Source organism: Bos javanicus, chromosome 9 (genome assembly GCF_032452875.1).
Source record: "Bos javanicus breed banteng chromosome 9, ARS-OSU_banteng_1.0, whole genome shotgun sequence".
Lineage (NCBI taxonomy): Eukaryota > Metazoa > Chordata > Mammalia > Artiodactyla > Bovidae > Bos > Bos javanicus.
In genome coordinates this window covers 55684274-55972631 of record NC_083876.1, presented here as the reverse complement: position 1 = coordinate 55972631, position 288358 = coordinate 55684274, and the positions used below count along the sequence as shown (strand labels likewise).

The window sequence follows — 288358 nt, the reverse complement described above, 5'->3', positions numbered from 1 at the left end:
ATCAACTGTTATTGTCTTTTACATTTGATACATGAGATTATTGGTTTTGTTTCAAAGTATGCTTTAATTTGGAAGAACTTTTAATAATATCTCGCTTCCCCTCTAAGTAGCTCTATACCTTAAGCAGATATCTTCATCACTCTGTGTCTAAATTCCCTCACACGATAAATGGAAATTATAGTAAATAATAATATTTAACTCACAGGAATTTTGTGAGAATTAAATGGATTAATATATGTAAAGTCCTTAGAATAAAATGTATACTCATTCGAGTCACTTTTTAGATTATTGTCATTATTCCATTTGGTAAAAGAAGTATTTCTGACCAGACCAAAATGCTTTCCATGCACTATTAAGCTTTTCTGCTTCAAAGAAATCAATGTATTTGACTACAGAAAGGATAGATAAGCTTAGCCTATGATTCAAATATGGCAGGCGAGGACAGAGAGGTGAAAAATAACAAGAACTAGATTTCAGCTATGTTAAACAAACAAACAAACTCTGGTAGAGCCTTCGGTTAGTGAAACTACTTGCTTCACGAATCAAGGAGCTTTGTGTTTGAACAACTGTCTAGATGGTAGCTAAATGGTTTCCATAGTTGGTAAGAGGCTATCTTAGAGGGCTCTAACCATCCTTAGAAAAGAGTTGGTGTTATTTGAAAGCAGAATAGTATCAGCCTTCACGGGGTAACCTGAGAGGTGGCTACGTAAGCACTCCTTGACATGATGTCTGAAACACCACATGTCTCTTTCTTCGATTCTTGATTCCATAGCTAAAATACACCTAAAAGAATCTCTTCCTTAGTGTGGATTATACAACAACCATGGACAGAGGAGCCTGGTGGGCTACAGTCCATGGGGTCACAAAGAGTTGGACATGACTGAACGACTAAGCACACATTAATTACTTAGGACAAAAGGCAGGGTAAAGTCTAAAAGATGCAAAATCTCACAACAAAGTGAGTTGGTGGAGCAGTAAAGGCAAATTGTGTCTACTTCTTAATTTGAACCAGTTAAAGCTGTTATTAAAAGTCACCACTTCTCACAGTTCTGTCACAGAGGAACACCTGTGTCTCCAGGTGTCTTCCTGTGAGAGGAAGTCACTCTCAGCAGAGGTCATTACTGTTAAATCAGATGAATGAGTTACAGGACAGTGAACGAAAACCTCATAAAGATTTCTTCCTGGGAGCGACTACATAAAGCAGCTACTAATGGAACCACTGTGCTTCTGAAAAGTTTAGGTTTGACCTTAGCATCTTGGAATGCAATTATATGCAATAAGAATGTTCACAGAGCTTCACTGTATAATTTTGAGAAACCTAGTCAAGAAAATTGTAGGTGAAGTAGCCTGATTAATTTTATTAATAAAATGTCAAGGCTATTCTCAACCTGGCTTTCACCTTGCAAACATATTGTTCGCCTTGTGGGTTCTTTCAGTCTTGATTATTCATTCAGTCATTGTCATCCCCTGCATTTATCTCTCCCCCCCATTTTGGAAGTCTCACATGCGCAAACATTGGCATGATACAGCATGCGGCCCAGGTCTTGCCGTGCTCTGGACTGGAGCTCCATCAGTAATGAGTTTTTGTTGCTGCTCCTACCAGTCCTTCAGCAGGCTTCTGTGGATACCAATCTAGAGCAGCCTAGCATAAACTAGCATGGATCCAAATATTCTCACACTTTGAATCCTCACTGACCTCACTAAGACTTCCATGAAATAGATGCACCAAGTAAATACAGGGAAATGATTTTAAAAACAAACAAATGAACAATCCTCTAAATGTATAACTTTTGTTTTTTCCCTCCATATTTGCATATGTAATGCTATAAAAGGGAGTAGCAGAAGAACAGTCAGAGCAGAGTCCTACACCGTGACTCAGAATTACAAGGTTATAAGAATAGCCAAATAGTCATCCATAGTCATTTAAGTTTTTAAAGGTATAATTAAAAAAGAAATAGAAGAAAGATGACTAGATTGATAAGCTGTAAATTTCAGAGATGAGTATACGTGTTCACTGGTCTGTAAAAATATATAAGTGTGGAGCCTAGCTAAAGTATATCTGGAGCCTAAATAAGAAACTCAAAGTGAAGACAAAAATATCCTATGTAAATTTTCTAAACAGCTTTTGCTGATGATAAATAGATTTTAAAATAATAATACAGTATCTTAATTCTGTAGAATTTAATTGTAATTTTATTCTGATAAACACATAGGATCACAAAGGCATCAAATTTTTAAATTTGTAAAATTTTATGAAAATATAATTTTATACATCATTTGGAGATTTTTCAATACTGCAAAATAGGTACATTTGAATACAAATAGAAGCATTGACTTCATACTACTCTTTGTCATAGAAGAAAGACCTGATTGAGTGAGTATTTTTATGTATCAGTTGTATTTACAAAGTATGAAGCTTTGTTTCATCCAAACAAAGAGAACTTACATTATCATTCAACAATTTCCCTCAAATTACTTTCCAAGGAAAATCAGTTAAATAATGAAGCCAAGACAGAACTTTAGTATAATACTGATTTTTGTTTTGATTTCAAAGTGAGGCTCTTAGCATAGCTATGTTCTTATTTACAAGTCTTTGCTATGTTTGAATTTCCTATATTTTTCAAATCAAGACTTTTTTTTTAGAGCATGCATCATTAAGCACAGTAACCTAACTGAAAGCACCATTACTTAGATATATAATTGTATATCTTTAGTTTTGAAAAATTACATTATTTTCCAATATTCCCAAATCATCATTCCTCTTGCATACTGGGTATTTTCTTTAGAAACTGGAATAAAGCTGATTTTTTTTTAATTTCAGAAAGCACTTCTAAATATGTAAAATGTTGCATTTTGTTATAAATATAATGTGCTTCTATTTAAGTGTTGAGTATATTTTATACTTATAGTATATTTGGTTCTTATTTTATTTATAAAAATACATTTGAATGTAATATTATAGTATCACCATTGTGCAGAATTATGTATTGAATTGTTTCCCCAAAATTTAACTGTTGATGCCCCAAGCTCCAAAGTGACTGTATTTAGAATAGAAGTGTTAGGTAGGTAAATAATGTTACATGAGTCAGAAAGTTCGTGTCCTAATCAGACAGTACGGGTGTCTTTATAAAGAGAGAAAGAGACATCTGAGGGCTTCTCTGCTCACACAGAGAAGACATCATTTGATGACACAGAAAGAAGACAGACCTGCTACAAATAGAATTTGCTGACTCTTTTATCATGGACTTCTAAGCCTCTAGAATCTTGAGAACATAAATATCTGTTGTTTAAGGTCTGTGGAATTTTTTTTACGGCAGCCCAAGCTTACTAATACATGCAGTCATTGTTATTCCCTCTTATTGAGGATTTAAAGTACACAGGATAGCCTGATCATAATTTCTGGTTCTTAAACACTATTATCAATTGTCCTTTGCCAGGCCATATTTTATGCTATTTATTTAACTAAAGAACTGTAATATTGCCAATAATTTATATCTTCCTGTATGTTCTTCACCTCTATTGTCTCCCAAAATTCTGACACCTGTGTTTAAACTTCATTTCTATTTTCTTTTTAGTTTTCTCCCTAAGTAATATATATTTAGTTGTACTTTATTGAATATTGATTCCTTAAACTTACTTTTTTTTTTAAGTCAGTAATATGCTTCCAAGCTTCATTCATGTTATTGCTTGAAGCTGTGGTTCATTTTCACTATTGTGTAATATTCTACTTTGTAAACATACTATAATTTATTAATGTATTATCCTGAAAGTGAAAATTTACCATATCCTCAGTGTTTTGCCATACAGACAATGGGGCTATGAATATTTTTGTACCATTTGCTGGGACATTTGTGTCAACATTCTCTTGGATATACTGCATTTTTTGCTCTGCTGTAAGGTTTGCAAAACTTCAGTTTTTCATGATAATGTTAATTTTTTCAAGGAAAATGTGTTTGTATTATAATTGTATGTTTTGTATATATTTAAGTCAAACCATAAAATTCATGTTGTTGGGATAACATACTTTTAGAAATGTAAGAATTATTATGCTAGGTACTTGGTGTACTTTGCATTATGTTATAGGAAATAACTAGCTATTCCATCATTCCATATATGAAGTATGGTATGGTAGAGTGGTTACACAATGAATACAACCAAAGTACTTTTAAATATATCTTTAAAAATTTATTTTATCTCTCTTATTAAAATAAATTATATTCATTCTGCCCCTGTTATGAACATGCATATTTCAAATTATATTTAATAATTAAAAGACAAGGAAAAAGATGTTATAGAAGAAAATTATCACTTGACCACAGAAACAAAGATATTATAACATTTAGATGTTAACTTCATAGTTGCCTCAACTAGTCAAATCAGTGGGTAAAATGACCAAACAAAAATGTTTTTATTTCTTTGACTTTTCTTTTATCCAAGGTCCCTTCACAATTATTGAAGTTAATAACTCATTTACTTGCCAGTCTTATAGCATTAACATAGCACTTCTTACCATTTTTATTCACTAATTCAGTTTCTTTCTGAGTCTGTAACTAAAATATTTTATAGCATATATTTTGTGTCTATCAGGTTATTTTGTTTGCTTTATAGTTTGACATGAGTCTCTCTATTACTCTGCAATTATAATATCTTAAATGTTTAAGTAGTAATAATATTTTAAAATATTATTACTACTAATTCAAAACTGAGTTATTTTATACAAATAATAAAATCAACAATGGGTATGGTATTTGAAAAAACAGAATACCTTATATGTTTATATTATGTCATAGAGAAAAAGTGAGTTAGAAAGTGAGTACAATTATTTGATTGTATTTCTGCACATCTATATTCTTATTGAAGCAAATTTTGCTCTTAGATTTTCCATCATTGCTTCTCAGAGATTTAGTGTAAAGAAGTTATATAGAGCTGTGGGCAGAATTCACTCCGAGATTAATAACAGAACTCATGTGTGAAAGATGGGAGGTATCCTGCAATAACTGTGTATTGCACTTTCCTCCTGGACATGCTTGTACAAAATTCCTATTTAGATAAATAGAAAGGCTCTTTTTCAGTTTTCAAGATATTTAAAAACTAATTAAAATTGATAAAGACAACTAGATGCAATAGGACTTTGAATGAAATCATTTAAACTAACAAATTGCACTTATGTTGAGATGGTTCAAGTGAATGTACAATTTTTATTTAAAACATAAATCAGTATGGACAGATGTTTCTATTTTATCTCTAATTGCTGAATTTTCTGTTCTTGGATGTCTGTATTTATTCCTTCCCCAACACTTAAAAATGCTAAGAATCTGGAAGGCTTTATGTAACCCAAGTTGTCAGAACATAAAACAGGAAGCTATCTCAAATGCTCTTAGTTGATCCATCTTTGTGCTCCAAGCACAATGCCTCAAAAATCCACCTGCTGGAAGTCGGGTGGTGTATGCAAAGGGATGTCATGGTAATTTGAAAACTGTTGAATACAAAACAGAGGCTTTTCCTGCCCTCAGGCTCACCACACTGGTTTGTCTGGCTCACTACATGCCAAAACTTTTGATTGATGTGCTCACTTCAGTCACGGGCAATTTTAACTCATATATTAAGTAGCTGCTGCTTCCACTCCATTATAGTTCCTTGTATGGGGCAAATCAGAGTTCAGGTTTTGTCTGTATTGGGCTGACCTAGAGCCATAGTGTGCTTTTGTTTGGATTTAAGTAGGAGGCAAGCTAATATTTCAAAACTAGCAAACTTTTACAATCTCTGCTTTTCTTAATTGTAGGAATCCCTGTGGTAAAGAGCTTTTTATTGCTACCACATAGCTCTTTAGAACCTCCAAGGAAGCCAGAAATGTTGTTAAAGGCTTTCTAAATGCATAGAAATTCTTTTGAAATGTAGGAGCTTTAGGTGGATTAATTCAATATAACTGACTATGGGAGCATTTTTTTTTCTCCTTCTTATCTGTTTCTATGTGAAAGACATTGTGTCTTAGCAGTAATTTTTGTTTGTGTATCTCAGTATCTAAGTAGATCTGGAGAATGAGCATGCTTTTATTCATTACCATTTTAGAGTCAACCAATTATACAAATACTGATGTTAATAAAAATAATGATAGAAATGGTAGATTATGATGTAGATTTCCATTAGATTTCAGATTTAACTTTAAATCATATTAATCTGCAAGGAAAATCATATAACTGTAATTCATTCATATCAGTAACCCTTGCCTTTCCTCAAAATGTTATGTACTAATTAAAATAACAGAATTAAAATTGAAAGTTAAAATAGTCTAGTACTACTACTACTAAAAACATACTTTACATTGGGATACATCCCTTGCCCCCAAAAGAGATTGAAGATTCTTTCTGGAATGAAATACGATTTCCTGAAATGTTCAGAGTGTGTGTGTGTGTGTGTGTGTGTGTATGCATACATATATATATATATATATATATATATATATATATATATAAATATGTATATATTTGGCTTTTCTTTTTGGTATATCTTAGAGAATGTGAGATTTGTTAAATATACCAGTACAGACAGCAGAAACATTGTAATCTAACATTGTAACCAACAAATACCTAATATGTATGCAAAGAAATCTAGTCTGAAAGAGCTAAAAATAGTTAATATTTTACAAATTGCTGAGAGGAAAGACAAAAATTAAAGTGAAAATATTATTCCAGAGATATGTAGGAAGTCTCTTTCAATAGTCTTTCTTTAGAACTAGTTGGTATAAGAGTGCATGTCAAGCCCAACAACCTCCCAATCAAATCCCCTTCCATCTGAACCAAATAAAATGAAATTGCCCACGGAATGAAAAGTTGTAAATATTGCCTTATTTAAACTCATGAGACACTTAAGTCTAAGCTGCACAATCCAGGTTATGGGAGGCTTGAAAATTATCTAGTTTTATTTAAATGCTAGCCTGAAAAAAACGGCAGCTTCCCATTGTAGCTCAGTTGGTAAAGAGTTTGCCTGCAGTTCAGGACACCGGGGTTCAATTCCTGGGTTGGGAAGATTCCCTGGAGATGGAAATGTCAACCCGCTCCAGTATTCTTGCCTGGAGAATCCCATGGACAGAAAACCCTGGAGGGCTATAGTCAACGGGGCACAAAAGTTGGACACGACTTAGCGTCTAAACCACCACCACCACTGAAGAAACTAGGAATAATGAGTATTTTCCCTGAAAGTTGGACAAATATACATTATTTTCTTTTTAAGCCTGTTTTGCATAGGAAAGTACTAATTCAGAACTTTGAATAAGCTTATTTACTTTACAATTTTTATTTGTAAATAAAAATAGAAAGGGCATTAGCATGGGCCAAATCAAACTTTCTGTTTCATTTTGTAAATAAAGTTTTATTCAAAGAGAGTCATGCCCATTTATTTTCATATTGTCCATAGTTCTTTTCCTGCAGCAGAGATAGCATATGGATCTGAAGTAAGAATATAATAAAATAATTTAAAATTTGTTCTTGTTATAATTGCCATCTTATACTTAAAATAATACACTCAATGTTATATAATAAAAGGGCACTCAAGGGAAAAAAGATAATATTTAAAACATAAATTCTAGGAACTATATGTGTTTATTCATGTATTTCTTCATACATATTATGGTGTAGAAAATAAAAAGATAAACAAAGTTCTCATTTCCTCCGAAGCATTAGTTTCTCTTTATTCAAGTACAGCAGCTCAACCATTTTTTCTTTCTTTTTTTAAATTCCTGGTTAGTTTTTATGATAAATTCAAATTTCCCAGTGAAGGAGAAAAAGTCATAAAAAAGTCACAGCTTTCTTTCCCATGAAGCAGGGCATCCTTATGATTATAGCTCAATTAAAAAACCAGAAAAACTCAAATGAGGTACTCAAGTTTAACACTATGGGTGGCTGTCAGAGGCATTGCAGGAGGAAGGTGACTCCATTAGTGCTCTTTAAAGAAGCCACCAAATAAGCAGCCACTGCCTTTTTTGTGTGTTTTAAAGTCCAAGGGGTGATTTGTCCATTCTTTAAATACTCTTCATTGTGTAATGACTTCTTACTGAGAATTTCATATTTATACATTATACTTTTGATTATAACAGGGGTTGGAGATTCTGGAGATAAACGAGGAGAACCTTAAGAGAAAAGACAGTATACTGGCATTGAACATAAATAAAGCCAGATGACCCAAGAGAAAAAAATAAAAAAAGGTAAGGGTTAGTAACATTTTACTGGGTTCCTTCATTCTATCCTGGCCTTTTCTGGTTATCACTTCTAAATTTTATTCCAAGACTTCATTATCCTTTACTAGTGCTTCTAAAAATGAAGCATAGAGATAATCTAGGGATTCTTAAAAATGCAGATTCTGAAGGTCTGAAACAAGCCTAATGGTTTTTATTTCTAGCAAGATCCCAGGAGACTCTGATGTTTTTGGTTCCAAAGTACACTCTGAATAGATGACACCAACAAGAGCTAAAAATTAGCATATTAGAAAAAAAAGCAAATAAAATGTACTGGAGGAGACTTTGGCTGTTATTTGATTACTTGTGTATAAACAATTCAAAAAAAAAAAACTAACAAAATTTAGTTCAAAAAGGATTTTTCTACAGATATTCTTAGCAGGGATGATTGTTTTTTCTATACATAAAAATATCCTTCCAAATCCACAAATAGCCATTCTACTTCGCTCTTAAAATGTTTCTGGATTGCCACAAATCTAAGTATATTTTGGGAAATGCTCTTAATAAATATAGATGAGCAAAATGTTTTCAGTTAACTCTGTAAGTAAATTTTAGAATTTCCATACAGTCTTCATAAAAATATTTTGATATTGAATACTTTTCTTACTCAAGGTTACAAAGTATTAAATTAAGCTAATTCATATATCAATATTGTATTTTACTGATGTATGCATTCATGTATATGTGAATATTATATGACAATTTTATTCTTTACACTAACTCAATGTATAATTATCAAAAGAAAATCTAATCCTTGAAAAAAACATATCCAAATAAGTAGATAAGTATATTCTTTATAGTTTAATTTTTTAAAAATAATAAAAACTTATAGAAAATATTATAGTTCTCCAGTTTAAAAAAATAAAACTATAAACTTTAATATGGGGGGAAAATGCTTATTTAATTAAAACCTGGAGGGTCAAAAAGATATTCAAAAAAGATGGTATAGTATATTGTTTACTATGAAATGAAACCATATTCTAGAGAATATACATGTACTCTGTGATATAGAAACTCCTTAGTAGTGTTTGCCTCTAAAGTTATGAGACATTATCAGATATTCCACTGATAAAGTGAATAGCAGAAAGTGAAAAGCAGAGCAAAATTATGACTGTGATTTCTGAAATATTAACAATTTCCACTGAAGATCACAAAATCTATACTGTAGCCATCATTCTATATGCTTAACCACTAGTTTTATTTTACGGAAGTTCATGAAAAAAAAAATCATGTTACATTTTTCATGATGAGCATACCTATGTGGAAAGGAAATGGCAAAGAGTTTCAAGAAATTCTTTTATGAATTTTGTTGAACTTCATCAAAGTCATAAACAGGAGATAAAGAATATTATTAAATTTCACAGGAGGAAGTAAGAAATCCACTTAGCCTGTTGCTAATCTCTTAAAATTCTTCCTATGAGCACTGATAAAGATATAAAATCTAGGATTATCTGATATTCTTTCTTCTACTCTTAATTCTCCCCATTGATTTAAGCCCTAAGAGAATAAGAATGCTTGGAAATACAGCTAGCTAGAAAAAAACTATTCTGAAACTCTAAACTCATTTGACATTCAAAAACAATGCATTTTGAGAGCCTCACATGTTCTTAAATATCGTTATAGGAAATAATTTTCCCCATAATTGCATTAATACAGAATTGAAAAAAGAAAGCAATTCACTTGATGTACCAATGATTCAAAAAAATGTAGGCTTAAAATTAAGTAAAGATAGCTACTTGCATAAATTTTTAGCATTTAATTAAAGATATAATCAGGAACTGACTAAAATCTTTAATTTATTCACCATTTCTATTCTAGTAAAGAAGCCCAGCTACAATTTTTCTTAGATCTGTTCACTTTTTTCTTAACAAAACTGTTAGATATTCACTCTCATATGTCTTATGTATGTGATGATAGCTAAATATTTGTTAAATGCATATTATTTGCCTATTTCTACTCTTTGTACTATCACACCAACACAGAGTTAACAGGCTTTAAAAAAGAGTAGAACAATAAGGTAACAGTTGAAATATACTAGATGTCAAATCACCACTCGTTGTGAAAAGATGTACTACATATACTAAACTCTTTTTTGCCAGTAGCACAAGTGTTCATCTGTTTCCCCGAAATCAATATTTTAAAAAATTCCTCACTGTTGTTTAATATACTTCTATTTCAATATTTGTGATTTCTTCAGACTCATTTGCTTTCCTTTTCATGTGACCATCATATCTAAGCATATATTTCCTGGGGAATTAAGATATGTGAAAAAATATAATAAAAAAGATATTTTCTCTTCTAAATCAATCAACTCTGCATCTTTACTATGATACCCATTCATGTGTTATAGGCATTAACTTCAAATATCAGCTGAAAATGTAGGAAGAAGTGATATTAAATACATTTCTAATATGAAGGACAAACATTTTAATTGGTCCTGAAATATCTAAAACAAAAATGTATAACTATGTTAGGTAATGTTGTATAATTTGGATGTAGACTACAGAAAGCATCCAGGTAGCTCTATCAGAAGCAACTGAATTAATTTATTACAATCCAACAATCTGAAAGATGCAAGCAAAGGGAAAAAGTTTCTGTTAACAGGATGCATTATTTCTTCAAAAGTCTTTGCTTTGATCTCTCCATATGACAAAAGATTTGCTTTGGTTTCAGAATATAATACAGATGTCAGAGATGAGTGATGAAAGTGGGGACGGAGGAGAAGTTTATAGGGCTAAGCGATTGAAAATACCAAACGATTATGTACTGGTACTATTTTATTTTTATTGTTGTCACTGTTGTTTCTCTTTTTATCTTGGCTTTCCTGTTAACTAAAGTTTGTTAAAAAAAATTCTCTACATCTTGAATTTTGGTTCTTGCTAGAGACTGTTTTCTACAGACAACTAGCACAATTTTTTTTTTCCAGTTATAGTACAGATAATCATTACTAAAAACAATTTTACAACACCCTTTTTGCTCTCAGGTGAGATGATTTTTTTTCTGCTTTTTCCTGTGTGTATTGTTTGGGACGGTTTGTTTCCTAAACCACAGAAATTGGAGATAGCAAACTTTAGCTCCAAGTAACTATTGAAAGTAACTTTTTTTTCAGGAATGCAACATTTTGCTTGCAATTAATATTCAGTGTTCTCTGACAACTTTCAAAATTGTTTTTCTAGGCAGTGTTGTGTTGAAAAACACAAATTTAAGAAAGTTTAATATTTTTGGCATGATTTCTTAAAAAAAAATTAGATATTTTCATATGCAAAGAAAGAAAACAATATGATGTGCTGTGTGGGGAAGAGTTCTCTACTGGCAGCACAGTGCCCCCTAAAGTTATTCTTGAGAGAAAATGACACAATATCTCAAAATGAATAATATGCCACTTAAAAAGTATCGCTACTTCACTTCATTTTGTGAAATACAAAAACCTTCTGTAAAATAGTACAATTTATATAAGAAACCATACAAAATTTTTGTTTCATGTCAGTGACAAATTTAATCAGAAATAAAAAAAAGTACCCTTTTGCTACTGAGTTTCTATTCTATGCTACTGAAAAATAATAACACAGAGAATTATGGTAATGGCTAAAGACTCAGTTAAATGTTTATTCTAACTACAAACTATGGTATGCCAATAACATCTTGATAATGTTAGTTTCTGAATGGAACACATTTGTTGAAGGAGGGCAGAATACATTTCAGATGTAAGTTTGCATTTAATAAAATATAAAGGAATATTTGTATTTGTCTCAGATCAGTAACTGAACAATCAACAAATATGGGGAAAGTATTCAAAAAGAACGTATACAATACACTAAAACGTTATGGTTATATTACTAAAGTGAATATATTTGTAAATTATACTTTGAAGAATACTAGGTAAAATATTGCATTGCTCTTACGAAAATGAAAATAATATCAGTTTGATATCTCAAGCAAGCAGTGGCATTCTTCTTTTTCTTATAAATCAATTTTCTTTTTAGAAGAAAATTTAAATCTCTTACCTTTTAGAACAAGCAGTAAAGTTTATGTCAACTTCCAAATATACTACAATAATAACACCCTGTTTGAAAGATGTTATGCATACAATATAGAGTTTATATGTATATTTCTCTTCCTTAACATTTAAATTATTTAAGACTAATTTTTCTTACTTCTTCTGGTACAGCCTTAGCACAGTACTGAATCTGGATATACACGATAGAGACAGAAATGACTCCTGTTATTACTGGGTCTATTCTGCCTCTGCATTTATTTTATTTAGGATTTGAAGTAAACTTGTCAAGATTGGAGGACAGATATTGCAAAATAGTTACCCAAATTAAAGTTTTAATATCCCATAGCTCTAAAAATTTATTCAATGATGATAATCCAATCTAAGTATAATAGATAAATCTCAGGCCTCAATTTTTACTATGATGAAACATTTTGCTTGCAATCAATGTTCAAAGGCAAAGCATCACAAAAACTACAAAAATTATATACTGGAAAAAAATAAAGACTATATTCTAACTAGAAGTCATTTTGCTATAATGTACTACTGATTTTATCAGTGAGAGATGAATATAAATAGTACTAATTTCCACATTATACAACTTTGGGGGGCAATTCACAACCATTGGAAATAGACAAGAGTTCACTTTCAAGCCCCACTTTTGTGGTTATGAATCCATCACAGGCCAAAAAATAACTAAAATTCATTTAAAATTGGGAAAATCCTCTGACTTTAACTTATTCCCAGGTCAGTCCATCTTTAGACCTAGGTACTCAAATATTTTTCTGAGTCTTGGAAGTAAAAGAGAATAAAAACATTCCATGATTGAGCACTTGATAATTACTCATCACTGTAATTTCATGTATGACTTAATTTAATTATCACAATAAACTTGTGGTTATGCATTATTATTCTCATTCTTGGCAGTGTGATCAATCCGCAGTTCAAATTAGTTCTTTAAATGGCTCAAAGTCAGAATGCTAATAAACAGCAAAGTTAGAATTAAATATCTTTTTCTTACTTCAAACACAATGCTCTTTCTACTTCTTCACAGGAACAAATGCATAACAAAAATGGTTGAGAACTAAATAAATCAGTGGACTAGATCTGGGATCTTGCCCATAACATCAAAACCATTTGTGTGATGAGACTTTATGAATGCATCTAGTTTGTTTTGGAAGTTCTAGGTAGCTATGCACTTTTATTCCTATATTTATCTCTCAATGTAGCTCTTAAGTACCATCTAAATCAAATAATTTTGAGGACATATTCTTGATTCTTCAAAACCTAGTTAACTTTGCTATCATGTGTCATATTTTTAATTTATAGGTTCTCAATATTTCAACTGGTTGTGCAAAAGACAAAAGAAAATAGTTTAACTTATTTCAATATATCTCATTCTCACTACTACTCTGAAAAACATACGTTCCCGTATTTCATTATTCATCATAGTCTTTATCCTAAATATTGTCAACTTAAAAGACAATAACTAACTTAAAAAAAGAATCATCTAGCTTTCTATTATCTTTCAAATTGTTCATCCTTTCATTTTTCTAATTGCATATTTCTAAAGGTTATAAAAACTGAGTGATACAAAAACTTTAATATAGTGTTGCTAACTTCAGAAAGTTTTAAACTTGTGTCCAGAAATAGATATATCCCTAACTGACACAATGGCATTTCTCAAAATAGAGAAATGTCTTAACAATTAGGTGCTTTTTGATAAAATTCTAATATATATGTGTACAATATATAACCCATAATATACATATATATGCCCAAAAGTACATCATATAGAGAAAAATCCGTGTGCAATGCTAACTTTCATAAATTGAGCCCAATTTTAAGTGCACACAGTTATAGTATGGATAGGTGACATTTTTGAGCCTAATGATGTTTCAAAAATCCTAAATCTGCAATGTAATTTGTATGACCAAAAATGTATTTAAAAGAAAAAGATCTTTTTTTTTTTTAACTCAAGAGAGAGTCTTAGTGAAGAAAAGTGAATTTCCGAAACCATATATTTATTTTCCTTCATTAAAATGTTAGCCATAATTAGAGAAAACTTCAACATTAGTATGTTAAAGCAAAAATCAGTTAATCAAAAATCATTCTCCTTTCCACTACTAATAATGCCTCATGGAGCTTCTTTTAATGCTTCCTGACCTATCCTGAAGGAAGTTTTGGTGTTGGCATAACTGTGCTTCTTTTTCTTCTCTGAGCTTGTGTTTCAGATAGCCCTTCATTCAGCCCACACAAGGTGGAGAGTCTGCCCTCTAGCCCACTTTTCTTTCTCTCCTCCTCAGATCTTTGATCCCTGGATTATTTACAGTTAATGATTTCTTTCATGTTCAAAATAATTCTTCTGCTCAGAGTGATTATATACAAGCAATATTTTTCAGTATCTTCCTTTTAATTATGAATATGTATATATTTTTCATTAAGTGCTGCCAATTTCAAAGAAAATATTTCCCAGGAGGTACATTAGAAATAATCTCACAAGCAGAATATAAGAAGACAGAATGATTTTTAGAGATTGCAAAGAGCTATGAAAAAAAAATCAGTAAAAGGAAATTCTATCTTGAGAGCTAATTTGGAAAACACTCTTAAATGTAAATTAAATAAGTATAATATATGCATAACAAGTTAATCAACCTGTGGTATTGAACTGCTGTAAAAAGTAGCCTCAGTAGATCCTATCCATGAATTTTCTTTTGACTATACCAGGTTACTGTTTTCTCTTAGTAGAAAAAGAAGCATATATACCTATATAAATCTGGCTAAAAATAACAGACACCACACCAAGTGTGCTGATTGAGATTTTGTTCTCCTTTGTTAGAAAACACACACACAAAAGAAGCAGAGACAAAGTAGAATAGAGATTGGCAGGGGGTAAGGGGAAAAGGATAGGGGAGTCACTGCTTAATGGGCACAGAGTTTCTGTTTAGGATAATGAGAAAGTTCTGGAAATAGTGATGATGGTTGTACAACAATGTGAATGTACATAATGTCACTGAATTGTACATTTAAGAATGATTAAAATGGTAAATCTTAGGTTATTTATATTTTACCATAATTAAAATATATAGATATAGCCTATTGGTACAAACACCAAGAATGCTGTATAATAAAGCTATAATTAAACAGGAAAAAATAAACACACACACACACACAATTGGAAAACCTCTGGCAAATAAAAATATGACAATGTTCTTTTACAAATACTGGAGGTTTAAGGTATCATTCTTATCCTTCAAACAAGAATCTTTCTCTCTCAAAAAAGGTAGCCATATAGAAAATATCTTTAATGAAAAAAACTTGGCAAAAAATATTACTTAAAGCATATACATCATTTATCAAACATCGTTTAGGAAATGATATTAAATGAAATTTAATAAGCTTGTCAAAATTTAAATATCAACATAAAAAAATGTTTCTCTTGTTTTTTGATATATGTGGATTGTTCCCTGTAGAAATCCCATTTATTTTACACTAATCAATTTTTTTGTATATTATGGAAAAGTGCTACTTTAGGATTTTTCTGTTTTGAAGTGAAAAACCTTGTGCTTGTTTGGAGCCTTTTTAAAAATATACAATGATTTTTCTGAAACAGATATAGTACCAATATAGAAACTTAGATTTCTTAACTTCAAAAAATGAAGTATGTTTTAGAAATGTTTTGTTATTTTTTTCCCATATTGACTCATCAGTAGTACATTTTGCCAAAACATTACCAAATCTCACCTAAGCTATGAAGATATGAAGTCAATTAGATTTTCACATCAAGTATCTGGATAAATACTAGAAAACTTAAATGGTCAAAATTTTTATATTCTCTATTGATGAAAAAATTTTGGAAAAAAACATTTTTAATCTCAAGGAAACCAATCCAATCAAAATTTATTTTTATTAATGACTGATTCATTTACATTTCCTTTGAATTATGAAAGTACAAATGCAGCATTAGCTAATTAGCCTGTCACTTAATCACTGAGTAATTACTTGTCACCTTAAAGAATTATGAATATCTTAGTGAAAAAGAAAAAAATTTCACTGAAATTTAAGACTTTTAAATATGCCATTTAATAGTTTGATATTCTGCAAGCACACACCCAGCAATCTTGTGGTGAATGCATCTGTGGCAAGTGGGTCAGTAAATTCCATGAGTTCTTAGGCACACACTTGATGAAGCGCTGGCACATCACCAGATGATCAGCCAATGGCAATATGATTCATTGTTAATTTTTCACCTTGGTCAGACACCTTTAAAATTAGTGAAATCCTCTTATAATTAGTTTCTATGAATAGTAACTTTCTATTAGAGAACAGTGTTCCCTTGAAATATTACTTCACATTCATTAAAAAGCATTCTCTTATCTTTTAAGTCTAATGCTTGCAATGACATTAAAATTTAAAAATGTTTTTCTTTCAGAACAGATATTTTCTGTACATTATTCCACTACAGAGTAAATGTTATACCTTAGAGTTTGCTCTTCACTGATTTGTTGTTTTTTTATTTTAACTGTGTGTGTGGAAATTATACATGCATGATTTTTGTATACACAACGATTTCCTTTGCTAACTATTTCCATTCTGTTTGACATTTATTGTACTTAATCAACAATACATCTGCAGTCTACATCTTTTATGACATTAATTTATTGTATAAAAAGATTATCTTATGAAATCATGCAGCCAAGAAATAAAGTTAACACCTGTTATCTTTCTTTTTAACTTTTATTATGATGTAGGCTTTCTAACAATTTTAAGCAAATTTAACTATGTTATGTACGTGCTTTATTGAAAGATTTTGTTTTTGTTCAGTTTTCTGAAATAGCACTTTTTTCCCCTTGATGGTAAAAATGTAATAACAATACATTATTTTTTACAGTGATATGATTTTAATAATTTTGTAAAAAGGGTAAAAATGTAAGCCCACAACATAAAATGAAAACTAATATGTGCATATGTGAGGGTATATTACTTAACTTTTTATAATCATATTTCCAATTTTGTCTTGTGATTATTTTTCATGTTATCTAATACATGTTTTCATGCTTTAGACTTGGCTTTATGATTTTAATTTTAATTACTGTCCATTATACCATGAGTTCAAAGCAATACAATCTAGTTTTTCAACAGTTTTAGAATATTTAGGTTGTTTTTATTTATTTATGAAGCAAATTAATTCATGCAACAGACATTTTATCTCTTGAAAAAATTATTTATTTCTCTGAGATAAGTTCCATAGAGTTGCATGCTTAATCAATATGAACACAATCATTGAAAATATTTTGGTATATTGTTTCAAACAACGAATAAACTATTTTATCAAATTCAGTGGTCTACAGGTATGAAATATCTGTTAATTAGTGTTGGGGGTAATCCAACAGTTTTTAAATAGTACCTCAAAACTGCTTGAATTTTTATATACTGATTACTGGCTTTAGTAACCCATTTTATTAATAGATGTTATTTATCATTTGTAATTTTATTTCTATTGTTTGTACTACTTGCTAATTTATATAATAAGAGTAAACTATTCATATTTATTGAAATAATCCTTTAAAATTAACTTTTCATAAAAATATATCCCTACCTTTTTCATTCTTTTTTACTATTTTTATATATAAAATCTGAAATATAATCATATCAATAATTTTCTATGTGATAAATGTTCAAAAGTGATTATTTTGTAAACTGACAAATAGTTTATTTTCCTTATACTGTGCTTTGTATATTTATAGGCAACTTATTAATTTATCATGATTCCACACAACTGGGTTAGCCAAAAACTTCATTTGGGTTTTTTGATAAGATGGTACAGGAAAACCCAAATGAACTTTTTGGCCAATCCAATAATATTTTACTCAATTATTTAATTGTTACAGGCAGATAATATTACATTCTATATTCACAAAAGGTTATCATTTCAGAGAGCTAGATGTCTTATTTTTACTTTACTCAAACAATTTAAAGGAAGTATTTCTTTTCTCCCCACACTAAAACTAATCCTTCTGTTGACCTGCTTAGAGTCTTGTTTCAGCAATATTGAAAAAAAAATATGTTTCCATTTCTCAATTAAATAAAATAGCATTAAAATTTTATATAGATAAATGATTCATATGTTTATATTCTACTACTCTTTGTTCTTGAATTTCTAGAATAACTTAAATATATGTAATTATATATCAAATTTCAGTTAAAAGTCCCTTAATAAGTCTTACAGTCTTTTTTATTTCTATTATGGATTTTTCAAATTTGATCTAGGGAACCCTTTAGCAAAGATTTCAAATTTTCCATCTTACAGAATCAGGTATTACTATAATTACATATATTAATCATTATCCTTATAAGGATAATTACTGTACCTAGTTTAGATATCTTTTATATAATACTTCTAAGCAGGCTATATTAAAATAATCTCCTCAGTGTATACTTGAAGAAAAACACGATCCAAAAGGATACATGCACCCCAATGTTCATTGCAGCCTGTTTATAATACCCTGTTTATAATACCCAAGACACAGAAGCAACCTAAATGCCCATTGACAGAGGAATAGATAAAGAAGTGGCACATGTATACAATGCAATATTATTTAGAGATTAGAAAGAACGAAATAATGCCATTTGCGGCAATATGGATGGACCTAGACAGCGTCATACTGAGGGAAGTACGTCAGACATGGAAGGAGAAATATCGAATGACATCCCTTATATGTGAAATCTATAAAGAAATGATATAAATGAACTTACCTACAAAACATATATAGGTAAGTAGACTCACAGACTTAGAAAATGAACTTATGGTTACAAGGGGGAAAGAATAATTATGAACTTTGGTAGGTCATGTACATACTGCTATATTTAATATGGATAATCAACAAAGATCTACTGTAGAGCACATGGTACTCTGCTCAATGTCTTGTGGCAGCCTGGTTGGAGGAGAGTTTGGGGGAGTTGGATACATGTATATGTATGACTGAGTCCCTTTGTTGTTCACCTCAAACTACCACAATATTGGTAATTGGCTATGTCGCTGATGTTCAGTCACTCAGTCATGTCTGACTCTTTGTGACCACGTGGACTCCAGAATGCCAGGCTTCCCTGTCTTTCACTGTCTCCCAGAGTTTGCTCAAACTCACGTCCGTTGACTCGATGATGGTATTCAACCATGAAACCAGATGCCATCCAATCAGAAGGATGCTCTGTTGCTCCCTTCTCCTTCGGCCCTCAATATATATCAATATCAAGGTCTATCAGAACAGATCAGTCACTTAGTCGTGTCCGACTCTTTGCGACCCCATGAATCGCAGCACACCAGGCCTCCCTGTCCATCACCAACTCCCGGAGTTCACTCAGACTCACGTCCATCGAGTCAGTGATGCCACCCAGCCATCTCATCCTCTGTCGTCCCCTTCTCCTCTTGCCCCCAATCCCTCCCAGCATCAGAGTCTTTTCCAATGAGTCAACTCTTTGCATGAGGTGGCCAAAGTACTGGAGTTTCAGCTTTAGCATCATTCCCTCGAAAGAAATCCCAGGGCTGATCTCCTTCAAAATGGACTGGTTGGATCTCCTTGCAGTCCAAGGGACTCTCAAGAGTCTTCTCTAACACCACAGTTCAAAAGCATCAATTCTTTGGCGCTCAGCCTTCTTCACAGTCCAACTCTCACATCCATACATGACCACTGGAAAAACCATAGCCTTGACTAGATGAGCCTTTGTTAGCAAAGTAACGTCTCTGCTTTTGAACATGCTATCTAGGTTGGTCATAACTTTCCTTCCAAGGAGTAAGCATCTTTTAATTTCATGGCTGCAGTCACCCTCTGCAGTGATTTTGGAGCCCCCAAAATAAAGTCTGACACTGTTTCCACTGTTTCCCCATCTACTTCCCATTAAGTGATGGGACCGGATGCCATGATCTTCGTTTTCTGAATGTTGAGCTTTAAGCCAACTTTTTCACTCTCCACTTTCACTTTCATCAAGAGGCTTTTGAGTTCCTCTTCACTTTCTGCCAAAAGGGTGGTGTCATCTGCATATCTGAGGTTATTGATATTTCTCCTGGCAACCTTGATTCCAGCTTGTGTTTCTTCCAGTCCAGCGTTTCTCATGATGTACTCTGCATATAACTTAAATAAACAGGGTGACAATATACAGCCTTGACGAACTCCTTTTCCTATTTGGAACCAGTCTGTTGTTCCATGTCCAGTTCTAACTGTTGCTTCCTGACTTGCATACAAATTTCTCAAGAGGCAGATCAGGTGGTCTGGTATTCCCTTCTCTTTCAGAATTTTCCACAGTTTATTGTGATCCACACAGTCAAAGGCTTTGGCATAGTCAATAAAACAGAAATAGATGTTTTTCTGGAACTCTGTTGCTTTTTCTATGATCCAGCGGATGTTGGCAATTTGGTCTCTGGTTCCTCTGCCTTTTCTAAAACCAGCTTGAACATCAGGAAGTTCACGGTTCACATATTGCTGAAGCCTGGCTTGGAGAATTTTGAGCATTACTTTACTAGCGTATGAGATGAATGCAATTGTGTGGTAGTTTGAGCATTCTTTGGCATTGCCTTTCTTTGGGATTGGAATGAAAACTGACCTTTTCCAGTCCTGTGGCCACTGCTGAGGTTTCCAAATTTGGTGGCATATTGAGTGCAGCACTTTCACAGCATCATCTTTCAGGATTTGGAATAGCTCAATTGGAATTCCATCACCTCCACTAGCTTTGTTCGTAGTGATGCTTTCTAAGGCCCACTTGACTTCACATTCCAGGATGTCTGGCTCTGGGTCAGTGATCACACCATCGTGATTATCTAGGTCGTGAAGATCTTTTTTGTACAGTTCTTCTGTGTATTCTTATCACCTCTTCTTAATATCTTCTGCTTCTGTTAGGTCCATACCATTTCTGTCCTTTATCAAGCTCATCTTTGCATGAAATGTTCCTTTGGTATCTCTGATTTTCTTAAAGAGATCCCTGGTCTTTCCTATTCTGTTGTTTTCCTCCATTTCTTTGCATTGATCGCTGAAGAAGGCTTTCTTACCTCTTCTTGCTATTCTTGGAACTTTGCATTCAGATGTTTATATCTTTCCTTTTCTCCTTTGCTTTTCACTTCTCTTCTTTTCACAGCTATTTGTAAGGCCTCTCCAGACAGCCATTTTGCTTTTTTGCATTTCTTTTCCATGGGAATGGTCTTGATCCCTGTCTCCTGTACAATGTCACGAACCTCATTCCATAGTTCATCAGGCACTCTATCTATCAGATCTAGGCCCCTAAATCTATTTCTCACTTCCACAGTATAATCATAAGGGATTTGATTTAGGTCATACCTAAGGTCTATACCCCAATACAAAATAAAAAGTTTAAAGTTTCAAAAATAAAATAAAATGGCAATAGAAAAGAATGTAATAGCTATAAATATATATAGCACATATAGTGTATGCTTTTATACAACAATGTATAGTTATATACTAAATTGAATGATATCGCATAGTGTATACTTTATATACTGATATAATAATAATTAAAATATAATTAATATGTTTCAAATACTTATTTTTTGTTCTGCTTTACATCTTTATCTTTACCTGCATAAATGGTTGTTAATAATGTCAAAATAATTTAATATTTGTAAATGCAAAATACCATAATAATTAAGGCTATCTGTAGGCTACAAAGAGTGCTAAACATATGTTGATGATATTTTTATTTTTATGCCAAAAATAACCCAGTTTTTAAAATAATTTTCAGTAATTTATTTCTTATCAATACATAGTTTAAGCTTGAGATTTAGTAAGTTCTTTAATATGCTTACAAAAATTCTAATTTTAATTTTTAAATTTAGATTTCATAATCTCTGTTTGTAGGAACATGATGTTCTTTGTACCAGTGCAATGAAGGAGAATAAAATAAACCAAAGGAAAATCACATAGCATGTATAAATTAGCACACAAGTTTCAAATTTTTGCAGACATGGTATGTTCTTTTAGAGATTAGTGAATATACTCAAGATACTGTGATAAACTCAAGATACTGAAAAACTTCTGTAATACTGTAACCTTTCATGTGTCACACAGTTCATTTATACCATCCTACCTTTAACAGTGGAAACTGGCAGACTTTATTTTTGGGGGCTCCAAAATCACTGCAGATGGTAACTGCAGCCATGAAATTAAAAGATGCTTGCTCCTTGGAAAAAAAGCTAAGACCAACCTAGATAGCATATCAAAAAGCAGAGACTACTTTGCCAACAAAGATCTGTCTAGTCAAACCTATGGTTTTTCCAGTAGTCATGTATGGATGTGAGAGTTGGACTATAAAGAAAGCTGAGGGCCAAAGAATTGATGCTTTTGAACTGTGGTGTTGGAGAAGACTCTTGAGAGTCCCTTGGACTTTGAGGAGATCCAACCAGTCCATCCTAAAAGAAATCATTCCTGAATATTCACTGGAAGGACGGATGTTGAAGCTGATACATACTTTGGCCAACTGATGCGAAGAACTGGCTTATTGGAAAAGACCCTGATGCTGGGAAAGTTTGAAGGATGGAAGAGAAGGGGACGACAGAGGATGAGATGGTTGGATGGCATCACTGATTCAATGGACATGAGTTAGAGTAAACTCCAGGAGTTGGTGATGGGACAGGGGGGCCTGGCGTGCTGCAGTCTATGGGGTCACAAAGAGATGGACACGACCGAGCAACTGAAATGAACTGAACTGCGCTCACCTTTATCACATCTTAGAAATAAGCACACTAGGATTTCCTTCTGGTTTTTCAGTCTCTAAAGAGTATTTTGGTATAAAATCAGATGGCTTAGGGCTCTACGTTAAAGCCAGACTCTCATCAGACAAACCTAGAGAACCACAGTTCCCCAGAACCAACCCCACATCTACTAAGCAAGGAATTCCAATTTGAGAAAAGATACTATTCAAAATATCCTTGGTGATTTTTATAGCTTTATAGTGTATATAGCTGAAGATCACTGTCCAAGAATAATAGTGGCTTCTGTCTCCAAAGCTCAATCAAATAGAGAAATGAAGGAAAATACTCAGCCCATTTACCTGATCAATGAACCAATCAATATCACTGGTTACATGAATTCTGTCTATAAAGTAATGTGTTTGAATGCAGTGTCAGTCACCTAATAAAAAATATAGCATAACCCTTGGTCCCAAGTGCTATCACCTATATGTAGAGAGAAAGATGATGTATAAGTAGTAAGCAACATCAGAGACAAGCAATATCAAGACACATACACACACACACACACACACACACAAATGAATACAAGTAAAATTAAGCAACTTTGAATAAGATCAGTGGTCTGTTATCAATACAATTCTTGGTGTGTTCTTTCTCTATTATTTATTATAACTATATGTGAATCTATATGTACCTCAATAATGTTTTTAATTAAAAATGAGTTAAATTCTTGTTTGGACACAAGTCATCAGAGTTAGAGAAGAATAAGATCACCCACAAATTATGTATTCATAGAAGGCATTTGCAAGGACCCAGAATTTTAGCTAAACTTTTTAAAATGAGCACTGTTAAATAGACAGGAAGAAGTGAAACATTCAAATCAGAAAACAGGAAAAGCAGTCACTGAGAAAATGAGATCAGTTGTCAGCAAAGAGAAGGCAAATTTGGTGGGAACTTGATTTCATATAAAATAATCCTGTATTCTAAGACTGTTCTCACAGTCAAAGAAGTCAGAAGTCAGAGTCATAAGGATTTCACTCTCTGTACAATGTGGAGCAAATCATATTTAGCTGAAACTATTGGATTCTGACTTTCTTTTAGAAAAGAGAGTACAAGTTGGCAAACTTGAAACTTATTGATTCTTCTTTGAATCCTCTGTCTTCCCAACATATATAAATTATTGCATGCTTCTGCTGCTGCTAAGTCTCTTCAGTCGTGTCTGACTCTGTGCGACCCCAGAGGTGGCAGCCCACCAGGCTCCTCCATCCCTGGGATTCTCCAGGCAAGAACACTGTAGTGGGTTGCCATTTCCTTCTCCAACGCATGAAAGTGAAAATTGAAAGTGAAGTCGCTCAGTTGTGTCCGACTCTTCTCGACCCCATGGACTTCTGCCTACCAGGCTCTTACGTCCATGGGATTTTCCAGGCAAGAGTACTGCAGTAGGGTGCCATCCTCTTCTCCAAATTAGTGCATACTATTGTCCATACGAACACGAAAACTTTTAATTCCATTTTACCAGTCCAGTCCAGGTTATGTTTGCAATCACTTAAATTTATAATCACATAACAACAATATATAAGTAATCATATTTGAAGAATAAATGGTCAACAAAATAAATATGGAGTTAGAACAGCTACAGAGAGAATATACTGTTTGTTTTCCATCTTCTAAATGAGCAAAGAACTAAAAGCTCTTTCCAAATTACACATAGATTCCATTATGGATCAGTTAGGTATAAGCACTAGTTGTTCAGAGAAGTATTCCTATGGCTTTATCAGGTGGAAAGAATAACAAGTGATAATTCTTTGTATAAGATATTCTCAATGGAGGTAAAACTAAAATAAGAAAAATGCCTGTCACAAAGAGAAATAATAAAAATAATACTTGCGATTAAAATCCACTCATTCTTGGGGCATTTAATTTAGGAAATTAGCAAGAGAAAAGATATTAATTTTCTAATTTTATCCTACAAGGTATTTTAAAACAATACAATTTCAATGCTCATAATTAGAGAAACAGATATAGATATTTATGTTGCAGTTCTTTTTTAAACTTCAAGTTAAATTTGAATGCAATACAACTTAGATGTAAAACTTCCACATCATGAGGGAAAAGTAATGTAGTTAAGAAGAATTATACTCAGTCCACAAAATGAAAGACTTGGTGAAAAATAATTAAAGCAACAATAAAGTCTAAATTTAATGCATAAAATGATAATTAAGAGAAGGTTAATTCCAAATATTTCAGTTAGACAATAAATGTAACTGGTTTATATTTAAATACAAACTTATCCATTAGTAGGCAATTTACACTACTGTGCAAAAAGTTACTAACTCATAATTACTCATGGAGTTCATCTGTGTCAGGCAGTATGGAAAGAAAACCCCAAAATTAAAAAGAAAAAAAGAAGCACAATTCCCTGATATTCTGAAGTTGAGTATCTAGCACATGGTTATCCAAATACACCTATTGTTAAAAGTCATAGGCAGGCATCTAGCTCAAGATGGCAGAGTAGAAAGACATGTGCTCATCTCCTCTTGCAAGAGCACCACAAGTGCAACTAGCTGTTGAACAATCATCCACAGGAGGGCGCTGGAACCCACCAAGAAAAGATGCCTTATGTCCAAAGACAAAAACGAAGCTGCGATGAGATGGTAGGAGGGATATAACTGCAATAAAAACAAATCCCATATCTACTGGGCGAGTCTGCTGTGGCTCACTGCAGGGACGGGGGCACTGGCAGCAACAGTCCTGGAAGGGCCCAGCCAGAGAAGCAAGAAGAATCACAATCCCACAGTGGCTAGAACAAAAACCACATTACAGAAAGTTAATCATGATGAAAAATCAGAGTTATATCCCAGATGAAGAGATGAGATAAAACCCCAGAAAAAAAACAGTTAAATGAAGTGGAAATAAGTAACCTTCCAGAAAAACAATTTAGAAAAATGATAGTGAAGATGATCCAAGATCTCAGGAAAACAGTGAAGATGGAAGAACAGATATGGTCTCTGTTTATCAAAGACCTAGAAGAACTAAAGAACAAACAGAGATGAACAATACACTAGAAGGAATCAATAGCAGAATAACGGAGGCAGAAGAACAGATAAATGACCAGGAAGACAGAATGGTGGAAATCACTGCCACAGAACAGATTATAGAAAGAAAAAAAAAAGGAATGAAAAAAAAAGACAGCCTAAGAGACCTCTGGGATATTAAACACACCAACATTAACAATATAGGGGTCCCAGAAGAAGATGAGAGAGAGAGAGAAAAGATCTGAGAAAATATTGAAGAGATAATAGCAGAAAAATTCCTTAACATGGGAAAGGAAATAGTCAACCAAGTCCAGGAAGCACAGAGAATCTCAGTCAGGATAAACCCAAGGAAGAACACACTGAGGCACATAGTAATCAAACTGACAAAAATTAAAGACAAAGTTAAATAATAAAAGCAATAAGGGAAAAATGACAAAGTTCAAGGAAACTTCCATAAGGTTATCGACTGATTTCTCTACAGAAACTCTAAAGTCAAAAGGGAAAGGCATTATATATTTAAAGATGAAACAGAAGAACCTACAACCAAGAATATTTTACCCAGCAAGACTCTTGTTCAGATTTGATGGAGAAATCAAAAGCTTTTCAGATAAGCTAAAGTTAAGAAAATTCAGCACCACCCAACCAGCTTTACAGAAAATGCTAAAGAACTTCTCTAAGCAGGAAACACAAGAGAAGGAAAAGACCTATACAAAAACAATTAAGAAAATGGTAATAGGAACATACATATTGATAATTACCTTAAACGTAAATGGATTAAATGCATGAGCCAAAAGACTACTGGATGGAGAGATGAAAATATGTGCATATATGCACTTCCATTTACCACATCACTCTATTTAACCACACAAATTGTATATAATTATTTTGCATTGTTAGGTTAATCATGTTTCCATGATGGGCTTGCATTGTAATGGTCTTTTTTTTTGTCTGCCTATTGATCGTGAAAACTGATAAATGTCTTTTGCTACTGTAATTTTTGCTTAATACAATACTTTTATCATGATTGTGTGCTTATTTGCTCATTTATGTCCAAGTCTTTGCGACCCCATGAACTGTAGCTCACCAGGCTCCTCTGTCCATAGCAATTCTCCAAGCAAGAATGCTGGAGTGGGTTGCCATACCCTCCTCCAAGGGATCTTCCCAATCCAGGGCTCTAAGTCAGGTCTCCCATATTGCAGGTGAATTCTTTACTGTCTGAGCCATCAGGAAAGCCCTAAATATTAAGAGTGGGTAGCCTAGCTCTTCTCCAGGTTGATCTTCTCAACCCAGTACTCAAACCAGGGTCTCCTGCATTGTAGGTGGATTCTTTACCAGCTGAGCTGGTTGGTCCTGATTGGTCAACAGGAAACAATAGAATTCTGTATCATGAAAATAATGATACAGTGAAATAACAGGATTCTGTGTCACTACCATTTAATAGGAAAACCTGTAAAGAAAAAAATCAGGAAGCATTTGCTAAAAATACATATATTCATTAACATTACTTAGAGTCTAAATTCTGAGGTGTCATGAATTTTACTTGGCTCAGAAATACTTTTAACAAATATACCAAGTGATATTAAGGATTAAGCAAGTTAGAAAAATACTTGTCTATTGACTTTAGTTATTGACTACTAACTTAAAACATACATGCATGTTTTCCTGATACTCTATGAACAATAATTTAGATTGCCTGGTCATGGAGTCAATGACCGAGGTTGCAAATCCTCTTTTTTCATTACTTTGATAACACTGACCAATGCCTGAGTTGATAAACTCAGCCTGACAATTCTCCACTATGACGCTTTTCAGAGCTCTTCACTGGAGAGAAATAAACTTTGTATTTTTTACTCCTTTTTCACTCTGCTTTTTTGGCATAGAAATAAACACTTTCTAGAAGAATTCCAGTTTAAAGAATTAGAATTTGGAAGAAGGAAATTTTTCTAATGTATCATTTTCTTACTGCTGTGATATATCTGATAATTTATTTTTATAAGGACTTTATTATTAGCTATTTATTACAATATGCTTCTCACTGGTTCAGCTGCATCAGAATAATGTGTAAAATAAAAATTATAATAGCTGATCTCAGAGCTTCATTCTGACTTAATAGACATGGTTTGGAGAATAGTCAAATATTAGTAAATAGTAAATGAACACCCTCCAGTTGATTCTAATGCACAGTCATGTAGTGGAAATACTTCTAGGAGGCCAGCAATTTTTCAGAATGGTTATTATACTTCCTCTCCAGCTGGCAAAAAAGATGTAGTCACATTGTGTAAGGAAAGCATAACTTTAGAAAATGACCACACTGTTCTAGATTCAAGTATTTCATATTCACATGCTTCAGGTTGGTATTCTTTGTATGTATCATATATTTAAATATATAGATATGTAAATACAAACACATATACTGCCTGGCAAATAATGGCTACAGTACAAATTGAAGGGTGAAATCTATTCCCTCCTCTGATTCACTTTCCTTACTGTGTTTACAGAACTCTGGTAGATAGGTTAGAACACTGGCCAGCAAAAAGGAGTATTCATATATGGAGAAAATAAATGTACCAAGAAAAAAGCCATACCCAATATTCATATGTGTTAATTCTCCTTATACAATGAAAAGATCATTTCCTCTCCACCCCCACCAACAGTTAGTGTTGCTGTTTTGTTTTTTAGTTACTAACTCATATCAGCCTTTTTTGCAAACCCATGACTGTAGCCTGCCAGGCTCCTCTCTCCATTGGATTTCCTAGGCAAGAATACTGAGGCAGGTTGCCATTTTCTTCTTCAGGAGATCTTCCTGATCCAGGGATTGAACCCATGTCTCCAGTATTGCAGGCAGATTTTTTACCACTGAGCCACCAGGGAAGACCTCCAAACAGTTATACCACACTAAAAGGGACAGTTTAAAAGTTCTCTGATACATGTACCTATACACAGAACTTATCATTAGCTTTTGGTGATTTATTCTCAAATATTAACAGAATAGACATTGCATTATCTAGAATGAAAATCAGAGAACAGTATAAACAAATCAAGTCAAAAAACAAAAAGCAAAATCAACAAGTAGACAATAGAAATAATAAAGAAGGTGTAATTGACACACAGTTCACAAAGTGATCTTACAGTATGAAATAAAAGCAAGTTATAACAGAAAAAAAGGCATGTAGTCGGAGAACAGCAGAAAGCTCTTCTGAAAGTTAAAAATACAAAAGAAGAAACTAAAAATTCAAGATAATTTTTAAAATAAGTCATGAAAACTATCTGGAAAAAGAGAACAAAAAGAGAATGTCATAGGAAATTGACAAGTAAAGTCAACAAATTTACAGCATTTGATTAGGAGTTCTGATAAATTAATATGAGCTCAAGAAATAAACAACTTATCAGAGAATGATAAAATAAAATCATTTAATGGAGAAACCTGAGTTTTCAGCTTAAAATTTATCTCTCTCCATTTATCTATAGCTCACCACAAAAAGTAAGGGGAAGAGTAAGGGAAAAGGACCATGCTAACAAATACCTTACTAAATACTTCATTTCATAACCAGGGTTAACAGAAAAGATTGTGTGTGTGTGTGTGTGTGTGTGTGTGTGTGTGTGTGTGTGAGAGAGAGAGAGAGAGAGAGAGAGAGAGAGACAGAGAGAAAGAGAGACAGACAGACAGAAGGGAGAGAAACAGAAATACAGAGAGAGACTAAATGGTGGGAAAAAAAATGAATGGAATACTAGGAGACTCATCTAACAAGCCAACAGAGAGAAAGAGAAAAATGGAAGAGAAGAAATCTTCAATGAAATAATTTTAAGACATATCCTAGGACTAGAGAACATGAGTTTACATATTATACAAGCTAAACTAAAGTGTCCAGCAAAAACAGATTTTTAAAGGATCTATACCAAGGGACATTTTTATGATTTTTCAAAATATAGGGAAGAAAAAGATCCTTAAATCTTTCCAATAAGCAGTGGGAAAAATGAGGTTATTCTATAAAGAAAATATATAAGCTACATGAATGATAAATTCTAACTCTATCCAATCACTTTTGCATAGCATATCACACTGTACCTTTTCAATGATTCTAATTATAATATATCCTGTTTCACATAAAGAGTACAATAAAGAGGCGATATCAGGGTACGAGAGGGTGAGATATATGGATGAGGCACTATAGACTTTTTTGCTTCACCTTTGCTTTTCTCTAAGAAATTCTGAATAATGCTTTTTCATTAATCCTAAAATGAACTGATCACTTTAAGATTCAGTTCTCATTCTGGCTTTGAAGTTTCCTTTTCGACTCTAATTACCTTTGATGGTAGGGTATGAATCTTTTGTACAGAAGAATTTATATACTTAGGTTAATATAGCATAAATTAAGAAAAAAGAAGAAAAAACTTTGTCTTGAAGCAGCATTTTAAATTTTAAGGACACATCACATTGACACACACTCAATAATAACACTGAGCAGCTTTTAACTAAGCTGGTAAGTGCTCTTCTTCCCCATCCCCCACCCCCTTGGAGACAGCTGCCCCTTCCAGCTCATGTACTGTTTTTTGCTGATAGACTGATGTCTTTATTTAGGGAGTTATAAAGAATTGCTTCTAGTCATCAGCAGTTTCAAAAACTAGCCATTGAAGGAGGGATAAAGCCTATTCAGAAGATGGATGACAGCTTTTCATTTGAGGATCACACAGAAGGATATTTCCTTCTATAAAAATAGATTCTTGCAGTGTAGCTTGAGACTTACATTTTGCACGGGATTGCCACTCTTAAAAACAACATTGGAAATTGAAGACTAAAAGACAGCGACACTCTTTTTTTTTTTTTTCATGTAAAAAGGAACACACATGACAAAATTGTTTCAAATCAAATTATACAACTTTAACTTATCACACAAAAAAGGTCTCTGAAATTTGCGCTTATAATTACCATTTTTTTAGAACATTAAACTTTAGGAATAAATGGCTAAATTATCTTATTTAAATAAGCATTTTGTTTTCTAGGACCCAATTCTGTCTAATGCCAATGATCAGATATAACAGTTTATAACTAGGGAAGAAGAAAGAGAAGTATGTGATGAGCACGAATGCACAGAGTATTGCTTTGTTATCTTTTATTATTTAAGAAAATGACAAATACACTCAATCAATTAGTAAAACAGGAAATACATAAATGCCACTAAAACTGAATAACTTTGGATGATGATATTTTTTTCATTAATTTTTTAGCAATTGGCACCCCTGATAATATTTATATACAGACACTGGTCAGCAATTTTTTTTTTTTACAATTTTCTTTTTTTTGTCCACTTCTAAATCCCCTGTGTTATATCCTACATAAAACTAAGACAATTCAAGTCTAGCATTTGATTTTTATACTTGACACTGTTCCCTTTCCCAAGTTTTAGAGAAACAGTATCTTGGGATTCCCATCAGGTTCTACAATCCAAAAGCTGGAGGTACTACTCTTTTTCTTTTTTTCTTTTCTTTTTTACTTATCACATTTACCAATAATAAAATGTTTTATTTTCTGCTATAGGATATTGTTATGAGACCCTATCTTTTAATGTCGAGAGTGGTTTCTACCTCTCAAATAATTTAGAATATTTTAATTCTAAGATTACATTCCTTCTGCAAATGGCTACAATCTTTGTTCAAACTAAATTGGCAAGAAATGTGACATTACACTTCACAAATGAAACTCAGTGTCCTCTTTCATAGCTTCATTCCATCAGGTGTCTAAAAACTGGTTCTGTCCAGTTTTACCGCAGGTCTGTCCAGAATACCGCCAGCACTCACACTCCCAACCATTTTCATTGAGAGGTATCTATATCCAGATAGTCTTTGCAACCCCAAGTCCGTGATCAGGCCACCCAAGATGGCTGTTTTCTTGCTATCTGTATCCCTTGGGTGGTTCAGATGGTAAAGAGTCTGCCTGCAATGCGGGAGACCTGGGTTCTATCCTTGGGTCAGGAAGATCCCCTGGAGAAGGAAATGGCAATCCATTCCAGTATCTTGCCTGGAAAATCCCACGGATGGAGTTGCCTGTTGGGCTACAGTCCATGGGGAAGCAAAGAGTCAGACATGACTGAACGACTTTCACATACATACATCCCTGCTGAACCAGGGCCTGCTTCACCTACACTTTACTCAAGAGACTGACCTTTTCACATACTTGTCCCAGGCCCCAGCTAGAAGACTGCTCTAATCTTGAAATAAGAATTTCTTCACCAAGATAGCTTATCAAAGAGGTGATGAGGGGTGTGGCCTTTTGCTTGTTTCTCTGTTAACTGATGGGGCAATCTGATGTCTGGTCCCCCTACAAGTGGTAACTTCACCCTCCCACAGTAGTGAAGACTGCTACCACATCCTGCCTCCATCTGCTGCATGGTGGGTGTCACACCAGGGCCTTGCTTCAGACATGTAAGATCTCCCTAGCCACTAACTCATTGATATCACTTGTGGTAATTCTGGGCTCTTTATTCTGTCCCTACACTGGGCAAGTACAGGGCTGGTAAACCTGCAGGGTGAAGCCCAATACCAAGGCATCAGGTAGAATGACTTTTCCTTGAACTGTGTCATCTCTATATGCTGGTATTCATAACATATCTTTGTCCCCACCTAGTCTTCAGGGTTGCTTATGTGTTGTTCCTTGCTCCTGAATGCAAACTCTTTCTTGGTTCAGATCTCTTTCAACCACTTTGGACCACACTGAAGGTTGCTTGGAACTATTTCAGGTTGCTTGACACTGATGCTGGGAGGGATTGGGGGCAGGAGGAGAAGGGGACGACAGAGGATGAGATGGCTGGGTGGCATCACCAACTCAATGGACATGAGTTTGAATAGACTCCAGGAGTTGGTGATGGACAGGGAGGCCTGGCATGCTGAGATTCATGGGGTTGCAAAGAGTCAGACACAACTGAGCGACTGAACTGAACTGAGCATCTTGACCATCTTTTTAATAATGCACTCCAGTGTACATGGAATCAAAGTGGCAGATAAAATCAAAATGGCAGTGGCTGTCTAGTCCACAGCCATTTCATGACATGGGGGAGTTAAGCAGTTGCTGCACCTTCAGATTTTAGCTAGGAATAGGATATAAGGCCCCTCTGATATTCAGTTCAGTTCAGTCACTCAGTCGCGTCCGGTTCTTTGTGAACCCATGAACCGCAGCACGCCAGGCCTCCCTATCCATCGCCAACTCCCGGAGTTCACGGAAATTCATGTCTATCGAGTCGGTGATGCCATCCAACCATCTCATCCTCTGTTGTCCCCTTCTCCTGCCCTCAATCTTTCCCAGCATCAAGGTCTTTTCAAATGAGTGAGCTCTTTGCATCAGGTAGCCAAAGTACTGGAGTTTCAATTTCAACATCAGTCCTTCCAATGAACACCCAGGACTGATCTCCTTTAGGATGGATTGGTTGGATCTCCTTGCAGTCCAAGGAACTCTTAAGAGTCTTCTCCAACACCATAGTTCAAAAGTATCAATTCTTCAGTGCTCAGTTTTCTTTATAGTCCAACTCTCACATCCATATATGATCACTGGAAAAGCCATAGCCTTGACTAGATGGACCTTTGTTGACAAAGAATGTCTCTGCTTTGTAATATGCTGTCTAGGTTGGTCATAACTTTTCTTCCAAAGAGTAAACGTCTTCTAATTTCATGGCTGGAGTCACCATCTGCAGTGATTTGGGAGCCCAGAAAAATAAAGTCAGCCAACTATTTCCACTGTTTCCCCAACTATTTCCCATGAAGTGATGGGACCAGATGCCATGATCTTAGTTTCCTGAATGTTGAGCTTTAAGCCAACTTTTTCACTTTCTTCTTTCACTTTCATCTCTGATATTAGATAGAACTTTAAAACTTTCTGGGATTATTCAGTTGGGAAGAGTGTAAAACCATCTTAATACTATATACCCAGACCTTGAATTTTGAATCAAAAATAACAAACTTATTTTAACTGTATTTAGCCATAAGAAAATCTCCTTAAGAAGACAGAGACTTATGATTTACCTGAGGGAACAAGGGAAGGTCATAGGTTTAAAGAAATACAAATGAGGAAAAATCGACCCCTTGGACTGTAGCCCACCAGGCTCCTACATCAATGGGATTTTTCAGGGAAGAATACTGGAGTGGGTTGTCATCTTCTTCTCCAGGAGGTCTTGCCAACCCAGGGATTGAACCCAGGTCTCCCACATTGTAAGCAGACACTTTACCGTCTAAGCAACCAAGGAAGTCTCGGAGGAAAAATGCACATCAATAAATACATTAAAATGTTATCCTACCACATACCTTGGATATTTAGTTGATCACCACATTTGCAATCTGTGTGTTTTAAATTGGACCCTTCTTTGGGTCTGGAAGATCCCCTAGAGAAGGGAATGGCAACCCATTCTAGTATTCCTGACTGGAGAATTCCATGGACAGAGAAGTCTGGTGGACTACAGTTCATGGGGTCACAAAGAGTCGGAAACAACTGAGCGACTACAAATTTTCTTTCTAAATTTGATGAAATTCACTAGCTGGATATAGAACATAATAATATACAGAATTAAATTAATTTTGAATGGTGGTTCAGTAATTTGATTAATAGACAACCTTAAAATTGTTCAAGCCAGGCTTCAGCAATACGTGAACTGTGAACTTCCAGATGTTCAAGCTGGTTTTAGAAAAGGCAGAGAAACCAGAGATCAAATTGTCAACATCCACTGGATCATGAAAAAAGCAAGAGAGTTCCAGAAAAACATCTACTTTTGCTTTATTGACTATGCCAAAGCTTTTGACTGTGTGGATCACAATAAACTGTGGAAAATTCTGAAAGAGATGGGATACCAGACCACCTGATCTGCCTCTTGAGAAACCTGTATGCAGGTCAGGAAGCAACAGTTAGAACTGGACATGAAACAATAGACTGGTTCCAAATAGAAAAAGGAGTACATCAAGGCTGTATATTGTCACCCTGCTTATTTAACTTACATGCAGAGTACATCATGAGAAACGCTGGGCTGGAGGAAGCACAAGCTGGAATCAAGATTGCCCGGAGAAATATCTATAACCTCAAATATGCAAATGACACCACCATTATAGCAGAAAGTGAAGAGGAACTAAAAAGCCTGTTGATGAAAATGAAAGAGGAGAGTAAAAAAGTTGGCTTAAAGCTCAACATTCAGAAAACTAAGATAATGGCATCTGGCCCCATCACTTCATGGAAAATAGATGGGGAAACAGTGGAAACAGTGTCAGACTTTATTTTGGGGGGCTCCAAAATCACTGCAGATGGTGACTGCAGCCATGAAATTAAAAGACACTCCTTGGAAGGAAAGTTATGACCAACCTAGATAACATATTCAAAAGCAGAAACATTACTTTGCCAACAAAGGTCCGTCTAGTCAAGCTATGGTTTTTCCAGTAGTCATGTATGGATGTGAGAGTTGGACTGTGAAGAAAGCTGAAGCGCCGAAGAATTGATGTTTTTGAAGTGTGGTGTTGGAGAAGACTCTTGAGAGTCCCTTGGACTGCAAGAAGATCTAACCAGTCCATCCTAAAGGAGACCAGTCCTGGGTGTTCATTGGAAGGACTCGTGCTGAGGCTGAAACTACAACACTTTGGCCACCCCATGTGAAGAGTAGACTCAGTTGAAAAGACCATGATGCTGGGAAAGATTGAGGGCAGGAGGAGAAGGGGACGACAGACGATGAGGTGGCTGGATGGCATCACCGACTTGACGCACATGGATTTGGGTGAACTCCGGGAGTTGGTGATGGACAGGGAGGCTTGGCATGCTGCGATTCATAGGGTCACAGTCGGATACTACTGAGCAACTGAACTGACTGACTGACTGAGTAAACATTAAAAAATACTTTTCAAATCCTCAAAACAGAAATAATAATACTTAAATATTGAATATCAGATTAGATGTTAGAGTACATGCAAACAATTCTGGCAACACTGGTAAGTGGCAGGTACGTAGGCTAGCAAAGCATACTGATACATTTGTAGGAGGCTTTAGCAAAATGGTGTTAACAGATTGAAACTGCATGTTACACAGGATGTTTAAGAATAGGTTATTATGAAGATTACTTTTTGAAAGAAATTACTCTGTATCTAATTACTGAGTGTCCTTAATCCTCTTATCCTGCTATATTTTTCTTAACAGCACTTATCACTCTGTTTACATGTTTTTTCACTTGACTACTGTCTCTCTCATGCATCATAATGGAGTCCATATGAGCACAGGGACTTTCTTATACCCTTGCTATGTCTCCAGTCCCAAGTACAGAGTACACAAATAAGAGGAAAAAAATTAAAAAGTGAATTAATTTTTTATCAATTAAATTTAGACCCTCAAAATATAAGTTAAGAAATATATTTATCTGTTTGTTATTTAAGTTTATGTGATGGTGAATATGTAAATTTAACCTTTAAAAGAAAACAATCTAAGCTTGTCTCTCAATATTCCCCTTCTGCTACTAAGTAGCTTTCCTAGAAGTCAACAGGAGGTAGCTCTAAACCAAATGATTTAGTGCTAAGGAGAGAACAGAAGTGTCTTCCTGGTAGCATTCAAACCAGAAATTATTTACCTGAGTAAATTCCTCCCACCACATCAACACAGTGAACTTTATAAAAAGAATCTGGAAGACGAGACATAGGTTCGTACTTAGAGAAGATGTGTTCTCACTAGATCAGAATTTTTATAGTTTGCTCTAGCCTACACATGTTCAGGGGGCTTCCCAGGTGGTGCTGGTGGTAAAGAACCCACTTGCAAATGCAGGAGCTATAAGAGATGTGGGTTTGATCCCTGGAGAAGGAAAAGGCAACCCTTTCCAGTATTCCTGCATGGAGAATCCCAAGAACAGAGGAGCCTGGTGGGCTGTAGACCATAGGGTCACGAAGAGTCGGACACTACTGAAGTGACTTACCACACACACATGTTTAGGCATTAGCAAATAAGAACAGAAGAGTAGTAAAAGTGCCTCGATAAATCTAATTGTTTTAATTGCTGCATTTTGAACTATCACAGAAGAAGGGTAAGTCTTCGTGATCCAAATGTTAGCACTCATGTATTAGGAAGGATTGATGACAGCATGGAACTTGGGCTGCATTGACACAGATGCACAGCAATCCAAAACTCAGAAAACATCTGTCAAGAAAAGAAAATACAAGCCAGAAATAGAAAATTAAGTGAGGTCTTGGAAAACGATGGACACACGCAGATGCAAAGACAGAAAGGCAGCATCCAGAGACAAAACAGAACACCACAGGCAAATAGCCAGAAGAGCGCATAGGTGTTTGAAAAATTGAGCAGGGGTATGTTACCAAATGTTTAATAACTGGCACTTCCAATTTAACAACATGAATGAAAAGAAACAAACATTTGTTGTATTTGTTGATTTTCATGGTATAAATTACCCCCACTGTGGCTTATGTCAAGCTAAAAATGTTTAAGAACTAGACTGCAACATTCTTGAAAATGTATCCTGTGGCTCAACCTACCAGTTGTGGAGAGTAATCATATCTAGGTGAACATGTGGCATGAAGGTCCTACTAGAAATGCAAGTGAGAACATATGAAATTTTAGGCTAATGAATTCAGACTAATGAATTTGCTTTTTATTCTGCAGGAAATGATGACTGTAGTGGGCTTTGAGGGGTGTGATATGTTCAGACCAGACTATTCACAGGCTTTATACTGTTAGAATGAGGTTAATGAATTATAAACTAAAAGCTAAAAGAGAGCCATATATTTCAGATTGCCAGAGGAAGTACACACTGAATGTATAAATGTATTTAATGGGAAATAAATTCCTTTCATCATTTTCCTTTTCCCTCTAGTGATACCTTTTTGAAATAAAAATTTTGTATTAAAATAGGTATTTTACTCCCTTCTCACTTACATTCCTTTAACTCTCTGTTACACTTACTTTTCTAAGAGACTGCATTTGCCTTGGCATAATGGAACTTCCCCATGAAAGAGAATGGAAAAAACAAAAATGCTGATGTTTTGTTTGGCTTTGGATCTATCAATAAACATATCTTTAGGTGACAGGTCTGTTTAGTTCTGTTATGCTTACCAGAACGTATTCCTATAACCATCCCTGAACTTAAATTAGACTATCTATAGTAGTGGTAGAAGGAAAAACAACAACAACAAAAATAAGAGTTGTTGACATTTTCATTAAGGAGGCCCATTTCTTAACTTCTAAGATATGAAAATCCACACAAATGTTAGCTGTTTGATATTTATATTTATTTATATCTTGTTTCACCCAAATTAATGTGAACTCTTTAGACTTTGAAAGCTCAAGAAAACTTTTCTACCTTTTAGGAATTTTCCTGGAATCTATGTGCTGTGACATATAACAGATCTGAAATATATCTTATTAGTATCTCTATTAGAGATACTCTATTAGAGATAATCTTACTCAAGAGTTTAAGCAACTTTCATTAAAGTGTTCAGCTCATCAAGTCATGATAAATAATTTAAAAATTCTTTCACTTCTTTTCTCCATGAAAGACACGTAAAGCATAATTGGATGCTATTGTGGTAGACAGCATTTGGTATGATTATTTCTGACACTTTGCTTATCTTACTGACACACAGTACAATCTTTAGATAAATAAAATAACGACTCACTTCCCTTCACAACAAAGAATATACTCAGAGATAACAATGATTGGCGAATTTTGAAACTCTACTAAATTCATATGTTAATGAACAGCTGTGATGTTTCCCAGACACAAACTAAAGAGAAGACAATTCCCAGGTTTCCATAGAATCTAAGAACTTTTACAAAGACTCAAACTAAGATATGAAAGAGAAAATATCAGTAGTTTTCACAATATGTTCATTTACCTTTATGGTTCTAAGTTGTCACTCTGCTTGGTTAAGAAGATCCAAATGTCATGTCAGTGCTTTATTTATTTATTTTACACTGTTCTGTCTTTATTTAAAAAAAAAAAAAAAGAAAAGAAACGTAGAAGTCCCCAAATACACAATGCCTCTCAGGTTGCTGTAATTCTTTACTTTTTCTCCATGGCAACATTAATGCCAAAATGGAGGGTACATTAGGAAATAGTGTTTAAATTAGCAACAATTATGTCAATATATTTATAAATTAGGGCTTCTTTGATGGCTCAGATGGTAAAGAATCTGTCTGCAATACAGAAGACCCAGGTTTTATCCCCTGGAGAAGGGAATGGCAACCCACTCTGGTATTAATTATGCCATTTGTTCATGTTCTTTCTGGATGAGCATAGAGGTCTATGCACCAGCTAAAGTAATTAGTAAACAGATACAACAATGACTAAGAGTCCTCAAAGAGCTCTCAGTCAGACACCTACTTTCAAAAACATACTCCTTGCCATCACAGATTTTACAACTTAGATGGGGAGGCAAGACATATGTACATGAAATGTAAAATAACCACAAAATTTTGAAAGTAGATACATTCTTATATTTCATCTGTGAAGAAGTCCTCTCAGAAATAAAACAGGATTTTTGATTTTCCACCTTTCAGTATAAATTAGCATAAAACACTCATTCAGAAATAAATAGTATTTCTTTTATATTAAGCTAGGGTATATGCCACTTGATTTACTTTACTTCTAGTTGGTCTAACTGCTAATATGGTTTGTAAAGATTCATTCACTCTGACATTCACACTGATAGAAAATTTTCAATGAAAAGCAATTCAAACACTTCTCTTTGTTCAGTCTGCTGTGCCACGAATATATGAATGCATCCAAATGATATGCTAATCAGATCTACCAAATGGCAGGTGCCATGAGAAATAGCACTCTTTTTCAAAAAAAAAAAAAAAGATATATATATATATACACACACACACATATATGTATGCATGCTAGTATTTGACTTGAACAAAATGAAGATATTTCAAAAAGAGGTGTAAACTTATATTCACAATAGTCTGTATCTGTATCTGACTTCTGGACACCTGGGACATTTCTCATCAAACCACATCTATAATCTAGTCAAGGCCTAACTTTATCACTTAAATTAGACATCAGACTGCATACATCCTTTATTTTCTGGTCAGAATCAGTGTTAACATTCATAATTACATAGAAGGCGGGGATGCCATCTAACAGGTTTTGGACATACTACCATCTACAGAGCCAAATAATATAGTCTCAGTGAATATCTGCACAGACTTTATTTCATGGTAGAACTTTTTTAACCATTTTTCCTCAAACACTTTTGTTAAATCTTACTGCATCAATTGGTTTTCTTTTTTATTTTTAGCTCTGTCTGCTGATTAAATCCCAAAGGCTACAAACATGCTGAAGATTCATTCATATTTAGGAATTTTCCCTTGATACTGGTCCCCTCCCACCCTACTCCCTTCCACTTGCCCCCCACACATTTCCCTTTCTGCCCAAGTTAAGTACATCTATTTGTTCCACTTTGAATGTTAATTCATGGAATCAGAACTGGGAAAATTTTTCAGTTCAGTTCATTTCAGTCCCTCAGTCATGTCCAACTCTTTGCGACCCTATGAATCGCAGCACGCCAGGCCTCCCTGTCCATCCCCAACTCCCAGAGTTCACTCAAACTCACATCCATCGAGTCCGTGATGCCATTCAGCCATCTCATCCTCTTTCGTCCCCCTTTCCTCCTGCCCCCAATCCCTCCCAGCATCAGAGTCTTTTCCAATAAGTCAACTCTTTGCATGAGGTGGCCAAAGTACTGGAGTTTCAGCTTTAGCATCATTCCTTCCAAGGAACACCCAGGGCTGATCTCCTTTAGAATGGACTGGTTGGATTTCCTTGCAGTCCAAGGGACTCTCAGGAGTCCTCTCCAACACCACACTTCAAAAGCATCAATTCTTCGGCACTCAGCTTTCTTCACAGTCCAACTCTGACATCCATACATGACCACTGGAAAACCCATAGCCTTGACTAGATGGACCTTTGTTGGCAAAGTAATGTCTCTGCTATTTAATATGCTATCTAGGTTGGTCATAACTTTTCTTCCAAGGAGTAAGCATCTTTTAATTTGATGGCTGCAGTCACCATCTGCAGTGATTTTTCCAGTTTATAGATGGGGAACATTTTTAGTGGACTTCTAATTCTTCAATTCAATGTAGACTCAATTCTTTAATTTGAGCTTTGTAGCACTGGAATATATTTAAAAATATCTTGAAATCAGCATATATCAGTTTTTATCCTAATTTTCTTCTTACCTCTAAATCTTCCCTCTTCTCTTCAGTAATCCTATTTATTTGCCATTACCTTAATCTGGCAACACCCAGGTGCAGTACTTCCTTTTGGAAGCATGTTATATACAAGTGACTTCAACCATCATTCAGATAAGGGGATCTAAATTTAAAGTGTGTATTGAAACACAGAAGGACATTTTCAAAAGGGAAATTTGTGTCTCTCTCCAACAAATCTAGGTCAGCAGTTTTGGATTGGGGCCATGTTCTCTGTAAGTGGGAAAAACAAACTAAGTGATTCTGATATATTTTTCTGTTCTAGAAGTCATGATGATTATAGTTTTAGGTTATCTAAGCTCCAATGCCGTAGATCTAATTGCCTCAGTTCAGTTCAGTAGCTCAGTTGTGTCCAACTCTTTGCGATCCAAGGGACTGTATCACACCAGGCTTCCCTGTCCATCAACCAGCTCCCAGAGCTTGTTCAAACTATGTCCATCCAGTGGGTGATGCCATCCAGCCATCTCATCCTCTGTCATCCCCTTCTCCTCTTGCCTTCAATCTTTCCCAGCATCAGGGGTCTTTTCCAATGAGTCAGTTCTTTAGATCAGGGCCAAAGTATTGGAGTTTCAGCTTCAGCAGCAGTACTTCCAATGAATATTCAGGACTGATTTCCTTTTGGATTGACTGGTTGGATCTCCTTGCAGTCCAAAGGACTCTCAAGAGTCTTCTCCAATGCCACAGTTCAAAAGCATCAATTCTTCAGCCCTCAGCTTTCTTTCGGAGAAGGCAATGGCATCCCACTCCAGTACTTTTGCCTGGAAAATCCCATGGACCGAGGAGCCTGGTAGGCTGCAGTCCATGGGGTTGCTAAGAGTTGGACAGATTGAGCGACTTCACTTTCACTTTTCACTTTCATGCATTGGAGAAGAAAATGGCAACCCACTCCAGTGTTCTTGCCTGGAGAACCCCAGGGATGGGGGAGCCTGATGGGCTGCCATCTATGGGGTCGCACAGAGTTGGACACAACTGAAGCGACGCAGCAGCAGCAGCAGCTTTCTTTATGGTCCAACTCTCACATCCATACATGACCACTGGAAAAACCACCATAGCTTTGAATAGACAGATTTTGTTGGCAAAGTAATGTCTCTGCTTTTTAATATGTTGTCTAGATTGGTCATAACTTTTCTTCCAAGGAGCAAGATTATTTTAATTTCTTGGCTGCAGTCACCATCTGCAGGGATTTTGGAGCCCAAGAAAATAAAGTCTGTCACTGTTTCCACTGTTTCCCCATCTATTTGTCATGAAGTGATGGGACCGGATGCTATGATCTTAGTTTTTTAAATGTTGATTTTTAAGCCAGCTTTTTCACTCTTCTCTTTCACTTTCATCAAGAGGCTCTTCAGTTCCTCTTCACTTTCTGCCATAAGGGTGGTGTCATCTGAACATCTGAGGTTATTTATATTTCTCCTGGCAATCTTGATTCCAGCTTGGGCTTCATCCAACCTGGCATTTCACATGATGTACTCTGCATATAAGTTAAATAATAATACTCCTTTCCCAATTAGGAACCAGTCCATTGTTCCATGTCCAGTTCTAACTGTTGCTTCTTGACTTGCATACAGGTTTCTCAGGAGGCAGGTAAGGTGGCCTGGTATTCCTATCTCTTCAAGAATTTTCCACAGTTTGTTGTGATCCACATGGTCAAAGGCTTTGGTGTAGTTAATAAAGAAGAAATAGATGCATTTCTGGGGTTATCTTGATTTTTCTATGATCCAAGAGATGTTGGCAATTTGATTTCTGGTTCCTCTGCCTTTTCTAAATCCAGCTTGAGCATCTGGAAGTTCTTGGTTCAAGTACTCTTGAAGACTTGCTTGGAGAATTTTGAGCAGGATGAATTTTGAGCATATTCCAGTTTCCTATGATGAAAAGGATATCCTGAATCCAAGATGGTGGAATAGAAGGATATGCATCTTCTCCTGTGAGAACTCAAAATTGCAAATTGGAGCTGAACAACCAATCTCAAATACAGTCCTTCCTTTCATGCTAATGTTGCCTTCATTTACAATTTTCCTTCTGTATGAACACCATTTCTTCTCATTTGTAATATGTGTAGATATATGCATACACATATATGTATTTTAAAATTCAGTTCAAACTCAGTTTGACTTCTTTTTGGCCATGCTGCATAGCTTGTGGAATTTTAACTCCCTGACCAGGGATTGAACCTGGGCCCTCACCAGTGAGAGCATGGTGTCCTAACTGCTGGACAACCAGGAAATCCCATCTTGACTTCTTGACTGCCCTCTTTTCTCTAAAATGATATTCTTGTTTGTGACTCCTGGTTTACTCTACATACTTAAATCACTTTACTTGAAATTCTCAAAATATCTATTTGAATAACTTTCTTTATAAGAGGCTAAAATCCCTTGATGCAGGAGCTATTATTAGTTTTGTTTTTTTTTTTAATTTCTGTTGGTTAGCAGAATATATGATTCACTGTAGAATCTTAAATGTTTGATATATATATGTGTGTATGTGAGAGAGTTAATTCTTAGGTAGGTTGATAAGGAGTCCAGGGCCCACAAGGAGGAAGGGGTCCAGGGCTCTCTAGGAGGAGAAAGGGACAAACTTTTTTTTCTACATTCCTTTGTCTTAGTGCATAAGACTTTATTTTCTTTAAGCCCAGAGCTAATGATTATAAAACAAAACTCATGTTGCTCAAGGGTATGTTTTTCCTTAAACTCTGTACTAATGATTATATAACAACAATGTATCTTGCTCAAGGACATATTTCTCCTTCTTAACAAGTGCCTTCTGACTAATCCTGTTATCTTAGGTGGGAGTGGATCTGGTAAGACCTTTCTATTGTTGGTTCTAATCCTGTTAATTTAAGATGTATGTTGTAGGAGTGGGTGGGATAAAAGTATATAAGGTCTTGATAAGACTAGCTAGGGTGGAGGCATTCTCCTTCTTTCTTCTGCTGTCTATGTCAGAAGATTTCTCTATCCTTTTCACTGTTATAAAACTTCTGCCACACAAAAGTTCTGAGTGATCAAGCCTGGTCCCTGATCTTAATAAATCTTCTTCTTCAGAGATCATGAATCCAGCATTATTCACCATAAGCTATCATAGGTGTGCATTTAGTATTCACCTGGGTATGTAAAGACCTAATTTTGCACTTATAATATATAATTTTATAAATTATTTATAGTTTTCTACATATATACCATTTCCCCCCGAGACTGATGTATTATTTTTAGTTAGTATATACCACACGAAAGTATAAAGATTTACAGTTTAATCAATTTCACATAGTGAATCATTTATAAAGTCAGAAAGCTATCTATAAGTCTTCTTATTAGAGCTATTTCAAATGAAAGAATAAAGCCACAAATATCAGAAATACCAAGACATTTGCCACTGGATTCAATGTGAAATTTGGAAGAATTTTCAATAGGCTCCAATAAGGTTGTGAGTGTCTCCATTTAAATTCTGCTTGAGTATTTAAAACCATTTAAAACCACCTGTTTGTGCATTCAGTTTCTCATGTTGCACACATAAATGTGAGTTTTTGCAAGCAAAACAGATGCACTCCTAAAATGTGTCAGCACATTTTCAAAAGCCTACTGAAAATGTGTCCTCATATGTCTCCAGACTTTGTTATAACTTACATCAGTGAGCTGTATAAATTGGTTTCTTGAATATCCATTAATGCAAATTACCAGGCCAAGAAAATACCATATAAGAGCCTGTAAAATTTCACAAAATATAACATCTTTCCTAGGAAGCGGCTAAAGAGAACAAAGTTATGCTGGCACTTTTTATCCTAGGGTGATCTTGGAAGTAGAGATGACTTATTAGGGGAAAAAAAAAAAATCACAGTACTGTCCCTCTTCCCCTCAAATATACCATCTAATTTTGGGTGAGGTGAAGAAAGAGCAATTTTAATTTTACTGTAAAAATAGAAAATGCGTTGCCCATATGTCTTACTACAAGTATACAGGGGGAAAAAGAAAGAGTATAAGACTGGAGTACAGAGGAATAATTAATTATTTGGGGGGAAAAGTATTCATTAGACTGCACTGCAACATTTCTAATCATGATAAAAAGAATAAAAAAGCAAGGATTGATCATTCTATAAAATAACATTCATCTTTCTTCAGTTGGCAGTTCTTAGATAAGTTCCATTGGGCTATATCTCGTAAATTATTACTAGAAGGAAAAATATGGTACACAAGTCCCATAAAATTCACTAATAGATAATCAAGATGGGGTTGAATATGCTTCCCACTATTAAGTGGCAAGTTATATAATATTACTGGCTTCACTTTTTTCTCTGAATCCCTGCTCTACTAAACTTTGGAAGAAACATATCACATGCATCCTTCTTTTTATTTCCCCATATATCTGGGTTTTTTTTTGTTTGTTTGGTTTTTGTTTTTACAGCATGTTTGCATTCTATCGCTATACATACATAGCACTATCTCATACCACTTCATTTTATTTTTCTAAAATGTTTTTCCTGTGATGGTTAATTTTATGTGTCAACTTGACTGGGCCAAAGGATGCCCAGATATTTGGTTAAACATTATTTCTGGATGTATCTATGAGGGCTTTTCTGAATGAGATTAACATTTAGGTTGATAGACTGAGTAAAAAAAGATTTTTATTTTTTCTCCCCAATGTGAATGGATCTCACACAATGAGTGGATGGCCTGAATGGAATAAAAAAGCTGAGTTTAAAAAAAAAAAAAAAATCTCTCTCCCTGACTGTATTTGAGCTGGAATATTAGTCTTATAATGCTTTGGGCTTAAACTAAACTGGAGCTAATGATGCTTCAGAATTTCCAGCTTGCTAACTACACTTCTTAAGATGTCTCATCTTCCATAATTAAGTGACCCAATTCTTTATAATAATTTTTAATAGATGATAGAGATAGATAGATAGATAAGGAGATAGAAAGATAGATAGATGGATAGATAGATATACTATTGCTTTTGTTTCTCTGGAGAACCCTGACTAATAGAGTACCCTATAATATCTGTGAGTTCACATTCCATACCTTTTCCTTCTCTGCTTCCTTACATGGCCATATGATGCAAATCTCAATAAGTCTTTAATTTCTATTTTAACATTATATCACCTATACATGTCTGTGTGTGTGTGTGTGTGTGTGTGTGTGTGTGTATATATATATATATATATTCAAAGTTTTATCTTTATATTTAGTAGATGTATTTGGAATGCATGTAAAATATTTTCATCATTTATTTCACTATGTGGACAACCCTGCTGCCTCCAAGTCTGCATTACAAAAATAATACTGTAATAAATACACTTGAGTCTGACTCCTTGAACATAATATCTCTACAGCACTATGCAATAAATGAAAGTGATGTGTCAAAATTATTTACATATTTAATTTTATAAGAGTTGCCCAGTTGTTTTAAAAATAACTGTAGTAATTTATAGAGACTTTTCAGGTGGTGCTAGTGGTAAAGAATCCTCTTGCTAGTGTAAGACGTGCAAGAGACGCAGGTTTGATCCCTGGGTCAGGAAGATACCCTGGAGTAGGTACCCACTCCAATATTCTTGCCTGGAGAATCCCATGGACAGAGGAGCCTGGCAGGCCACAGTCCATGGGGTAGCAAAAAATTAGACATCATTGAAGTGACTTAACATGCACACACACAGTAATTTTCACTTCATCAATAGTCCATTAAGATTTTCACTCCCTCAAATTCTTGACTGCTTTGGTATTATTAAATTGCCTATTTTTTTTTTTTTTCAGTTGGATAGGGCTAAAGTGAAATTTAATTGTAAAATTTGCAAATTTGTTGTTTCTTTCCAGATTACTAGTAAATTAATAAACCTATTCATAGACAAGGTAATTATTAGTAAATTTCAGAATTTCAGGAAGTTATTAAAACCTTGATAGCATAACCAGACAAGGACAGTCCCAATAACAAATGTGAGACAATTTCCAAAACATAATTTTAATTACTGTAGTAGCCTAAAAAATTGTATACCAAAAGACATTCACATCATAATTCCTGGGACCCATGAATAGTAATCTACATAGAAAAAGGATAAATATTACTTATATGGGGAAAAATACGTTTAGGACTTTGAGACTGGAGATTATCCTGAATTATTCAGGTGGACCCTGTATTAATTTTCTGTAGTTGCTATATCAGTTTATCACAAAATAGGTAGTTAAAACAACAGAAATTTTTTGTTTTATAGTTCTACATGACAAAAATCTGAAATTGGTATCACTGAGCCAAAATCAAGGTATTGGCAAGGGAATCTTGTTCCTTCTGCTGGCTCCCAAAGAAAATCTGGTCCTTGCTTTCTTCAGCTTCTGGTGGTATCCTTTGGCCTTTGTTGTAGAATTATGTATTTTCAGGCCATTATTTCCAATTACTGGAGAATAGGCAGTAACTGAATGAGATATTCAAATCTTCCAGCTGCTTCTTTGATGAAATATAGTTTGTTTCCTTTGTGGATGCTTCTGGTGCTTACATGCATGAGCTACAGCATCAAGAATTTTTACAATTTTTTAAGCTCAAGAAGTCATCAGAGGAACCATCCATTGCAGAAGATCTTGGTTTCTGGAGTTCCCAACAGTAGTTCTTCAGAAGAAACAAATTTGTTTCTTCAGGTCCTAGATATATCAATGGTAAGTATTGAAAATCTAAGTCCTTCTCTCACAGAAACACTGATGCTTCCCTTAAGTTGTATCTGTGGAGCATGGGGCCTTAGTGAAATCCTCTGTTTGGCACCTTTTATACCTGGTTGTGTATATGTTTAGATTCATAGACTAGAAGTTTCACATTGATCCTCCAAACACTTTATTAATATTCATAATGTTCTGTTGTGGCTTCTATTTTTTAGATTAATTTGGGTGATAATTTATAAACCTGGTTATTGTGGTCTCATCTTCAAACAAGCTACTGCTGGCTCTCAAAGAAAATCTGGTCCTTGCCAGATCTAGTTATTCAGTTATTTAAAATCTCTCTAGTTATTCAGTTGTAGTTTTGTTATTTAGGAAATTTAAAAATTCTCTCAATAAATTAGATATTCATTCTCTTTATCTTTTAATCCTAAATCTTCTTATTTTGTATCCTGCTGTACAAAGAATTTGAAATAATATGTTGATTAAAATTAGGGTACAGTACTGCAGATAAGATTCAAGAACTTTAAGAGAAAAAAACAAAACAAAATACAAGTATGGTCAGCAAAAGAAAGAAGCTGAACAAGACTAGTTAGTGGGTGCAGAAGTCAAATTAGTCCTTCCAAAAGAAAAATGAACACACCACTCATGTATACTGATGGTGACTCTCTTGTTTCTCTGTATTCTCAGATCTTTCTCAGTCCTATAGATCTAATTGCCTCAGTTCAGTTCAGTCACTCAGTTGTTTCCAACACTCTGCAACCCCGTGGACTGCAGCACACCAGGCTTCCCTGTCCATCAGCAACTCCCGGAGTTTACTAAAACTCATGCCCATTATGTCAATGATGCCATCCAACCTTCTTATCCTCTGGCATCCTGTTCTCCTCCCGCCTTCAATCTTTCCCAGCATCAGTGTCTTTTCAAATGAGACAGCTCTTCACATCAGAAGACCAAAGTATTGGCGTTTCAGCTTCAACATCACCCCTTCCAATGAATATTCAGGACTGATTTCCTTTAGGATGGACTGGTTGGATCTCCTTGCAGTCCAAGAGACTCTTGAGAGTTTTCTCCAATGCCACAGTTCAAAAGCATCAATTCTTTGGCCCTCAGCTTTCTTTATAGTCCAACATTTACATCCATACATGACTACTGAAGAAACCATAACACTGACTAGATGGACCTTTGTTAGCAAAGTAATGTCTCAGCTTTTTAATATGCTGAGGTTGGTCATAGCTTTTCTTCTAAGAAGTAAGCATCGTTTAATTTTATGGCTGCAGTCATCATCAGCAGTGATTTTGGAGCACCCCCCCACCCCCAAAAAAAGCCTGCCTCTGTTTTCCCCATCTAATTGACAAGAAGAATTGGGACAGAAAATAGAGGAAAACAACAGAATGGGAAAGACTAGAGATCTCTTCAAGAAAATTAGAGAAACAAATGGAACATTTTATGCAAAGATGGGCTGGATAAAGGACAGAAATCATATGGACCTAACAGAAGCAGAAGATATTAAGAAGAGGTGGCAAGAATACACAGAAGAACTGTACAAAAAATATCTTCATGACCCAGATAATCACGGTGGTGTGATCACTGACCTAGAGCCAGACATTCTGGAATGTGAAGTCAAGTGGGCCGTAGAAAGCATCACTATGAACAAAGCTAGTGGAGGTGATGGAATTCCAGTTGAGCAATTTCAAATCCTAAAAGATGATGCTGTGAAAGTGCTGCACTCGATATGCCAGCACATTTGGAACACTCAGCAGTGGCCACAGGACTGGAAAAGGTCAGTTTTCATTCCAATCCCAAAGAAAGGCAACGCCAAAGAATACTCAAACTACCGCACAATTGCACCATCACACACACTAGTAAAGTAGTGCTCAAAATTCTCCAAGCCAGGCTTCAGCAATATGTGAATCATGAACTTCCAGATGTTCAAGCTGGTGTTAGAAAAGGCAGAGGAACCAGGGATCAAATTGCCAACATGCGCTGGGTCATTGAAAAAGCAAAAGAGTTCCAGAAAAACATCTATTTCTTCTTTATTGACTATGCCAAAGCCTTTGACTGTGTGGATCACAATAAACTGTGGAAAATTCTGTAAGAGATGGGAATACCAGACCACCTGACCTGCCTCTTGAGAAACCTATATGCAGGTCAGGAAGCAACAGTTAGAACTGGTCATGGAACAACAGATTGGTTCCAAATAGGAAAAGGAGTTCGTCAAGGCTGTATATTGTCACCCTGCTTATTTAACTTATATGCAGAGTATATCATGAGAAACCCTGGGCTGGAAGAAGCACAAGCTGGAATCAAGATTGCTGGGAGAAATATCAATAACCTCAGATATGCAGATGACACCACCCTTATGGCAGAAAGTGAAGAGGAACTAAAGAGCCTGTTGATGAAAGTGAAAAGAGGAGAGTGAAAAAGTTGGCTTAAAGCTCAACATTCAGAAAACTAAGATCATGGCATCCGGTCCCATCATTTCATAGGAAATAGATGGGGAAACAGTAGAAACAGTGTCAGACTTTATTTTTTGGGGCTTCAAAATCACTGCAGATGGTGATTGTAGCCATGAAATTAAAAGACCCTTACTCCTTGGAAGGAAAGTTATGACCAACCTAGATAGCATATTCAAAAGCAGAGACATTACTTTGCCAAACAAGGTCCATCTAGTCAAGGCTATGGTTTTTCCAGTAGTCATGTATGGGTGAGAGAGTTGGACTGTGAAGAAAGCTGAGTGCCGAAGAATTGATGCTTTTGAACTGTGGTGTTGGAGAAGACTCTTGAGAGTTCCTTGGACTGCAAGGAGACCCAACCAGTCCATTCTAAAGGAGATCAGTCCTGGGTGTTCTTTGGAAGGAATGATGCTAAAGCTGAAACTCCAGTATTTTGGCCACCTCATGCGAAGAGTTGACTCATTGGAAAAGACCCTGATGCTGGGAGGGCTTGGGGACAGGAGGAGAAGGGGACGACAGAGGATGAGATGGCTAGATGGCATCACTGACTCGATGGACATGAGTTTGAATGAACTCTGGGAGTTGTTGATGGACAAGGAGGCCTGGTTTGCTGCAATTCATGGGGTCACAAAGAGTCAGACCTGACTGAGCGACTGAACTAATGGGACTGGATGCCATGCTCATTGTTTTCTGAATGTTGAGCTTTAAGTTAACTTTTCACTCTCATCTTTCACTTTCATCAAGAGGCTCTTTAGTTCTTCACTTTTCGCCACAAGGGTAGTGTCATCTGCATATCTGAGATTATTTATATTTCTCCTGGCTCTCTTGATTCCAGCTTGTGCTTCATCCAGCTCGCAATTCACATACCGTTGAAGCCTGGTTTGGAGAATTTTGAGCATTACTTCACTAGCGTGTGAGATGAATACAATTGTTTGGTAATATGAGCATTCTTTGCATTGCCTTTCTTTGGGATTGGAATGAAAATTGACCTTTTCCAGTCCTGTGGCCACTGCTGAGTTTTCCAAATTTGCTGGCATATTGAGTGCAGCACTCTCACAGCATCATCTTTTAGGATTTGAAATAGCTTAACTGGAATTCCATCACCTCCTCTAACTTTGTTCATAGTGATGCTTCCTAAGGCCCACTTGACTTCACATTCCAGAATGTCTGGCTCTAAGTGAGTGATCACATCATCCTGATTATCTGGTTTAAGTTCTTCTCTGTATTCTTGCCATCCCTTCTTAATATCTTCCTATTTTGTTAAGTCCACACCACTTCTGTCCTTTATTGAGCCTATCTTTGCATGAAATGTACCCCAGATATCTCTAATTTTCTTGAAGAGATCTCTAGTCTTTTCCATTCTATTGTTTTCCTCTATTTTTTTGCTGATCACTGATCACTGAGGGAAGCTTTTTTTTCTCTCCTTGCTCTTCTTTGGAACTCTGCATTCAAATGGGCATATCTTTCCATTTCTCCTTTGCTTCTCTTCTTTTCACAGCTATTTGTAAGGCCTCCTCAGACAGCTATTTTGTTTTTTTGCATTTCTTTTTTTGGGGGGATGGTCTTGCTACCTCTCTTGTGTACAATGTTGTGAACATCCATCCATAGTTCCTCAGTACTCTGTCTATCAGATCTGGTCCCTTAAATCTACTTCTCATTTCCACTGTTTTATCGTTAGGGATTTGATTTAGGTCATACCTGAATGGTCTAATAGTTTTCCCTACTTTCTTCAATTTAACTCTGAATTTGGCAATAAGAAGTTCATGATCTGAGCCACAGTCAGCTCCCGGTCTTGTTTTTGCTGACTGTATAGAGCTTCTCTATCTTTGGCTACAAAGAATATAATCAATCTGATTTCAGTTTTGGCCATCTGTGATGTCCATGTGTAAAATCTTCTCTTGTGTTTTTGAAAAAGGATGTTTGCTATGACCCATGCTTTATCTTGGCAAAACTCTATTAACTTTTGCCTGCTTCATTCTGTACTCCAAGGCCAAATTTGCCTTGGAGTCAAGGCAAACACTCCAGGTGTTTCTTGACTTCCTACTTTTGCATTTCATTCCCCTGTAATGAAAAAGACACCTTTTGTGGGTATTAGTTCTAGAAGGTCTTGTATGTCTTCATAGAGCTGTTCAACTTCAGCTTCTTCAGCATTACTGGTTGGGGCCTAGACTTGTATTACTGTGATATTGAATGGTTTGCCTTGGAAATGCCTTGGAAATGCCTCTGTTCATTTGAACAGAGATCATTCTGTGATTTTTAAGACTGCATCCAAGTACTGCATTTTGGACTCTTTTGTTGACTATGATGGCTATTCCATTTCTTCTAAGAGATTCTTACCCACAGTAGTAGATATAATGGTCCTCTGAGTTAAATTCACCCATTCCAGTTCATTTTAGTTCTCTGATTCCTAAAACGTTGACGTTCACTCTTCCTGTCTCCTGTTTGATCTTTCCAGTTTACCTTGATTCATGGAACTAATATTTTAGGTTCCTATGCAATATTGCTCTTAAAGCATTGGACCTTGCTTCCATCACCAGTCACATCCACAACCGGGCGTTGTTTTTGCCTTGACTCTATCTGTTCATTCTTTCTGGAGTTATTTCTCCACTGATCTCCAGTAGCATATTGGGCACCTACCAACCTGGGGAGTTCATCTTTCAGTGTCCTATCTTTTGCCTTTGCATACTGTTCATGGGGTTCTCAAGGCAAGAATATGGAAGTGGTTTGCCATTCCTTTCTCCAGCGGACCACCTTTTGTCAGAACTCCTTACCATGACCCGTCCGTTGGGTGGCCCTACAAGCATGGCTCATAGTTAGTTAGACAAGGCTGTGGTCCATGTGATCAGATTGGTTAATTTTCTGTGATTGTGGTTTTCATTCTGTCTGCCCTCTGATGGAGAAGGATAAGAGGCTTATGGAAACTTCCTGATGGGAGAGACTGACTGAGGGGGAAACTTTCCCCACTTGCTTGGGTCTTGCTCTGATGGATGTAGCCATGATCAGTAAATCTTTAATCCAATTTTCTGTTGATGGGTGGAGCTGTGTTCCCTCTCTGCTATTTACCTGGGGTGGGGCTTCTCTGGTAGCTCGGATGGTAAATTGTCTGCCTGCAATGCAAGAGACCTGGGTTCGGTTCCTGGGTCAGGAAGATCCCTTGGAGAAGGAAATGTCAATCAACTCCAGCACTCTTGCCTGGAAAATCCCATGGATGGAGGAGCCTGATAGGCTTCAGTCCATGGGGTGGCAAAGAGTCGGACACGACTGAGCGACTTCTCTTTCACTTTCAAACTATGGTGAAGGTAATGAAGATAATGGTGACCTCCCTAAAAAAAAATCCCATGCATGTACTGCTACAGTCAGTGCCTCCAACCCTACAGCCACCACTGACCCATGCCTCTGCTGGTGACTCCCAGACACCCACAGACAAGTCTGGGACAGTCTCCTGTGGGGTCACTGCTCCTTTCTCCTGGGTCCTGATGCACAAGATTCTGTTGTGCCCTCCAAGAGACTATTTCCTAGTCCTGTTAAGTTCTGGAAGCTCTATGGTGGGGTTAATGGTGACTTCCTCCGAGAGGGCTTATGCCATACCCAAGTCTGGTTCACCCAGAGCCTCTGTCCCTGTGGCAGTCCAAGGCTGACCTGGTAGCCAGAACTCCAAGGCTACCTCCACAGGAGATGCTCAAACACAGTTTTGTCTCAGTCTCTGTGGGGTCCCTGGGTCCTGGTGCACACAAGGTTTGTTTGAGCCCTCTGAGCATCTCTGGTGAGAATGGGGTTTGATTCCAAACGCTAATACCCCCCTCCTACCATCTTGCTGGGGCTTTTCCTTTGCCTTTGGATGTGGGGTATCTCCTCATAACTCCTTCAGTGCCTACCGTCTTACTGGGGATGACTCTGTGACTCCAAGTACTGTATAGTCCATGGAATGCTCTAGGCCAGAATAGTGGAGTGAGTATCCTTTCCCTTCTCCAAGGGATCTCCCAACCCAGGGATCGAACCCAGGGATCGAACCCAGGTCTCCTGCATTGCACATGGATTCTTTACCAGCTGAGCCACAAGGGAAGCCCTCTCTGGATTCTAGGGGTCATCTATTACTTTCATTCCAATTTAGTCCATATCTCAACTTTATGGTTCCTATAGGCTGCTCTTTTGGATGCAAACTAATTTATTTTGGTTGCTGGCAAAATTCTAACATCTCCTGGCTGTATTCCATTTTGTGGTTCCAATTGTCACCCCAATTTAATTCTTTTGGTCTCTTTATTTCTATAAAGATCACTCTGGCTTACAGGAGAATAAAAGGACTCTGTGGACAAGAAAAATTAATCAAAAATTCACATGCAAGATAAAACAAAGCTTTTTTTTTTTTTTATAACTAGTTACAAATATTTTGAAAAATAAACTAAAGAAAGTGAATTGATGCTACCAGATGCTGAGCCATATTTTATGAAGTACAGAAATTCAAGTGTGGAATTGATGCAGAAATATTTTTATTGTTTAATGCAAAAGATAGATATCTCAGAAAAAGATTATTTCAGTACTTGGAAATGATATAATTGTCATCACAAGTCAGTAAGAAGAGACTAATGAGCAAATGGTTTATGATAATCAGCTTGTCAGCAGATCTAAATAAAATTATTTTCCTGTCTCTAATGGCGTTTAAATAATCTTCAGATGAATAAAAGACCAAAATGTGTAAAACCGTAAGGAAAACAAAGGCATTAAAATATATTTGTGACCTTTGGCATACATCTATTTCTGCTTTATTGACTATGCCAAAGCCTTTGACTGTGTGGATCACAATAAACTGTGGAAAATTCTGAAAGAGATGGGAATACCAGACCACCTGACCTGCCTCTTGAGAAACCTATATGCAGGTCAGGAAGCAACAGTTAGAACTGGACATGGAACAATAGACTGGTTCCAAATAGGAAAAGGAGTACATCAAGGATGTATACTGTCACCCTGCTTATTTAACTTATATGCAGAGTACATCATGAGAAATGCTGGGCTGGAAGAAGCACAAGCTGGAATCAAGATTGACAGGAGAAATATCAATAACCTCAATAAGCAGACGACACCACCCTTATGGCAGAAAGCGATGAGGAACTAAAAAGCCTCTAGAAGTGAAAAGAGGAGAGTGAAAAAGTTGGCTTAAAGCTCAACATTCAGAAAATGAAGATCATGGCATCCGGTCCCATCACTTCATGGGAAATAGATGGGGAAACAGTGGAAACAGTGTCAGACTTTATTTTTTTAGGCTCCAAAATCACTGCAGATGGTGACTGCAGCCATGAAATTAAAAGATGCTTACTCCTTGGAAGGAAAGTTATGACCAACCTAGATAGCATATTCAAAAGCAGAGACATTACTTTGCCAACAAAGGTCCATCTAGTCAAGGCTATGGTTTTTCCTGTGGTCATGTATGGATGTGAGAGTTCGACTGTGAAGAAGGCTGAGCGCCGAAGAATTGATGCTTTTGAACTGTGGTGTTGGAGAAGACTCTTGAGAGTCCCTTGGACTGCAAGGAGATCCAACCAGTCCATTCTAAAGGAGATCAGTCCTGGGTGTTCTTTGGAAGGAATGATGCTAAAGCTGAAACTCCAGTACTTTGTCCACCTCATGCAAAGAGTTGACTCATTGGAAAAGACCCTTATGCTGGGAGGGATTGGGGGCAGGAGGAGAAGGGGACGACAGAGGATGAGATGGCTGAATGGCATCACAGACTCGATGGATGTGAGTTTGAGAGAACTCTGGGAGTTGGTGATGGACAGGGAGGCCTGGTGTGCTGCAATTCATGAGGTTGCAAAGAGTCGGACATGACTGAGCGACTGAACTGACTGAACTGAACTGAAGGAAAAATATGATGCATTTATACACATCATAATTAAAGATTTCTTTATAAAAATGGAGATGCATTAACTTCTAAGCTAGGTGGTAGACTGGGTAATAACTGTATATGAAAAGGATTAAATAATACAGTGGAGACTCTTCCCAACTTACAGATCTCTATCAACAGTTGTCAAGAGAGTGTCTACATAGTCAAAATTAAGACTTCCTGGCTCTGACCTTGAAGTTTTCTTTGATGGAAGTAATGAAAAGAGCCCTTAGTGTTAGGTGTTAATTTATGAAAGCCTAGAGGCTTCCATCTATAAATGCCTCAGAGCTCTGCATTCCTGCAAGTGCACTTTCACCTCTCCCTTCTCCTTCACAGTCTCTCTGCCACATCTTACACTGAGGCCATTGAGCAATAATCACATCAAGAACCTTGATCCTGCTCATGTATAGAATTCCAGGTTAACCTCTTTTTTTTTTTTTTTTTGGATATTTTAAACTTAATCTATAAAGTCTGTAATTTTGCCTTTCCAAATTCTGTTATGCTCTCCCATCTACTGAAGCCACAGAGTAGCAGGAGCATTTGAGAACTCTGAGAAATGCAGATTCTTAGGTTCTGCTCCAGACTTACTGCCTCAGCAATCTATGTTTTTGCAAGCCCTCCTAGTGATTCTGGGACAGACTAAACTTTGAGACCCACTGCATCATTGACTGATATCAGAGAAACAGAGAGAGCAAAACCTTTATGCAGGTGGTTTATTGAAGAAGTGTCCTGAAGTGAATCCTGTAGGGAAATGAAGGAAAGCATCTTGGCTCAAGTCTGGGCACTATCTGATCCTATGCGGAAATCTACAGGATCAGTAATCCTAACTTGAGGCAAAGGAATAGGACTTCTGTGATTCCTAAATCATTCTCCAATCATAGACCGAAGGTGTAGTCTTCAGGTATTTCTGCATGAAATACTTATCACAGACCCAAGGCAATTCTTAGAATGATGCTGCTGGTGGCCTTTGGTGTCAAACACTCATAGCCCTTTGGGCTGCATGCACTGTTCAGGACTAGCATAAGAAGGACATGAATGAGATATAAACTGAACTTTATACCACATTTTATCTGAAGTTTCTCTCAGAGAGAGAGATTATTTAGGTTTTTGAGCATATTTTCCTTTAGAAAACAATAAAAGAACCTTTTATCCAGAGACAAAAATTTCCAAGTGAAAAGCTTTCAATGCACTCAAGATAATTTTAATTAGTCCTTCAATAAGGTGCATAATTTTCAGGCTTTTTCTTTAATTCTTGCCAATCCATTTCATTCTCAGTCTTAAAACCAAAAGGTTTTTTAATTTTTTAATTTAAAATATTTTTATGAAATGACCTCTTGACCACATAATGAATCTATCCTCTTATCTATTAATTCTTTCAAATCCTGGGTATTTTAAATTGCTCAAGCTCTATTTGGCCTAGATGATTATGATGTTACTTGTGATTTTACTCCTAGAAGTTGATAGTATATTCATTTTAGAATCATGAATTAAGCCATAATGCTAAATAAATTGCTCAATAATAATTTAAGCTTCTGAAGGTTTGATTAAGAATGCTAAGGGATTATAAAAAGAGTGCTGATGACCACATATATGGGGACAAAGGATAATATCTTCAAAACTTTTTTAGTATCTAGACTTGGAAATATTAAATATTTTTCACATATTCTTTTTAGAAAGAAAATACAGATACTAAAGTTAGCTCTAATAACTATTTAGACACTATTTAACCAACTTTATAAATAAAGTTGCAATGTATAAAGTACACTGAAATGCCTTGTATTAATTTTTAAAATAACTTTTGAAAGAATTAAAAACTTTTTTGAATTTTTAGATTCTATTGATGGAGAAAACCAGAAATTAAATAATTCTTGTGCTATATTGGTGGGCCTATGCCCCTCCCTTGTGCCCTTTCAAAATAGCTATGCTGTGATTCTGTTTTTAAAATGTGTATATATAGATATGTTTTTTTTTTTTTCATAGTTGGAATCAAGATATATTTTTCAGTAGGCTTATGTCAAATTTCTCCTCTCTTTTGTGTCTTTTTTCTTTCATCATTTTTTCTTTAGGTTTTTTTCCTCCTTGTTCCTTCTTATTCTACAGAGATATTAATATAACTTAAACAGGACTGAAGTAAAATTATTTTAAGCATGATTCTATTTCTTACTTCCTTGATTTCTCTCACTGACATTTCCCTTTTGAGAATAAAGTCCAGTCATACTGTTACCCTGAATTGGTCCTCGTTTTTTCCACTCTTTACTTTTCTCCTCAATCCATGTGAGTCTCCTTATTTCCCTGTGTGAGACAATGTGCAAGGTTGGTTAAGAGCAGGCATTCCGGTGAGAGAAGCTTGGCTTCAATGTGAGCTCCAAGATGTGAGGCTTGGCGCAGGTTAGCGAAGCTCTCTGTTACTGACATCTGAGCTTTCTCATCTGTAAATTGCATGAAGCTAATGATCTGCCTGTAGTGGACCCTGTTTGTGCTCCAATTCAGATTTTCCTTCAATGGCCAGTGCAGACACCTCCAGAACTGCCCCTTTTCCCTGGAGAATACTTCTCTGTTAGTGGCAGAACCCTTGACCAGTAAGTTATACATCCTACACCTTTACCTGTGTTCTGGGAGCAGCTGAAAAGCAATGCAGGCTGATCACTTAGCTCCAGGGGATGCAACTCTTGTAGAGATCTGTGCCCTAGAAATTTCTATCAATCCCAGGCCTAGAACGTCTGCTTGAGGACACATCTTTGCCCATCTCATTTCCGTTCTCTATCTGCTTCCCCTGCTCCCTTACAAGTTTTACTGAAGATCACTCCTTCAATGCATCATTTATGCCCAAATTCTTGTCCTAGGCTCTGCTTCTAGGAAATATTACCTAAAAAGCTTGTTACCAGGAGTGGTTCTAAGAAGCACATATGGAGGATGGAATTCTGTAGTTGAACCAGCTGCTGGTCAGCAGGCAATGGAAACCCTATCACTAGTGGTAAGCAGAGTATTATTGATAGACCTTGAAAGTGTGACTACTGCTACTTTAACCTGCAATGAAAAAGAATGGATACAGGTATAGAGTACAATAGAGGATGCACTGTCGTAAGCAATGTCTCTAACCTTTTAGAAACAGTGAATAAATTGTAATTGACTAGGAATGTTGGTGGCTGCTTCTTTAGTGATTAAAGAAGGGAAAGACAGGCTCAGTGAAACCAATCATTAATTTAAAACAAAGTGTGATGTGTGTCTTCTTGCATGAGTGTGCATGTGCTTGTCAAGTTGCTTCATTCGTGTCCAATTCTTTGTGACCCTGTGGACCATAGCCTGCCAGGCTCCTCTGTCCATTCTTGCCTCTGTCCAGGCAAGAATATTGGACTGGGTTGCCATGTACTCCAGGGGATCTTCCTGACCAGGGAAGAACCTTCTTCTCTTATGTCTTCAGCATTGGCAGGTGGGTTCTTTATCACTAGTGCTACCTGGTGGTGGTTACCCACTCCAGTATTCCTGCCTGGAGAATTCCATGGACAGAGGAATGTCTCCTTGGTAGCTTTTAAAGATACTCTTACTTCCTGCTGACAGAGCTGAAAAGCCAAGCATTGAGCAATCACCAAATTCAAACTAGTACAATAATGACTTGTATTGGCAAATAAGCCACCAAAACTAGGTTGAATTGTGATCTATATTCTGTATTTAAGGATTCAGGTAAGTGAAGAATATAGTATAAACTGATTTCAATCCAAAGTTTTTAGTGTTCTTGCTGAAATAGACTTAGAAGGTATTCACTGAGTATAGTGAATAACTGAGTTTTAGACTGCAATGTTGTTTTCATTTTGATGAAAGGAAAGAAATACTGCATGTTTTAAATAACTGTATAATTATATGTAATCTCATTTAATTCTCACAACCAGCCAAGGAAGATTGAAACTATTGTAATAACTATTGTACAGATGGGGAATACAAAGCAAAGAATGTTTAAAATATCTAAAGGTACAATGCAGTGGTAAGTAGAAAATCTAGAACTTAAAACCAAGTCTTGATTCCAGGAAATGCTATCTTTCCTTTTCTGAACAGCTGGATAATTTTTCGTCTATAGTTTTTATTGTTTACTGTTCTTTGTTGGACATGGAGAAAATACATTGTCTGCATGCTTTAGACCTTAGAGTATAGTGCAGAAAAAAAATGTCCAAATTACCTGAAGAATTCACCTAATAAATCATATATGGGGAACATAATACTTGCTGCTGCTAAGTCGCTTCAGTCGTGTCTGACTCTGTGCGACGCCATAGACGGCAGTCCACCAGGCTTCCCCGTCCCTGGGATTCTCCAGGCAAGAACACTGGAGTGGGTTGCCATTTCCTTCTCCGAACATAATACTTAGGGCTAAATATTTCAGTAGACCAAGAGACAGAAGGGCCTTCATGGGTACACAGAAGAGTCCATCTGCATTAAAAATGAGAAGTCACCTGGAAAATAAATCAACTAAGGGGAAAAGAAGGGAGGACTATGATGCTTCAGGACAACAGGAAGAGAAAGATTTGTGATTTGCTGTGTTGGTAAGAACTTTTGGGTTCATCATCTGCAGATGATTATAGGTATCTGAGATGATGTTAGAGAAATATAGATTTTGTTAAAAGGATTCACATGGACTAGAAGCAGAGTCAACCAGAATCTGTGACAATTCTAAGCTTATGCTACTACTTCAAATCCTGTAAGTTATCTTTTTATAGATTCTTTTCTTGTATCTGTTTTCTTCTTACCAATTCCCTTCATAACTCCTGTTCAGATTGCTTGGCTTAGTTCACTGATGAAATGCCTAATGGGTAGAGCTCTTTTTCAGGGTCACTGATCACTGCCTATAATCCACATGTGGATCAGATACTCAAACTGGTCCAAAAAAAGACTAGTGTTGTGTATGGTAAAGTTCTTTATCTGATTCTCCTCAGCAAAGGCCTTTAGATAGGCAGTTTCAGATGAGGGTATTATTTTTGGCAGCAAAATGACCTAGACATTTGAAATTCAGATTATATTAATCTAATATTTTGATGATCACATACTTCTGAAAGCAAAATGGATATGCTTAATAATTACATCAGAACAACAGGCATAATCAAGACTCTCACAAATTTGAATGTATATTCACTTTTCCTATGGCTCTGACTTTCCTCTTATTTTTCTCTTATTCAGAAATTTAGAGGCAAAGAAATATCACATCATTGAGAGTTCTAAGACAAGATGGTATCATGACTTCAAGTCACTTGTGGAACAACTTCATAACTATTAATTCTTTAGCTTGCTCATTTTGAAACACTGTTTTTCTTTCTCAATTTTTTTTTTTCTGAATCTTATTCTTCTGTACAGATTTTTTAAAAATATTCTTTGATTGAGGATTGCTCTCAGCCCCTATTCACCCTTTTTTGGATTCCTTTCTGTATTTTAGGGTGTGGAAACCTATATTCCTCAGAGTTCCTGGCCAGTTGGTTTCTGGTTGGACTCTGCCAATGAATGGTTGGTGAGGCACTGACGTCAGCATTAGTCCAGCGATTCTCCAAAGAGCTTCTTTCCTGCCATCAGCAGTCTGAGAATTTTGATCCTTCCCGGTGGTCTTGGTGTCCACACTGACATTTTTTTTCTGGGGTTCCTTCTAAGTACCTCCTCTGTTGCAGCACCATTAGTGGGGTCTCTTCTAGCCAAGAAGCCTCTCCTCTTCATTGTGGGCTCCAGGGAAATAAGCCCCTCCCTCTTATCCCTCAGCAGTGCAGATCATGGCTTTTTCATGCAGTTTCTAATGTCTTGAGTACCAAGTTATTCCCTTTTGCTCTCTTAGGCCTTCCAACATCTGTGCAACCAGTTCTCGGTATTAAATTCTCTCTGTTTGAAATACATAAAGTGTTCTCTGCTTTATTTTCTTTGAATATATTCTTAAAACCTGTTTTTGGAAGCTTATATAGAAGTGTCATAAAATACAGGATGCAATATTTGATACACAATTATACTAAGATATTATTCATTGCTTATTATTTTGAACTGGATGTGCTTTATTATTATTTGTTAAATCTGATAGCCATATGATTATATTCCCTATCAACCTGCTCTTTTTATTATGGTAAAGGGGTGGCATATACTGCTGACAGAGATGTGCTATTGGTTGCCTTCTGTATGAGGTTTTCCACCTATTTCTTAAGATAAGTATCTACCTGAGGTATTGTTCTACCTACCCCATTCTAGTGCCAGAATTTGTTGCTTCAGACCAGCAATAGGTGCAGAAGCTGCTTCAAACAGGACTTTTGGGTTTGGGGTACCATGCTCTGTTGGGATTCATCAAATGAAACCATGCATGTTATCTGGAAGTTTTCTTAAAATAATTCCTGTGAGTTTATCTTAAGTAATTTTTTTTTTTTAATTTAAGACTTATTGTTTACTTTCTATTCAACTAAACTGAATGTGTGCATCTGTTTATTGGATAGTTCATATGTTACTATACTCGGAGAAGGCAATGGCACCCCACTCCAGTACTCTTGCCTGGAAAATCCAATGGACGGAGGAGCCTGGTGGGCTACAGTCCATGGGGTCGCTAAGAGTCGGACACGACTGAGCGACTTCACTTTCACTTTTCACTTTCATGAACTGGAGAAGGAAATGGCAACCCACTCCAGTGTTCTTGCCTGGAGAATCCCAGGGACAGGGGAGCCTGGTGGGTTTCCGTCTACGGGGTCGCACAGAGTCGGACGCAACTGAAGCGACTTAGCAGCAGCAGCAGCATGTTACTAAACCAAAACATTGAACTTGACAATTTTTAAATAAATTAGGCCAGATAAGCATGCTAGCTTATCCCACAACACTGTAGAAGATAACTACTTAATTTTCCTTTTTTTTGTTTAAATTAAGAGAAATAAATAAAAGATAAGCACACAGCTGGTGATTAATGGAGAACCTTCAACTTAGCCAGTCATGCAAAGAAGTTTTGGACTTTGTGTGTAAGACCTAATAGATATAATGGCATATCTACTCAGAACCATGAAGCACATTTAATTAGACAATTAGTGTCTTTCTATCTCAGTTCTCTTTTTGTCTTTCCTATTATAATGCATTTTAACAGATCTCAAGTGTAGTATGTCAACCTTATGTTAAAACGCTTTCCTAACTCCATGAACTAAACTTACTTAGAGTTTAATACTCAATTTTGCTAAAACCAGCTTACATCTTATTAATTTTTTTTCTAATATCTCAATATTTGTTTTCCGCCAGTGGCAAGAAAAAAGGTCAGGATAATTAGAAAATAAAAAAGTTAAAGATATTGAGAACAATTGAGTACCATACAGAGAGGGAAAGATGGAAAAGACCTTTGAAATATGAGATCAAATCCTTTAAAAATAATTTTAAAAGAATAAAGAAAAAAGTACTTGAAATCAATAATCTGTTTCTTGTTAATGTAATTCTTCTCCTATGGCCCACAGGAAAAGCTTGGCAAATAATTTGTCTACTGTCATGTTTGTATCCCAGCTGAAAAGGAATTGTTATCCAATTTAAAATAGTTAAAAGGTACAGACAAATTATAATGAATGCTAAACAATGAATATTAACTATCTTTTATTGGAAAAATAATGTGCTTGATTCCTGTACTCTAAAATCTATGACAGAGCATACTGTATTTTATTTCCAATTATTTCTAGCAAATAAATTCATTCTTGTTTACAGGAAGACCATATGTGTAAAACCAAAAAAAATGTCCAAAGATTGATATTTTTTCAGGTTGGATCCCTGGGAGGCAGATTCTAATGGAGACTAAGATGCAAGATCAGTGCCTGAAAAAGGAAAGAAAGAATAAATGGACCAGAGGAAATGTTGCATTGCAATTTAGTCTTAAAAGCGTCTGGTGTGCCCAGGTGAAATACAGAGTTGGGGAGAACTCCTCTGAAGCATTCACTTTATGGTCAAGGGGTTAAGCCCATATGCTCATGCATTCACCAGTGATTGGCGTTTGAAGGAGCAAGACCAGGAGTGAAATGATTCTCTCCAGCTGAGGACTACATCCTAAGTGGGCTGCCACCTGGAAGCACTTACAGCAGGGACTGTATCTTTCAGTCCTGAAGGAGCACCGAACTGCAAATCACAACGTCTACAATAATATCATAAGGGCCTTATTTGGAAAACTAACAAGTGCTGTGGTTATCACGTAGAAAGGAGGGATGATCAAATGAAGTCATACAGAAATGGGAAAATTAAATTTTGTTAATATTTGTTAACAAAGGTAGAGAAAAAACAATACTGTTATGGTTATAAAAAATCTAACACATTCTATTACATTCTGGTTGAGGTCACAATTGAAGTGTGGGAGCATGGCTAAAGGCATAAAGCTGTTGATGAGGCAAGTTTTTGGAATTGTTAACTAGGGCATTTGGTAAAAGTTAAAAAATCCTTATTGAAGTCAAATTTTTTGTACCTCAGATCTATAGCTATGGGATTAAACCAATTAGAAAACCAAAAATTAGGCTGAAATAAGAATATCCTTACATCAAATTATTGATAAAACTAGCAGATTCAGCCATTATTCTCATGATTAAAATTTTTGAAGATCTAGGAGATAATTATACTGATGCTTTATCTTTGAAAATTTCAAATACATATACCTAGTCTTAAGGTCAGTGTTCACTTAACCTTCTTTGTGGACACTGCTATTTCCTTCATAAAAACTAAAAATGTAAAAACACCTATATTTAACTGGACAGAAATGGTATGGACCTAACATAGAAGCAGAAGATATTAAGAAAAGGTGGCAAGAATACACAGAAGAACTGTACAAAATAGATCTTGACAACCCAGATAATCACAATGGTGTGATCACTCACGTAGGGCCAAAATCCTGGAATACGAAGTCAAGAAGGCCTTGGGAAGCATCACTGCACACAAAGCTAGTGGAGGTGATGGAATTCCAGTTGAGCTATTTCAAATTCTAAAGATGATGTTGTGAAAGTGCTGCACTCAATATGCCAGCAAATTTTAAAAACTCAGCAGTGGTCACAGGACTGGAAAAGGTCAGTTTTCATTCCAATCGCAAAGAAAGGCAATGCCAAAGAATGCTCAAAGTACTGCACAATTGTACTCATCTCACATGCAACAAAGTAATACTCCAAATTCTCCAAGCCAGGTTTCAACAGTATGTGAACCATGAACTTTCAGATGTTCAAGCTGGATTTAGAAAAGGTAGAGGAATTAGAGATCAAATTGCCAACATTCTCTGGATCATCAAAAAAAAAGAGAGTTTCAGAAAAACATCTACTTTTGCTTTATTGACTACACCAAAGCCTTTGACTGTGTGGATAACAAACTGTGGAAAATTCTTAAAGAGGTGGGAATAGCAGACCCCTGACCTGCCTCCTGAGAAATCTGTATGCAGGTCAAGAAGCAACAGTTAGAACTGGACATGGAACAACAGACTGGTTCCAAATTGGGAAAGGAGTACGTCAAGTCTGTATATTGTCACCCTGTTTATTTAACTTATATGCAGAATACATCATGAGAAATGCTGGACTGGATGAAGCACAAGCTGGAATCAAGATTGCCCAGAGAAATATCAATAACCTCAGACATGCAGATGACATCACACTAATGGCAGAAAGTGAAGAAGAACTAAAGAGCCTCTTGATGAAAGTAAAAGAGGAGAGTGAAAAAGTTGGCTTAAAACTCAACATTCAAAAAACTAAGATCATGACATCTGGCCCCATTACTTCATGGAAAATAGATGAGGAAACAGTGGAAACAGTGATGGTTGTATGGCATCACTGACTCAATGGACAAGAGTTTGAATATACTCCAGGAGTTGGTGATGAACAGAGAGGCCTGGCGTGCTGGAGTCTATGGGGTCACAAAAAGTCAGATGCAACTGAGTGATAGAACTGAACTGAACTGATATTTAACTGGAGTTTACCACAGATCTATTTGGTCTCCTTTGCTGGTGCTTCTCTAGAGAGAAAAATAACTCAAAATATATTGCATAATATCAGCTTTTATTTTTCTGAGCTTCACTGGAAAACTATCATTATAGGTCAACCTGTCTTATAATAAAATATTTTTAATACATCAAAAGTTCAAGTGCTGGACTTGATCCTAGGAATGATAATACTAATAGACTGAAAATGACATTATAGTATCCATTCCTACTACATTCACAAAATACCCATTTGTAAATACTTCACCTAGTTCAATTATCTTATTTATCATAAGAGATACAGGCTCAGAAATCAAGGTTGCACAGTAAGTTAATTGAAGTACCAAGACTAGAGTAAGTGTCACATACATAAGCAATACACATCCATAAGCATACACATACAAAAGCTATGTGTAATAGATGTGCAAATAGATGGGGAAAAGTGGAAACAGTGACAGATTTTAATTACTTGGGCTCCAAAATCACTGTGGGCCATGAATGCAGACACAAAATTAAAAGATGCTTGCTCTTTGGAAGAAAAGCTATGACAAACCTAGACAGCACATTCAAAAGCAGAGACATCACTTTGCTGACAAAGGTCCATATAGTCAAAGCTATGGTTTTTCCAGTAGTCATGTATGGATGTGAGATTTGGACCATAAAGAAGACTGAGTGCTGAATAATTGATGCTTTAAAACTGGTGCTGAAGAAGACTCTTGAGAGCCTCTTGGACAGCAAGGAGATCAAACCAGTTGATACTAAAAGAAATCAACCCTGAATATTCACTGGAAGGACTGATGGTGAAGCTCCAATACTTTGGCCACCTAATGTGATGAAATCGATTCATTGGAAAAGACCTGATGCTGGGAAAGATTGAGGGTGAGAGGAGAACCAGGTGACTGAGGATCAGATGGTTGTGTGGCATCTCTTACTCCATGGGCATAAGTTTGAGCCAACTCTGGGAGATAGTGAAGGACAGGGAAGCCTGGAACGCTACAGTTCATGGGGTCACAAAGGTCTGGGAATGATTTAGTAACTGAACAACACATGTTAATTTATTTTTTTTCCTCAGTTCAGTACTCTAAATTGTTTCCATTAAGTAATATGGAATGTGCCAATATGGAACAGTTTTCTTATTCTATATCTCAATCATGTAAACTACAATTTAGAAAGAGAGTGAGTTTTATGATTAGCTGAGATAAAATCAAAAAATTAGGTATTTGAAATACAGAATATAAATTTATAATACATATGCTTTGTAAAATAATATATTTTATTATCAAATATATATTTTCATGATTTATAGATCTTTAGAGGACAGTTAAGTTGCCTGAAGTACTAATGCACCAAGTTTACACACTTAAGACTTTTTCAAAGTCTGTCCTTAAGGTATTCTTTGCCATATGTTCATTCACCTAAAGATCAGTCAGAAGTGTAAATTATCAATGGTTCCTAAATTCTCTTTTTAGAAAGAGAGATGTGACCTACAGCAATCACACAGACTCAGGGGCTAAATAAAAAGAGAATTTTACAGTTAGATGTGGGGTCACTGACCAACAAGATGAGAGCTATGATATTCTCTCTGTTAATATCTGTTGATATCCCTCCTTTAGTTTTTAAGCACGATTGCTTTGTTCTTTGATGCTATTTATACATACCATGCACACAACAAAATCTATGTTAATTTCTTCAAACTGTGCATTTATTATATTTGTGATATTGTAATCAGTCCCTAGAAGAATCTAAGGAAAGTAATTTCATATATATGGCAGTTTCTTTACTACTAGCACCACCTGGGAAGCCTGTATATCTGTGTGTGTGTGTGTTATTCTTCGCATTTGGGACACAAATAAATATTTCATTTTTTTTTACAAATAGTGCATAAAATAATAAATTCATTCTACTTCATGATTTGTATGTTTTTTTAATTATCTTAATAAAACACTGTAAAAATCTAGTACTTTCTGACAAAGACCAAGTATAAATAAATTTAAAAAAATAGAAGGGTCATCCTTCTTCTATGAATATTTTAAAGATGTCTTTATTTTTATATCATTTATGGCATACTATTAATAATAACATGACAGTATTTACCCAGGTTTGAATGACATATAATTATTTACTTTTCTTAAAGAGTATCACTGTAAGGGAATAAACATTAAACACATGTTGCTAGACATACAGAAGATCTTCCCTTTTAATTTTACAGGAATGAAATACTAAAATTCTAAATTATGGAATAAACTTCCTTTATTACCATTTAATACAGAAGAGGAAGTTAACATATCTCTCCTTGGTTTGTTTATACAGGCTCTGTAATGTCCATGATTAATTTACTTTGCAAACACTCAAGCCTGCCAATTTAACTTTCTCTCACTTTTTAGGCTCTTGTGCAAGATTATTCATTAAGGGTTGTTTCCTCTTCAATAAGTAGCAGAGTCCAAGATCCAGATATTTTTGTTCTTATATAAGACTGAGACAAAAATAGTTTCTCCTTACAACTATGGTAGCAATGACAACACCAATAATTCTTATAGTATCTTCTGTAGACCACACTGTGGACCATTAACATTTGACAAAACTAAAAATTTGGTCAAAAGAAGCCACTGTAAGAATTAATGAGAAATTCCGTCTAAGATGCTTAGGCCTGTGTTTCACAACTGGCAGTATTTAAATATGCTTCTTGTCACTGCTACCATGTTCATGGCTTTGTTAAAAATATTCCTGACAGTAGTTTAACTCCTCTCATGAAAAAAAGTAAATCATCAGAAAAAAAAAAAGCCTCTAAAGGCATATCTGAAAAGAAGATGCAATAAATTGATTAAATGTATTTTGATCTGACAAATGTATTCTGCATTTGACAAAAATAGGAATGCAAGTGTTCTAATTACTGAACCCATTGTACTCTCTGATATTTCAAAAAGGGATTTTAGATAAGTGAAAGATTAGCTGATAATTCTTTAAAATGAACTTTGAATCTGTCGTCCTTCTCAATCTCTATTATAGACTGTTTAGAAAATTGGCTGAAACCAGTAGGCTAAGCAAATTATAGAAAATCTGTATTAATATACAACCTGAGCAATAATCAACAGGGAACAAAAACATTATTTAGGTAGCCTTCCTGATTTGTCATTCAGCACAAACATACACTGACTTTTCCAGAATGTTTTTAGATGGGATACTGCCTTTTTTTTTTTTTTTTTTCTGGTGACCTGTTTGCGTAAAAGAACACAAAATGCAACCAACGGGATTAAGTGTTGGCATGACTCAAACAGGCCTGCTGGGTCTCTTGGTTCCTGTGTTTTTCTACAAATGCAAGAAAGAATTTTAAAACTACCTGACTCATTGGAAAAGACTCTGATGCTGGGAGGGGTTGGGGGCAGGAGGAGAAGGGGACAACAGAGGATGAGATGGCTGGATGGCATCACTGACTCGATGGACTGAGTCTGAGTGAACTCCGGGAGTTGGTGATGGACAGGGAGGCCTGGTGTGCTGCGATTCATGGGGTCGCAAAGAGTCAGACACGACTGAGCAACTGAACTGAACTGAACTGAACTAAATGACTTAAAAGATCACATTACAAGACAATTGGTTAAATGATATTCAGTTTTCCCTTGATGAAACACAAGCCTTGGTTGTTTTCTAATGACACACACACACACACACAATACACACACATACCCCCAGAAAAGCCAAGATAAACCTATCTGAACTAAACTCTATAAGAGCAGAATTTAAGACCAGTACATCTTAAGTTATATGACTTGGTTCCTTATTTTTGTTCCTTATTTTTTATTGTGAAAATTTATTGCATATCATCAACAGGTTTAGGTTCTGGATTAGAATACTCCTGGTAAATTTGAGAGGCAATAACCATTTATGTGAAGAGATAGCACAAGGAAGCTTATTTTAATCACCAGCAAGCAGTGGCAGTTACTCTTTGAGTAATAACTATCCCTCTTCACAAATTTAACATGTAGAGTAAAATGAAATTTCATTTTCATCCTTAACTGTATTTCTACTTCCTATCCATGATAAAGAGTGCTGCTTTCTACTTTGTAATTTTTGGCTGTACTGGCTTCAATCACTATACAATTTTGTCTTCAGTATTCACTCCAAATCTTTTATTCCACTTGAAATTAAATTTAGACTTCGTGAACATCATAGTATGCATCTTCCTCTTCAAAGCACTTGTGTGCCCACATGTGTGTATATGTGTATCCATAAGTGGTTTTATTTGTATGTGTTCTCTGTAAGACTATAAAAAGCATGATTTTATTAAATAATGCACATAACCCCAGACCAAAAAAAAAATTAAAAAATGGGGAAGGAGAAAAACATGGTACCTTGATCAATGGTCTAAAAGTCTTAATACTAAAAGTATTGAGACTGAATTGAACAGAATATTGGCAACCAAATGGTTTTCCCCCTTTTTTCCCTTTATTTCTATGTCTCATCAACTTATTCTTTTTCATGCATCTGCACAACATATATTCTAAAGTCACAAACTAGTTACTCTTTACTAACAAATTACCATTTGCTTTGTATAGGCTATCAGAATGGGGCTCTGCCTGCAATTCATGAGACCAACTGGGGTTCCATCCCTAAGTCAGGAAAATCCCCTGGAGAAGGGAATGGATACTGACATCAGTATTTTTGCCTGGAGAATTCCATGGACAGAGGATCCTGGCAGACTATAGTCCATGGGGTCATAAAGAGTCAGACATGACTGAACAAATAATACATACTCACACACATCAGAAAAATGATGTTATTCTCCTGTATAGTAAACATTTGACTGATGGCACCCCACTCCAATACTCTTGCCTGGAAAATCCCATGGACAGAGGGGTCTGGTGGGCTGCAGTCCATGGGGTTGCTAGGAGTTGGACACGACTGAGCAACTTCACTTTTTTTTTTCACTTTCATGCATTGGAGAAGGAAATGGCAACCCACTCCAGTGTTCTTGCCTGGAGAATCCCAGGGATGGGGGAGCCTGGTAGGCTGCTGTCTATGGGGTCGCACAGAGTTGGACACGACTGAAGCGACTTAGCAGCAGCAGCAGCAGCAGCAGCAGAGTTTTATAGTATTAGACTTTTCTAATTAAAAAGGCATCACCTCCTTTCTGTAAACAAATGTGAAACTCATTCATAATATATAATGAAATAATATTTTCTGATGATTTGGTGAAATGGGAATGAGTCACTTTTCATTGTCAGTGGAGATGGATGATTTAGGATATATACTGTTCTATATTAAGTATACTATCCCTTTACCTGAAATGTATCATTTAGCCAATGACTTCAATACTGTGTACATTTCAGTTTGTTAGTTGTACCAAACATTATTTTCTTACTTCTGCTCTGCTTACTCAGATCTGTTCTCTACTCTTCTACTTTGCTCTTTTTCCCAAACAACATCAGTTAGAATCTCTTGCTCCAAGGCTTCCAGTTGGGTTGGTCAGTGGGAATTACTAGCAGTGTGTTAGTGGTTAATATAAAAAAAAAAAAAAAATCCAAGTTAAGATATTTATAAGGCCAGATCCCTCACTGTTTGGCTATGAGTTGGCTATGGTGCAGATCTTCTCTCTAAGGGTCAGGCAGCCCTCTGCTAAAAGTATAGGGTGCTTTACCATCCCTTATTTTTTTTTTTTAACCATACCAACAGCTTTGTAACAAAAAAAATCCCAATATTAATCTCTTGAATCAACCCTTCTGAGTGTGCCATGTGTTTATTTCCTTCAGTCTAAGTGATAACTAGGTTGGGTTATCTATAAAATTTTTGCTCAAAGTCACTTTTTTACAAAATCTTGGGGACTGACTTTCTAGCACCTGAGTTTTGTATTTCAGATTCTCAGGTATTGGTTTCTTGTTGGAATTGTCAAAAATAAAATATTTTCTACATTATGATTTTGGGATTTAGCAGAAACAAAAATGAAGAGTGGATATCAAGCAACAATTTTAATTTTGATAGATTAGGCCAAAATAGATTTTGATAATTTCTCATACTTTAAAAGACAACACATTAAACATTTCATCCTTATCATTATTACATATTGCTTTAAACAGAAGTTTTTAAGAACTATAAACCTAGTTTTCCATCTCAGCAATAGCATTCCATTGTTTCTACCTTCCTCCAACTCCTAACATTTTGCCATACTACTAAATAAAATTTGAATTATAGAGTAATTTCATACAAGTAGACCATTTTCTTTTTCAAAGACATTTTAAAATGCCTGGGTCAGAAATCCCTAATTAATTAAGAACATAAGATATGTAGGACAAATGATATAAATCAGATGGCTAGAATGTATAGGTAAGAAGTCGAGGAAATGATTTGGTTTTCCCTTAAACTTTAGAAAAACAAGTGTAAAATATGATATCTCTGCTAAAAATTAAAAAAAGAAAATAAATGACAATTGAAGGAGGTATTTAAAGTTCAGAATAATCAGTTTAAAATAAAGTCATTGGTACGGGCTATTTTAACATATAAGATCAAAATCAGTAGTAATTATTATTTAGACTACAACTAAACTAACAGTACATAATAAATGGCATTATTGCATTGCTCTCTGAGTTCAACTATTTACAGAATTCTACCATAGAAAAATAAAACAATCAAACCAAAACCAGTGTAAACCAGTAATTTCATGTGTGTGTGTGAAGTTGCTTCAGTCCTGTCTGACTCTTTGTGACCCTATGGACTGTAGGTCATCAGGCTCCTCTGTCCATGTGATTTTCCAGGCAAGAATACTGGCTTGCCATTTCCTTCTCCATTTCATGTGCAGATAGATATAAAGATCAAGAACATGTAGCAATGCAATGTTGCATTTTAATTCTAATATATTTAAGCTGACTTCACTCATTCTGAATTTTTTTCATTCACAAGTTACATTCATGATTTAAGGCTATCCTAAATCCATTTATTTTTGTGTTAAGTTTTTAGTAATGAGGTAAAGAAAATGCCCAGAACAAGCAGACATTGAAACTTTGTTTAGCTGGTTTGAGTCACTTTGTAACCCAAGAAAAACTGTCAGTATTTGAACAAGAGTTAAAGGGTTAAGTAATAAATGTCTGAAGAATGGAATGAGATCAAAGAAAGTCTATATTGCTTTTTGTAATCTTAATCTCTCTATAAAAGCTAACATCTGAAGAGTAAATTGAGAGAGCATTATTTTGCCAAACATGTCTATTAATGTAATATGGAAAAATGAGTGAAACTTTTGCAGACTTAATGAAAATAAATATATGCTTTCAGGAATTAAAAACATTAACATCGTATGGTTTGTTTGTTTGTTTTTAATAATATCTGTCAGTCAAAAACTTGAGAAAAGGAAAATAAAAATCTTGCAATGCCAAACAGATTAGACACAGTGAGCTAGGAAAAGGAAGATGGATAGAATTGTGCACGGGGCAGATACGCTTTCCCCTTTCTCACTAAGAATAAGCAGAGGCGCATTTGTGGAAACTTAACTAAGCAGAAACCTGCAGTGTCTGCTCAGTGCTGCTGACCTGCCAGCTGGAAAGAGCACTGAGTTTAAAGGGTTTAAGCTCTCAAAGAAGCCAAGACTTGGCTGATCATCTTCGGCTCAGCATATTGTGAGGCATATGAACACTCTTCAAAACTGGCAGGGAAAAAGGAAGGAAAATTGAAAATCTAAACACAGTAGCCAGTTAAAATTCAAACAATTGTAAGGGTTGTGTTTTATCTGAAGCATTTTGCTATACTCCATGCTATCAAATAAGGAAATAAATAGATTTACCCTTTAGAAGAAAGCAGAGCACCTTCAGATTACTGCACTACCCTTTACTGCACAGGGGGAAAAAAAAAAGGCAGAAAGAAAACATGTGCGTATTCTACTACAAAGTAAAACAAAATTGTGTCATTTTTCTTAATGTGATCTAGCTTTTTATTGCTGTCTAGAAATCAACTCTATTATTTATTAATATGTCTTATTTCTAATTTTAACAGAAACATTAGTTTAAACGTTTTAACAGGATATTCAGAATTCTAATGAATAGGCTTCAAAGGCATAGTTATTACAATAAGTATGTATAATAACCCAAAAGTAACAATGCTGTAGTCATAATTTTTACTGGAAAGAAAAAAAAATGATTTTGCTCAAATAGAGTTAACAAAAATATTGATTTCTATTCTATTTCTATTCTATTAAATTTTCTAATTTAATATTTTTATTTGTCCTGTATATGTGAGAGAACACAATGCCCCTCACTGCTGGGAATATAAAAACATGTTGCCAACATCTCAAACTGATATGGTTTGGATTTATTGTATTAATATAAAAAATAATTCTAAAAATAATCAAAGTTCACCACTCCTGAGTATGTCAGGCTGAGGGCCTGCAGGGCAGATGCTGCCCGCCTAACTGTCATTAGCATGTCTCCTGATGCCACCCAGAATTGCTGAGCTACAATTTGAGAATTAAATATTTATTAATCACCCTGTTGAAAGCTTTTGAGAGGTATATGAATGAAACATTCACTGAAGTTATAATAAGCAGTTTTCTGCATTATATTTAGACTCACTCTTGTAGCCTGCGGAGAAGGCAATGGCACCCCACTCCAGTACTCTTGCCTGGAAAATCCCATGGATGGAGGAGCCTGGTAGGCTGCAGTCCATGGGGTCACTGAGGGTCGGACACAACTGAGCGACTTCACTTTCACTTTCACTTGTAGCCTGAAACTGAACTCCAGGTTCAATTCAGAGAAAGTCTTTTCCTCAAGGGAATGAGGAACACATGAGACTAAATAGATTTATTTGGATTATTTATTTAGATTATTTATTTAGAATCTAGATTATTTATCTAGATTCAACTCTAAATGATTTCAAAACAAACATCTGAATATTAAGAAACTTTCAGTGAAGTTTTAATTACTTTTATATATGATTGCATTTACTCCTAGGTAGGCCTTGTTCTGGAGAAGGCAATGGCAACCCACTTCAGTACTCTTGCCTGGAAAATCCCATGGGCAGAGGAGCCTGGTAGGCTGCAGTCCATGTGGTCGCTAAGAGTTGGACACGACTGAGCAACTTCTTTCACTTTTCACTTTCCTGCTTTGGATAAGGAAATGGCAACCCACTCCAGTGTTCTTGCCTGGAGAATCCCAGGGACAGGGGAGTTTGGTGGGCTGCCGTTTATGGGGTCGCACAGAGTTGGACACAACTGAAGTTATGTCCAGCATAACTTAGCAGCAGCAGCAGCAGCAGGCCTTGTTCTTAGTTTATCTTTTTAAACAACTATATTTCAGCTTTAGAGTAAATCAAATTAATGTTTCAAAATAGAATTATTGTTCTAAATCAAAGCATAATATAATTTCTATAAAAATTTGACATCAGTATGGCATAAAAATTAATTCTTTTTTTTAAAGTAACCTAGACATTCTTTATCATTAACAAAAATTCAATGGAAAAGAAGGGGTAAGATTTTTTGATTACCACTAACAAATAAACCACAGGCTTTTTAAAGGACTCCTCAGTTATCCTTTCCTAGGAAATAGGTTTTCTTTCCAATATGCTCTTGCTCAAAATCTTTCAGTCGAGTTGTTTTCACTGTGTCAAATATAAGTTTTTATAAATTGTCTATATGTGTCAAAGTTTCTTAACAGTCCGGTTGGACTGTTTACTCTCCAAGCAATATTAAGTAGGCAACATTTCTGTCAGTGTTAAAAGTTGATCTGCCGGGTTAAAATGCTGTAGTTTGAACAGGAGAGGCAGTGTGGTGGGAAAGTATCTGTCTAGTACTCGACAAGATTTGGTTTATCAACAGTATAACTGAAGGTGTCTGACATGATACGTTCTTTCTCCATCTTACTTCCAGCCTTTTGTCAGAATGCATATCCTCACCTGGAGTCAATCTGCTGAACTCTTTTTACCTTTTAACAGGGAAAGGGAAATTGTGTAAAAGAATAACAGTAAAAGATATTAAAGAGAGTTTTTACACATTGATTTGCAATGAAACTTTAACTAGAGATGATAATGAATGCTGGTTGCTTCTTCACATCCAGCTGTAATTTCCCTCAATCAGACATATGGGGAAAAAAAAAAAAAACAAAAACAACTGTCTTTAAAAATGAAAAGAGTAATATTATATGAAATCAACTTTCCCCAACTAAGAAGAAAAGTTCAAATACAGTGCAAATAAAGGGATTTCTCTGTAGTCTGAAATGGTTGCCTTACTTGGCTATAAATCTGCCTCAAAAAATGCCTGGGGTCTTGCTTGCAGGGTTGTAATGAAGTTACACTGCCTGAATGAAAATTTAAAAAACAAATTAGGGCAGAGGACCTTGCCAGCTATCCATGATTCGTTGCAGTGTTTATCAGTAGCCCATATGGGGTGATTCATGATGAGAACACCAAATCTCTTTGTCTCAGGCTGCCATGTTTCACTTTAGTGTCAAAGTATCAGAAGAAATGAATGCTAAGTTATAAGAGTCACAGTTAGTGTCAGATACATTTGTAACACGGACAGAGAAAGTGGCAGCTTGGAAAACTTGTTACACAGCCCCTGGTGACTTGCTTGATAGAGTTCTTACCTTCTGACTGATTCAACAGCAGAAACACACCTTCATGTGTGGTGACCTCACTGATTTTGAGAGTGTCTTCTACAGGGCTGCGTGTATTAAAGTACTCTGTGAGAAAATCAGAGTATACAATTACCCACTGGTTACTGTATAAAATGAAGTTCCTCAAAATTCAAACTTTATTTTTTAAAGAATTACACAGCAAGAACTCGTGAATTAAAATTATTAATTTGAACTCTGTGATAATGCAGACCAAGATCTATAATCTTTCCTATTATTTATAACTAAAGATAATACATTTATACCAATTATATATTATATATTATGTTATATCAACATTATCAATTTTTAGAAGAATTGCTTTGTATACTTTCATGGAAATAAAAACTCTAGTCACTCAAAGCAATTTAGGTACATTTTCATAAATTTTTAACTTAAAATAATTTTAATCAATATATTTATATTTAAATTCCTTATTAACTTAACTGAATTTATTCAAAATAAAACAATTTCCTATTTTGAAGAAAAAGTATCAGAGTTGCAAGATTGACAATTTAACCATCAACTCCTCTATCCTATGTACCCAAGCCACATTTTTCTCACACATAAGATCTTTGTACACACATGATACTGAAATGGAAGTTGTAGAATTTGAAAAACAAAATTAGAAAACAAGGTTACAAGTAGAAGGGGCAAAGGTGAATTCAGTGACAGATTTCCTCTTCTTGTGCTCTACAATCACTGCAGATGGTGACTACAGACATGAAACTAGAAGCTGATTGCTTCTTGGAAGAAAAGCTATGACAGACCTAGACAGTGTGTTAAAAAGCAAATAAATAACTTTGCTGACAAAGGTCCATATAGTCAAGGCTATGGCCTTTCCAGTAGTCATGTACAGATGTGACAGCTGGACAATAAAGAAGGCTGAGTGCCGAAGAACTGTGGTGCTGGAGAAGACTCTTGAGAGTCCTTTGGAGAGCAAGAAGATCAAACTATTCAATCTTAAAGAAAATCAACCCTGAATATTCATTGGAAGGACTGATGCTGAAGCTCCAATACTTTGGCTACCTGATGGGAAGACCCAACTCATTGGAAAAGACCCTGATGCTGGGAAAGAGTGAAGGCAGAAGGAGAAGGGGGCAACAGAGGATGAGATAGTTGGATGGCATCACTGATTCAATGGACATGAACTTGGGCAAACTCTGGGAGATGGTGAAGGACAGGGAAGCCTGGCATGCTGCAGTCTATACGGTCATGAAGAGTCCAATAAGACTTGGTGACTGAACAACAACAACAACTAATTAAGAAAAAAAAAAGGAGAGGGGTATCCAAATAATTAAATCAATGTTAGTGCCAAACAGAAGTCTCATGTGAAGTAGAAGAAAGTGATCTTAAACAGTCAGAAGACCAAGCACATTCCATCAATGTATCAATTGACCCTTATTTTCAAAAGTAGCAAAACCTGATCCTGTTCAGAAGCAGCATACAAATAACAGGCCTGAAACTGTTCTCCCTAAGTTGTCTCCTAATGTAATCGTCTGATGCTTTTCCAAGTACAGAGAGAAGTTTCCAGGGTATTAAGATCTACAAAAATGACCCTATCATTTTCACATCTCAAATAGCAACTACAGAGAGATACAAATTAGAAGACTGCTCCTCTAACAACTCCTGTGGACCATATATATTTAAAGCCTCTCTGAAAACTGCCACTCACTTTTTCTCAGGATTGCATTCCAGTTGGTAAGTAACCAAAGAATATACGTAGTAAATGTGAATGTGATTCCAGTTTAAGAATTACCTCAGTCAATTGTCATAAGTGGTTTTGAGTTTAAACATTTCTGATATTTGTGTAAACTATTACACTGTACATTCTAATTGGGTTGAGGGTGGATGATCTAAATACAGTCACTCAGTGTGTACTGCAGACTTTCTTCTTTGTACAGAAAGACCAAACCACTTTTAAAAAATATTTTTTAAAGATTTCTATATGATGCTAATTTATTATCAGACACAAATCTATTTTGTTGTTTTAATGACAAAAATAAATTATTATAACCAAGAGGTTGAGACAAAGTAAGTAATGTCCATCTATCTAAACTCATTTTTCTGCTTCTTTATTTCTCTCAAATGTCGCTGCCACTCAGGAACAAAGTCGTAATGCTACCTTTTCACTCCTTCACCATCAGCCAAGTAATTGACATATTACAGTTAACAATTTCTTTACATCTTTTGAGACCATCTCCTTTCCATCTTTCACTGTGTCTCTCTATCTGTATATAAAAGCCTCACTTCTAAGCTACTAAAATAATTTTATATTTGAATTTATTGACTGCAGTTCCTTAATGCCTATTTAAGCTTCTTTAAATACCATGCAAGGTTACCGTACAAGGTTATGGCTCAAAATTTTAGATAATATCCCACTGATGAGTTTCCAGGCTATGTCCAAGATTGTTTGTCTTTTAATCATAGTGTTTAAGTTCATTATGCAAAATTTGATTTGTATTATGATCAGTATCTCCTAATATCCACCTTGATTGCTCCTTTGACCCATAGGAGCTATTAAGGGCTTCACGATGCTGTCCATGTTCCAATTCTTGGCCAGGTGATGGTTATATAGTCTGTACTCACTATACACTGATCTGCACACATAGAGGTATATCTAAGCTTACACACTTTTCTGTACTAAGTTATACTTCAATTTATTTTTTTTAAGTTTTTTTGAACAGCGAACTAAATAGCTAAAGAACATAAATGCTAAATAAGTTAATGGGTTGTTGAGAGGTTAGGAGGAAAAGCCTGGTTCCAGGCAATGGACATGTTACACGAATCAGAAAACTTCCTGAGAATGATTCCAACTAATGGAAATGAGAATTTAAAAGTGTACAGAATAAGGCAATGTTGATGCAGACCTAGTGAATATATTATTTAACTTTAAAGTACAAAATCCAGAGTTGTATTCTATAAAATAAAATAACAAATTTCAAAATTTAACATCATATGCTAGGGATTAAATCCAGGTCTTCTGCATTGCTGACAGATTCCTTACTGTCTGAGCCAACAAGGAGGCCTGAATAAATATTTAATAAGCATTTTATTGTATAATATTAACTCTTTCTAAGTATATTTTTTAATTTTCAAATACATTAGTTCTTTCTGATTTATCTTTGGTATTTGGCAGGGGCTTACAACCAGCATGGGAACACTAGCAGCACCAATCTTGGAAGATCCCCCTTGATATAAGCTTTCTTGGAAATCACCATTAACCCTACCATAGAGCCCATACACCACAGGGCTGGGTCACCTCAGGCCAAATAACTAACAGAGAAGGAATGTAACCCCACAAATCAGTAGATAATTGGATTAAAGCTTTACTGAGCAAGGCCCTGCCCACCAGACTAAGACCCAGCCATCCCCATTGCAAGTCCCTCCCATCAGGAACTTACACAAGCTCCTTAGCCTCCTCCATCAGAGGGCAGACAGAAGAAGCAAGAAAAACCACAATCTCACAGTGGCTAGAACAAAAACCACATTACAAAAAGTTAATCAGGATGAAAAAGAAGAAAGCAATGTCCCAGATGAAGGGGAAAGATAAACAACCCCCCCCCCCCAAAAAAAAAAAAAAAAAAAAAAAAACTAAATGTAATGGAGATAAGCAACCTTCCAGAAAAAGAATTCTGAATAATGATAGTGAAGATGACCCAGAATCTGGGGGAAAAAATGGAGAAGAAGATGCAATAAATGTTTATCAAATACCTAGAAGAGCTAAAGAACAAACAAACAGAGATGAACAATACACTAGAAGGAATCTATAGCAGAATAACTGAGGCAGAAGAACAAATAAATGACCTGCAGGACAAAATGGTGGAAATCACTGCTGCAGAACAGAATACAGAAAAAAGAATGAAAAGAAATGAAGACAGCCTAAGAGACCTCTTGGACAACATTAAATGCACCAACGTTCACATTTTAGAGATCCCAGAAGGAGAAGAGAGAGAGAAAGGACCTGAGAAAATATTTGAAGAGATAATAGCTGAAAATTTCCCTAACATGGGAAAGGAAATAGTCAACCAAGTCCAGGAAGCACAGAAAGTACCAGACAGGATAAACCCAAGGAGGAACACAATGAGACACATAGTAATCGAACTGACAAAAATTAAAGACAAAAATAAAATATTAAGAGCAACAAGGGAAAAATTACATTACAAGGGAACTCCTACCAGATTATCAGCTGATTTCTCTCCACAGAAACACTACAAGCCAGAAGGGAATGGCATGCTATATTTAAAGTAACAAAAGGGAAGAACCTGCAACCAAGAATACCCTACCCAGCAAGACTCTCATTCAGATTTGATGGAGAAATTAAAAGCTTTTCCAATAAGCAACAACTAAGGGAATTCAGCACCACCAAACCAGCTTTACAACAAATGCTGAAGGAACTTCTCTAGACAGAAAACCAGACAAGGAAAAGACCTAAAGAAAAAGAACTCATAACAATTAAGAAAATGGTAATAAGATCATAGATATCAATAATTACCTTAAATGTAAATGGATTAAATGCACCAATCAAAAGACATAGACCAAACTGTATGTAATTATTTTATATTGTTAGGTTGATCGTGTTCCCATTATGACTTGAAATTGTAATTATCTTTTCTTTTTTGTCTGACTACTGATTGTGAAAACTAATAAACATCTTTTACTATTATGATTATGCAACTATTACTTAATAACATTGTATCATGATTGGTCAATGGAAAATAAAGTTCTAAATCACCAAAATTACCATTAAATGGAAAAACCTGCAATCACTTTTTAATATCCAGATCATATCAGAATTATCTTGAAATTTTTTGAAAAATACAAATGACCAGATACTGTTTTGTTCTTTTTTCTTTTCTCCAAAGCTCCAGATACCATCTGACCTGCCTCTTGAGAAACCTGTATGCAGGTCAGGAAGCAACAGTTAGAATTGGACGTGGAACAGCATACTGGTTCCAAATAGGAAAAGGAGTTGTCAAGGCTGTATATTGTCATCCTGCTTATTTAACTTATATCAGAGTACATCATGAGAAATGCTGGGCTGGAGGAAGCACAAGCTGGAATCAAGATTGTCGGGAGAAATATCAATAACCTCAGATATGCAGATGACACCACCCTCATGGCAGAAAGTGAACTAAAGAGCCTCTTGATGAAAGTGAAAGAGGAGAGTGAAAAAGTTGGCTTAAAGCTCAACATTCAGAAAACGAAGATCATGGCATCCAGTCCCATCACTTCATGTCAAGTAGATGGGGAAACAGTGGCTGACTTTATTTTCTGGGCTCCAAAATCACTACAGATGGTGATTACAGCCATAAAATTAAAAGACACTTACTCCTTTGAAGGGAAGTTATGACCAACCTGGATAGCATATTGAAAAGCAGAGACATTACTTCGCCAAGGCTATGGTTTTTCCAGTGGTCATGTATGGATGTGAGAGTTGGACTATAAAGAAAGCTGAGTGCCGAAGAATTGATGCCTTTGAACTGTGGTGTTGGAGAAGACTCTTGAGAGTCCCTTGGACTGCAAGGAGATCCAACTGGTCCATCCTAAAGGAGATCAGTCCTGGCTGTTCAGTGGAAGGACTGATGTTGAAACTGAAAATCCAATACTTTGGCCACCTGATGCGAAGAGCTGACTCATTTGAAAAGACCCTGATGCTGGGAAAGATTGAGGTCAGGAGGAGAAGGGGACGATAGAGGATGAAATGGTTGGATGGCATCACCGACTCAGTGGACATGGGTTTGGGTAGACTCTGGGAGTTGGTGATGGACAGGGAGGCCTGCTGTGGTTCATGGGGTTGCAAAGAGTCAGACACAACTGAGTGACTGAACTGAACTGAACTGATGCTTTCTCACAAATATGATTGATCACTTTAAATTATTTATCTTTTTGTAAGTAAATAAGTTTCACTTCCTATACATTGGTATGCATAGTCAATCAGTCAGTTCACTCACTCAGTCATGTCTGACTCTCTGCAATCTAAACTCGATCTTATGGAAATGATAAGAAACATAGGCAATTAATAATGGTTTTATGGGCTGGAGCTTTCCACCTATGGACTTAATTCCATAGCCTCTTTGACCTCACTTGAACTAATTTCTAGCTTTCAATCTCTTAAAACATATTACAAGAATACATGATAGAGTCAGGAAAATAAGAACTCCTGGAATAAAAAGAAAACCTAAACACTTAGAGAATTGTTCCCCTCCAAAGAAAAAAGACTGGACATTATATACATCTGAAGCAGAAATACTAGGATCAGATCAGATCAGATCAGTCGCTCAGTCGTGTCCGACTCTTTGCGAGGATACTCAGACTAAAATTTTAAAAATGAGTTATGTTAGCAAATACAAATTTCAAAGAGAATAATGAACTGATTTATAAATAGCCAGGTGAAAATATTAGTTGTAAATATATAACTAATATGTATATTATATATATAACTATATATTATATATAACTAATATATTTAAATATATAACTATATATTATATATAGCTAATATATTTAAATATATAACTATATATTATATATAACTAATATATATATAACTATATATTATGTAACTAATATATTTATATAACTATATATATATATATAACTATATTATATATATAACTGTATATATATTATATATATTATACATAACTATATATTATATATCAGAGAAGGCAATGGCACCCCACTGGACAGAGGAGCCTGGTAGGCTACAGTCCATGGGATCGCTAGAGTCAGACATGACTGAGCGACTTCACTTTCACTTTTTACTTTCATGTATTGGAGAAGGAAATGGCAACCCACTCCAGTGTTCTTGCCTGGAGAATCCCAGGGACAGCAGAGCCTGGTGGGCTGTCATCTCTGGGGTCGCACAGAGACGGACACGACTGAAGCGACTTAGCAGCAGCAGCAGCAGCATATATTATATATAACTATATATTGCATATATTAAAAATATAATTATATATTATATATAAATATATAACTAATGTAAGTATAATAAAAAGATTAACGGGGACAGTAGACGAAATTTAGTTGATAAAGCAGCTGCAGGCTTCAAGAGGATTGACTCCAGTTCTGAAAGAAATTCTCTGTAGGTAAGTGCTATCATCAAACGGCAGTGCATGCCACAGAGAAATCACTTACTAAAGAAAGACTCAATCAATGTGGCAGACTTCATTGTTGTTTTATTTTAAAAATTCACAGTCAACCTAACATTCAGCAACTATTATCCTGAATAACCCTCAGGCACTGACCTGGACTTCCCAGGTGGTGCTAGTGGTAAAGAACCCCGCCTGCCAATACAGGAAACAGAGTCGCAGGTTCGATCCCTGGGTTGGAAAGATCCCCTGGAGGAGGAAATGGCAACCCACTCCAGTATCCTTGCTAGGAGAATCCCATGGACAAAGGAACCTGGCAGGCTATAGCCCAACAGGGTAGTACAGAGGTGGACACTACGGAAGTTACTTAGCACATTGACCTTAAGGTAAGGCTTGTACGTGCATGTTCAGTTGTGTTCAACTCTGTGACTCCATGAACTGTAACCCGTCAGGTTCTGGAGTGGAGAGTACTCCAGAATACTGGAGTGCATTGCCATCTCCTACTCCAGAGAATCTTCCTGATCCAGGGATCAAACCTGTCACCTGCAGCAAGCAGATTCTTTACCACTGCACCACCTGGGAAGCGTCTAATGTAAGACTGCTGCTGCTGCTGCTGCTAAGTCGCTTCAGTCGTGTCCGACTCTGTGTGACCCCATACACGGCAGCCCACCAGGCTCCCCCGTCCCTGGGATTCTCCAGGCAAGAACACTGGAGTGGGTTGCCATTTCCTTCTCCAATGCATGAAAGTGAAAAGTGAAAGTGAAGTCGCTCAGTCATGTTCGACTTTTCGCGACCCCATGGTCTGCAGCCTACCAGGCTCCTCCACCCATGGGATTTTCCAGGTAAGAGTACTGGAGTGGGGTGCCACTGCCTTCTCCAGGGTAAGACTAACCATCAGTGTAAATGTTATGATTTGCTAAAGTCTCAGATAACAGTTATCCTAAATTAAGGTATGCACACTTTTTTTAGATTTAATGCTATTGCATAATTAACGTGTCATGCCATAGTGTAAAAATAACTTCTATATGCACTGGGAAACTAAGTTTGTGAGGTTAGCTTTATTGTGATATTTACTTTATTGTGGTGGTCTGGAAGCGAACTCACAGTAACTTCAGTTCAGTTCAGTTCAGTTGCTCAGTCGTGTCTGACTCTTTGCAACCCCATGAATCACAGCACGCCAGGCCTCCCTGTCCATCACCAACTCCCGGAGTTCACTCAGACGCACGTCCATTGAGTCAGTGATGCCATCCAGCCATCTCATCCTCTGTCATCCCCTTCTCCTCCTGCCCCCAATCCCTCCCAGCATCAGGGTCTTTTCCAATGAGTCAACTCTTCGCATGAGGTGGCCCAAGTATTGGAGTTCCAGCTTTAGCATCAGTCCTTCCAAAGAACACCCAGGACTGATCTCCTTTAGAATGGACTGGTTGGATTTCCTTGCAGTCCAAGGCACTCTCAAGAGTCTTCTCCAACACCACAGTTCAAAGGCATCAATTCTTCCATGCTCAGCTTTCTTTACAGTCCAACTCTCACATCCATACATGACCACTGGAAAACCCATAACCTTGACTAGATGGACCTTTGTTGGTAAAGTAATGTCTCTGCTTTTTAATATGCTGTTAAGGTCTGCTATAAATAAGGACCACAATAGTATTCATTGCTGACTTATCAACCTCTCCAAAAAGGATTTTGCTGATAGTCAATTTCACATCAAAATGTGTTACAATAAATAGAAATTTATGCATGATACCATAGGTGGATCCTTATTTGAGTTTAATTATGTGAATGGAGTCTACTAAAGATTTCTAAATGCCGGTTACTGCCCTACAACTCGAAACCCATCTGAAACCTCTTGACGACAAACTCTTGGCTTTTTGATGATTTAACTATGAACTCTGGTAAGTGTGATCATATAGAAAATGGCTATTCTTGATAAGTCTGTAAATATTTACCTTAAAAAAGATGAGCCTGGTTTCATTGGAGGAAAAAGGGAGAAGATATGAGGACACATGAGGATAACATTTCCTTATTTTCTGTTTTCAAAACAGAGCTATACTTGCAGAAAAGAGATTTCTCAGTTTCAAGAAGTAAATTTAATCTTTTGTCTAAAATATTAAAAATGTGGATGAGCAAATACTTACCCAAGTAATTCAGCTAAGGTCTATGAGATGTTTACACTTCCCTGGTGGCTCAGATGGTAAAGCGTCTGCCCACAATACAGGAGAGCTGGGTTCAATCCATGGGTCTGGAAGGTCCCCTGGAGAAGGAAATGGCAACCCACTCTAGTACTCTTGCCTGGAAAATCCTACGGATGGAGGAGGCTGGTAAACTATAATCCATGGGGTCGCAAAGAGTTGAACACGACTGAGCGACTTCACTTTCACTTTCTATGAGTTGTTGTTCTTTTTTTAATCCCCAAAACTTAAAATCATTGATGAGTTATCCAAAAGTAGTTACCTCTTCAAAGTTTTAATAATTTTACTTCTGGTAAGGCAGGAAACCATGATTACAGTGTTAATCATTTAAGTTCCCTAGTATCACCAGAATCTTTCCTTTTCCGTACATCAGATGAATTCTATACCCAACCAGCAGGAGGTATCTAATTTAAAATTTAGGAAAGAATAGAAAAAAAATAACATCTAGGTGTGACATGAGAATAGGAAACAAAAAAACCAAGACTGCATGCGTTAAAGAAAACTCAGAAGGAATTTTTATGTGGTTGAAATTTTCCACCATCATCACTAGGGAAGCTGATGCAAATGTCTATGGTCAGTTCCCTCACACATGTACACACACACACACACACACACACACACCAATATACCAAAATAAAAAATTAAATTCCTACATTTTGTTCTACTCTACAGAACTGGAAGGAAAGATGAAAAGGAACAAAGGAAGGAAAGAAACTATGAAGGTGAGCACAGTGGATACTAAGGATGAGGCTCTCAGTGCTTAGGTTTCAGCTCTGCCTACATGCATATATCTAAAGCTATTATACATAATTATAAATAGTAATACTACTATAAAGTGCTTTCTGATCATTGATATAGTTATAAATGTTAGACATATAGACTATCATAAGTGTCATCTACAAAGTTTCTCCTGTTGCAGAATAGGAAATTAACATACCAAGATGCTAACTTTTCCAAGATCCTAGATATATTTAATGTCAACGACCCAAGTCTCACAATTCCCAAGCCAGTGATCTTTCTACTACATCAGTTTATTCAGGGATCACTAAAATATCTATAGAGATATATGAAATTGAAGCAGTATTTCTGAAGGAAGACAGTAATAGACAATAATGAATTTGTAAATGTTTGTCTTGCTCATTTTGACAGAAATGAAAACTCAGTATGGCCATTGGTGAGATTGTGTGACAGAGGTTTGATTTAGCCAGTTTCACAGCCCTAGCTATTACAAATTGCTTTATGAACCCATTACTGCTTCTATCTTTATTAAATAGATTGAAATATTTTCTGTGTCTATAGCTGCCTGAATTTTACTATTGCTCCTGTATTATTGCCAATTCAATTAGTGTGCTGATTATGTTATGCATAAAATTGACTAGAGGTACCAGGGACAGGTAGAAATTATATGTTTTGGTTAAAAAAGTTATCTTATTATAAATATTCATCTAAAAATAAGTTTCCTAGAGTTGTGAGAGTCTAGAGAATATTTGGTATTTGGTTTTATCAAAATGGCATTGGACAATTGTTTTTATTTTTTAAGCATGTATATCATGTTTATTAAGTTTTGCCAAGAGAACGCACTGGTCATAGCAAACACCCTCTTCCAACAACACAAGAGAACACTCTACACGTGGACATCACCAGATGGTCAACACCAAAATCAGATTGATTATATTCTTTGCAGCCGAAGATGGAGAAGCTCTATACAGGCAGCAAAAACAAGACCAGGAGCTGACTGTGGCTCAGATCATGAACTCCTTATTGCCAAATTCAGACTGAAATTGAAGAAAGTAGGGAAAACCACTAGACCATTCAGGTATGACCTAAATCAAATCCCTTATGATTATACAGTGGAAGTGAGAAATAGATTTAAGGGACTAGATCTGATAGATAGAGTGCCTAATGAACTATGGACAGAGGTTTGTAACATTGTACAGGAGACAGGGATCAAGACCATTCCCATGGAAAAGAAATGCAAAAAAGCAAAATGGCTGTCTGGAGAGGCCTTACAAATACCTGTGAAAATAAGGGAAGCAAAAAGCAAAGGAGAAAAGGAAAAATATAAGCATCTGAATGCAAAGTTCCAAACAATAGCAAGGAGAGATATGAAAGCCTTCCTCAGCAATCAGTGCAAAGAAATAGAGGAAAACAACAGAATGGGAAAGACTAGAGAGCTCTTCAAGAAAATTAAGAGATACCAAGGGAACATTTCATGCAAAGATGGGCTCGATAAAGGGCAGAAATGGTATGGACCTAACAGAAGCAGAAGATTAAGAAGAGGTGGCAAAAATACATAGAAAAACTGTACAAAAAAGATCTTCATGACCAAGATAATCACGATGGTGTGATCACTCACCTAGAGCCAGACATCCTGGAATGTGAAGTCAAGTGGGCCTTAGGAAGCATCACTACAAACAAAGCTAGTGGAGGTTATGGAATTCCAGTTGAGCTATTTCAAATCCTGAAATACTGTGAAAGTGCTGCACTCAATATGCCAGCAAATTTGGAAAACTCGGCAGTGGCCACAGGACTGGAAAGGTCATTTTTCATTCAAATCCCTATGATTATACAGTGGAAGTGAGAAATAGATTTAAGGGACTAGATCTGATAGATCTAGTCACAGGACTGGCCACAGGACTGGAAAAGGTCATTTTTCATTCAAATCCCTATGATTATACAGTGGAAGTGAGAATGGCAAAGAATGCTCAAAGTACCGCACAATTGCACTCATCTCACATGCTAGTAAGGTAATGCTCAAAATTCTCCAAGCCAGGCTTCAGCAATACGTGAACCGTGAACTTCCAGATGTTCAAGCTGGTTTTAGAAAAGGCAGAGGAACCAGAGATCAAATTGCCAACATCCATTGGATCATCGAAAAAGCAAGAGAGTTCCAGAAAAACATCTATTTCTGCTTTATTGACTATGCCAAAGCCTTTGAGTGTGTGGATCACAATAAACTGTGGAAAATTCTGAAAGAGATGGGGATACCAGACCACCTGACCTGCCTCTTGAGAAATCTGTATGCAGGTCAGGAAGCAACAGTTAGAACTGGTCATGGAACAACAGACTGGTTCCAAATAGGAAAAGGAGTATATCAAAGCTGCACATTGTCACCCTGCTCATTTAACTTATATGCAGAGTACATCATGAGAAATGCTGGGCTGGAGGAAGCACAAGCTGGAATCAAGATTGCCAGGAGAAATATCCATAACCTTAGATATGCAGATGACACCACCCTTATGGCAGAAAGTGAAGAGGAACTCAAAAGCCTCTTGATGAAAGTGAAAGTGGAGAGTGAAAAAGTTGGCTTAAAGCTCAACATTCAGAAAACGAAGATCATGGCATCTGGTCCCATCACTTTATAGGAAACAGATGGGGAAACAGTGGAAACAGTGGCTGACTTTGTTTTTCTGGGCTCCCAAATCACTGCAGATGGTGATTGCAGCCATGAAATTAAAAGACGCTTACTCCTTGGAAGAAAAGTTATGACCAAAGAAAGTGAAAGTGAAAGTGAAGTCACTCAGTCCTGCCCAACTCTTAGTGACCCCATGGACTGGAGCCTACCAGGCTCCTCCGTCCATGGGATTTTCCAGGCAAGAGTACTGGAGTGGGGTGCCATTGCCTTCTCTGAAGGCAACCTAGATAGCGTATTCAAAAGCAGAGACATTACTCTGCCAACAAAGGTCTGTCTAGTCAAGGCTATGGTTTTTCCATTGGTCACGTATGGATGTGAGAGTTGGACTGTGAAGAAAACTGAGTGCTGAAGAATTGATGCCTTTGAACTATGGTGTTGGAGAAGACTTTTTTTTTTTTTTTTTTTTGGAGAAGACTTTTGAGAGTCCCTTGGACTGCAAGGAGATCCAACCAGTCCATTCTAAAGGAGATCAGTCCTGGGTGTTCATTGGAAGGACTGATGCTGAAGCTGAAACTCCAATACTTTGGCCACCTCATGCAAAGAGTTGACTCATTGGAAAAGACTATGATGCTGGGAGGGATTGGGGGCAGGAGAAGAAGCGGATGACAGAGGATGAGATGGCTGGATGGCATCACGGACCTGATGGACGTGAGTTTGAGTGAACTCAGGGAGCTGGTGATGGACATGGAGGCCTGGCATGCTGCAATTTATGGGGTCACCAAGAGTCAGACATGACTAAGGGACTGAACTGAACTGAACTGAGGTGTCTTACATTAATTAAAACTAGGATATAAATATTCTCTCCTCAAAAAATTATACTATTAATTTTCCCTTATTTAACTTGTGAAATTATTTCTGAGTATGTGTGAAGGAGACTCAGGTTAAATGTATGATGTCAATAATACCATTGAGAACTTGAAAGAATTCAACAAATGTTAATTCATTAACTCTCAATTTGCTTTTTATATAAAATATTAACCATGCCCTTCAAATCCTAACATTTCTTTTATGATTTCATTATGGGCTTCCCTGATACCTCAGTTGGTTAAGAATCTGCCCACAATACAGGAGACTTTGGTTCGATCCCTGGGTTGGGAAGATCCCCTGAAGAAGAGAAAGGCTACCCACTCCAGTATTCTGGCCTGGAGAATTCAGTGGATTCTATCGTCCATGCGGTCACAAAGAGTCAGACACGACTTTCACTTTATGTCTTATTGAATTCAATAGCTTTCTCACTTTAATCCAGGAAGGTCCATCTTTTCTAATTTTTGCCTATATGCCATGCTCTTAATATAAGATTAACTAACCATTAGGAACCAATTAATGGGTAATCAGTTTATTGTCAAATATTTTTATTACATTATAACTCTAGATGATTGATAAAAAATTAAATAATCATGTTTGCTAATATTTTTGATAGGACAAATAATCATTCAAACCAAAAATCTACCTTCAACTTTAAAGCAATTCTCATTATGATAAAAATATGCTAACACAGTTTCATAAGTGTCATACAGTCAAAATTGAATGAATGCCTATGGAAATATACAGGAAATAGTAAGCAAAGTTCCTATGTTCAGAAATTCAATTCTGATTGGCATGCAATGTCAAGGTCTGTGAAAATTAGTCTTTTCCATTCATAAGCAATGGTTATTCACAAATTTTAACTAGCTCACACACATTCCCATCTTAATTTAAAAATTAGTTTAAGAAATTGCCTATGCCATTATTTCAGGCTATACTCATTTCCTTACTAATTATGATATTCTTTGAAAAAGGCAAATGTCTTCAGTGTTTATGTTTGTTTTGAGGACAGTACTTTTTCTTAATATGGCCACCAAAACAAATGTTTTTTTTTTAAAAAGGTTTAAAAAACCCTCTTTTCTTCCAAATAACATACATAAAGCCTTGTTAGTAGATGTTTTTCATGCAGTCTTTTTTGTCAAAGTCCCCAAGTGACTTCTATAGAAAATATATGCACAAAAATGGGTACACAGTTTTTTTTTTGCTTTATTTGCACACAAAATTTTCCTGATTCTTCTCTACAATTCTAAATTACTGTATGTTATTCTGTCTTGAAAAAATAAATAGCTCTATTATAGGTTGTATTTTGCCTTTGTTGAATTGGCAAGAAGAAAATGTGAGTGGACATTTATTTAAAGATCACTTTTAAATAACAAGATAATATGAATTGAATAAAAGAAAAACTTCACTATAATTTATTTTATTTTTTCATTTTCCCACAACTTTCTTGAGGAGGAGAATCCCGGTTTAGTACTTTTTCTTATTTTTCTTCCTCAGCCTATAGCACAGTGCTTGGCACATCATAGAGGTTCAAGGAATATTTGGTCATGTATATGTGAGTAAAAAATAATCTCTTATGTAATTAACCACACTCCAAGTGATCTCTTGTATGTGTCATTACCCATTCTTGTTTCAATTTTCATGGAAAAGTGACTACTGGAAATCCTTTTAAAAATTTTGCCCAGAATGACTCACATCTGAGTCAAATCAGAAGAACAATCAATTGGCACCCTCATAAGAGCTTTCAGATGTTAAAGGTGACAAAATGGGCAGAATTCATCCTAACAGATTATGGATACCATGTGTGACAGAATTAAGTGGAAAAATGTTCATAGAAATACTGAAGTGTAAGGCATGTCGTACCCATGTGGCTTGGCTGCAGGATACAATGAATTCACTGACATGATGGCAAAGTTGGGTGGCACATCACATATGGCATATGGCAGGCCTCTGCTTCAGCAAATGCATACCACATGCCAAAGTGTGGTGTAGTTTCTACAGATTACTGTTTCTTTTTGTTTCAAGTGTTTGAATAAGTATTAAAGTTTTTTAGCAACCCAAAAGAACACAAAAAGTCCAAACACATATTTTTAACTCATTCAACAGTGAATCTTTATATTAATGATTTGTCCACCTTAGGAACTGCATGTGCACATTATTTCTCAAAATATAAACTAAGAAGGGTACTACAAGGAAAAATTATCTCACATTTAGTCAAAACAAAAAGAATCACTTTCAAAATTTTGAGTGTACATATGCATACTAGTACATATGCTTTTACATTCTACTTCCATACATTCGTTTGTCACTTCTTTAACAAAGCTTCACTGAGTGCATATGCTAGGCACTATGACAGAGATCAAGCCGTGATCCTTCTTTCAAGGAATTTTCAGTCTAGGTAGGAAAAAATAAATAAAATGAAAATTAAACTACAGTGTAATAAGTACAGTAGAAATGGTAAAGGGGGAGAGGAGGTTTCATGAGAAAGGTAAAAAGTAGGTGGGAAGAATCTCAAAGTAGATGTCTCATGTGATTGTCTTCTTTGAAGAAAGTATGGATCAACCATTTAAGAAAGAAAAAAAAAATGTTACAAGCAAAAGAAGAAATATTTGTAAAGGCAAAGAAACATAATAAGGTGTTATGTAAGTGCTGCAAGTAATTTAGTATTAATAGAGCATAGTGTATAGGAATATGGTAACATCTAGAAGTCAGGGGCCAGAAACACAGATATTATGTTGACATTAGATTTTAATACTGAAGTGGATAGAAAAACACAACAAAGTTTTAAGTAGATAGCAATGATCAGATTCACATGTTAAAGAGATAAATCTGCAGTATCACTGAAACTGGGTAAGAATACGATGACATCAAAGGTGTCTGCAGTTCTCTACATGGTGATTATCACCGAAGATGGAGCCCTGTCAACAACAGAACTGGCAGGACTCAGTAATCAACTGTAAGCTTTTAGTTCAGGGATAAAAATAGTTTATGATGACTTCAAGAGTTCTTGCTTGGTGAACTGATTAATGTATTGATAGGAAAAAGAGGAAGTGAGAAAGATTTAATAAATATCATCATATAAATGAAGTTTGGGAAATTCTGATATGATGGGTCTATGGGTTTATCCAGTTAGATCACTATAGTGAAGAATTTAATATGTGGATTTTATGTAAGAGGAAAGACTTATCCTCAGTTCAGTTCAGTCTCTCAGTAGTATCTGTCTCTTTGAGACTGCAGGGATTCCAGCACACCAGGCTTCCCTGTCCTTCACCAACTCCTGGAGCCTACTCAAACTCATGTCCATCGTGTCGGTGATGCCATCCAACCGTCTCATCCTCTGTCGTCCCCTTCTCCTACTGCCTTAAATCTTTCCCAACATCAAGGTCTTTTCCAATGAGTGGGTTCTTCCCATTAGGTGGCCAAAGTATTGGAGCTTCAGCTTCAGTCCTTCCAATGAATATTCAGGACTGATTTCCTTCAGGATGGACTGGTTGGATCTCCTTGCAGTCCAAGGGATTCTCAAGAGTCTTCTCCAACACCACAGGTCAAAAGCATCAATTCTTCGGTGCTCAGCTTTCTTTATAGTCCAACTCTCACATCCATACATGACTACTGGAAAAACCATAGCTTTGACTGGATGGACCTTTGCTGGCAAAGTAATGTCTCTGCTTTTTAATATGCTGTCCAGGTTGGTCATAGCTTTTCTTCTGAGCTTTTCTTCTGAGCCTTTTAACTTCATGGCTTCAGTCACCATCTGCAGTGATTTTGGGAGCCCCCCAAAATAAAGACTGTCACTGTTTCCATTGTTTCCCCATCTATTTGCCACTAGGTGATGGGATCAGATGCCATTGATCTTCATTTTCTAAATGTTGAGTTTTAAGCCAACTTTTCCCACTCTCCTATTTCACAGTCATCAAGAAGCTCTTTAGTTCTTCTTCTCTTTCTGCCATAAGGGTGCTGTAATCTGCATATCTGAGGTTATTGATATTTCTCCTGGCAATCTTGATTCCAGCTTGTGGTTCTTTCAGTCCACCGTTTCTCATGATGTACTCTGCATATAAGTTAAATAAGCAGGGTGACAATATACAGCCTTGATATATTCCTTTCCCTATTTGGAACCAGTCTGTTGTTCCATGTCCGGTTCAAACTGTTGTTTCTTGACCTGAATAGATTTCCCAGAACACAGGTCAGGTGATCTGGTATTCCCATCTCTTTCAGAATTTTCCACAGTTTGTTGTGATCCACACAGTCAAAGGCTTTGGCATAGTCAATAAAGCAGAAGTAGATGTTTATCTGGAACTCTTGCTTTTTTGATGATTCAGCAGATGTTGGCAGTTTTATCTCTGGTTCCTCTGTCTTTTCTAAATCTAGCTTGAGTATCTGGAAGTTCATGGTTCACATACTGTTGAAGCCTGGCTTGGAGAATTTTGAGCATTATTTGCTAGCCTGTGAGATGAGTGCAATTGTGCAGTAGTTTGAGCATTCTTTGGCATTGCCTTTCTTTGGGATTGAAATGAAAACTGACCTTTTCCAGGCCTGAGGCCATTGCCGAGTTTTCCAAATTTGCTGGCATATTGAGTGCAGCACTTTCACAGCATCATCTTTTAGAAATTGAAATCGCTCAACTGGAATTCCATCACCTCCACTAGTTTGTTCATACTGATGCTTCCTAAGGCCCACTTGACTTTGCATTCCAGGATGTCTGGCTCTAGGTGAGTGATCATACCATCATGGTTATCTGGGTCATGAAGATCTTTTTAATATAGTTCTTTTGTGTGTTCTTGCCACCTCTTGTTAATATCTTTAGCTTCTGTTAGGTCCATGTGTTTTCTGTCCTTTATTGTGCTCATCTTTGTGTGAAATGAAAAGTCTTACCTTTTTTAACAGTATGGAAAGACAAAAAGGTAAGACTTACACTAGTGATAAGCAATTAGTTATTGATTTGGAAGGAGTTACGTGTTATATGGGCTTCTCAGGTGATACAATGGTAAAGAATCTGCCTGTCAATGCAGGAGACTCAAAAGATTCAGGTTTGATCCCTGGGTCAGGAAAATCCCCTGGCATAGGAAATGGCAACCTGCTCCAGTATTCTTGCCTAGAAAATTCCATGGACAGAGGAGACTGGAGGGCTACAGTCCATGGGATCTCAAAGAGTCAGACTTGACTGAGTGACTGAGCACATGCACGTGCATGCACACACACGCGCGTTGTATACGTCCATTAGTTCATCCCTTTGATTTTTTATGAAGAAAATCATTTATATTTGCTTTGCCTATATTTTGTTTAGGGTTTTGTAACTATGTTCTCAAGTAAGAGTGTTTTTCTTAAGTTCTCTTCTTTTGTTGTTTTAGTGTAATACTTATGTAATGTTTACATATATATATATATAAACATATTATACTTATCTATCTATCTATCTACCTATCTATATAACATGTTATACTTATCTAATGTTAGATTTCCCTGTAGCTCAAATGGTAAAGAATCTGCCTGTGAGGGAGGAGACCAGGGTTCAATACCTGGGTTGGGAAGTCCTCTGGAGAAGGGAATGGCAATCCACTTATTCTTGCCTGGAGAATTCCATGGACAGAGAAGCCTGGCGGGCTATAGTCTGTGGGGTCACAAAGAGTTGGACACTACTGAGTGACTAACACAGGAACACAGTATCTAATGTTGCTTTTAAAATTATATTTGCTTCATTAAGATTACTTTTCTCTCTATGAGAGATATATTAAAATTGGATTATTTATTCTTTGATGCTACCATCTAAGTCAGGTGTGTTTTATTTGTCAGAAGATGTTTAACACATTCAACTTCTCTAAAGGCTTTTAGTACTATTCAAATTGTATATGTATACTATATATATTAGGTATGTATGTACATGCTATATATTATATATATAAGTATACAGTTATGTTTTACATTTATAGAATTTTATATATATAGTTGCCAATTTTAATACATTGTCTTTAAATGAATATATCTGTTTCATCTAAGTTCTCTAATACACAGGTAGTCAATTGTACACAATACTCTTTTCTCTCTTTTAAATTCTGAAATATCTGTAGTTAAGTCTCTCTTCAACTCCTTCATATTGTTTATTTCAATTAGGTCAACAATAAAATTCATAATAGACCTTTGAGAATGAAAGGGGATGCTATTGCTTACACCATAACAACAGGTGTCACCCTAGAGTATCACAGCACTATGGCATATAAGGCCTTTGGGTGAATGTCTAGTTAGCTTCATATTCTTGTCATTTAGCAGTGACATGTTTTTTCTAATATTTCTTTTAATTTACCATTTTTATGGTTGTGTTATAAAAATATGTTTTAGTAAAAAATAAAACAAAGCATATTGTTGAAAACTAAATATTTAATGCAATGAGAGGATGCTGTTATTCCTATTTTTAAAAAAGTCAGTGCTAAATACTGATTATTATTTTTATTTATTTTTTAATTGAAGGATGATTGCTTTACAGAATTTTGTTGTTTTCTGTCAAACATCAATATGAATCAGCCTTAGGTGTACATATGTCCCCTCCCTCTTGAACCTGCCTCCCCTCTTGAATCTGCCTCCCCATCCCACCCCTCTAGGTTGATACAGAGCCCCTGTTTGAGTTCCCTGAGACATACAGCAAATTCTCATAGGCTATCTAGTTTACATATGATAATTAAGTTTCCATGTTATTCTCCCCATACATCTCACCCTCTCCTTTTCTCTCCCAGTGTCCATTAAGTCTGTGTTGTATGTTTCTCCACTGCTTCTTTGCAAATAAATTCATCAGTACCATCTTTCTAGATTCCAAATATATCTATTAGCATACAATATTTATCTTTCTCTTTCTGACTTACTCCACCCTGCATAATAGGTTCTAGGTTCATCCATCTCATTAGAACTGATTCAAATGCATTCCATTTTATGGTTGAGTAATATTCCACTTGGAGAAGGAAATGGCAACCCACTCCAGTACTCTTGCCTAGAAGATTCCATGGATGGAGGAGCCTGGCGGGCAACAGTCCATGGAGTCACAAAGAGTCGGACACAACTGAGCGACTTCACAACAATATTCCATTGTGTATATGTACCACAACTTCTTTCTTCTTTATCCATTCATCTGTTGATAGACATCTAGGTTGCTTCCATGTTCTAGCCATTGTACATAATGCTTCAATTAATAGTGGGGTATGCATGTCTTTTTCAATTTTGGTTTCCTCAGGGCATATGCCTAGGAGTGGGATTGCTGGGTCATATGGTGATTTTATTCCTAGTTTTTTAAGGAATCTCCATACCGTCTCCCAGAGTGGATGTATCAATTTACATTCCCACCAACAGTGCAAGAGTGCTCCCTTTTCTCCACAGCCTATCCAGCATTTATTGTTTATAGACTTTTTGATATTGGCCATTCAGACCAGTGTGAAGTGATATCTCACTGTAGTTCTGATTTGCATTTCTCTAATAACGAGCAATGTTGAGCATATTTTCATGTGTTTGTTAGCCACCTGTATGTCTTATTTGGAAAAATGTTTTTTGATTGGATTGTTTGTTTTCCTGGTATTGAGTTGTATGAGCTGCTTGTATATTCGGAAATTAATCCTTTGTCAGGTGTTTCAGTTGGTTTCATTTTCTCCCATTCTGAGGGTTGTCTCTTTACCTTGCTTATAGTTCCCTTTCTGTGCAAAAGATTTTAAGTTTAACTAGGTCCCACTTGTTTATTTTTGTTTTTATTTCCTTTACTCTAGGAGGTGTGTCATAAAGGATCTTGCTTTATGTCTTCGAGTGTTCTGCCTATGTTTTCCTCTGAGTTTTATAGTTTCTAGTCTTACATTTAGGCCTTTTGACTTTATCTCTGTGTAGGATGTTAGAAAGTGTTTTAACTTCATTCGTTTACATGTAACTGTCCAGTCTTCCCAGAACCACTTATTGAAGAGGTTAACTTAGCCCCATTGTATATTCTTGCCTTCTCTGTCAAAAATAAGGTACCTATAGTTACATGGGTTTATTTCTGGGCTTTCTGTCTTTTTCCATTGGTCTATATTTATGTTTTTGTGCCAGCATCATACTATCTTGATGACTGTATCTTTGTAACATCATCTGAAGTCAGGAAGGTTGATTCCTCCAGCTCCATTCTTCTTTCTCAAGATTGTTTTGGCTATATGGGATCTTCTGTGTTTCCAAATGAATTGTAAAATTTTTTGTTTTAATTCTGTGAAAAATGCCATTGGCAATTTGATAGGGATCACATTGAATCTGTAGATTACATCTGGTAGTATAGCCATTTTTACAATATTGATTTTTCCTGCCCAGGAACATAGCATATCTCTCCATGTGTTTATATCATCTTTGATCTTTTATCAGGGTTTTATCATTTTCTGTATACAGTTCTTTTGTCTCCTTAGGTTTATTGCTAGATATTTTATTCTTTTTGTTGCAATGGTAAATGGGATCGATTCCTTAATTTCTCTTTCTGATTTTCCATTGTTAGTATAAGGGATGCAAGTGATTTCCGTGTATTGATTTTGTTTCCTGTGACTTTGCTAAATTCAGTGATTAGCTGTAGTAATTTTTTGATAGTATTTTTAGGGTTTTCTATGTACTATATCACGTCATCTGCAAACAGTAAGAGCTTTACTTTTTATGGATTCCTTTTATTTCCTTTTCTTCTCTGATTGCTGTGGCTATGACTTCCAAAACTATGTTGAATAATAATGGTGAGAGTGGACACCATTGTCTTGTTTCTGATTTTAGGAGGAATGTTTTCAGTTTTTTACCAGTGAGAATAATGTTTCCTATGGGCTTATCATATATGGCCCTTATTATATTGAGGTAGGTTCCTTCTATGTCCATTTTATGAAGAGCTTTAATCATAAATAGGTGCTGAATTTTGTATTGAGATTGTCATATGGCTTTTGTGTTTCAATTTATTAATATGCTGTATCACATTGTTTTATTTGCATATACTGAAGAATCCTTGCCTCTTGGAATAAACCAAACTCAATCATGGTGTATGAGCTTTTTGATGTGTTGTTGAATTTTTTTTGCTAGAATTTGGTTGAGGTTCTTTGTATCTATGTTGATCAGTGATATGGCCTGTAGTTTTCTTTTTCCTCTTGTCTTTGTCTGGTTTTGGTATCAGGGTGATGGTGGCCTCGTAGAATGAGTTTGGAATGCTCCTTCCATGAAGGCTAGGCATTAGTTCTTCTCTAAATGTTTGATAGAATTCACCTGTGAAGCCATCTGGTCCTGGGCTTTTGTTTTTGGGGAGATTTCTGATCACAGTTTCGATGTCAGTGCTTGTAACTGGGTTGTTCATAATTTCTATTTCTTCCTGGTTCAGTCTTGGAGGATTGAACTTTTGTAAGAATCTGTCCATTTCTTCCAGGTTATCCATTTTATTGCTATACAGTTGCTTATAATACTCTCTTATAGTCCTTTGTGTTTTTGCATTGTCTGTTATACCCTCTCCTTTTTCATTTCTAATTTTGTTGATTTGATTCTTCACTCTTTCTCTTGATGAGTCTGGCTAAAGGTTTGTCAATTTTGTTTATCTTCTCAAATAACCAGATTTTAATTTTATTAATCTTTACCATTGTTTCTTTCATTTCTTTCTCATTTATTTCTGCTCTGATCTTTATGATTTCTTTCCTTCTGCTAATTTTCAGTGTTTTTGTTCTTCTTTTTCCAGTTGTTTTAGGTGCAAAGTTAGGTTGTCTGCTCAATGTTTTTCTTGTTTCTTGAGGTAGGATTGTGTTGCTATAAACTTTGCTGTTAGAACTGCTTTTGCTGCATCCCATAGGTTTTGAGTTGTCATGTTTTCATTGTCATTTGTTTCTAGGAATTTTCTGATTTCTCTTTTGATTTCTTTGGTAACTTGTTCATTATTTAGAAATGTATTGCTTAATCTTCATTTGTTTGTGTTTTTTACAGTTTTTTTCTTGTAATTGATATCTAGTCTCATACTGTTGTAGTCAGAAAAGATGCTTGATATGATTTCAATTTTCTTATATTTACTGAGGTTTGATTTGTAACCCAAGATGTGGTCTTTCCTGGTGAATATTCCATCTGCAATTGAGAAGAAGGTGTATTCTTCTGCATTTGGATAAAATGATCTGAAAATATCAGTGAGCTCCATCTCTTCTAATGTATCATTTAAGACTGTTTCCTTATTAATTTTCTGTTTTGATGATCTGTCCATTGGTGTAAGTGGGGTGTTAAAGTCTTCTACTATGATTGTGTTCCTGTCAGTTTCTCTATTTATGTCTGTTACTATTTGTCTTATGTATTGAAGAGCTCCTATTTTGGGTGGATAGATATTTACAATTGTTATATCTTCCTCTTGGATTGATCCCTTGATCATTATGTAGTATCCTTCCTTTTCTCTTGTAATATTCTTCATTTTAAGGTCTATTTTGTCTGATATGGGGAATTCTACTCCAACTTTCTTTTGATTTCCATTTGCATGGAATATATTTTTCCATCCTCTCACTTTCAGTCTATATGTGTCTTTAGGTCTCAAATGGCTTTCTTGTAGACAGCATATATATGGGTCTTGTTTTGTATCCTTTCAGCCAGTCTGTGTCTTTTGCTTGGGGCACTTAATCCATTTACATATAACATAATTATTAATATATATGTTCCTATTGCCATTTTCTTAATTGCTTGGGGTTTGTTTTTGTAGATCTTTTTCTTCTCTTGTATTTCTTGACTTTTAACATTTGTTGTCAAGCTGGTTTGGTGGTACTGAATTCTCTTAACTTTTGCCTGTCTGCAAAGCTTTTGATTTCTCCATCAATTTTGAATAAGCTCCTTGCCAGTTAGAGCAATCTTGGTTGTAGATTTTGGCATTTCAGTACTTAAAATATATCCTTCCATTCCCTTCTGGCCTGCAGAATTTCAGCTGAAAGATCAGCTGTTAAATGTATGGGATTTTACTTGTATGCTACTTGTTGCTTTTCCCTTGCTCCTTTTAATATTCTTTCTTTGTGTTTAATCTTTATTAGTTTGATTAGTATGTGTTCTGACATGTTTCTCCTTAAGTTTATCTTGTATGGGACTCTGCACCTTTTGGACTTACTTAATTATTTTCTTTTCCATGTTTGGAAAATTTTTAGCTATAATTTTCAAAATGTTCTCATAGCCTTTCTTTTTCTCTTCTTCTGCTGGGACCCCTATAATTCTAATGTTGGTGCATTTAATATTGTTCCAGAGATCTCTGAGACTATCTTTAGTTCTTTTCATTCTTTTTACTTTATTCTGCTCTTTAGCAGTTATTTCCACCATTCTATCTTCCAGCCTACTAATCTGTTCTTTTGCTTCAGATATTCTGCTATTGATTCCTTCTAGCGTATTTTCAATTTCAGTATTTTTGTTGTTTATCTCTGTATGTTTATTTTTTAATTCTTCTTTGTCTTTGTTGATTGAATCTTGCATTTTCTTCATTTTATTTTCAAGGTTTTGGATCATCTTTACTATCATTATTCTAAATTCTTCCTCAGGTACTTTGCCTATTTCCTCTTCATTTATTTGGACTCTTGTGTCTCTAGTTTGTTCCTTTTTTGTGCAGTATTTCTCTTCATTTTCATTATTGTTATTATTATTATTGGCATATGGTGTTTGAGGTCTCCTTTTTCCAGGCTTCAAAGTTGAATTCTTTCTTTCTTTTGATCATTGCCCTCATAAGGTTGATTCAGTGGTTTGTGTAAGTTTTGTGTAGAGTGTCACTTGTGCTTGCATTCGGTGGGAGGAGGTGAAATCCCCCCCTACCCTGGATGGGCAAGGCTGAGTGAGTTGGTAATCCTGTCTGCTGATGATTGGGTTTGTATTTTTGTCTTGTTTGTTGTTTAGATGAGGCGTCCTACACAGGATGATTGGTACAGGTCTGTGATTGTGCAGTGTGATTGGCACAGGTAGTTAGGTGATGCCAGGTCTTACATATAAGTGGTTGCCTGGGAGTTCTCACTATTTGATACTCTCTAGGGTTAGGAGTTCTCTGGTAGTCTAGGGTCTTGGAATCAGTGCTCTCACTCCAAAGGTTCAGAGCTTGTTCTCTGGCCAGGAACACAGATTCCACAGGTGGTTTGTTATGGCATTAAATGGATTAAAACAAATACCCCAAAATGAAAAAACCCAGAAAAATTACTATTAAAAATCATGTAAATAACAATCAAAATAATGGAATATACACACATACATATATACCCATAAGCAAAATTAAAAACATCCAATAAAAGTAAAGTACAATAGATTGACTCAGTGAGCAAAGGAAACCAAAAATGATATCCACCAATTAAGAACAAAACTAACTAAAGCACAAACTGGAAAACAAAACTAAAGCAAGTTACCAACTGGGGGATAAAGCAATAAAAACAAAACTAACAAATATGGTGAGAAAAAGAAAGGAAAGAAAGAACAGAAGTGAAAAGTTAAATAGAGGTAAAGAAGATTTCTGTATGTTAAAGATTAATTGCAAGGGGAAAAGAACAGTAGGAAAACAAATAAAGGAATAAATGTAGAAAAATAATAATACATTTTAAGATTTAAAAAATTAAAATTAAAAAGAGAGAGAGAGAAAGGAAATTCTATAGAACTACATAAGGCTAACATAGAGGCAGAAGTTTGTAACAGAAACAAAAAGTGTGGTTTAAATAAAAACTCAAAAGCTTAAATAGTTTTCATAGTGCTAATAAAATCGATAACTACAACAGAGGTGGGCAGAAAAGGAAAAAATAACAACAGCAACAACAACAAAATCCAAATGAAACTACAGAACAAGTCAAAATATAAGAATAATAAATGCTTTTCTTCAGTCTCTGCTGTCAGCATCCTTTTCCCTTTCCAGGGAGTCATGGTCCACTTCACCTCCCTAGGATGCCCTCCAATACTGCGCTAGTCTCTGGACCTGTTGTGGGGCCAGCTCAGACTCTAATCTGGTCCTCCTCCTGTGTGTTCTTGCCTCCAATGTCCATAGCTGCCAGAACTAGTGTGTTTTCTTTTGTGGGAGCGCTCAATGCCTTTTTATATATTCCATTAACACAGAGTCTGCCTAGCTGACCATGTGGATTTAATCTGCAGCTTATACAGCTGATGGGAAGGTTTTGGGGCAGCCACACTGCCCCTGAGTTTCAATTGTGGTTTTATCCCCACCTCTGCATGTGGGTCATCCACTGGGGTTTGTTCTTAAGGCTGCCCTGGAGGACTTGGGTCTTCCCCAGTGAGTGCCAGGTGTGGAGGTGGTGCAGCTGCATAGGTTGCTGTGGCCCTGGCAGCACCAGCTGCTCAGGGGAGTTGACCGCTAGGGTAGCAGGAAACACAGTGCTCTAGAAAGGTGTGTCAACCCACTCCAGCATTCTTGCTTGGAGAATCCCCTGACAGAAAAGCCTGGTAGGACACAGTCCATAGGGTCACAGAGTTGGACACAACCAAAATGATCCCGCATGCATAGATGCAAGAATTTTTGTTTTTGATCATGGCAGCTCTACCCCAAATACTGATTATTAAATAAGACTATATGTATTGTCCATGGAAAAATCTATGTTATCACTGGTAAGAATTGAATAGGTAGATAGCATTTTTTAAGGATTTCCTTTATGTGGACCTCATGAAATCCTCATTAAAATCCGTGGATCCAATATTATCCTCACTTGAAAGACAATAAAAACCTAATTTTGTCCACAGCCACACAGCTGAGATGTGATTGAACTACAATCCAACCTGAGTCTATGAATTTGTCCATCTCAGAGTTATTATTTAGCATATTGAAAATTCCCAGAGTCCAAAAGACTGTTCTATAAAAAAAAAAAAAAAATCCCAACGACAAATAAACCCTCATTCTATACTCAAAAGACTTTTCAAAACAAAAGACTTTACAAAACATGAATCATTGTGAACTTTATCTTTTTAATATAAAAAAAAATGCCTTCAGTTGTCTTAGGAGCATTAGTGACATATTTATTCATTGAAAAATTTTAAGTTATCTGTTCCATATTAAGATATATAAATGCCCAGGAATTCTTCCATTATTTTTTATTACACATTCATTTAAGCTAAACCTCAGAATGAAACAAATTCTATTGACAGTGCTAAGTACTGTTCTGATTGCTAGACATACTATGTTGAACTACAGAGAGACAGCTCCCACTTTCAAGGAAATTTAATTGCACAGGGAGAGCAGAAAATAATGAAGTAAGCCAATGTATAATGAAATTTAAGATAGTAATTGGTTCTAGGAATAAGAACATAGTATGAAGGTATAATGGAGAAGGCAATGGCAACTCACTCTAGTACTCTTGCCTGGAAAATCCCATGGACGGAGGTGCCTGGTAGGCTGCAGTCCAAGGGGTCGCAAAGAGTCGGACACGACTGAATGACTTCACTTTTACTTTTCACTTTCATGCTTTGGAGAAGGAAATGTCAACCCACTCCAGTGTTCTTGCCTGGAGAATCCCAGGGACGGAGGAGTCTGGTGGGCTGCCGTGTATGGGGTCGCACAGAGTCAGACACGACTGAAGCGACTTAGCAGCAGCAGCATGAAGGTATAAAGAGTGAACAACATGGATGTGATCAAAGGGCCCATCTGATTGAATCAGTGAAGAAAGTCCTGTGAAATTCTGAAGCCAACACCCTGGATTAGGGGAATGGAATGGGCAAAGGTGGGAAACAGACAAATGTTTTCAGTTTGGCAGCAAGACATTCAGTAAGCAATAACCATGGAAAGGTGGTAGCTTATGGTGAACGGTGTCAGATTCATGATCTCTGAAAAAGATTTAGCTTCGGGGCCAGGGACCAGGATTGATCACTCAAGAGCTTTTGTATAGCAGAGTTTTATTAAAGTATGAAAGGGACAGAGAAAGCTTCTGACATACACATTAGAAGGGGTATGCAGAATGCACCCCTCGCTAGTGTTAGCAAGGGAATTATATACTTTTGTAATTAGTTATTACAATAACTCAAGAGTGTCTCAAGGTTGTAAAAATTTAACCAGACCCACTCCCACAATTTACATTTTAGGATAACAGGATTAGAATTTAACAATAGAAAGACCCTACCAGACCCACTCCCATAATACATACTCTAAAATATCAGGATTAGTCAGACGGTTTTTAGGAAGGAGAAACTGTCCTCAAGCAGGATACATTGTTGTTATATAATCCCTAGTACAGAATTTAAACTGAATTGTGTAATAATCAGTTCCAGGCTTAAAGTAAAAAAACTGTTTTGTGTGACTAAGACTAAGGAATGTAGAGAAATAAACATTGTCCCTTCTTCCTGCTTGAGAACCCCAGACCCTTCTCTCTTCGGGGGGGCCCCCAGACTTCTTATCAACCCATCTAGGAATTGACTCTCTCAAAGGGATAAATTTAAAGAAGATATAAGATCCCACTCAAAGTGAAATGTTAAACATTATCTGTTTTTGTTTATCATTAAGAACTATGCACAGTAAAGTCCTCACTATCCTAGACCACTAGTTATCCTTCAGATTCATGATACTCTTTCTATTATTGGTATTCTAAATGGAGCAAAATATACATGGTAGTAAGACATTGTATATTCTCCTAGGAACAGAAATTGAAAGGAGACTGATAGATGCAGAATAATTAGGAGAGACGCATCCCAAACTGAGGGTCAGTAATCACTTTCTAGTGTGTTAATTTATCTAGGCTAAACTATGCTCCCAAGAATTCCCTTTCTAGTATATGTCTGGATAGGGGATAAAGAACAGTTCAAAAGATACTCTCTTCCAATTGTCTGAGGAAAGAAAGTAACAATGCACACACACACACACACACACACACACACAACTTCTCCCAGCTTTTTAACCAAACACAAATCAAACACCAAGCATCTTTAGTTGTAGCTTTGAAGAGATTTTGCAGATGCAATTCCTAATCAATTTAATTTAATAGTTTATCTTGGGTATGTCTGACTCAATCAGTTGTGACTCCTTTAAAACAGGACACAAACTTTCCCTGAGAAAAAGAGAGGGCCATTAGTGAGCAACAGGGATTGGCTTTTATTTATGGGATTTCAATCTGTTTGTAATCCTTCCTTCTTGATTGCCTGCCCTGTAAACTTTGAACTTGTTTAGCCAGCCCCCACAACTGGATAAGCCAAATCCTTGTATAGTCCATATATCCATATATCATGTATTTTTTCTGTCCCTTTGGATGAACCTTGATAAATATAAAGAATACTAATCAGAGCTACTTAGCAAGGAAAGGCAAAGACAGACATGACTATCCCCTAAATTTCATATATATTACTTTTATATGACTGCTATAACAAATTACTACAAACATAGTGACTTAAAACAACACAAATTTACTATTTTACAGTTCTGTGTATTAGAAGTACAACACAGCTTTCACTGTGCTAAAATCAAGGTAATAACTGAAATCAGTTCCTTCCTGGAGGCTCTAGAGGAGAATCCTTTTCTTTGCCTATTTCAGCTTTTACAGGCCACTGCATTCCTTGGCTCTTGGTCCCCTTCGTTCATCTTCAAAGCTAGCAATGGCATGCAAAGTCCTTCTTATAAGGTATGACTTTCTCTTCTGCTTTCCTCTTTCACTTGTACGGCTCTTGTGATTGTGTTGGACCAGATAATGCAAGATAATATTTTTTTTTTATTTTAAGGGCAGGTGATTAGCACCCTTTATTCCCTCTACATCCTTAATCTCCCTTTGTTATGCAACATAGCACAGTCACAGGTAGTATGAATTTGAATTTTGACAACCTTGGCAGGGGAGGGAGGTTTGATAATTATTTTGTCTACCCCATATGTGTTCTTTATTATTTGGATATGGGATAATTAAATATTCTTTCCTTTGATAAGACATAACTGAGGCAAATGAATCTCAACTGACAAGAAATCACCCTTGTAATTAAATTATAGAAATGGGAAGAACTTAATCAAATTTGAATTTCTCAACTAAGTGGCAGTTGGATCTATGAACAAAGATAGAATTTATATTTTTATTGCTATATATGTTAATGTAAATTGTCATTTTCATCTGACATGCACTGTTTTATATGAAGGCGTTATCATTAAGCGGGGTTTAGTATGATTTTTCTATAGCTCCAATTTGGAGAAGGCAATGGAACCCCACTCCAGTACTCTTGCCTGGAAAATCCCATGGACGGAGGTGCCTGGTAGGCTGCAGTCCATGGGGTCGAGAAGAGTCGGACATGACTGAGTGACTTCACTTTCACTTTTCACTTTCATGCATTGGAGAAGGAAATGGCAACCCACTCCAGTATTCTTGCCTGGTGGAATCCCAGGGACAGGGGAGCCTGGTGGGCTGCTGTCTATGAGGTCGCACAGAGTCAGATACGACTGATGTGACTTAGCAGCAGCATCAGCAGCATAGCTCCAATTTGTATCTTGTGAATATTTCTATACATGAGCTTTCCAATATATTGCTAAAAGGTAGCTTTTAATGTGAACAGCATACTAGGCCGTTGGTCTGATATTCAAAGTTATTTCAAAAAAGCATTTGCTTAAAACATATTAAAAGTGGAGGTCATTATACAAAAATAACTCCAAATGGCTTCTTAGTCTAAGAGAGATAATTAGGTGCTTCCCAAAATAAAGTGACATATTAGGAAATTAATCTCCATGGAATTGGTAACCTTTCTGAAATCAGTGGTTTTTCAGTTCTTATATTTGATTATATAATCTGGAAACCTTCAAATATATCAGCAAATCCACAGGCCCTACTGATAGCTGCTCGAACAAGCAAGCAGAGGAAGGGAACAGTAGAATTAAAAAAAAAAAATTCAATATTGATTTTACCATCAGGATTTCAAGGCAGTTTTGAAACTTGAGAACTTTCCTGCACATTTCAACTGTACTAGTCAAAAACTATGATTAAAAAGGAGTGACGTGAAATAGGGACAGGTAGGGATGAAGAGGGAAGTGTGAGAATGGGCAATGCATTAGTGCCACATGTGAAATGTTCAGAAAAGAAAGAGATCAATTAGCTTAAAAGGTTTGAAACCTATTTTGACATAGTTTTAAAGACAAAAGAAAAATCATCCTGCAGAAATGTAGTTCACTGTTGAGAGGAGATGAGTAATGAACAATGAATTCCATCAGTTTTGTAGGCAACATTCCCTCTCCTTCATACAGTACTATCCATTATTAATGAGTACTATTTCTGAGTGTGAAAGAACTGTTTGAAAAACATTAACATAGTCTATTGGATGTGATTGACATTGTCATTCCTTTCATTTTGCTGTTGGCAAGAGGCATCCCTATAGACTTATGTACATCTGGACATTACGAATATCCTTCTTGTTATGCACTCTGGGCAGCTGTGATATGGAAATTTTCAGCATTGTATTTTATGGTTTATTTTTCAGCTTTTACATTGTGTTCTGTTTCAAAATGCATAAGTCAAGCCTTTTTGGATGCAATGATCAATCATAAAAATTATCTCTTTCCTAATCTGACTCTTCTCTAAACTTTAAAAAGAATTTATCCAAATTTTAGAGATGTGCAATGACTGTCTGCTAGTCAGGCAGTTATTTAGATCTATATCTATTCATGGTCTCTCTTTTTACCCATCACTTTTCAAAGCTGATTACATTTTTAATTCTCTTGTTGCAAAAAAAAAAAAAAAAAAAAGGACTGTAGCTACTGCCTACTCGTTCAGTAAGACCACAGTGCTCACCTACTTGCATAACATCTTTTAATCAACAAAATTAAAGGTAACAAAGTCAGGGATTAGAGATGTAATGAATCCAAGAAAAAAAATTAAGCACCACATCCTCTTGACTTTTAAATATGTATGTAACTAAGCTTCTTTTTTTCCTCTCAGCTGCCCTGCTTCTCCCTCCTCACAGCCCATATGCACACCCACACAGAGATCTGTGTTCCTAAGTGTGGCTGACTGACTTCACACGAGCACACCACAAGTAGATCTGTTTCTTTGTACATTAATAGCCTATCAGTAAAGTGGGGACTAAGCATTTTCAGTCAGCTAATGCTGATAGCCTTTAATAGATGAAAGTGCAACAAAACCACCCCCATTCTCTTTTCTGATATTCTGCTGCCAGTTCTGCCAAATGTTTGGAGCGTCCAAAGAATTCATCTTAAAAAAGGTTCCCAAACATGTGTTTTATCTCTTGGGATATCAATAAATACAAAGTTAAAAAAAAAAAAAAAAGAATGGGGGGGGACTCATTCCTTTGTAAAAATAATGTGGGGATGTTCTCTTTCAGTACTTTTGAGTCTTCAGTACCAGATGAGCTCTCATAAGACTGATAAGAATTTCCAGAGAAAAGCATTACAATTATATGGACTTTTTTTTTAAATGATCTTACTTTAAAATATTTTCCCCCTCACAGACTATATAGAGTTATTAGTGTTTTATGAAGCACATTTTGGGAAATTCTGATTTAATTGCATTTCTCCATTAAGCATGCTATTATAATAACGGAACCTACTGTAGGAAAAAATGTTTACTTCCTGTTGTTTCCACACTGAGTGTAATATGATAGTTAAGAATGCTCTGGCTCTGGATTTTACTTCCTGGGTTCAAATACCAGCTCCACTAATTACTTGTTGTAGGACCTTGGCCAAGTCTTTACCCCTTTTCTAACTCAGTTTTCTCCACAGCAAAATGAGGAAAAATAATAGTACATTATATATGAAATAATGTGCATAAAGTGGTCAGCTCTAATAATTGCTACTCACTTTCCCAAAACTTTTGCATCTGAAGTACGTCATTTCTCCTATATCAGGATAGCATTTTATGTTTATGTTAAATGGCACAATTTGCTTTATCCTGGATATTCTACATATTGGAGAACTTTTTAGGAATGATTATTGTCATGAGTCCCCAAACTGACCCTCAAATTTAATACACAGTTACTTTTAGTAATTGAGTAGGTTGTTTCAGGAATTAGTCCATTCTATTGAAACCATGCAGCCAGACTGCACACTGTACCAGTTAGTATTTTCACAGCATTCTCCAAGGGATGGTGCTTCCCTTCTTCCATTGTTAGTTAAGGCATATGGCAGTCTAATATTAGAAAGGTCAAGCCTATACAGAATGATAAGCAGAAGGCCCTTTAAAATCCATTAAAGTCCTATCATGGTAGTATCAATTTATTCAACCTATTTTTATTGCACACTTATTATGTATAGGTCAATGTTGTAACTAAAATCAGAAAGTCAACTCATAAATACAAATATTGTTGTTCAGTTGCTAAGTCTTGTCTGACTATGACTCCACGGACTGCAGCACACCAGGTTCCTCTGTCCTTCACTATCTCCTGGAGTTTGCTCAAATTCATGTCCACTGAGATGGTAATCTAACTATCTTTTCCTCTGCAGTCCCCTTCTCCTTTTGCTTTCAATCTTTCCCAGCATCAGGGGCCTTTCCAATGAGTGGCTCTTCACATCAGGTGGCCAAAGTACTGAAGCTTCAGCTTCAGCATCAGTCCTTCCAATGAATATTAAAGATTGATTTCCTTTAGGACTGACTGGTTTGAACTTCTTGAAGTCCAAGAGACTCTCAAGAGTCTCTTCCAGCACCACAATTTGAAAGCATTGATTCTTTGGTGCTCAGCCTTCTTTATGGTCCAACTTTCACATCTATCATGACTACTGGAAAAACCATAGCTTTGACAATATACACCTTTGTGAGCAAAGTGGTGTCTCTGCTTTTTAATATGCTTTCTAGGTTTGTCATAGTTTTCCTTCCAAGGAAGAAGAGTCTTAATTTCATGGCTCCAGTCACCATCCACAGTGATTCTGCAGCCCAAAAAATAAAATCTGCCACTGCTTCCACTTTTTTCCCTTCAATTTGCCATGAAGTAATGGGACTGAATGCCATGATCTTAGTTTTTTAGTGTTGAGTTTTAAGCCAGCTTTTTCACTCTCTTCTTTCACTCTTATCAAAAAGCTCTTTAGTTCCTCTTCACTTTCTGCCATTAAAGTGGTATCATCTGCATATCTGAAGTTATTGATATTTCTCCTGGCAATCTTGATTCCAGCTTCATCCAGCCCAGCATTTTGCATGATATACTTTGCATGTAAGTTAAATAAGCAGGGTGATAATATACAGCCTTGTTGTACTTTTTTTCTCAATTTGGAACATGTCAGTTGTTCCATGTCTGGTTCTCACTGTTTCTTCTTGACTTGCATACAGATTTCTCAGGACACAGGTAAGGTGGTCTAGTGTTCTTATCTCTCTAAGCATTCTACACAGTTTGTTGTGATCTACACAGTCAAAGGCTTTAGTGTAGATAATGAAGGAACTAGATGTTTTTCTGGAATCCCTTTGCTTTCTCTATGATCCAAGGAACATTGGCAATTTGCTCTCTGGTTCCTCTCCTTTTTTTCTAAACACAGCTTGTGCATCTGGAAGTTCCTGGTTCATATACTCCTGAAGCCTAGCTTGATAGATATTGAGCATAACATTACTAGCATGTGAAATGAGCAAAACTGTATGGTAAGTCTGACCATTCTTTGGCATTGCCCTTCTTTGAGACTGGGAATGAAAATGACCTTTTCCAGTCCTGTGGCATATAACCAAGATCATTTCAGAGAGCAATGAGTGATCAAAAGAAAACTAAATGGGTAATTTGATAGAGAATGACAAAGTTGTAAAGAACTTCAGTTTAAGAAATCAAGAGAAGTGATTCTGCACAAGAAACACTTGAACTGGAATATCAGCAAAAAGGAGACAAACATATAAATAGGTATCATGAAGGAAAAAGCTGCTAAAGCAGGAACGCACCTGGTGTCTGAGAGAAAGAATAAAAACCATAGAGCCTGGATCATAAGAAAATAGGACAAGAGGACTAGAATGAGATTGGAAAAAAATGATTGCATCTTCATTTAAAAAGATCTCACTAGAAAACAGATGGAAAGGAGGTGTGGGGGTAGAGCATGGAAACAGTGAAATCGCTTGTTTTCAGAGAGCAACATAAATTGGATTAGGATAACAACAAGGGGGAAACAATGAAGTGTCAGATTTAGCATAAATTTTAGAAATAAAGTTTACAGAATTTGTGAATGAATTGATATGAGATGAAATGGAAGGAACGAACTAGAAATGAGGCTGAAGTTTTGACTTGAGAAGCAAATGAATAGTAATACAATGTCCTGGCCTGTGCAAGACTTGAGAAGTAAGGGACGTAATTAAACATTCTAATTTGGTCCTAATAATGATACATGACTACAAGGCATCCACATGGAGAAGTGAAGTAGTAGTTGTTGTTCAGTTGCTCAGCTGTCTCCAGTTCTTTGTGACCCTATGGGCTGCAGCACACCCGGCTTCCCTGTCCTTCACCATCTCCCAGAAGTGAACCTAGCAGATGGGTATACAAGTTGGAACTCAGTAAAGAGATTTGAGGTAAAAATATCTGTATTAAAAACTTACGTTAGGCCAGGCACTATGAGGACTGCTGGTAATAAAATGGTGAGAAATAGTATGTTCATGGTAGGCAAAATTCTAAAAAGGCCATGAAGATCCTTATCCCACAATCTATATATCCTGTATAATCTCCTTCTTTTGAATGTGGTGGTATCTATAAATATGATGGATATAACCCCCAGGAATCACATACGGATGTAAGAGTTGGACCATAAAGAAGGCTGAATGTCAAAGAATTGATTCTAATTGTGGTGCTGGAGAAGACTCTTGAGAGTCCTTTGGACTGCAAAGAGATCAAAACAGTTAGTCCTAAAGAAATCGACCCTGACTATTCACTGGAAGGACTGTTGCTTAAGCTGAAGCTCCAATATTGTGACCACTTGATGCAAAGAGCTGACTCATTAGAAAAGTGGGAAAGATTGAAGGCAAAAGAGGAGGAGGGTAGTGGAGGAAGAGATAGTTAGATACCATCATCAACTCAATGGACATGAATCTGAGAAAACTCCAGGAGATAGCTAAGGACAGAGTATCCTAGTGTGCTACAGTCCATATGGTCACAGAGTGAGGCACGACTTAGTGACTGAACAGCAAAAATAATCACCCTCATGGTTATGTTATGTTATACTGCTCAGTTTGTTTTTAAAAAAGATGAGCCTTACCTAATCAAGGGACTCCAAAAGGGACTGGACCTTTCTTGACAAGAGGGGGCATTTAAGTTCAGGCAACATAAAACAGAATGGAATTATGAGGGCCAATAGAAGCATACACATCGCAAAGACTTGAGAGTGACATCTAGGAGCTAGCTGAAAGCTTGGCCTGACCAACAGCCAGTGAGCAAACAGGGACCTCAGCAATGCAATCATACAGAAATAAATGCTGTCAACAAGCTGAGATAGCTTGTAAGTGGCCTTAGTTGAGCTTCTAGATGAAGGGATATTCTGATGTCACCTTGATTTTAAATCTAAAGAGAACGAACCATGTTGAGCTGGATTCTTGACCAGTGGAAACAATGAAATAATACATTTACACTTTTATAAGCTGCTATGATCATGGCTTAAAAATCCTCATACATCAGAAGAAAAGTAATAGAATGTATTTTATATACTTCATAAAGTATACAGTTTGCCAGAAAAGAAGAAGAAGTAAGCAAGTATAGACCATCATATTTTAATTCTTAAAGGAAGGCTCTATATCAGTATGAAGATTAGGGCTGAATGGAATGGAAATGTGGATCTTTCATGCCATAATTGATGGATGGAGTAGGTGCTTGGCTACTGAAGTCCAAGTAAGAGATCTTATGTTAGTATGTAGAGATGGTGATGGACAGGGAAGCCTGGTGTGCTACAGTCGATGGGGTCGCAAAGAGTCATCCACAACTAGGTGACTGAACAACTAAAACAACAGCAGAGATTCATCAAAGAGGATATATTTAAGAGACATCTTGAGGCAAAAAGGCAATGTTGAAGGACTAGAACAAAAGAAGATGAGCATATAGATTGTGCCAGCCCCAGTCCACAGTATTGGTCAGTCTCAAGTGTGAGTCATTCTGGGGCAACAGCTTCTATATATAACAACAGGGATATAGGGAAGGGGACCACTTATCCTATCACTCATTTTTGTTTATGTAATTGCGTTATCTATGTCACACTCAAATTACATATTGTCACCATTATTTTATAGTTTTCTTCAATGTCATATAGCATATGTTAAGGCACAAATATAGGAGTAACAAAGCCCAAGCACTCCTGTGAGTAAATATACCACTATACTATTGCTAGACTCTAACATTGCCCAGGAGAAGGCAATGGCACCCTACTCCAGTACTCTTGCCTGGAAAATCCCATGGATGGAGGAGCCTGGTGGGCTGCAGTCCATGGGGTTGTGAAGAGTCGGACACGACTGAGCATCTTCACTTTCACTTTTCACTTTCATGCATTAGAGAAGGAAACGGCAACCCACTCCAGTGTTCTTGCCTGGAGAATCCCAGAGTCAGGGTAGCCTGGTGGGCTGCCATCTATGGGGTCGCACAGAGTTGGACACGACTGAAGTGACTTAGCAGCAGCAGCAGCAACATTGCCCAAGGGCTTACCTGGTGGCTCAGAGAGTAAAGAATAAGCATGCAATGCAGGAGACCCTGGTTGGATTCCTGGATCGGAAAGATCCCCTGGAGGAGGAAATGGCAACCCACTCCAGTATTCTTGCCTGGGAAACCCCAGAGACAGAAGAGCCTGGCAGGCTACAGTCCACAGTGTTGCAAGGAGTCAGACACGACTGAGCGACTAATTTCGGGCACACAGTGATGTCCAAAGAGCTAAATGATCCAGTCAAATTGCAACACAATTGACAATGATTTTTGGAGTTGACTTTCTCATTATTCATACCTCAGATAATCAATTCTGAATTTGTGACTTATTTAACCTGTTGATTCACTAGATCATACATTTAAGCAATTAAAAAATCAGATAGATTATTTATGATTGTATTAGTTTTATAAGTGAGATTCTCTTTCTTGACCTTCAAATGTGAAATTTAATATAGTTCTTAAAAATTATGGCATAATATTTGCCCTCAAGAATATATAAATGGTACTTATTGTCTTCTGGCATTGAGTGCTGCAGAGTACATGAGGCCAGGTTGGTTTCAGTTTCACTGCAAATACTATCATATTTTGCTTTATTATGACTTTGTTTTATTTGAATCTTTTCTAAATGAGAGAAAATATGTTTTCCTAATTTATGCTCATTTTCTTATATCTAAATTTTTTCTGATGTTGAGTTTACTATTTGTGTGGCTTTTTTTCTAAAATATGGTATTCAATCCATATATTTAAGACTTTATCAGCTCTAGAAAGTTGTCTTCATGTCTCTCTTGTTTCCATTCAAATCATTATATCAGATAATTTTTGATTCTTTCCTCTATTTCTGTCTCATTTTTTGTGAGATTTACTTCAGGATTTTTTCTCAAAATTACTGACTTGATTTTCCTTAGTGTTAATTTTTTTCTTCATTAATTTGCATAAAATGTTTTACATTTGTTTTATTTAAATTTTTTGTTTTACACATTTACTTTTCTAGTATTTGTTTCCATAGCAACTTGATATATACTCCAATTTCTCAGATACAATATTTACTATTGTCCTTTTGAGACTAAGGAAGCTTTAATTTTTTTTCTTCTAATCCCTATAATAAATTATTTATGAGATGTGTTCATTGTTTAAGTAACAAAACAGTATTGTTTTCCACTAAATCTGTTGTATTTTTTTGAGTGCCAATAAATGAGGAAAATAGTTGTAATAAAAAAGAAAAAAAAAATTTGAGAGGAAGTAGCCCTGCAAAAATACTTTGCATTAAACAAAGTATCAAAGATATTTCATGACATTGAAAGTGCAGCGTATAAAATGTCGAGAGATGATTCAGACTTAGAAAGGACTGTGACAATGTGCCAAGGCAAAGATTTTCTCTCCATATTATAAGTTATATGATAAGATGAAGATAGCAAGTATTTTTCAAAAAACTTTTGATCGTTTTTGCAAATAAATAACCCTCTAATTTAAAATATTACTAATGTTTTAAATACAATTTAATAAATATTAGTTTTACTCTTTTTTTGTTTCCCTATACACATAACTGACAATAAAATAAATTTTAATATTTTGATAAAATTTTTAAAAGTCACAGAATAATTTTCATTTTTACCATTGATTATTAAGATTGCTTTGCACAGTTTCAGCACAGGTCATTACTGCTGTTTGTATTACCCTGTAAAGGGAAGACATCCTATATTGGGTCCATAAATCATATTTCTAAGAGAACAATAATTATTATTCCCAAATAAAATAATTTCTCATTGACATTGATTTCCCATGATTTCTGACTTTTTAAAATACAGAAATAAATATACAAGCTTAAGGCTTAAAATAAAACTAACAATTATAGCCAACTTATAGTGAACCGTAGTTATGCATTCACTGATCAAGGTCTTAAAAATGCTCATTGATTTTGATGAGGATACACCTGAAAAGTTTCCTTTTCATGGACTTTCTCCCTTGCTCACTTTCTCTTCAGAGCAACTCTCACCTTTTTTCCCTTTACTCATTAGATCCCTATCTTCCCACTTTGGGTTGTTCAATTAAAGGTATTTCTTAACTGGTAAAGTTTATAAAGAAATGTTTATGTTGATTTACCACCATCATGTTAAAAGAGGTATAAAAGAAATATGCATGCTTTTAAGCCTCCTAGCTGAAAAGGGATGCAATTATTTGCAAGCACACAAGTGAGACTCAAATCTGAGTTTTCCTCTGAGCCTTCCTGTGACAGAGGTTCAATATGATTTCTTTCCTTCAGGAGAAACTGTCATCTAGGAAATTTGCTTAAATATCATTAACAACAAAGATTGTCATTTATTTTCTTATTCTATTCCTGGCCTGGCTAGATAAGAGTGAAAAGATAATTAACTTGGTGATGAGTTGCAGGTACAACGCCATTTCAGTTATTAAGAAATATATGGTGGATCACAGTAGGGAGACATGGTGGCAGACCTATGAGGGACATCACTTTGACTTCTTTTCAGGATCTTTCTGTTCTCAATCTCAATGACAAATGGTCCTCCTTCAGTGCTGCTGTCAGTCCAGGCAATTAAATATCAGATACCCAGGCAGATAAATGTTTTAGAATTATACATTGGAATCAACTTTAAAAAAATCTAACCTTTTTATTGTAATTTTTTTCTTTCTAAAAATAACTCAGATTGACATAGTTAACTTTTAAGTACGAAAACTGACTCCATCAGTTGGTAAATGCTATTGCACGACTATAAAAAACACTTTAGAATCTATTGTACTGATAATCATAGACTCATGATTATCTGATGAATATTTTCAATATTATAAAAAGTTAAACTTTAAAAGTAAGATGTCTATATTATGAACAGCAGAAATGTAGCTAAAAATCAAAGAAAGGTAAACTAAATGACCCACAAAAGTTAAAAAATTCATGCTGGTGTATTATATAGATATGTATGTCAAAATTTTTGCATAAATAAATGTTATTTTTAATCAGAATCCATAACCCTGCCTTCCCCCATTTTTATGACAATATATATCCAAAGTTAATAGTATTCTAAAAGTTGGAGTGCTAGAGAAGGGATAGGCTGCCCACTACTGTATTCTTGGGCTTCCCTTGAGGCTCAGTTGGTAAACAATCTGCCTGCAATGTGGGAGACCTGGGTTCAATCCCTACGTTGGAAAGATCCCCTGGAGAAGGGAAAGGCTACCCACTCCAGTATTCTGACCTTGAGAATTCCATTGACTGTATAGTCCATGGGGCCACAAAAAGAGTAGGACAGGACTGAGTGACTTTCACTTTCACTTTCAAATAGAGAAAGTAAAGGATAGTTCTTGCTGCTGCTGCTGCTGCTGCTAAGTCCCTTCAGTTGTGTCTGACTCTGTGCGACCCCAGAGACAGCAGACCACCAGGCTCCCCCATCCCTGGGATTCTCCAGGCAAGAACACTGGAGTGGGTTGCCATTTCCTTCTCCAATGCAGGAAAGTGAAAGTGAAGTCACTCAGCTGTGCCCGACTCTTAGGTACCCCATGGACTGCAGCCTACCAGGCTCCTCCATCCATGGGATTTTCCAGGCAAGAGTACTGGAGTGGGGTGCCATTGCCTTCTCCAGTTCTTGCTAGTTCTTGCTAGTATTTTCTTTATATTTTTCTAACTTCACACAAACAGGAAATGATTAAGAATAAATTTTTAGTGCACAAAACTCAGTAGTTTTTCCTTCCCATAACTTTCTCCTTTCTATAAATAATGGTACCTACTGTGTGTCAGGAATTGTACCATGCAACTATATCAAATAAACTTAGCCCCTTCTCTGAAGGAGATTACTATCTAAAAACAAAGAAAGAAGAAGAAAAAAAATTCATCAAAGATTCCTAAAGTGTGATAGAGGTATGATTCAAAATTAGACTCAGTTCAGTTCAGTCCCTCAGTCATGTCCGATTCTTCGTGGCCCTGTGGACTGCAACACACCAAGCTTCCCTGTCCTTCACCAACTCCCAGAGCTTGCTCAAACTCATGTCTAGCAAGTTGATAATGCCATCCAACCATCTTATCCACTATCGTCCCCTTCTCTTCCTGCCTTCAATCTTTCCCAGCATTAGGGGCTTTTCCAATGAGTCAGTTCTTCCCATCAGATGGCCAAAATATTGGAGTTTCAGCTTCAGCATCAGTCCTTCCAATTAATATTCAAGACTGATTTCCTTTAGGATGGACTGATTGGATCTCCTTGCAGTCCAAGGGACTCTCAAGAGTCTTCTCCATCACCACAGTTCAAAAGCATCAATTTCTCAGTGCTCAGCTTTCTTTATGGTCCAACTCTCACATCCACACATGACTACTGAAAAAAACATAGTTTTGACTAGATAGACCTTTGTTGGCAAAGTAATGTCTCTGCTTTTTAATATGCTACCTAGGTTGGTCATAGCTTTCCTTCCAAAGAGTAAGCATTTTTTAATTTCATGGCTGAAGTCACCATCTGCAGTGATTTTGGAGCACCAAAAAATAAAATCTGACACTGTTTCCACTGTTTCCCCATCTATTTGCCATGAAGTGATGGGACCAGATGCCATGATCTTCGTTTTCTGAATGTTGAGCTTTATGCCAACTTTTTCCACTCTCCTCTTTCACTTTTCATCAAGAGGCTCTTTAGTTCTTCTTTGCTTTCTGCCATAAGGGTGGTGTCATCTATGTATTTGAGTGCCGCAGTCCAGCCCCGGCTGATCCAGGGTATTCGAAGGAGAGACGGCATAGGCGACCTATTTATTTAAATATTTATCAAAGATATAAAGAGTAATAGAATGAGGATAGCTCAGTAGGAAAATTCAGTGGAGAAAAGAGGCTGAGTAGCTTGGTTTACGCGGGAGATCAATAAAACTTCAAGACAAGAAGTTTGCACCACTTACGTAGGCCGCAGGCGTCCTTCCATTCTCCCGAAGGAGAGGAGACACTGAGGCCTCCCCGGTAGGATCTTAGAAGCCCAGGCATAATTAGCAAGCATGGCGGGTTCCGCGCTCCAGATGGAGACTCAGCCAGAATTTGGGAGAGAGAGCGACATGGGGAGACCAAGTTTCGGTGAACAAGGCCCGCACTTTATTTTCCAAAGTAGTTTTTATACCTTAAGTTGTGCATAGAGGATAATGGGGGAAGGGGTGGAGTCATGCAGGGACAGCAGTTTCTGGTCCTAGTCGAAGCCAGGCTTTCAAACTTATCATATGCAAAAGTTCAGGTGAATTACATCATCTTCTGGCCAGGAGGCCTGTTAACATTTTAAGAAACTAATCTTTCTCTAAAGGTGATTATTCCAAAGTCAGGCACCAGCCTCCAAAAAAGCATTGGACAAAGCTGCATTCCTATAGGGCAAAGGTAAGGTGGGCTCAATCAAGAAAAGAATTAACTCAAGGGTCCAAGGTTACAAACATTGAGGCTACTACTTAATTTCTATACACCCATTATATCAATACACTGCCAAGGACACAGTAGGTAAGGAGTATGGAGACTTAGCAGCAAACATTGGCCCAATAAGTGAAAAACCCTTCACCAATACAATTTCTAATCAATCTTTTAACTACTCAAAAGAATCTGTGTTTAGACAGTTTAGAACATCTCCTGCCTCTCACAGTTGGGAGGCTCTGAACAATCACATGTGGCCGGAAAAACCTATTCAGGCAGGCTAGAGGATTTCCAAAGGAGTTTGTAGGTTGAAACACTGTCACACCCAGGAATTATTAACTGGAGCTGTAAGCTAACTCTTTTTTCAGACAGAGGTAGTGGGGGACAGCCCCCCGTAAAGTCAGAGGTGTAGGTGAAAACACAAAGCAGAAAGTAGGCAGACTCTGGTTTTGGGGGTAGATGCTCGAGAATTTCCAGGGGGACACCTGAGGCTTAATCCCGCCTTTGCGTATGCCGAGCCTCCTTCCTCATGACCTTTGTCATGGGCGGAGTTCCTCACGCTGGCTCCCGGCAGTGATAGAATTCCAGTTGAGCTATTCCAGATCCTGAAAGATGAGGCTGTGGAAAGTGCTGCACTCAATATGCAATATGCAATATGCACTCAGTATGCAATATGCTGGCTCCCGGCATTTGAGGTTATTGATATTTCTCCCAGGAATCTTGATTCCAGATTGTCTTTCGTCTAGCCCAGCATTCTGCATGATGTACTCTGCATATAAGTCAAATAAGCAGGGTGACAATATGTAACCTTGATGTACTCCTTTCCCTATTTGGAACCAGTCTATTGTTCCATGTCCAGTTCTAACTGTTGCTTCTTGACCTGCATAAAGATTTCTCAGGAGGCAGGTCAGGTGGTCTGTTATTCACATCTCTTTCTGAATTTTCCACAGTTTATTGTGATCCACACAGCCAAAGGCTTTGGTGTACTCAAAAAAGCAGAAGTAGATTTTTTTCTGGAACTGTCTTGCTTTTTTGATGATCCAATGGATGTTGGCAATTTGATCTCTGGTTCCTCTGCCTTTTCTAAATCCGGCTTGAATGTGTGGAATTTCACCGTTCAGGTACTGTTGAAGCCTGGCTGTGAGAATTTTGAGATTTACTTTGCTAGTGTGTGAGATGAGCGCAACTGCATGGCATTAACCACTAAAATTACACTACTAGGTGTTTAGAGAATACTTGAAGAAGAAAATAATTTACTTGAGTGTTGAAAAGTAGGTACAAATTAGTAAGGGAGACAAAAAAAGAGGACTGGTCAATAGACCATAGATATAATGGTTCAGAATGTAAGATAAAGATATAAAACACATTCAGTATTTACTCAGTGGCCTACTATTGTGAGGACCTTGGGGAAAAATAAGATGTTGCTTCCTTTCTTATAAAGCTTATAAAGTAGCAAAGAAATAAAACATAGCAGATTAACAGCTACAGTACAAGGTAGAATGTAGTAAATGCTGCAAACAAAAACCAAAAATACTTCATAAGTTTAGCAGGTATGGAAAAAAATAGAGTTATTGAGTTTATTAAAGTAGTGTCTTTGAAATAGTAATTAAAGAATAGGCAGGATTTTTGTAGACCAAGATTTAGGGGATAATTCAGCCATAAGTGACAAAAATACTAATGGAAAATATTGAATATCCTAGTAAAACTGACTAATTTTATTGAAGAGATGCAGTTTGCTTTTAGGCGAGTCATCAGAAGCAAAGAAAAAACAAAATGAGACTTTGACTGAAATGCTAAGGAAAGAAGTTTATATATTTAGACAGTTAATTTTATAGTAAATAACAGGGAAGAATTAAAAATGTTTAAATAACTCATCTGATTATACTTGTTATGACAAAAAGGTGGTACACATGAATAAATTTTATGCATGTAAATATAGACACATACACCCCAAGACAAACATTTTAATAATATTGGCTCATACTGCATACATTATTTATTGATCTTTAACGTAACATGGATATTTTCTACACTACTACTGATTTTCAGTGAAAATGATAGTGTAGAAGTAAATAATCAAAGGAATAAGGGCCATTTACTAACATCATATATTTTACATATAACACATGTGTTAAGTTGCTTCAGTCATGTTCAACTCTTTGCGACCCTATGGACTATAGCTCGCCAGGTTCCTCTGTCCATGGGACTCCCCAGGCCAGAATACAGGAGTGGGTCGCCATGCCCTCCTCCAGGGGATCTTCCTGACCCAGGGATTGAACCTGTGTCTCAATGTCTCCTGCATTGGCAGGCAGATTCTTTACCACTATCACCACCTGGGAAGCCCATACATAACATAGGTTGCTTTAAATTTTAAAACATTAACAACTGTAGTGAATTGATCTGAGCACATAACATCATGAAAATTTCTGTATATTTCCTACAAATAATTTCCTACAAGATTACTGTATTGGAAGACAAAAAAATGAGTGTCTTTGACATTTACTTCCCTTCAAGACAGAATGTGTGTCATGTAAGAATAGACAAAATCTATAAAGCAACTATTTCCAGGAATTAAATAAGAGAACTAGGTGGAATACTGGAAGGAAGGGAAATATGAGCTCCACAATTATCATAGGTTTCCACTTGCAAATACTTTCAGATTACCATGCAGCGAGATAGTGTCCAAAGAGAGAACATTCTTTTCTGGGTTAAAGAGGAACAGATGTATTTTTGATGACTGTAATGGCTGGAATTTTCAGGGAGGGACATTGGACATGAGCAAGACTCATGGTAGGTAGGTGAAAATAACTCAGAAGCCTATGTGGGAAATCTCTCTAAGTCCTCTACCAAAGACAGGGCTGTGAATATGTGCAGCAGGACTCTGCAAAGGCTTATAAGGAGAGACTGCTTGGAACAAACAGCTGAGCAGAGACTCAGAAGTTGTGGGAATAAAAGCACAGTAACTCAGACATTTGGGTGAGACTCAGAGAGGCAACATTTTAGGCATCACCACGCTTTAGGGAATATGACCCAAAACTAAAGACAAAAATAAAAATAGACTCATCACAGGAAAAAACACACAAAAACAGGGTCAAGAGAATTTTCCACTAATATAACTCCTCGTCAGAACAAAGCTCAACACAGTGAGTGGATCATCCACAATATTTAGCATACAACTTAAAATGTAGAATATAAAGAAGTAGGGAGTAATGAGTGAAAATGAAGTAAGAAGCTCTAAACTATATGTCTCTCTGAGAAACATGCCTAAAAAATCAAATAAAAACTGATAGAATCAACTTTCTAAGAACTCTGGAAAAAATAGGCAAAGGTTTATAGCAAACTAGCAAATGTTGAATCAAGGAAAATCAACTTAAAGAGTGGGAAAGCTCTGTGATTGATTTGCCCTTTCTCTACCCCCACCCTGGTGCTGCAGTTATATGAAGGGAATAGAGAAGACCTTATTTACAAGCAATTGTATTTTTCATTTCCAGCCAGTCTGGGCATTACCTGAAAGACAATGCAAAGCACTTGTCTTTGTTTAGCCTAACTAAGAACCTACTCAAGATGAGCGAACTGTGTTTCTCAAAAACACAGTTGGAAGATAAATGAATAACCCACAGCAGCCTGAGTCAAAAGATTACATCCTTGAGGATACAAAGAGCTTGGAGAGCCTACTCAGAAGAGCTGGGCAGAAAATTTGGGGGAATTAAGGCATTTAAAAGTGTCCCTGTATACCAAGGAGTATAGAGACACATGCATGCATTTGCACTCAGAAAAAAATATCTGAAACCAACTCTAAGCTTTGGGTGATCTCTAGACACAATGCAAATGAGTGAAGGCAGAGGTGAAAATGGCCTGGCCAAGTGATGAAGAGTCTCAGCAAAAAGCCAATGTGTAAAGGAGAAAGGAAGAATGTTTTTCCCTCGTTCTCTTGCTTAAATATTTGTCAAATTATCAGGAATAGGTATATCTAATTTTTGAGAGTGACTTTGTTTTGTTTCTACCACAGTTTAATTTCTTTTATGAATTTTCAATCATACACTTTTTTCATATAAACTTCCATTTTTATGTCCATGGCATGAAAAAAGCAATTACTCAATACTGTTCAAAAATATGGGTAAACTACTAATGGACTTAATTTAATGGAAATTAAACTGTCTTAAACAAATCTTAGTTTTGAAAACCATACAATTAAAAACAACTTCATAAGTGGAATCTCACTTGGAAAAAAAAATCATGTAAAATAATCTCTTATAAAATGGTATCATGTCAGGAGAGAAAACCAGAAAACAATACATTCTATATATTTTTAAAAAACTGCCTTTGTTATTACACCTGTACTATTAGCTTTGAGGGAAAATTTATGTTTGTAGAACTTCAGGGGCATCTGAGCCAGATGTTAATGGTCTCAACTTAGCATTCTGGAAATGAGAGGGGGAAAGAAACATACTTGAAGGAAACTTGTTGAATCTTATGAGGTCAAAGGGGTTGTTACGAACAGTGCAGTCTAAAGAAAGAATAAGAATGATTGCAAAGCTCTTGTAACTGCATCCCTATTGCCATCACATTAACATATTTCTAAAGAATGTTCCATTCTCTTAAGTAGAAAATGTTAAAGTTATATAGAATATTCAGTAAAAATGAGTAAAAATGAAATGTAAGACAAAGTACCAACTTAATAAGAAATTAAGTCAAACTAAGGAAATAGATGATAACATTTTCTTTTAATCATCTCTGGATGTGATTAAACTATGCTCAATCTAAACTGTTGCACATAATTTGACAGCCTTCTGAGTTCAATGCAAATGTACGCAATCCAACTGGAAGCAACCGGAAAAAGGAGGTGTGTTGCTTAGTATATTAAATTTCCATTAGCAGGTGTATGCAATGAGGGCAATGGCAAAATCAGACATGATTGGCCTACTAAGACAAAATTCTATTGCTAGAATTCACTTCCTGGCAATGATAGGAAATGTAAGACTCTCTTATTACAGAAAAGAAAATACAGATTCCTCTGTCCACTAACACTGAAATATGTAGGGGGTAAACTAGTCACATTCTCCGGCTCACTTATCCACATTCACTATATTTCATCTCAGTTTTTAATGACTGATAGTGTGCTAATTCCAAATTGTTTTAAAGCTTACTTTCTTTGTCACCAAAAGAGTAGATTCCTTATTAAATAATCATATGAACTGCCATTAAAAGGTGATTATAAATCAACTATAGATAACTCTTGGAGAAGGAAATGGCAATCTACTCCAGTATTCTTGCCTAAAGAATTCCATGGATGGAAGAATCTGGTGTGCTACAGTCCATGTGGTCACAAAGAGTCAGACACGACTGAGCGACTACACACAGACATAAATAAATCTGAACAATATGTAAACTACTTGACTATAAAAACCCAGAGGTTGTCCTCTGCTCACTTTTCTTCCATTAAGCTAAACATGATCTTGCAACTACTGGCTCAGAGTTTTGAGAAAATCCATGAATTCAAAATTAAAAGGAGAGAATAAAACTAAAATTATGGAGAATAATGGAAGCAGATCTAAGGGTAGGATTCTTATGCTGAGCTAGACTATATAAGGTGGTGCATGCATGCTCAGCAGCTCAGTCCTGTCCAACTCTTTCTGATTCCATGGACTGTAGCCACTCAGGCTCTTCTGTCCATGGAATTTTCCGGCAAAAATACTGGAGTGAGCTGCCATTTTCTACTTCAGGAGACCATCCCAATCCAGGGATCAAACCTGTGCCTCTTGTGTCTTCTGCATTGGCAGGCAGATTCTTTACCACTGAGCCATCTGTGGTGGTGGCTGGTGGTTTAGTTGCCAAATTGTGTCTGACTCTTTGCGACTCCATGGACTGTAGCCTACTAGGCTCCACTGACCATGGGATTTCTCAGACAAGGATACTGGAGTAGGTTGTCATTTCCTTCTCCAGGGGATCTTCCCCAACCAGGGATCACACCCAGGTCTCCTGCATTGCAGAAAGATTCTTTATCTACTGAGCCACCTGGAAGGCCCTTATTTAAGGTGGCCCTTGATCAAAAATGTTTTCTATATCTTTTCAGTGTCTGTGAAAAATACCTTTTATTTGGTTATCATCTTTAGATTTTACAAGCTGAGCCAAGTTTGAATTAGAAAATCACTTTTGATAAGCTAATAAATCCCCTAAAATTCTGAAGGGTCAAGGAATGATAATCATATGTTTGAAATGTTGAATTCTTAATGTTTAAGTAGCTTACTTGAAATTATAGTTGGCTGATAATTTAATATAAAGAACTTAAATATTAAAAGCTAGAATAGAAATTAATTTAATCAAAATTTTTAATGTGTGAGTACTTTTAAAACTTAGCAGTAACTTCAGAAGTAATAAATTTTAAAAGATTGTGTCTTAAATGTAAAATTACCTGTATTCCAGCATATTTAACTAAATGCAAATTAAAATTTGAGAATAGTAGAATATAACAAATTGTCACATACCTACATTTGCAGATATAATTCAAATTATTAAGAAAAAGTTAAGAACTTGATGAATAAAGTGACAAAAAAGAAAACTTGAAAAGTATACAAGAATACCCAATGAATATACACAATTTCATCTATGCCATTCATCCTTATACCCATCTACCCTCTGACAACCACTAGTTTGCTCTCTTTATCTTTGAGTCTGTCTCTGTTTTGTTTGTTCATTTATATTGAGTTTTATATTCCACATATAAATGGAAAAATATGATGTTTGCTTTTCCTTGTCTGACATTTCTTAGCATAGTAGCCTCTATGTCCACCCATGCTGCAGCAAATGACAATATTTCATCCTTTTTTATGGCTAATATTCTATTTTATATATATATATATATATATATATATATATATATCACATCTCTATCCACTTATCTGTTCTTGGATACTTAGTTTGCTTCCATACTTTGGGTCATGTAAATAGTGTTGCAATGAACATAGAGATACATACACCTTTTCAAATTAGTGTTTTTGATTTATTCATATAAATAACAAGAAGTAGAACTGTTAGATGTTATAGTAGTTCTATTTTTAAATTTTTTTCAGGAAACTCCATACGTTTTTCCATAGAGTTTATATCCATTTATATACCCACCAACAGTGCATAATGGATTTTGTTTTCTCCACATCCTCACCAATATTTCCTGTTTTATGTCTTTCTGACAACCAATAGAATAGATGTGAGGTGATACCCTCACTGTGGGTTTGATTTGCATTCCCCTAATGATCAGTGATGTTCAGCATCTTTTATGTCTTTGTTGGCCATCAATATGTGTCCTTGGAAAAATGTCTATTCAAGTGTCCCCATTTTAAAATTAGGATACAGATTCCTCTGTCCACTAACACTGAAATATGCAGAGGATAAACTAGTCACATTCTCTGGCTCACTTATCCACATTCAGTATATTTCATCTCAGTTTTTAATGACTTATAGTGTGGAACACAAACACAAATATATGCAATAGAGGCACAAAAGCACATTTTCAACCATCTAGAAGCATGTTTACTTATGGCTTACAACAATTTTTTTTTAATGTACCACCATGAATCACAACACCACTCACTATAATGTTGTGGTGCTTGGACAATGTCAAGATGGGGTTTAGAAAGGTTCCCGCTACTTATGCACCATTCAAATGCTTTTCTGATTTGTTTCAACTTATCCATCTTTCATTCATTCAATGTGTGAGACACAATTGCTGGTGATCCATCATGTAGAGTCTACAGAGGATTTTATATTTGATTTGTTTCAATTAGGAAAGGAGATAGGAGAGGAGCAGGGGGAAATTTAGGCAGAGAAAATAACATAAGAAACAAACAAGCAAGCAAACAAACAAAAGGCAGTGAAATATTAAAAAGCACATTTTATCTGGGTAATCCTAGTTTAATTATTGAGCTGAATGGGCTAAGTAGAGGAAAACTTAGACCTGATAATCAAATAAATTTTGTGTAAGTGTAAGAAGCTATTTACTGAAATAAAATGGAAAAACAAACTCATATTTGTGTTTTAGAGAGGCAGCTCTTGAGGAATGGTATGTGATAGATTAAAATAAGAAAATTACTAAATGTAAAGATAGGGCAGAGGTTGATATTACAATAGTCCCATAGGATACTATAATACTGGAACTGAAATACTGGCAGTAAGTGTAAAGAAGAGAAGGAGGAATTTAAGGCATAATCAGGATAGAGAACCAACAGGACTTGATTAGCAATAGCATCTGATGACTTAAGGAGGAGACATTAAGAATGTTCATCTGTTGTCTCAGGTAACTGAGTAGGTAGTGACACCATTTACTAAGATACACAAAAACTCATAATGATTTTAGTTTTTTTAGTCTTTTATAAGAATGAACTTATGGTTGCCAGGGGGAAGAATGGGGTAAAGGGATAGTTACGGAGTTTGGGATGGATATGTACACACTGCCATATTTGAAATGGATAACCAACAAGGTCCTATTGTATATTTTTAGCACAGGGAACACTGTTTGATGTTATGTGGCAGCCTGGACAAGAGGGGCATTTGGGGGAGAATAGATACATGTATATTTATGGTTGAATCCCTTTATTGTTCACCTGAAACAATCACAACATTGTTAATTGTTAATACACCAATAAAAAAAATTTTTTTAAATACTCGGAATATTAGGAGAGGTAATACCTTAAGACTTATCATTTTGTAAATTGCATGTAAATAGTCACTCCAAATTACTCCAAATTTGGCCTTGGAGTACAGATTAAAGCAGGGCAAAGGCTAATAGAGTATTGCCAAAAGAACACACTGGTCATAGCAAACAGCTTCTTCTAACAACACAAGAGAAGATTCTACACATGGCCATCACCAGATGGCCAACACCAAAATCATTGATTCTATTATTTGCAACCAAAGATAGAGAAGCTCTAACCAGTCAGCAAAAACAAGACTGGGAGCTGATTGTGGCTCTGATCATGAGCTCCTTATTGCAAAATTCAGACTTAAATGGAAGAAAGTAGGGAAAACCACTAAACCATTCAGGTATGACCTAAATCAAATCCTTTATGATTATACAGTGGAAGTAACAAATAAATTTAAGGGACTAGATCTGATAGACAGAATGCCTGATGATCTATGGATGGAGGTTCATGACATTGTACAGGAGACAGGGATCAAGACCATTCCCAAGAAAAGAAATGCAAAAAAGCAAAATGGCTCTCTGAGGAGGCCTTACATGTAGCTGTGAAAAGAAGAGATGCCAAAAGCAAAGGAGAAAAGGAGAGATATACCCATTTGAATGCAGAGTTCCAAAAAACAGCAAGGAGAGGTAAAAAAGCCTTCCTCAGTGATCAATGCAAAGACATAGAGGAAAACAATAAAATGGGAAAGACTAAAGATCTCTTCAAGAAAATCAGAGATACCAAGGGAACATTTCATGCAAAGATGGGCTCAACAAGGGACAGAAATGGTACAGTCTTAACAGAAGCAGAAGATATTAAGAAGAGGTGGCAAGAACACACTGAAGAACTGTACAAAAAAAATCCTCATGACCCAGATAATCACAATGCTGTGATCACTCACCTAGAGCCAGACATCTTGGAATATGAAGTCAAGTGGGCCTTAGGAAGCATCACTACAAACAAAGCTAGTGGAGGTGATGGAATTCCAGTTGAGCAATTTCAATAAAAGATGATGCTGTGAAAGTGCTGCACTCAATATGCCAGCAAATTAAAAAAATAAAAAACTCAGCAGTGGCCACAGGACTGGAAAAGGTCAGTTTTCATTCCAAACTCCAAAGAAAGGCAATGCCAAAGCATGCTCAAATTACAACAAAATTGCACTGATTTCACACGTTAAAAAAGAAATGCTTAGGATTTGTCTTACATACTGCGGTGCTCCCATGTTGGGTGGATATATATTTATAATTGTTATATCTTCTTCTTGGATTGATCCTTTGATCCTTATGTAGTGACCTTCTTTGTCTCTTTTCACAGCCTTTGTTTTAAAGTCTAATTTATCTGATACGAGTATTGTGACTCCTGCTTTCTTTTGGTCCCAATTTGCATGGAAAATCTTTTTCCAGCCCTTCACTTTCAGTCTGTATGTGTCCCCTGTTTTGAGGTGGGTCTCTTGTAGACAACATATGTAGGGGTCTTGTTTTTGTATCCATTCAGCCAGTCTTTGTCTTTTGGTTGGGGCATTCAACCCATAGACAAATCCTAACAAGTATGAAAGGAGAAATTAACAATAACACAATAATAGTGGGAGACTTTAATACCCCACTCACACTTATGGATAGATCAACTAAACAGAAAATTAACAAGGAAAAAAAAAAACATGTATCTATAAAGTTCACTAAAGCAAAGCACAGTAAAATGAGGTATGGCAATAAAAGGCGTTAAATTTATCAAATAAAAAAAAAATAAAGTGCTGAAAAATTAAAGCTGTCAATTCTGTAATAGATATTCATTGAAAGTATCTTTTGAAATGGGGGTGAAAACACTTTCAGAGAAATGAAAGCTAAGGAAGCATGCACGAGCTATAAAAAATGATAAAGTCCTTTATGAATGATGATAATATCAAAACAAAACTTGGAAATACAGGAAGGAGTAAAGAGCACTACGAACAGTCAATACATGGATAAACATTAGAAACTATTCTCTTTTCTTAATTTCTTCATGGTAAACTATCAACATTATATTGTGAAATTTTTCAGAAAAAAAAAAAAAGAATATGGTATGATATTATGCAAGTGGGATGAATACTGAAAATAACTAAAGTACCTCATGGTACATATTTTCACTTATAAATTGATTTCATTTAATTGGCTACTTGATAGTGTTATATTAAGCTTCAAGCTGAGTCAAAGATTTCCTTCAGGAAGCAATTCTTTTTTTAAAAATAGTTATTTATTTGGCTGTGCTAGGTCTTAGTTGTGGCATGTGGGATCTAGTTCCCTGACCAGGGATAAAAGATGGGCCTGCATTGGGAGCTTACAGTCTTAGCCACTTTAAAGGAAATCCCAGGAAGCAATTCTTTACTATGATCCCCCTTCCAGGGATCATAATATTTTTCCTCATTAAAAAAAAATAACACATGCTAGTAATGGAAAAATAATGAGTTATCCATAATCTTACTACTCCTAAGGTTTATCACTATTAATATTCTGGTGTATTCTTTCTCAATCTTTTTTTCATATATATGGATATCCATTCATGTATTAACTTTGAAAAACAAATTATCCGTATCATATATAGTTTTGTATCCTGCTTTTTCATTCTTGTCCTAAGTATTTTATTTCATTAATATTCTGTATATGTCTTTGAACACATTTCTGATTCTGTCCAAAACATACATTTCAAGAAACAAAAATTTTTTTTTCAAATAATCAGATACAAGTCAAAAGTCATGGCACATCACCTAATTCCTATTACCCATACTAAAAGCCCAATAGAAAAAAAAAAAAAAAGAAAGAAAGAAAAACATGAATTTAATTATTCAATTTTGGTTAGATCTAATTATCTCTGAAAAGTGAAAAAAAAAAAAAAGAAAGAAATGCTTAAAATTCTCCAAGCCAGGCTTCAGCAATATGTGAACCGAGAACTTCCAGATGTTCAAGCTGGATTTAGAAAAGGCAGAGGAACCAGAAATCAAATTGCCAACATCCAATGGGTCATCAAAAAAGCAAGAAAGTTCCAGAAAAGCATCTATTTCTGCTTTATTGACTATGCCAAAGCCTTTGACTGTGTGGATCACAATAAACTGTAGAAAATTCTGAAAGAGATGGGAATACCAGACCACCTGACCTGCCTCCTGAGAAATCTTTATGCAGGCCAGGAAGCAAGAGTTAGAACTGGACATGGATCAACAGACTGGTCCCAAATAGGAAAAGGAATATGTCAAGGTTGTATATTGTCACCCTGCTTATTTAAATTATATGCAGAGTACATTATGAGAAACGCCAGGCTGGATGAAGCACAAGCTGGAATTAAGATTGCCGGGAGAAATATCAATAACCTCAGATATGCAGATGACACCACAATTATGGCAGAAAGTGAAGAAGAACTAAAGAGCGTCTTGATGAAAGTGAAAGAGGAGAGTGAAAAAGTTGGCTTAAAGCTCAACATTCAGAAAATTAAGATCATGGCATCTGGTCCCATCACTTCATGTCAAATAGATGGGAAAACAGTGGAAACAATTGCTGAATTCATTTTTGGGGGCTCCAAAATCACTGTGATGATGACTGCAGCCATGAAATTAAAAAAATGCTTACTCCTTGGAAAGAAAATTATGACCAACCTAGACAGCGTATTAAAAAGCAGAGACATTACTTTGCCAACAAATGTCCATCTAGTAAAGGCTATGGTTTGTCCAGTAGTCATGTATGGATGAAAGAGTTGAACTATAAAGAAAACTGAGCACTGAAGATTTGTTGCTTTTGAACTGTGGTACTGGAGAAGACTCTTGAGAATCCCTTGGACAGCAAGGAGATCCAACCAGTCCATCCTAAAGGAGACCAGTCCTGAGTGTTCATTGGAAGGACTGATGTTGAAGCTGAAATTCCAATACTTTCACCACCTGATGTGAAGAGCTGACTCATTGGAAAAGAACCTGATACCAGAAAAGATTGAAGGCGAGAGGAGAAGGGGACAACAGAGAAGGATATGGTTAGATAGCATCACTGACTCAATGAAGATGAGTTTGAGCAGACTCCAGGAGTTGGTGATGGACAGGGAGCCCTGGCTTTCTGTGGTCCATGGCGTCCTGAAGAGTCAGACAGGTATGAGTGACTGAAGTGACCTGAACTGATGTAATTAGTGAAAAAGTTAGCTTAAAGCTCAACATTCAGAAAACAAAGATCATGGCATCCGGTCCCATCACTTCATGGAAAATAGATGGGGAAACAGTGGAAACACTGTCAGACTTTATTTTTCTGGGCTGCAAAATCACTACAGATGGTGACTGCAGCCATGAAATTAAAAGACGCTTACTCCTTAGAAGGAAAGTTATGACCAACCTAGATAGCATATTCAAAAGCAGAGATATTACTTTGCCAACAAAGGCTCGTCTAGTCAAGGCTATGGTTTTTCCTGTGGTCATGTATGGATGTGAGAGTTGGACTGTGAAGAAGGCTGAGTGCCAAAGAATTGATGCTTTTGAACTGTGGTGTTGGAGAAGACTCTTGAGAGTCCCTTGGACTGCAAGAAGATCCAACCAGTCCATTTTGAAGGAGATCAGCCCTGGGATTTCTTTGGAAGGAATGATGCTAAAGCTGAAACTCCAGTACTTTGGCCACCTCATGCGAAGAGTTGACTCATTGGAAAAGACTCTGATGCTGGGAGGGATTGGGGGCAGGAGGAGAAGGGGACAACAGAGGATGAGATGGCTGGATGGCATCACTGACTCGATGGACGTGAGTCTGAGTGAACTCCGGGAGTTGGTGATGGACAGGGAGGCCTGGCGTGCTGCGATTCATGGGGTCGCAAAGAGTCGGACAGGACTGAGCGACTGATCTGATCTGATCTGATGTAATTAGTTCTACAGACATTAAGAACATAACTTTGCACAAGACTCAGAACATGCACCAACTTCAATATTTTTCGCCTGGGATACAAATAACTTGTGTAATTACCAAAATGGGATTTAATGGGTAAAGCCCTGTGGATTTATTTTCTTTTTTCTTTCAAAAGAGTGCCAATATCTCCTATAGTGCCGATATACAAATCTAACAGGATGTGTTAGGAGAACAGCCTATGTCTGTTTTTATACATGTGGTATTAGAGGTGATTACAATATCATTTCTTGAGTAACTTGGTCAGACATAGCACTTATGTGTAGGGTTCTAGCTGTCATGTAGCAGGTCACAGCTGACCTATTTGAACAAATTAGTAAGCAAACATTCTGTGACTATTTCTAACAGAGCAAATATTATTGGTAGTCTAAATGTATTTTACCCACAAACTAAAAAAGATTTTAAAGCAGTTCAGGTTAGATACTGTTTGCAAAGGAAAGTAAAAGCCCTGCTATTCATGTTTCCAAAATAACACTGTCTTGACAAAATTTACAAGTCACATTTATAGAAATAAGAAGAGAAATGCTCATTCATGACTACATGGCTTTTTCACAAATATGTATGCCTAAAAATATTATGTATAATAGTTTTTACCCAAATCTGGCATTCTATTGTAGAAATGTAGGAAAGAAATCAATTTGTGGGTCTACTGCAGAATCATCAGTTATTCTATGCCTATTATGGCACATTTGACTAACTTAATTCAATTATTATTTCTTCTTTCTACAGTTTGAATATAATTCTATGAGTTCTTTTTCTGTTTGGTCTGGGGCATGAATGTATAATTACTAATGATGATAGTTTTACATATGCATGAAAAAACATTTGATTTTAATAAATAGCATTCATAGCTTAATCTTTAGACACAGTGAGAAAGGAATGTTCTCCAAGCCATGGAGGCATTGTGATATAGTCATGTCTTATAGGTTAACACAGAGGAAGAAAAAAAAAAATTAATGCTCAGCAACTACAGAATGCAAACAAGTTGTAGTGCAAAGTTATCTGATTAAAGATTCAATTTTACTTTAAAAAACTTTAATCAGCAATTGTACATAAATATTTATGTGTTATTGCTCTAAATACCAATCCACACAAGTAGCAGTCTATAATAAAAATATCCCTTAGCTCTTAAACAAACAAACAAACAAATAAAAAACACAGAGGGAAACAAACTGTACATAAAATTCAATAAAAAATGAAAACATAAGTAAACACTGAATTTGTAGAATTAATAAATAAATTATATTCAGGTTCAGGGTTCTACTTACATTTTATACAAAATATTTATCAGCTGATATTCCTAATAGAAGCCAACAAATTTTAGGTTGATTACATAGTCTAATACCAAAGACTAAGAAATAGACACTAAGATTTAACTAGAAATAGTACCTATTAGAGTATACTTTTGAAATTTCTGAAATCAAATGTATTTAAAACGTTTTCTCTAGTTCCTTTGATATTCAACCTTGATCAATTTTCATTTGAAGAGGTAATTATAAAGTCCCCAGAGTTCCCAAAACAACATAATTAGATGCTCAAGCACAAATTAAAACAAAATAATTTCCATCTACCAAAGAAAGAAATGTGAACATCTTCCCTTTTGTCTAAATACATTGATCATTTTAATTACAAATTATGGGAAAAGTTAATGGAATCACAGCATTCCATTTACAGCATATATATGTGTGCATGTGAGCATGTATTTTTATGCCTTAAAACCATGTAGGCAATAAGCAACAATATTACAATAAAATATGACTTTAAAATTTGAGTATACATTGGTAATGCATTGTTTTTCATTTTATGTACACAAAAATTGTTTCCTGTGTATAGGATGAAGGTTTATTGCAGAGAAAGAGCTATAATATTTCTATTATGAGAGTCATATCTAAATTAGTTGACAAAAGAATTGCCATGTGCAGGTCGTAAGTCTTTGCAGACTTAAAATTTGTGCTGGGAAATTTGACCTTTGTCCTAGTTCTGGACTGACAGGTAGGAGTTGGGATAGATAGGGTCATGCAAACGTAATGGAGGTATACAACTCTTAGAAGCTGTGAATTAATAAATTGCAGCAACTTTAATCTAAAAATTAAATCTCTATTGGTGCTGGGGATACAATTCAATATTTATAAAGGTTAGTGCAATAATTTTTTAGTATTCCTTTGGCTGTAACAGTAGGCCATGAGTAAGAATAAAGGGGGCCTGAGAATAAGGCCCTGAGTACAGGGCACTGTGAGTAGTAGCAAGATCCTTGACAATCATGACAGACCAAGGAGTCAAAGAGAGACATGGCAAATATGCGCCATACTGCTGAACCTTCAAGTTGTAATATCTTTTATTCCTATTCCTTTCCTATACTGTAAAATTTTCATTTCCATTAGGATTTTGGGAAGGTGTATTAGGTTTACTTTGTTATGTTTGGAGAAAAGTAAACCAGTGAGACCTGTAGTGGCAAGGGAAAGTAGATGTGAAACTGTAATACCTGACAAAAAAAATGCCTGGGGCAGCAATTCCCAAAAGGTCATAGCAATCCATCTAAGTTGATAAGAATTCTTTGAGGGTGTTTAGCAATAGTAAATGGAGAAGGCAATGGCACCCCACTCCAGTACTCTTGCCTGGAAAATCCCATGGATGGAGGAGCCTGGTGGGCTGCCATCTATGGGGTCGCACAGAGTCGGACATGACTGACGCGACTTAGCAGCAGCAGCAGCAGCAGCAGCAATAATAAATAAGATACACTGAAGGAAGGAAGAAGGAAAGGAGGGAAGAATGGATTTCCTACAAAAATGTAGAAAGAAGGCTTTGTGTGAGGACCTACCTGTGTTCTCCAGGTATTAAAAGAAGTGATAACCTGAAGTTTGAGATTTTGTAATATAGCCTGGAATTATACATGTATTGTAACATTGACTTTTTACTGCAGTCAAAAAATACCTTAAAAAAAGTCACATTTAATAGCTAACTTTTAACTCAATTAACTTCATTTAAATTGGGTTAAATATTGTGCAGGTTCATTGAAATTAACAATGAAGAATGATCTGTAATATCATAGTACAAGGAAGTGTGCATGAGTGGGAAAGGAAGAGAGAAGGTGTTGTGCGTGGGGCGACAAAAACAGAATAACAAAATCAACTTTGCATATTTCCCAAACAATGCGTATGCTAAATCTCTTCAGGGAGGTCCAACTCTGTGCGACCCTAAGGACTGTAGCCAATCGGGCTCCTCTGTCCATGGGATTCTCCAAGCAAGGATACTGGAGTAGGTTGCCATGCCCTCCTCCACCGGATCTTCCTGACCCCATGATCGAACCCGCTTCTCTTATGTCTACTGTACTGATGGTTAGGCCAGTTCTTTACCGATAGTGGCAGCTGGGAAAGTGAAAGTGAAAGTGCCTCAGTCATGCTGGACACACTGTGACCCCATAGACATAGACTATACGGTCCATGGAATTCTCCAGGCTAGAATACTGGAGTGGGTAGCCTTTCCTTTCTCCAGGAGATCTTCCCAATTCAGGGATTGAACCAAGGTCTCCCACATTGCAGGCAGATCCTTTACCAGCTGAGCCACCTGGGAAGCCCTCCTTAAACAACACTCAATCCTTAATCCTGCTGTGTTAGGTCCATACCACTTCTGTCCTTTATTGTGCCCATGTTTGCAGGAAATGTTCCCTTGGGATCTCTAATTTTCTTGAAGAGACCTTTAATCTTTCCCATTCTATTGTTTTCCTCTATTTCTTCTCATTTATCAGTGAGGAAGGCTTTCTTATCTCTCCTTGCTATTCTTTGGAACTTTACATTCAAATGGATATATCTTCCCTTTTCTCCTTTGCCTTTAGCTTCTCTTCTTTTCTCACCTATTTGTAAGGCCTGCTCAGACAGCCATTTTGCCTTTTTGCTTTTATTTTTCTTGGGGATGGTCTTGATTCCTGTCTACTGTACAATGTGATGAACCTCCATGCATAGTTCTTCAGGCACTCTATCTATCAGATCTAATTCCTGTACAAAAAAAGATCTTCACAACCCAGATAATCACGATGGTGTGATCACTCACCTAGAACCAGACATCCTGGAATGTGAAGTTAAGTGGGCCTTAGGAAGCATCACTATGAACAAAGCTAGGGGAGGTAATGGAATTCCAGTTGAGCTATTTCAAATCCTAAAAGATGATGCTGTGAAAGTGCTGCACTCAATATGCCAGCAAATCTGGAAAACTCAGCAGTGGCCACAGGACTGGAAAAGGTCAGTTTTCATTCCAATCCCAAAGAAAGGCAATGCTAAAGAATGCTCAAACTACAACACAATTGCACTCATTTCACATGCTAGTAAAGTAATGCTTAAAATTCTCCAAGCCAGGCTTTAGCAATACGTGAACCATGAACTTCCAGATGTTCAAGCTGGTTTTAGAAAAGGCAGAAACCAGAGATCAAATTGCCAACATGCACTGTATCATTGAAAAAGCAAGAGAGTTCCAGAAAAACATCTATTTCTGCTTTATTGACTATGCCAAAGCCTTTGAGTGTGTGGATCACAATAAACTGTGGAAAATTCTGAAAAGATGGAAATACCAGACCATCTGACCTGCCTCTTGAGAAACCTGTATGCAGGCCAGGAAGCAACAGTTAGAACTGGACATGGAACAACAGAGTGGTTCCAAATAGGGAAAGGAGTATGTCAACGCTGTATATTGTCACCCTGTTTATTTAATTTATATGCAGAGCACATCATGAGAAACCCTGTGCTGGAGGAATCACAAGCTAGAATCAAGATTGCCGGGAGAAAAATCAACAACCTCAGATATGCAGATGACATCACTTTTGTGGCAGAAAGTGAAGAAAAACTAAAGAGCCTCTTGAATGTCAAAGAGGAGAGTGAAAAAGTTGGCTTAAACTCCACATTCAGAAAACGAAGATCATGGCATCCGGTCCCATCACTTCATGGCAAATAGATGGGAAAACAATGAATGACTTTATTTTTCTGGGCTCCAAAATCACTGCAGATGGTGACTGCAGCCATGAAATTAAAAGATGCTTACTCCTTGGAAGGAAAGTTAAGACCAACCTAGACAGCATATTGAACAGCAGAGACATTACTTGTCAACAAAGGTCCATCTAGTCAAGGCTGTGGTTTTTCCAGTGGTCATGTATGGATGTGAGAGTTGGACTATAAAAAAAGCTGAGCGCTGAAGAATTGATGCTTTTGATCTGTGATGTTGGAGAAGACTCTTGAGAGTCCCTTGGACTGCAAGGAGATCCAACCAGTCCATCCTAAAGGAGATCAGTCCTGCGTGTTCATTGGAAGGACTGATGCTGACGCTAAAAGTCCAATACTTTGGCCACCTCATGTGAAGAGTTGACTCATTGGAAAAGACCCTGATGCTGGGAGGGATTGAGGGCAGGAGGAGAAGGGGACGACAGAGGATGAGATTGTTGGATGGTATCCCTGACTCAATGGACATTTGTTTGGGTGGACTCTGGGAGTTGGTAATGGACAGGGAGGCCTGGTGTGCTGTGGTTCATGGGGTCGTAAAGTTGGACACGACTGAGTGACTGATCTGAACTGAACTGAACTGAGCCAGGTTCCTCTGCAGTATTGATCTTTACAGCACCGGACTTTACGTCCATCACCAGTCACATCCACAACTAGGCACTGTTTTCACTTTGGCTCCATCTTTTCATTCACTGAGACATCAGTATCCAGCCTGTAGATAATTTAAGGTAATGACTCCTCTACATTTAAGACATTTTTTTTTGAAATTTACTATATTTTTTATAATGATCCTCACATTTCAAAATGAGGAAATTCAGCACATTAATGATGGTTTAAAATGAAGTCTTTAGAGTATATTATATATTTCACATGGAAATTAATAATCATTTCTTTTCCTACAGATAAAATGAGAAGCAACTGTGTAGACTTCTCTTCCCTCAACCCCTTATGTATGCCTCTTTTCAGCTGATTACAAAGCTAATCTGAGTATCCCTGAAAGATTCATCTGAGGATTTATTTTCTATAAAAAGGTTTGAAATGTTACACTTACCAGAAGATGATCACAAATCTGCAAATGTAGTAGGGGGCCAGCTAGCCAAGTCACCACAACTAAGATGTCATTAGCCTGTTGTGGCAGGTCACAGCCCCCAGCTGCTATTCATCATATATATCAATGGATGTTGTTCACATATCTGAGCTGAACCCAAGAGTGAAATTTATAACCATCCCACCTATGCCACATAAAGATGGAAGCTGACATTAAGCCCAGTTATATATTCTGAACTATAGAGAATTTAATCTAATTTCTGCTTTATTTTAAACAGCTGCTATTGTAACTTTATAAAGTGAAAATGTTAATTGCTCAGTCCTATCCAACTCTTTGCGACCCCATGAACTATAACCCACAGGCTCCTCTATCCATGGAAGGCTCACTCTAGCCAAGAATAAGGGAGTGGGTAGTCATTCCATTCTCCAAGGTACCTTCCCAACCCAGTGATTGAACCTGGGGCTCCTGCATTGCAGGCAGATTCTTTACCTTCTGAGCCACCAGGGAAGCCCTTACTGATGTTTAATGTAGAATAGAGGATGAGATGTATTGTATTAATAGTTATAGACCATTTTGTAGAATTTTAGATTCATTCTATGTTAGCAGAGAATTTTAAAATATTATATAATTTATCTTTTAAAAAATTATTTTCTCAGTAGCAACATGAAAGTCCTTTGGTTTTTGTTGGTATATATGTATGGTATCAAACTGAATAATGTCTTCTGCTCTACTCCTCTGTTCTACACTTCAGCTAATAATCAACTATCTCTTACTGTTTGATTACTAGAGAAAATGCAGAGACTGTAGATAAATAGTAAGGGATTCATATTTAGGTAATTTAATTTAGGAGAAATTGAGTCTAATACTTGCTGCAAAACTTTTTTCTGATGTTCTGCTGTGATGCATGTAACTCTTGTCTTTAATTTTATAAACAAAATTATTTATAAAATCATCTCAAGTCATTGAAATTTTAAAATCACTGTTTTACCCAGGAAAGAGGAGATATTAATCATGTTGTTTAATTGATTCAAAAGGTTATTCATTAAAAAAATTAGGGTTCCTACTATAAATTATGCTTTAAACCATATTAGTTGTGAGAATATAAATATGTTAATAAGCTGAGCATTGTACTCAAGGTGCTCTTAGGCTTTTGAGAGCTGGGGTATGTAGATTTTACAATAGAAGCTATTAAAGGCACAATCTTCCAAGAGATAATGAAGATTGTTTCATTAGTAAAGGAATAACAGACACAGTCCAGAAGTGGGGTGGGAAATGAGCAGGTAACCGAGAAGTAGTAAGATAAGGAAAAGTAGGACTATACAAACTTCTACTTTCTTTACCTTACTATTCTCTACAAGAAGAACCATATCAAGGGAGAAATCATAAATATTGGAGTAATTTTTAAATCTCATGTTGCATTTAATCTCATCATTTGGCTCATATGATTCTCATACTTTTACTCAATAAAGGTAAATTAATATCATTTAAAGTATTCTGATTTAAACTAGGTTAAATTTTTGGTTGACCCCTAAGGACAATATGTTATGAATATACTTGATGAGAAACTTTGAATAAATGAATTGTTGACACAAAAGTTTTTGAGAATTAAAAGTGCTTAGTTTATTTATAAAGATAAGTGAGAAGCCTGGAGAAAACTGAATGTCAACTATACTTAACTCCTTTCATTTTACATCCTATTAAGTTTCATTTCTCGCTCTATCACTTTACCCAAATTTTTATGGCTTTATTATAGGGTATGTTGTTATGTAAATCTGAGGAAACATACTGTTTGAGAAAACTGCATTATTAATATTTAACTGTAGAAAATTGCATTTAATTAATTAAACATGTAGTTAAGTTAGGTGTGGGAGGTCAATTTTTTTTTTTTTTTTTACAAATTTGTGTTCATTACTGTACACTGGGACCTTACTGTTTTACCCAAAATGCACTAACTGGTATATGAGCTTCCCAGATAGCTTAGATGGTAAAGAATCTGCCTGTAATGCAGAAGACCTGAGTTTTATCCCTGGATTGGGAAGATCTCCTGAAGAAGGAATGGCTACCCACTCCAGTATTCTCACCTGGAGAATTCCATGGACAGAGGACCCCAGTCGGCTATAGTCCATGGGGTCTCAGAAGGTCGAACACAGCTGTCTCACACACACACACACACACACACACACATACACACAGTTGGCATATAAAGACATTTACCTAATTATTAATTTAGGAAAAAAATCTGAATACCTTCTTCTTTGCAAAGGTAATTTGCAAAAGCAGATTAAATGTGATTCTAATACAGTTTATTTAAATTATTAATTTAAAAAAAGTGCAATATCTCATTTTCAGCAGATTTATAATGATCAATGTTTAGTAGTTCTTCCATTTTTAAAATATATTTTATGTACACTAAACTTACCATGATAGTGAAAATTCAAGTCAATTTTCTTTCATTTCTTTCTGAAAGAAAAAGATTTTGTTCAGTTGCCAATTAAATAAAAATAATTTTAGGCCTGCTTATAGAGCATAATTAAGCTTTTCCTTTTTCCAGATTAAATGATACAATCAGCAGTATGAGTTCAAACCTTGAGCTGCAAGCAAAAATTTTAGAAAGAACTCCTTTATTAACTATAAAATAATTAGATGTTGAGGAAAATGGCAACCAGGGGTTATGAGGGCAAATGGTAAAAGGAGTTTTGTCTTTCCATTTTGTTATTATAGAATGAACTTGGAACCACAGAAACTATTAAGGATCAATATACCATTAAATTACAGAATATTATTAAAATTTCACAAAATATTTATTTTTAGTTAGAGTTCTGCTGTGGTATTTCCATTGTAGACTTTCTTGGTTCCATGACAGAGTGTACATTGCACTGTGGGCTTCTATTCTGGAACAAATATGTGTAAAGGGAGGGGTTGATGTGTCAAAATATTCTCCAGGTTGCATTGCAATACCGTATTATCTCTTCAGTATTTCTCTTGGTTTTGAAAAACTTGAAGAATGACACAAGTGGAGACGTAAGATCATCATTTGCAACCTTGTTCTACCAATCCTGAGAAGCCTTTCTGTGTTTATAGTTAGTAATCTGCTTTTCCATTTTTAACTAACAACTCAGTTGGTTGTTTCAAGATGCCCTTTTAGTCAGCATGTTCCATCAGACTTTTGTTTCTCATTCTTTGAATATTATCTATAGAGTTCCCTGATCTAGTACCTACAAAAATGGACAGAGCAGCACAACAAAGAGTCACAGAAACATTTAAACAAGGACACTAACTATTCTTTAGTCAGGGCAGGACAATTCCAGAGACAATGTTACTTTTACAATTTTGTCATTTCATTAAAAAGAAAAATTGAAAAGACCTATCTACTTAGATAACTAGTTTTTGGCAAAAAGACAATGCTTTCTTCCAAATGATTCAGACATTTTAATGACAAATGTAGTTTTCTGATATCACACTTACTTTGTCAGATTTCTCACTGAAAAACTCCAACACCTAGTGTTTAAGTAATGCTGAGTTTTCAGTGCTTCATCCTATTGTTAAATATAGCAGTGATAAAATAAGTGGTGTAATGTCTTTTTTTTCCTTTATTTCTCACCAATCTATATTAATATTCTTGATGACTCTGGCTAATAATTTTTAACTTTAGTGATCATAATCTTTCAAAATAACCTATAACTTACTTTTTATTCAGTTTCTGTTTTTTTTTTTAATTTTTTGTGTCTGACATTCATGATTACTGCCTATTTACTACAATCATCATCATCATCATCACTGTGTCCTTGACTTATAATTCCTTTGTCCCCTTCTCTTCTCTAATGCTTCATATATTTTATCTCTGGTCTGTTTGTAAAATCCTTATAGTACAGCTGAAAGGAGGGGGTCAATGATCTAAAAGTGAAAACAGCGATATTTTTAAATTCATTTTTTTTGCACTAGATAATTAACCAGTTATTATTTTTACTATGAGATAAAAAATATTTTGTTGGAAAATATAAAGATAAATCCATTTTTGCCTCTGCTCATTAATTCTTACACTTTAGCTTAATTAAAGGTAAATACATAACGAAGAGGAGAGGTATAATAGAAATGAAATGGCAAAGCAGAGGAGGGAGCAACTAATTTTGCCCCTGTGAGTCAGAGAAACATTTAAGTTCTGAAAGGAAAAATTTTAAAAAAGAACATTTGAGTTCTGAAAGGTAAAAAAAAAAATCTCTAGGCAGAGAGAGTGTTGGAGAGGTGTGAGTTAAGGCTAAGGTCAAAGTAATTGCTAAGGAGTACACACACATGCGTGTATGGATTTACAGTGCTCTTGTTACTGCATAGAGGCCAGTGATTCTCCTTTCCTTGCGAAATATGTTCTAAAATGTTGAAACTGCCAGATGACTGTACTTTAAATAAAGATGAGAGACAGAACTGAGGTGTGCTTTATAATATTGACCACTTGCCTGAACAGATTGGATAAAGAAATGCTTTTCAGTACTAGAAGTCTATAATGAGAATCTGGTTAGCTCACATATGGATTCTAACTGAGATTCAGATAGTAATTTGCACACATAAAAGAACTGGTCTTTGGTTATCAGAAGATACTTTTTATATTAATACATAGTTTTAGTCTCTAATGGGCTTCCCTGGTGGCTCAGTTGGTAAAGAGTCCGCCTGCAATGCAGGAGACCTGGGTTTGATCCCTGGGTTGGGAAGATCCCCTGATGGAGGGAAAGGCTACCCACACTAATATTCTGGCCTGGAGAATAGTCCAAGAGTGGGTCACAAAGAATGGGACACAACTGAGTGACTTTCACCTTCACTTTAGTCTCTAACTGGTCTGCCAAACAATGTAAAGAACATTGTTGAAAAACATGTAGGCCAAGCAATAAATTTTACTAATTTTTAATAAATATTAATCTATGTGTATGTGGGTGCTGTGCTCAGTCATGTCTGACTCTGCAGCCCCATCACCTTGTAGTCCACCAGGCTCCTCTGTCCCTGGGACTTCCCAGTCAAGAATACTGGAGTGGATTGTCATTTCCTACTTTAAAGTATTAATATTCAAATATGCTCAAATTAGAAAAAAGTATTTCAACACAATAGATTTTCTACTTTTATTTTCAAGTTAAATAGTTTTTTTTTTTGCTATTAGTAAATGACTTTCTAAAGTGCAGGGCTCTCACCCCTCCGAATTTCTGCCCTTGTGTATATATTGGTAAGGAAGAAGTATGGGTACTGGAATAGATCAAATTTGTTTTTTGAGGTACCTTTGTTCTCTGCATTATTGAATGTCTTTAACAGCTTACATTCTGCTAGATTTTACTATTTGTTCACATGTTGTGAACAGTTTTAATCCACTGGTTGTGACTGAAAGAACACATAGCTAAGTTCAAATCTTCTCTTTAAAAATCACTTTATGCTTCAGTTATTCTCAGTATTAGAGTGATAGAAATGTATAGCTTTCCCCCTTTCTCTACATTAAGTTCCTAGTGCCTGATCCTTAAACAATTTAAGAATATGCCAAGCATTTGATTTTGAAGAAATAAGAGCTGGCATTGAATATGATGCAATGGGCAATACTGCCACAAAATAAAACATTTAAATTTTAAAATAAAGCCCATCTGGCAACTGCCAGTACCAACAGAAAGGAATAACAACAAGGAGAACAGGACAAACTCCTCAAAAGAAGAAAAAAAAATGTGGCAATTGAAGTTGGGGGTCTGTGCTTTCATTCTCCTTATATTTGTCTTTGGAAGAGGGGGGTAGCTCTAGGCAAGGATTTAAATGTTGGCTTGAGCAATACTTTTTCCTGTGGAATGTCTCCAGGGAATCTCTGACTGAGATCCAAATTCAAGCCTATTGTAATCTCTTTGCATGATGCAACATATGGAGTGGCAGATTTGTGCAGGATGGTGTTGTGCAGATGTAGGATGGTGATGATGCTACACTGTGAAGCCAAAGATAGCATCTAAGGGTATTCAAAACTATCAGTTTCACTCTCTGGTTTGAAAAATGTGGAAAGAAATTCAACTTGAGAAAATGATTGTGCCTGGAAGAAAATAATAGAACATAATATTGAAACACTTAATGGTCAAATAGAACTGAAAACCAAGTTGGCTAAAGTACTATATTGATAATAGAAATCAGACTTGGTATGTGTTGGAAATGAGACATGGCATTTGAAACATTACTCTTTGCAACACCTGATCTCACTGATATCTTATTCAGATATCTTAGTGTAAGAAAAATGTTGATGAATTAGAAGACCATGAGGAAGAAATAAAAATAATATGAAATTAAAACTGACTTTTTGAAAAATACTATCTTTTCACAAAGTTAAATGAGAAGATACTACTATGTACTGGATGTAGAAGAGAAATTTAAATCTATATAATTAAAAATAAAGACAAGACTTTGAGTAAGAAATAGAGAAAAAAAATAGACCATTAAGTCAATATCATAATAGGAGAAAAACTTTTGATGATTTTATGAAATTTTAAGGGTAGCCTGAAATTTGCCACTTGAAGCAATTTTTATAATAGTGGTCTAGCTCCTCAAGTTACTTTAACAAAAGTCAAATTGGGTCAGGGATGACATTCAAATTGCTCATAAAACAAAAGATAGAAGATATTTTCTTTCCAACTCATTTTCATTCAACAATTAATAAGTAAAAACCATGAACCATTTATCAACATAATGATAAGGATGCAACACCTTAATGTCAAGGTTAAATCAAATGATAATTTAATATTGTTAAAGCCAGAGAAATATTTTTTGTTTTTAGTTTGTTTCATTCTCAGTATGAGTTATTTTCAGGGTGATTTAACATAGTAAGTTTAACACAGAATCTGCCTCAAATTTCAGTTTTAGCTGTTGTAATTTAGGTAAATGTATTAAGCACATATTTATCAAGGCAACATTTCATAGAGTCTAAGATGTCAAACTCTTGGGTACAAATAAGTCAAATGGAGATTGAAAAGTAATTCTATTAAGGGGCGGGGGGTAGCACAAACTGTTAAAGAATCTGTATGCAATGTAGAAGACCCAGGTTCAGTCTCTGGGTCTGGAAGTTCCCCTGAAGAAGGGAATGGCTACCCACTTCAGTATTCTTGCCTGGAGATTCCCACGGACAGAGGAGCCTGGCAGGTTACAGTCCATGGGGTCGAAAATAGTTGAATAGGACTGAGCGAAAAATACTTTCATTACTTCAAGATACCAAACCTTTGGATACAGATAAGTCAGTGGAAAATGAAAAAGTAATTCTCCTAAGGGGAAAAAAAAATCATTAAAACAATGGGAGAATTATATATATTTTTACCTTAAAATGAGACAAAATATATATATATATATATATATATATATATATATATATGCCAAGAGGTCTTATATTTTTTAAATTATAAAGCAAATATAAACAAAAATACATATTACATGTCTGTATAGTATTGTGGCCTTTATCCTTATATAATTATTTAGGTGAAAAAGTCTGAGTAGTAGATAAAAGAATAACAAATTAAGAAATTACATTATTAGTAAACAACATGATATGCATTTCTTTGTAAGTTAACTACATACTCAAGATATTTTGCGTACTTTTTTTTTTTTTTTTGCAAAAGTACCTGGGACATTTTTAAGTGAATCCTTTAATATTACAATTATATCATACATAAATAGGCTGTAATATTTGAATTTTCCATTTAGCCACTATTGCTCATATATAATTTCATTAACAATTCTTTCACTCAACAACTAATAATTTAGTGCAATTATGTGATGGTCTCATGTTTTAGGTATAGAAAATAAAGACATAAATAAGGCAAAAATTTGCCTTTGTGAAGCTTATATTTTAATGAGGGAGAGAAAATAAACTTAAATATATGTATATGATAATGCAAGGTATTAATAATGCCATGAAACCAGTAAAACAAAGTGAGGCACAGAATGTGATCATAGAAAGCAAAAGATAATGGACAATTTTATGTATAGGGCTCTTGGGGATGTTTGAGAAGATCACATTTGAGCAGACACTAGAATAAAATATAACTGGATATAACAAATGAGGGAATAGTAAGAGATAAAGGATGGTGTTCTAGGATAGAGAAGAGTAAATTATGTACAGTTTGGAGGACAGGGAAGAGTCAAATTATGTACAGAGTTTGGGTTTTATTATGATTGTGATGGATTCTATTGAACACAAGAATGATAAGATCTGATTTATATTTTTAAATGCTCACAAAAAACCTATTTTGGTTTGTTCAGCAAGAACTGACAAGACTTGGAGTAGAATGACAGAACAGTGGAGGTGAGGAAAAAACCCAGATTCAGGATACATATTGAAGGTAAAGCCAAGAGAACACATTATTACTAGCAAATAATAGAATTAGCATGATTGCCTTTGTACACAATGTGCAAATTGATGAGCATTGGCACCACTCACTAATAAGAAAAATACTGGAAGGCCAGCAGGTGGCAAAAATACAAAATGTATTGCTAATCAGGGTATTATTATGTCTGAGGTGATTATTAGACTATTAATATTAATATTATATGTGCAGAGGCAGAGTTGGCAGGGCTAGAGATATAGATTTGAAAACTCTCAAAGAAGCATCTTCTTTGGCCACACCTAATTTCAGCTCAGCTACTTGCAGGTCAGTTACCTGTAAGCTTAGATTCAACTGAGTCTTTATAAATTTGTCCAGAAGTATCTCCAATGCCATAGAAACTCATTTAGTCCAACAAAGAAGAATAAGGGGTTTAGTGTTTCTAACGAAGAAGGCAATGGCACCCCACTCCAGTTCTCTTGCCTGGAAAATCCCATGGACAGAAGAGCCTGGTAGGCTGCAGTCCATGGGGTCACTAGGAGTCGAACACGACTGAGCAACTTCACTTTCACTTTTCACTTTTATGCGTTGGAGAAGGAAATGGCAACCCACTCCACTTCTTGCCTGGAGAATCCCAGGGACCGGGGAGCCTGGTGGGCTGCCATCTATGGGGTCGCACAGAGTCGGACACGACTGAAGCGACTTAGCAGCAGTAGCAGCAGCAGCAGTGTTTCTACGGATAAACTTCATTCAACGTGTGTGAGGTGAGAGGGGAGTGGCCAGTGAGTAGATACCCCAGTATCCCATCCTTTTAGGGAATTAATTCTGAAAGCATTATGTGCATGTTTTTCTGGAGGTCCAGAGCAACAGTGTAATCTTATATGTCACTTTAAGCCACAGTACTCAGATATTTGGTCATACACCAGGGTAAATGTCATTGTAAAATTATTTATTAAATAAGATCAACATTTAACATTGAGATCAATAGATTTTGAGAAAAGCAGATTACACTCCATATATTGTGGCGGGCCTCATTCAATCAGTTGAATGTCGAAAGAAGATAAAGACAGAGGTCCTTGGAGGAAAAGAAAAGTCTGCCTCCAGATTGCCTTGGGAGTCAAGGTGTCAACACAAAACCTGAACTCTTCTCTTGGTCTCCAGCCTGCTAGCTTATCTTTCAAAATTTGGATTTGCTAACCTACACAATAGTGTGAACAAATTCCCAATTAATCTCTTTCTCTCTAGATAGATAGATAGATATAGATATATAAGGGATTTTACACACACACACACACACACACACACACACATGGGATTGCTTCTGTTCCCTCAAGAAGAACCCTGACTATTGTAGATTCTGGTGCCAACAGTTGTTTTAGAGGACCACAGTCTTAGGATCAGTTTTCTGAAGTGGTTCTTTAATATGATTAGAGTTAAAAACACATGACTCCATTTCTAGTGGGAAAGAGAGTACTAACAACCATGATGTGATGTGGGAGTAGAGGTATGCAGAATGTCACCATTAAATTCTCTTAACCAAATGTATAAGAGGAAAGGCCATATAAATGATGCCTTCAAACATTACTTTTAAATTATTCTTAGGGTTTTAGTTTCACATGTAAAATGAGAATAGGATAGTTTTTTCTATCTCAGAGAGTCATTATGAGTATTAAAAAATAAATGAGAAACTGAGCATACAGTATATACTCAATAAATTGTTGTGTTATCAAGGCTATTATGATTTTTGTTGATTGACTATAATCTTCCATATATTGTTATCAATTACACAACACTTGTCAACCATTTAAATGTCCTCAGCACTATTGTTTTGGGGGTTCAGTGGTAAGGAGGTTTGACAACACTCTAAAAGCCTAATTTCTGCATTGAAAGAAAAAAAAAGACTTGGAAGAAATTTGAAAACATGGAATATATTTAAGGAAGAGTAAGATCAAAGATATTTCTGGTTAGAAAATAATAATGGGATTAACTTGATTGGAGTGAAGAAAATCTTTTAGAAAGAAATGGATACAAGAAATTGGGTAGTTGCTGAATATTCACCAAAGCCAACAGAGTTAAACATGAAGAGTTTTCAAGAATGACTTAGACTTCTTGTGAGAGATTGAGGTAAGTGATTAATTTGTCACCCTGCAGGATTTTATGGGATGCCAAGGTTGTGTGACCATCTCTTACTATCTTAAAATCTAAAAATATTTGTCCCGAATTTATTCTCAATTCTCAGAATGCAGCTTCATGTTTCATTGCTCCTTAAAATAGAAATACACACAGCCAGGACTGTTCCTCAATATAGTAACCTATATAAGATTCCAAGTGTAAAACACCAAATGTCACCTACATTATGAAAAAAGCAGTAATTTTATTAGTTAATAGTCACATATAATTTCCAGAGAGGCATTTGACTATTACAAAGTCTCATTACCAAAACGAATTTCTTCATTTATTCATTAATATTATTTTAAGTGTTTGCAAACATTAATCCTTGATTTGAATATTTACAAAATAGTATTGTATCCATACTAATCATTATACATACTAATCATTATAGCATATAGAATTTATTATGCATAAACGTGCATATATTTTAATTCAGGATAACACAAGAAAATCTGATAATCTAATGGAAACAGACTATTACTGTGTCTCTGAAAGCTCCATTTTTAGGTTTATTCATTGGAACCCCAAAGACCTAACAGAAGCAGAAGACATTAAGAAGAGGTGACAAGAATATACAAAACTGTACAAGAAAGGTCTAAATGACCTGGAAAACCACTATGGTGTGGTCAACTCACTTAGGACCAGACATCCTGAAGTGTGAAGTCAAGTGGAACTTAGGAAGTACTACTATGAAAAAAGCTAGAGGAGATTATGGAATTCCAGCTGAGCTATTTCAAATCCTAAAAGATGCTGTTAAAGTGTTGCACTCAGATCAGATCAGATCAGATCAGTCGCTCAGTCGTGTCCAACTCTTTGCGACCACATGAATCGCAACACGCCAGGCCTCCCTGTCCATCACCAACTCCCGGAGTTCACTCAGACTCACGTCCATCGAGTCAGTGATGCCATCCAGCCATCTCATCCTCTGTCGTCCCCTTCTCCTCCTGCCCCCAATCCCTCCCAGCATCAGAATCTTTTCCAATGAGTCAACTCTTCGCATGAGGTGGCCAAAGTACTGGAGTTTCAGCTTTAGCAACATTCCTTCCAAAGAAATCCCAGGGCTGATCTCCTTCAGAATGGACTGGTTGGATCTCCTTGCACTCCAAGGGACTTTCAAGAGTCTTCTCCAACACCAAAGTTCAAAAGCATCAGTTCTTCAGCGCTCAGCCTTCTTCACAGTCCAACTCTCACATCCATACATGACCACTGGAAAAACCATAGCCTTGACTAGACGAACCTTTGTTGGCAAAGTAATGTCTCTGCTTTTGAATATGCTATCTAGGTTGGTCATAACTTTCCTTCCAAGGAGTAAGCGTCTTTTAATTTCATGGCTGCAATCACCATCTGCAGTGATTCTGGAGCCCCAAAAAATAAAGTCTGATACTGTTTCCACTGTTTCCCCATCTACTTCCCATGAAGTGATGGGACTGGATGCCATGATCTTCGTTTTCTGAATGTTGAGCTTTAAGCCAACTTTTTCACTCTCCTCTTTCACTTTCATCAAGAGGCTTTTGAGTTCCTCTTCAGTTTCTGCCATAAGGGTGGTGTCATTTGCATATCTGAGGTTATGGATATTTCTCCCGGCAATCTTGATTCCAGTTTGTGTTTCTTCCAGCCCAGCTTTTCTCATGATGTACTCTGCATATAAGTTAAATAAACAGGGTGACAATGTACAGCCTTGATGAACTCCTTTTCCTATTTGGAACCAGTCTGTTGTTCCATGTCCAGTTCTAACTGTTGCTTCCTGACCTGCATACAAATTTCTCAAGAGGCAGATCAGGTGGTCTGGTATTCCCATTTCTTTCAGAATTTTCCACAGTTTATTGTGATCCACACAGTCAAAGGCTTTGGCATAGTCAATAAAGAGGAAATAGATGTTTTTCTGGAACTCTCTTGCTTTTTCTATGATCCAGCGTGTGAGATGAATGCAACTGTGCGGTAGTTTGAGCATTCTTTGGAATTGCCTTTCTTTGGAATTGGAATGAAAACTGACCTTTTCCAGTCCTGTGGCCACTGCTGAGTTTTCCAAATTTGCTGGCATATTGAGTGCAGCACTTTCACAGCATCATCTTTCAGGATTTGGAATAGTTCAACTGGAATTTCATCACCTCCACAAGCTTTGTTCGTAGTGATGCTTTCTAAGGCCCACTTGACTTCACATTCCAGGAAACTCAGCAATACCCATAGGACTGGAAAAGGACGCTTTTCATCCAAATTACAAAGAAGGGCAATGTCAAAGAATGTTCAAACTACTGTACAACTGTGGTCATTTCAAATTGCTAACATGTTGAATCACAGAAAAAGCAAGAGAATCCCAAAAAGCAGCTATTTCTGCTTCACTGACTATGCTAAAGCCTTTGATTGTATGGATCAAAACAAACAAGGAAATTCTTAAATAGATGGGAAAACCAGACCACCTTACCTGCCGCCTGAGAAACAACAGTTATAACTGGACATGGAACAATAGACTATTGTTCTATTGTTCCATATTGGGAAAGGAGTATGAGAAGGTATATATTTTTACCCTGCTTATTTAACTTATATGCAGAGTACATAATGTAAAATCCTGGACTGAGTAGATCGCAAGTTGGAATCCAGATTGCCAGGAGAAATATCAATAACCTCCGATAGGCAGATAATACCACCCTAATGGCAGAAAGTGAAGAGGAACTAAGGATCCTCTTGATAAAGATGAAAGAGGAGTGTGAAAAGGCTGGCTTAAAACTCAACATTCAAAACCAAGATCACAGTATCCAGTCCCATCACTTCATAGCAAATAGATGGGGAAAAAATTTAATTTTCTTGGACTCCAAAATCACTGCAGACCATAAAGTTGGCCATGAAATTAAAGACACTTGCTCCTTGGAAGAAAAGCTATAATAAAATTAGCTAGTGTATTAAAAACCAGAGACATCACTTTGCTGACAAATTTCCATATAATCAAAGCTGTGGTTTTTCCAGTAGTCATGTACCAATGTGAGAGTTGGACCATAAAGAAGGCTGAGTGCCAAAGAATTGATGCATTTGAAATGTGGTGCTGGAGAAGACTCTTGAGAGTCCCTTGGACACCAAGGATACCAGTCAATCCTATAGGAAATCAATCCTGAATATTCATTGGAAGGACTATAATGAAGCTGAAACTCCAGTACTTTGGACCCTGATGTGAAGAGCTGACTCTTTGGAAAAGACCCTTATGCTGGGAAAGATTGAGGGCAGGAGGAGAAGTGGGCAATAGAGAATGAGATGGTTGGATAGCATTACCGACTAAGTGAATGTGAATTTGAGCAAACGGGCAGATAGTGAAGGACAGGAAAACCTGGTGTGCAGTCCATGGGGTTGCAAAAAGTAGATGTGACTTAGCAACTGAACAATAACAACATTATTACTTAAATAAAGACAAGACAAAATAAATGTAAAGATACAACATACAGTTTAACAAATGAATTGTCTTTGTACTTATGGGAATAAAAAATATGTTCAATAAAGAGATAAGGGGAATTCCCTGGCAATCCAGTGGTTAAGGCCTGGGTTTTATCCCTGTTTGGGAAATTAAAATCCCATAAGCCATGTCAAAATAAAATAAAATAAAGAGATGAGGAAAAGAAAGAAAACTGATGATGGTGAGTGTTAGGTAATGGAACAGAGTGTTTTCTTGAACTGAACAAAAAGGGGAACTAACTACTATGTTAAATAATTCTGATCTTTATGCAATCTGTAACATAAGAAATCAAAGCAATCCATAGGGTCAAACTTCATATGTATTTGACTTTTCAATCACCATATTAGCATTTTTTACATTTATTTGATAGAAATTTTGCATTTCTTTTAAGGGAAAATCTCTGCATTTTTTCAGTAAGTGAGAAATTATTATGAAAATTGAATTTCACTAGTCTCTTATGAGCTGGACTTTGCATTTGCATCAGAGGAAAAGTTTTGAACACTAGGGTATTTTGGAATTCTTCTTACTCTTCTGTATTTTGTTCTAGACAATGCATGAACCACTTTTTTTTTTTTTTTTTACTGAATCTTCTTTTGAAATTTGTAACATCAAAGCAACAAATGTTCCCCCGGTGATTACTGTCTTTGCAATCCAGTAATTCTTGATCACCTTAGCTATTTTAACCATCACCTTACCACATGGAGCATATGGTACCAAGAGCTCCAGTGTACAGCTATGAGACACACTGTCAGATCTACACAACTAAGTTCCTGTGAGTCGCTTCATTTTTACACTTGATAATTATTAATAATAAAGGGAAAGATTACTAGTTTTGTTCTTAAAAACTCAGCAATTTACTAAGCACTGCTCTCACTGTATACAATTAATTGTCAAATCTGGTAACATATATTACTGTGTTATAAGAAATTACATTTTATTTCACATCAGTTGGATACACAGATTATAGAATTTAAAAATAAATCAGTAAAAATATATTAGTCACCCTATTTCAAACAATAAAAATCAATTTTGTAGTATTGAGTAGTTTAAAACAGTGATTTGAATATTACTTTTATAGGAATCAACTTTTTAAATCCTAAAAAACTCAAAAAATGTTAAAAAGTTATGATTATTTGTTACTTTTAAAATTCATAAAAAGGGTAGGTTGCATAAGAAATATTCCTTTGTAGGAGAGGACAAAAATTGCAACTAGCTGTTGAAGAATCATCAAGAGAAGAACAATCAGTTCAGTTCAGATCAGTTGCTTAGTCGTGTCTGACTCTTTGCAACCCCATGAATCCCAGCACGCCAGGCCTCCCTGTCCATCACCAAATCCCGGAGTTCACTCAGACTCACGTCCATCGAGTCAGTGATGCCATCCAGCCATCTCATCCTCTGTCGTCCCTCTCCTTCTGCCCCCAATCCCTCCCAGCATCAGAATCTTTTCCAATGAGTCAATTCTTCACATGAGGTGGCCAAAGTACTGGAGTTTCAGCTTTAGCATCATTCTTTCCAAAGAAATCCCAGGGCTGATCTCCTTCAGAATGGACTGGTTGGATCTCCTTGCAGTCCAAGGGACTCTCAAGAGTCTTCTCCAACACCACAGTTCAAAAGCATCCATTTTTCAGCGCTCAGCTTTCTTCACAGTCCAACTCTCACATCCATACATGACCACTGGAAAAACCATAGCCTTGACTAGACGAACCTTTGTTGGCAAAGTAATGTCTCTGCTTTTCAATATGCTGTCTAGGTTGGTCATAACTTTCCTTCCAAGGAGTAAGCGTCTTTTAATTTCATGGCTGCAATCACCATCTGCAGTGATTCTGGAGCCCCAAAAATAAAGTCTGATACTGTTTCCACTGTTTCCCCATCTACTTCCCATGAAGTGATGGGACTGGATGCCATGATCTTTGTTTTCTGAATGTTGAGCTTTAAGCCAACTTTTTCACTCTCCTCTTTCACCTTTATCAAGAGGCTTTTTAGTTCCTCTTCACTTTCTGCCATAAGGGTGGTGTCATCTGCATATCTGAGGTTATTGATATTTCTCCTGGCAAACTTGATTCCAGTTTGTGCTTCTTCCAGTCCAGCATTTCTCATGATGTACTCTGCATAGAAGTTAAATAAGCAGGGTGACAATATACCACCTTGACATACTCTTTTCCCTATTTGGAACCAGTCTGTTGTTCCATGTCCAGTTCTAACTGTTGCTTCCTGGCCTGAATACAGGTTTCTCAAGAAGCAGGTCAGGTGTTCTGATATTCCCATCTCTTTCAGAATTTTCCACAGTTTATTGTGGTCCACATAGCCAAAGGCTTTGGCATAGTCAATAAAGCAGAAATAGATGTTTTTCTGGAACTCTCTTGCTTTTTCGATGATCCAGTGGATGTTGGCAATTTGATCTCTGGTTCCTCTGCCTTTTCTAAAACCAGCTTGAACATCTGGAAGTTCACAATTCACGTATTGCTGAAGCCTGGCTTGGAGAATTCTGAGCATTACCTTACTAGCGTGTGAGATGAGTGCAACTGTGTGGTAGTTTGACCATTCTTTGGCATTGCCTTTCTTAGGGATTGGAATGAAAACTGACCTTTTCCAGTCCTGTGGCCACTGCTGAGTTTTCCAAATTTGCTGGCATATTGAGTGCAGCACTTTCACAGCAGCATCTTTTAGGATTTGAAATAGCTCAACTGGAGTTCTATTACCTCCATTAGCTTTGTTCATTGGAGAAGACAATGGTAACCCACTTAAGTACTCTTGCCTAGAAAATCCCATGGACGGAGGAGCCTGGTAGGTTGCATTCCATGGGGTCCCTAGGAGTCCGACACGACTGAATGACTTCACTTTCACTTTTTACTTTCATGAATTGGAGAAGGAAATGGCAACCCACTCCAGTGTTCCTGCCTGGAGAATCCCAGGGACCTAGCAGCCTGGTGGGTTGCCATCTATGGGGTCGCACAGAGTCAGACAGGACTGAAGTGACTTAGCAGTAGCAGCAGCAGCTTTGTTCATAGTGATGCTTCCTAAAGCCCACTTGACTTCGCATTCCAGTATGTCTGGCTCTAGGTGAGTGATCACATGATGGTGATTATCTGGGTTGTGAAGATCCTTTTTGTATAGTTCTTTGTATTCTTGCAACCTCTTCTTAACATCTTCTGCTTCTGTTAAGTCCATACCATTTCTGTCCTTTATTGTGCCCAACTTTGCATGAAATGTTCCCATAATATCTCTAATTTCTTGAAGAGATCTCTAGTCTTTCCCATTCTATTGCCTCCAGACCAAAGAACAAACAGGGAGGGAGCACAACTCCACCCATCAGCAGATAATTGGATTAAAGCTTTACAAACAAGATTCTGCTCATCAGATCAAGAACCAATTTTTCCCACTGCCAGTCCCTCCCATCAGGAAGCTTAAACAAGCCTCTGAGCCTCCTCCATCAGTGGACAGACAGAAAGCCAAGAAGAACCACAACCCCAGGGGATTTAGGCCAAAAACCTTATTACAAAAAGTTAATCAAAATGAAAAATAAAAAGTTTTGTTCCAAGTCCATATAGAAAAAGCTTTGTTTTTTTCCAGAATGTGAGAGTTGGATTATAAAGAAGGCTGAGCATCTAAGAATTAATGCTTTTGAACTGTGGTGTTGGAGACTTTATTTTGGGGGGCTCCAAAATCACTGCAGATGGTGACTGCAGCCACGAAATTAAAAGACACTTGCTCCTTGGAAGGAAAGCTATGACCAACTAGACAGAATATTAAAAAGCAGAGACATTACTTTGCCAACAAAGGTCTGTCTAGTCAAAGCTATGGTTTTTCCAGTAGTCACGTATGGTTGTAAGAGTTGGACTTACAGAAAGCAGAGAGCCGAAGAATTGATGTTTTTGAACTGTGGTGTTGGAGAAGACTCTTGAGAGTCCCTTGGACTGCAAGGAGATCCAACCAGTCCATCCTAAAGGAAATCAGTCCTGAATATTCATTGGAAGGACTGATGCTGAAGCTGAAGCTCCAATACTTTGGCCATCTGATGTGAAGAGACAACTCTCTGGAAAAGACCCTTATGGTGGGAAAGTTTGAAAGCAGGAGGAGAAGGGGATGACAGAAGACGAGATGGTTGGATGGCATCACAGACTCAATGAACATTAGTTTAAACAAACTTTGGAAGATGGTGAAGGACAGAGAAAGCTCATGTGCTCCATCCATGGGGTAGCAATGAATTGGACATGACTGAGTGACTGAACAAAAATATTCCAGATGAAAATGAAAACACCATAGAAACAACCAAATGAAGTAGAGATAGGCAACCTTCCAAAAAACAATAAAACAAAGAAAGAAAAGAAATCAGAATAATGATAGTGAAGATGATCCAGGATCTTGGGGAAAACAAAGGAGAAGATGCAAGAACTGTTTACTAAAGCCTGAGAAGAACTAAAGAACAAATAAACAAAAATGAATAATACACTAGAAGGAATCAATAGTAGAATAACTGAGGCAGAAGAATGGATAAATGACCTGGAGGACACGATGGTAGAAATCACTGCCACAGAACAGAATATAGAAAAAAGAATGGAAAAAAAAAAAAAAAAGACATTCCAAGAGAACTATGGGACAACATTAAACACACCAACATTGACATTATAGGGAGCCCAGAAGGAAAAGAGAGAAAGGACCTGAGAAAATATTTGAAGAAATAATATCCAAAATCTTCCCTAACAGAGAAAAGGGAAATAGTTAACCATGTCCAGGAAGCACAGAGTACCAGGCAGGATAAACTGAAAGAGGAATAGACTGAGACACTTAGAATCAAACTGACAAAAATGAAAGACAAAGATAAAATATTAAAAGCAACAGGGGGAAAAACTTTAAACAACATACAAGGGAACTTCCATCAAGTTATCAACTGAGTTTTAAACAGAAATTCTATAAGCCAGAGGGAATGGTATGACTTACTTAAAGTGATAAAAGGGAAGAACCTACAACTAAGCATGCTGTACCCAGCAAGACTCTCATTCAGATTTGATGGAGAAATCAAAATCTTTCCAGACAAGCAAAAGCTAAGAGAATGAAGCACCAACAAACCAGGTTTTCAACAAATGTTAGAGGAATTTTTCTTTAGGTAGGAAACACAAGAGAAGGAAAAGACCTACACAAAATTAACCCAAAGCAATTAAGAAAATGGTAATAGGATCATACATATGGATAATTACTTTAAATGTAAATGGATTAAATTCACCAAACAAGACACAGACTGGCTGGTCAGATAAAAACATGTACAGGTATGTACTCCCACTTACCAGATCACTCTGCTTGACCCCCAAAACTGTATGCAAGTATTTTATGTTGTTAGCTTAATCATGTTCGCATTATGGCTTGTGACTGTAATTTCTATTCTTTATCTGGCTATTGACTGTGAAAACTGATAAACATCTTTTACTAGTGTGATCATGTAGCTGCTGCTGTTAATTCGTTTCAGTCGTGTCCAACTCTGGGTGACCCCACAGACAGCAGCCCACCAGGCTCCCCCATCCCTGGGATTCTCCAGGCAAGAACACTGGAGTGGGTTGCCATTTCCTTCTCCAATGCATGAAAGTGAAAAGTGAAAGTGAAAGTGAAGCCGTGTCTGACTCTTCGCAACCCCATGAACTACAGCCTACCAGGTTTCTCCGTCCATAGGATTTTCCAGGAAAGAGTACTGGAGTGGGGTGCCATTGCCTTCTTCAGACTATGTAGCTATTACTCATTTAATACCATTGTATCATGATAGGTAAACAGAGAAAATGAAGATCATAGCATCTGGCCCCATCATTTCATGGGAAATAGATAGGGAAACAGTGGAAACAGTGTCAGACTTCATCTTTTTGGGCTCCAAAATCACCGCAGATGGTGACTGCAGCCATGAAATTAAAAGACACTTACTCCTTGGAAGAAAAGTTATGACCAACTTAGATAACATATTGAAAAGCAGAGATATTACTTAGCCAACAAAGATCTGTCTAGTCAAGGCTGTGGTTTTTCCAGTGGTCTTGTATGGATGTGAGAGTTGGACTGTGAAGAAAGCTGAGCACTGAAGTATTGATGCTTTTGAACTGTGGTGTTGGAGAAGACTCTTGAGAGTCCCTTGGACTACAAGGAGATCCAACCAGTCCATTCTGAAGGAGATCAGCCCTGGGATTTCTTTGGAAGGAATGATGCTAAAGCTGAAACTCCAGTACTTTGGCCACCTCATGCGAAGAGTTGACTCATTGGAAAAGACTCTGATGCTGGGAGGGATTGGAGGCAGGAGGAGAAGGGGACGACAGAGGATGAAATGGCTGGATGGCATCACCAACTCGATGGACGTGAGTTTGAGTGAACTCCTGGAGATGTGATGGACAGGGAGGCCTGGCGTGCTGTGATTCAAGGGCTAGCAAAGAGTTGGACACGACTGAACAACTGAACTGAACTGATACCACTGAAATGACCACTTGACAGAAAAATCTGTAATCACTTCTTAAAACTCAGATACATTTCAAAATTATCTTGGAATTTTTGAAAATTACAAATGCCCAGGTATTGCTGTTTTTCTCCAAAACTCCAGATATGTTCCTTATGAGCAGTCATGTTTAAAAACAACTAGACTATATGATGATCTTTTACTTTTATCTCGTTTGTTGCACTTTTCTATTTCATATTCAGTGCTCCCATTTAATTTAGTTTGTTTTTCCAATATCTCCATCACTTCTTTTTCTTTTTGGATGTTCTTTCTCAAGCATAGTAGAAAAATCTTTGTATACATATATATAAATATTATATATGTATTTTAGAAAACTTATGAACTTTTGCCTAATAAAAAAATTTATGACATTTTGATTCATTTTGTTTGACTTAGTATGAATAGGATGCTGCTGCTGGTGCTGGTGCTGCTGCTGCTGCTAAGTCCCTTCAGTCGTGTCCGACTCTATGTGACCCCATAGACAGAAGCCCACCATGCTCCCCCGTCCCTGGGATTCTCCAGGTAAGAACACTGGAGTGGGTTGCCATTTTCTTCTCCAATGCATGCAAGTGAAAAGTGAAAGTGAAGTCGCTCAGTCGTGTCCGACTCTTTGTGACCCCATGGACTGCAGCCTACCAGGCTCCTCCGTTCATGGGATTTTCCAGGGAAGAGTACTGGAGTGGGGTGCCATTGCCTTCTCTGGAATAGGATGCTACACTTATAATTAAAAAAATAGATATGTAACAAGCAACAAAGATTTACTGCATAGCACAGGGACTTTTAGTCAATATCTTGTAATAATCTATAATTTAAAATAATCTGAAAAATAAGATATGTGTATATGTATAACTGAATCACCATGCTGTGCACCTGAAATATTGTAAGACAACTATACTTCAATAAAATATATATATTAAAAAAAGAAATATTCCTTTGTACATAATACAAAAAGCATCAAAAGTATTGTCAGTCTACTTTTAGTAATAATCTATTAGAAAATAAATGCCAATCAATTCTTTGCTTGAACATTTCTGTAACCCTGAAAATACTGTAAACAAATCATGCCATTTAAATTCCAAAATATCTATTTAAAAATCTATATATCTTAAATATATAATGTAGTTTGTGTCTCGAACATACTACATAAATTTGAAATAGAAAATCCATGTGTATATATCAAAAGATATATTTAATAGTTGAGGAATATCATCCATACCTATTTAAAATGCATTTTACTTCATACTGGTAATGGTAAAACACTTGCTTATAATTTAAAATATTTATGGAACTAGGTAGAAAAATAATTTGCCTTCAAAATTAATCTAATTCAAGAAACATTAAGAATCTACAATTGAAAAGAGTATAATATTAAAATAGCTTAAAGAAATAGTCTAATTATTTGTAGCTAATTCTCTAGTATTCTCTTCTCTTTGAAACAAATACAGTTTGACAGAAGTGCAATATTAAAACTGAAGGTATTGTAAAAAGACTCAGGAATGACCTTCCTTAAGGATTTAGAAAAGATGTCAGAAATATTTTATACAATGAATTGAACAAAAATTATTGGTAACAATTATTGCCAACACTATAATTCCTAATATTTTTATCATTGATATTAATAGTATGACTGCACTAGGAAATATGTGTCTAATGTTGAGTCAGCTGAGTAGTTATTATTCCATCAACAGAATCAATTACTCACAATCAGTCCATCACTGAAAAATAGTCTCTATTAAAGTTAAAACCCTTTGAGCTGATATTTGGTCTCAATAATGTATGCACACAGAGAGAAATACACACACACATAAATACACATATATACTAACTTAACCAAAAGTAGTATATGTGTATATATATGTGTGTGTGTAAATATATTTCATTTATATTATTTTATTAAGTTTGGCATATCAAAGCAGCTCACAACCAAGGAAGATCCATAACTAAAATAACAAATTAGGGGTGATTTCCCTCAAATCCCACATATATTGGTTGCAATGAAAAACAAAATGCATTAACCCAATTTGTTCATTTCCAAATGCCAGTGTATAAAATATTGTTTTTAATCTTCTTGTGAAAGACTACCTTTCTTTTACAGCTCCCTCAGGGAACTTATTGTTATTTTTTGTATTATTTCTTCTAACCACCACTTTAAGTATGATGGTTATCCATGATGATTACATTCTTTACTTAAAAGAAGATATCAGTACAAGTTAAATTCAACAGTAGACAAACATACAAACATACACACACACACACTTCCCTTCAGAAAGCTAAAGTATGCAATATATGCATGGTATGATTTTTTAAATCTCCTATTCATTGTTCTCCAAATCTTGCTTTGAATAGTCTTGGGCAGACAAATGAATGTTTTACACATAAGGGAGCTAAAGATAGAAATGAAATCCAGGTATGGTACAATTTGATGAATACAGATATTGAAGACCTGAAGCTTATAAACTCAGAAATTCCTTTGTTAAGAAAAACAATTCAAAATTATTAACTCAAAATTATGTGCAAGTCTTGAAAACACAAATAATTAAATGTTCTGAAGCTTAAACTTCAGTAGATTCACAACAAATCTAGTACTTGTGACAATGTTTTATCCAGTAACTGTCAGAGTATTATTTATCACTTATCATACCCTTTTGTCTACTGTCTGGAGCTGTTGTCTCCATCATCTATCACAATAACAGTAATAATCAGAGATTACTCCTGACCTGCCTCTGTCACATTCCTGAACTAAACACATGGACACAGTGATGAAGCATGGTTGTATTTTTGGTTATGTTCAATAACTATTGACTATTTGGAAGTTTTAGACAGAACCTGCATGCATTGAGAGATTTCAGCTCTTCGCAGAACTCTAAGATATTTCTTAACTGGGACTCAAAGAATATTTCATAAACACAGTTGTTAGGATACTAGGGCTTTTTCTCTTTAATCTCCAAGAATTGTATGGCATCATCTCTTTTCCTGAGTTGGGAAGATCCCCTGGAGGAGGAAATGACAACCCACTCTAGTATCTTTGCCTGGAGAATGCTATGGACGGAGGAGCCTGGTGGGCTACAGTCCATGGCGTCGCAGAGTCAGACACAACTGAAGCAACTTAGCATAATCTCTTTTCAAGCAAACAAAACTCTTTCAATTGCTCTTGATTTATCTATGTTTTATATTTATTATCCTTCAGATTTTTCATACAAATGTAGTGTCTTACTATTCTTTCTCATTGATTTTTCAGGTCAAAAATTGGAAATGGTGACTTTTTAAAAGAGTAACCAAATCTTCACACAATCATTCTCCAAATGACTCTCAAGTTGAAATACATTATCTGAAACAAATCCTTTCTAATATGTAAAGATAGGTCTATGGGATTTTTTTTTTAAAAACTTTGAATGCAGATTAAACTCCACAAGGTTAAATGACAAGGTTAAGTGTCTAATTTTGCAGCCCTTTTATACCTGGTGAGTGCTAAGGCTTTCCTAATGATAGGATTAAATATGGTTTCTAGCTACAAACAGTTGCTTGTCATTCCCTGTAGGTTAGCCTCTATATTTTGTGCTTATCACAAACAGAGAGGAAATAACTTTCTAGGCCTTTTGTGAGCCTATGAAAATGTATAGACTTTAGGGAAATCATATTTTCTTGAAGGAAATGAGGCATGACCAATCACACAAAACGTGAGAAAATCCCTTGATAGATGACCTTTGCCACATGTAAAAGAAACTGTTCAGTGGCTGAGGTTTCATGGATTTCATGCATGGAAATCAGATTTTCTGGCCACCAGTGCTGTTCAGTAAATAAATAATCCATCATTGTGTCAAACAGTTGAAACATGGAGATACTGCCCTTGCTTATCTGAATAGATATTTCAAATTAGTAACTTATGCAAACTGTTTACATGTCAGCAGTTGCTTGAGCAGTGTTGTAGATTTTACTAGGTAAAATGAAACCACTTAGCTTCAACGATGTTAACCTAAGGAGAAGTATTCATTTGATGCTGCCTACACCTATGAATTTAATAGTGTGTGATGAATGCATCAGGGTGAGAGTATGGAATGTGTGGTGTGTCAGAGAAAAGTGCTAAATCATTAGTAGGCAGTTCCAGTGATATTATTAAATAAATCTACTTACTATTTCATTTAAACCAATAAATAGCATATTTCTTAAAGTATGTTGCCATGATTACCTTTGAATTGTTTTAATCCCTACATTTTAAATACATTGCCATGATTACCTTTGAATTGTTTTAATCCCTACATTTTAAATACATTTAAATAGTGAGTATCATTAGAATAAAGTTGGCTAAATGATGATTCCTGACTTCTAAGGATTATTTTTATTTTCATTGGATAAATCATACATATTTGAGGTTATATTTATAATTTATATTTACTAATTTAACTAGCTTTAGTTCTTCTGATATTCTAATTTTATACTAATTTTTATTTGTTCAGCTTTATCATCAAAATATCAATGTATATAAACACAGATACAATTAATTTAGGCTCCTAGATCTGTTTCTACTAATGGACCAAGTCAGGTTTCCACTTCTGCTCTTTATCCTAAACAGTGAGAACTATCTAAGTATTTCCAGTATGTTTCCATCTTTAAATACATTTATGTTGCTTTTCAGCTGACTCCTAAACTCACCTTTGATGCTTTGTTGCTAAAGGGTCAGGTCCCTTTTGTCACAACAAACAGTTTGTCTTTCTAGACTTATCTCTTAGGTATTTGCAAATAGCACCTCACTTACAATAGCCTTTTTTTGTCTTCTAGAATACCGTGAAAGTTCCTTTGCTTTAGAGCACAATAAATGCTCCATTCATTTTGCTGTTTGTCCATCATTTGAGAAAACTGTTGTGAAATTAGTCCATGAAGTGGGTATAAATAAGACTTATGATAAAGCTTCCTGAAACTTGGGGAAAAAATTATAAGCATTAAATGTAAATTATCTGTTTTTCATTTCAAATGAGTTAGTCAAGATTTTTTTTGATGTTTTATTTTTTAAAAGATATATACTATACTTGTACCCTGATTTAATTTGATTCTGTAAGAAATTAACTTTTACAAATATTTTCAGAGATATCTATCAGATTATAGTCAAAATAAAAGTTTAACTTAGTGTTTAACTATATTATGACAGATTCTTTTGTTTTTAAGCCAGCACCTTATAGTTCTGACACATTCTTTGTTGAAGATCTTATATTTTCAAACAGGGACCCAAAGAGTATGTGATTATTAATCTACCAAGTAAATAGAAAAATACAAAATTTATTTTCAACAATTTATAAACAAGGAAAAAACAAAGAAACAAACAAAAAAGACTTTATATATCCTCTTGCTTATATTCTACAACAAATTAACCATAAGATACTTGTTTTGAACTTCTTTGTTGAAGATCTTATATTTTCAAACAGGGACCCAAAGAGTATGTGATTATTAATCTACCAAGTAAATAGAAAAATACAAAATTTATTTTCAACAATTTATAAACAAGGAAAAAACAAAGAAACAAACAAAAAAGACTTTATATATCCTCTTGCTTATATTATACAACAAATTAACCATAAGATACTTGTTTTGAACTTTGTAAGGTAAAACAACAACAAAATTCAAAACACTGAGTATTTCTAAGAAAAGCTGTAGCTTAGGACAGGTATTTGTGGGTAACATTTGTTTTGTATTAGCATTTTAAAAATATCCATGTGTTTGTGGATCATTTGAATTATGATGTATTATCTGCCAAAGAAAGGATTTATGTCCAACAAGCACAAAGTAAATTGACAATATCACAAGATTTGCCTCAGTGGACATTTACTACTCCAAGGCTAATAGAGGTTGAATATTGTACATGTTCAAAAATGTACAGAAATTTGGCACATTTTCCAGTATATTTCTGTAAATTAAAATCATCATACCTGTATTTACACTAAACTATGTATTAGCATCAGAGAAGGCAATGGCATCCCGCTCCAGTATTCTTGCCTGGAAAATCCCATGGACGGAGGAGCCTGGTGGGCTGCAGTCCATGGAGTCGCGAAGAGTCAGACATGATTGAGCGACTTCACTTTCACTTTTCACTTTCATGCACTGGAAGAGGAAATGGCAACCCACTCCAGTGTTCTTGCCTGGAGAATCCCAGGGACGGGGGAGCCTGGTGGGCTGCCGTCTATGGGGTCGCACAGAGTCAGACACGACTAAAGCGACTTAGCAGCAGCAGTAGCAGCAGCAGCAGCAGCATGTATTAGTATATTCAAATTTTCTTTCTTTTATTTATTTTTATTGGCTATATAATCCATGTTAATTGTTCAAAACTTAGAAAAAAATTACACTGTTAACAATGTGACCCATGACATCCATGAACTTTTGGGTATCTTCAATGCCTACACTCAAAACTACAAATAAACGTAAGAAGACAACAATACCATTTTATGCATACTATTTTATATCTTGTTTAATTTTTCCACTTAACAATATATACATCTTGTCATATCAATAGATATAAATTTATGATGTAACAGATGAAGCGTTCAAGGTGCAAGTAGAAAAACAGGAGCCACTCTAGGAAACCAGAGTAGAAAGAGACATAATATAGGAAATTACAGTGCTGCTCAATAGGATGGGAGAGTGAAGACTAGAAAAGCTAATTTGAAAATGAAAAATTGCAAAAAAAAAAGTTGCCACCAATGACTGCAGCCATATCTCAATATTAAAGAGAGTGTAAAAAAAAAGAGAGTGTTTCTGAAGAAACATTCTAGAGGCATGGGAATGCTACCCCAAACCCTAGGTTATCTCAGTACTGCAGGCAGTAATCCTCAAGTGAGACCTCCAAAGCTATAGGAGGCTTGTGTACAACTGCTCTAGAAAACAAGGGCTTTCTTCTTTGCCTTCAGAATCTAAAGTGAAACAATTATGGAAAGGGATTATGGGACCTGAAATTCTATTTCCCTCTTGAGATGGTGGAAGGGACACAGATGAAGGTGAGTTGCCAGAGGACATTAAAAATAGTGATTACTGCTTTAATGTCTACATACTACATCATTATGGATTTACATAATTCTTTTAGTTGATGAAATTTTGGGATATGTTATTTTCAATTTGATTAATTTAATTATTAAATACACACACATGTAGGATATGACTGAAAATCTATGAAAATAATAATAGACAATATAATTTGCTTCAGTGGAAAAAAAATCTGATTTCTGAATCATTAAATGATTAACTTAATTTTCAACTTGGGTTTGGAGTCCAAAATATAACTCCAAATAATTGTCAAAGTTCAGTTATTCATTATTTCATATATCTGTTCATCTAAAACTGGCTTATATTACTCTACTTTGTGGAGAATACTTTGAAAGATACCCAGAAAGATGAAAATATGTTTTAAGATTAAATCATTATGACCCAGACACTTGTAATCAAGTTGGTGAGATCCAGTTTGTCATTAAAAACACGAAGAAAAAGAAACAAAACCTTCAGACAGGCTATGTGGCTACTCATATCTATTTTTAAATTTTTCAATGTCAATATTTCATGTAAAAGATATTCCCAAATGCAAGGACTATAGCTTTGAGCACCTCAGGCCAATAAACAGATCTGAGTAAGAATTATGCATTCTAATGGCAAATTCTCCTTATCTTATGGAGAAAAATACTCAGAGTAAAACACTTTGATAAAACTCATTAATGGGAAAATTTCTCCTTATATAAAAATAACAAAATAGGAATAAAATTTTTGTTTTCTAAAACATTCCTTTATTATTTGGTTGCTGCTGCTAAGTCGCTTCAGTCATGTCCAACTCTGTGCGACCCCATAGACGGCAGCCCACCAGGCTCCCCCATCCCGGGGATTCTCCAGGCAAGAATTCTGGAATGGGTTGCCATTTCCTCTTCCAGTTCATGAAAGTGAAAAGTGAAAGTGAAGTCGCTCAGTCGTGTCCGACTTGAAGCTAGCCCATGGACTGCAGCCCACCAGGCTCCTCTGTCCATGGGATTTTCCAGGCAAGAGTACTGGAGTGGGGTGCCATTGCCTTATCTACTATTATTGGTTAATCGGGTCCTATTTTGTGTTTTGCTATTAACTCTTAAGTTGCCTGAAATCTAAAAATGAATTTTGGAAGATTTACACAGAAATAAGCTGTCAATGATATAAAAATATTCATTTTATACAGGAAAGATGCTTTCTAAAATTGTTGAAATATGAGAGAGGGGACAAAAAGTCAGAAAGGATGTGCATTTAGAATTTTATGTTTCAAATGTCATATTGATGCAGCCCTTACAGTCACAAATGTCAGTTTTACTGAAAATTTACCTATATTTTTAGGAAATTTCCTGCCTAAAAAAATGCAGTTTCTGTTTTAGTTCAGATGTGTGTGTATATACATATATAAAACATCCCATTGTTGGTCTTTTGATATAACAAACAACACAGATATCTTTAGAGTCTGGCTATATAATCCTCAACATAAGACGCAATCCCTTCATTAAAAATAAATAAATAAGAGCCTGTATCCTACACCCTGGAGAAATCCTGAGTGTGGTTTGATACCCAAGAAGAAAAGCCTTTGAAATGAATCTAATGTCACGTTATTGAAAATGTAGCTGCACAGATTAACTTTTTTCACTTTGCAATGGCTTACAAAGCTTCAAATACCCAGAAATCTCATAAACCAGACCATTTAAGGAATCTAAATAAGCTTGCACGGTTTTAAGCTTTCCAACTTTGAATGTTAGCTTTGAAGTTTTGCCAGAACCTGACTGCGGAAGAGTTGCTTTTAAACTGAATTCATGACACTGGAATTAGTGTTGTAGGTTCAACATGCCTAATCACAATTTTGACCATACTAACCGTAGACAGCCATCATATATGGTAAGATAAGATGTGCAACATCCTGGCTCCAATATTTCTTTATTTTTCATCTTTACACACTGGATTCTGGATAATGTCCAGTTTAAAGAACCAATTGCTTTAATGGCATATGGCATCTGTCCATGGATAAGACAGTATGGAAAGAGGAAAGAAAGAAGCTTAGAAACAGTTAAATTATAAATGTCCTGATATCATGTTTGGGGCCGGCGTGAGGCACTCCACCTGTGGCAAAGGTCATGAGGAAGGAGGCTCGACATATGCAAAGGTGGGATCAAGCCTCAGGAGTCCCCCTGGAAATCCTCGAGCATCTACCCCCATACCAGAGCCTGCCTACTTTACTACTTTGTGCTCTCACCTACACCTCTGCCTTTACAGGGGGCTGTCCCCCACCACCTCTTTCGGAGAAGGAGTTAACTTAGAGCTCCAGTTAATAATAATTCCTGGGCATGACAGGAGTGTTTCAACTTACAAACTCCTCTGAAGGTTCTCTAGCCTGCCTGACAGGCTTGTCCGGCCACATGTGATTGCTCCCAGCCTCCCAACCGTGAGAGGCACGAGATGCTTTAAACCTTCTAAAAACAGGTTCCTTAGAAAAGTTAGAAAACCATTAGTATAAGTATAGTGGGCTGATTAGAAATTGTATTGGTGAAGCGTTTTTCATTTGTTGAGCCAATGTTTGTTGCTAAGACTCCACATCCCCTGCCCTTACACACATTAATGAATATATAGAAGCAATAAGTATTAACCTTTGATATAAATCACATTAGACCTTAGGCTAAGTAAATTCTTTCCTTAATTAAAACCCACTACACCCTCACTCTATGGGAATGTAACTTTATTTGGGTGGCGTCTGTTTTAAGAAGAATCACCCTTGGAGAAAAAAGTGTTCTGGTTGACTGACCACTGTCACAAGGAGAGGGTCATAAATTGTCAGCAGGCCCCTCCTGGCCAGAAGATGATGTAACACCCCTAAGACCTCTGTATACATTTGTATGAAGCACCTGACTTTAATAAAAGTCAGGACTGCTGTCCCAATGTGACTTTTGTATAACATGTCAGTGTATAAAAACAGACTCTGGAAAATAAAGAATTGGGATCAGTTTCTCGAAATACTGGTCTCCCCATGTCGCTCTCTTTCTCACTCTGGCTGAGTCTCCATCTGGAGCGCGGAACCCGCCATGCTTACTAATTATGCCTGGGCTTCAAAGATCCAACCGGGGAGGCCTCAGTGTCTCCTCTCCTTCGGGAGAACGGAAGGACGCCTGCGGCCTACGAAAGTGGTGCAAGCTTCTTGTCTTGAAGTTTTATTGGTCTCCCACGTAAACCAAGCTACTCAGCCTCTTTTCTCCACTGAATTTTCCTACTGAGCTATCCTCATTCTATTACTCTTTATATCTTTGATGAATATTTAAATAGTCACCGAAGCCGTCTCCCCTTCGAATACCCTGGATCAGCTGGGGCTGGACCCTGGCAATATCATATTTCTTTTTCTTTTTGTCTTCATTCTTTCTTTTTTTATTAGCTGGAAAACTATAACAAAATCCTGGGTATAACTCCACTGCCAAGCGTCTTTCTGCCAGTTTCCAAACAAGACTGTTCTAATTCCATAAACTTCTCTAGACCTTTAATTTACATAAGTAATTTCTCCTCATAGCCTGAGGTTTATTACAAACCCTTTTTAATATCAACATATATGCTTTATTTTAATTTGCATTTTATCACTTAGAAAAAGAAAAGTCTAGCATGTGGATCTTCCCTTCTGTCCTGAAGCTGACATAAATTTTTTGCACAAGTTAAAGGAAAAAATCCAAAATTTATAACATGGGAAGATGGAATCACCTATGAGAAGATTTACTATCATCTTTAGTTTCCTAGATTTTCCAAGCAAACAGCAATGCTGTTATTAGTATATAGGTCTGATATCTGTTACAAAATAAGAATGTTACACTTTGAGGTTTATGATTCTGCCAGCAAAAAAATATTCAATCAGCAATTCTAATATAAAAAAGCAAGTTTATGCCTTCAATAAGTACATACAAGTAAGTTTCAGGAAACAAATATGTGTGTGCAAAGATCAATAGATATACACAAATATCTCAAGTAACTATTTCAAATGCTAATCCAGAATGAAAAACTTAATTATTTCTGTTGTAATGATTTTTACCTATTATGAGATTTTCTACTGAAATGTGGCCCCAGGGTATTAAATATGTTTGGCAATTCAAATAATAACTTTAATCAGTTATGAGTACTTACAGCATTTTAAAAAGTTTTATATATTTAACTGAAAACATAGATAACAAAATATAAGAAAGAAATTAGGCATAGTATCTAAGTAGTTACATTTATGCAAAGTGTCAAAAATAGTAATTTTTTTTTTTTACTTTTAGTATATAAATGTAAAAGTGAAACTTAAGGAAAACACATTGTTTTTATAATTCTTTCTAAGCCCATTTCTGGGCTTCCTGAGTAACTAAAATGGTAAAGAATCCGCTTGCAATATAGGAGATTTGGATTCGATCCCTGGGTCTGGAAGATCCCCTGGAGAAGGACATAGCAACTTACTCCAGTATTCTTGCCTAGAGAATTACATGGACAGAGGAGCCTGGTGGGTTACAGTCTATGGAGTTGCAAAGAGTTGGACATGACTTAGCAAGTAACATTTTCATACTTTCAAGCCCGTTTCTACATCCTAAGTCATTATTTTTAATGGAAATTCTAGAATAATTCTAGTAGGTATACTGATTGTTGCAATCTTCATTTTCATGTAAACTGTTAAAATTCAGAATTGTCAATAATAAATGGATGAGATGAAATAGAGTTTGCATTATAACTTCTTTAAAAACACTTTTAATACGTAAAATCAACTGGGATAGTTTATAGCACATGAGGTGAATTAAACCATACTGTTTATTAATAAATGCAAAATATAAAATGAAACAGAACTAAAAAATATCACAGAGTGACTTCAATCAATAATCTGCCAATATTAATATTTTCTGTTCGTGTGAAAACCCACACAATATCAAACATACATACAAACCTCACATACATGCATACAAAGATACATTTTATTTTTCTATGCATTCTTGGATTAAAATTTTCTTCCTTTCCTTCCCTCTTTCCTTTCCTTCCTTCCTATTTTCCTTCCTTCTTTCCCTTAGTTATTTTTGTTCCTTTTATGGACAACTCAAATAATTATATTGGTTAGTGGGTCTGCCCATTTTTGTCTTTTAACTCATTCAACAATTACTGCACACTTATGCAATTTCCAGCTTTGGTGATATTTAGATGAAAAAATATCTTTCAGTCCTTATGGATTACACAGTCTACTGGTGAGATGGATACACTATATTAAAGCAAGTGCTGTAACAATAGGACACTGTATTTGGATTTTATGCAAATTTGAATAGTAAGAATTGAAAGAATATGATGTAATATATCAATAAAGTCTTACTTTATATAAAAGCTTTAAAATGGAGTTAATTGAGCTCAAATGAAAAATTTATCAAAGGTGCATAATTTAATAATTTATAGGTTGGGAGGGATTGGGGGCAGGAGGAAAAGGGGACGACAGAGGCTGAGATGGCTGGATGGCACCATCAACTTGATGGATGTGAGTTTGAGTGAACTCTGGGAGTTGGTGATGGACAGGGAGGCCTGGCGTGCTGTGATTCATGGGGTCACAAAGAGTTGGACACGACAGAGCGACTGAACTGAACTGAACTGAACTGAAGCAGAATGAATTATGAACTCGCTTAATCTATTGACTCATGGTGTGTCAAATTAGTTTTTAAAAATGTTTCCCATACTTTTTCAGAAATAGGTTTGAATTATTTGAGTTTTCAAATGAAACTTTCCAATATATCTCTCAACACACACACACACACACACATACACACACACACACACACACACACAAAGGTCAGACCATACACAAAAATTACTCTTATGAAACTAAGAATTTAAGCTTAGAAAAACTTTCATAGAATGCTTCAGATACATAATAATAATTTAACTAAACTTTTAAGTTTGTGTAGGAGATTTCCATTTGTAAATGAGATAGAAAAGACTTAACCATGCTGTAAAATAAGTGTAAGCTAACATTTCATGTTGAAGAGTAAGTAGTCCAAAGATGAGTGATGAACAGTTAAGCTTGTTCAGAAAAGCAAAAGACACAAACAAAATAATTTTGATATATTATGTTGGTGATGATGAGTCACTGAGAGGCTAGGTTTTTACCAACATTTCACAACATAAAACATTATAAGGAACCAATTTTTACATGCTTGTGGCATCAGTGGACTCTACCAGATCTGTAACTCTACAACTGAATTGTTCAGGAACAAGAGTAAAGTATTTTCCTGTTATATGCAAGGGTGAAAATTATTCTATATTGGTGGAGGCTATTTTACATTCCCTCTAACAAGTGCTTAGCAGAGAAACTTACAAAAATAAGTACTCAATAAATGTTTATTTGAGTTAAATTGCATATTATTTGAATAAATAAATGAGCTATAATCTATTGAGAATTTCCTTTATTGCTTCTAATTATAATTAAGAAGCTTACAACTCTGTTAAACAATAGTACCACAAATTTCAAATCTATAAAATTCTTGCTTTACCTGTTTCAAACTACCCTCTGAGGATAAAAAAGCATATTTTTAAAAGTACAAATGGACCAGTATATTTTTAAAATGCTTAATGTAATGTGATCATTCTGGTTAGTAGTAGGAACTCCATGAATATTTTAATAAATCAAAAAAGAAATTTGTTTATTATTTCCTTACATATTTTAACTTTTGGCTAAAATTTTTCCAGTGGTCATGTATGAATGTGAGAGTTGGACTATAAAAAAAGCTGAGTGTTGAAGAATTGATGCTTTTGAACTGTGGTGTTGGAGAAGACTCATGAGAGTCCCTTGGACTGCAAGGAGATCCAACCAGTCCATCCTAAAGGAGATCAGTCCTGAATGTTCATTGGAAGGACTGATGTTGAAGCTGAAACTCCAATACTTTGGCCACCTGATGCAACGAGCTGACTCATTGGAAAAGACACTGATGCTGGGAAAGATTGAGGGCCGGAGGAGAAGGGGATGACAGAGGATGAGATGGTTGGATGGCATCACCGACTTGATGGACATGGGTTTGGGTAGACTCCAGGAGTTGGTGATGGACAGGGAGGCCTGGTGTGCTGCAGTTGGGGTAGCAAAGAGTCGGACATGACTGAGTGACTGAACTGAACTGAACATACGTGTATTAGATTTTAAAATGTCTTAACCAAGAAGGCACTAAGTCAGTATCCATAATTTTTCTGTTTCCAATTATTTTAAAATACATTACTGGGGAGTTTCTGCTTTCAGCTTTGGAAGACAAGTTTGTTTCACATCAGGCTTTAAGTTGAAAACTACTTAAAAACTTGACAGAAAAGAAAAAAAAAATTGTTTGCAGTAATCCCAAAGCTACCAAGGCAGCAAGAGAGTAGCTCTCAATCCCAGCGAGAAAGAAAATCAGGAGAGGAGAACTCAATATTTGGTGTGCTCTTCCTTTCAAAGCATGTACTGATTAAAACATAGCTGAAAGCTGCAGAGTTTATGAAGATTTACCTTATTGATTTGAAAAAAAGTTGAATTTGACATATGTTTTAGCAGATGGGCCTGGGTTTATAGAGATGCCTAGTTGAAGCCACAAAGGGCTACACCTAGGAATAAAGGATAGGCACCCATCTTAACAAAAGTTGATAAAAGTTTAATATACCACTCATAAAAACATAGCCCAACTATAAATAATACAGTAAGTTACTGGAAACTAAGAGAGGAAAAATATAAACAGACTATGGGAGATACATACTAAAGTTACTGAATGAACCAGAGGTCAAATTGCCAACGTCCGCTGGATCATGGAAAAAGCAAGAGAGTTCCAGAAACACATCTATTTCTGCTTTATTGCCAAAGCCTTTGACTGTGTGGATCACAATAAACTGTGGAAAATTCTGAAAGAGATGGGAATACCAGGACACCTGACCTGCTTCTTGAGAAACCTGTATTCAGGCCAGGAAGCAACAGTTAGAACTGGACATGGAACAACAGACTGGTTCCAAATAGGAAAAGGAGTTCGTCAAGGCTATATATTGTCACCCTGCTTATTTAACTTCTTTGCAGAGTACATCATGAGAAACGCTGGACTGGAAGAAACACAAGCTGGAATCAAGATTGCCAGGAGAAATAACAATCACCTCAGATATGCAGATGACACCACCCTTATGGCAGAAAGTGAAGAGGAACTCAAAAGCCTATTGATGAAAGTGAAAGTGGAGAGTGAAAAAGTTGGCTTAAAGCTCAACATTCAGAAAACCAAGATCATGGCATCCGGTCCCACCACTTCATGGGAAATAGATGGGGAAACAGTGGAAACAGTGTAAGACTTTATTTTTGGGGGCTCCAAAATCACTACAGATGGTGACTGCAGCCATGAAATTAAAAGAAGCTTACTCCTTGGAAGGAAAGTTAGGACCAAACTAGATAGCATATTCAAAAGCAGAGACATTACTTTACCAACAAAGGTTCATCTAGTCAAGGCTATGGTTTTTCCTGTGGTCATATATGGATGTTAGAGTTGGACTGTGAATAAGGATGAGCACCAAAGAATTGATGCTTTTGAACTGTGTTGTTGGAGAAGACTCTTGAGAGTCCCTTGGAGTGCAAGGAGATCCAACCAGTCCATTCTGAAGGAGATCAGCCCTGGGATTTCTTTGGAAAGAATGATGCTAAAGCTGAAACTCCAGTACTTTGGCCACTTCATGCGAAGTGTTGACTCATTGGAAAAGACTCTGATGCTGGGAGGGATTGGGGGCAGGAGGAGAAGGGGACGACAGAGGATGAGATGGCTGGATGGCATCACTGACTTAATGGACGTGAGTCTGAGTGAACTCCGGGAGTTGGTGATGGACAGGGAGGCCTGTTGTGCTGCGATTCATGGGGTCGCAAAGAGTCTGACACGACTGAGTGACTGATCTGATCTGATCTGATGATGAATATGTTGACTAAATTAGGGATAAGTTAACAATTTCAGAAGAGTATCAAAGAGAATTAAGCAAAAATGCCAGAATAAAAAAAATTAAGAAAATTAAGAATTAAATGAATAAGTTCTTTCATTTCTTACCAACAAGGAATAACAAGAGCCAAACTTTTCCCTCCTTGGAACGTTGTCTGTTTGAAACTATCAAATTCTTAATCAAAGTTTTCAAGAAACTAGACTTCAGGCTATGAAGGAAAGTTACCAGTAAGGCAAGAATAAAAAAATTATATAAACACTATAATTTTTCAGGTTAAAAACATGACAGAGTTTCTAGACTATAGTATGAGGAGTGGGTTCTCTGGCAACTCTTTGGGCCAAGACAGAGCTAAGACTTTGGGGAAACCAAGGCAGATGGAGTTTGTAGAGCAGACCAATGAAGAGGAAGAAGATACTTAGAGGGGAAAAAAATAATATACAGATGTATAGAGAAGCATTTTATAGTATTATTATTAATCAAGACATGCTGGTTGAACTACCCAAAGAAAAACAAAAGGACACATTTATAAGGCTTTATAAGTAATAGTTCAGTTCAGTCGCTCAGTCGTGTCTGACTCTTTGCGATCCCATGAATCGCAGCACACCAGGCCTCCCTGTCCATCACCATCTCCAGGAGTTCACTCAAACTCACGTCCATCAAATCACTGATGCCAGCCAGCCATCTCATCCTCTGTCGTCCCCTTCTCCTCCTACCCCCAATCCCTCCCAGCATCAGAGTCTTTTCCAATGAGTCAACTCTTTGCATGAGGTGGCCAGGGTACTGGAGTTTCAGCTTTAGCATCATTCCCTCCAAAGAACACCTAGGACTGATCTCCTTCAGAATGCACTGGTTGGATCTCCTTGCAGTCCAAGGGACTCTCAAGAGTCTTCTCCAACACCACAGTTCAAAAGCATCAATTCTTCAACGCTCAGCTTTCTTCACAGTCCAACTCTCGCATCCATACATGACCACAGGAAAAACCATAGCCTTGACCTAATGGACTTTGTTGGCAAAGTAATGTCTCTGCTTTTCAATATGCTATCTAGGTTGGTAATAAATTTTCTTCCAAGGAGTAAGCGTCTTTTAATTTCATGGCTGCAGTCACCATCTGCAGTGATTTTGGAGCCCCCAAAAATAAAGTCTGACACTCTTCCCACTGTTTCCCCATCTATTTCCCATAAAGTGTTGGGACCAGATGCCAAGATCTTCATTTTCTGAATGTTGAGCTTTAAGCCAACTTTTTCACTCTCCTCTTTCACTTTCATCAAGAGGCTTTTTAGTTTCTCTTCACTTTCTGCCATAAGGGTGGGGTCATCTGCATATCTGAGGTTATTGATATTTCTCCCGGCAATCTTGATTCCAGCTTATAAGTAACAGTGCCTAGTGGCATTCACACAGGGCCAAGAATAGAGCTAATTTCCACCAATCAGACTGCAAACTTAATAATTGGTGTGACTTCATAGTTACACAGAGATTTGTCATTAAGTGAAGAATCCAGATAGAGAAAAATTTTTCTAGAAAAATTACCCTCAAAATACACACTGCTATAGTGCACAACTGATATTAAAAGCATGAATTCAAAGCATCAAACCACATCCACGTTTATTTGTTGTTCAGTCACTAAGACCTGTTGGTCTCACTGGGACACCAGGCTCCTGTCCTCCACTACCTCCTGGAGTTTGCAAAAATTCCTGTTCACTGAATCAGTGATGTTATCCAATCATCTCATCCTTTGTCTCTCCCTTTACCTCCTGCCCTCAATCTTTCCCAACATCAGGGTCTTTTCCAATGAGTCAGCTCTTCCCATCAGGTGGCAAAGTATAGGAGCTTCAGCTTCAGCATCAGCCTTTCCAATGAATACTCGGGGAAGACTGCCTTTAGAATAACTGGTTCATCTCCTTGCAGTTCAAGTGACTCTCAAGAGTCTTCTCCAGCACCACGGTTTGAAAGCATTGATTCTTCAGTGCTCAACCTTCATTATGGACCAACTCTGACTTCCATACATGACTACTGGAAAAATCATAGCTTTAATTACACGGAGATTTGTCATCAAAGTGATGTCTCCACTTTTGAATATGCTGTCTAAATTTGTCATAGCTTTCCTTCCAAGGAGCAAGCATACTTTAATTTCATGGCTGCAGTAACTCTCCACAGTGATTTTGAAGCCCCCAAAATAAAAGGCTGTCACCATTTCCACTTTTTTCTTCTATGTGCCATGAAGATATGGGACCAGATGCCATGGTCTTAGATTTTTGAATGTTGAGTTTTGAACCAGCTTTCTCACTCTCCTCTTTCATCCTATTAAGAAGCTCTTTAGTTCCTCCTCACTTTCCGCCTATAGAGTGGTATTATCTGAATATCTGAGGTTGTTGATATCTTGATTCCAGCTTGTGAATCCTCCAGCCCGACATTTCCCATGATGTACTCTGCATATAAATTAAATAAGCAGGGTGACAATATACAGCCTTGATGTACTCCTTGCCCAATTGTGAACCAGTCTGTTTTTCCATGTCCAGTTCTAAATGCTGCTTCTTGACCTGCATACAGGTTTCTCAGGAGACAGGTAGGGTGGTCTGGTATTCCCAGCTCTTAAAGAATTATCCACAGTTTGTCATAATTCATGTAATCAAAGGCTTTAGTTTAGTCAATGGGCAGATGTTTTTCTGGAATTCCCTTACTTTCTCCATGATCCAACAGTTGTTGGCAATATGATCTCTGGTTCCTCTGCCTCTTCAAAACCCAGCTTATACATCTAGAAGTTCTTGGTTCACATACTGCTGAAGCCTAGCTTGAAGGATATTGAGCATTACCTTGCTACAAGTATGAGTGTAACTGTATAGTAGTTTGAACATTCTTTGGCATTGTTCTTCTTTGGGATGGGAATGAAAACGGACCTTTTCCTGGTATTGTTACCAATGCTGAGTTTTCCAAATTTGCTGGCATATTGAGTAGAGCACTTCAACAGCATCATCCTTTAGGATTTTAAATAGCTCAGCAGAAATTATGTCACCTCCACTAGGTTTGTTCATCGTAATGCTTCCTAACGCCCACTTGACTTCACACTCCAGGATGTCTGGCCATAGGTGAGTGATCACACCATCCTACCTATCTAGGTTATTAGGACCTTTCTTTTGTATAGTCCTTCTGTGTATTCTTCCCACCTTTTATTAATCTCTTCTACTTCTAGTATGTCCTTACAGCTGCTGTCTTTTATTGTGCTCTTCCTTGCATGAAATGTTCTCTCAGTATCTCTAATTTTCTTCAACAGATCTCTAGTCTCCCATTCTATGGTTTTCCTCTATTTCTTTTCATTGTTCAATTAAGAAGGCCTTCTTATCTCTCCTTGCCATTTTCTGGAACTCCGTATTCAGCTGGATATATCATTCCCTTTCTCCCTTCTCTTTTGCTTCTCATTTTTCCTCAACTATTTGTAAAGCCTTCTTAGACAGCCACTTTGCCTCCTAGCATTTCTTTTTCTTTGGATATTTTTTATCAATGCCTCCTGTACAATGTTATGAACCTCTGTCTATAGTTATTCAGGCATTCTGTCTACCAGATCTAATCCCATAAATCTATTCATCATCTCCACTGTATAATGAAAAGGGATTTGATTTAGGTCATACCTGGATGGCCTAGTGGTTTTCCCCACTTTATTTTAAGCCTGAAATTTGCAATAAGAAGCTTATGATCTGAGTCATGTTCAGCTCCAGGTCTTGTTTTTCTTGACTATATATAGTTTCTCCATCTTTGGCTGCAAAGAATATGATCAATCTGATTTTAGTATTCATCATCTGGTGTGTACAGTTGTCTCTTGTTGGAAAACGGTGTTTGCTATGAATAGCGTGTTCTCCTCACAAAACTCTGTTAGTTTTTGCCCTGGTTAATTTTGTACTCCAAGGGCAAAGTTGTGTGTAATTCCGAGTATCTCTTGACTTCCTACTTTTGCATTCTAATCCCCCATGTAGATTTAAGATCTTATAGATTTTCATAGATAGGATCAATTTTAGCTTCTTTGGCATTAGTGGTTGGGGCACAGACTTGGATTACTGTGATGTTGAATGGTTTGTCTTGGAAATGAACCAAGATCATTCTGTTGTTTTTAAGATTGTACCCAAGCATTCCATTTCAGATGCTTTTGTTGACTATGAGGGTTACTCCATTTCTTCTAAGGGATTCTTGCCTACAGTAGTAGATATAATGGTCATTTGAATTAAATTCTCCCATTACCATACATTTTAGCTCACTGATTCCTAGATTCCTATGATGTTAATGTTCAGTCTTGCCATCTCCTGCTAGACCAAGTCCAATTTACCTTGATTCACATCCAGGCTCCTATGCAATATTGTTCTTTATAGCATAAGACTTTACTTTCACCACCGAACACATTCACAACTGAGCATTATACCTGCTTTGGCCCATCCTCTTCATTCTTACTGGGGCTATTATTAGATGCTTTCTGCTCTTCTCCAGTAGAACATTGGATACCTTTTGATTTTGGGGGCTTATCTTCTGGCATCATATCTTTTTGCCTTTTCATATTGTCCATAGAGATCTCCAGGCAAGAATACTTGAGTAGGTTGCTATTTCTTTCTCCAATAGACCACATTTTGTCAGAACTATTCTCTATGACCTTTCTTGGTGGCCCTGCACAGCATGGCTCATAGCCTCAATGACTTATGCAAGCCCCTTTGCCACCACAAGGCTGTCATCCATGAAGGTGATATCCAAGTTTACTTAATTATATTTTAGAATAAGGCTTAAGAGGATACATAGGAATACAAAATATCAGGCACATAACAAGGTAAGATTCACAATATCTGGCATCTAATGGAAAATTCCCAGGCATGAAAAGAAGCAAGAAAACAAAGAGAAGAAATGCAAGTTAACTGAAAGTGATTCATAATTGACACAGGTTTTAGAAGTAACAATCAAAGATGTTGAATAGCTATAACTATATGTGGGCATGTTCAAAAAGATAATTACAAAAATGGAAAGTATGTTCAAATCAAAATTCTAGTGTACAATCTATACTAGTTGCAGGGAAAAAAATACAGTAAATAGAATGGTAAATAGGATATTACAGAAGAAAAGATTACTAAATTTGAATTGGTCATAGCAATGGACAAACCAAAACAAAACAGAGAGGAAAATGTAAACAGCATCATTAACCAGTAGTAAAACTTTAAGTGGCCTACTTTTAAGAAATAAAGCTGGAAAATTATACAAATTTAATAAAATCTTTGAAGCAAAGGTCCAAGAATTTCAAGGAACTCCAAGTAACAGAAACATGAAGAAAACAGTGCCAAGGAACACCATAATCAAATTGCCCAAAACCAGGAATGCAGGGAAATATCCTAGAAACACTGGTGAAAAAGATATCTTATTTACTGGAAGAAGAATATAGATAAAATTGACAGTAGCTTTCCACTGAAGGGGGGAAATGCAAAAGAAGTATATAGGGGAAAACAATTATTGAAAGAAAAGTCAACCCAGAAATCTATACACAGCATGATTTTTTTTTCTTTTTAATGAAGGCAAGTAGAACTTCTTTAGACATATGGAATTGCTGGGAGCCGGCATATTGCATATTGAGTGCAGCACTTTCCACAGCATCATCTTTCAGGATCTGGAATAGCTCAACTGGAATTCTATCACTGCCGGGAGCCAGCGTGAGGAACTCCGCCCATGACAAAGGTCATGAGGAAGGAGGCTCGGCATATGCAAAGGCGGGATCAAGCCTCAGGAGTCCCCCTGGAAATTCTCGAGCATCTACCCCCAAAACCAGAGTCTGCCTACTTTCTGCTTTGTGTTTTCACCTACACCTCTGACTTTACGGGGGGCTGTCCCCCACTACCTCTCTCTGAAAAAAGAGTTAGCTTACAACTCCAGTTAATAATTCCTGGGTGTGACAGTGTTTAACCTACAAACTCCTTTGGAAGTCCTCTAGCCTGCCTGAATAGCTACCTGAATAGGTTTTTCTGGCCACATGTGATTGCTCAGAGCCTCCCAACTGTGAGAGGCATGAGATGTTCTAAACTGTCTAAATACAGATTCCTTTGAGCAGTTAAAAGATTGATTAGAAATTGTATTGGTGAAGGGTTTTTCACTTATTGAGCCAATGTTTGCTGCTAAGTCTCCATACTCCTTATCTACTGTGTCCTTGGCAGTGTATTGACTGATATAATGGGTGTATAGAAATGTAAGTAGTAGCTCAATGTTTGTAACCTTGGACCCTTGAGTTAATTCTTTTCTTGATTGAGCCCACCTCACCTTTGCCCTATAGGAATGCAGCTTTGTCCAGTGCTTTTTTGGAGGCTGGTGCCTGACTTTGGAATAATCACCTTTAGAGAAAAATAAGTTTCTTAAAATGTTAACAGGCCTCCTGGCCAGAAGATGATGTAAATCACCTGAACTTTTGCATATGATAAGTTTGAAAGCCTGGCTTCGACTAGGACCAGAAACTGCTGTCCCTGCATGACTCCACCCCTTCCATTATCCTCTATGCACAACTTAAGGTATAAAAACTACTTTGGAAAATAAAGTGCGGGCCTTGTTCACCGAAACTTGGTCTCCCCATGTCGCTCTCTCTCCCAAATTCTGGCTGAGTCTCCATCTGGAGCGCGGAACCCTCCATGCTTGCTAATTATGCCTGGGCTTCTAAGATCCAACCAGGGAGGCCTCAGTGTCTCCTCTCCTTCAGGAGAATGGAAGGATGCCTGCAGCCTACGTAAGTGGTGCAAACTTCTTGTCTTGAAGTTTTATGGGTCTCCCGCGTAAACCAAGCTACTCAGCCTCTTTTCTCCACTGAATTTTCCTACTGAGCTATCCTTATCCTATTACTCTTTATATCTTTGATAAAATATTTAAATAAATAGGTCGCCGATGCCGTCCCCGCTTCAAATACCCTGGATCAGCCGGAGTTGGTCCCCGGCATGGAATCTAAAATATTTCATCTCCTACAAACCATAGTACAAGATATTAAACTAAATCCTTTAAGCAGAAAAAGTGATACTACATGAAAATATCAATTCAGTTCAGTCACTCTGTCGTGACTGGCTCTTTGCAATACCACGGAGTGCAGCACACCAGGCTTCCCTATCTATCACCAGCTCCCAGATGAAGTGATGATATGAATCTACACAAATATGTATGGTATAAAGATATGAATCTACACAATTAACAATGAGCATTAGAAATGGTAACTACAAGGACAAATATATAAGAAATATTTTCTTTTTATATAAATCTCCTTGAAAATATAACTGCCTCTTTAAAAATAACATCAATGCAGTATGTGTTTACAATATTAAATGCACAATATATGAAAATAATAACAAAGCTTGGGAGATTCTTATTCTATAAGTGAAATGTTATCAATGGAAACTAGACAGTGATAATTTAAAGATAACTTCTATAAACCCTGACTACTAAAATAAAACAACAAAATTTGTAACTAATAAATCATAAAGGAGAGGAGACTTAAAAATCATATAAAATACTTAATTCAAAAAAAAGAACAAAAAGTGATAAAAGAGAACAAAGAATACGTGAGATAGAAAGCTAGTAAGAAGATAGACTTAAATCTAACAATATCAGTAATCACATGGAAAAGAAATGATTTAAATACTCCCAATCAAAAGTCAGAGATAGAATGGAGAATAAACAAGACCCAACTATTAACTACCTACAAAAAAACAAATTTTAAATATAAAAACAGAAAAAGGCTGTTAAGTAAAAGTATGGAAGGAGATCTACCAAGCCAACTCTAGTTAAAAACAAGCTGAATTCGCTATACTAATTTCAGACAAAGTATATTTCAGATCAAAAAAATTTACCAAGAATAAAAATGATCCTTTAACATGATAAAAGGGGTTAGTTCATCAGGAGGCCATAACAATTCTAACATGTCTAATTCTAACAATTCTAAATGTCCTTGCCCCCAAAATACATGAAGCTAAAACTACTGCATCGAAGGAAAAGAGAAAATGTCTCTTTTGTAATCAGAGATTTCACTACTCAAATTTAATAATATGATGAAACAAGGAGAAAGAAAATCAGTAAGCATACAGAAGATTTTAATAAACTTGAACTGACTGACATTTATAGAACACTCCAACCAGGGACATCAGAATACATACTCAGTTCAAGTGCAGTTAATTGTAATCCTGCAAAAGAGATAAAAACTTGATTGAAGTAAAAGGAGAAATAAATTCACAATCACTGAATGAGAAATTCTCATACTTCTCTCTGAGTGAATTACAGCAACAATCCAACAACAACAAAAGTTACTGTCTAGAAGAACAGAGCAAATATGACAAATTAAGCTAATTAAAATTTCATTTTTTAGATGAAATGACATCTAAAAATTGAGCAACACTTATTCTTTGCAAGGACACATGGATCACTTATCAAAATCGACAGTATGTTGGTCTATGATGTTAATTTTAATAATTTTTAAGGATGAAAATCATAAAGAATAGAATTTTCACAATAGAACTAAACTAGGAAACAAAATCAGAAAATAGCTAAAAATTCTCAGTTTTTAAAATTTTTATCTCTTTAAATAACCCATGAGTCAGAGGACTATTTAAAAACAAGACTAAATAATAATTGTTAGTGTTCTAAGCTGAATTATAATTGAAAACTACATATCAAAATTGTAGTGAAAGTTTTCAGTAATGTCCGACTCTTTGCAATCCCATGGACTATACAGTCCATGGAATTCTCCAGGCCATAATACTAGAGTGGGTAGCCTTTCCCTTCTCCAGGGATCTTCCCAACCCAGGGATCGAATCCAGGTCTCCAGCACTGCAGGTGGATTCTTTACCAGCTGAAGGGGACCCTTTGAAGGGGATTCATAGACTTCAAAGTATACATTAGAAACATATTTTAAAAATAAAAATAAATTATCATGCATTCATATCAAAAGTTACAAAAGGAGCATAAATTAAATTTAAACAGCAGAAAAATAAAATTGAGCACAGATATTAGTGAAATAAAAACAGGCAAATTGAGTGGATTAACAAAGGAAGCAATGGTTCTTTGAAAGGACTAATTGTTGCTCTCTCGCTAAGTCATGTCCAACCCTTTGTGAACCCATGAACTGCAGCACACCAGGCTTCCCTGTCCTTCACTATCCCCTGGAATGCTCAAACTCATGTCCATTGAGTCAGTGATGCCATCCAACCATCTCACCATTCCTTCAAGAATTTTCCACAGTTTGTTGTGAAAAGGACTAATAAAATGAAGCAAATTTTGGCAAGACTGATAAGAAATCAAGAAAAGGTGTAATAACCAATACCAGGAATGAAAAAAAGAGCATCGATATTCTTAAAATTTAGTAAAATCTATTTTCTATTAAATACACTAGACATCCATCTTCTTTTGCTACTGAACTTTAATGTAGGCCACATTTTAAAATATTTTTCCGATGCTTAAATATCCACTTTATACTGACTAGGTAATCTTTACATGCATGTGTGCTAAGTTGCTTCTGTCATGTCCAACTCTTTGAGACCCTATGGACTGTAGTCCGCCAAGATTCTCTGTCCATGGGATTCTCCAGGCTAGAAAACTGGAGAGAATTGCCATGCCCTCTTCCAGGGGATCTTCCAGACCCAGGGATCCAATCCATGTCTCCTATGTCTTCTGCATTGGCAGGCAGGATCTTTACCACTAGCACCACCTTGGAAGCCCAGGCAATCTTTAGTAAAGCTTAATAACTCTCAATTTTTCTGAACTACTCTTAACTATATGTGGACTGACTTCTGAAAAAAAAGTCTTGCCTTTTTTATTCATAAAATTATTGTTTATATAATGAATTAATTCTTAGTCATACATAGGAACAAAATTGGGTCATTTGTAGAGACATGGATGGACTTAGAGCCTATCATGCAGAGTGAAATTAAGTCAGAAAGAGAAAAATAAGTATTATACAGTAACACATGTATGTGGAACCTAGAAACATGGTACAGATTAACATATTTGCAGGGCAGAAATAGAGACACAGATGTAGAGAATGGACATGTGGACATGAATTGGGAGCTTGGGATTGACATGTGTGCACTGCCATATGTAAAACAGATAGCTATTAGGAACCTATTGTATAGTGCAGGGAACTCAGCTTGGTGCTCTGTGGTGACCTAGATAAATGGGATGGCAGAAGGTGGGTGGGCGGCAGGAAAATCCAAGAGGGAGGGAAAATACGTATACATATAGCAGATTTGAGCTTCCCTGGTCACTCAGCTGGTAAAGAATCCACCTGCAATGCAGGAGACCCCAGTTTGATTCCTGGATCAGGAAGATCCCCTGGAGAAGGGATAGGCTACCCACCCCAGTATTCGTGGGCTTCCCTGGTGGTTCAGATAGTAAAGAACCCACCTGCAAAGAGGGAGATGGGGGTTCAGTCCCTGGCTAGGGAAGATCCCCTGGAGGCAGGCATGGCACCCACTCCAATATTCTTGCCTGGAGAATCCCCATGAACAGAGGAGCCTGGTGGGTTACAGTCCATGGGTTTGCAAAGAGTCAGACACAACTGAGTGACTAGGCACAGCACAAAATATAGCTGATTCACTTCATTGTAAAGCAGAAACAAACACAGCATTGTAAAGCAACTATACCCTGATAAAATTTTTTTAATTATTATTTTCATTTACTTCTAATGTTCAAAGAAATGACTATTTCCCTAACAACTTTAAATGGTGACCAATTTGTAATATTTTTTAGAATACCACTATGAATTCATGAACTATTTTTAATATAAATTTATTTATTTTAATTGAAGGATAATTACTTTACAATATTGTATTGGTTTTGCCATACATCAACATGAATCCGCCATGGGTGTACACATGTTCCCCATCCTGATACCCCTCCCACCTCCCTCCCCATACCATCCCTCTGGGTCTTTTAAGAAGTTATAGTCTCTATTTTCTGATGCTTAGGTTGTCTTCTCATATAGTGATGAGAACTCCTTCAGGTTGACTCATGTATCCTTTTCATATGACCACATTAGTCTGACAAATTCCTTGATTCCTTGAAAATGATGTTGCAGAATCTTCTACATTTACATATTTCTCTAGACCTAAAATTATTCATTTCTCTGAGTCCTGGTTCCTCTAGCAGTACATTTTTTGGCAACCACAAGTGAATGCTCATTGTCACTGGGTTGCTATTGATTCTTGCTCTTTTTAATGTATAAAACTAGAAAATATCTATTTTTCAGGAAAAAAAGAACTATAAGTTCATACTTATAATACAATTTTAAATTAAAGATTAGAATTTTACTTGATCTTTCTAGTCTTATGCTTGTATCTTTTTTCCTACATTAAAATTTGAGTCCTAATAATATTAACATGCTGGTTAATTTCCTTAAATATACAAAAATTAGATTCAAAATAAAAATACTTACATTATTGCAACTAATAATCTTATTGAATGTGGCTGATGGAGTCTTCTTTCATTTTTATATATTTAGCCTATATCTCACTAGAATACACAATTGAGGGCTTCCCTGTGGCTTAATGGTAAGGAATTCACCTGCCAATGCAGAAGACATAGGTTTGATCCATGGTCCAGAAAGATCCCATATGCCTCAGAATCACTAAACCCATATAGCACAGCTATTGAGCCTATGCTCTAGAGCCTGGGAGTTGCAAATACTGAGCCCACGTGCCGCAACTATTCAACCACTTAAAGTCCACATGCTCAGAGCCTATGCTTCACAACAAGAGAAGCTACTGCAATGAGAAGCCCACACACTGCAACTTGAGAGTACCATCCACTCTCTGCAACTAGAGAAAAATCCGGATAACAACCAGCACAGCCAAAATAAAAAATCCAAAAGACCCAGCACAGCCAAAAGAAAAAAAATATTTTTTTAAAAAAGAAATACAAGATCAAAATGCATTATTTCTCAGCATCTGAAATAGTTCTCTTTTCTGTATGATTATGCCACCATGCAATTATTTTTTGAAAAATATTCTATTAGTTGGACTTCTTAAAGGACTTATAAATTGAAAGGGATACATTTAGTCACATAATTAAAAAATGAAGAGGTCAACAAAATGAGAAAATAAGGCGAAGACTGGGGAAAATATATGCAAATACATATTTAATAGAACTGTTATCCAAAATATAGCTCTTAAAACTTAAGAATACAAAAGAAATTTTTTTACTAGACAACATTCATAGATAATTCAACAAAGAAATTATACACATGGAAAGTAACCATTCAAAAGGATGGTCCATGTCACGTGTCACCAGGGAATTAAAACAACGAGATACCACTGCACAACTATTAGAATGGCCAAAATCCAAAACATTCATAACATCAAATTCTGGAAAGGTCGTAGAACAGTAGAAACTCTCATTCATTTGACAAGACTGCAAAATAGTATAAGCCTCTTCAGAAGACAGTTTGGCAGTTTCTTGTTAAGCAAAACATACTCTTAAAGTATATGATCCAGCAGTTGTGCTCCTTGGTATTTACTCAAATAAGCTGAAAACATATGGATACACAAAACCCTGTACACAAATGTTTATAGCAAATTTATTCATAATTGCCAAAACTTGGAAACAACAATGATGTCCTTCAGTAGGTGAATGGACAAACAGTAGAACATGCAAATAATAAAATATCATCCCTTGCTAAAATGGAATGAGCTATCAAGCCATGAAAAGACATTAGGGGAAAAATGCATATTACTATGTTTAAGAAGCCAATATGAAAATGGTGCATACTGTATGATTTCAACTATATAAAAAGGCAAATCTGGAAAGGGCAAAGCCATAGAGACTGAAAAAGATCAATAACTGCCAGGGGTTGGGCTTGTTGAGGGAGAAGTGAATAGGGGCAGAGAAGTTTTAGAACAGCAGTACTTTTTTATATGATACTATAGTAGGGGATATATGCAATTACACATTTGTCCAAACTCACAAAAAGTGCAATACCAAGAGTGAGTGTTAGTCACTCAGTCGTGTCCAACTCTTCGAGACACCATGGACTGTAACACACCAGGCTCCTCTGTCCACACAATTCTCCAGGCAAGAATACTAGAGTGGGTAGCCATTCTCTTCTCCAGGGAATCTTCCAGACCCAGGGATCGAACCCAGGTCTCCCTCATTGCAGACAGATTCTTTACCATCTGAGCCACCAGGGAAGCAAACTTTAATGTAAAGTTTGAGTAATAATGAGTCAGTGTAGATTCATCATCAGTTGTAACAAATGTACCACTCTGGTGTGTGGGATGTTAGTGGGAGAGGCTGTGTGAATGGAGGAGATATGTAAGAACTCTCAATACTTTCTGATCAGTTTTGCTGTGAACCTAAAACTGCTCTGGAGAAAAAAGTGTATTTGAAATGCAAAAGTAAGTTAGTGAGGCTTGAGCTAGTGGCTGAAATTATATCACCAAAAACTTGACTTTGCCCTATAACTCCTCTTTGCTTTTTGAGGTGTTGCCTTCCTAATTTTCCATATGCTGCCCTCCCCTAGAATCATTCAGGTTTGTAAACTGTTAGTCAAAAGGTTCACATTCCCATAAAAAGAGAGAATGTCAGAGAAATAGTTGTTTCTGGTTTTGACAGAGCAAAGAGAAAATGTTTCTTCTTAGAAATAGAATGTTCTCCCTGAATTTACTGGCCCTGGTTAAGTTTTCTGTATATCCCTGTGCTAGTCATATGGGATAGATTGATGGACATAAGTTAATCAGTGAGAAGGGCATAGAAAAGCCCATGTCAGCCATTTTAGTTAAGTGAATGGGTTCTTCAGAAGAAACAGAAGATAAACAGAAGCCTTCCTGTGAAGTTGAGTTAGCATCTAGTGGCATTTCCTTTTTAGCCTAAAGGGTTTCCTTTAGAAAATTTTTGGGGAAAAATTTTCTAGCAGCAAGTTCCTTCTTTCTTTACCCAGGAATATTTTTATTTCAGTTTCATTTTTAAAATGTAAGTTTTCTAGACATAGAATTCTTGGATGAATTTTTTCTCAGTCCTTCGAATACTATACATTACTTCATCACATTCTGACACTGTATCTGATGAGATGGTAGTCATTAACCATATAGATACTTATACATGATGATTTGTTTTTCTGTTTCTCTTCTCAAGGTATTTTCTTTGTGTTTGGTATTCAGTTCTATGTCTCTGATGACTCAATGTTGGTTTCTTTGTCATTGTTCTGTTTGTAATTGGTTGAGATTCTTGGATCTGTAGATTAATGTTTTCATCAAGTTGTAGAAGTTTTCAGTCATTGTTTTTTCAAATACCGTTTTGAGTTCCTTTCTCCTTCTCATTTTCTTTGGGAACTCCAATTGCACATATGTTTGTATACCTGATTTTTTCCTGTATACCTCTGAGGCTCTTTTTTCTTCATTCTTTCTGTTTATTAGATGATATAATTTCTATTTCTTTCCCCTCATTTCAAATATGCTAGAGATTCTTCAGTAATAATTTAAAATTTATTTAAATTATTGTACTCTTCAATTCCAGAATTATCATTTGGTTCTTTTTAACAAATTTACTCCTTTCTTGAGAATCTCTCTTAGTTGCTTCACTGCACACATACTTTCTCTAAATTTGTTAAATATAATTTCATTGACTTCTTTAGACACATTTATATTAGACCTTTTGAGATATGCTAAATCCTATATCTGGAGATATTAAAAAACAGTTGCTATTGACTGTATTTAACCTGAATACAGGTCACAATTTACATTTTCTTTACAAGTCTCATAATTTTTAAAATGAGAATTGGACATTTCAGATAATTGAAGTTTTTTGAAGGTTGTTGCTTTTACTTCTCAGTTTTAAAGAATTGTTTCTATGTTTCATACCTTGCCTGACCTAAATCTATAATATCTTTTTTTCTCCTGCAGTATAAGACCATTGAAAACTGTGCCAAACTTTGTGTTTTTTTTGGTTAGTTTTGGTTTATTTTGTCTTATTTTATTTCATTTTGGCTTTGTTGCTATTATTCTTATTCTAATGTGTAAGCGCTGTGCTGTACTTACTCAGTTGTGTCTGACTCTTTGCGACCCCATGGACTGTAGCCCACCAGGCTCCTCTGTCCATGGGGATTCTCCAAGCAAGAATACTAGAGTGGGTAGCCCATCCCTTCCCCAGGGGATCTTCCCAACTCAGGGATCAAAATGGGATCTGCTGCATTGCAGGCGGATTCTTTACCAGCTGGGCTAGCAAGGAAGCCCAATTTGTAAGCCAAACTCTTATGTCCATATATTAGTAGTCACTTCATGATTGGATAGGATTGTATTTAAATGTCTGAAGCCAGTAAGATTTACATGTTATGCATGTTGGAGAGGAAGAACATTCAATACTCAGGTTATTTATAGGTCTGTCTTTGTTTTTACTTATTGGACCCTTTTCAGTCTCATAGATCTATGTGCATAAGTTCAATATACACAAGGAGTACATAAGTAGCTTAGAACCTTTCCAGTCTACTCTTTAGCCAAGGCTCTTTTGTTTTTGTGTAGACCAACTGCTAGGGATATGCTTGCCCAAACCAGAATGCAACATTAGACTAGTAGAGACAGCCTCTGGCTATTCAGTGACAAAATTCAGACTTTGTATTCAGGAAGATCATAATCTAAGGAAGAACTTAAAAATCCAAAATACATTAAAATATTAGATGGTAGCATGAAGTTATACTGTCTACCCTTCAAATACCTTCAGAAGAAAATGTGTACTTTACAAAAGGTGTTCTGTTGCCTCTGCAAGCTTCTCCTCAACATATTTTCATGCAAGTGGCATGTACTTATTGCCTCTGTGTACAGACAGACTCATGAAAACCTGTCAAGTTTTAGAAAGCTGCCTCAATAAATGTTCTAGGAACCACTGTCTTTTCTCAATGTCTTCCTTCTTTCTCAGAGCTTTTAAGATCCTGCTCCCTCATCATCACTACTGAATTCCTTAACCCCTAATATTTTCTGAAATCTTAATTTAGTACTTTTAGAAAGGTGAAACTACATGTTTGGGGGATAAAACATTTCCAACTTTCTGTAACCAATATCAAGAAAAATCAAATATTTTCATATCTGATTTTCTTTCATTGTCATTTCCAAGGAAATAAATGTCAAAATGCGGTTTTATAGACAAGCACTAAAATCATCTATAAATTTCCCATTGAAAGTAGCTCTATGAGGTAGATTCATGACAAGATGAAATGAAAGAAGCAGGATTAGGCAACAGTCAACTGATATTAAAATGTCAAACACAAGGTGAAAATAATCCTTTGATTGAAGAGAGTAGAGTCTGTAGAATTCACATGTTTTCACAATGATGAACAACTATTTCAGTAAAGATATTTTCTTTCATTTATTTGGCAAGCTACTGTTTTGTTGAATAAGATGAGGGGAAAAGGGAAGAAATACCAATATTTTGCTCCTATATAAGTGACAATAGGTTAATTTATGCTACAATAATAAACTAACTCCAAGTTCTAAGTGGTTTAATGCAACACAAAGTTATACCTTGCTTTTGCTGCAAGTTAAATGCAAGACAGTGATAAGGTCTCTGTTGATTACATATTACCAGGGCTTCTCTGGTGGCTCAGATGGTAAAAAATCTGCCTGCAACATGGGAGACCCAGGTTTGACCCCTGGGTCAGGAAGATCCTCTGGAGAAGGGAACAGCTATCTACTCCAGTGTTCTTTCCTGGAGAGTCCCATGGACAGAGGAGACTGGCAGGCTATAGTCCATAGGGTTGCAGAGTCCTTACATATACTAAGGCCAATGAAGACTCCATTTTAACACTTGGTTCCATAATCATCAAGATATAGGAAGAGGAATCAGGACATTGTGAATTGGCTATCAAAGCTTTTACTTTAAAGTGGAATTCATAGGCCCAATCATATTTACTTGATCAAAGAAATTACATGGCAGTTCCTAACTATATGAGCAGAGATGTCAGCTTCAAACTACCCAGATAGGACAACCAGAATAATTGTAAACAGCCCTAACTACTCCCTTCACTCTTTATGCAGCCTACAATTTAGTGAGAGGAATTAGACATCTATGCCAATGTCAATATAAGAAGAGATATGACAATGGCTGAAGAGCATAATCATAAAAACATAGCAGTAATGATAAAATATTAATTCTATCAAGTTTCATCAATTTATTAATGTACTGGGCATTATTCTAAGTCTTCTGCATGATAATGTGTTTTATTCTCAAAGAAACTCTGTGAGGTAGTCAGTATTATTATTATCTCATTCTAGTGACTGAACCAAAATTAGAACCAAAGGAATCTGGTTCTTGAGCCTGGACCTTAATAGTAGAGGACATATTAGCCTGTTTGCTTCAGCACTTTGATTTTTAATATTTGTTTTTAATTTAAAAGACTTTTCATTATATAAAAGCTTATTGAGAAACTTGATACAAAACCTAACCCAAGTGGAACATCTTTGGTTAAAGTGGAAGAAGGGCCTAAAGTCCTTTCTTTTTGGCTCAGCATGTATTATCTTCCAGTTACAGATCTAGAAGGCAAGAATTCATATAAAAAAAATTCGACACTAATTTATTTGCTAAAACTATGACTAAGATAAGCCTGCACATATTCATACATTATCTATTTATAATATGTGTTATTGTGACATTAAAAAAAAGAAGCAGATAACAAAGTCATAAGACAAAAAGTCAGGGGTCTATCATCAAACTGAAATTGAAGATACTGAGTTTTTGATTTCTAGAGTTCAATATTTTAAAAAATCTTCCTCAACTACTTTCTAAATTTGCAAACAAATTTAGAATTAAGAAAGCTGTATGGGGAGAAAAATGACAATATGCCATAAGAAGGATAAAAAGCACTATCCTACCAGTTAACTATTATTCAACTGAGTGATATTATTTAATTCTATAAAAGAAACAAAAAAAGCACAGATATCTGGCAGGCATCAACAGAGAAAAAAAAATTCAAATACCCTATATACTCTATGAAATCCATGCACCTGTTGGAAGTATTTGCTTCCCAAACGTTGTTTATCTTCATTAATATTGAAATAAGGAAAACACTAAGATTATACACACACATATATATATATTTTTTGTTTCAATTGTTTATTAACCAGATTACAATAATAATCCTGGTAGATACCTTAGTTCATCCTTTTAATAAGCCTGTTGATCTGGTCTTCCCTGTTGCTAGCATCTCCACCTTCTACAAAATGGGTGGTCTTTTTCTTCATTCCACCTCGTGGAGAAGACAAAAATATGGAACGCTTCACGAATTTGTGTGTCATCCTTGCGCAGGCGCCATGCTAATCTTCTCTGTATTGTTCCAATTTTAGTATATGTGCTGCCGAAGCGAGCACACACACATATATTTTTAATTTCTCCATCATTGTTTTCTCTAAAATTGTCTCAATATAAGAAATACAAAGCCAATATTTACAATATTTCTTCTCAGAGGACAACATTTAACTTCATTAGTCATTGATACATATTATTTTAAGTAATAAATACCTGAAAACAAACTTTAGTTTCCAATTACCAATGATATAAATATTTGTCATTTTAACTTACACGTTAATTAGATAGTTTTTGGGGTATGAGAAATAGTTTTAACGAATAAATACAAAATAATGTCTACTCAGATGGTAAAGAATCTGCTTCCAGTGTGGGAGACCTGGGTTCAATCCCTGGGTTGGAAAGATCTCCCAGAGAAGGAAATGTAACCCACTCCAGTATTCTTGCCTGGAGAGTCTCCAGGGACAGAGGAGCCTGGCAGGCTACAATCTATGGGGTTGCAAAGAGTTGGACATGACTAAGCAACTAAGCACACACACAAATAGATACATAAATTTTATATATACCTCTTTTCCTCACACAAAAAAACAGAAGCACTTTCATTCACTAAATACTTAACATTTTTTAGCATTCTCCTTTAATTAACCACATGAAGATATTAATGTGCTTCAGGTTTGTTGTGTAAAACTTTTTTGTTTTTTAACTTCCATAATTATGACCAGGAATCAGAATACTTTTTTTAAAAAGTTAAAATATTTTATTTCTTTGAATTTTTTCAACTATACCATTTTATGTTTGATTAATAAGTGTAATCTAAAAAAGGCATTTAGGTCAGGCAATGAAGTTGAGAATATCTCAAATGTGGTCATTCTGCAATTAAAATTAAATCAGAAACAGAGTAGTCTTACTGGTGAAAGGATATTACAGCATAAAGTGTCTCCTTTAACGTGCCTTTATATTTGTTGCAACATTCTATTATAAAAATCTCCTCTGTATCTCCTTAAGTCTTTGGTTCTTACATTACAGTATGCCCCACTAGACACAAAATTCAAAGCTTTTTCTAATTTTCAAAGAAACCAAAAGTGGTTAAGAGGATTTGTTAGGTAGTTAGAATAGGAAAAAGGAGTCCAAAATGGAGGTGGCTAAAAGACAAAGAAGGGAAAAGTCCACAAAAATAGAACAAAGGCAGATGTAAGGACTGGAGTGAGAACCTCAGGTGAAACAGCCTTCCTGGCTAGCCCAATTTACATAGGGCAGCTCAAGGGGAGGAGAAAAAACATATAAAAAGAGGAGCCAAAACTGGGCTTCTGGACTCTTTTCTCTTTGTGTATTTTGGGTTGTCCCATCCTCCCACCTCAAGGATGTATTTTCCTTCGCTTGCCAAAAAAAACTGAGCTTTAACACTGGTCTGTCCAGTGCTTCAAATTTCTGCTGTGGCAAAACAGAACTGAGGAAATTGCAAACTCCCCTGACATCTATGGTGCCATTTCTTGGATTTAACCTGGCTGTAACAACCTCGGCTCAGCCCCTGCAAGGCAGAGGCCAAGTGCAGCAGAAGCCCAACTCAGTGAAAGGGCCCGTGGTGGAAGCTGAACATGAAGAAAACCCAAGTGCAGGGGAAGTGGGTGTGCTGGAAGAAGCCCAGCATGCTGCAACCGGGACAGCAAAAATAAACTCGGCAGAAAGCTCATGCAGCTCAGATTCCAGAAGACCTCTGGATGGGGTAGGAAGTACTCGCTCCTATGGCTGGAAGGACATAGGGCTAACAAAATCTTAATTCCTTTACAATCTCTCATTTCTTGTTTCCTTGAACCCCTAGCAAACAGGCAAGCCATCATGGGTGCCCCAGTGTGTCTGGAAGGCTCTACTATCTGCTGTGCCTTAGTAGCTGTTGCCCAAGCAGGTTGAGTGATCTTCTGTCCTTAATCTTCTTTGTGCCAAGGATCAGGCCAATGAAAACTGTGAGCACAGGTCAGGTATTTAGCAGATTTTCCAGCAGGTTATGAAGGGGATTTCTCAGCACATGTTTCCCACTACTTTTTCCTTCTGTCCTTCAGCTCCTCTCTCCTGGGACTTGAGCCAGACCAAAACCCATGGTGCCTGGCTTCAGGACCTGATGAAGCTCAGGTCCTCGATGTGTCATTGGGAAAAAAAAAAATCATTGTGACTCACAGAGATAGGTAACAGGTGGATTTGTTTGGATTTAGAGAGAAGCACACTCCACAGGGTGTTGTTCATCACTGAGGCCATAGAATGTGGTGTGATTAATTTTTTTGAACTGGGTGATTCCATATGCTAATGAGTGGGAGGATCATTCCAACGATTGAGGAACCATCCACTCCTTGGTCTTTTGATAGTGCCTTGGAACTATCCTGGTGTCTCTGGATGTGTCATTTAGCTTGCAGATTGAGAATCAAGGCTTAATTGAATTTGACTTGTTTGTCATCTTGGACCCATTTGATTTTAATCAGTTAATATATGCCCTTGGGTTATGTCATTCTTTCAAAAGTTGTGCCCTGCCTCCTTTGCTTCTGTTTCATGCTCTTTTCTTGAGTCCCCTCTGAGCCCACAATATTGCCTCTACAATCTTCTGAAGGGACAAACAGAAAATAGATGGCCTTTGGGAGGGAAACACTGTGTAATATCCAACCTCTCTAGGTGTTCAGACCTTCATCTTCCATGTTTCCTACAACATGTGCAACAACAGCATCTCTCAGTGAATCTGCTAGGGTGGGTGACAGGCACACAATACCTGCTAGAAGTCCATCTGTTGGTGGCATCCCTTCAAGGGCAATTGGGCTTACAGGGATAATGTTTGCCATTTTGGGAGAGAACCCTGAAGGCTGTTTGGGCCCAAACCATTACCACCCTTCTAAAATTACAAACATATCCCTGGAATCAAATCTCCATTCTACCTTTATTGGAATGTCTGATCTGTTGCCTCTTATCAATTTGTTCTTAAGCCACTCACAAATTCCTACAACCAGGACCTGTCCCATTGTAGGCAACATAGCTCCACCCTGCCTATTATTAAAATACTCTTAATGCCCCTAACAGGACCAGATAACCCACTCTTTTGTTATTACTTTTCCTATTTTCTAAAGTGGGTCTATGACAATGAAATGTTTACTATTGGAAACACCCTAAATTGCTCTTATTGAAGACCAGGGGAATAAATTAGTGATTTATATTCCCTTTGCGCAATAAAAGGATAAGGCTTATGGCTGTTTCACCAGGTTCCCAGTCTCATTGCACAAACTTGGATTGCTTTACATCATGGTATCTGTTCCCATTCATGGTGGACACACCAGCAATGAGTTAAGATTCAGTTCAGTTCAGTTCAGTCGCTCAGTTGTGTCCGACTCTTCATGACCCCATGAATCGCAGCATGCCAGGCCTCCCTGTCCATCACCAACTCCGGGAGTTCACTCAGACTCACGTCCATTGAGTCAGTGATGCCATCCAGCCATCTCATCCTCTGGTGTCCCCTTCTCCTCTACCCCCAATCCCTCCCAGCATCAGAGTCTTTTCCAATGAGTCAACTCTTCGCATGAAGTGGCCAAAGTACTGGAGTTTCAGCTTTAGCATCATTCCTTCCAAAGAAATCCCAGGGCTGATTTCCTTTAGATGGACTGGTTGGATCTCCTTGCAGTCCAAGGGACTCTCAAGAGTCTTCTCCAACACCACAGTTCAAAAGCATCAATTCTTCGGTGCTCAGCTTTCTTCACAGTCCAACACTCACATCCATACATGACCACTGGAAAAACCATAGCCTTGACTAGACAGACCTTTGTTGGCAAAATAATGTCTCTGCTTTTGAATATGCTATCTAGGTTGGTCATAACTTTCCTTCCAAGGAGTAAGCATTTTTTAATTTCATGGCTGCAATCACCATCTCCAGTGATTTTGGAGCCCAGAAAAATAAAGTATGACACTGTTTCCATTGTTTCCCCATCTATTTCCCATAAAGTGATGGGACCGGATGCCATGATCTTCGTTTTCTGAATGTTGAGCTTTAAGCCAACTTTTTCACTCTCCACTGTCACTTTCATCAAGAGGCTTTTGAGTTCCTCTTCACTTTCTGCCATAAGGGTGGGGTCATCTACATATCTGAGGTTATTGATATTTCTCCCCGGCAATCTTGATTCCAGCTTGTTTCTTCCAGTCCAGCATTTCTCATGATGTACTCTGCATATAAGTTAAATAAGCAGGGTGACAATATACAGCCTTGACGAACTCCTTTTCCTATTTGGAACCAGTCGTTGTTCCATGTCCAATTCTAACTGTTGCTTCCTGACCTGCATACAGATTTCTCAAGAGGCAGGTCAGGTGGTCTGGTATTCCCATCTCTTTCAGAATTTTCCACAGTTTATTGTGATCCATACAGTCAAAGGCTTTGGCATAGTCAATAAAGCAGTAATCAATGTTTTTCTGGAACTCTCTTGCTTTTTCAATGACCCAGTGGATGTTGGCAATTTGGTCTCTTGTTCCTCTGCCTTTTCTAAAACCAGCTTGAACATCTGGAAGTTCATGGTTCACGTATTGCTGAAGCCTGGCTGGGAGAATTTTGAGCATTAATTTACTAGCATGTGAGATGAGTGCAAATGTGCAGTAGTTTGAGCATTCTTTGGCATTGCCTTTCTTTGGGATTGGAATGAAAACTGACCTTTTCCAGTCCTGTGACCACTGCTGAGTGTTTCAAATGTGCTGGCATATTGAGTGCAGCACTTTCACAGCATCATCTTTTATGATTTGAAAGAGCTCAACTGGAATTCCATCACCTCCACTAGCTTTGTTTGTAGTGATGCTTCCTAAGGCCCACTTCACTTCACATTCCAGGATGTCTGGCTCTAGGTCAGTGATCACACCATCGTGATTATCTGGGTCATGAAGATATTTTTTGTATAGTTCTTCTGTGTATTCTTGCCATCTCTTCTTAATATCTTCTGCTTCTGTTAGGTCCATACCATTTCTGTCCTTTATCGAGCACATCTTTGCATGAAATGTCCCCTTGGTATCTCTAATTTTCTTGAAGAGATCTCTAGTCTTTCCCATTCTGTTGTTTTCCTCTATTTCTTTGCACTGATCCCTGAGGAAGGCTTTCTTATCTCTTCTTGCTATTCTTTGGAACTCTGCATTCAGATGCTTATATCTTTCCTTTTCTGCTTTGCTTTTCACTTGTCTTCTTTTCACAGCTATTTGTAAGGCCTCCCCAGACAGCCATTTTGCTTTTTTGCATTTCTTTTCCATGGGGATGGTCTTGATCCTTGTCTCCTGTACAATGTCACAAACCTCATTCCATAGTTCATCAGGCACTCTATCAGATCTAGGTCCTTAAATCTATTTTTCACTTCCACTGTATAATCATAAGGGATTTGATTTAGGTCGTACCTGAATGGTCTAATGGTTTTCCCTACTTTCTTCAATTTCAGTCTGAATTTGGCAATAAGAATTCATGATCTGAGCCACAGTCAGCTCCTGGTCTTGTTTTTGTTGACTGTATAGAGCTTCTCCATCTTTAGCCACAAAGAATATAATCAATCTGATTTCAGTGTTGACCATCTGGTGATGTCCATGTGTAGAGTCTTCTCTTGTGTTGTTGGAAGAGGGTGTTTGCTCTGACCAGTGTGTTTTCTTGGCAAAACTCTATTAGTCTTTTCCCTGCTTCATTCCGTATTCCAAAGCCAAATTTACCTGTTATTCCACGTGTTTCTTGACTTCCTACTTTTGCATTCCAGTGTCCTATAATGAAAAGGACATCTTTTTTGGGTGTTAGTTCTAAAAGGTCTTGTAGGTCTTCATAGAACAGTTCAACTTCAGCTTCTTCAGCGTTACTAGTTGGGACATAGACTTGGATTACTGTGATATTGAATGGTTTGCCTTGGAAACAAACAGAGATCATTCTGTCGTTTTTGAGATTGCATCCAAGTACTGCATTTCGGACTCTTTTGTTGACCCCGATGGCTATTCCATTTCTTCTGAGGGATTCCTGCTTGAAGTAGTAGATATAATGGTCATCTGAGTTAAATTCACTCATTCCAGTCCATTTTAGTTCGCTGATTCCTAGAATGTCGACACTCACTCTTGCCGTCTCTTATTTGACCACTTCCAATTTGCTTTGATTCATGGACTTAACATTCCAGGTTCGTATGCTATATTGCTCTTTATAGTATTGGACCTTTCTTCTGTCACCAGTCACATCCACAACTGGGTATTGTTTTTGCTTTGGCTCCATCCCTTCATTCTTTCTGGAGTTATTTCTCCACTGATCTCCAGTAGCATATTGGGCCCCTACTGACCTGGGGAGTTCCTCTTTCAGTATCCTATCATTTTGCCTTTTCATACTGCTCTCGCAACCGCCCATTCCCTGGGCCACCTCCAGTACTCCAGCTCCACCAGGCTCCACCAGCAAAGCACGGGGAGCGCAGGGGACATCGGCCCAGCCACCAGCGTAGTGTCAAAGGCGCCCAAGCACCAGCCAGATCCACCTTCACCCTGACCCCGACCCCAACTGCATCAGCTTCAGCCGCCACCAGCTTCCAGGGTGTGAAGTACTACCTTGCTGTCATCTCCTTTTGAGTGGGATTGGCATCCCAGCTGCACCTCTTGGCACAAGGGCTCCAGGAAACACAGACACATGCCAACAGACAGCCTGCTTTACCAGGCCCCTTTTAGATCTGAGGATTCTTTGACAATCAAGGAGACACTTCAACAATTATAATCTATGTTGGTCAGGGGTACTGGAACAGTGGCTGCACTTTGCTGGAGCAGCCGTGAAGAGATACCGCACGCCCAAGGTAAGAGAAACCCATGAAAGATGGTAGGTGTTGCAAGAGGGCATCAGAGGGCAGACACACTGAAACCATACTCACAGAAAACTAGTCAATCTAATCACACTAGGACCACAACCTTGTCTAACTCAATGAAACTAAGCCATGCCTATGGGGCAACCCAAGATGGGTGGGTCATGGTGGAGAGATCTGACAGAATGTGGTCCACTGGAGAAGGGAATGGCAAACCACTTCAGTATTCTTGCCGTGAGAACCCCATGAACAGTATGAAAAGGCAAAATGATAGGATACTGAAAGAGGAACTCCCCAGGTCAGCAGGGGCCCAATATGCTACTGGAGATCAGTGGAGTTAAGATTAAAACCCCTTAATCCTACCCAGCATTGGTCATTCTGGAGACTTTAGGGATGCTGAACTCCAGCCTGGGGTCCCAGGAAGTCGAACTGTCTTGGGATCTGGTCCTCGGAAGGTTGTCACACCTCAACCTGTTGGGGATCCGTCAGTCCAGGGGTCCCAGTAAGCTGACCTGCCTCAATTTGTCCAGGGAGTCAATCTACAGGAGGCTGTCATGCCTCAGCCTGCTTGGGGATCTGCACCCTGACCCAGAGACACCTGGCTATCAGGTTGCAACAGACTAGGTAGGATAAGCTTTAGAAAGACTCACACCTAATAAAGTCACCAATAAAAACGGAAGGCCTATTAGTTTTTTTCTTTTTTCTTTTCCTCCTTGTCATCACTTTTAGATGGGAAATAACCAATCCAATTCTCTACAGATGCCCTTAAGATGCACCCTTGATAACTGGAAGCTGTTTGATCCTCTAACCCCATGGACTGTAGCCCACCAGGCTCCTCTGTCCATGGGATTCTCCAGGCAAGAATACTGGAGTGGGTTGTCATTTCCTTCTCCAGGGGATCTTCCCAACCCAGGGATCGAACACAGGTCTCCCACATTGCAGGCAGATACTTTAACCTCTTAGCCACCAGGGAAGCCCTAATTCTAAAGAGAATTTGCTTAAAATTCTTTTGTGCCACTGAGTAACCATGGTATCCTCTGGGAGACAAGGAACACTGGCCTGAGGACGGGAGTTTAAATTACAATACCATCCTGCAGCTAGATGCTGGAGTCCAGCTCCAGCAGCCAGGGAATCAGCCTGAAGAGATGAGCAGTGTCAGTAGAGAATGATGTAGCCTCTGACTCAAGGTGCAGGACTACATGTTTATTTCAAGCTTCAGGTTTCCTTTTATACTTTGACAAAAGCATTAGGTCAGAGGTTTGACATTTTCAGTTCCCTGTCACCCAGGTTTATTGTCTCCAGAAATCATTGTTGCCCTACAAACAGAGTTCTTGCTTCAGCGATTCTCTCAGAATCGGGTTTACTATCTATTATCTACTTACTCATGCTTATGTCTGGGCTGCATATCACATCCCTCAGATTATTTCTTATCTTTCTAAACCCTGCTTGCCCCTAGCATCCTAAGCTCACTATCTCCTAAAAAGGTTTCTAGCTATTAATATCTCTAAAATTCCTAATCCTTATAAGCTATAGTAAAATATGCTAACACTACAACATTCTTTAAACTTTTAGCCTCTAACTATTCTTTATTATTCCTAAACCCTAAACTCAGCAAACTTCCTTTGCCATAAACATCTTCCTCACAAACAGGTCTCAGATAACAATCCCTCCCATGGCCTCAAGCTGCAGCCTACATGCTCATCCTGGGACATTCTTTGTAAAGATCCTAGAACAAATGTCAATGTTAACTTTATGGATTATTTTCTGGGCACAACTGCAGAAGGCTTTGTGCTTTCTCTTGTTCCTCTCAAAAACAATAAGCACCTTAGAATTCTTTCTAGCCAACTCAACCCAAGCAAGGAAAAAACAAGTCAGAATAACAAGACCTAACTCCTTCATCCCGGGACCGTGCCTGTGGGATGAGGAGATGGGGGTAGGGCCGTGCCTCCATTTTGTCAGTAATGCCTAACGTGGCTCCCGACAGCTAGACTTATTCCATAAAAGACAAAAGAAATGGACAGAGATTCCCCCATGCCCAAATCTTCTTCTGACCAAGAGATATAACTCTGTCTTAAGTATGGGATTGTTGTATGCCCTAAAAGCGAGCCTATAAGGCAAATGGTGTTAGGCACAGACAACTAAGAGAAGGAAGCCCTCCATGAAGACTCACCTCTCATGGCTCCCGAGTTGCCTGCTGCTCCTTCCTTGTATCCAAATGTACCCCCATATCTGGGAGCATCCCTTCCACAAAAGCCAACTCGATTATGTCCCTTAGTTGAAACCGGAGGAGAATTCAGACCAACCCAGGGCCATAAGCCCTTTTCCCTCTCAGAACTAAGACAGATCAAACAAGACCTGGGAAGCTATACAGATGAAACAGGCAAATATAAGATATATTCCAACATATTACCTTGGCCTTTGGCTTGATGTGAAAGGACATCATGGTCATATTTAGTCAAACTTTATCTGACCCTGAGCATGCTAGGGTCTTAAAGGAAGCCCAAATGTATGCTATAGGGCTTCACATGCCAAGTGATAAATACCCAGTAGGGGAAACTGTAGTCCCCTCCTCAGATCCTAATTAGAATTATAATGACTCTGAACACACATGGTAAAAGATCATTTTCTGATCTATGTAAAGGCAGGACTAAAAGCAGCCCAGCAAAAAGTAATCAACTATGCCTGGGTCTCAGCAATAACTCACCCAATGAGAACCCCATTGACTTTCTGGAAAGGCTGAAAGAAGCCCCCCAAAAGTTTACCAATCTGAACTTAGACTCTTACGAGTGACAGGTGATTTTAAGTGACAAATTCTTGTCCCAATGTGCATCAGACATCAGGATAAAGTTACAACAGCTACAGCAGCAAGACCCTCCTGCTTCTTTAGATGAGATGGTCCAGACAGCCACCAATACCTCTCATAACAGAGAACAGGAGAGGGAAGCCAAGATCCAGGAAAGGGAGAAAAGGAAAGAGACAAGGCATGCCCAAATGTTGGCCGCCTTCCAGGGAAGCTCTATGGCAAACCTTGAGTCCTTGAAGGACAAGGCACGAGCCAAATGCCTAATCTGCAGACAGGCAGGACATTGGCTCAAAGAATGTCCAAACCATGACAAGTCTCCTAAAATGGCTTGCTACAAATGCCATAAATTGGAACATTGGGTGGCACTCTGCCCTTAGGACTCAAGAGCCTCAAATTCAAGCGCCAAGCCTTCCCTCATGATGGTTCAACAGGACTGAAGCGGCCCACTCCAGCCAGCCCACCTGTCACAAATAACCATCACGGGGCTGGAGCCAAGGGTGCAACTGGATATGGCAAGTAGATCTGAGAATTTATTGGTTGACACAGGGGCTACCTACTCTGCCCTGACCTCCTGCTCCAGAGCCTTCTCCTGCCAAACCTGTACCTTTTTGGGTGCCACAGGAAAAACAATTACAAAAGATTCACCCAAGCACTTCTTTGTTTCTGGGAGGGACAAATATTTTCCCACCAGTTTCTGGTGGTCCCTGAGTGTCCTACTCCCTTATTGGGAAGAGATCACTCCCTGCCTTCAAAATCTTGCAGCTATTGCAGTCCTGATAGAAGATTCTTTAAAACTCTCTTTTGGGGGCAAACTATTTTTACCAGACACCAAGTGAAACAACTCCTGAATGGGACAGGCCACTTATGGATGTCTGATCAAAGGATCCTCAGGTATCAAGCAGGGATGATGGAAAATCCAGGCCTCACTACATCCCCTTGTGAGGTTCTTAACCTAGCTGTCCTCCTGCCTGTACCTGAGGGCTCTCTTCACCTTTCACTCTTGCCTAGAAATTTTGGACCACTGGACAAAATCCTCAGAGGGATTGTCAGAAGATCCTCTGACCAACCCTGAGGAAATCTGGTACACTGATGGAAGCAGCTTTGTCTTGGATGGAAAAAAGAAGAGCCAGATATGCAGTAGACTCCAATTTTGAGACCACAGAGGCTAAACCTTTGCCATGAGGTACTTCAGCCCAATTAGCTGAGCTCATAGCCCTCACCTGAGCTTTAGAGCTGGGAAAACGAAAAAGAGTAGCCATTTACATTCCAAGTATGCCTTTCTAGTGCTACATGTACATGCTGCCATTTGGAAAGAAGGAGGCTATTTGACCACCTGATGGTCCCCAATTAAATATGGTGATCAAATCCTTTAGGCTTTTGGAGGCAGTCCATCTGCCTGCTGAGGTTTCAGTCTCCCATTGTAAAGGACACCAAAAAGGGAGCACAGAAGTGGCACAAGGGAACCAAGCAGCTCATCAGGCAGCTAAGAGAGCAGCACTACAGAACAATGAACTAAAAGGGGTTGCCACCTTAGTTTCACAGAGTAATTTGCCAGAAACTCCTTCATATACTGAAGGTGAGACTCTTAAAGCTAAGAGTGAGGGCTTTCAAGAAGATCATATGGGGTGGTTCCAAAAGGAGGGACTCCTTTTTCTGCCTGGGAACCTCCAATGGAAGTTGGTTAACTCCTTAAATGCCACTATTCATTTAGGGGAGAAAGCCCTCCAAAGACTACTAGAAAGGTCCTTCAGAGGAACAGGCCTTCAAACAACTATAAGGCAAGTGGTCTCCTCTTGTCCCACTTGCCAATTAAACAGCCCCCAAGGACCTTGAAGACCCAAGCTGGCCCAGCCCACCCAATAGCATGGGACCTATCCAGGAGAGGACTGGCAGATGGACTTCACCCAGATGCCAGTTTTTCAAGTGTATAAATACCTATTAGCCATGATAGATACATTCATAGGATGGATTTAAGGCTTTCCCACCTGGACTGAGAAGGCTGAAGAGGTGGTTAAACAAAACAAAACAAAACAAAAAACTGCTCCATGAAATTATTCTGAGGTTTGGTCTGCCCAGGTCATTACAAAGTGACAATGGGGCATCATTTACTTCTAAGGTCACCCAAGGGTTTTCTAAAGCATTGGGCATTATTTATTGTCTCTATTGTGCCTGGAGGCTTCAGTCTTCAGGAAAAGTAGAAAGACCCAACCAATTCTTAAAATCAGCAATAAAAATGATAACCCAGGAGACCTCCCTGGGATGGAAGGAGGCTTTACCAATAGCTCTCCTCTGAACTCATATTTCCCCTAAGGAACAGGTTGGTCTTAGTCCTTGTGAGATGCTATATGGGAGACCTTTTGTTTATGTCAATGACCTCTTCCTAGATCTAGGGGCTCAGACTCTCCACTCTTATACCATGGCCATTGGTCAATTTCAACAGGATATATGCCTGCAGGTTATCAACCAGAACCTCAAAAATTCTAAAGAGTCACCACTATATGCTCCAGGGACTCAAGTCCTAATTAAAGTCTGGAAAGATGGGTCCCCAAAGGCTCAACTGCAGCCCACATGGAAGGGCCCCTACCCTGTTATATTGTCTACCCCCAACGTAGTCAAGGTACCTGGACATGACTCCTGGATTCACTACACATGAGTCAAGCAATGGAAGAAAACAGAAGAGGACACTCAATACACCTGTGAGTTCCTGGGAGATCTCAGATACCTATTCAGAACTACAAATGAGTGCCATTCTAATGAACACCCCTAAAATTAAGTTTCTGGGGATAAAATTTCTCAGGATAGCCCTAAAGAGCCAACACAGCTTGGCAAGGGTTGTACTCAAAAATAGACAGGAGATAGATCTCCTGATCCCTGAACAAGGAGGGATTTGAGCCATCTTGAATGAGACGTGTTGTTTCCGGGTAAACACCTCCAGTCAAGTTAAAAAAGTCTCACAATCCTCAATAAAAACATCCATATCCTACTGGATGTCAAAGAATGAGCTGGAGAATTCTCAGGTGGCTACAATCACTGGGGGATACTTCTCTTGGTGATGGAGAATTTGGAGTTGGCTAATGCCCCTACTAATCCCTGCTATCATCATATTGATGTGGCTTATGATTGCTCCATGTATTATCAATTGTCTAACCCAGTTTGTCTCTGTCCAGGTCAACATGCTACAACATGCAGTGACAGTTCAACAAGGATATATAAACCTACAGGCGACTATGGAAAATATCACTCACCCTTAGATGGACACCGCTATAAGGACGCTGAGGCTTGAGACTAGCAAGAGAGGGAGGCCCAATGCCCCTCGCTGTCCCAGTTTAGCAGGAAGTAGCCAGAAAGACCTCAACACCCCTATTCCCAAAGAACTGGGCATCTCAACTCTTGAGGGGGGAATGTTAGGTAGTTAGAATAGGAAAAAGGAGTTCAAAATGTGGTGGCTAAAAGACAAAGAAGGGAAAAGCCCACAAAAATAGAATAAAGGCAGGTGTGAGGACTGGAATGAGAACCTCAGGTGAAACAAACAGCCCTCCTGGCTAGTCCAATTTACACAGGGCAGGCTCAAGGGGAGGAGAAAAAAAAATATAAAAAGAGGAGCCAAAATTGGGCCTCTGACCTCTCTTCTCTTTGAGTCTTTTGGCTTGGCCCGCCCTCTAGCCTCCAGGATGTATTTTCCTTTGCTTGCCAAATAAAACTGAGCTGTAACACTGGCCCATCTATCACTTCAATTTTTTGCTGTGGCAAGACAGAACCGAGGAAATTACAGACTCACCTGACAGATTTAATTAAATTTTTTCTATAATCTTTGTAGAAGCTTTATATTATACATACAATACAGTAAACAATCCTAAAAAATTAAATTAAATAACAAAAGCTCACATTAGACATTGTCAGTTTGTCTTGCCTTGAACTTGCCACTAATAAAGATGTTGCTGAGTCATTCTTTATTAAAATCTATGTCATCCTTTACAACACTTAAAATTTCTCATCCCTCTTTTGTTTAGAATAGTTTGTTCTTTCATGGAAATCCATGCACCAGATATTAAGCTTCCATTACATTTTTACTGGGCAATGAATTTGCCTAACAAAGTAGTTATATTTGCTTAATCAGGTTGTTTGAAAGTGAAAGTGAAAGCCGCTCAGTGCTGTCCAACTCTTTGTGATCCCATGGACTATACAGTGGGATAGTCCATGTAACCCACTGTATACATGGCACTATACATGGGCTATACAGTCCATGGAATTCTTCAGGCCAGAATACTGGAGTGGGTAGTTGTTCCCTTCTCCAGGGAATTTTCCCAACCCTGGGATGGAACTCATGTCTACCGCACTGAAGGTGGATTCTTTACCAGCTGAGCCACAATCAGGTTATTTAACTCCCAAGAATGCTGTTTATGTTCTTAGTTCTATGGCTATGAAATTTGACATTAAATTTATTTTTTAGATTCCCCAAGTATATCCATATATTTGTTCCTATATTGTTATGGGATGTTTATAAATAATAATGTCATTTTCCCAGTAAGCTATGAGGCTCCATTGCTGTCATTAAGGACTCACCTGCCAAGTTAGAAATACATATGTTCTGACAAATGTCTTTCCTGCTATCCAAACAGTCACAGCTGCTACAGTAACAAATGACATCCATTCTCAATACCTATCTCTCTAAATCTCCAAATAACAACTGAACAAAGTATAAAAGGGCTAAAATCACATAGAGTCCAATTACATTCTTAGGAGGAATTATTTCACCTGTGACTGAAGAGCTTATATTGAAATAGGGGAAAATTCTCAAAATTTGTTTCTAATAGAATTTTTTTCTATATATAAAAATTATCGAACTTAATTTCTGAAGTTTGAAACACTGGATTAGTTACAGCATTCTAAACAAAAGTAACTGTATTTGACTTTGAGAAGTGTCACTAACTGATAAACAAACTAGAAGCTTAGTGAATTTTCTAATTCACTTTTGATTGATTATGCAACTTTGTATTTCTTTAATATTACTTTTATCCCCTTTCTTCTTTTTCTTTTTTTTTTTTTTTTGCCATCTGATCTCTCAATTGCTTTGTCATACATGCTTCCTGCTCTCTCAAAGGGAGGTGATCTAGATTAATGAGTTTGAACTCCACAGATTAATACTCTATAAGCAGCAATCATTTTTTCAATTGATATTATTTCACTATTTCAATTTCCTGAAATCACTTGGGACCCACACTAACCTAGAGGGATAACAAACAAGAAGATTAAGCTAGAACAGCCATGATGTAAATTCTCACACAACCTTCAGAAACATACGAGTATCAATTTCATTAGAATTAGATCAAAAATGAGTTGACAGTCACTAAGGCAGAAAGACAATTTTTTCTTTAAAAGATCTTTCAAAGCTCTTTCCCTAAGGCTTGCCTTCTAACTAAAATTATGCCTGGGAAATAGATGGAAACCAATGAGATTTCACTGTATGGAAGCACAAAATATTTACTGAAATTTGATCAAAGAGAATCAGACTATTTTTTGCCAGCATATAGAGACAGTATTAGTGATAAAAATTAGTATAGAGGGTTATAATGAGTGTAACAATCTTCCAAAGAATCAGGATTTATTAAAATTAAACATGTGCTCTAGAAAGGCAGGCATAATATTGTTGGGGAAAAATGAACAAATTCAACAGTTAAATATTAATAGTACTATTACACATTATTGAAAATACATTAAATAGTATTTATATGACTACACAACATTCATTTTTAGAGGAAAACAACTTGAAATTGAGGTTTTCATCATCTGTCCTCAAAAGTTTCAAGTACTATAGCCCAGTTCTTCTAAGATACTAGCATAGTAAATATAATAATTTGAATCAAATGGCAATATTTTCCCAAATAATTGCAATAATTTGAGCAATGTAACTGGTGGATACAAAAAAGCATTCACTTTAAAGATCTACCACTAATAAAAAGTAATGTTTATCATATGCTTTGGAGAAGGAAATGGCAACCGACTCCAGTGTTCTTGCCTGGAGTATCCCATGGACAGAGGAGCTTGGCTGGATACAGTCCACAGGGTCACAAAGAGTCAGAAGCAACTTAGCAACTGAACAACCAACATCATATACTTACTATATTACAAGTGCATAGTGAGTGCTTTACATACACAGTCTCATTTCATTTTCACAACAAAGTCTTCATTTCATCCTCACAGAAATGGGGTATAGAAAGATAAATTTCTCAACCGTGCATAATATTTACTGGAATTTGATCACAGAAAATTTGATATTTTAATCATAATATTGTACAATGCAATTTTTACAATAATAATTGTACTATCTTTATTATAAAATATATATTAGAAAGGCTAAATAATCAACTCACAGTCACAGAAGTAATAAGAAAAGATGAAGCAAAAATTTGATTGGAGACCATTTCATCACAAAGCTAAACTCTTAACCATCATATTGACCTGACTGTGTGAATATTCATTACAATAAAAATACCCTGACACTTGTTTGGCCAATATTCTTAAGATAAAAATATAAGAAAGATACTGATAAAGCCTTTTAAAGCACAGCCTTTGGTTTGCAATAGACCATTTACTATGTTTTGGGGGTATAAATAAACATTATTCAAATCAAATGATAATCATGTATTTATAATATACTATATACTGTAGATTTCCGGGAACCTAAAACTGGGGGGAAAAGCAAAGTATATGAATAGAAGTAAAAAAAAAAAAAAAGACTATTTAACTAATGGGTAGATGGCAATAAAAGCACTGTCAAGAGAAACTGTAGACTTAATTCCCCATTAAATAACAAATTGATATTATGCAAAAATGGAAGAGAATTCATCAGGTATATATGACGAATTCAGAAAATAATTTACATAAGAGAGAGACCTAGAAGAATGTACAATATGTGAAAAGATAGGAGAGGATAATGGTAAGAGAATATGCCTATGATAATATGTAACCCACAATTAAAAATATAATAAATCACCCTTATTTTTGTATGGTCCATTTGTTGTTTGTTGTTTAGTCACTAAGTCATGTCTGACTCTTTGCAACCCCATGGACTGTAGCCCCCAGGCTCTTCTGTCCATGGGATTCTCTAGGCAAGAATACTGGAGTGAATTATTTCCTTCTCCAGGGGATCTTCCCAACACAGGGATTGAACCCACATCTCCTGCATTGGTAGGAGGATTTTTAACTGCTGAAGCCACCAGGGAAGCCCTGAAGAATCTGAACTGGTACTATTAGTTAAGAAGAGGTCCTAGTTAAAAAAAAAAAAAAAAAGTGTGTTAAACACAATCCATAGGTTGTTTTTGAACTGGTGAAAAAAAAGAAAAAACCAAAACATAAATGGCTAATATATCTTTACAAAAGTATGACTGACTTGAAAAATATAAGGAGAAAAATGAATATTGAAGGATATACTGCAATCTTAGGCTTTACAAAGACAACAGAGAGAAAAACTTCCAATGGATCAGAACTCCAATTGTCCCTTGATAATAATTGATCTGTTAACATAAATTCATAGATGTAAATTCCCAGATATTAATTAACCAAGTTATTTCAAAGTGTTAGCTGCGCAGTCGTGTCTGACTCTTTGTGACCCCATGGACTGTAGCCATCAGGCTCCTCTGTCCACGGGATTCTCCAGGCATGAATACTGGAGTGGGTTGCCATTTCCTTCTCCAAGGGTTCTTCCCGACCCAGGGACTGAACCCAAATCTCCAGCATTGCAGGCAGATTCTTTACCATTTGAGCTACCCGGGGAAGCCTATACATACAAAGACACAATTTAAAATAAGTTTTGATGTGTCAGGAAGCATTTAACAGGAGGCTTCCTGTGTGCTGTTTTGGATCTATTATGAATCCTCTGTCCCTTATTAATTCCCGAATATTCAGGAATTAAGTGGAGCAGCAAGCTACTCCTGGGGGCTGAATTATGCATGCATTTCCATACAGTGATATGCAACTATTTACGACCCTCTTCCTTTTCATACAGTAAAAGTGATTACAACCCTCTCTCTTCATATGGATGACCTCATGTTTCCTTGATAACTTGTAAATTTTAAGTTTATCTCTGCTGAAAATAGCTACCTTGTAAGACAGTATAAATACTCACACAATGGTGAATGAAACACCTTTGCTCCATCAGAGCTTTGGTCCCCGTGTCTTGTCTCTCTCTCCCTCTCTTTCTCTCTCTCTCTTTTTCAGGCTAATTCTCTGGAGCGCAGAGGCCCTCTTGGTTCACTTTCCTGCCCAGGCTTCTAAGACCCTCTCGAGAAGGTGCTCTGCAGCTTTACCCCATTGAGAGGGCGCCTGAGGCCTTCTTGGTTTTCTGTGTAAACCAAGGAATATCAGCCTCTTTCTCTTTCCTTTACTTTCTTATCATCGACTCTGGACCACCAGGTTCTGGTCCATTAAAGAACCTCAACATTGATGCACTCATGATACTATCAAACAAATAGGAGTATTGTCTAAACTGCCAAAAGTAATACATGAAAGCATATCATGATGGAGGAAAGAGGAATGAATTAAGTTTTAAAAGAATGGCATTATTTTGAATAATGAATTAGAAAACAAACATTGAGAATGTAATGTAACTGTGATAGTTCTAATGCAATTTATTTGTAAATATTTAGTGAACACCTTCTTTTGCATACAAACAAGCTGAACCTCAGAAATATATGGATGGGTATTGAAAGATCTCCTTGCTTGAATTAGTTTATAATTTAGTGAGAGAAACAGAAATACAATACATTAATAAAAACTCATGAGATTTTAACATTGTTTTAAAGGTAATAATAATAAATAATGATTTGGAGAATTATTTTTGAAGTTCATCTAAAATTGATACAAAGTTCAATGCAATTCCTAAAATTATTCCATAAAGAGATTTTTATAGATACAGACAGTATTATCCTAGCTTTTAAATGGAAAGGTAAAGAGCTAAGCCAATTTTGAAAAATAAAAATAAAGTGGGAGGAATCAGGCTATTTGATTTCAAGTCAATTTATAGCTACAGTAATGAAGACTCTGGTACTGATGGAGGGACAGATACATAGATCAATGGAACAGAATAAAGGATCCAGAAATAAATCTGCATAAGTGTATTCAACTTTCTTTAAATTAAAATCATATTTACAAAAGCAGTTTAAGGTTCACTGCAAAATTGAGAGGAAGGTAAATAAATTTCCAATATAATCACTGCCCCACATGTGCATAGACTATCTTATTATCAACATCCACAAGAGAGTAGCACTTTTTTTTATAATTGTATGTATATTAACATATCATATTCACCAAAAATTCATAATTTACATTACGGTTTACTCTTGGTGTGAGACATTCTATGAGATTAGACAAATACATAATGAAATGTATTTATCATACAGAGTATTTTCATTGCATTAATAATCCTCCATATTTCACCTATTTATCACTTTTCCCACCCCAAAACCCTGCCTACTATTGACCTTTAAATTATCTCCACTTGTGCATGTGTGCTCAGTTGCCCAGTTGAGTCCGACTCTTTGCAACTCCATAGGCAGTATCTTGCCAGGCCCCTCTGTCCATGGGATTTTCCAGGCAAGAACACTTGAGTGGGTTGCCATTTCCTATTCCAGGGGAACTTCCCAACCCAGGGATCGAACTTGTGTCTTCTGTATATCCTGTTTGGCAAGTGAATTCTTTAACACCGTGCTGCCTGGAAAGCGCATAACATCGCCATAGTTTTGCCTTTACCATTATGTCATATAGTTGGAAACATACATAATGGAGACTTTTCAGATTGGCTTCTTTCAATTATTGATATTAATTAAAGGTTCCTCCATGTCCTCTCATGACTTGATCATTGCTTTTTAGCATTGACTATTATTCCATGTTTTGATGTTCCACAGGGTATTTTTCCATTCACCTGCTGAAAGGAACTTGGTTGCTTCCCAGTTTTGCCCATTATGAATAAAGCTGCTATAAGCACAACTGTGCTGTATATATACAACTATAAGCACACACATATGCTTGTGTGTGTGTGTATATATATATATATATATATATATATATATATATATATATATGTTTTTAACTCACTTGGGTAAATACCAAAAAGCATGAAGATGGATTATATGGTAAAACTGCATTTAGTAATCTAAGGAACTGGCAAACTGTTTTCAAAAGTGGTTATGCCATTTTGCATTCTCACCAGCAACAAATGAGAGTTCCTATTGATCCACAATCTCATCAGCATTTGGTGTTGTCAGTTTTCTGGATTTTGACCATTTTGAAAAAATATGTAGTGGTATCTCATTGTTTATTTTTTTTTTAATTCTGATTATTTTTTTCCTGATGGTATATGATGTGAAGTATCTTTCTCTGTGTTTATTGGCCATGTATATCTTCTTTGAAGATGTATCTGTTCAGGGTTGGCTCATATTAAAATCAAACTATTTTCTTATGGTTATTTTAAAAGTTCTTTATATATTTGTCCAAGGAGTCCTTCATGTGTCATTTTCAAATATTTTATTTCAGTTTGTGGTTTGCCTTCTTATTCCCTTGAAAATGGCATTCCAGAGAAGTTTTAAATTTTCATGAGATCCAGTTTATCAATAGTTTCTTACATATATTACACATTTCAACACAACTCTAGACTTTGTTCTATGCTATATTCTAAATTTATAGTTATGCTTTTACCTCTAGGTGTGTTATTGATTTTTAGTTAGTTTTTCTGAAGGGTGTAAGGTCTGTCTAGTTTTTTTTTTTTTTTTTTTTTGCATGTGGACATACAGTTGTTTCAACACCATTTGTTGAGAAGACAATCTTTGCTTCATTGTATTGCCTTTGCTCTTTTGTCAAAGATCAACTGCTTTTTATGGGGTACATTTCTGGGTTATCTATTCTGATCCAGTGGTCTTTAATTATTTTGGTAAAATCACACTGTCTTTATTACTAGAGTTTTATGGTAAGTTTTTAAGTCAGGTAGTGTTAGTCCTCCAAACTTGTTCTTCTATTTCAATAGCATGCTTGCTGTGCTTGATCTTACTTCTCTCCACGTAAACTTTAGAATCAATTTGTTTTTATCCACAAAATAAGTTTCTGGATTTTGATTGGAATCGCATTGAATCCATGGATTACTTTGGAAATAATTGACATCTTTAACACATTAAGTCTTTTTAACCGTGAACATGGGATATCTCATTTATTCAGTTCTTCTCTCATCTCATTCAGCAGAGTTTTATTGTTCTCCTTATGTAGATCTTGTATATATTTTGTTAGTTTTATACCTAAGTATTTCATCTTTTGGTTGCTTTTTAAAATTGTATTGTGTTTTTAATCTCAAATTCCATTTGTTTATTGCTTGTATATAAGAAAGCTGTCGACTTTTGTGTACTAACTTTGTATCCTGCTGCTGCCGCTGCTGCTGCTGCTGCTAAGTCACTTCAGTCGTGTCTGACTCTGTGTGACCCCCTAGACGGCAGCCCACCAGGCTCCCCCGTCCCTGGGATTCTCCAGGCAAGAACACTGGAGTGGGTTGCCATTTCCTTCTCCAGTGCATGAAAGTGAAAAGTGAAAGTGAAGTCACTCAGTCATGTCCAACTCTTAGCGACCCCATGGACTGCAGTACACCAAGCTCCTCCATCCATGGGATTTTCCAGGCAAGAGTACTGGAGTGGGGTGCCATTGCCTTTGTATCCTAACACCTTACTATAATCACATATTAGATTTTTTGGTTGATTCTTTTGGATTTTCTACACAAATAGTCATGTTGTCTGTGAACAAAACAGTTTTATTTCTTTCTTCCCATTCTGTATATTATTTATTTATCAATTGATCTAATTATTTATTGAAGTCTAATTACATTAGCTAGAACTTCCAGTTTGATATTGAAAAGGAGTAATAAGGTGGGGCAACTTTGTCTGTGTAGGGACACATAGAGAGCTCTATCTCCCTTATTTTGCCCCTAGTTTGGATTCCTTTACCTGACTGTGCCCCACCAACTGGCTAAGTAATCAACAAGGAAGAACATGTGGAACAAGGCAGGGTGGGGAGAAGTTCAGGATAGAAATTTTTTTTTTTTTTTAGAAATACTTTTTAAATGTACATCTAAGGGCTTCCCTGATGGTTTACTGATTAAGAACCTGCCTTGCAATGTAGGGGACATGGGTTTGATCTCTAGTAGGAGAACTAAGATTCCACATGGCTACAGAGAATCCCCTAAACCACATGGAATCCAGCATAGCCAAAATTCATAAAAAAGAAAAAAAAAAAACACCTCAATAAAATGTACATCTAAACAAGAGGAAAAAGATAGTACACTGTGGCAATTAGGAAAAAAATGGCAAATTTCAAAGAGATAGCTTGCAGAAATATAAGAAAAGAATAAATAAAATGAAACATCAGTTATATAGGGTTGGGAGATAAGAAGGAGGTGCTCTCATGACTGAGAATATAGCGATACCCAATGTAAGAAGAAAGACTTCTTTCCCAGCAAAGACTCAGCCAATGAAAAGCCATAAGGACTCTATGTTTACTATATCTCTTCCAAATTACTCTTTTTCCTCTATAAAGATGTTCTTCTCTCCTTGATATGCAGGAACTTGCACACAACTCACCATGAATACAAACCATGAATTGCAATTCTCTGCTGATTCTGAATAAACCCATCTTACTGGAGAAATAACTGGCAGTTTATTTAATTCAGGTCAAAATTTTGGTGATCCATATGGGGACCTACAGAAGACCACTGAAGGTTCCAGGATAGGTAAACAAACAAGTATTAAACCCACAACTGTCACTCACTCCTTTCCTTTCTGACCCTAGAGTGTGAAGGTGTGTCTTTTTCAAGAAACCAAGCTCACACCTTCTTTTCAGTTGAACCTCTTTGGAGTTTATTTGGGATTTATTATAGTTTTATTTTTCTGGTTAAGGCCTTGTTCTACATGTGAGTAGTCATTTGGCACTTGGATCTGATTTTGAAATCGGACTACTCAGCTAAAGCTTGCTAAAAAATACTTAGCCCATTCCATAGGTAACAGGAGCTGCTTCACTAAAACAGTGCTGAGTCAGCCATCAGCATATTAGAGTAGAATATTCTCTGGACACTGGCTGAAAAAGTTTTTGGCTTGACTCCTCTAGGACTAAGCTGTTACCTTATAATTGGCTGGTACCAGCTTGAAAGCTGTTTGAATTGAGCTGTTTAATCTGTAAGATGTTGGACCTGTTGAAAATTATTCCTTTATTCTAGAGAGAAACTTCTGAAAATGAGATCCCAGGTATCTAAATATTTTGAGGGTACTCCCATTACAGGGACTATAGTCAATTTAATGTTTTAAAACAGTGAGCTTTCCTCATACACATTTTAAATAAAATAGACCAACCTGACCAAAAACAACTTAGAATATCAATGACCACTATGGGGAACTTTGGATATTCCATACTTAATTTCCTTAAAATTGAATGGGACAACAATAGCTCAAAAATTTCCAGAATGAGGGGAAAGATTTTTTTCAATTGTTATTTTGAGGCTTCCAATGTTACAAAAAGTCTAAAATTACTCTCTGCAAAATAAAACTTCAAGATTAAGTGAGGTAAACAAACACTTAAAAGATAAATTGCGCTTGAAGCCTCAGTCTCTCCTTCCTTTGCTTCTTTGTCTCATGTTCCCTGTCCAGCTCCATCTTGTCTCCTTCCTTTAGCTCATCCTAATCAGACTTTGCCTCTGGTGCTCTCTAATTCATACCCTTCAACACAGCCTGTGCCTCTTCTAATTCCTGCACGTCTTCTATTACTGATTCTTCCTTCAAACTTTTATTTTTCTCTGAAACTACCCACACTCTGTTTTCTTATGAACTTATCAAAAACCCATCCCTTTAAAATTAAAACTTTTGAGGCTCCAGAGGCTAAACCCCTATTATTTCTACTTCTTTTTAATATGGCCTGGTCTAAAGCTGAACTGTGAACCATTAATCAAAGATTTTCCTAAAGTAGTTGAAGATCCTTACATCCTTCCTGAGAAATTTAAACTTATCAGGCTGGACTTTCATTAGATACTTCATATGCTTGCCTGTGAAAGCCAGGCCTAGTACTGGGTAAAAACCATAATTGGGAAAATCATGAATAGTTTCTAGGGTTACAACTCGAAGAGCAGTTCACTAACTTTCCACATGGTAAGACTTGGACAATTGCTAGGTGACTTTGCTAGGCAATTCCTGGGGCTCTTGACTATAGCTCATATCATGAACTCCTTATTGCCAAATTAAGACTCAAATTGAAGAAAGTAGGGAAAACCACTAGACCATTCAGGTATGACCAAAATCAAATCCCTTACCATTATACAGTGGAAGTGACAAATAGATTCAAGGGATTAGATCTGATAGACAGAGTGCCTGAAGAACTATGGATGGGGATTTGTGACATTGTACAGGAGGCAGTGATCAAGACCATCCCAATGCAAAAAGGCAAAATGGTTTTCTGAGGAGGCCTTACAAATAGCTGAGAAAAGAAGAGAAGTGAGAGGCAAAGGAGAAAAGGAAAGACATACCCATTTGAAAGCCGAATTCCAATGAATAGCAAGGAGAGATAAGAAAGCCTTTCTCAGTGATCAACACAAAGAAATAGAGGAAAGCAATAGAATGGGAAAGACTAGAGATCTCTTCAAGAAAATTAGAGATACCAAGGGTACATTTCATGCAAAGATGGTAACAATAAAGGACAGAAATGTATGGACCTAACAGAAGCAGATGATATTAAGAAGAAGTGGCAAGAATACACAGAACTATACAACAAATGACCCAGATAATCACGATGGTGTGATCACTGACCTAGAGCCAGACATACTGGAATGTGAAGTCAACGGGGCCTTAGGAAGAATCACTATGAGCAAAGCTAGTGGAGGTGATGGAACTCCAGTTGAACTATTTCAAATCCTGGAAGATGATGCTGTGAAAGTGCTGCACTCAATATGCCAGCAAATTTGGGTAACTCAGCAGTGGCCACAGGACTGGAAAAGGTCAGTTTTCATTCCAATTCCAAAGAAAGACAAGGCCAAAGAATGCTCAAACTACCAAACAATTGTACTTATTTCACATGCTAGCAAAGTAATGCTCAAAATTATCCAAGCCAGGCTTCAACAGTACATGAAACTATGAACTTCCTGATGTTCAAGCTGGATTTAGAAAAGGCAGAGGAACCAGAGATCAAATTGCCAACATCTGCTGGATCATGGAAAAAGGAAGAGAGTTCCAGAAAAACACCTGCTTCTGCTTTATTGACTATGTCAAAGCCTTTGACTGTGTGGATCACAACAAACTGAAAAATTCTTCAAGAGATGCAAATACCAGACCACCTGACCTGTCTCTTGAGAAACCTATATGCAGATCAGGAAGCAACAGTTAGAACTGGACATGGAACAATAGACTGGTTCCAAATGGGACAAGGAGTACGTCAGGGGTGCATATTGTCACCTTGCTTATTTAACTTATATGCAGAGCACATCATGTGAAGTGCTGGATTGGATGAAGCACAAGCTGGAATCAAGATTGCCAGGAGAAATATCAACAACCTCAGATATGCAGATGCTACCCTCCTTATGGCAGAAAGTGAAGAAGAACTAAAGAACTTCCTGATGAAAGAGGAGAGTGAAAAAGTTGGCTTAAAACTCACTATTTAGAAAACTAAGATCATGGCATCTAGTCCCATCATTTCATGGCAAATAGATGGGGAAACAGTGGAAACCATTGCAGACTTTATTTTTTGGCTTTCAAAATCACTGCAGATGGTGACTGCAGTAATGAAATTCTAAGCCACTTGCTCCTTGGAGGAAAAGTTATGACCAACCTAGACAGCATATTAAAAAGCAGAGACTTTACTTTGCCAACAAAGGTCCATCTAGTCAAATCTTTGGTTTTTCCAGTAGTCATGTACGGATGTGAGAGTTGGGCTATAAAGGTAGCTGAGTGCCGAAAAACTGATGGTTTTGAACTGTGGTGCTGGAGAAGACACTTGAGAGTCCTTTGGGCTGCAAGGAGATCAAACCAATCCATCCTAACAGAAATCAGTGCTGAATAGTCACTGGAAGGACTAAGGCTGAAGCTGAAACTCCAATACTTTGGCCACCTGATGCAAAAAAAACGACTCATTTGAAAAGACCCTGATGTTGGGAAAGATTGAGGGCAGGAAGAGAAGGGGACAACAGAGGATGAGGTTGTTGGATAGCATCAATGACTCAACGGACATGAGTTTGAGTAATCTACAGGAGTTGGTGATGGACAGGAAAGCCTGGTGTGCTGCAGTCCATGGGGTCACAAAGGGTTGGGCACGACTGAGCGACTGAACTGAACTGAATTCAACAACTGAGGGTTGTTGATTGAAACAAAATTTAGACTTGCACACAAAAATCTGAGGAATCCAATCATGACTATTAGAATTGACTTTAGATTACTTTTAAAGAGAATTCTGGTCTTCCTTCAGATGTTGATTCCTCCTGGGTAGCTTTTAAATCTGTTTATTATGGGTTTAACCTGGACCTTTCCATTCTAGCAAAAAGGGTCAGAATAGAATGGGAAACTATATCCACTCTAGATTTACTCAATTCAACAAACCAGCTCTCTCATACTCTACATGAGTCACTTCATAGGAAGACAGTCAAAATTCTGAATCCTCAATACCAGTAAATGATGGCAGCTAAGCAAAACCAGGGATTCTCAGGTGGCTCAGTGGAAATAAATCCGCTTGCCACTGCAGAAGACACCCGTTCAATCATTGGGTTGGGAAGACCCCAGGAGGAAATGACAACCCATTTCAGAGTTCTTACCTGGAAAACCCCATGGACAGAGAAGCCTCGCAGGCTACAGTCCATGGGGTCGCAAAGAACTGAACATGACTTAGTGACTAGGTATGCAAACAAAACTAAGATGCTCCAAACTTCTGGTACTATTACAAAGAGCCAGGGCACTGGAAAAAAAGAATATTATAAATTGCAGTGCTTTGGGCACCTTCAGCTATCTAACCAGCCTTTCTAATCCATTCCCAATTTTTGATGATAGGGTCATGAAGAACTACATTTTCCCCAATCCTGCCTCTATACTGGTTTAGACAAACATTATTACAGACTGGGGATGAATCTCTTCCAGTTCTTTTTTTTTTTTTTTTTAAATATTCCCCACCAGCACAGCCCCTGAAAGACGGGCTCTGCCTGCCCCCTCCCAGAGCATTAGACTAGGCTTTGTGGGAAAGCTGAAATCTTGATCTCTCTTCCAGTTCTGACTTACACTGGAGCCACATTCTTGGTGCTCAACCCCCCTTAAATAGAAGTCCCTACTTCAGCATACAAAGATAGTTCAAATAGGGGAGATCTTTAATGAACCTCAACAAATCCCTGTCTCTGAACCTATTCTGTTTTATTTAGGTCCCTTGGGATATACCCACCATTTCCTCCTTGTTTTCTCTGCCCCTGCTAATTTATTAGGACAATACTTCTTGGAGAAGCATTATGCCAGATTTTTTTCCCCCCAAAAGGTGCGAATAAATCTAGAATAGTAATCATAAAATTGAACTAAATGACCTTTAATTTTGTTTTGTCTCTTATGATGATAGAGCTGATTCTGAAAACAGTGATCACTTGTCCATTTTTAATTAGCTACCACTCTCTTTATAGGTCAAATCTCCAGGTGATAGTGACAAAATTCATAGCATGCCTTCCATCAAGATTCAAATAGAGGCCTTGAAACCTCTCCCAGAATGAGGCAACACCCTATCAGAAGCCCTTCAGGGCATAAAGTCCATGATAGAAGATCACAAACATCTAGACTTCATTATACTTGTACTACTGGCCCATGTAACAATTCTATTTTCACCAATATGAAAACCTAAGATATGAGGAGAGTGGTTTGTTCCGGATCAATAAACAACATGCTATCCCTCAACACCCTGTCCTTCCTAACTTTAATGCATTACCATTATTAACATCCATTCCCACCAGAAGTCCATTCTTTATTATGATTGATTTATGCAGAGTATTCCCTAGTATTCAGTTGATGAAGCTACCCAGTACCATGCTTGAGGCCAGGGGCAGCAGCCAGGAGGAGCAACCCTATGCCTGAGGCCAGGAGCGGTGGCTGGGAGGACCAACCCCACTTCCAAGGAGCTGTGCCTGCGCGGGCGCAAGAGGGCCTAGAGGAGCTATCCCAGGTTGAAGGTCAGGAAGGGATGCAGTGAGGAGATAGCCCTCATCCAAGGTAAGGAGCAGCGGCTGTGCTTTGCTGGAGTAGCTGTGAAGAGATATCCCATGCCCAAGGTAAGAAAAACCCAAGTAAGATGGTAGGTGTTGCAAGAGGGCATCAGAGGGCAGACACACTGAAACCATACTCACAGAAAACTAGTCAATCTAATCACACTAGGACCACAGCCTTGTCTAACTCAATGAAACTAAGCCATGCCCGTGGGGCAACCCAAGATGGGCGGGTCATGGTGGAGAGATCTGACAGAATGTGGTCCACTGGAGAAGGGAATGGCAAACCACTTCAGTATTCTTGCCTTGAGAACCCCATGAACAGTACAAAAAGGCAAAATGATAGGATACTGAAAGAGCAACTCCTCAGGTCAGTAGCGGCCCAATATGCTACTGGAGATCAGTGGAGAAATAACTCCAGAAAGAACGAAGGGATGGAGCCAAAGCAAAAACAATACCCAGCTGTGGATGTGACTGGTGATAGAAGTAAGGTCCGATGCTGTAAAGAGCAATATTGCATAGGAACCTGGAATGTCAGGTCCATGAATCAAGGCAAATTGGAAGTGGTCAAACAAGAGATGGCAAGAGTGAGTGTCGACATTCTAGGAATCAGCAAACTAAAATGGACTGGAATGGGTGAATTTAACTCAGATGACCATTACATCTACTACTGCGGGCAGGAACTCCTCAGAAGAAATGGAGTAGCCATCATGGTCAACAAAAGAGTCCAAAGTGCAGTACTTGGATGCAATCTCAAAAATGACAGAATGATCTCTGTTCGTTTCCAAGGCAAACCATTCAATATCACAGTAATCCAAGTCTATGCCCCAACCAGTAATGCTGAAGAAGCTGAAGTTGAACGGTTCTATGAAAACCTACAAGACCGTATAGAACTAACACCCAAAAAAGATGTCCTTTTCATTATAGGACACTGGAATGCAAAAGTAGGAAGTCAAGAAATACCTGGAGAGACAGGCAAATTTGGCCTTGGAAAACAGAATGAAACAGGGCAAAGACTAATAGAGTTTTGCCAAGAAAATGCACTGATCATAACAAACACTGTCTTCCAACAACACAAGAGAAGACTCTACACATGGACATCACTAGATGGTCAACACCGAAATCAGATTGATTATATTCTTTGCAGCCAAAGATAGAGAAGCTCTATACAGTCAGCAAAAACAAGACCAGGAGCTGACTGTGGCTCAGATCATGAAATCCTTATTGCCAAATTCAGACTGAAATTGAAGAAAGTAGGGAAAACCACTAGACCATTCAGGTATGACCTAAATCAAATCCCTTATGATTCTACAGTGGAAGTGAGAAATAGATTTAAGGGCCTAGATCTGATAGATAGAGTGCCTAATGAACTATGGACAGAGGTTAGTGACATTGTACAGGAGACACGGATCAAGACCATCCCCATGGAAAAGAAATGCAAAAAAGCAAAATGGCTGTCTGGGGAGGCCTTACAAATAGCTGTGAAAAGAAGAGAAGCGAAAAGCAAAGGAGAAAAGGAAAGATATAAGCATCTGAATGCAGAGTTCAAAGAATAGCAAGAAGAGATAAGAAAGCCTTCCTCAGCGATCAATGCAAAGAAATAGAGGAAAACAACAGAATGGGAAAGACTGGAGATCTCTTCAAGAAAATGAGAGATACCAAGGGAACATTTCATGCAAAGATGGGCTCGATAAAGGACAGAAATGGCATGGACCTAACAGAAGCAGAGGATATTAAGAAGAGGTGGCAAGAATACACAGAAGAACTGTACAAAAAAGATCCTCACGACCCAGATAATCACTGACCTAGAGCCAGACATCCTGGAATGTGAAGTCAAGTGGGCCTTAGAAAGCATCACTATGAACAAAGCTAGTGGAGGTGATGGAACTCCAGTTGAGCTATTTCAAATCCTGGAAGATGATGCTGTGAATGTGCTGCACTCAATATGCCAGCAAATTTGGAAAACTCAGCAGTGGCCACAGGACTGGAAAAGGTCAATTTTCATTCCAATCCCAAAGAAAGGCAATGCCAAAGAATGCTCAAACTACTGCAAAATTGCACTCATCTCACATGCTAGTAAAGTAATGCTCAAAATTCTCCAAGCCAGGCTTTAGCAATATGTGAACCGTGAACTTCCTGATGTTCAAGCTGGTTTTAGAAAAGACAGAGGAACCAGAGATCAAATTGCCAACATCTGCTGGATCATTGAAAAAGCAAGAGAGTTCCAGAAAAACATCTATTTCTGCTTTATTGATTATGCCAAAGCCTTTGACTGTGTGGATCACAATAAACTGTGGAAAATTCTGAAAGAGATGGGAATACCAGCCCACCTGATCTGCCTCTTGAGAAACCTATATGCAGGTCAGGAAGCAACAGTTAGAACTGGACATGGAACAGCAGACTGGTTCCAAATAGGAAAAGGAGTACGTCAAGGCTGTATATTGTCACCCTGCTTATTTAATTTATATGCAGAGTACATCATGAGAAACGCCGGACTGGAAGAAACACAAGCTGGAACCAAGGTTTCTGGGAGAAATATCAATAACCTCAGATATGCAGATGACCCCACCCTTATGGCAGAAAGTGAAGAGGAACTAAAAAGCCTCTTGATGAAAGTGAAAGTGGAGAGTGAAAAAGTTGGCTTAAAGCTCAACATTCAGAAAACAAAGATCACGGCATCTGGTCCCATCACTTCATGGGAAATAGATGGGGAAACAGTGGAAACAGTGTCAGACTTTATTTTTTGGGGCTCCAAAATCACTGCAGATGGTGATTGCAGCCATGAAATTAAAAGACGCTTAGTCCTTGGAAGGAAAGTTATGACCAACCTAGATAGCATATTCAAAAGCAGAGACATTACGTTGCCAACTAAGGTCCATCTAGTCAAGGCTATGGTTTTTCTTGTGGTCATGTATGGATGTGAGAGTTGGACTGTGAAGAAGGCTGAGCACCGAAGAATTGATGCTTTTGAACTGTGGTGTTGGACAAGACTCTTGAGAGTCTTGGACTGCAAGGAGATCCAACCAGTCCATTCTGAAGGAGATCAGCCCTGGGATTTCTTTGGAGGGAATGATGCTGAAGCTGAAACTCCAGTACTTTGGCCACCTCATGCGAGGAGTTGACTCATTGGAAAAGACTCTGATGCCTGGAGGGATTGGGGGCAGCAGGAGAAGGGGACGACAGAGGATGAGATGGCTGGATGGCATCACTCACTCGATGGACTTGAGTCTGGGTGAACTCCTGGAGTTGGTGATGGACAGGGAGGCCTGGCGTACTGCGATTCATGGGGGTCGTAAAGAGTCGGACATGACTGAGTGATTGAACTGAACTGAACTGAAAAGAAAAACAATTCACCTCCACAGTAATGCTTCAAAGTTTTAGTGCTGCTGCTGCTAAGTTGCTTCAGTCATGTCCGACTCTGTTGGACCCCATAGACGGCAGCCCACCAGGCTCTGCCCTCCCTGGGATTCTCCAGGCAAGAACACTGGAGTGGGTTGCCATTTCTCCCAAACATTAAAGGTTTATATGAGTGATACAAAATTACCTGGAGGTTCTACTTTGTTGCAATATGTAGATTATTAGCCTCTTTTTTCTCAGGCTCCTCACAGGAAGACTATATGCACTTTCTTAAACTTTTAGTCTCAAAGGACCTCAGACCATCAAAGAAAATTTTCAGTTTGCCCAAACTCAGGTTTGATACTGAAGTTATCATTATCCAGACAACTATTAGACCTAGTTTATACAGACTTCACAATGTCCTGAGTTTCTTCAAACCACAAACTAAGCATCAGCTTTGAGGTTTTTTCCATCTAGTTGGTTCTTGCCAAAACTGGATTCCAAATTTCCCTCTTATGGATAAACCTCTGTATGTTTTACTAAAGAATAACAATTCATTTTGATATTTGGCAAAACTAATACAATTATGTAAAGTTTAAAAATAAAATAAAATTGGAAGAATAAAAAAAAAAAAAAAAAAAAAAAAAAAGAATAACAATCCTGACCCATAGTATGGGAAGAGCCAGATGACATAAACTTTAAGGCCTTCAAGGTAGTTTAATGAACCTACCTCCCTTGAGCAATCCAATAATCAGATTCCTCCTTTACTTTTACATATTGAAAAGGAAGAAAATGCCCTTGGGGTATTCTAATCAGCAAATGAACCCTGTGGGATGGGGATACCCTCCATCCTTATAGAGCCAATACTGTCAACTATCCATTGGTTAAACCACTGAGAAAAACTTTGTGCGATCTTCTTTAACCATTTTTGTATCTCATGCAATAAAGGCTTTCCTGAATTCTCATCACACTCAATATTAACCAGCCAGCTGCTTCACCTCCTGTGAAGTCCTTTTGCAAAGTGCTCTTCATATAATTCTTTTACACTGTAATAACCTTAATCCTACTTTTTTCACCTCTATCCCCCTCACAACTACTTAATGCTGATCAATTACCTCCTGTCTTCTTGTGATGATCTTCAGGATATTCTTTTGGATAGCACTGACTTCGCATGGTTCACTAATGGTTCTTACATAAAAGATGATGTGGCAAATACTGTGCTGGGTATGCTATTGTTACTCTTTTTGATGTTGTTGAGGCAGCATCTTTATCTATGGCTATTTTAGCTCCACAGGCTGAATTTTATGCTCTTTCACTGGCTTGTGGGGTGTCCCAGGTGGCTCAGTGATAAAGAATCCATCTTCCAACACAGGAGATGCAAGAAACATGGGTTCAATCCTTGGGTTGAGAGATCCTCTGGAGGAGGAAATGGAAACCCACTCCAGTATTCTTGCTTGGAAAATCACATGGACAGAGGAGCTTACAGTGGACTATAGTCCATAGGGTCACAAAGATTCGGATATCACTGAGAGACAGCATGCATGCACACTGGCTTGTATTTTCAGCCAAGGGTAAAACTCCCAATATCCTTAGTAGATATGTTTTTGGAGTAGCTTGTGATTTTGGAATGTTGCAGAAGCAATGTGGCTTCCTTACTTCCATCTGAAATAAAATTAAAAGTATTCCCAAATTACTAGATGCCTCACTTTTAACTACCATGTTAGTTATTATTAAGATTCTGAGGCCTTCTAAACTTGATATTCCACAACTAAGGGAAATCACCTTGCTAATACTTTCACAAAGAGTGCTGTCCTGAAAGGAACAAAGAGTAGCCAAGCCCCTGTCATGGTCCAAGGAATATTTCCCCCAACAACACTATAGAAGAGTTGGCTACAGAAACCCATCAATTGGCCCTAAAAAAGGAAAAAACAAGATTGGAAATTCAACAATTGTAAGTTTGATAAAAAGGAGAAAATTTGGCTTAGGCCAACTATCAACCAAGTCCTACTGAAGACTCTAAAATTCCCACTCCTCATCACTGTATACGTGTTAAACTGCCAGCCTACTGACAAAATGATAGCTTTCATGAGTTAATATTGATGGGAAAACATTTGCAACGTCGTAAAAAGTGCCTACCTGACTCGTCCCAGCTGTTGAAATACAATCTGATAGACATCATCTTGTTTCCATAGAAAAATCTTTGCATAGTGTACTCTCAGGAGACAAAGACCTTACGCATCATACCTTGATATCTGGAGATTTCTTCTATTAGTAAACACATCTCCAGAAAAACTCTCTCTGACCTCACTGGACAGGCCCCTAACAGATACTGCTTACCAACTTTTGTGCCACCACACTCCAAAGAAGAGATTCTTTTATTCACATGACACATCTAAAGTAAGCACTAAACCCTGACTGGACCTGCACATCACCTAATGACCTCAAAGTACAGATTTCCTAGAACTGAAGCAGACCACATGAGATGAAACACCTTTCCAAAGATATCTGAACCAGGCTTCTTGGAAATCTATCACTAAACATTTGATGATGACATAATTCAAGTGATCTCCAATGACTAAAATCTTGATAACATATGGACTTACATAAAATTTGCCAGAGAGTTCTCTCTCCTACCTCTCTTTGTTACTCAAATGTGACCTCTACAGGTTTCTTATCTGTGCACTCTCCTTTCAGTGTGAGACACTGTTCCAAGGAAATTTCCTCCCTGGCCTTGAGGGACAAAAATCTGTTAAATCTAGAAAGGCTGACTCTTGAGGAGTGATGCTTCCAAAAATTGTGATTAAAAAAGGGAGATATAAAAAAATTAATAAATAACAACCTCAATTAAATATAGGTGGGAGATCAGAATGGGGAGTTCTCTTGCCTTGAGACAAGAGCAAAACCTAAAAGAAAAAAGAAAGACTCCTCCTCTTTCCTGGCAAGGACTCAGCCATTGAAAAGCCATGGACTCTACACTTTCTACAACCTTCCCAACTTCGTTTTCCCCTCTATAAAGTGTTTTTATTTTGTTTTGTTTCCTCATGCTCTTCAGACAGCTGCATATGGCTCACTATGGTGGCAGACATCAAACTGCAATTCTCTGCTGACAACAGACAAACCCATTTTTGCTGGGGAAATATCAGGCTGACTATTTAAGATCAACAGAAACCAATACAACAAGGAAGTTAAAGCTTTTCTTCAAATAAGACAAAATTAAAGTTAAAACAATAATTTAAATGAGGATAATTAACGCCACCCACACACAGTCAACTATATACACCATGAATGTTTTTACTGATAGGTCCTGTGATATTTATAATCCTCACAGAAATCCTAAAGAGAAGATTTAATTCCATATTTTATAGAGAGGATAGTGACTCTCAGAGAAGTTAAATAAATCATAACCCAGGTCACTAATACCTGGGATAACATAGATGGGATTTGAACCAAATCTGCTTGATTCCAATTTCATAATCTTTTAGGTTATAACCCACAACATAGGTTATCTTTATTCAAGCTGACAACAAAAAAACATCCTTTACCTCTCTACTTTTCTATTGAAACAAATCATATTAGGCTCTATTCTTTAAAAAGTCAATCATCTTTCATTTACTTACACAGAGCAACAGAGTGTGAAAAAACCATCAGAGGGATTTTAAGAGTAGCATGCACAGTATAATAAACAGGTCTGTGCGAGGCTCATTAGAGCCATCATCTCCGATAGTTTCAATCATCAAGATAAAGATTTAATATTGACACCATGTTAAAGACAACAGACTCAATGAGGATGTTTGAGAGTGCCTTATCTTTAGATAAACAAAGGCAAACTGAAAGAACAGGAAATTAAAGGGATAAAACATGGGGGAAATTCAACATTTTATTTTTGTAACTAAAATTATTACATTTCTGGAAGTTTTCATGAGACCATGAGCGTCATTTCAGGCAGCCACAGTTATATTTCTGAGATCATATATATTTTCTGAGATCATATATATTTAATGATTATATTTATTTTCTTCTCAAATGTGGAATATCCTATTCTAATACAGTACATAAACTGAGTTGAATAAAATATATAAATACGGAGGCTTCATAATTATATGTCAGTATATAAAACAATTGTTCAAAAATGGGCTGATGATATTTTCTACAGGTTCACTTGAAAGAACCTTAGCTTTTGTCTTTCCTCCTTTTTTTAATCTGCTAAATTAGTTTACTGGGAACCCAAGTTGCTCCTCTCAGACTACAGTCAACTGGTGGAATGTTAAGAATTAGAGAAAGCTCATGAAAAGGTAGCTTTTCTGAAGAGGCAACCCTTTTCTTTTTCTCTTGTTCAAACATGAGAAAATTATTTCCCTCCATTCTTCAAGAGGCCTGAAATCTCTCCCCTATCAAAAACACTCAGAGCCCCCAATCTGGGCAAGTGCACACAAGAGCACTGGTGTCCATTAGGTGTTAATTCCTTTTATCCTGGAAATGCTGAGAGTGTATTTCTTGTCACCACTAATTAATCAAAACAACCAAAATAAAGCCAGATTAGTGAGTAAAATAACCAAAAGAAAAAAAAAAAACCTTGGAAATATTCCTCTCAGAATTTTATCAGATGTTCAACTACACATTTGTATTTTACTTACAGGAGATAAATATTATGAGTTATACTAAAGTCAGTCAGGTCACAATTAATATTTTTTCATTTATATAATTTACTCATAAATATCACCTGCATCTTTAGGAAGGATGCAGTTTACCTAGGATTTCTTTGTTCATATTCTAAATGATTAATAACTATTTGATTAAAGTTGGATAATATGAATATTTATACTCCAAAGCTTAAAATTTATGTAACTTGAATATGTAAATTTACCATGAAAAATATCTAAATTAATCAGTAAAATTTCATAAGCCATTAACATATTCACTAGATATTAATCTACATTTTGTGTTTTCCCATGCCACTATTGAATTTAAAAAGTGAATCCTACAACCCAAGTCACATATTAAGCAATTTTAAAATTTTTTAAAGGTTAGTTTGAAAATGGGATATATATTCTAAATCTCAAAATTAAATCTCTTTCTAAATAACTGTTCTACATTTAACCTTTTCCTCAGATTTTGAGTCATTCTATCATACACACTGGAAAACAGTGATTAATATATAAATATATTTTATATTGTTTGTTATCAAATAACAAATGTAAAAAGCTAAGAAATAGTAAAAGAAATTGCAACAGTGACATTCTGAAGCTTGTTCAGTTTATCAATAGAAAGCATTATTTTTTTTTAACTTTTTAGATGAACATACGCCATTTACTGAATTTTGAGAGCCCATTATTTGCTATCAAGTAGTGATTTTGGAGCCCAAAAAAATAAAGTCTGACACTGTTTCCACTGTTTCCCCATCTATTTCCCATGAAGTGATGGGACCAGAGGCCATGATCTTCATTCTCTGAATGTTGAGCTTTAAGCCAACTTTTTCACTCTCCACTTTCACTTTCATCAAGAGGCTTTTGAGTTCCTCGTCACTTTCTGCCATAAGGGTGGTGTCATCTGCATATCTGAGGTTATGGATATTCCTCCCGGCAATCTTGATTCCAGCTTGTGCTTCTTCCAGCCCAATGTTTCTCATGATGTATTCCGCATAGAAGTTAAATAAGCAGGGTGACAATATACAGCCTTGACGTACTACATTTCCTATTTGGAACCAGGCTGTTGTTCCATGTCCAGTTCTAACTGTTGCTTCCTGACCTGCATATAGGTTTCTCGAGAGGCTGGTCAGGTGGTCTGGTATTCCCATCTCTTTCATAATTTTCCACAGTTTATTGTGATCTAAATGGTAAATAGATAGGGAAACAGTGGAAGCAGTGTCAGACTTTATTTTTTGTGGCTCCAAAATCACTGCAGATGGTGATTGCAGCCATGAGATTAAAAGACACTTACTCCTTCGAAGGAAAGTTATGACCAACCTAGATAGCATATTGAAAAGCAGAGACATTACTTTGCCAACAAAGGTCTATCTAGTCAAGGCTATGGTTTTTCCAGTAGTCATGTATGGATGTGAGAGTTGGACTGTGAAGAAAGCTGAGCCCCGAAGAATTGATGCTTTTGAACTGTGGTGTTGGAGAAGACTCCTGAGAGTCCCTTGGACTGCAAGGAGATCCAACCAGTCCATCCTAAAGGAGATCAGCCTTGGGTGTTCATTGGAAGGACTGATGTTAAAGCTGAAACTCCAGTACTTTGACCACCTCATGCAAAGAGTTGACTCATTGGAAAAGACTGATGCTGGGAGGGATTGGGGGCAGGAGGAAAAGGGGACGACAGAGGATGAGATGGCTGCATGGCATCACCGACTCGATGGACGTGAGTTTGAGTGAATTCCAGGAGTTGGTAATGGACAGGGAGGCCTGGTGTGCTGCAATTCATGGGGTCGCAAAGAGTTGGACACGACTGAGCTACTGAACTGAACTGAACTGAACTGATACCTTTATTAGTGTTACCAATGCTTTTTTAAAAATAGAATTCATATTTTAAGAATATCATGAAGGTAAATAAGTATCTAAATCATCTACTCATTAGGATGAATACAAGGTCATAGGAAAAGTGCTTTAATAGACCTTTTAACTATGATAGAAAGGGATTAACATTAAACATAATGGAAAAATACCATCTCTTCTGAACCTACAATGGTTAAAAAATAAAACAGGAAAAGGCTCTTTATAAAAGCATGAATGCAGTTTTTAAAAGGCTTCCCACTTTCTGCTGCAGAAAACATAAATTACATACTTTGCAACCAGCTGTAATGGCAGGAATAGGCAGCTGGTCCAATTTACTGTATAGTACTATTGTACATATTGTTTGATGCACAAATTACTTATAATTTCTAGAAGTGCATCTTTGCAGTTTGATATTTTTAAGCAGCACTCCAACAACTTGAAAAGTTGTAGACTTTGGAGAGGCTTGTTCTGAATAGGCTTTACCATTGCTGAGTGTGTTTTTCTACATCATGGTTCACAATAGTCATTTTATATGTTCATAAAAGTAAACAAAAATGCAAGATATTTTCCATAGACTTTAAGAAAGAACTTAGAAAATTTTGGTGATTTTCATGTTCAGATTCTTGAAGTTAAATATTTATCTGTGTCCACTGCAAGAGAATATTTGCACCTAAAAAACTGTCATCATCCTCATTAGGAAAAAGAACTCAAAACTCTAGACAACACTGAATCTGGGTCAAGTATGCTGGGAAAGAATTCATGAATTTGGGCACAGAGATATTAAAAGAAAACTCTTGGTTTTCTAAAACCAAAGAGGAAGGGCAAGGATCTAGATTAAAATCAAAAGGTCATTTTACCTACTGTGAAATTGTAAGAAGGATGAATCCACCATTTTTCCAAGTATCTGAATTTGTCTTTTCATATATGCCAATGTGTTGAATCCAACAGGAGGGAAGGCTAAAAATCCCTTTTCTCTGTTTAGTCCCTTGTCCCTGAAAGCCATGTGCCCTAGGACAGCTTCCTTTTAAGTGCAAATCCTGTGATTTCTGGCTTCTACAACCCCTTGGTCAGCCTGCGCATTGCAGCTGCCTTAGAAAACTATCCACATTTTCAGCCCTAAAGTGGTGAGTTCCATTTTGATGACATACTATTAATATTTTCTCTAGTATATTCTCAAACTGTTCTATCTCTATCATTCTCCTGCCATGATAATCACAAACTATATGTCAAAAATGGAATTGTAAAAGTTCTGTAAACTATCATCAAATGGACTCTAAGTGATTCTCAATGGTTTCTTCCTAAGTGTTTCCTTTGGTCTTTAGAGCTCTCTGCATTTTCCTATGAAACTATGGGAAAGCGAAAATAAAGATTAACTCATTATGGTCCTTGTAGATCTCTTCCACCAATCTTGGCCTTCTGTTCTAAGCATTTGATCTTTATTCCTCTTCCATCTTTTGCATTCATGAAGCACCTTTTTTTAACACTGATATTACCTCTATCTGTACTCCTCTGTAGGAGGTTCTTAATAACACTGTACAGAAATAAAAACACAGGACAAGTCTACACAACTACATCTAAGTATATAGATATTGTGACTGATTTCACCTTTTTTATAAGGTATCACCTCATGTCTCACAGATTGCTATTACTAGTAAAGACATCTCTCTGGGTCCCAGATCCACTGACTGAGTTGTACGCATGGCTTCTCAACTTGAAGGCACAATGAGATCTCCAACTCAATTGAAACTACAGCTCTGATTTCCATTCCCCTGATCACTCTTCCTCCCAAATATTAAATATTAGGGAGTACAACTAGAAGATATCTTGTTTCCTAAAGTCAAAAAATAGGGCATTGTCCTGTATTATTTGCTCATGCTCAGTCACTCAGTCATGTTGATCCTTGGCAGTCTCATGGATTGCAGCCTGCCAGGCTCATTTGTCCATGGGATTTCCCAGTCAAGAGTACTTGAGTGAGCTGTCATTCCATTCTCCAGGGGATCTTCCCAATCCAGATATCTAACCTGAGTGTCTTGTATTGCAGGCTGATTTTTTTTCCATATATCATCCATATTATTTGCTTGAGTTACCAAAATAAAGTACCACATATTGGATGGTTTACCAGGTTTGATTTCTCACAATTCTGGATGACATAAGTCAAGGATCAAGGTATTGGTTTTGTCTGAGGTCTCTTTCCTGGGTTTGTAAATGACTATCTTATTCCTCTGTCTTCATATGACCTTGCCTCTGTACATGTGTTCAAATTTCTTATTATTAAGTAGATTTAAATTTTAGAAATTGGGTTATGAATCCATGGTTCAAAACCTGACTCCAATATTTACAAGCTGTATGATCTTGCAGCAGTATTTTAAACTTTCTGTACTTTACTTCCCTGAATTTGCTATGATAGCATGCACATTTTGTGAATTTTGTGTGTTTTAAATGAGTTAATAAAACATTCTTAGAACATCACCTTGTGCATACTGATAATCATTATAGCACATGGTACTTATGTTATAATTTTCAAGAGAATATAACTAACATATATATAATCAGTTTAATCACCTTATAGTTTCAACTAATAAATAAATATATGCTTCTTTGGACAGTTTAAAATAATAACAAAAGAAATAAATTGTCATGATGTTGTGCAAATTACCCCTATCAAATCCCTACTAAAGCAAAGCAAGGTGGATAAATATTTCTATATGTAAAAATGAATTGCCTATAAGAAAACAATATGGTAAACACTAATTTGGGGCTTCCCAGGTGGCACTAGTGGTAAAGAACCGACCTGCCAATGAGACATAGGTTCAATCCCTAATTCAGGAGGATCCCCTGGAGAAGAGCATGGCAACCCACTCCAGTATTCTTGCCTGGAGACTCTCATGGACAGAGGAGCCTGGAGGGCAACAGTCCATAGGGTAGCAAAGAGTCAGACATGACTGAAGTGACTTAGCATGCACATGCACACAAATATTAATTTACTATAGTAAATACTACTTACTAATTTAGTAATGCTAAACAGATATATTTTCCTGCCTTAAAGATAAAACATGTAAAAGTTTTATCTTTTTCCAAAAAAAGTCACCTACCAATATTCTGGTACTATGAATCAAAATGCATTAATACATCAAATGCAAAAAAAGTATTTAACAATTACACTTCTTATTAGGGGTTAAAATGTTCTGGATGAGGAAATGTTAAGTGTTAAAATGTTCTAGATGAGGAAGAATACCATGTCTTTTATCATAGAGGTAAGGACAGTTTAATACGTGGTTGAACATTTAGGAGGATTAAGTCATTATCTAAGTTTTGATCATTTCCTTATTTTAAATCACTATATTTCTAAATACATTGTAGCCTTTACAAGAAAAAGAAAATGTTAAATATTTAGTTAAAGTGCTGAGGAATAACTTTATTAATTTGAAGGGAAATCATAGAACCAAATTTCAAAGAGCAAGCTGCATGTCACTACTGACAATACCTAAATTTATGTACTCACTTTCATTTAAGTGTATCTGAGAACCTTTCTCTACCAGCATATGTACATTCTCTATTGTCTATTATCTTTTATCACTATAAGTTAACAATCTCATCATCCCTTTTCTTTTCGTGTGAAAATATGTCATAATGTTGTTTTGCCTGTGAAAGTAGGATTTCTGCTTAACTGCAAGGCTAACTGCTCAAAAGAACCTGGTTAAAAGTATAAGCAGGTAGTGACAGACTAGAAGATAAAATATTGAATCCTGAGACTCAATTTGTAATGAATCTATATTCCACATGCCAAAATCATTTGGCTACCCATAGTTTAAAGGATCCAAGGGAACACTTCAAAGAAATAGATACAAGGGAGGATGAGTCTTTGAACTAGATTTCTTTTAGAGTGGAAACACGAATTGCCAAAAAACCCACAGATGTTCGCCACATGAACAGGTGAAAAAATACTACTCTTTCAAATATATTTATCAAAGTCTTTTCTGCCTTTCTGTAATTTCATTTTAAATGGACTTACTTTTCAGCTGTTCTCTGCTTAAAAACCCTAATAAGTAAAGACAGATTGTATGACTTCATTAACAATGGTGAGCCAGAATCTCAAGGCCTTTCCTGAGCCTCTTTTCTCAGCATATGTAATTTTCTAATTGCTGTTCTCTAAAGCAAGAAATGCAATTAGAAAAGTGTTATCTGAGGACACAACTCAACTGAACATTATTTGGCATTTCAATTTGTTTTCTAGCATAGAATCACTGTAATGGAAATTCTACTTGAAAATTTGGTTTGTCATAATCACCTGCAATTGAGTTTATGGTTAATCCACACATATTGATTTCCTTTTTTTCAAATTTTCATTGGACTATAAGCAAACTCGTTAGCACCCATAAAAAATTCAATGGAAATACTCTTAATAGCAACTAACATAGGAATCAGAACAGCATAATATTAGTATATACTTTTTAAGTATTCACTTATTTACTTATTAGTAGCACTGTGGAGTGGAGAAGGCAATGGCACCCCACTCCAGTACTCTTGCCTGGAAAATCCCATGGACAGAGGAGCCTGGTGGGCTGCAGTCCATGGGGTCGGTAAGAGTCGGACACTACTGAGCGACTTCACTTTCACTTTTCACTTTCATGCATTGGAGAAGGAAACGGCAACCCACTCCAGTGTTCTTGCCTGGAGAATCCCAGGGACGGGGTAGCCTGGTGGGCTGCCGTCTATGGGGTCGCACAGAGTCAGACACGACTAAAGTGACTTAGCAGCAGCAGTGCTATGGAGGGTATATTCCCAACCCAGGGATCAAACGCACATCTCCTGCATCGCAGGCAGGTTCTTTACCATCTGAGCCACCTGAGAAGCCCTTTATTAAGATGAGTACACATTCTTTTCTACTTCTTCTTCAAAGGTGAGTCACTCAGTCGTGTCCAGCTCTTTGTGACTCACAGACTATAGTCCACCAGGCTCCTGTGTTCATGGAATATGTGTAATTCTCCAGGCAAGAATACTGGAGTGGGTTGCCATTTCCTATTTTAGGGGATCTTTTTGACCCAGGGATTGACCTGGGTATTCTGTATTGCAGGCAGATTCTTTACCATGTGAGCCACCATGGAAGCTCCACTTCTTCTGAAAAGTGGTATCTAATTCTCTTTTTCTTGAATCTGAGCTGGCCTAAGTGAATTTTTTGGCTAATAGAATACTGCAGGAGTGTTTGAGACCTTCAAGGCTAAGTTACACTCGCTGCTGCATCCATTTGGGCCTCTTGGAACACTTGCTGATTGAAATCACTTGCCAATTTGTGAGGAAGCACATGCTGACCAATGTAGAGCCTCATCTGAGGCACCCAAATGACACCCTGACTGAGCTCCCAGCTGACAGCCCATACCAATTTGCCAGATATCTGAGTGAACCACCTTGAAAGTGAAACCTCCAGCTTTACTTCCTCCATCCCAGCTGATGCTACAACAAGCAAAAAAGCCATTCATGCTGAGATATCCAAAAACTGCAGATTTGCAAGCAAAATTAATGATTGCTATCATTTTAAGTTGCTAAATTTTGAGATAATTTGTAATATAGCAATAAATAACCAGAGCAAGGACTGTAGCATAAGTGAAGTTATGCAAATAGAAAGAGGAAAAGAGATTATTTAATGTACTGTTATTGTTTTTATCATTATATCCCTTCCTGCTGCTGCTAAGTCGCTTCAGTCGTGTCCGACTTTGTGCGACCCCATAGACGGCCTCCTACCAGGCTCCTCTGTCCCTGGGATTCTCCAGGCAAGAACACTGGAGTGGGTTGCCATTTCCTTCTCCAATGCATGAAAGTGAAAAGTGAAAGTGAAGTCGCTCAGTCGTGTCCAACTCTTAGCGACCTCATGGACTGCAGCCTACCAGGCTCCTCCATCAATGGGATTTTCCAGGCAAGAGTACTGGAGTGGGGTGCCATTGCCTTCTCCAATTATACCCCTTAGAGTTCAGTTATTAATGGCATTCTTGTAGTCTACAAATACAGATATCTATAAAACTTGAAATTTCTTTAAATTGTTTGTACTTATTGTCATGTCTTAAAGAGAATCCTCCAATAATTTCCCATTAGAAGTTTCCTTAGAGAACTTCCTCTACCCAGATAATTCTTAGCATTAGGAACTAAGATCAAGTATCAGTCTGCTCAAAACATTACGCTACATAGCCTGAAATTTTATATGAAGTGAGGAAAGTGATGATAAAGAACACTTTTGACATAGTGAGAACTCTACTTCCACCAAACTCTTCCTCTATACCTTTCAGTGGCTGGCAACATCAACTACCCAGTTACTCAGAACCAAAAGATAGGCATCCTCTATCTTACTCAGACTTAGATACTCTATTCACCATGGGTTACATCTAAATTATAGCTCATTCTTATCCACTTATCTCTGTCTCCCTAGCAGCCTCAATGGGTTAAGTCACTATCCTTTTTTACCTGAACAATCACAAAAACATAATTCTATCCTTAACCTTAATTACCTTTTTCTTCAATCCATTTTCAAAGTGAAGCCAGAGTGTTTTTTTTTTTTTTAAAGGTAAATGATACCTAGTATATATTGCTGAAAATTCTAAAATAAAAAAACTCTACAGATCTTTGTAAGACCTGATCTCTAACCATTTTATTCAGGTATCTATGTTCTTACCATATTATCTTTTGTTTGTCCCTCAGATACTACAGACATCTTTTCTTCCTTTTCTACTGCAAAGGCTCTTCCTTAATATCTTTAATACTCTAATCTGGATCTTCAAGTAGCAGACTTATTTCTTCAATCTCAGATCTCAATCCAAGTATTAACCTGGAGCAATATAGTTTTTTTCCCTTTGTAAGTATCACTGAATATTAGTTTCTTAATAAAACTAACCACAGTCTGAAATTACTTTATTGATTAGTAATTTATTGAATCTCTCCTCACTTCACTCAGTACAAACTGTTGTAAGAATGAGGGATATGTTCTTTGCTGTCCCAGAGCTTGATAAATGTCCTGATTCATGGTAAGTTTTGCATACCTATCTATTAGATGAACCAATGAATAATTCTTATATTTGTTTCTATGTGTATCAAAGAACTCTGAACCCCATAATGGACATAATGCACCTTCATTTAAATTTTAAGGAAACATAATGTTAGAAATCTTTATTTACCTTTTGTAGATGGCAAGAAACATTAAATGATTTTTTACTAAGTTCCTGTTAGGCAAAGAAGAGGACAAAAAATGAGCCAGTCTCTTCACTTTGAACTTGCTCTAATTTTCTGTTGCTTTGATGTTGATTTTCAACTCAAATGTGTTCACTTGAACAGAATAGAATGTCTCAAATGGTTTTTAAAGAAGTACCTCAAAAAGTGTAAACCCTATAACAAAGAAGGAAAAGAAATCTTACATATGAGAAGTTATGTCAGTCTTCTTTTATAGTAGCCATGTGCATTTGGGAATAAATAATCTTGAAATAATTAACTTTTTTAAAAGATTTTTTTGATGTGGATCATTTGTAAAGTCTTTACTGAATTCGTTACAATATTGCTTCTGTATTATGTTTTAGTGTTTTGGCTTCAAGGCATGTGGGATCTTAGCTCCCTACCAGGGATCGAACATGCACCCCTTGCATTGGAATGTGAAGTTTTAACCACTGGATTGCCAGGGAAGTCCCTTGAAATAATTAACTTTTAAATTATCAACAAATGTTTCACAAAGAAATATCATGTGTTTCTCTAAATTCCTTCATTTAATATAAGAAGACACTGGAAATTTAAGAAATTGTGGAACGTTAAATAAATTCTTTTAGGAGATTTTAAAAAATCAAATTTGCATCCTGTTAGATTGAAATATTAAATTCTTAAAATGGTAGTAAAAGTTTCAGTTTTGAAGGATGTTGGAAATGTTTAGTCACTAAGTTGTATCCAAGTCTTTTATGACCCCATGAACTGTAGCCCACAATGCCCCTCTGTCCATGGTATTTCCCAGGCAAGAACACTGGAGTGGGTAGCCTTTCCCTTCTCCAGGGGATCTTCCCAACCCAGGGACTGAACCCAGGTCTCCCGCATTGCAGGCAGATTCTTTCACAGCTGAGCCACAAGGGAAGCCCAAGAATACTGGAGTGGGTAGCCTATCCCTTCTCCAGGGGATCTTCCTGACCCAGGAATCAAACTGGGGTTTCCTGCATTGCAGGTGGATTCTTTACCAACTGAGCTATCAGGGAAGCCCAAGGAAAAAACAAAATCAGAGTTACAACTAACAATAATTAAATGATTATCATGTATCAAGCTCCACTAAATTATTTTTATTAATTTCAATAATTAGATCAATTCAGTTCAGTTCATTTCAGTCGCTCAGATCTCCAACTCTTTGCAACCCCATAAACCGCAGCATGCCAGGCCTCCCTGTCCATCACCAACTCGCGGAGTCCACCCAAACCCATGTCCATTGAGTCGGTGATGCCATCCAACCATCTTCTCTGCCGTCCCCTTCTCCTCCTTCCCTCAATCCCTCCTATCATCAGGGTCTTTTCAAATGAGTCAGCTCTTCGCATCAGGTGGCCAAAGTATTGGAGTTTTAGCCTCAGCATCAGTCCCTCCAATGAATACCCAGGACTGATCTCCTAATAATAAGTTGATAGAGTATAACTACTTTTATACCCAGATAGTAGTGCTAAGAGATGTTAAATAACTTTCCTTACCTATTGTGCTAAAACCAGCATTCAGAATGCGGTGGTCTGAATCCTGAGCAGAAGGACCTGATTATTATGCTGTGCTGCCTCCCGATGGAAGCTGAAGGTTCTCAGTACATGTAGGTTTATCCACTAAAGACCATTAGAGATCATGATATCTGGTTTTAGGCACAAATGTTCAAATACTAGTTTTGCCACATACTGTTTTTTTTTTTTTTTAAATCATTTTGAAGTCCCCTAGCTTTTCTAAGCTTTATTTTTCGGTCTTCAGTTAAAAAAAAGATCTTTCACAACTCTCAAGAGTCATTATAAGAAATGAAATAATTTTACATGATGAGAAGTGTCCAGTATTGTGCTTGACATGAGTTTGGAGATTAATAAGTGTTAATTGCTCCATCCTTACTTTTTAATATGACAAGGAATATTTTAGAAGTCAGAGTCTATGACATAGTCATCAAACATGATTTCAAGGTCTAGAGAGGCCAAGAAACATTGTTTATTAAAGTAGAGCTGACTTAAATAATCTGCATGCTCTTTTGACTGAGCTAAGAAATTGTCACTAATAAAAGACTGCACTCAAGGTTGTCTTATAAGTTTTACTCTGAGACCTCATTCATAGAGAGCTGAAAAATGTTTAATCTATATTTGGAAGTGAGTTCAAGGTTGTAATAAATTATGATTGATAGCAGTTCTGGGTTAATGATAGTAGTGTCTGTTCAGAACATGAGAATCTCAAGAGAAAATTATGCAGTGGACTTGCCTGGGCATAAAGAAAAATGAGACTACTGAAAATGGCTGCGCTGGTTGTGCTTAGCAGAAGAACACAAGTACATGGTGAGTGGGGACTGAAACTTAGTCAATATTCCATGTGCCACGCCTTCTAATTAAGTACTGGAAATATAGAACGACAATATCCTAAAAAGTAAGATCAGTGAATGTGCAAATACATCCTCACCATCCCCTGAACAAAGTCATAGGGTGCCAGGAACCCAGGTTTTCAGGACTTTGTGTGTTTTGCTTAGATCTAGTTGCACAACTATGTATTTTAGACAAAATTATTTTCTGCTTAATATATGCTAATTAATACATAATATAGAAAATTAATCAAAGATAATTACAATTTTGATGTATCTATTTTGTCAATTAATATTTTTCATTATTTCCAGTGTTATTAAATATTATTATCAACATGATTTTAATGTTTGAAAAGTACACATTTTATACCATAACATTTTTATAGCTAACAGTTTGATTTTTCTCTTAGATATTTCTTATGCTAACACATTTGTTTATTTGAATCATTTGACTTTTGCATATAAAGCTAAGGATTAAATAATTAGCTCAAGAATATGGACCTTGTATGTTTTTCTTTGTTGGTTTAAATAAATAGCCAAAGTGTTCCTTAGAAATATTGTCCTCTTTTACATAGTCAGCAGACACATATTAGAATGTCATTCCACCACAGCCTCTTAATACTTTGATATGGTATGGTTTTTTATCTTCTGAAACTAAACAAATGCTAGCTTATTTGTTAATTACATAATATATTTTTTCCAGAAAGAACTATTTGCTTATTTACTTTTGCAAATTACCTAATCATAAATTGTAACCATCCTTCTATTGGGGGTATTAGTTTTTATTTAAGTTTTTAAAGTGTTCTTTAATTTTTTTTTCCTGGAAAATGATTGAAATAAACAAAATTTCAGCTACAGTTCAAAGTATTTTTATGTTAAACACAATATGAACATAACACAGATGAACATATGCAATGTCATCAACACTTCAGAAGTCTTCCTTTGCCTTCTGCCATTCATTTATGTCCCCTAAGGTAACCAGTGTTCTGATTTCTACTATCATAAAGGGTTTCTGACTTTGTGTAGTTTAAATTATAGTATCTGGCTCTTTTTTTTTTTCGATCCATACTTTTTAGGATTTATCCAAGATTTTGCTAGTAACAGGAATTATTTTATTTTTATCATCATGTACAGAAGCATGAGTTCATCACTCTTACTGGCCACAATATATTTATATATTCTATTGTTTATGGATATTTAAGTCATTTCCAGTTTTTGCTTATCTAGAATAAGTGGCTATAAGTATTCTTGTATATATTTTTGGAAGCACATACTTATCTATTTCTGTTGTATGTTTACATACAGGAGGAATTACTGGTTCACAGGATTTGCTTATTTTCAATAATAATAGAAAATTATTAATTTTTTAATAGATACTGACAGTAGTAGATACTGACAAGTGTTTGGAAGTGATTGTAGTCATTTACACTTCTAGTTGGTATGCATGAAAGTTCTTGTTGCCTACCTGTCAACACTATCTCCTCACTAACAAGCATCAGACACACATTTGTAATTTATTGTGGGCTTCCCAGGTTGCACTAGTGGTAAAGAACCTGTCTGCTAATGCAAGAGACATAAGAGACCAAGGTTCCCTACCAGGGTTGGGAAGATCCCCAGATGAAGGAAATAACAACCCACTCAAGTATTCTTGCCTGGAGAATCCCATGGACAGAGGAGCCTGTTGGGCTACAGTCTATAGGGTGGCAAAGAGTCGGACACGACTAAAATGATTTAGCATTAAATGGGCATTCCTCTGATGACTAATGGTGTTAAACAAGATGCTCCCTGTCCAGAAGGATATGCTCTTTATAAAGGTAATATTCAAAATATTTTGCCTATATTTCTATTAGATTCTCAGCCTTTTCCACATAGATTTGTGAATTTTTAATAAAATCTTAATAATATGAATATGCATTGCAAAAAATCTTCCATATTCAGTTCTTTCATGGTTATACTGGTCTGATTTTGAAGAACCAGTAATTTTTGATGCTATACTGGGCATTAATGATAGTGTATATGTTTGCAAAATATTATTTGCATCATCCAGAGTTTCCAAATTTACTTGAATAGTACTGAACAAATTATCATCTTATAATTATTTCTGTGTCCCTCTACCTGATTATTAGGCATTTCTATTTGTAATTATGTGCTTTCACACTCACCATTTTTATTTTTGTTTTTTTTTTTTTACTTTTTATTTTGTATTGGGATACAGCTAATTAACAATGCTGTGATAGTTTTGGGTGAACAGAGAAGGGACTCAGCTCTACATACATTAATACATGTATCCATTCTCCCCCAGATGCTCCTCCCTTCCAGACTGCCACGTAACACTGAACAGAGTTCCAAGTACCATAGGTCTTTGTTGATTATCCATTTTTTAAAAATTTTTAATTAGAGGAAAGTTGCCTTACAACGTTGTGCTGGTTTTTGTCGTACAATAACATGAGTCAACCATACATATATCTATGTCTCTTCCCTTCTGAATCTCCTTCCCACTACTCACCCTATTCCACCCCTCTAGGTTGTCACAGAGCACGCGGTTGAGCTCCCTGGATTATACAACAACTTCCTACTAGCTATCTATTACAGATAGTAATGTATATGTTTTGATGCTGCTCTCTATCTGTCCCATCCTCTCCTTCCCCTTCTGTATCGGCAAGGCTGTTCTCTTATGTCTGCATGTCTATTCCTCACAAATATCTCCTTCTTTTCTTGATTTAAGATTGCTGTAGATTTACTATTTTTTATTTATTAAATTTTTAAATTATTAATTTCTCTTCCATCTTTATTAAGACTTTCTCCACCTCTCCTTGTATTTATCTTGGCCATATTTTTCTATCATTTTTAGTTGAATCCTTAAATCTGTTGTTTTAAATATTTCTTATTTAGAAAATGAAAGCATTTAAGGCATATATCTTCATCTGAGAACTTCTTTAACTGGGCACATAGGAACTGATGCATAGTGTTTTTACTTTATTTCTTTCTAGACAGTATGTAAATCAGGTATGGGTTTTCACTTTGTCAATAGGGATTTTTTAAAAGAGAAGTTTGAGTGCTTTTACTTTTGTTTGGATATTTTTTTTTTTGTAAATTCAAGGTGGTTGGTATTACTTATTTTTATCACCCTTTATTTTTTAGAGTAGTTTTAGGGGCACAGCCAGAGGAGGCAATGGCACCCCACTCCGGTACTCTTGCCTGGAAAATCCCATGGGTGGAGGAGCCTGGTAGGCTGCAGTCCATGGGGTCGCGACAAGTCAGACACGACTGAGCGACTTCACTTTCACTTTTCACTTTCATACATTGGAGAAGGAAATGGCAACCCACTCCAGTGTTCTTGCCTGGAGAATCCCAGGGACGGGGGAGCCTGGTGGGCTGCCGTCTATGGGGTTGCACAGAGTCGGACACGACTGAAGTGACTTAGCAGCAGCAGGGGCACAGCAAAACTGAAAGGCAAGTACAGAGATTTTCCACATTGCCCCCTTCTCTCCCCTCCACACGCACAGTCTCCATTCTTATCAATATTCCCCACAAGAGTGGTATGATTTGTTATAACTGATGCACCCTACATTGACAAATCATTATCATCCAAAGACATAATTTATATTAGGGTTCTTGTACACTCATTTGTGATTTCATTGCACTATGGTCAGAAAATATAGCATGTACTATTTCTATTTTTTATAGAGTTTCTTGAAGTATAAAGACTTGTCAGGGTCTGTTTTCATGTTTCGTGGCCATGAGAAATAAAAGCACATTGTTTATATCCAGGTCATACTTGTGTGTGTGTGTGTGTGTGTTTATGTGTGCACGTGTGTGTGAAAATTTCCAGAGTGAAATAAAGAGAATTTCGTGTCTTCTTTTATTAGTTTATAGTATTCTAAGTGTTATTAATATTCCTCATCTTTACTTATAAATAGACAGACTGTAAGTTTCCTATTATTATTTTGTTTATTCCTATTTGTATTTATGGAAATTTTTGCTTTATGAATTCTAATCCATACATAAAATTTCTTAATAATTTCCAATTGCAGATTTTTTGCATTTTATCATTGTAAAGTTCTTTGTTTCACTTATATTTTTTGTATTAAATTTGAATTCCTAATACTAATACCATTATTGATTTCTTCTCATTCACAATTACCACATAGTTTTTTCCTTAATTTTCAAGTAACTATACAGAATACTGTAGGGGGTGGAGGTTCTATTTTTGATCAAATATAGAGTATTCACTCTATCCATTGAATCTCATTTACAAATACTGATATGTCAAATAATTTTGTATTTCTATGAGTCTGAATATATTTGCTTCCAGTGCTTCTTTCCTTTTCCCTATTTTGCTCAGCAACTTTCAAGGTGATGTTCCTACTATAACAAGACTACTTTTCAATATTACTGCATTTTATACTTATTTTTTACACTTTTTTGTTTTTGACTATTCTTTCACTAAAAATGATTTTTTGTTGATACTGAATTATTTGCTTAATTTGTCTGTTTATAGGGTAACAGCTAAGAATTGGGGTTGAAATACATTTACAGGATTCATTTTTAATGGAAATTACATTGCCTATTTTAAATAAACTGTAAAGTTCTTATTTTGATTCCAAGTGAATCACTGACTTGTTGTGAGTGGTTGCACTTGAAGTGAGAACTTGAAGTTCTACTCATCAGATGGCCATAGTAGTAGTCACAGTAGTAATACTATGACTATTAAAAAGCAGTCTGTTAATTATGAACTGACAAATACATGTTAATTAATGAAATTATTTATTATACACACACACACACACACACACAATAAGCATAAATAAGGTCCGTGGCATTCAGGAAAAATTACAAAAATCATAGGCATTTTGGAATTAATAAGTAACTGATCTGTGTCTCTAACTCCATTCCCTTTAGGAGAGTATCATCAGAATGAGGAGTTTGTTTCAGAAGACTACTCTATTCTGACTCTGCTTTTTAATTGACTTTGTAATTGCTACTGAAATACTTCCCTATCCATTGGCTGCCTTATTTGTAAAACTAAATATTGATGAAATTGTTCATATTAGTTTGTGTAGATAGTTTTGGAAATGCTCTGCAAAGTTTTACTCAAAAATTATTATTTGAGTTAATATAACTTCTGGAAAAACAGGAATAAGAAGAGTAAGCCAATATTCAATAACAACAAACAACTTGTATTATTTTAGTTGGTAATACAGCAGAGGTTATAAAAATACTCTTGGCATATAATTCAAGTGGGTGTGTTCCAGTACACTGCCCATACTCACTTTTAACTTGTATTCTAAATGACCTCATCTCCTCCCACTAGTATGTTTTTTTAGTCCACCTGCTAAACTGTTGTGCAAAATTGTTCTTGGTTGTTAATCAGTTTAATCAATCTGTAGAAAAGATGAAACATTTTTAGTGATGATTAACCCCACTCCTCTGTATATAGTATCAAGGACATTATGCTCATCATTATTATTTTTTAAATTCTCATTTTAAAACTATTATTAATTCTGCTTTTCTCAAGATGACAAAAGCAAAGCTGGGTGATTATTTAATAACCAAGCACTACCAGCTGGTACTCCAGGCTGGTGGAAGTTACCATGTGTTACCACTTCATCCTACCATAAATCCTTAAAAATGAAAATGTGAAAAGCAAATTGAGTTTATAAATGCCTTTGGATATGAACCATGGAGAAGCATCAACATATAAATGCTATAACTAACCATCAAGTAGATGAGGTGGGAAATGAAGAATATCAAGAAAAATTGATATACATTAATTATTTTAGCTAACTTATGTGGCTTTCATCCTGTGTCCTCTGAAAGTGTCAATATGCCAAACTTAGAATTTAAATGCAAAAATGCCTCCTTATTAATGTTAAAAAAGATTAGTTCAATTATAAAGATACAGAAGCAATGAAAAAATTATACAACACAGAATGAGCAGTGTACATAAAAAAGCTTATTTTTGTCCTTTTTATATTTATGTCACTGCTTTATTGCTGATTTTAGAACAATTCTGCTTTATATGGACCAGTAAGTAGTTTCTTTTCTTTCATTAATTCTAAAGTGTAGGCTCTATTATTAACTCATAAACTACCCTATTGATTTACCTCTTCTCAGATACTCAGGGAAATTTTAGACTAATTTTAGATTTGACAGTTAAAAGCATCAAGTGCTTAACTTATAGAATAAAAATGTCCTATAGTATAAAGCAAAGATGTAACCAAAATATTTTAAATAAGTTTTAATTTTGAAAAACAAAATAAGTAGGCTTTTGTGTTATTCAATATATTCTATTGAATCAGAGAAAGAAGCTGGTTATTTTGAGTTAAAGATAACTGATAACTTCCACTTTGCTGACAAGATGAAATAGGTCAAATCTGAGATAAATGTGAAGTGCTAATTTGAAAGTTACTTTCCTAGTATTTGTATCCCTATCACTCCCTTCTTCAGTAAACTGAAACTGTTTTCTAACTTATGGAACTGACTCCCATTAACTCTCTTCTGGGGCATTGTGACCTCTGTACTGTTCTGAGCAGTAAGAAAAAGGGTCTAGCCTCTAATTAGGTGTGGCTGCTCTCTTTCTCTCATTTGCCCTCTTCTACTCTGCTCCTCCAAGCCTCTGGGAATTTGGCCAGCAATAGCACAAAGCATCGGAGAAGGAAATGGCACCCCACGCCAGTACTCTTGCCTGGAAAATCCCATGGATGGAGGAGCCTGGAAGGCTGCAGTCCATGGGTTCGCTAACAGTCGGACGCGACTGAGTGCCTTCACTTTCACTTTTCACTTTCATGCATTGGAGAAGGAAATGGCAACCCACTCCTGTGTTCTTGCCTGGAGAATCCCAGGAACGGGGGAGCCTGGTGGGCTGCCGTCTATGGGGTCGCACAGAGTCAGACACGACTGAAGTGACTTAGCAGCAGCAGCAGCACAAAGCATGAGTAGGGGTTCTTTTTATCCTTGCAGACCTTCGGAGAAATGTCACACTGCTTTGAGTACTCTCTGACAGGTTTTGGGCAAACATGAACAGTTTTAAAACTCAGCTGACTCCTTTTACATAACTTTATAATATTTTATTTTGATGGTCATAATTAGAAAGAATTAGGAAATATTCTGGTACAGTGTGATAGCATCTAACTGAGAAAGAAGGTGAGTGGGCAAAAGAGGATTCAGACTGTTGTCATAAAGAAAAAAAAACTGAAGGCTTATATGGCCAGTTTGACCTCATGTAGTTGCTCTGAGTGGTGTGGAACACTAACTATCATGAATGCATAATTTAAATTTCATTACTCTTTATCAATTTAAATTATCATCTGTATACTTCAAGTCTGCTGGAATTCATTTCTGAATGTTAAAAACAGAAAGTTGATAATTTTATCATGCTAAATGAGATAAAATAGACAATTTTTAAATGAAATTACTTTTAAACATTCACTTGTAAATTATTTCAAATTCAGATCATTTCCCCTCAAATATAAGTTTTAAAATCAGACTATATTTCCAAATCATCTTTAAATGCCTTTTTCTTGTCCTGGTACTTCATTGTCCTATTCTTCATTTCAAGGACCATTTGACAATTTTGCCTTCACAAGTTCCTTTCCTAATTCTGTTCCTGTCCCAAATTAGATCTAGTGTTAGCGCCTAGGTTTTTTCCCTTGAAAGCGAAGTCGCTCAGTTGTGTCTGACTCTTTGTGACCCCATAGACTGTAGCCTGTGAGGTTCCTCCATCCATGGAATTTTCCAGGCAAGAGTTCTGGAGTGGGTTGTTGTTCCCTTCTCCAGGGGATCCTTCTGACCCAGGGATTGAACCCAGGTATCCAGCATTGGAAGCAGACAATTTTACTGTCTGAGCCACCAGGGAAGCTCTTTTTTCTTTGAGCTTCTCCATAACCAGTGGTCCTGGAAACTTGGTTCTCATGATTGAGTCTTTGCTTTGTTCCTTTTGCAAAGCTACAGTTTTGATAACATTACTCCAGTTCCTCTGAAACTGTTAATACTAGATCTCCAAATAATGCCTTGCTGCCAATCTTTCCCAATACTAGGACTAACATTTATGTAATACTGTGCTGCTGCTGCTGCTGCTGCTAAGTCGCTTCAATCATGTCCGACTCTGTGTGACCTCATAGACAGAAGCCCACCTGGCTCCCCCATCCCTGGGATTCTCCAGGCAAGAACAATGGAGTGGGTTGCCATTTCCTTCTCCAATGCATGAAAGTGAAAGTGAAGTCGCTCACTGGTGTCTGACTCTTAGCAACCCCCTGCAGCCTACCAGGCTCCTCCATCCATGAGATTTTCCAGGCAAGAGTACTGGAGTGGGTTGCCATTGCCTTCTCTGAATACTGTTCTAAGCCATTTTTATAGATCATCTTACATAACTAATATTATAACACTCTATTGCTGGGACAGTTTAAGAAACTAAAGCACAGAGTAATAAAATAATTTTTCAGTCACAGAACTAAGCACTCAAAAGAGCTGGAATTTGAATCTAGGCAGCCCAGGTAGGTCTTCAGTATATGTTGGCGAAAACTCTATTAATTGGCTAGTCTTCCTGGTTCATCATATACCTTTCTTCTATACTTACTTCCTTGTCCGCCTCTCTGTCACTGGCCCCTCTGGAACACTCACCCATTACCTTTTCTAGAACTCCCTGACATGTCTACAGCTATACCATCAATACTGTCACACTTATTAAATACATTTGAGACAAGTCAATTCCCTTCTTTTCAATTGGTTTAGGAAATACACTGCAATTACACGTTAAAAAAAAAAAAAATGCCTTGCCCTCCATGAGTTTGCTAGTGGTAGATACCATTTAGGAAGCAAAAATGTCAGAATGTGATAAGAGTAAGATTAAAGCACTAGAAAGAGTGCTTCATCCTTGAGTAGAGAGAATAACTGAAACAATTGCCCCTGGCCCCATGGGTAGCCTATTCCACAAGACAATTTACATCTCTACTTTGGATCTTACCAAAATTCAATTTCAAACTTTATGTTTTAATAGTACTGAAAAGAGCCTATGAAAGATTTTGATTTAAGTAAGATCATGTAGCCAAATCTAGGGTCAGTTAAATTGCTTAAACTCCTTAGTCATCTAGGGATACACCCATACACCAGAGTAGAAAACAGTGTGCTAAAAATTTCACTGTACTTGAGAGAAGTAAGGGAATAAGTCAGAGTCAGGTACATCTTATGAGTATAATTTTGTTAACTGAATAAGATGGTAGAGGGCATTCCAGGCAAAGATAGGTACAAAGGTACTAACAATCTGAGTTGTTAGTTTTAGGTCCATTGATTTATTTCATTTATTCATTACCACGACAGAAATTTTTGAAGTCTGTAAGATGTCAGAAACTTTACAAGGTACTTCAGAGTATTTACTATGAATTGAAAATAATTTCAATGCAAATATTATCATTACTATTTTATATATGACATAACTGTAGTTCAATAAGAAATAATAATTTTACAGAGTTATCTAGTTAGTGATGGTTAGTCTGAGATTCATATCCACAAATGTTTACCATCTAAGTTAATATACATTCTTTAAATCAGAGAATATACTGACTGTCACCTAGGCTAAAGTGAGCCAAGATAGATCTAAAGAATTAGACATGGGTCAGACTATGGGGTGGGAGAAGGCAATGGCATCCCACTCCAGTACTCTTGCCTGGAAAATCCCATGGATAGAGGAGCCTGGGAGGCTGCAGTCCATGAGGTCGCTAAGAGTTGGACACGACTGAGTGACTTCACTTTTACTTTTCACTTTCATGCATTGGAGAAGGAAATGGCAAACCACTCCAGTGTTCTTGCCTGGAGAATCTCAGGGACGGGGGAGCCTGGTGGGCTTCCATCTCTGGGGTCGCACAGAGTCGAACATGACTGAAGTGACTTAGCAGCAGCAGCAGCAGCAAACTATAGGGGTGAAAATGATATGATCATGTTTATGCAAAAAAAAATAATCTACTAGTTCTATACAGAAAGACAAGAGAAGATACAGAGAACCGTGAACTTCCTGATGTTCAAGCTGGTTTTAGAAAAGGCAGAGGAACCAGAGATCAAATTGCCAACATCCGCTGGATCATAGAAAAAACAAGAGAGTTTCAGAAAAATATCTATTTCTGCTTTATTGACTATGCCAAAGCCTTTGACTGTGTAGATCACAATAAACTGTGGAAAACTCCAAAAGAGATGGGAATACCAGACCACCTGATCTGCCTCTTGAGAAATTTGTATGCAGGTCAGGAAGCAACAGTTAGAACTGGACATGGAACAGCAGACTGGTTCCAAATAGGAAAAGGAGTATGTCAAGGCTGTATATTGTCACCCTGTTTATTTAACTTATATGCAGAGTACATCATGAGAAATGCTGGACTGGAAGAAACACAAGCTGGAATCAAGATTGCTGGGAGAAATATCAATAACCTCAGATATGCAGATGACACCACCCTTATGGCAGAAAGTGAAGAGGAACTCAAAAGCCTCTTGATGAAAGTGACAGTGGAGAGTGAAAAAATTGGCTTAAAGCTCAACATTCAGAAAATGAAGATCATGGCATCCGGTCCCACCACTTCATGGGAAATAGATGGGGAAACAGTGGAAACAGTGTCATACTTTATTTTTCTGGGCTCCAAAATCACTGCAGATGGTGACCTCAGCCATGAAATTAAAAGATGCTTACTCCTTGGAAGGAAAGTTATGACCAACCTAGATAGCATATTCAAAAGCAGAGACATTACTTTGCCAACAAAGGTTCATCTAGTCAAGGCTATGGTTTTTCCTGTGGTCATGTATGGATGTGAGAGTTGGACTGTGAAGAAGGCTGAGTGCCAAAGAATTGATGCTTTTGAACTGTGGTGTTGGAGAAGACTCTTGAGAGTCCCTTGGACTGCAAGGAGATCCAACCAGCCAATTCTGAAGGAGATCAGCCCTGGGATTTCTTTGGAAGGAATGATGCTAAAGCTGAAACTCCAGTACTTTGGTCACCTCATGCGAAGAGTTGACTCATTGGAAAAGATTCTGATCCTGGGAGGGATTGTGGGCAGGAGGAGAAGGGAACGACAGAGGATGAGATGGCTGGATGGCATCACTGACTCGATGGACGTGAGTTTGGGTGAACTCTGGGAGTTGGTGATGGACAGGGAGGCCTGGTGTGCTGTGATTCATGGGGTTGCAAAGAGTTGGACACGACTGAGCGACTAATCTGATCTGATCTGAAATTACTTAACCAAGAGCATTGGTGGAGTGGAGTTAGAGGACGGGAGTAAGAATTTGAAGGTTTAATCCACAGGTATCAATGGCCAATATGTACTGTTGATTTAAATTCTCTAATTTGAGCAGTTGTTTGGGTGTTACAGTAGAGTGTGGTATAGATTAGAAAATGAGTTTAATTTAGAAGTATTTAATCTAATGTAACAGGTTTGGAGAGAAAGCAAACATGAGAAAGCAAATGGGATAGGGAAAGAGAGATAGGAAGAGAGAACTGAGCTTGAGAAATACAGACTTCACCTTATTTTGTGACTTCTTACTACTGAGTCTGCTTGCCAACACCTGTCCCACAAAGACAGATTTATTCAGTGGCTGGGCAGGTGTATGCACCTTCTGTTCTGACCTGTACCCCTGGCTAACCTGCTGCTCCTTTGACACCAGCATACAAAACTAACTTAAGTGAAAAATAAACTGACTACAAAATGAATTGAGCTATAGAACAAAATGACCTTGTTCTGCATTTTTCTATGGAGATAAAGAATCACAGTCGTCATTTATTGAACACTCCCCATATGTTATTATCCCATGATAATATTATCAGATTCTAACATGTTATCTCACTGACTATTACAGAACCCTATAAGGTATGTAATATTATTATTCTTATTTGCAGATGACCCTCTTATTTACTGAGGCTTAAAGAGTTTAAATCCATTACTCTAAACAATAGTGAATGAGAATTATTTCTTTAATCCAGCTCTGTTTGATTTCAAAGCCCAGGTGTTTAAACATTATCCTAAGTGCCTTCTCCAAATTCTTCCTGATTCCAGTTGGATAATGCAAGATCACCTCTCCATAGTCTACCTTAAGATAAAATTAAAACCCTACAAAGTTTAATTCTAGAAGCTTCATGTTGGCTTGTGCAGAGGCTCAGCTAAGCTTTAGCTCACTCTAAGACATATTAATGCTTCTTATAAGTATTTTGCCACCATATTCTTGAACAGACTATACTCTTTCTTATACCCACATCTTTGTTCAAGCAACACATGATCTTCATATCTAATACTCCTACTATCTTTAAACATCATCCCTTTGGTGATGCATTCCCCACACTATCACCTTCAAAAGATGGTTTAATTTTACATTTTGCAGCTGATATACTTCATATAAGACTTTATTATCATGTTAACCTTATTATTTTTTTTGTGCTTCAGTACCTGATTGTCTCCTTAGACAATGCACACTACAAGAATCTTGTTTTATTCATTTCTATGTCCTCTTGGAGCACAAGGTCAGTTATTATGTTGGCACTGAATCCCGTTTGGAGAACCAGAAGCTAAATGTCCTATTTGCTGAGAAGCTCTGGGATTCCATTCTACTTCCCCTCTATTAATCCCTGAACTGGCAGTTAGGACCACTCAGTGAGCAGAAATTGATGGAAAATGAAATATCCTGGTGGAAGCAGCTTTGAGGACAGACTGGAACATTGCTCTTGACACAGTACAGTGACAGGAAAGAAATTCCAATCCTTAAGGTGCTTTTTCATCAATTAATCTCTAAGGTATTGTACACATAGTAAATGATTATGTCAATTCTTCTCTTGAAAGAGATTTCCAATAGAAAAGAAGATAAGAAGACTTTAAAATACTGAAATATTTTAGGGAAAGAATTACATCTGGTAGTGGAAATAAGTTTAAATAGGAGAGACCTAAAGTACAGTGAAATCATTTGTTTCCTTTTTGAAATAATGCAATCACTGTCTACAATAAAGAACAACAATTTAAAATTTTTTACAAAGCTCCCCCTGGTTCTGACATATTTTGACAAACATTATATTCTTAACTATTTGTCAGAGAATAAAACATTAGGCAATGCATTTGAGATCGAATATTGAAGATAATAAAAAGAAATGTAGAAGGAAATTAACATTTGGAATGTTTTTAAATAGCATATAAGATTCTTTCTTTAGGGAGAAAACATTATATGAGATATATATCCTCAATATGTTAACGTATTAAATAATTCAAGACAACAAATACTATATAGTATAAATTATACAAAGTAATGATTGTATATAAATTAAAGTATTCAGTCATAATGCCACTACAGAGGAAAATGGGATAAGGAAAATTGAGAAGAAATGGGTTTTAAATAGCAATGCTAAAAGATGAGACCCAAGTCACAAAATACAAACTACATTTACTATATTTGGTTTATTTGGTCAGACTTATTTTTGTATAACTTAATCTAATGAGAAAGAAAAGGAGAGTGGAAACCTCAGGCAGCGTTTGTTCTAGCCTGTAGCGTATGACTGGAGTAGTGCTGACAGATCGGACTAACCAAAAATGTTTGTTTTCCATTAAAAAATCATTTGAAGTGAAAGTGAAGTCACACAGTCGTGTCTGACTCTTTGCGACCCCAACGACTGTAGCCTACCAGGCTTCATCCATGGGATTTTTCCAGGTAAGAGTGGATTGCCATTTCCTTCTCAGTTTAGCTAGGTGACCACTTCAGTCAAACCAAAAGAAACAAAATAGAGGAAATGTAATTTTCCTCTAGAAAATCTAGGGTGAGAATTGAGAATTAAGAAATTGTGTAAGAGTAGTGGGGTGTTCCCAAGTGACACAGTGGTAAAGAATCTACCTGCCAATGTAGGAGATACAAGAGATGAGAGTTCAGTTCATGGGTGGGGAAGATCCCCTGGAGAAGGAAATGACAACTCACTCCAATATTGCCTGGAAAATTGATGGACAGAGGAGCCTGGCGGGCTGCAGTCCATGGGGTCGTAAAGAGGAGTACATGACTGGGTGTGCAAGCATGTACAAACACACACATGCATACACACACACACACACACACACACACACGAGTAGTAGATTTAGGAAGCAGGATCTGAGATTAGGTAACAGGGCCCTGATGCTTGTTTATAACCAATGATATCAGTAAAAATTGATTTACTAAAGACAGGAGGAGGCCATAAAAGGTGATGTTGCCACCTAAAGCAAGAATAGGTTATTGTCTTGGTAAAAGCTGACCTGTCTTAGAGATGGTAGTGGAATATATGTAAATTCTTCTTGTGAGAACTTTTAGTAGTGATTTCTAAGTCATTCTAAAATATTCTCAAGTGATACAAGTTTGTTTTTCAATTAACAAAACAGAATTGTCATGAAGATGACACAACTTTTTAAAGCTTAAATCTTATTCTAAGGAAACTGTTAAATGCTTGGTGAATGAGAAAAGAGCCATAGGAAATATACTGGCGTATCAAGCTTATTATTTTTATTATTACTTTTACAATTATTCTGTCAACATTAAGAAAGTTCAAATTATTTCAAAACCTTAACTAGAGACCTATTACATTTCCTAGGGAAATTATGATATTTCTACATTGACTTGAAACAAATATCTTTTCTTTTAGTTTTGAGCAGAGTTAAATAATTCCCCTAAGGAATTTTAGCAACAGTAGAACATTATTTTTAAATTAACTTTTTCATTAAATGCGTGTTTCCCTTGAAAAGGGAGCAGCTGTTACTGCTGGCAGACATTTTCCCCCCAATCTATGAGTTCAAATCAAAAACAATTTGTTTTGTGAATAATCTACTGTATGACAATTTGTCTACAAATATGTCACTGCCTGTTTACCTCAGTGTGTGTCAATTGGATTTAGCCCCTTATTTACAGAGAAGAGAGTAAGGCAATCTTGACAGCATCCCTGCCTGCAGGCCTGGCACCGCAGCCTCTCCCTCAACTTCCTGTTGCCACTAAGAACCACAGGGAGTGAGAAGCCACACACTGTGCAGAGTGTGGGCTTCGCAGGACTAGGCCAGCTACAAAATTAGAGACCTGGGCTCTCACAGAGAGAGTAGAGAGCTGTTCACACAGAGGGCGATCTTTCTGTACAGCACTTTGATTAAGTCTAGGAAGAACCTTAATAGACTGCCATTTACTAGAAAGGAACCTTTTAGAGACAAGTGTTGGGAGGATGGAGTTTGATTTTTTTTTCTTCTATCAGCTCTCTCTATACTGAACAGCTGATGCTTGCATTAAAGAAAGATCAAATAAAAGCCTTATTCAGCATTTACCAGATTTCCAGAAACGGGAAAAAAAAATTGTCAGATTTAGCTAACTTCTGTATCAGTATATCCTTCTATATGTCAGCTTTTATCACCCTGTATGATGTATGATTCACCCTGTGTATTTAGTATTATAATGAAAGAGCTCCTTCCCATTACTGGGTACAGGTCACTCCTTTTACATAAGCATTGGTGTGATAAGCATACATCACAATACTGACCTGAACTTGTGAATCCAAGAAGCACACTAGGTTGTTTCTATGGTCTTGGATTACAAAAATAGATCCTAAAATTTTTATTTTGGGACAAATGATGAATGAGCCTTTTCATAGTACTCAGCAACAGCAGTAGTGCTATGATAACTGAATTACTAATCTTTATTCCTTTTCCAAATGTTTGTTCTTCTTTATTACTTTTTCATTACCAAGATGTAGGAAGGAAATTGTAAACCTAATAGAGAAATTATCTAAAGGGCAAATTTTAGTGTAGGGCATGTATCTACAGGCAACATGAATAAATATTATAGATCCTTATTTATCAGTTAGGATCTGGAGCAGTGGCTGCATGGCACTGGAGCAACTGTGAGGAGCTATCCCACATTCAAGGGCAGAGAAGCCCCAGCAATATGGTAGGTGCTGGAGTGGTGCCTGCATGGCACTGGAACAACTGCGAGGAGATACCCCATGTCCAAGGGCAGAGAAGCCCCAGCAAGATGACAGGTGTTGGAGCAGTGGCTGCGCAGTGCTGGAGCAACTTTGAGGAGATACCCCACATCCAAGGGCAAAGGAGAATCCCCAGCAAGAAGATAGGAGAGGGGAAATCTCATTTAGAATCAAACCCCATACCTGGCAGACAGGTTCAGAGGGCTCAAACAAACCTTGTGCACACTGGGACCCAAACATCCCATAGAGACTGAGACAGAACTGTGTGAGTGTCTCCTGTGAAGGCACGGGACAGCAGTGGACTGCCACAGGGGTAGAGGATCTCGGTGCAGCAGACTTGGGTATAGCTGGGTGTAGCAGACTTGAGTATGGCATAACCCCTTTTGGAAGAGGTGGCCATTAACCCAACCACAGAGCTGCCAGAACTTACACAGGACTGGGAAAACAGACTCTCAGAGGGTACAAACAGAACCTAGTGCACACCAGGACTCAGGAGAAAGGAGCAGTGACCCTACAAGAGACTGACCCAGACTTGCCCATGAGTGTCCAGGAGTCTCTGGCAGAGGCGTGGGTCAGCGGTGGCCTGCTGCAGGGTTGGGGGCACTGAGTGTAGCAGTGCCTGTATGAGACCTTTTGAAGGAGGTCTCCATTGTCTTCATTACCTCCACCATAGTTTGGCCCCAGGTAAATAACAAGGAGGGAACACAGATCCACCCATCAACAGAAAATTGGAATAAAGATTTACTGAGCATGGCACTGCCCATCAGAACAAGACCCAGTTTCCCCCTCAGTCAGTCTCTCCCATCAGGAAGCTTCCAGAAGCCTATTATCCTTCTCCCTCAGAGGGCAGACAGACTAAAAACCACTATCACAGAAAACTAACCAATCTGATCACATGGCCCACAGCCTTGTCTAACTCAATGAAACTATGAGCCATGCCATGTAGGGCCACCCAAGATGGACGGGTCATGGTGGTGAGTTCTGACAAAACGTGGTCCACTGGAGAAGGGAAAGGCAAACCACTTCAGTATTCTTGCCTTGAGAACCCCATGAACAGTATGAAAAGGCCAAAAGATATGACACTGAAAGATGAACTCCCCAGATTGGTACATGCCCAATATATTATTGGAGATCAGTAGAGAAATAACTCCAGAAAAAATGAAGAGAAGGAGCCAAAGCGAAAAGAACATCCAGTTGTGGATGTGACTGGTGATGGAAGTAAAGTCCGATGCCGTAAACAGCAATATCTCATAGGAACTTGGAATGTTAGGTCAATGAATCAAGGCAAATCGGAAGTGGTCAAAAAGGAGATGGCAAGAGTGAATGCCAATATTTTTGGAATCAATGAACTAAAATGGACTCGAATGGGTGAATTTAACTCAGGTGACCATTATATCTACTACTGTAGGCAAGAATCCCTTAGAAGAAATGTAGTAGCCATCATAGTGAAAAATAAGAGTTTGAAATGTAGTACTTGGATGCAATCTCAAAAATGACAGGATGATCACTGTTCCTTTGCAAGAAAAACCATTCAGTATGACAGGAATCCAAGTCTATGCCCTGACCAGTAATGCTGAGGAAGCTGAAGTTGAACGGTTCTATGAAGACCTACAAGATCTTCTACAACTAACACACAAGAAAGATGTCCTTTTCATTAAGAGGACTGGAAGGCAAAAGTAAGAAGTCAAGATATACCTGGAGTAACAGGCAAATTTGGCCTTGGAGTATAGAATGAAGCAGGGAAAAGGCTAATAGAGTTTTGCCAAGAGAACACACTGGCCATAGCAAAGACCTTCTTCCAAACACACGAGAGAAGATTTTTTGCATGGATGTCACCAGATGGTCCGATTCAGATTGATTATATTCTTTGCAGCCAAAAAATGGAGAAGCTCTATAGAGTCAGCAAAAACAAGATCAGGATCTGACTGTGGCTCAGATCATGAACTCCTTCTTGCCAGATTCACAGTTAAACTGAATAAAGTAGGGAAAACCACTAGACCATTCATGTATGACCTAAATCAAATTCCTTGCGATTATACAGTGGAAGTGAGAAAGAGATTGAAGGGGTTAGATCTGATAGAGTGCTTGAAGAACTATGGATGGAGGTGTATGACATTATACAGGGGGCAGGAATCAAGACCATCCCCAAGAAAAAGAAATGCAAAAAGGCAAAATGATTGTCTGAGGAGGCCTTACAAATAGCTGAGAAAAGAAGAGAAGTGAAAGGCAAATGAGAAAAGGAAAGATATACCCATTTGAATGCAGAGTTCTAAAGAATAGCAAGGAGAGATAGGAAAGCCTTCCTCAGTGATCAACACAAAGAAATAGAGGAAAACAGTAGAATAGGAAAAAGTATAGAGCTCTTCAAGAAAATTAGAGATACCAAGGGAATATTTCATACAAAGATGGGCAAAATAAAGGACAGAAACATATGAACTGAACAGAAGCAGAACATGTTAAGAAGAGGTGGCAAGAATACACAGAAGAACTATACAAAAAAGATCTTCATGACCTAGATAACCACAATGGTATGATCACTCACCTAGAGCCAGACATCTTGGAACACGAAGTCAAGTGGGCCTTAGGAAGCATCACTACAAACAAAGCTAGTGAAGGTGATGGAATTCTAGTTGAGCAATTTCAAATCCTAAAAGATGATGCGGTAAAAGTACTGCACTCAATATGCCAGCAAATTTGGATAACTCAGCAGTGGCCACAGGACTGGAAAAAGTCAGTTTTCATTCCAATCCCAAAGAAAGGCAAGGCCAAAGAATGCTCAAACTACCTCACAACTGTACTCATCTCATATGCTAGCAAAGTAATGCTCAAAATTCTCCATGCCAGGCTTCAACAGAACATGAACTGTGAACTTCCTGATGTTCAAGCTGGATTTAGAAAAAGCAGAAGAACCAGAGATCAAATTGCCAACATCCATTGAATCATCAAAAAAGCAAGAGAGTCCCATAAAAATATCTACTTCTGCTTTAATGACTATGCCAAAGCCTTTGAATGTGCAGATCACAACAAACTGTGGAAAATTCTTAAAGAGATGGGAACACCAGACCACCTGACCTGCCTCTTGAGAAATCTGTATGCAAGTCAAGAAGCAACAACTAGAACTGGACATGGAAAAACAGACTGGTTCCAAATAGGGAAAGGAGTACATCAAGGCTGTATATTGTCACCCTGCTCATTTAACTTATATGAGGAGTACATCATGAGAAACGCTGGGCTGCAAGAAGCACAAGCTGGAATCAAGATTGCCAGGAGAAATATCAGTAACCTCAGATATGCAGATGACACCACCCTTATGGCAGAAAGTGAAGAAGAACTAAAGAGCCTCTTGATGAAAGTAAAAGAAGAGAGTGAAAAAGTTGGCTTGAAACTCAACATTCAGAAAACTAAATTATGGCATCTGGTCCCATCACTTCATGGCAAATAGATGGGAAAACCATGGAAACAGTGTCAGACTTTATTTATTTATTTATTTTTGGCTCGTTAATCACTGCAAATGGTGACTACAGCCATAAAATTAAAAGATGCATCATACTCCTTGGAAGAAAAGTTATGACCAACGTAGGCAGCATATTCTAATGCAGAGACATTACTTTGCCAACAAAGGTCCATCTAGTCAAAGCTATGCTGTTTCCAGTAAGAATATTTGGTTGTGAGACTATAAAGAAAACTGAGTGCCAAAGAACTGATGCTTTTGAATGGTGGTGTTGGAGAAGACTCTTGAGAGTCCCTTGGGCAGCAAGGAGTTCCAACCAGTCCATCCTAAGGGAAATCAATCCTGAATATTTACTGGAAGGACTGATGCTGGAGCTGAAACTCCAATTTTTTGGCCACCTGATGAGAAGAACTGACTCATTTGAAATGACCTTGATGATCAGAAAAACTGAAGGTGGGAGAACAAGGGAACGACAGAGAATGAGATGGTTGGATGGCATCACTGACTCAATGGAAACAAGTTTGAGTAAGCTCCAGGAGTTGGAGATGGACAGGGAGGCCTGCCATGCTGCATTCCATGGGGTCACAAATATTCAGATACAACTGAGCAACTGAGCTGAACTGACTGATTTATCAATGGATTCAGATATATTTTGAAAATATGTTTTAAGAGTAAGGACAATCCAAAGATACTCCTCTCAAGCCTTGAGTATCATGAAGGCAATTCTGAACAAAAAACACATGAAAAGATGCTCAACATCACTCATTATCAGAGAAATGCAAATCAAAACCACAATGAGGTACCATTTCATGCCAGGCAGAATGGCTGCAAGCCAAAAGTCTACAAGCAATAAATGCTGGAGAGGGTGTGGAGAAAAGGGAACCCTCTTACACTGTTGGTGGGAATGCAAACTAGTACAGCCACTATGGAGAACAGTGTGGAGATTTCTTAAAAAACTGGAAATAGAACTGCCTTATGATCCAGCAATCCCACTGCTGGGCATACACACGGAGGAAACCAGAATTGAAAGAGACACGTGTACCCCAATGTTCATCGCAGCACTGTTTATAATAGCCAGGACATGGAAGCAACCTAGATGTCCATCAGCAGATGAGTGGCTAAGAAAGCTGTGGTACATATACACAATGGAGTATTACTCAGCCATTAAAAAGAATATATTTTAATCAGTTCTAATGAGGTGGATGAAAGTGGAGCCTATTATACAGAATGAAGTAAGCCAGAAAGAAAAACATCAATACAGTATACTAACACACATATATGGAATTTAGAAAGATGGTAATGATAACCCTGTATCTGAGACAGCAAAAGAGTCACAGATGTCTATTAGAACAGTCTTTTGGACTCTGTGGGAGAGGGAGAGGGTGGGATGATTTGGGAGAATAGCATTGAAACATGTATAACATCATATATGAAACGAGTCTCCAGTCCAGGTTCAATGCATGATACTGGATGCTTGGGGCTGGTGCACTGGGACGACCTGGAGGGATGGTATGGGGAGAGAGGAGGGAGGGGGGTTCAGGGTGGGGAACACGTGTATACCTGTGGCAGATTCGTGTTGATGTATGGCAAAACCAATACAATATTGTAAAGTAATTAACTTCCAATTAAAATAAATAAATTTATATTTTAAAAAATTAATAAAATACAAATGCACATAATAAATAAATAAATAAACTCAACATTGTAAATCAAGTATACTTCAATAAAATAAACTTAAAAAAATAATAAAAAATGCCTATGTTTATTTTACACTGAGACCTTTTAGATATATATTATGATCTTAGATAGGGACAGGGACTGGAGGAGATCCAAACTTCTTCCTTCTTTAAATGTACTTGTAAAACAAAAAATTTACATTATATCAATACACAGAATTTTTCATGAGATTGTAACTCCCTACCTACTTACTTAGATTGGTTTCTGTTCAGTTCCCACCATCATAGGAAAATAATAATGTAGAAGGACCCCAACTAGGAAAAAAGAATATCCTTCTATCCTAGCTATAATGACTACCCTAAAGCACCTTTAAACCAAATGAATTGTATGGAGTGGGTAAAGGCATATTCTTTTTTTACACATAGAAAAATACTTATTGAAGACATAGAGACTATTTGATAAATAAGTAGAAAAATCAGATAAAACTTTGAGATAATATTTTTAAATGATTCTCTTAATATTTATAGGAAGAGAGAATTATATAAAGTAATAGAAATGTATTGTGAACTTTTTGGGGAAAAAAAATAAGCAAAAGGTAAAGCAGAGAGAAGCATAAAAGTTCATATTACCAGTGAAGCCAGGGACATACGGATAGAAATGATGAGCTGAACACACCCATTAATTTTTGCTTTGAACTGAAAGGATTTTTAAAGATTCATAAATGTATAAGTAACAAGAAAACAGTTAAAGATAAAATAGCAGCTAACTTTTTGGAATCTGGAATAACGATAGATGCATGTGACTGACAGCATATCAAAGAGAGCTGAGACTTATACTGGCACTGGAGAAAGCTGAGCAATACAATTTACACAGCCACAAAATATGTAGACACTGGCCTCACTGGATGCTTTCTGCTGCTGCTGTTGCTAAGTCACTTCAGTGGTGTCCAACTCTGTGCAACCCCATAGACAACAGCCCACTAGGCCCCTCTGTCCCAGGGATTCTCCAGGCAAGAATACTGGAGTGGGTTGCCAGTTCCTTCTCCAATGCATGAAAATGAAAAGTAAAAGTGAAGTCGATCAGTAGTGTCTGACTCTTCGTGACCCCATGGACTGTAGCCTACCAGGCTCCTCCATCCATGGGACTCTCCAGGCAAGAGTACTGGAGTGGGTTGCCATTTTCTTCTCCAGGATGCTTTCTATAGTGGGGGAAAAAGGCAGAGAGAAAACAAGGGTATTTTGTGAAAGAATGTTGAAGAAGCAGTAAGAATCCCTCTCTGTCCACCCGTCCAGCTCTGTGAATGCCTATGCTGCTGGACACTCTAAGGCACAGTCCAGATGCCCCCTTATGAATGATCTGTAATCCCACTGTGTGACAGCTGCCTCAGACTTCAGTGTAAGTCTCCTCAGGCACTACCTCAATTTACAGAAAGCCATCTGACTTAAAGTCTCATCCCTACTAGGGGTGGTCAACATTTAAAGACTAACCAACATCATACAGAGGTCTAGACCAAATAAAGGGATAAGTATTTAAGCCCAAGTAGTGGCAATTCTGAAGGGTTGTCCTAGTTCCACAGTTCTCTATAGGGTCAGCCAAGTGTTTTGGGACTACATCACAGCTTGACTTTTTCCTTTATACAAATATAATTTCCTCCCTTTCTGTCTACAGGTATTGAACACATTGAGTTGCTTAAAAAACATCCTGCAAACAAATCCAGTCTCAGAACCTCCTTCCTCAAAACCAAACCTATAACACTAGGGCTTCCCTAGTGGCTCAGTTGGTAAAGAATCTGTCTGTAATGCAGAAGACCTGGGCTTGATCCCCAGGTTGGGAAGATCCCCTGGAGAAGTAAATGGCAACTCACTCCAGTACTCTTGTCTGGAGAATTCCATGGACAGAGGAGCCGGGCAGGCTATAGTCCATGGGATCATAGAGAGTTGGATAAGACCCACTTTCACTTTCACAACACTGTGAAAGTGCCACTTTCATTTTCACAACACTGATTCCTCCTAATCTCCAAAGAAGTTTGGTGACATAGTCTTAAAAGTCTGTAAAGCAAAAACCTTTTCTTGAAAGGGTAAGAATAATAAGGAGAATTGAGGGCAAGAATTCTATACTTAATAAAATTCAAATAAGTGAATATTATACACAAAGGCAGAGATATGTCTTCTTCTTTCAAAGGTTACCCTTAGGGTAGTCAGTTAAAGCCTTCTCTGGATAATCTGCAAAGCTCACAGGAAAGACATAAATATGACTATAGATTAGACTGCTCAATCAGGTCAACTTACAGTAAAGCCTAAAGATGAATGCCATGAGAGCAAAGAGCTCTTTCAAAGATTTAGAACAAAATCAGAGATAAATAAGTGTATATTCAAACCTTCTAGCATGATAAATACCGGGACAGATGTATCAAATCAAATTGGAGAAATCAGAAATGAAGAATTATATATACATACATGTATATATATATATACACACACACATACATACATATAGATCAGTTCAGTTCAGTCACTCAATCATGTCTGACTCTTTGCGACACCATGAATTGCAGCACGCCAGGCCTCCCTGTCCATCACCAACTCCCGGAGTTCACTCAAACTCACGTCCATCGCGTCAGTGATGCCATCCAGCCATCTCATCCTCTGTTGTCTCCTTCTTCTCTTGCCCCCAATCCCTCCCAGCATCAGAATCTTTTCCAACGAGTCAACTCTTCGCATGAGGTGACCAAAGTACTGGAGTTTCAGCTTTAGCATCATTCCTTCCAAAGAAATCCCAGGGCTGATCTCCTTCAGAATGGACTGGTTGGATCTCCTTGCAGTCCAAGGGACTTTCAAGAGTCTTCTCCAACACTACAGTTCAAAAGCATCAATCCTTCAGTGCTCAGCCTTCTTTACAGTCCAACTCTCACATCCATACATGACCACTGATAAACCATAGCCTTGACTAGATGAACCTTTGTTGGCAAAGTAATGTCTCTGCTTTTGAATATGCTATCTAGGTTGGTCAGAGCTTCCCTTCCAAGGAATAAGCGTCTTTTAATTTCATGGCTACAAGCACCATCTGCAGTGATTTTTGAGCCCAAATAAATAAAGTCTGACACTGTTTCCACTGTTTCCCCATCTATTTCTCATGAAGTGATGGGACCAGATGCCATGATCTTCGTTTTCTGAATGTTGAGCTTTTTCACTCAAAAAAGCCAACTTTTTCACTTTCCTCTTTCACTTTCATCAAGAGGCTTTTTAGTTCCTCTTCACTTCCTGCCATAAGAGTGGTGTCATCTGCATATCAGAGGTTACTGATATTTCTCCTGGCAATCTTGATTCCAGCTTGTGCTTCTTCCAGCCCAGCATTTCTCATGATGTATTCTGCATATAAGTTAAATAAACAGGGTGACAATATACAGCCTTGGCATACTCCTTTTCCTATTTGGAACCAGTCTGTTGTTCCATGTCCAGTTCTAACTGTTGCTTCCTGACCTGCATATAGGTTTCTCAAGAAGCAGGTCAGGTGGTCTGGTATTCGCATCTCTTTCAGAATTTTCCACAGTTTATTGTGATCCACATTGTCAAAGGTTGTGACATAGTCAATAAAGCAGAAATAGATGTTTTTCTGGAACTCTCTTGCTTTTTCCATGATCCAGCAGATGTTGGCAATTTGATCTCTGGTTCCTCTGCCTTTTCTAAAACCAGCTTGAACATCTGGAAGTTCACGGTTCATGTATTGCTGAAGCCTGGCTTGGAGAATTTTGAGCATTACTTTACTAGCGTGTGAGATGAGTGCAATTGTGTGGTAGTTTGAGCATTCTTTGGCATTGCCTTTCTTTGGGATTGGAATGAAAACTGACCTTTTCCAGTCCTGTGGCCACTGCTGAGGTTTCCAAATTTGCTGGCATATTGAGTGTAGCACTTTCACAGCATCATCTTTCAAGATTTGAAAGAGCTCAACTGGAATTCCATCACCTCCACTAGCTTTGTTCGTAGTGATGCTCTAAGGCCCACTTGACTTCACATTCCAGGATGTCTGGCTCTAGGTCAGTGATCGCACCATCGTGATTATCTGGGTCTGAAATTCTTTTTTGTATAGTTCTTCTGTGTATTCTTGCCACCTATTCTTAATATCTTCTGCTTCTGTTAGGTCCATACATTTTCTGTCCTTTATTGAGCCCATCTTTGCCTGAAATGTTCCCTTGGTATCTCTAATTTTCTTGAAGAGATCTGTAGTTTTTCCCATTCTGTTGTTTTCCACTATTTCTTTGCATTGATCACTAAGGAAGGCTTTCTTATCTCTCCTTGCTATTCTTTGAATTCTGCATTCAGATGCTTATATCTTTCCTTTTCACCTTTGCTTTTCACTTCTCTTCTTTTCATAAAGATCAGGAAGCTATAAAATAGAAAGAACACAAATTCCAGAAATTTAAAAAAAAATGTTAGCTTAAAAGAAAAATTCATGAAAAAGTAAAGAAGAGCTGCAGCTTCTTTTCTGAAAATATATCAAAAGCAAAGACATGGAAAATAAGATAGAGATTATAAGAAATAATAATCACCATAGGAGTTTCAACATACAAATTCATAAAATTCCAAAAAATGGAAGTGAGAAGAGGAAATTATTAATAAGATATTCAAGGATAACCTTCAGTTTGCAAATTAAAAGATCCAACTGAGTGCCAGCAAAATAGATGAAAGCAGGCCAAAGCCACATTATGTTATTAGAAAGGAGCAAAATGGAAATTCTGCCAATATTCTTGGAATGGGATGGAGTAGATTATATAAAGAGTTCTTTGAATTTCTCAGAGCAACCTTGAAGGCTGGTAGGAGATAGTGGAGCAATAAAACATGATAATGACAATGAGATAAAATTGGCAAAGTTTCACTAGACACATGGCCAATTGCTTCAATAAATTAATGCTACGAGGGTGGAGATAACATGACTACTATTAGCTATCTAAAGAAACTTATGAGATGGTATCAACAAACTACTATATATGGATCTCCTCTGCTTGGATATCAGCCAACTTTAAAAAAAAATAAAATGGAAAGACTAAACATGACCTAGTTATTAAATACATATTAAAGAAATGTTTAATTTGCTGGTTTTTATGTTGTTGCTCTGGTTTTAGTTTAAAAATAGGTCTTACATAGATACCTACTGAAATATCTAGAATTGGCATTGTACCATGAGAAATTTGCTTTAAATTTTCCTGTCAGAAAGCAAATTTATTGAAAAAAGTAATGATGTTATCATTAAATTGCTGAAAACCCAGAATCTCAGACTCAGTAAAATGGGCAGACACCTAAGAAAGCTGTTTTTGGAACTGCTGTCCAAATCACACCCCAGATCTTGCCCAGAGAGGACACTGCTATCATGGCCACTGGAGACCAGCATCTCCAGGTCTTCCTACAGCACAGCTGGTACTAATACCAGACTGACTAGACAAGCATGGGTTACACATCAATACTTAGGCTGCAAAGAAGTTTGATAAAGCCTCATATCTAGATTGATTTGAAAAAAGACATGAAATTAACTCAGGAGGTTTTTAAATATTGTTGCTGTTTACTAGGCAACCAAAACTATACACATGTGTACACTAGTTTTTTGTAACTAATGTCTAAAAAGCACGTATCTTTTTCAATTGTAAGATTCAAGATCTTACAACCAGTAATGATTTAGGTTTATCAGTGCCAACTTTCTCAATAAAGGGAGGATAATTTTGACAAAAAGATGCATTATTAGTGGCTCCAATTATGCTTCACATTAGCTACTGTTTAGTGAGTGTCAGGAGTAAAAGGAGTAGAATAATGAAAATGATACTTTTCTAATTAATAACATACTCATGCTTATCCAGCACTGTAAATATGCTCTCTCTCACTGGTAAGAAGAGCATTTGCTTCATAAACCTGGAGGCTAAACAGCAGACAAAAGATCTAAAGAGATGTGTAATATACCATGTGTATTCAGGTAAACACTAAATCAACTACTTGAGAACTGTATACTACATCAAATTCTGAAGGCTGCTGCTGCTGCCGCTGCTGCTAAGTCGCTTCAGTCGTGTCCAACTCTGTGCAACCCCATAGATGGCAACCCACCAGGCTCCCCCGACCCTAGGATTCTCCAGGCAAGAACACTGGAGTGGGTTGCCATTTCCTCTTCCAGTGCATGAAAGTGAAAAGTGAAAGTGAAGTTGTTCAGTCGTGTCCGACTCTTAGCGACCCCATGGACTGCAGCCTACCACGCTCCTCGATCCATGGGATTTTCCAGGCAAGAGTACTGGAGTGGGGTGCCATTGCCTTCTCCGTCTGAAGGCTGACCTTCCGGTAAGAAGCTGGACATCTGGTTCCACCTTGCCCCCTACAGAACCTGAACACCTTAGGTAAGCAACATATACTTTCATAATAAGAGTTCATACAAAACATATACTATGAGAGTTTCAGCTCTTGAAGGTCCTTAGAATATAACATTAAAAAAAATAATTAGAATAACTAAGAAATTCAAGTCCATAAAGGTTAAATAAATTACATGAAGATTTTACACTGTCAAGTGCTGAAGATACTGAGGAATATAACTCCCAATTTGTCAATTGCATACAGCTGAACACTGGGCCCTTTTCCTGTGATAGAAGCCATGGAAGGAATTTAAAAATTTTCTTTCTCCTTTATTTAAACTCTGGCTTAAATAACATCTAGTGGTCACAGTACATAATGTACACATTGTTCTGCTTAAGCTTACATAAGCAATGTTGTGTTCAAAGATAAGCATTTATATACTTCATGTGAGGGAAAAGGTGTTATAATGCAATATATTGGTTACATAAAGTAGTAATTTGTCAAAGACAAAATATGTTTTTTTACTATTTCAAGAAAGGTAGTAACAAAGTATATGTGTTTGAAACATCAATTCACATAGTAATTAAAATCCAATGCTGCTGCTGCTAAGTCACCTCAGTCGTGCCCGACTCTGTGCGACCCCATAGATAGCAGCCCACAAGGCTCCCCCGTCCCTGGGATTCTCCAGGCAAGAATACTGGAGTGGGTTGCCATTTCCTTCTCCAACGCATGAACGTGAAAAGTGAAAGTGAAGTCGCTCAGTCGTTTCTGACTCTTAGCAACCCCATGGACTGCAGCCCAAAAGGCTCCTCCATCCATGGGAGTTGCTGCTGCTGCTAAGTCGCGTCAGTCCTATCCGACTCTGTGCGACCCCATAGACCGCAGCCCACCAGGCTCCCCCGTCCCTGGGATTCTCCAGGCAAGAACACTGGAGTGGGTTGCCATTTCCTTCTCCAATGCGTGAAAGTGAAAAGTGAAAGTGAAGTCGCTCAGTCGTGTCCGACTCCTAGCGACCCCATGGACAGCAGCACACCAGGCTCCTTCGTCCATGGGATTTTCCAGGCAAGAGGACTGGAGTGGGGTGCCATTGCCTTCTCAGATGGGAGTTAGAAATATGCAATTATTTTAGAATTTTTTAAAATAATAGCCAAATTATACTGAATTCTATAAAAGTCACTCTAATACTTTTAGTATGTGTTATATTGAATCTGAACTTATTTTAGCTTACTGAATCATGTAAGTTGTGGTTCACCTTTTAGTTTCTGATTTCTTTTTTTTTTTTCTATTAGTTTGTAAAAGGATTTTATATTTGCATTTAAATGGGAAGGAAATGTGATAAAGATTTCAATTAAAAGGCTGTCTGTTTGTGTTAATTCATTTTTAATAGGAACAGTAAATATTTTTCCGTTGATATAGCTCTTACTGCAAGATCAGTTCATTGTTCTTTTTTATCTAGTTATGTCAGATGCTGCTTAATAAAGAACATTATAATATCAGTCCCTGCTATTAAAGAGGCATTTCTCATTTCTTCATTGATTTCTGAAAAACCAAAGCACATTTCTGAATAGTACTTGAGAAAACTGATAAGACAACAGGTCACTGCTCTAGTACAAAAGATTTTTAACACAGATATATGTATACAGAATACATTAGTATATGTATTCAAACAAGTATATACACAGACCTATACATATATGGAATATTTGGAACATATGGAATATTCCTATGCACATATGGAATAGATTTTCATTCTAAAGTCACTGATGCTAGCTTTGATGAGAAGGAAAACAATACTTATCTTGAAAGTTTGGCTAAGTCTTCAGAGTTTCATCTACTTTATTAGGATAGGCTATATTCTCTATAAAATGAATGACCATCCTTTAATTTCTGGTTGTATGTATTATCTGCTTTTAAACTAGAGGGAGGTTCTGTAATGATAATACCAATCTTGGTCTGATGCCCTATAAACTGTTTACTTCATTTCTTTGAAATTTGGTCACTTATCTGTTGTTTAATTTTATGGGTTTTTGGTTGTTTGGTATGTCCTTAGATTCTAAATAAATTCAGTTAATTATGTGGGATCTACTTGAAATACTCTGTCTTAAGAAATAATCTATACATGTTTACCATGTTTCAAGATGTTTGTTTTGTTTGGAGTTACAATAACTTGCAATACATTACTTACCTAGTTTCTAAGAAAACAGCTTTCTCATTAATTTCAAAAATCTTAAAATTGCACTTTTGTTTTGTTTTGTTTGTTTTTTATTTTTGGGGGATGGGGTGAGGACAGAATACAGGCATTTAAATAAAGAATTGAAAAATTTTATTAGTATATTCTAGCTTCCTGCTAGCATAACATCACGTTAGTGAGTAAATGGATTAAGTTTCCTGTAATGCCAGCCAGGAGATATCTTGACAGTTGTGTTCTTCATTCTCAGGTGTCTAGTTAAGAAAAACACAGGGGTCCAATTCAACCTTTAAAAATATTATCTTCAGACTAGAAAGATTACTGCTTTGAGATGCAATGGGATTTTCCACAGCAAACTTAGCAGAGGATTAAAGTTTTCATTACTCTCTGAATGAAAAATGGAGTGAACAAGTGGTGTAAACAGAGGGCATTTCTAGAGAAAATCTATAAATTATGATTTTTTCCTTTTGTTTCTACAAAAAAATTCATAAAGAAATAAGGCAGCAGTTGGATTAGAAAAATTCATATTATCTTGAGAAACTTCCTCACCCCCCCAAAAATATTTGGAGTAGTTCAAATGCTAAAATAATTTCTACTTTATTTCAACTTGTTTTCAGCTGTTTTATTGCATTTTTTTCATTATCATTAGAATCTATTTTCCCCACAATATATCTGTATTTTTAGGCAGTCTCTAAATTGACTGCTTCACGGTTGATTGTTTTTCCAGCCATATTTAACCACTGATTACAGCTGAATTGATTAGACTGACGGTGGAATAATTCAAATCAGATAAGATGGCTGAGCTCACCAAACAAACCATGCCATGGTCCAGTAATTGTGATCATATAACTACAGCCCAATCCACTTCAGTATGTTAGACATGTTGGGAACACAAACTCTAAGAGCTTCCTGTTATATAGTTTAAAGCTTTACTTTATTAGAACTTATTTTCTTAGATTTTTAAACTCTAATTTAGTTATCTGAATCATTAAATAGATTTCTGTGTGGAACTACTAAGCTTTACCAAATGTAAAGATAATTTGAAACTGAAAATGAATTAATCAAATTTATCATGAAGAGTTCAAACATCTTTGTTTAGTGTAGGTAAAAGTAGTGCTCAACTGAAGAATCTACAGTACTTTTCACAAATTCCATTTAATATCTTACTAGTATTTCTGCAAAGCTAAAAGGTAGTATTTTCTGGAAATTTCCAAATTTAAGAAAACCTGAATCAATATGTTTTCCATCATTTCTGCCAGAACTTGAAAGTTCTGAAAGTTCAAGACTTGTTTACACACACACACACGCACAAACACATTATAAGAGCAAAAGTGTGTAGTTAATACTATTTAAAATGTATTCTAAATAATCCATATTACAAACAAATCTATGTTCACAATTTGTTGTGAAATTCATACAAAGTGTAGCTTTGTTTTTTTATGTAAGTTACATTTCTTGTCTTTCTGCAGGTATAAAAGGTCTATGACAACACATTTAACATCTACCACTTTAAAAATGATTATTTGAAGACACTTCAGATAAATAGCTAAGAAACCATCAAGCAAGTTTATTTGCTGGTGAAAGTCAGCAAGCTATTAAAATGAATCTATTAAATTAGTTATTTTGACAATAGGTAAAAATGAGAAATCATTCATATAGTTCTACAGTTATTATCCAGAAAGCCATCCATTTACAATTTTTTCCTTATAATTTTATAATTATTTTAAAATGGCACTTTTTGATTAAAAAATCAATCATAACTTTTCAAATTGTATTAAGTCTACCTGGTTATATCCTAGCAATCATTAGTTACTGAGTATATAGCTGGGACATTTTTAAACTACTCAAAATCAAAAACATATTTACTCCTCTATCCTGATGTTTAAACCAGCAATAGCTCAATAAATCTACTGTTTGGGGATTCTGTTAGTTTTGTCAATAGTAAATATCATTATTATTATCATTATTATTTCTAAAATTAGCAATGCTATAGAATCATATATATATCATATAGAATTTTGAAGAAGAGATATTACTGCTATATGGGTCAATGATGAATGACTGGTGGAAAATTATAGATAGTTTTCAAGCTTACTTTAGTGAGAAAATTCCTCATTATTTTTTACATTATTAAACAAATAAAATATATTACTTATTATTTTTTCATCTTATTCACTGCTTTCCTAAAATTTAATGGCTTTTACGAAAAGAGGCAAATGGTATAGCAAATTTGGAGTATCTTTAGCACGTCAAGAGATTTTTTTTTCTTTTGGAACTTGTGTTTTCTCTTTACTATGAATTACTTCCTTGTTACATCTTAGATTGAGAGAAAAGGTTTTGTCTATATAACTGCTCTCTATCGAAGATGTATTTGAAATGACTTGTTTTTCAGAAACAATTCTTTTATTAATGGTTAAGAACTGGTATCTGTGAGGTTTTCTGAATTTTTACCTGTTAGCTTTTTTTAAGGCAGAGATTATTCATGTTAAGCACTGATTAATGGAAATTGTAAAGAATGAAAGAAAACTATCCCTTTGGTAGAATTTTTTGAAGTCTGAATGCTGACACATTAAAGAATAATTTTGTTAACTCATAGGAGACATAATGAACAGTGTCACTTTGATATAGTGAGACACTGACAAACTGTTAAAACTTGTAGCCTATGATGGAAAAAAATTAAAATATTGATAAAATTTAGTTCAAAAATTTTAAATATAAAATTTAATAATATACAGATACATACATATACACATATATAAGAAATTAAGTTGTCATTGAAACCAGCTGGAAGGCTTACTGACTTAATTCTTGAACACTGCTCTATTTTGTAAAATTATTAGTATAAAACATACTTTATTAGAGTTTTATAGATTTCAAATAATTTATGATTCAGACATTACTACAAATCTACAAGCTGATTTGGTCTCCAGTTTATACATGATGAAACTGAGTCTAGAAAGTTAACTGAACTTCGTACCAAAAGTTATGCCATGTAATTAGTAGTGAATTCAAACTCAGATTTTCAAATTCTAGGTCATTACTTTATCTAGAAATAATTAAGAATTATCTACAATCCATTGAATTTATAGTGTTTTATTTATATAAACTATATTTATGAATATACACATATAGGTATCTAAACGTAGAACTAAACCTCTATCAAATAATTATAATTCATATTAATGAATAAATTAGTAACAAACCAAAAGTCTAAAATGCAACAAGGGATATAAGGAGAATACAAAAATTGAAGTCAAAATAATTCAAGCCAGTATCCTTATCATGACTTTTTTTTTTATATAGTGAAAATTTTCAAATTTATGCTAACACCCAGTACAACTCTCATCTTTAAGATTTCAGTGGGATTCTGGACTAAACTTTAAGTGACATTAGTCAGTCAAAGGTCATTTATATGACTGCAGCCATGAAATTAAAAGATGCTTACTCCTTGGAAGAAAAGTTATGACCAACCTAGATAGCATATTCAAAAGCAGAGACATTACTTTGCCAAAAAAGGTCCATCTAGTCAAGGCTATGGTTTTTCCTGTGGTCATGTATGGATGTGAGAGTTGGACTGTGAAGAAGTCTGAGCGCCGAGGAATAGATGCTTTTGTTTTTGTTTTGTTTTTTAATTTTATTTTTTAACTTTACAATATTGTATTGGTTTTGCCATATATCAAAATGAATCTGCCACAGGTATACATGTGTTCCCCATCCTGAACCGTCCTCCCTCCTCCCTCCCCATACTATCCCTCTGGGTTGTCCCAGTGCACCAGCCCCAAGCATCCAGTATTGTGCATCGAACCTGAACTGGTGACTTGTTTCATATATGATATTATACATGTTTCAATGCCATTCTCCCAAATCATTCCACCCTCTCCCTCTCCCACAGAGTCCAAAAGACTGTTCTGTATATCAGTGTCTCTTTTGCTGTCTTGAACTGTGGTGTTGGAGAACACTCTTGAGAGTCCCTTGGACTGCAAGGAGATCCAACCAGTCCATTCTAAAGGAGATCAGCCCTGGGATTTCTTTGAAAGGAATGATGCTAAAGCTGAAACTCCAGTACTTTGGCCACCTCATGCGAAGAGTTGACTCATTGGAAAAGACTCTGACGCTGGGAGGGATTGGGGGCAGGAGGAGAAGGGGACGCAGAGGATGAGATGGCTGGATGGCATCACTGACTCAATGGACGTGAGTTTGAGTGAACTCTGGGAGATGGTGATGGACAGGGAAACCTGGCGTGCTGCGATTCATGGGGTTGCAAAGAGTTGGACACAACTGAGCGACTGAACTGAACTGACTGAAACTATCTCCAAAGAGATTTTTCAAATTTTAGCTTTTATTAATATTCTCTTAAACTACAGATGTCTTTATTAATAGGAAAATGGGGAAGAATATACTCTTACTGTTTTAAAAGTAGAGTTAAGCATGTGTCTCTGGGACTGATTAGAAATTTCAAACAGAATCACAAGTCTCATTCTTTCATAGCAATTTCAATATTATAAATAAGTGTGAAAAAGTTATATTTAATGCTTATAAACACAAACCAATGCTAATGAGGATGTAGTCAGTTTAAATTGATTAGATTATATTTCAGGAATATTACATTCTTTAAAGCATAAGTTGCACTTCTTTGTTTCACTTTAAAAGCATTTGTATTTATTTTCATCAAATTCAAACACTGACGATACGAAATTCTGCTAAATATTCAGAAGATACAGATTTAAGGCAATCACTGACTTCAGTTTAGTAAGCAGTTTAACATTCATGCAGTTAGGAGGATTGAAGATGAAACTTCTTCAAAAGCTACTCAATTTATATCTGAAAGTGACAGCTAAAAATAGAGAAATAGGAAAAATAAATTGAAGACTACTATGCTGAGTTATTATACAATAAAAAATATAAGCATCTACTGAGGTTAACAGAAGCCAAAATGAGTTAAAATATGTCTTCTTTGTGTGAAAAAATGACTACACTTTATTTATTAAGATCTACATGTCATCATGGTTAATTGATACCACTCGCTTATAGAAATAATGGCCTTTTTGATATTTTATTGTAAAAATTATGAATCCAGTTCCTTGTAGCACATAATGTCTATGCTTTGCTTAGACTATATATAAAATAATGCTCTCATAAAATATAGAATTATAAATTAAATGATAAAATATCAAATATGATCAATTTTGTTAATAATGTTTTTAAAATTTATTCTTACATATGTATTACATATAGATTCATAAATGTATAAAATAATTATGATAATCATCTTGGATATTTTCTAGTTTTATACTCTTAAGGTTTCCATATTTTGAACATATACTATTCTAAGTTAAAAAAATAAGTCTGCATCTCTCCATTAATGTTTATTTAATATTAATTTAGTTATTAATGCATACATTGTTCTGCATGTGCTTAGTCATTCAGTCGTATCCAACTCTTTGTGATTCCATGGACTACAGCCTGCTGGATTCCTTTATTCATGGGATTCTCTCAGCAAGAATACTGGAGTGGGTAGCCATTTTCTCCAGGGGATGTTCCCAATCCAGGGATTGAACCTGGGTCTCCTGCATTGTAGACTGATTCTTTACTGTCTGAGCCACCAGGGAAGCTGACTTTTTATAAACAGTACAGAAAGAGAAGTAAAGTAAAGCATATTGAAATAGAATAATTAGAAATAAATGTAAATAATATTGTCATCCTGATCCCTATGAATCACCCTGCACATCTATTGGGATGACCACATACTCTAGAGACTCTGGAATAAAGTAAAGGCATGAGTTTCCTGATGTCAAAGTGTAACTCAAAGGGAATCTGTGTCAGGATCAAAGCATTCTACTCTAGGCATTAATAACCTAAAGGGATATCAGGGCCCTGAAAAGAAGAGGTAACTCTCCTTCAACCCTTAGAAAGTAAGCATTGTTGAATTGACGGTAAAGTGGATTCTCCAGTGTCTTATAGCCACTTCTCCTCATTCCAGTACTCAAATTCTATGGTCAACAATCTTCGCATTGGTAAGTTTATACCATAACACATTTTAATTGTTAGAATAAAAAATAACAACAACCACCTTCGGGTAAATGTACCACAAGAATAAGTATATTAAAAAAAGAATAACTATATAGAAAACAATGCTCTCCTAAAATACAGATTTATGAATTAAATGATAAAATATCAAAATATTGACCAATTTTGATAAGAAATGTTTTTTAATTTATTCTTACATGTGTATTATATAAACAGATTTATAAATGTATAAAAGAAATCTGATAATCATCTTGGAGATTTCTTAGTTTTATACTTCTAAAGATTTCCACAATGCACATAATGCACAATGATTCCCTTAATATAAGAACCATCAGTTAAAAAGTAAAAAGAAATCAATTATATATTTGCCTTATTGGGCTAAAGAACATTTTCACTATTAGGTTAGATTCATGTCAAAGTCACAGCCAAAGCTGAAGTCGCTACTTGTTAGGGCACACTTAGGTTAAATTCCTAATTAAAACAAACACAATAAGATCATAAAGTCATCTCAGATTTCCATTGAGTAGCTCAGTGCATATTTTATGTGTGTGTCCTAATCAGTATTTTTGAAATTTAATACATATGATCCTGATTTATTATTGTGATTCTCTAACAAGATCCCAGATGACATAAATGTTGTTGGACAATGAATCACAGTTTAAGTAAGAGTCCAAAGCAATGTTTACTGGCAGCTGTGGTATCTGTTCAATAGGGTGACTACATAGATAGACAGGTGTACATACTATGGCATTTATCATCCAGTAAATGGAAAAGTGGTAGAATTTACATACGGATTAATGTCTCATCATAAAATTAAAAAACTGATAAAGTGTGAATCCCTGTCTCAATGAAATCTTCTTCGAAATTGATCAAATTAGTATCTATAGTAGGGATCAAGAGAAATTAGATGATTTAATAGCACCCATGTAGTGTCAATATATAACATGGCTATGACTTATTTTTTTGTTGTTTGGCTAATCTGAATCATCAGAATAAAATGACAGGTTAGGCCTTCTTTTTTAAAACAGTGACTACATAAGTTATCTAGGAAAAGAAGGAACTTTAGGCAACTTATAGATTTTTAGCTTTTCTATCACTAGCCTATTAACTCATCAAAAATTTTTAAACGGATTTTATTTAATCATTTTACTTTACTAATTGTGTATATTGCTTAGTTTTAATTTCATTTTGAAATATATGACAATGTTTATAGCTATCAGACATGGATATCTATTTATAATTAGAACAATATTTGGAAATCAGGAATCATTTATTAACAATTGGGATTACCAGATCACCTTACCTGCCTCCTGTGAAACCTATATGCAGGTCAAGAAGCAACAGTTAGAACAGAACATGGAACAACAGACTGTTTCAAAATTGGGAAAGGGGTGCATCAAGGCTGTATATTGTCACCCTGTTTATTTAACTTGGGCTTCCCTGGTAGCTCAGTTGGTAAACAATCACCTGCAATGCAAGAGACTCTGGCTCAATTTCTGGGTTGGGAAGATCTGCTGGAAAAGGGATAGGCTACCCTCTCCAGTATTCTGGCCTGGAGAATTCCATGGACTATATAGTCCATGTTTTCTTAAAGAGTTGGACACGACTGAGTGACTTTCACTTCACTCACTTATTTAATCTATATGCAGAGTACATCATACCAAATCCTGGGCTGGTGAAACACAAGTTGGAATCAATATTACCAGGAGAAATATCAATAACCTCAGATATGCGGATGACATCACCCTTTGGCAGAAAGTGAAGAGGAACTAGATCCACTGATGAAGGTAAAAGAGGAAAGTGAAAACTTTGGCTTAAAACTCAACATCCAAAAAACTAAGATCATGGCATCCAAGTCCCATTACTTCATGGCAAATAGATGGGAAAACAATAGAAACAGTGACAGACTTTATTTTCTTGGGCTCCAAAATCACTGTGGACAGTGATTGCAGCCATGATGTTAAAAGACACTTGCTCCTTGGAAGAAAAGCCATGACCAACCTAGACCGTGTATTAAAAAGAGACATTATTTTGCTGACAAAGTTCCATATAGTCAAAGCTATAGTTTTTCCAGTAGATGTGTATGGATGTGAGAGTTGGACCATAAAGAAAGATGTGTGCTGAAGAATTGATGCTTTTGAACTGTGGTGTTGGGGAAACCTCTTGAGGATCCCTTGAACTGCAAGGAGATCAAACCAGTGAATCCTAAAGGAAATCAATCCTGAATATTCATTGGAAGGACAGATGCTGAAGCTAAAGTTCCAATACCTTGGCCACCTGATGAGAAGAGCCAAGTCATTAGAAAAGACTGATGCTGGGAAAGATAGAAGACAGGAAGAGAAAGGGAAAACAGAGGACAAGATGTTTGGATGGCATTATCCACTCAATGGATACGAGTATGAGAAGGTTCCAGGAGATGGTAAAGGACAGGGAAGCCTGGTGTGCTGCAGTCCAAAGAGTCGAATATGACTGAGGAACTAAACCACAATAAGACAGGTTAACGGTACATTGGCACAATCCAGCCTGCAGACTGAAACCTGATTTTTAGTAAAAGAGTTGCTTGGATACAGCCATGCCCATTTGAGTACATCTTGTCTATGACTGCTTTCCCACAATGGCAGAGCTGAATCATTACAACAGAGACAATCCAAACTTCAAAACCTAAAATATTTACCTATCTGGCCCTTTACAAAAAAGTTTTGCTTACCTCCACTCCAAATTCGTAAAGAACATTATCAAATAATAATATATACTTCTCTATGAACTACTATAAAATACTCCCTATGTATCCTAAGCAATCCTAGAGATAATATGTGTAATTACAACATTTATTCAGTGTGAGGTCCTGGTATAAATCCCTATGTAAATCTGTGGTTCCTGAGTATTATATCCTATTTTTATGTATTTTTTTTTTGTTCAGATTATATTTTTTCTTTTTCTCTTATGAGTTTTCTGAAAAGAAAACTAACAGTTTCAACTATTTGTCACATTAAACAAAAGGTAAAGCATTTTAAGTACAAAAGAACATGATTCAATGGGACCACTTTAAGTGTCACCCAGGAGAAAATGTATTTTATGGTAATATTCACAGTATGTTATTGTTTCATTTGAAAGAATAAATCCATTGGTTGTAGTTTCAAATGGAACTTGTTGGTTGAAACTGTGGTGCTGAAATAACAGAACATAAAGTCCTTGTCTCCAAGAGTTGCTTTGTTTTGGTGTGGGGTGTGATTTGTGCCAAACTAGAAGGCCTACAGTAGAAAACAAATCCATAATGTCTAGAAACTAAGATCTAGCCTAATACGAACCCCTTCAGCAGTCACACACTAACATTGGCACTTAGCATACATCAGGCATCAAGTGGAATAAGTTTATATAATAGCTATTATAGCTGTATTATTTCCTCATGTCTTCAATTTCCTTATGTGTAAAAAGATAAGTCCAAACTAGGGCAGTTATTGGTAGCCCTGTCTATATATTAGAATTTTCTATAAAGTCTTAAAATAACAAATGTGCTTTGGACTTACTTGAAACTAACTAAATTAAAAGCAAAAAAAAAAAAGGTTTGGGCAGTTTAATGTGAGCTAGGGCTTATAATTATCAGTCTAAATTATAGATGATGTCCAATTTTTCAGAGCTGACACCAAATGTGTAGCACTGCTCTTCTGATTTCTACCTGAAAGGCTGAGTAAACAATGACAGTAGTTAACCACTAAGAAAAGTCTAAGAGCATGCCAACTATCTTTTGCCTTTGGTTTTAATATAAATAGACAAGAGAGTAGTGTACATATTATGGTTATATCAAATAGAACATTAAGGAAGAAGTTACATGGGCAATTTCACAGACATGTTTTTGCAGCAAAATGAGTGTGAATGGGTATTTTTTGTTTTGCTAGTTTTTACTCAACGGTTAAACTAATTTTTATTTTTGAAAAATCCATTAAATTTCTCTTGCAAAAGCTACTAACACCAGATCTGAATTTCGCCATGTCAAGAGTTGTTAAATCTGAACAGCAGCTACTATTTTTTAGAAGGGACACAAACTGTCCAAAACAGTTTCTATCATTTGTTTTCTACCCTCATGACACTGCAATGGAGTGTCAGTTGCCATCTATTGTTGTCCTCATTCTGATGCTCTTCTTATATTAGGGACTTCCCTGGTGGCTCAGAGGTAAAGCATCTGCCTGCAATGCAGGAGACCCCGGTTCGATTCCTGGGTCGGGAAGATACCCTGGAGAAGGAAACGGCAATCCACTCCAGCACTCTTGCCTGGAAAATCCCATGGACGGAGGAGCATCATGACACTGCAGTGGAGTGTCATTTGCCATCTATTGTTGTTCTCATTCTGATGCTCTTCTTATATTAGGTTGATACAAAAGCACTGGGGCTTCCCTGGTGGCTCAGACAGTAAAGCATCTGCCTGGATTTCCGGAGACCCAGTTTCGATACCTGGGTCAGGAAGATCCCCTGGAGAATGGAATGGCTACCCACACCAATATTCTTTGCCTGGAGAATTCCATGAATAGAGAAACTAGTGGGCTACAGTCCATGGGATTGCAAAGTCACACACAACTGAGCAACTAACACTTTCACACTCTCACAAAAGTAACTGCAGCTTTCAACCATGAATCTTAAATCACTATAACTAGGCTCAAACACACCTTTATTAATCAAAATAGGAACCATTACTATCAACACATTTTTGCCAACAAGAAATAAGTTGGTTTATCCTTGTAGCGCAAAAATCCATGCTTTGGAATTCGACAAACTCATGGAAAGAACTTTTTGCCTCCGGCTTGTTGTGAAAGCATTTTCCCTGTAAAAAGTTGCAGAGATGCTTGAAGAAATGGTAGTTGGTTGGCAAAAGGCCTGGTGAATATGGCAGATGAGGCAAAACTTGGTAGCCCAATTCATTCAACTTGAAGCATAGCTTGTGTGACATGCAGTCGGGCATTGTCATGGAGAAGAATTAGGCCCTTTCTGTTGACCAATGCCAGCTACAGGCATTGCAGCTTTCTGTGCATCTCTTCTACTTGCTGAGCATACTTCTCAGATGTAATGACTGCACCAGGATTCAGACAGTTGTAGTGGATCAGACCAGCAAACAGTGACCATGACCTTTTTTTAGTGCAAGTTTGGCTTTGGGATGTGCTTTGGAGCTTATTCTCGATCCAATCACTGAGCTGGTCATCCTAGGTTGCTGTATAAAAAATACTTTTCATCTCATGTCACAATCTGATTGAGAAATTGTTCACTGTTGTTGCATAGAATAAGAGAAGACAACACTTCAAAAGGATGATTTTATTTATTTATTTTTTATTTTTGGTAAGCTCATGAGGCACCCACTTGTCAAGATTTTTCATCTTTTTGATTTGCTTCAAATGAAGAATGACCATAGAATGTTTTATTCTGAGTTCTTCGACAACTTCTCGTGTAGTTGTAAGAGGATTAGCTTCAATGATGGCTCTCAATTGGTCATTGTCACCTTCCAATAGCCAGCCACTATGCTCTTCATCTTCAAGGCTCCCGCCTTCTTTGCAAAACTTCTTGAACCACTACTATTCCTTCATTAGCACTTCTTCAGACAAATGTGTTGTTGATGTTGCTAGTTGTCTCTGCTGTTTAATGACCCATTTTGAACTTGAATTTAAAAACTGCTCAAATTTGCCTTTTGTCTAACAGTATTTCTATAGCTTAAAGTAAATATAAAGAGCAAGTAATAAGTCATTCGCAAAAACACATAAAGAAATGTATATTAAAATGATGTATAACATAACCACATTTATTTAAGAATGTATTCCAATATTAAATGGTAAAGTTCAACACTGTAAAACCACAATTAGTTTTGCATTCAACCTAATAGTTTAGAAATAGCATCTGTACCTATGTGTCTGTCAAAAGAGGAAAAAGAACAGACCCATAGACTGCAGATTTTGACAAAATGTGAATAAACATATTTATTTCTGACCTATCTTACCCTTGTACATTACTTATTACTCTATGATAGGCATTTGAATTTGTAACCAGGACCAGGGTGAAAAATGTATCCTTGTTCTTTATCTCTTGTTGAGATATTTTCTAATATTTCTTCCCTCTGAGATTAAGTGTTTCCTATTAACAAATTCAGAGACATGATGCCCAACAAATATTTAAGCTGGCAAACTCCAAGCTTTCTAAAGACTATGTGTATGCATGCATGTATGCATGCACTTGTTTAAGTGTTGAATATTTGAAACAAACCTTAGAAATCACTATGTCTTTACTCAGACATCTTATTCAGTACTAAAAATTAGGTACTAATGAGTCACCCTTTAAATGATGTGGAAAATGAGGGTCCAAAGACAAGTAATTAGTTCAACTTCACAGTTCACGAAGTTATGAACTTGGGTCACTTAGTGTAGTACTGTGGGCCATGCTATTCACATCCTCTTAAATTCTGCTGCCTCAATAATTTAAGAAATTGTTTCTCCAAGTTTAAACAGATAGAATAGTCTCAAAATTGATGTGCTACTGTTTGGCATCAGTATGTTTAAGTCCTCTTTACTCTAAATATCCATGTGTTCACTATTATCTAGGTCAGTAGTTTCCTGGTTACCTTAAGAAAGCCAGGATCACTTTAGAAGTCTTGGGACTCATAGTCTGCCTTTGAACCTCAATGATACTTTTCCCCTTCTTTTGAAATATTTAGCATGTGGTATTATATTATTTTCATAATTACTTTGTCTCCTTTCACACAATTTTATGAGTTCCTTGAGGCCATACTTTTATTATTTTTATGTCTGCTATGCCTTTCACGGTGTCTTAAAAAGTACTGAATTTAATTGAATGCTGAATTTGCTTAATAGTAGTAGTTGGTATGTGAGCTCTTCTAAAGTCTACTGAACAGTGTGAAACATTGAAAGCTCACATATGAGATGGTGGTGAGAAGACTTTCATTTATAAACTACAGACATCAAGGACCCCACGCTTGTTTTGTTTCAGTTACTGTACATTTTTCCTAATCAGAAATGAGATTGTCTGAATTTTTCCAGGTACTATGGCCTGACTGGCTTTGATGGAACTGTAAATTTTCCAAGAATAAGCACCTAAAATTTGAGTTCGGTAACAGAATGAGAAGAAATGTCTAGTTATTGACATAGTTTCCAGTGGAGCACATCATGTTTACTTTATATGCAGGCAATAAGCAATGGTGAATTTTAAAATTCAGTAATATCTCATTCTTTCATAGTTTATAGAATATACTTCTCAGCCTGCTATATTATGAAGTCTTTATCTGTTAGCATATTAGTTGTCTTTAGTCTTCAAATTGCAAGAAAACAAATGAGTTTCTAGTTTAAGTCTTAAACTCTATTCATAATACCAAAAGATCTGGGTCATTTATCTCCACATGAGGGATTTACCTTGCCCTGCAGTTATAGCATCTAAATGCTTCTCAAAAGATCTTTTGCAAGAATAAAGTAAAACAATTATATGATGGAGGTAAGGGTAGGAGAAGACACTATTTGATTATCGTTCCATCTCTAGGTCATAATCAGACTTTGAATTTTGGCTGCAGAATGTGTAACACAGCATGGCTCTGTGCTATGATCTCTAGCAAATTTCTAAACACTTGTAATCTGTTCATGAGAACCTTTTCCTGAGGCACAGAATTAAGAGTACCTCATAAAGGGAAATGGTTGCAAGGTGGTGTCACTCTTATTTCACTCACTTCTAAACATTTGGTATTGTAGCCTATAGGAGTCTACCTTCTAGAGAGCATGCTTTCAGGGTTTGCTTTTGTAATCTCACTTTAGATCCCTCAGGCTCTCTGCGTGTTGGCAATCCCCTGTAAGATGGTATCAGCGGGGGACAAAATGAAGTAAAGAGGATTGTATCTGACAGAGCTCCTTAAATAAGTTGTTCAATTGACAGGAGAGGTAGGAAGCCTTCCCAGAGTGATTAATTCGAATGATCTAAACTAGGTGATGTGGACTTTTAAAAGATTCTTGTTTCTTTTAATTTCCTGAAAAATAGTCAAAAATGAATTCTGAAGAAAGAAGTATTTTGTAAAAGTTTACATATGTGAAGTTGTGTTCACTTGACTTCAAACTTAGGAATAATTTTTCTTAAAGGCACTTGTTTTCAAAATTAAAGTCCATGGAAAACACCCAGTGTGCCTGTTTTATCACACTGATTTCCTGCATCCAACTGTAGGGATTCTGATTCTGTAGTTTCTGGTCTCGAGTCTATGAAATTGGGTTTTTAACAAAACCTTCAAGTATTCAAGATACTTGGAGTTAGGAAATTTAAAAAGTAAATTTCAAGGATGGAAATGTGGTCTCTAATTGAGACTTTAACCTATTTACTTTTACATATAAACTTCTAGTCAGAGATTCAGATCAGATATTACTTTAGCTAGAGAACCAGAATAATGTCTGTGAATGTTCTTAGTGAAAACTAGAGATCCTTGGTTGGAAGCTACTTTGGAAAGTCACCTTCAAATAGTTAAAGGAAAACTGTATCAAAGTATTTGCTGTGTCTCTCTATTCATACATTATTGGTTCCATACATTATTTTCAAGCAAGTATAAACTTTTTCTTACTTCCTGTAAAAAACTTATCTGTTAAAGTGCTCTCTCAACCACACTCTAGGAGGCATGTAAACTTATCTACAATTTTTAAAACACCTAAATCATCCTTAGATTCAGGGGTTAGTGTTAAATCATATATGTACATACATACATGTATATATATATATATATATATATATACACACACACACACACACACATGCTCAAAACTAATGATATCCCTTTGAGAAAACTTAACATTTCTAAATATCCAGTAATTATAAATCTAGTTCCAGTGCTGAATGGTCTGAAGAGAGTAATGTGTGCTCATATAATTTTAAAACAAAAATTCAATGATTTGGGACAAAAATTTAATGTTTTAAATATTCAGATTAGCTTTTTTTTCTTGTAAATTCTAGAATTAAAGTTAAAACATGTAAGATAAGAAGAGGCTGAACTGTCAAATAATTTAATTGCTGTGATGACCTTTTAAACGTGTCCACTTGGCTAGGCTAGAGTGCCTCTTTATTCAAATACATATTACTTAGAAATTCCTGAAAAGGGATTATTTTCCATCATATAACTAAAGAAATACTTTTACTATATATATTCCAGATACCTGATAAGCATCCTTATAAGATAAGCCATATTTTTTCCTGTTAAGGTCCTCCTGATTTTGTGTGTATAGATAGATAGATAGATAGATGATAGACAGATAGATATAGATATAGATGTATTTGAGCATAAAGTCCCCATGTTCAATACAGAGCAAGCATTAACATATGACAAAAGAAAGTTTAAAGAGACATACAGAGACAGTATCAATGTAGTCAGGGGTAGAAAACTGTTAGTCACTGAAGTCCAAAATTTTTAAAGTAATGTTAAAAAAAAAACAACTTGGAAATGACATATAGAGTAGGATTTAGAAGGCATTCATTATTAAAATAAAGTTCAAGGTATAATACTTTAATATATATATATATATACACACATACACAGGGGTATAATTGCTACACAATGTGCATATTAGAGAAAGGAGGGATTTTGCCAATGAGAAATGGTATTATACCCTATTTTGAAACTTAAAACTCTACTTTCTAGTAACATCTAAAATGGCCTCATAAACATTTAACACTTACATGCCCATCAAAGTACAGAGATCCCAAAAGAAACCACAAATAATGTTTTCCAACTACAATGTGGCAAACAAAATATTTTTATTACCAGAACAATACTTGCAAATAAAAGTGTTACTGCAATACAAGCTCAACAAAAGGACCTTAATTTGCTGGCAGCTATATTGCTAGACAATAAAATTCCTTTTGTTTATTTACTAGCAGAACAACGTGGCATTTACTTGGTAGCTAACACCTTTAGCTGCACCAGAATAAATGCTTCATGACAAGCCAAAAACAGGTCAAATGCTTATAGTTCCATAAAAGTAAGGAAGTGTGTGTAAACACAGACATACACATAATATACACACAAACACACATACTCTCACACACAAACAGCAATAAAACAAAGTATAGGGCTGTGTATAAAGGATAAAAGAAACAAGGAGCCATCCTGAAAGAGCACCCGATAGTCAAATGGAATGATGATGGATAAAGGCAACACAGTAAATAATATAAGTATAAGCTTATAACACAGAGAGTCAAATAAGTATCCATGAGTGCATATTGATATAAATAATACTTTAATAAACAAATGATGATGGAGGGGCATAACTCTCTTACAGAAGAATTCCAAATGATAAGTGTACAAGGGATAAAGAAAATAGAAAATGTCATTAGAATAGCACAGCAATGACTGTTATAGACAAGATTAATAGGGTAAAGTTTAAGGTGTGTATGGGTAAGGGACAAAAGAAACTTTACAGGAAGAATCTTGACAGACACTCTCTTACCCAAATGATCAAAGGCAACACTGTCAATAAATGATGTTAACGCCATGCATCCTGTGGTATGAAATAAGGAAAAGAGCACTGTGTCTTTGTGAACATTTTCCTGCAAATTCATAATCCCAGTTTAAGCATGTGAAAACATCAGACAAATTCCAGCTGAAGGAGATTCTACAACCTGATTAGTACCCTTCAAAAGTGTCAAAACCATGAAAACAGAGACTCAGGAACTATCAGAAATTGGAAGAGAATAAGGAAGCATGATAATTAAAAGAAATGTGGTATCTTGATTTAGAATGAGGACCATAAAAAATACATTAGTAGAAAACTTTGTGAAATCCAAATAAAGTTTACATTTTAGTTAATTATGTTTACCAATATAATATTTTATTTTGAAGAATATGGTATGGTTATATTAGATGTTAACACTGGGGGTGAGGGGAAGGAAAATGGCCAAGGTGGGACAAGTAGGACCATGAGATTTAGTCTAATGGTTGAGAGATTTGCTCTACAAATATTAGTTATGCCAAGTCTATCTTTGTTCCTAGTGATGGCTCTTGTCAATTTTATCAGTGTTTAAAATGTTGATGCACACTTAACATCTTCTACATTTCCACATTAGATAATTCCATACTAAAAGAAGATTAAAACAACTCTAATAAGGACAATGGAATTGTGAGAAATAGGCACCAAACATCAAGAGAGTAAACTTGTTTTTGTATCCATCTTCCATTTATCAATGTAAGAAGCCAAGGACTGTTAAAGAACTTTCTACATGCAGCAGAACTTGCCTAAAGAGATATCAAAATCAGGTGTTTTAACTCACTAAAACTAATTCTAACCAGCTAAAACTGAAAAACACCTGTGAATTTGGAGTGACTCACATCTTAAACCAATAATGACCATAAGCCTTGAATAACATTGATATGCCAGATTAACTGGAAATGAAGATTCTTTCCTAATGACAATGGAGCTTGTCTTAACCAGTTACACA

At 36.6% G+C, this 288358-nt stretch overlaps 1 non-coding gene across 1 annotated transcript; it reads right to left on the bottom strand.

Moving 5' to 3' along the window:
* Positions 1–194074: 194074 nt before the first annotated feature.
* Positions 194075–194181, bottom strand: LOC133254535 (U6 spliceosomal RNA). The gene has a single exon (XR_009738706.1). It is a non-coding gene; the product is annotated as a U6 spliceosomal RNA (small nuclear RNA).
* Between the last annotated feature and the right edge of the window lie 94177 nt (positions 194182–288358).